This window comes from Ornithodoros turicata, chromosome 10 (assembly GCF_037126465.1).
Source record: "Ornithodoros turicata isolate Travis chromosome 10, ASM3712646v1, whole genome shotgun sequence".
NCBI lineage: Eukaryota > Metazoa > Arthropoda > Arachnida > Ixodida > Argasidae > Ornithodoros > Ornithodoros turicata.
Genome location: NC_088210.1, coordinates 9387045 through 9644778, shown reverse-complemented (window position 1 = coordinate 9644778; position 257734 = coordinate 9387045). Strand labels below are relative to the sequence as shown.

General features: G+C 45.9%; 3 protein-coding genes across 7 annotated transcripts; 1 reads left to right on the top strand and 2 right to left on the bottom strand.

The window, feature by feature from the left end:
* Positions 1 to 7816: 7816 nt before the first annotated feature.
* Positions 7817 to 24757, top strand: LOC135370155 (microtubule-associated serine/threonine-protein kinase 3-like). Of its 3 annotated transcripts, none has more exons than XM_064603851.1 (14): positions 7817 to 7963; positions 8032 to 8096; positions 8942 to 9145; positions 9201 to 9365; positions 10259 to 10350; positions 12034 to 12199; positions 12255 to 12427; positions 14211 to 14281; positions 14343 to 14459; positions 15063 to 15544; positions 18227 to 18350; positions 18424 to 18563; positions 21600 to 21927; positions 24349 to 24485. In XM_064603851.1, the coding sequence occupies exons 1-14, from the start codon at positions 7936 to 7938 to the stop codon at positions 24405 to 24407; spliced, it is 2214 nt and encodes a 737-aa protein (XP_064459921.1). In that variant the 5' UTR covers positions 7817 to 7935; the 3' UTR covers positions 24408 to 24485. The 3 variants fall into 3 exon arrangements, with proteins under 3 accessions (XP_064459921.1, XP_064459919.1, XP_064459920.1); XM_064603849.1 differs by having other exon boundaries at positions 7819 to 7963; positions 21600 to 21947; positions 24349 to 24757; XM_064603850.1 differs by having other exon boundaries at positions 7820 to 7963; positions 9204 to 9365; positions 21600 to 21947; positions 24349 to 24757.
* A 12594-nt stretch (positions 24758 to 37351) lies between these two features.
* Positions 37352 to 56900, bottom strand: LOC135370153 (dehydrogenase/reductase SDR family member 7-like). Of its 2 annotated transcripts, XR_010415231.1 has the most exons (9): positions 56506 to 56900; positions 54160 to 54309; positions 53194 to 53294; positions 51327 to 51522; positions 46895 to 46941; positions 45126 to 45248; positions 43320 to 43486; positions 43044 to 43190; positions 37615 to 37682 (listed from the first exon to the last, which is right to left on the bottom strand). XR_010415231.1 is itself a non-coding variant. In XM_064603847.1 (8 exons), the coding sequence occupies exons 1-8, from the start codon at positions 56642 to 56644 to the stop codon at positions 37622 to 37624; spliced, it is 984 nt and encodes a 327-aa protein (XP_064459917.1). In that variant the 5' UTR covers positions 56645 to 56897; the 3' UTR covers positions 37352 to 37621. The 2 variants fall into 2 exon arrangements, 1 of the variants encoding a protein (XP_064459917.1); XM_064603847.1 differs by lacking the exon at positions 43044 to 43190 and having other exon boundaries at positions 37352 to 37682; positions 56506 to 56897.
* Positions 56901 to 62355: 5455 nt separating this feature from the next.
* On the bottom strand, positions 62356 to 247830 carry LOC135370150 (uncharacterized). Of its 2 annotated transcripts, XM_064603843.1 has the most exons (149): positions 247714 to 247830; positions 218257 to 218302; positions 191182 to 191392; positions 190412 to 190513; positions 190227 to 190343; positions 183224 to 183355; positions 179976 to 180098; positions 179029 to 179280; positions 177965 to 178087; positions 177087 to 177209; positions 174016 to 174138; positions 173831 to 173950; positions 173640 to 173771; positions 171558 to 171677; positions 171347 to 171469; positions 167961 to 168230; positions 167684 to 167812; positions 167510 to 167617; positions 167321 to 167443; positions 166198 to 166326; positions 165736 to 165870; positions 164965 to 165222; positions 164775 to 164903; positions 164571 to 164708; positions 163555 to 163659; positions 163380 to 163493; positions 162104 to 162241; positions 161959 to 162039; positions 161159 to 161284; positions 160481 to 160603; positions 159384 to 159449; positions 159181 to 159291; positions 158957 to 159073; positions 157646 to 157771; positions 155793 to 155915; positions 155492 to 155716; positions 153881 to 154012; positions 153715 to 153798; positions 152406 to 152528; positions 151556 to 151645; positions 151389 to 151499; positions 149493 to 149573; positions 148033 to 148155; positions 147882 to 147968; positions 146774 to 146896; positions 145436 to 145525; positions 145152 to 145274; positions 144990 to 145070; positions 142532 to 142654; positions 142359 to 142442; positions 142138 to 142260; positions 140889 to 140975; positions 140682 to 140798; positions 140206 to 140289; positions 138848 to 138970; positions 138659 to 138742; positions 137354 to 137476; positions 137186 to 137272; positions 136275 to 136394; positions 134116 to 134325; positions 132665 to 132760; positions 130589 to 130717; positions 129922 to 129987; positions 128909 to 129844; positions 127965 to 128129; positions 125998 to 126198; positions 125793 to 125921; positions 125650 to 125712; positions 124832 to 124945; positions 124623 to 124751; positions 124464 to 124553; positions 123164 to 123283; positions 122463 to 122525; positions 121468 to 121584; positions 121212 to 121280; positions 121006 to 121068; positions 120876 to 120941; positions 120718 to 120798; positions 118950 to 119075; positions 118829 to 118891; positions 117598 to 117840; positions 116985 to 117077; positions 116548 to 116676; positions 115502 to 115570; positions 114229 to 114354; positions 114101 to 114163; positions 113919 to 114038; positions 112609 to 112680; positions 110887 to 110949; positions 110747 to 110809; positions 110616 to 110678; positions 110359 to 110553; positions 108805 to 108930; positions 108602 to 108664; positions 108283 to 108402; positions 107413 to 107481; positions 107260 to 107322; positions 107136 to 107198; positions 106894 to 106956; positions 105313 to 105495; positions 104459 to 104641; positions 103510 to 103578; positions 101563 to 101631; positions 101232 to 101414; positions 99989 to 100054; positions 99857 to 99925; positions 99317 to 99496; positions 98053 to 98388; positions 97265 to 97330; positions 97003 to 97185; positions 95904 to 95984; positions 95636 to 95815; positions 94136 to 94390; positions 93953 to 94024; positions 93136 to 93318; positions 91411 to 91491; positions 89572 to 89754; positions 89422 to 89496; positions 88705 to 88887; positions 88554 to 88628; positions 87867 to 88049; positions 85252 to 85326; positions 83259 to 83441; positions 82629 to 82700; positions 81667 to 81849; positions 81533 to 81604; positions 81254 to 81460; positions 79637 to 79756; positions 77726 to 77830; positions 77489 to 77617; positions 76892 to 77014; positions 76689 to 76772; positions 75768 to 75887; positions 75590 to 75697; positions 73962 to 74090; positions 73694 to 73900; positions 71571 to 71687; positions 71404 to 71511; positions 70683 to 70811; positions 70477 to 70599; positions 70307 to 70390; positions 69696 to 69815; positions 69575 to 69637; positions 67825 to 68000; positions 67642 to 67769; positions 67396 to 67538; positions 66190 to 66428; positions 64869 to 65046; positions 62356 to 64003 (listed from the first exon to the last, which is right to left on the bottom strand). In XM_064603843.1, exons 2-149 carry the CDS (start codon positions 218293 to 218295, stop codon positions 63750 to 63752), a joined length of 18996 nt encoding a protein of 6331 aa, XP_064459913.1. In that variant the 5' UTR covers positions 218296 to 218302; positions 247714 to 247830; the 3' UTR covers positions 62356 to 63749. The 2 variants fall into 2 exon arrangements, with proteins under 2 accessions (XP_064459913.1, XP_064459914.1); XM_064603844.1 differs by lacking the exons at positions 177087 to 177209; positions 177965 to 178087; positions 179029 to 179280; ... (5 more) ...; positions 218257 to 218302; positions 247714 to 247830 and adding an exon at positions 175670 to 175717.
* Positions 247831 to 257734: the final 9904 nt, after the last annotated feature.

Here is a 257734-nt window from a genome sequence, read left to right as displayed (position 1 = left end):
ATGGGTCTTGTTAGGAATCAAAAGGATGCATTGTTTTCTCACACCCATTTCTGTAACCAATAACCTCGAAATGTGTTGGGCCGCTGTTTTTTTTTTTTTTTCTCAATCGGTTGAGTTGTTAATAGGGTGTTAATAGTCGTTAATACGTTTGCTATACCATCCTCCGTACCTTTGTTGGTTCATCACCCCACTTTAGTGAGGTTAGTCCAGGTTAGGTTCTACAGATTAGGGGGTCTGGGGGGGGAGGCCCCTGAGGAGGTCCGCTCAGCTCTCGGCTCGCTCATTCACGCTCACTCGCCGCCCGCTAAGCGTCTTGCGGTCGTACGGCTGTTCCTTATCTTCCATCACCCCCCATGTGTCAACCGAGCGAATAAACACGAAATTGACAGCCGGATGGCTGATCCAAAGAGAGCATTGGTGCACTGCTCCGCGCAAGAAATATGTAAACCGAAACCTATTAATTATTCGGAAAAATCCCTAAGTGTCGACGAGTTTTTTTGTTTTTTTTCTTGCAATATTTTTCACTGAAGGTCCTGATGCGTAAAACAGAGGTTCCGCAAGCGTGCGAAGTAAAATTTAAAAATTAAGATGTTTATTTAATTAGTGATCGTATGCAAATGAGCCGCTCACTACTCAGTTCATAGCCCCACTGGCCACTCGGCTCCAGACTCGCGCACTCGCGCTCAGCCACTGGCCACTCAACTCTCAAATCGCGCACTCACGTTTACCCAGTGCGCACTCACGCTCACTCACTCACTGCCCGCTCAGCTCTTGGCTCGCTTACTCGCGCTCAGTCACTACCCATTCACTTCTCCGTCCGCTCACTCATGCTCACTCACAGCCCGCTCAGCTCTCGGCCCGCTCGCTCACGCTCACTCACCGCCCGTGCAATTCACGGCTCGCTCACTCAGGTTCACTCATGGTCTGCTCAGCTCTCGGCTCGCCCACTCAGACTCACTCACCGCCTACTCAGCTCTAGGATCGCTCACTCACGCTCAGTTCATTAGCCGAATGGAGCGTGAGTGAGCATGAGTGAGTGCGCTCATGAGTGAGTTTTGCCGAGGTCTGCTTCTGATTGTCCGTCTCAACCCAACTTCCGGTTGCCCACTTCCGGTCTAACTTGACTTCCGGTATCCACTTCGTGTCTGACTTGACTTCCGGTTGTCCACTTCAGGCCTATCATGACATCCGGTTGTCGACTTCCCGTCTGTACTTGACTTCGGGTATGCACTTCCGGTCCAACTCAGTTCCGGTTGTCCACTTCCCCTCTGACTTGACTTCCGATTGTCCACTTCCCGTCTATACTTGATTTCGGGTATCCACTTCTGGTCCAACTCAACTTCCAGCTTAACCTGACTTCCTGATATCCACCTCCGGTCAATACTCGACTTCCGGTTCGACACTTTCAATTAGCATTTAATTAACCTTTAACTGACCTGAATTGCTTTCAATTACCCTATAATTGCCATTTAATTACCGAAAGTAAGCGCAGGTTATCTACGATAATTTTGAATTTCATTGAATTTCCTTTAATTACATTTATTTGATGTAATTACTTCAATTACCTTCACTTACTCTTACCTCTTACTCTTAATTCCCTTCGACTACTTCAATTTCAAATCATTTACCTCCATTTTTACCCTCTTATATGTCTTATATCCCATTTACACGTCCACTTATACCTCTACCTCCCTGAGGCTTCACAATATCATACACGGACGCACCACACACTTATATACAGCTTTTTCCATTTTCACACTCCTAATGCTAACGCGTTAAAACAGTCATCTCCGTTGGAGCGCGAATAGGTATAGGTATGTCCTTATTGTTGTATGAAGAGAAGTGCCTCAGTACAAGAGCCGCCCATATTTCAAACAGTGGCTGCTTCTGTGGGCACCATCCTCATCATCGGCATGGCATTTAAAGGGTTAGGCGTGACGTGTGAAAGGTTCACGCGAACTGTCGCTCAACAGTCAGGGTGATGGAAGGTTCCGTTCAGGCTTTTACGACCGCGGTGAATGGCCGCTTTGTTATAGAGTGTGGAGGGGATTACGCGAATGAAGGCATCTTTGCACCATGCCGGTTAGAAAAATACGAAGTTCACGAACAACGGCACAATAGGCAGGAATAGGCGAGCATTCCGAAAGATAAGGAGGTTAGTGATTACGTGGGGAAATTTTCCGAACAAGCAATGTTTTTATTTTCTTTGATTCATTTTTCTTTTTTTTTCTTTTTTGCGTAGACATTTGTAACGCAGTTGTGGCATGCGGAGAACGCATGTGGCAAGAGAAGAAAAAAGGTTTGGGCGTATTTTATTTGTGAAGTGTTTCTAGGGTAGACTTGTACGTATCTTGAGTACGTACTCAAAATACAGTATTTTAAATACTTTTTCCGGTATTTTGGTACTTTACTCAATACTTTTTGCGACAAGTATTTTTAATGTATTTAAAATACTTTTTTTTGGTATTTGCTACTCAGTACTCAAAGTACTTTCCTTCCTGGTCAAGCCATATCCAGCACATTTCCCGCCGTGCCGAGATTTTCAGCTCACTGGAATTTAACCCTCTTTTCTTCTTTCTTTTTTCCGGAATTCGCGAATCTGTCATATCCTCTTGTACAATAGGCTGGTCCCACCTTGCTTGTCAATAGCCAACTTCGTCAGAAAGCCGTTCCTATTCATATTGCCAGGTGAATCACCAGGGGATTAGGTACAAGAGAATCCCAGCATTTATTTCCTTGGTCACCAAACCAATAAACACGTGCACCAGGTGAAAGACCCGAACGGACAAACAGGACGGATTACGAATTGGTTCAGAACATATCAACAAAGTTTACTTGGATTCATCAAAGTTCACCAAACATTGACACCAAGACGTTGCAAATGAAAGATATGCTTCAGCATGGCTGATGAAGTTTATTCCTTTCATTTGTCCACGTTCAGAATACGCGTTTCACTTACAGCTAATACTAAAGTGCTTTAAAGAGTATCTTAAATACTTCTTAGAGTATTTAGTACTCTACTCAAATTACTTTCAGTTTTGAGTATTTTGTACTCTATTTTAAATACTTTTTACGTAGAGTATTTAGTATCTTATTTTAAATACTTTTGCGCAGTATTTTGTACAAGTCTGTTCTAGGGTGCCTTGTGACTTGTATATATGAAATAAGACTATGGGTCACGTCTGTCATGCGTGGATCTGAAATCGGGGTGTCTAGAATATGTTGTCTAATGTTGTCAAAATTTTGACCAGGAACGTTAAGGTCTTCGCCGACTGCTTTGAAGAGTTTGTCGTAGATGAGTCATTCCACGCAAAAGGATCCAATGACTGCGCTTGACCTACCACTATTCGAGCCGGAAAAAATCGTGGCACCAAGGGATGTATAATGTCACATGCCAAAATATTTATGCTCTAGTAGTAACCGTTGTCGCTGCAGGCGCCATTAAAGGGGGAGTTCCTTGTAGAAACCACCAATCCTCCGAAAGTTTGTAGCAACGCTCTGGGATCTCCTAGAAACTTGGGATTTGTTTTAAATCGTACAAGGTGGTCTATTTTATAATCACAGCGAAATTCCCGCCTTTTTACCTTCCCTATCATTGCCTACGTAACCCGTCACGAACGCAATTTTCGTGTAATCTTGCGATCTTTTTACGCCTGATGGGTCAGCTGAATTTTCGTGAATATTTTTTCGCTGGTAGATCTCGTCATGCTGCTCATGCAAAAAAAATCGTCAGAACTGAGGGTGTAGTTGGTAATGTAATAAAAATTGGTAAAATAGTCATTTTTAGCTAAATCTTCGCTAAATGTTCGTAGGCCAAATTCGGAATGAGGAGGTTGGTTTGGAAAAATAATGTTTGCGTCAGTGTATGCGTCGGACCTTCCCATACAACATATAAAAAAATCTCGAGGGTATTTTTTGATAAACGCGAGAAAAAAAATTTTTGCCGACGCGGATACATCGTCACGTTTCCTCGAGGGAATCTGCGTCTCGCTAAGGCTTCGCTAAGGCTGGACGCGACGCGTCGAGTAGAAATATTCAGCGTCGCGTTCGTCGATCAGTCTGTGCACGATGGCCGAAGCGAGACCATCAGGAAGCTCGGATGATCTCTGCACTTCCACCAGGTGGGTTTCTTTAATAAACATCTGAACCAGATTACCTAAAGGCAAGAATAGGAGGGCAGCGTATGCGTGGGTTGTGTGGGCTGTTCTATCAAACAAGACACATGCACTCTAAGAAAAAAAGGAGTAAAACGGGGAGTAATTGCAGCTTCCACTCCCCTAGTCTGCAATTACTCCCCATTTTAGTCCCCTAACCCAACATTTAGTCCCGACATTTACTCCCCAGGACTGCAAATTGTCACTAAACTTCGCGAATGGTCTCCTGAATGCGACAGTCTACGTAAATATGTGCCCCTGGTCAATTTGAACGACATAAGGCTGTATTACTCAGACAACGTAGCAATTTTCCAGTCACACAGAGTAAGAAACAGTTAGCGCATCTTTCTCCGCAAATTGTGCCCCAGTATGGCGCAAGATTTTATATCACTCGATATATCACCGTTGACAGTTTGTTTCAAAGTATTTTCATGCATGCGCACCAATTATGTACCTGGGACTCTTACAACAGCGCGTGAAATGCGGTCTTCACTCTGTGACATTCATTTACTCCCGTGCATTTACTCCCGAAAGGGACTATTTTTTGTGCCAATGCAATTACTCCCCAAAAGGAGTAAAAGTACTCCTTTTTTTCTTAGAGTGTGGTGGGTTGAGAGGCAACTACTAGAGCCCTGCACGGGCCAACTTTTCCGGGCCGGGTCGTGCCCGGAAAAGTTGGCCGGATCTTCATACTTTTATGCGGCCCGGCCCGATGGCCCAGTGAATAGAGACCGGCCAGGCAGGGCCCGGTGACTCAGCGCGTATATCCCAGGCTAGTATTTCAAGACGTGACGCACGCGTTTCAAGAGCTTATCACACAAATTTATAAGTAAATTTATAAGAAGAGAAGACACGATCACAAACATACAAGAACGGTCGGTTTAACAACACAACAGCACGAGACCAAACTAAATCCAGGACGCACGCGGGCTGGTGGTGGTAGGGCTTGCCGTTGTCGGCCTCACGTATGTGGGCAACGTCACGACTCACGCCCTGGGGGAATGTGCGTCCTGGGCCGACTTCTAAGGGAACTGTGGCGACATATGTCTGGAAGCGTCTGAGGAAAACCCAGGAAAAACCCCAGACAGCACAGCCGGCACCGGGATTCGAACCCGGGTACCTCCCAGTCTCGACGTGACATGGCCAGCACGCTAACCACTGAGCCACGGGAGCTGGTACGCGGGCTGCTGTGTGTGAGGATGCTGTCGACAAACTCCTCCCAATCCTTACCCCTCTAACCAAGCTTTGCGAAAGTTCTTGTGAAATACGTGAGGAGTCAGGAGCAATGTAAAGTGGTCTTGAGAATGTTATAGAGGATCGAATCATACGCATAATGCAGTGTCCCTTGCTTGTTTTTGCAAATATATGCACAGGAATGATGCAAGCATAGTCCTCCATTGTATGGGATTAGTTGCGTGACCCGGTCGAGTCTGACTCTTGGAAACATGTTTGCTTTCGCCTCTTCTTGGCCCCGGGCTCGGCCCGCGGTGTTGGCCCGACCTAGAGCACACAGCCAATAACAAGCCCGGCCCAGCCCGCGGGCCGAGTCGGAGGCCCGGGCCCGTACAGGGCTCTAGCAACGATAATGGTAACGAAATGTGACAGAAAAAAAAAGATAAGTCTCACCGCTTTAAGTAAGACTTACGCAAATACACGTCAAGAGGAACTGAACTGTTCCATTCAATCTAAGACTATAGTCTAGACTAAGTAAGTTCATGTGGAAGTCACAGAAACTTGACGGCTTACATATGGACGAACGAGACATGCGTAGCAAACAGAAAAAGGAAACTATCAGGGACCACCAACATTCAGTGCGGAAGCACGAGCGCGGTGCCAATTCACCCAGCGGGGTGGCGACGTATCCGTCGACAATTTTTTTTTCTCGCACTTATCAAAAAATAATCTAGAGATTTTTTGATATGTTGTATGGGAAGGTCTGTCGCATACAATGACGTAAATTATATTTTTCCAAACCGACCTCCTCATTCCGAATTTCGCCTCCGAACATTCAAGATTTAGCTAAAAATGGCTCTTCTACCAATTTTTAATACATTACCAACTACATCCCCAGTTCTGAAGATTTTTTTACATGAGTAGCATCACGAGAGCGACCAGCCAAAAAATATTCACGAAAATTCACCTGACCCATCAGGCGTAAAAAAAATCGCAAACCTATAGGCGAAAATTTTGTTCGTGACGGCTTCCGCAGGCAATAACGGGGGAAGGTAAAAAGGCGGAAATTTCGCTGCGATTATAAAATAGACCACCTTCTACACTTTAAAACACACCCCAAGTCTCTAGGAGATCGCGGAGCGTTGCTACAAACTTTCGGGCGATTGGTGGTTTTTAGAAGGAACTCACTCTTTAACGGCGCCTGGAGCGACAACGCCTACCACTGGACATAAATATTTTGTCATGTGACATTGTTGATAACCAGAGCGTGCCACAATTTTTTTTTCGGCTCCAATGGTGGTTGGTCGAGCGCACTCATTGGATCCTTTCGCGTGCAATGACCCAGATGTCTGTTCTATGGCCGGTAAGGTGGTTGTTCATTCGTTGCCCGGTCTCACCAATGTACTGCATAGAGCAGTCGCCGCATTCAATGCAGTGTATATGACATTGCGACTTGTGCATGTGAATGCGTGGTTAACAGAGTGGGACGTGTGTGGGACGTGTTGAACGTGCTTTCATGATTTACAGTGCGGGAGGTTGCAGGGCGTGTTCCATTGTACTTGGTGTGCACCATTCCGATTTTGGCATTGACAAAGGGTTCTGCTTGTTTTCGTTTCTTTTTTCTTTTTTGTATGTTTTTTTCTTTTTGCGCGCGTCGGTATGTTACCTGTATTGGATGGGTGAACATAGTCCTAAGCACCTTCGCGGGCATTGCTTTGGAGGAGGGGCTCGTGTTTCTGTATAATGGTTTTGATGTTGTGGAAGTGCGTTGGAATATCTTGTGATCAAGGTTATTTGACTCGTGTCAGGATCTTTTCGGTGTTTCAGAACTTCGTTTCGATTGAGTGTGAATGCCTTGAGATGGGAATTCGGTTAGAAGGGAGTCTGGGTAGTCTCTTTGGGCAAGTGTGCTGCAGAGTTCGTCGTGCTTCCCAGCATAATCTGTGTAGTTCGAACAAACTCTACTCAGTCTTACACTCTGCCCACTACGAATTCCAACCTTACAGTGGCGCGGGGTTTTTTTTTTTCTTTTTCTCTTTTTTTTTTTTTGTGTAGGTGCCCCCATGAAGATATTTGCGTACGTGGGTGCAACAGATGTGCCCATACTTGTACCGTGTACTTGTATAGGTAGTATTCGTGAATACTACCTACAATTACACATTAATGTCGATTGTGGTACGTGGAGTCTCTCGTTTTATTTGTTGCGGATCTTTTCTGTCCAGGTCTTTCAAAGTGTACAAAAAGTGCTCAAGTTTTCTCATGCGATGTACTTCACTCATAGTAATTTTCACTATCCAGTTGTTTCTATTAACTAAGGGTATGACACAATGTAAGCACTGTGATTCTGGAAGGATAACCGCGTGTTATGGATATCGGGATAAGTGCTGTTTGGTTAAATGGGTGAACCTCGTAACGTGAGGCGATGTGAGCCTTCCCTTCACGGTACATGGTACATCATGTACCATCACAGTACCATCCCTAACACCATCGCGATTTCGGGGAGCACGTTCATCTCGTGGGTTCGATCTTTATTCTTCTAGGAGTAACTGCAACGCTTGGGTGAACAGTTCATCGTGTCATTAAAAGCCAGCTCCGGTGGAAGGCCCCAATGGCAGCTTCGTCTGAACACTATGCCGGTATATCTTAAATTATTTTCTTCATTGAAACCGAGCGCTTACGATTATTCTGTGTTTCCTAATCTTAGAAGCTGCCGAAAAACGGGACAAGCGGAAGACTTCAGCCAAGATGCTTGTCACACTATTTCCGAGGGTGAGTTCTTGAATACACTAAGCAGCACCTTGGTCTGGGGAAGGATCGGAGGAGGCGAGAGGCTTGATATCAGGAGAGGACGTTCCGCTCATTCTCTTTACCGTGTATTCACCCGAGCGACATCCTTACGGAATGTTCTAGTGGAAGAAAAAGCGAAAACACCGCTTACAGAGCCGAAGTTCCGTCCCGTGTGATGTTGAGCATTCACACGGTGCGGACTATCGGGAGTGGCGTACTGGGCATTTAGCAGACGACACTTAGCAGACGACACCATCAGCGTGTTTTCCTGTCGTCTGCTACGGAATATCTTGTGGCTGTGTAGCAGGATATTCCCCACAGTGTACGTGAAGACACGACGTTGAGCGCTCGCGCTCACGTGACAGCAGAAAGCTATTACCCTTTTCGCATCTTCTGCTTCTGGGGGAATGTCGCTCGTGTGAATACACTGTTAATGACAGCAGAAGCGATGTCGCTTATATTTTTGCAGTGGCTGTAACGACTGAAGGCCCTGCGCGCGAACCGCTGCTTTCTATACCAGAGTGCATGATCGCGTCCTTACATGGGAAATGCGTAGTAAGGCAGACACAAGAGCACTAATTTCCAACTGAACTTATTGTCGCCAAACAATATATGTCATACCAGAGAGTCCCCCGTATTTGCTACATCCGGAAGACCTGCGCCCACACCCTAAAATGTGGAACCATAACTCCTCCCAAGCGATTTTTCCAGCGGACCTGTGTCTTGTTGATATGCAACCTTGTCGTGCTGTTCCTGTTGGATACTGTCCTCCGCTGCTGCAGCGTATTTGTAGAAGTATACTGGCGACTGAAGTCCGTTCCTTCTAGATCCCAAGGACAGCGTCTGTGCTGCTGGAGTTCTTCATCAAGCGTGAAACGAGCGTGTCCCTTTTCCGCGAGCCACTGTCTCTCTTCTGCCAGGAAGAGGTCGTGCTGCACGCGAAGGAGTGTCTGCTCAAACTCAACAAGCAAGTGATCAACTACCAGGACCTTCGTGACATGTTCGAGAATTTAGCTGGTTTGCACAACATGGTATACGGTTTCCCTCGGGGAAAGGAGTGCGGTGTCTTAAAAGGCGGGTTTTCAGCAGTGTATCCGAAAGAATCTCGAAGTGGCCAAGAGCTTAGGAACCATGGTACGCAAGCTAACCATAATTGTGAGTGAAGTGGCTACCTCCTTGGAGAAGATCGCCGAGGTATCTGTCACTGACTGGTTGGCCATCGGTGACGCAATCGTCAACAAGCTTGATAAGGTAAGCCATCGACTTTCGATGCAACCTGGAAGCCAGAGCTACTTCTGGAAGACGTCTCCTCCGAGCATTATTCTAGACAAACAGCATTCTGAATAGTAGCGTAGTACGAAAGTGTTCCTTTCCGTGGGATTTTGCAGTATGTGTTAACGGTCAGAAGCCCGCACGTTGCTCTCCTCCAGATGTAACGGTATTCCGTGCAGAGGTTGATATTGAGCGCGTTGTATGATATTTATTTATTTATTTATTGAGGTATGGTTATACAAAGTATATCCGAGTTTTATCTGCCAGTTGGTTTATCACGTTTTTCCTTTTTTTTTTGGGGGGGGGGGAACTGTTATCATGAATACCTTGCGATCTATGCAAACTCTCTATTACCGTTTCACTTCAATGTAATAATGGGAGTTGTTTAATCGCCTCATCTTCTACTACGTTAGTTCTTACGATGAACACAAACACAAATCAATAATCAAAATTCGGCTTGATGCTTTGGCTTGTGCAAATTTCATCTAATGTTTTTGGTTTAGGCTGGTTTGTCTGCCTTTACATACACTCTTAGAAATGAACTTTTGCGCGCATAGCCAACCATCATCTCGGAATGACATCGTTACCTGACTCGATTTGTTAAAAACGGGAGGCGTTCACATTTTTGTGACACTTACGAACAGCATAAGTGACACAAAAAAGGCGTACGCCCCCCGTTTTCACCAATCGGGGGCAGATAACGGTATCATTCGAGATTATGGTTGGCTAGGAGCATGCCATGCGATGAAGTTCATTTTTAAGAGTATAGCGTTTTGCGACATTGCCTGCACCGTATGACGGCAAAAAAAAAAAAAAAGAAGAGGTGAAATGATAACGTGTCACGTGTCAGTAACCGTCTCCGTCACTTTCAGCGAACCATCCCCGAGCATCCCCCATTTTCCGCCTACATTCCCAAAATACATGACTTCGAGACAGTCCGGATGCTAGGAGCAGGAGGCTTTGGGTAAGCTGTCGTCTTGCGCGGCATGTGTCTGTGCTTTTTCAGCGTTCGCTAGGTTGCTTTCAGCGTTTGATGTAACTGGTGCCGTATAGCGGTTTAGAGGAAGGAAGTCCGGGAAAAATAAGGCACCGTTAAAACAGTCCATCGTCAACCAGCATTCCGAAGGACACCGTTGAAAAGGAAGTGGATCCACCTGCTTCAGACGCATTCTGCAAAATATGCAGTGTTCGAAATAGGCGCATCGAGTCAGTTCTTCGACAAATCAGTGGCGAGAGAACGACATTTGTTCGTTCTGGCTTCGATTCGAATGGCTCCGAGAGGTTATGTGGCGAAGTATCTGTTGGAATGGTGCATCTGTTACTCTTGCGCCCACGCAGGTTTACCACGCTGGGGATTTGAGTTTGCGGTGGTAGAGTGGAACAGTAACAAATGCGCTAGGAAAGAGAAAATGTCGAGTAAATGTAGATACCGAGGTTTACCGGGAGCCTGGCTGTACTGATCTACACTGTTGGGTATGTGTAAACGTTCCCGGAGAAATCGTGTGCATATCAATGTGAAATGGGCAAATTGTGGTCAATGGTAAGACTGAATTGAGGCATTCACAAGAAATGGGTAGTCCTCGTGGCACGTTTGGGCTGCATTTCGAGGGGGCTGCCAGAATTTCACCGCATAGCACACTTCTAGCCAACCACCAACACGAATGATATTATTTTGTCTTCGGATTTGATGAGGAGGTGCGTATATCTGGGACACCATTCTGCATGTCCCAGATAGGCTCCTTTTGTTCTCGACAAATCAGGAGACAGAATGATATCATTCCGGCTGGTGGTTGGCTAGAAGCGTGCTATGCGGTGAAGTTGTTTTTACAGTGAACGTTTAACAGTGAACTTCCCTATAGCATGACCTGGATACCTGTCGACCTATACGTATAGTGTAGTCGAGCAAGTATATAGCGTTCCATCTGAAGACATACAGATGCTGCCTTTCGATGTTCTAAGTACGAAACAGGTCAGTATACTATTAGAAATAAACTTCACCGTATAGCACGCTCCTAGCCAACCATCATCTCGTACGATATCGTTATCTGCCTTTATTTGTTGAAAATGGGAGGCGTACGCCTTTTTTGTGACACGTATGCTGTTGTTATTAATATGGTGAATATAATATAATACATAATAATAATAACAAATCGGGGCAGATAACGATATCATTCGAGATGATGGTTGGCTAAGAGCGTGCTATGCGGTGAAGTTCGTTTCTAAGAATTTTTTGGCTATAGTCGTGACGATGCCCACTTGAGTGCGGCCAACACAAGCTACCTCGACCCCCCCCCCTCATTTTTAGGAGTTTATACCCTAATGCTAGTGCCTCTTTCCCTTTTATGCAATTAGTGCTGTTTTTTTTTTAAATAGGCGCCGATAAGTGCCTAAAAGGGTATTTTACTTGCTGCTTCGTGTTTATTTAATAGTTAATAATAACGAAGCAAAAAAGTTCCAAGCAGCCGGGGACACGCTTCATTTGCAAGTACAAGTACAATCTCTCTGGTTCTCTGTGGCATATATCACTTTAGCTCATACTGTGCCGAGTATATACAGCCACTCCTTCAACGAAAATGTCGCAGGAAATACAAAGTTCGACAATAATGACTCTAAAACATGCCCTGTTTTTTTTTTTTTTTTTATTCAGAGCTGTTTACCAGGCAACGTATATTCCGGCCAACTTTGTAACCACAATTAAACTGGTAGCGAATGACCGCTTCGCCAGGAATAAGCAAGCGGCCATGGACAAAGTGGTAGCGTCTGTCGTGCGAAGCCCGTTTCTGGTCAAGTACTACTGCTGTTTTAGTGTCAAGGTAAGCAACTTACAGGACTTGGAACCTGTACCTTAAATGCTTTAATGCTATATAGGAGGCATACGTAACCGTCATGGAGTGGGTCTACGGCCTGGACCTTATGCGGGTGGTTACGAAGGAACAGTTCATCGAAATCAATGCAGTCCAGATCATCATGGCGCAGCTTATACTTGCTCTTGAACATCTTCATTTTCGGGGTTTTCTTCATCGAGACATCAAGGTGTCCAAGTGAGCAGAAATATTCCGTCCCACGTTGGGGTAACTATCACACTCGGATACGCGAGAGTGAGATGGATACGTTAAGGCGGACTCACTCTTAAGAAAGTCTATGGCAAATTTTGTTCGCAGGGTTCTCATAAACCTCACTAAATTTCTACATGAAAGAGCTACAGGCGTGTTCCCCTCGAGTTTATCTCGGGAATGACTGATTTTTGAAGGACTCACGCGATCCACTGATTTTTGGCGAATGAATATTTCTCAAATTTTCAGTACGTGGGAGTCTATGGGAGATGCAACAAAATCACTTCCCTCGGCACGCCCGCCCGCGATATTTGGGCCAAAATGATTTCATTCCTTACAGTAACAGTCTGGGAATTGATTGCAATCAACAAATTCGACGAGCTCACTCCAGTTTTCCAGATCCCTGCGAATGAAAATAATGGCTTTATCGCTTGTCAGGATGTTCTGCACGCAGCATGGCGCCGATCGCAATTCTTCCTTAGAGCGCGGGAGGCAGTTTTGCGGCGGTGTAGCCAACTCTCTCCGGAAGCAAATGTTAGCTGAATCGCATGAGCCCGCCTTAACGTTCAGCACCGCGGTTCACAGACTTCTCAGCCCAGTTTCTATTCCGAAAAGAGCTTACATATTAAATGCGCGAGTTTTAAAGGTTCGCATTCCCGCTGTAGCAAAGCGAGCTCCAGCAATACGCTGTGAAAGTGCGTCTCTGCGCATGAGAGGAGGCAGTGGGAGGGAAGAGGGAGGGCGCCGCCTTAGCCAATGGGGCTTCCCGAGTGGAGTAACCGGGAGAGGAGATATGCGCAGAACGCTCGGTTACTTGCAGAGCGTATAGTAACATCATTATGACATTGACAAAACACACGAATAGGAGCGCAGCGCAGGCGATTGTCTGCTTCACGTTCGCATCACAACATACTGAGTGAAAAGTGGTCGGTAAATACGGTGACTGCCAACGAGGCTATGTTCGACAATTGTCGAGATAGAACGACGCATTCAGAAGAGTAAGCGGAAGGCGCGTATTGGGGCTGCGGGGAACACTGATGTTCTCGCTGTGCCACACATTGTACTACAAATTGCCACAAAAAGGCGTACGCCCCGCGCTTCCGAAAATCAAGAGTGATAGCGGTATTACTCTGTACAATGGTTGGCCTTCAGAGTGCTATGTGGTGAAGCATTTGTTTTAAGAGTGTAGAGTGTAGTTCCGGAATCCACCAAGACTAACGCGAGAGATCCTTCATAGAGGAGCTAAAATGCAAAGATTGCACCTCGTGGAATAAAAGATGCCGTTACCCTGACAACGAAACTCAAAATGAACGGGATTAGTCTGATGTGTTGTTCATGAAGTATGAGCGATGTATGAGCGAATTTTCGTCAGGTAATTTTTGCTCTCCTTCTCTTGCTTGAGAACTGCGACAGCGTGGAAAGCCCTCAGACTGGCCTCCTCCTTAAACGACTTTCTACTATGACTTGACAATCTTTTGAGGAGACCAATGAGAGCCCGCTCCGCATAGCCGAGGAGGTGAAGGAAAGCCTAAATTGCGGTTTCTTTCGCACTCGCTACTCAGAACGACGCAACTAGTGAATCTCGTACACTTCACTGGCAGGAGTGTTGGCTGCAAGTGAAGGATCATGTACCAACTTGCCCGTCTGTTAACGAATCCTGTACCGTTTGTGTTGATGTCAAGGCAACAGCATATTTCACGTACTACCCGAGGCGAAATATTTAGTGCGTCGTTAAGAAGGATCAGGCACTGACCAACATTCTTTCTTGCAGCATGCTTATCATGCCAGGCGGCCGGGTTAAGGTAATCGATTTCGACACTGCCAAGACATGCCACGGTCACTGTACGTGAAACTACTTCCAGAGCATATAGTTGCAATTAACGCTTCGTATGTCACGATGCAGACTCGAAGCGGATACTGCGCGGATACTTCAAGAGAACGCCATTCGAATTCAATGACGGCGAGTGGGCAGGCACAGTACCCTACATGGCACCGGAGATACTCAAGCGACGACCGTACGGTAAGAATCGTGGATGGAGGGAGCTGTCGATGGACATGTGAAAATTACTGTTCTATTTAGAAATGTGCCGATACATTGAATGGTTAGTGTATCCATGATACGCTTCCCCTGACTACATTGATCATACAATGCTGCACGGTACTTTTACGGTAGGAGCTAACACTGGCTTCGCTGGCATTTCTCCGCTAACGTTCCTAGAAGCCCTCAGATGAAGAAAACGCGAGGAAGCACGATCGCGCAATAAAGGGGCACAGGGATTTTCCTGTGGACTGTAACACCTATATGTGCTACGTCTCTGGCTTTTTTGGCCATTCTGCATGAATAGTTTTGGGGATGTCGCAAGGTGGTACGAGAGGGGTACCGGGAAAATCCCTGAATGGGCATATTCATTCAATTAAATGATAACAGTTGATGAAAATGCATCAGCAGAGGGCCCTTCTGTGTTTCATTGCCTTGGCTACGAAATTGATCGGATGGTCATGAGGATATGTTTACGTAAAAAAAAGGAAGATGAACAGTTCAGGCAATCTTCCAAGATTGTTTCCACTGAGCAACGTATTCCAGGTGAAATCGAGATCTCATATACGGTGATCATATTTGCAGGACGAGCAGCAGACTGGTGGTCTTCTGGCATTGTCATGTACAAGCTTATGACGGGGCGGGTACCATTCCGAGGCAAAACGAAGCAATTTCTCCGTGATCGAATTATTACGTCGCCGCTAAAATGGCCCCGCATTGAGGAACATCCCCATTCAGCCAACGTCCCAGCGAAGGATATGGCCTACCGGATGCTGAAGAAGAACCCCGTTGAGCGCTTGGGCTCCCGCAGTTACAACGACCTGAAGGGCCACGAGTTCTTCAATCGCCTTGACTGGGAAGGACTGTACAGTAAAAAAACTTTGTGCGACATCCCCAGCATTAAGAGACTCCTCAGCGACGACATGGAACGCAAACGCATGACTCCTCCGGGTGAATGCCACACTGGGCCTCATCAACGAGTTGAGGAAATGACAGACTTGAGCCCCGACATCCAGAAGCCTTTGTTCTGTTACACGTCGCCGTCGTTCAAGAAGCTGCTGACGACGGTAAGCCAGAGACATCATACCTAACGTTAGGACCCAGGATATCCTGAACAATGGGGTATATCCCGGGATATCCCAAACAGCCGAGAATCTCGGCTGTTTTTCGTGTTCCAAAAAATTCCGCGGCGGCGAACGGCGCGCGCGTCAGGAACAGCGCAAGCGAGGTGAGAAGTGTTCTCGAAAACGTGGAGCACGTGGAGGCATCCACATCTTGTTGCGTGGCAAGTTTTGAAACTTACGTTTCTGCATCCCTATTGCGTTCTTTACCATGGTGAATATTAATCTCTGCATCTCCTTGCGTTCAGTTTTTTTTTTTTTTTGCTCCTTTCTCTTGCAAAGGGGGACCGAACCCTGATCAGGGCAGCGAACAATGTTCCAATATAGAAACAAGGTATACAACGCTACAACATAGACACAAATAATCCACACAAGCAGAAAAATCGGCACAATGGTGCAAGAAAGAATGAAAATACAAGATGGTAAGAGTAAACTGTAATAGGATGCCACCTAACAGTTCGCACACTGGTCTGCTGGTATCAATGAGTCTTGGGTGCTGGTTAAAATAGGTTGGAAGGTTGCTAGTTTTGGAAGTCGAATCATCAGTATTCAGTCGTATTGAGTGACGGTATGAAATAAGCTGATAGGCACTATGCGTCTGCGATAGGCACCTGCTGAAGGGCGAAGCGCCTAAGTTTAATTCGATTCGTACAGAAAAAACACTGAAGCCAAAAATTGACTGGAGTATTATCTCACCATCACGATAACGTTTTTTAGTGCTTTCAGTTTGCGACATTCAGTTGGACCAACGAAAGTGGTCCTTACGCAGTGCTACGCGATTCACCGTTTCTCTCTCTCTCTCTCGCAATAAATGATCCATATGACATCCCGTCAGGGTCCTGATTCGCACAATTTTTTAAAGAGCTGCGACCAAGCATCCTGGGGGCATACGGCTATAGAACGTCCCTTCACAACGCTTCCAGAGACGTTCGACAGACTTTAATTTGTTGAGGTAGAACTAGTCTCGGGCGTATGCCCGTCTCACGTCCACAGGACATCCTGTGAGGACGACGTTTGTACTTTTTCCGGACGTCCCTCGGCCATGGTTGTTTGGGTATGCACTACCCTATACGACTCCATACTACTACCCTATACTTTCACTGTGTACAGCCCATATGCTTAATTGTCTGGCGTCCGAGTCTGGATCTGAGCGATCTGCCCCTTTCTGTAATCAAAAGCCAGTGCATGTCATACCTGTATTTGTCGTCTGAAATGCTGCAGCACACTCTAAGAAAAAAGGGGGTGAAAAGGTGGTAACTTCTATAGTTACCACCTAGATCAACAATGCGTCAGATAAATGGTGTAAAAGGGTGGTAAAAGCAATTATCATATATCCAAATTGCTACCGAATCAGAAGTGGTAGCCCTATCGTGGCAGAGAGTGAGGTAGCAGGTAGAACTTTGCAACCTTTTAAGCACAACATATGCAGCAAATACTATATCCTGAAAGGTATAACTGCTCCGCCCTTTTTTCTGAGAGTGCACTAGGGAAAGCGGAAGGTAGCAGGCAGGGAGAGAGGAGGTAATTGATATCATGTCTTTGCTTCGAACATAATTTTGCTTGAAGCCGTTGCTTCAAAGTGTACTGACAACCTACTGAGGCCAGTTCAGTATGCAGTGTTCGTGGTATGCCAGATTTCCTCGGTACCTAATGTGGTTCAACTATAGGAGAGGTTTATCGTCACAGTCAGTTATCTTGTCAACTTACAGATTCGTGACTGCAGAGCTCCTACTAGAGATGACAACACAACACAACAGCTTACTCGCGACTAAGGTTTATTGGGAACACACACATTACAAACCTCTGATACTGAAACTTCTGATGAGTCAAGCAACAGGGAATGACGGCCACAACAACAGCCAGAACACCTGGTTTTAACAACCAACCGTAACCCCCCACGGAGGAACATTGACCTATGTAACTTTTTTTTTTAATTTCGAGTTAGCGCCGCGAAGCAACTGTGGCTCTGAGCGGCGTACAGACGTGGACAGATGGAAAGAGGACAGCAGGAAGGAGTGGGGGGACAGGGGGTTCGTATGCGTCCTGGGCCGACTTCAGTGGGAACTGTGCCGACGTTCGTCTGGACAGTTGTCGGAAAACCCCGGGAAAACCTCAGATAGCACAGCCTGTGACAGGATTCGAACCCGTGTCACCTCCCAGTCCCGCCGTGGAAAGCGACCATCCTAACCACTATGCCGCGGGAGATGGATATAAGAGACGTACTCTCATGCACGTATCCCATCTCAGACTCTTCTTGATGGAAGGTGTGCTTACCACGTGACCATTTTCGCCTCGTGTCACGAGATATGGCTCCCATATTTCCCTGACTAATTGTTCTTTAAGAACACTTCAATATACGTTGCGAACTCTGGACAAGACACCCGTACGCACGACAGTGTATAGACAGTTTGCAAGGAGGAGTGTCTCTATGCTCTAAGCAACAGTGTTCGCGGAAGCGGGTGTTTAGGCACCTGCTTATTTGGCCAACATACACTCCGCCATTTCTCGTTCTTCGTCTGCTAGCAACTCTGCAGTCATGAATCTTTACCGACAACCTCAACGTTATGATTCTACGGTTTTCGCCTGTCTGTCTCACGTTTTCGCGTCTCACATGCTTCAATGTTTCAGGTCAAGGAAAGCAAGACAGCGGTTACTTTGACCGAGACGTTCATGGACACTAGCGACTCCGCCAGCTCTGGTATAGATTATGGCATTGCTACGCAGGGACAATCGTCCAAGACAGCTACAAGTGGTAAGCAAAAACTTTGGGCGAATTAAAACTTGGCTGTATATACGACCCCCTTAATATTTCTTGCTCTTGGCAGAGAGGGATAGTCACCACTTCGGACCAGAAAAGATCGACATCATACTGTTCAGAAGAAAGAAATTTTGCAAGTACTGGGGTTATGGATTCAAGCTGCGTAAACGGAAAGGGGAAGAAAACAACGACTTTATTTACGTAGAGGTAAGACTTTCCGATGCCGAGCACTTCTACTACCGTGAACTGCCAACACCACGTAAAGCTCACCCGTCGACGTGACGTAACGACTAAGAGTCAGCCAATCGGTATCGTGATTTCAGCGGCCGTAGCCAATTACGAACGTGCTTTCAGTGGCCGTAGTCATAGTGACGAGCCACCGTCAGTCGCATGGGCAGTCACTGTCGTCTGCGAGTAGTGAACGTCTCCCCGTACTAAATGGGAAAACAAAATAAAGCGCAAAACTGTCCTATATTTTTCTTCAGACTAATTTTCTGGAAAGCGCGTTGCACTTTTAGTCTACAGGTTCAAGTTAGATAACAATCATCTGCTACAGTTCTTGTGTTCGCAGAACGCCGAATCGTGGTAGCCACAGGGGTGACACAAACCCGCCATTGTTGTAACTACCCTCAAGCGGGTGCTTTTGGCAAAACTGCCATCTTGTCCTGGTCGCACGTCATACAAAACGTCATTTTCAGGTCATGTGACTTTGTTTATATGTCGTTTTGCCGCTTACCGACATATTTTCGCCGTCATAACACCAAGAGATTACCGTATTTTGCTGCGTAAACTATGCGGTGCTTCTTCCGCAACATGGTAGCCCATTTCCCCTTAGTTTAAGTACATGGCATCGGCTCGGTAAGTATTAACGCGCAGTCATCACATCTTTGGAAGTCAACAATACGAGGCGTTGTGTGCAAAACTGCGCGTTTTACTGCAAGATTATCGGATAAAAATAATTACCGTGATCAAAAAACATCCAAAACGTCGTCCAGAAACAACAACCGCATTGTTTACAAACGGTTTGGCCGCCGATCGCGGGCGCCGCCATCTTTAAGGTCACGTGTGCCTTGACGTTTGCTGTGACGTGCGACCAGGACCTGTCCAGGATGCATTGCGTTCGCCCAGCACGCTTTCGTCTACGGAGGAATACATTGGATGCCACCCCTGTGGTGGTAGCAGACGAATTCTGAGTTTATGTGTCGATGTAGCGAAAGAGGGAGAGGAGGCGTTAAGCAGGTTTTATGTATCTAGGTGGCGTTGGAACTGCGTCATACCCACAGCCGTATATTAAAAGGGAGTCTGGCCATTAATGGGTCATGCCTATACCTGAAGCTCCGCCCACTTTTTCAGCTTTCCGACCAATGAAGTCTTGAAATATGGGGCGCTATCGATCAGCCTATCCTCACTATTTGCCCCCTTATCCAACATGGGCAGCGCCATTTTGGGTGGCAAGTGGATTGGATGGGATTGAAATGGATAGCTCTCGCAATCTGCAAAATTGGTGGATTTTTGGTGCCAATTTTGATGAGCGCCACCTAGGGAGCGTAAGGCACGTCGGGAATTGTCGTCTGCTTCCGTCGTTGTACCGTTGCCGGCAGAACCACCTGCTGGGACACACTCTGTTGTCGGTAGGATTTTTAATCAAATCTACATGAATAGTTGGAATATAAGAGGCAAGAGTATTCATATCCATGAAATCCAGCAGTTAAGATTGTACAGCACAGCGCCGTTTTTGTTATGTTTTCGTTGTGATCGCCGTGTTCACTAGGCCTAACACCGGCGGCAAAACGTATTATTTTCGGTTAGATATCGATGGATGAGCATCAGTTGAAACTGATTTCCGAGAAACGTATATGAGGATGTACATTTGCAGCGTAAAATCAGTAGTCTGTGAAAAATTTTTGTCACGAAATCCCCGCTTCACTGTGTTTGTTTTCGTCGCCATTTTGGGTGGCAGTGAGGTGTCATGGCGACCCCCTTGATAAAGAGCAAACCAATCAGTGGTGCGAAACTGTGATTGACAAGTCGAGCCTCTTTTTGTGACTCCTCCCAATGGCCAGACTCCCTTTTAATATACGGCTCTGGTCATACCCAGTGCGGTGTATGCCAAAGGGAGTCTGGCCATTAATGGGATCTGCCTATACCTGAGGCTCCACCCACTTTTTGAGGTATCTAGCCAATCACAGGTCGATATACAGTTGTCTATTATTACATCCATCCAGTATTTATACCTCACCCTTATTTACTGGGTGCCACAATTTTCGAGAAGCTCGATTGATTCGGATTGAAATGGATATCACTGGTGACAGACCAAAACGACGGATTTTGCGCCCATTTTTATCAACGCCATCTGCATGGAGAGATGCATGTTGGGAAGGCGCAGAATTGCAGAAATGGTTGCTGGCAGAAGTGATTGGCCAGGAGAGCGGTAGAACCGCTTCTTCGTAGCAGACGACTGTCGGTATGAAGTTTTAAATCACGTAATGTAAGTAGATCGAATCAAAAATGAGCAAAGATGTATGTATAAATAAAATGCAATTATATAATGCAAAAGCTTACGTATAAGGGCCGTCCTTCTTGCTATTTTCTTTCTATTACGGTCTTAAACTAGGCCTAACGTTAGCGACGAAAAATCCCATTTTCGCGTAAATAATGGTGTCGGAGAGATAGTTGACACTGATTTTGCATATGCGTACATGAGGATATATACTCACAGTATGAAATGAAAGTAGTCTGTGAAAATTTTTTGTCACGAAATCTCCGCTTCGCCGTTCCAAGCACCATCCTCCATCTTGGAGAAAATTTGGTGTCATGGCAGCTCCCATGGAACACGGTAACCAATGAAATGCGCCTAAGTTTGATTGAGCGGTCGAGCCCCTTTTTTAGGCTCCTCCTAATGGCCAGTCTCCCTTTGGCATACACGGCACTGGTCATACCGGACGCTCCACTTGTGCGGTTAGACAATAGGCCCGGTTTCACCAATGCTGAGTAACACCTGAACCGATATCAACGGTCCCTTAACTAGAATTTAACGCTTAACCGTGCTTTACAAAAGGGAGTTAAACTGAAACTTTCACACGTCACCAACCAAGTTTGCAAAACAGAATTCAGCATAACAACACTTGATCTCGGTTCAAAGTTCACCAGCGTTGGTGAAACCGGGCCACGGGTGATTTAGATTAGGCATGAATCACTGCGGAAGTTATATCCAGCTGTATCTGAGAAAAATGTTCTACGCAGAGTGTAGCGCCTGATAGCCCCGCCGACCAGTCGCAGCTGCTTCCATTGGATGTGATACTGTCGGTGAATGGTACTTCCGTGGCCGATATGCCGCTCGAGAAAGTTCACAAACTTATCAGAAGTTCCAGCGACCAAATGGTCCTCTCCGTGATGGCGGCAAGCGTCTACCGTCTGCTGACCACTCGACGCGACATGATGGCCTTCGTGAGGACAGTACCGAAACACACGCTCATTTTGGCCAGGAGGGACTCCACGTGTGCGGGCGGCAACCCGTTCGGGATCGACATAATCGACGCCAACACGTGGGATAGCACGGGCAAACAATTCTGTACGTTATTTGTGCTTACGGTAAGCAGGATGTCTGTTCTTACCGACACTGTATTGCATAAGGGACACATTCGAGTAGTATGAGGTGAACCTCCGCGTACCGCACATCAGAAGTGTCGCTATCTCAAGCCTCGTCCGAATGACGGGATCGTCAACCAGAGATTTATGCAGACCCCCCCCCCCGACACACACACACACACGCCTCGTAACACCCCCCAAAATCTGGGAGACCCCCCAAAATTTGTCAAAAGCATGTTTATACACCTCCTTACAGAGCCCCCTCCCCCAATGACGAAACCATGACTGTCGTCAACGACTTTGCACGTCACGAAGTCTCTCGCAGACCTCGCGTTACGCCCTACGCGCTTTGCTGCTGCGGCCGCTTGGGGTCTCGCTCATCCACAGAATTTCAAAAAGCACAATCTTCTGCATATAGTCTGCAAACTGACTTCGCCAAAGAATTCTAGGTCAGGCCGCTACAAGTGTAAGTTTGTAAGTTGTTGTTGTATACCGGTTGTTTCACCTAAAGTGAAAAAAATTCTAACTGACTATGTACTCGCCGGAGGATTGTGGGACTTTCGGCAATTACGTTATGGAAACGTTTGGCACCACTGAGTACAGCTTTGGACAATTTCTAATTCAGGAGTCCCAACAAAAACTATGCGCGGTATCGCAACAGAAGGAGTCACAAAATTAGTAAGTCTGCTTTAGCCCCGCCTGCTTGATTGTTGCAAAGAAGTGCACGAAAGGTGCGGGGAGAGGAGGAAGAGTTACCGCCTCTTGTTTTACCTTTCTTTCCCCCGCCATGACCTTGATGCTGGTGGTCTTATCACAAAGAAGGCAAGGCAAGGCAAGGCAAGGCAACGCAACGCATCTTTCTGTTGCGATACTGTGCATAGAAATTAGATATGATGTATCCTCAACCACAATTCCAGCACCTCCCGCCAATGTGATCTTGGGTAAACTCGCCATCACGTGAAGTTATAGTCATTATGCAACTGTCAGTAATGACCTGATTCAGCGACCGTATAGTCATGGGGGCCAGCTGCGATTAGCCACATGGGCAGGCACTTATACAAAGCACGTGTTTAAAAGTCTGTAGCGATTCGCGGAAGCAGACGACACGACATAACTCCCCTGGGCAAAGAAATGAGAGGAGACACTACTAGGCACGTGCACTAGGAGATACTAGGCACGCGTGCGCGTATCTACGTGACCTTGCTTCTGCACAAGGTACAGGACCAAGTAACATCACGCTACAGATCGAGTGCCGAGAATTCATCGCGCTGGTTCTTCTGCTAATCCTGCAAGCAGGGTCATTCAGGATTTAGACGTGCAGCAGAATAATTGAAGCAGTCAAGAACGCTGGACAGGGTGACATCACAACCTGCTACACTGACAACGGAAGGTGGTTTATTTAATACCCAAACATATATCGAAAATTGACGCAGGAGAAGGACAATGGGGGACCCGAGCAAAATAACTGATCGTACAGCCAAACACTTGAACACATGCAGTTTGATTCCATGTAATCTCGAGTACCTTATGATCACCCCCGAAGAAACTCGACCACCTTACGGGATAGGCTGATAGACTGCCAACTTCATCAAGCATCACCTGCTTCTTTTCCCTGACATTCCGTACTTTAAACGATTCTTTTATTTTTTTCTCGTACTGCCTTTTACAAGAGAGCGAAATACCACATCACTTCTACACTCCACCAAACCTTTCCTTGTGTTCCATACCCGTTTTGCTGTTTCTATTAACAGTTCTACACAAGCTCTGAAGCCTTACAGGAGATACGGGGTTCCTGCAGTGCTTTCGGCTCCTGTGAGGCTTCAGAGCTTGTGTAGAACCGTCAACAGAAACATCAATAGACGTGTTTGGAAAGTGCAACTCAAGAAAAGCTTTGTAGAGTGTAGACGTGAAGTGGTATTATACGTAGTATTCCACTCTCTTGTAAAAGACAGTACCTTAGGCAAACGAGGCGTTGCTTGAATGCAGAGCTACTGGACAATAAAACCATCCTAAGAAGCACTACGCCATCTGGGCTTCCTGGCCATCCTGTGGTTGCCCGCCAGCCTTCCGAAAACAATTGTAAAATCATCGTTTAAGGTATGGAATGTCAGCAAAGTTTCACAGGCTTTTTTCATTCAAGAAGCAGGTTCTGTGATATGGGATGCAGTTTCTTCGGGGGTGATCGAAAGGTACTTACTGTGTTTGAACTTCCTCTACGATCACACACACGTAGACGTAGACATATTTAAGTATGTTTACGTCATATGGCGAGTCCGAATTAGGACTCGACACGACCCAAGAAGGGCAGCTGCAATACATACTTACATAAATAGTGTGATATTTAGTACAAGAGCTTTTGGAAACAGTGCTCGTTTAGAAGCTAACAGCGTTTAACATCTTTCAGCGGGCCGATGTGTCCCCGTCCATGGGCAGCCCGTTGTTTCCAGGAGACGTCTTGACTGAAGTGGGTGGAAGGGAACTGGAAGGTGAAACCACTGGCAAGGTCAAGCAAATACTCAGGGCGAGCAACAAAGATGTCACTATCACTGTTGTTCCTCTTTCATCGCTTCGCCGAAAGCGCATCATGGTCAGCAAGCTACGTGAAACAGCTATAACGGACGTCAATGTTGCCTCCAAGTCAACAGGAGCAGAGATTGCCAGTTGCGTAGACTGAAGTCTCTTCACGGATCTGGATACTCTGATTAGCACAGATATGCAACAATACGATAACATGATGATTGAGAAAATGCGTACAAAGTCTGACGCGATTAATTTTTTGAACTTGATACATATTTCATTAAAACATATTATGTTTCAAATTTAATGCAATCGTTTCTGAAAAACTGGACAGCAGGACTGCACAGGGCATAAGAAAGGTAAACTGAATCCTTTCCAGGGCACGTTCAGATAGTACCCCAAGTGTCGCAAACCGAAGCGACGAAGGCATTAAGCGACGAAGGCACGTTAGTGACGAAGGCACGTTAGTGACGAAGGCACGTTAGTGACGAAGGCACGTTAGTGACGAAGGCACGTTAGTGACGAAGGCACGTTAGTGACAAAGCTTTCGCTTGTGAGTCTTCGAATACTTCCAGCGAGCGTGGCCCAGGGCCCGAAAGATGACCTTGAGGAGATCCTGCACGAACCTCAGTGGTATATTACCTGTAGCAGACGTTACCTGTAAGACTCGTGTGTGTGTGTACGTGAATGTGCTCTCCGTTGTCGGCCTCAGTGGTAGGCAACGTCGCGACTAACGCTCTGGGGGAATGTGCGTCCTGGGCAGACTTCTAAGGGAACTTATGACATATGTGTGGCAGCGTCTGAGGAAACACCCGGGAAAATCTCCAGACAGAGCAGCCGGCTCCGGGATTCGAATCAAGGTACCTCCCGGTCTCGACGTGACATGGCCAGTGCCAGAAGGCTTGCTTGTGGTGCGACCCTGTGGTGCTTGGTTTCATTGCACGTGACTTTTGTTCAGTAGGCAGACCTGCACCTCCTCTTGGGCTTGTGTGCGTGCGTACTGGCAGAGCCGTCAGGATAATAAGGGGATCTCCGTAGTACATAACTGGGTAGCGGGAATAGCTATATCTGGTCGTCCGGAACTTCTGTACGACATTTCACGCCTCATTTCCTGATATGTGCCCCATTATCTGACTAACGATACAAATACATCGTCTAGTTAACACTTTGCTGGAATGGTCTGTGCCCCAACTGCCTCTCACACATGGCTAACTACTACTACTTTGTTTTGATTATTGCGCTATTACATCGCCACAAGCGATAATGTACCACATCGCCCGCGGTAATATAGTGATGAGTAGATGCGTGGATTTTCATGCAAATGCATGTTGATTTTTTTATATGGTTTCGTATCTGTACGATGAAAAAAAAAAACTTTTGGTCTTGATTTGGGACCGATCAGAAAGGTTCTATGGTGCATAGAACCTTTCATGCGATATGTGCAATATGTATGTTTCATGCACAGGCATGCATCACATGAAAAGCGCATATTCTGTCATATTTTCAGGTGCGAGAGCTTACTTCATTTTCCATGGATGTTTTTTCTGGGTCGTCTCGCAAAAATTCTGGTCGGAATCGAATATTTTTTATGTAACGGTGGGGTGGGGTGCGGTGTTCAGCCCGTACCCATGTCTGCTCCATCGTCCACAGAGTGCATGGCTGATGGGCCGTACTTCACCTTCGCCAAATTACCGTTACGAAGACGGGCGGCGTTCGCATTTTCATTGACATGATGCAGTGCCGAACTCAAGGTCATGACGAAACAAGCCTGAGCATGGCCAACACGACAAACATGAACGGGTTTGTTAGTGTTTTCCGTGTTGCCCGTGCTCAGGCTTGTTCCGTCATCCACCAGCTAGACTGCGTTTACGCTATTTTATCAATCGCGAATGCAAAGCCTTCAGCTCCATGATTTATATCTGTGGCGCAAGTATCCCTTGCTGTGTTCTGCGGAATGAATGCGCCTCTATTTTACCGTATTATCACCTAAAAAATTCCCACTTTTTTTAAAAACAGGCATTCGGTGCATTGCTTTTGTACCAAAAACAATGAAAACATGACATATGGAGGATTTTTACTGCATATTTCGAGGAATTTCAGTGCATAGTTGCATGCATATTTCTGCAGTTTTTAGAGCATATTTATCCACGCTCTAGTGACGAACCTAACCTAACCTAACACGACCGAAGCACTCGCAGTGCTGTTTGGAGCGCATGGAGATCAGGGAGCCTGTCTGGATTAGGAGGCACATGCTACTAGGTGTTAACGTTGATTTGAACGAGATCTGCTTAATAATACTTTATCCACAATTGCTCTCACTACCTCTAGCACAGTGCGCCAAAAGCTTCGTTCATATGTTAACCCACATAGAGAAACAATATTTTCCTCAATTTTCTCACTATATTTGGGTCATCCTGCACCGAGTGTCTATTACACCCTTTTCTGCACACGTCCCTCTTTGAGGGCTTCCTGAATTTAGCTAGCAGGGTTGTTAAAGTTCGTTTTTAAAAGTACCTGAGTTAGTTAGATAAATGGGTTTAAAAGTATCTGAGCTACAGCTATATATGCCCCTTGGGAGAAAATACATGGCTACAGTATCCGATAATTCCAAAAATGTACTCAGTACCTTTAAGTTACATTTCAAACTTGATTGGATTGATTTGGAGAGCTGACCTTCGTTGGATACCAATTAGTTAAGCAGATTACCTTAGGCCACCTGATGTGATGACTAGGGCTAGGAATTGTACGCAAATGCGTTTTTTTTTTGTGGGGGGGGAGGAACAGCATATGCATGCAGGCCTAGTCTAGAGTACAGAACACATGTTTAGGAAGTCGTGTAAATAGCGTTTATACCGCATATAAGTGCGTATTTCCAGCATTTTTTAAACGCGTCCTATTTCTATGTATAAGAGCATATCTTCCAAATTTTCGACCGTAAAATTCCGAAATGCACCTTTTTATCGCTATTTGCACGCATAAACATGTAAACAAACACACCCGACCACGCTGGCCTCGTGCAAAATGGCGCCGTCCTTCGTAGGCGCTCAAAGGTTTTGTGAATAAAGGCATTTCGAGTATTTATGACTGTTTTTGATAGACGCCCCTCGTCTCAAAGATAGGTTGTTTGAGTGTTGCGACACCGAATTACGTAAGAAAGTTAGTGTGAATTCACGCAGTGAGCTCCGGCGTGGGCAAATGGAGAGGTTAGGCCTTACGCGTACCGATAACGGCGATAAGCACAACCATTACGTTGTTTCAGTGCACAAGCAGCACAACAATGCGACGGTCTTTATCTTTTGCCAACAATCTTTGATCTTTTGCCACCTCGTGGGTGGAGTCTATTTTGACGTCAGAGTCGTCGCTGCGCCGCCCACAAAGCCTGAATCCAAGCAGAATCCACTTATCAGCCATCTGGTGCGCGCCATTTTGATGCTAATCGACAGCTTTGTTGTCGCATTGAATACAATCTACGGGAATAACCGGCTTCTGACCCACAGCCGCCCGTTATACGGGGGCTTTGTTGTCAAACTGAAAGAGTTCAAGGACGAAGGGCTTTCAAAGGACGATGTACGCACGTGTCTTCTCTCCTTGCATCGTAAACAACGATCAGCATCAATATGGCAACAGGACAACAATAGAGCAAGGCGGGGGAGATCACTTAGCCATGACGTCACATGACGCGCTTAAAGTCAGACTCCTCCTAATGGCCAAACTCTCCCTATAAATGGCCCCCGCACCGCCGGTCGGAGCCGCGTTCCAGTTAACTCTGCTTCGATCTGTACATACATGATGAAGTCGCAGATGCGTTCCGGCCCGGCGCGAGGCGAGAAGTAGCACACAGCCACAACGAGCACTGTGGGAAGCTGCACGGCACAGCTGACGCTTTAAAACTGCTGTAAAACCTCCAGCGCTTTGCTTGATGCTTCACCACCCTGCCTGACTCTGCTTGAAATCACCCAGTTCCTGGTCATTCCAAGTATGAGCTGGAACGCAGCAAAAGAAATGAAAATGATAACGACAACATACTTTATTTAAAATATGAGTGAGGAGTGCTCACATAGTCCTAAGCCTTGAAGGTATATCCAAGTACAGATATACTGTGTTGTTGTGGCAGCTCGCATTGTAACGCTATATCACTCACTCTCCGTAACCTGTCGCAGCTCTCGGTGCCACCACCTACTCTAGGAGAATTCGAAACTCTGAAGTTTTGCGGCTGACGTCATCCGCTGGAGAGCGTCACCGTCACTAGCAGATTTGCAACCATAATGTAGGTCCATTGGTTGACTGTCCATGCATTCGCACTCACAGGACTCACTCTGGACTTTGCATTCACAGTACATTTGGTGTTGTAGAGTTACTGTACTGTGTGATTATTATTTGTATCATGGTGGCAACTTCGCCTTTGCGAAGCGAGTGCCCTCTGGAGGGATGACGTCAGTGGGTAAACTCCATACCACGGTTTAAGAAAGAGAGGTGTCCAAACACGATGCATACTCCGTAAGTCGACGGTGTCGAATCTTTGCTCGTGGTTCGGAGAGAGGCCGCCAGACGCAGCACCCGTCGTGGGGGCCTTTTCTCCATTGTGACCAAGGGCCCGAAACTCGCTAGTTCCTTTGTGGGATAAAGTGAGGCGCTTCGTGCGTTTCACGTCACCGGACATCAGAAAACGTCATAAATTTAACATCACGGCGACATCCGGTGGCTGGTGCTTACTGATTGGTTCCCATGAGGATGAATTTGTTTCTGAGCGATAACTGGCCGTTTTGAAATTTGTTCGAGAGCGCTCGAACAGGCGATAGCGCGTCGGCTGTGCCGGCTGCAACCAGCGTCCACGGAGTCGCCGGCGTTTGCCTCAGATGGCTCATGTTGTGTTTGGCGGTTGGATTGGTCTATGAGTTCCAATATTTCCTGCTCAAAAATGCTGGTCGGACCATGTCAGTGTCCTCGAACAGTCACAGCTGCCAGGGGACATGAGTGCGCAACATTTCTGCTCTGCTTCTTGGTGTAGAAACGATTCGAGAGTCCGAAAGCATCGTTCTTCTGCTACCCGATCAATGACTGTCGACAGGCAAGTCATTTGTTACTGCTTGTTGCCTTCCAACATCGCATTCCTTTCATGTTTTGTAGCTAAGTAGCTCAACAGCCACCGTAAATCCGGAAGACGCTGTGATCGCTGCTGTGGCTGGAATACGCGATGTGACCTTTGCGGTTACGATAGTAGATTATATTCCTTTTCATGAAACAATATCAGTTTCATGCTACGATTAAATGCCTGCTCACGTCGTACTGTCTAAAGGCATGACACTACAGTAAGTCTACGATTCTCGGTGATTTCGCTTGACAAGTTTCGTCCGACATTAACTTAGCAGCTGTTCTTATCATAGCTCCAAAGCAAAGTTTGTCTGGATATCTGGCCTGGATATATCATTGTGAGGTAGCACAACACTTTTTTTTTTTTTTCGCACTTAGGTTGCTCATCACACCCCATTCTGCTTTTTTTGGTAATAAACATATATCCTCCCCATAGCTGCTAGCTTCTCACAACCGTACCATAATCATTATTTTCGCATTTAACGGAACATTTGGTCTTTGTGTTTACATTGCAACTTTCACATGCATAGCTATATATCTTATCCTAATTTTAATCTTCCAGCCACTGAGCTCCAGCCCCTATTGCAGTCCTTGACCGAGGCAGCCCGATGTCATCAGACCTCTTCAAGCAAGTTCCAGAGCAATATTAATGTCACATTGTTTTCATTACTGTAGACATGCTGTGTAAGTGTTGCTTGCATAAACGTATATCGCACAATCAAATACTCAATGTGACAAAAACAGCCAAGGCTCCATCGTTTTTCTGTAACTTCCACTGCATTGCAACAACAAAACGCAAACGCAAACCAAACAACAGGGAACAAGACAAACAAGGAACAACAAAAGACTGGAAGCGGAACAGAAAGAAGGAGAGAAGGGCGAGAGAAACACACACATCATGCTTCGTCATTGGCGAAAAAATCAAAAAAGGAGGGTGCTACTCCGAAGTCAAGTAGTAAGCACTGACCACAAGTATCAGGAAAGACACAGATGGCTTGGACACCATTAAATTAGCAATTAGGACCCCTACAGTAATTAGCATCATCGGGGGCATCTAACTCGTGTTCAGACGACCCTGCATGTTTCAGGATACTCGTGGTCATAAAAAAATAGAGTGGAGAAAAACAATTTATACGAAAATGACAAATGCCAGTTCGAAGAAGTCATTCCGGAATGGTCGAGTGACCAGCAAACGCCATGTTGCTCATTGGCGTATGGTAGTTGCAATGACAGGGAGACCTAGTTGCAAGGCATCACATCAGATGGTGCCACCATCTCATGGCAACATGCCTGGAAGACAGAAAAGAATGACAAAATACTAGCGACGGGTAAAAATTGCAACAAGAACTGCTACAGCATATGCTAAGCATGTGACAGCACAGAGAAAATACTTAAGTCGAGCGCTTAGCACTAATCGCTACGTCACGGCACGACGCTACGTCACCGCACGACGCTACGAAACGACTACTAACACAAGATGAAAACAGCAAGAAAATACTAGGAAGGCACTGCTTCTAGTCTAAACAAGTCTAGTCTAGTCTCTTGCTAAACAAGTCGACCTGTGAGGAAAAGGCCTACCCTCTAAACATGCAACAGCACAGAGAAAGCTACACATCAGTCAAAAGGCTTAAGACAAGCGACAAGGCATAACGGCACCGTCGCCGCACACACCACGAAACTCAACAACCAACACAAGACGACAACCACAAAATGTTAGCCGCAGGGTAAAAATGAACAGCACTAAACACGCGACAGCACAGAGAAAACACTGAAGACGCAGAACGCTACGAAACTCATCGGCAAGGAAGTCACTGCTAAACAAGTCCAGTCATGCTGGGAAACGGCTTAAGACGAGCGCAGAGCTAGGAAAAGATGCACCAAGACCAAACACATCGCGAAAAAGGCCTAACCGCTACGCCAAATCACTCACCTTTCCCCAGCGGCGACGGAGCATCCGCTCCCGTCGACAGCGAGGCCTCAACTGACGTGGAGCAACCGACTGCACGTCCTCTCCTTACAAGAGCCAGTGCTCGACTGAAAAAAGCGCCTCTCTGTGGGCGCTACGTATGCGTGCGCACTCATAACGCCCTCTGCACCGACGCGTCCGGCAGCCAGCCGTCATCCCCCCCTGCACACGCGCTCCCTGCAGTGCCGAGTTTCGGTTTGGCTCTCCCCTTTCTCAGCGTGCTCCTAGCGGCAATAAGATGCTTCTCCATTTCGATTTCACTCTTATTTCTTTGTGCGTTTATTTTAGCGTTTGAGCGTTTAACACTCTATAAAGGGAGCGCGCAATGCGCTTGCGTGATCATTCTGGCCTATACGTGGAAAACATCATGGGTGGTTTATTCTCCTGCATTTCTCGTCAGCTTCGGGAAAAGACAAAGAAGTATTGTGGAGGAAGCCTTTCAAGTCCACCTCCTAGGATGTTTGCAAGCTCATCAAGAAATGTGTCGGGACAAGATGAAGATGATCAACAGCACCTTAGCGGCGGACAGACTGAATAAAAAGAAGTCCAATTTTAGCCTCGATAATCTGTGTTGGGAACGCAGTTTGGATCTAGAGGACGATGTGTAAATAAAAGACACATTTCGTTACAAGGCTCAGGCTCTTCTTTTTCTTCGTGCAACGGCGGCGCAAGGGCGCCCACCACAGTACTCCCCCCCTCAGATGCGGAGGGGGCAGAGAGACGCAGCAGGAATAAGCTGAGACTTTGCGGTCGCTGGTGGGGCATGAGTTCTGGTGTGTCGAGGAGGGTGGCGAAGGCAGGCAGTGCGTGTTTGATGGGAGCAACGTGAGCCATAGTCACGAGTGTGATACGCTGCGGAGCGGACGCGTCATCGAGGCAAGTGACCAGCGGCTTGGCAATGCAGTAAAGGAGCGTGTTACTCAACCGGGTGCCGCTGGTGGGTCCCAGGAATGCCATCACGATGTACATGGAGCCACATGCTGTCCATGGATGGCCAGAAAGTGCGAACCGAGTACAACTTTAAGAACGACCTCGTCGAAATTCCCTACGTTAACTTCTTGCAAGAACCGGGTGAAAAACATTTCAAGTACAGCTACGATCGATTTAAAACAAACGGATTCCTTCTCTACTTCAACTTGGACGTGGACAAGTGTTCTTCTCCTTCACATTTGAACGAGTGGCAAAAAGGGAACGTGCATCTGCAATTGCCATGCTCGGAGGATGCCCGAAGGATTCTAGGTTTCTCGGCCCAACCCTGGCCCGAGAAACTTATAGGCTTCCTTGCCCGGTCGAGCTTGGCCTACTGTATCAGGCTGTAAAATTTGACCATGGCTAACTAAGAGAGGGGTAACACAGCCTCGAGTCTGACCTAGGCCCGGCAATATATGGGCCCGGCCCGGCCCCATAATGGTCAATCCCAAGTCAAAATCCGACATAGGCCTGCAAAAAGCCTAAGGCAGCGCTCTAGGCCAGACTGTCGCTTCGACATTTATATTAACGCATTTTCTCTCACTCTCTATAATGACCTTGAATGTGTTTGGACGTGTTTAGACACGAAGCCAGCGCTATGAAAGACGCGCGACCCGTCGTATAGAAGTCGTCCCAGGACGCACCACTTCAAATCACTCTCTATCTAGCGTGTTTGGACGTGTTTAGACACGAACCCCGCATTATGAAAACGTCATAGATATGGGCTCCCAACACGAATTAGTCTAGTGGTTAGCGAGTCACGTCCAGTATGGGAGGTTCCAGAGTTTGAATTCCACTCTGGGTCTTCTTGTCGTCATATAGAAGAAGCACGTACAAGAGTGTTAGCTAGATATTAGCCCAATGTTTTATTCAACAGCGAGCTGGTTGGCATCATTGTCATATGCGACATCGCAAAGAAAAAAAGGCTTGAAAGACTGAACGCAGGGCGGGGGCAAAGTACAGACGACACCGTCCTCCCTCTCTCAATGTATGCGCTCGGAGGCAGCCATATTGAATTAGCCAAGGAAACGTCGTGTATTTCCAGCCCGTGAAAGCAGCCGCAGTTCCAAAAACTGTTGCAACACTTGCTTGGTTGCTGCTCTGCTTCCGTCGGCTACATATTTTGTCAGTGTCCGCCCCCTATCCAGGCTTGTAGTCAAGGCTGGTTGAGGCAGCGGCGGAGACGGCGTCACCATGTGGCATCCGTGCCGTGTCTGTTTCTTCGTGTGTGTGTGTTTTCATATATCTTACGGTTTCATGGGTTCTGGCGGTGTGTTACTGTTCCAAAAACATTTTTGGCGTTATGTTTGCTGTATGCTTACTGGATTCCTTTGTTTGCATGCGCCGCAGCAACAGTAGCTGATTCAATATTGGCGCTCCCCTCGCCCGTACGTCCCAGTTTCGGAGGTTTCCTTCTAGCATACTCCTTAAGATTTCTATGGCGGGAAGGAAACCAGTCGTTCCAACCATTCATCTTTCTGCTAGGGCTAGATATGAATCACCATACGCAAGCCCAGAATTTCAAAACGAAGATGAGCCCATCGAGGGCCGTAGAATTGAATTAAGAAAACACGTTGTAGATAATCACCTCTCTGTAACAGAGAGCGATTTCCTTCTTTTTTTTGTCACAGATGAGGCATTCGACGGAACAGCTACTAAGTACACGCTTCTCTCACACGACAACGTTGACGATTTGCGACTCTATCTACCGAGCATAGCTCCAGTAATCACGCGTATCCTCGAGGCATATCCCATGCCTTTCAGATTTTATCTGTGCTTGAAGGTGCTCATGGTTAAGGACGGAGCTGACGGGTTGACTTCTCATCTCCTTCACGTGAACCTTCACATGAGAGTGGTTCATAACCACCAAGAAATCTAACACACGATAAATGCTGCCATCGCAGAGTCCTCGCAACACGTAGAAAACTATGTGAGAGAAGGGTCTGGTTTTACCTCCAGAGACGTTCAATGTGTCAACTTACAAGCAACACATTTGAAACTGAAGCGGATTGGGTGCACGATCCAGCTTCCCGAATTGTTGAAAAGAAAAACAGACTTTTACAAACGTCAAACATCGGCCGAGTCACGAAAACGAGTGTTTCAAGTATAGCGTGCTAGCACCCTTGCGTCAGTTGAGGAGCAAACCAGGCCTTTAAGTCAGACACCACAAATACGCGAATCCTTCAAATCCGGAGACGCGCGTAATATACTGGCCACCCTGTTTCCCAGTCACTTACGAGGACAATATCCTGTGGGAGAGAAAAAACAAAATCTCCATGTACATCTATCTGTTAAACGAGCAGGCGAGTTCGGTATCTACCAGGCTGGTTCCCTGCCAGCTCTATCAGAATAAAGTCCACCTGCTCGAGGTTAGGGAGCATTTCTATGGAATCGGGAAAATTTAGCACAAAGTAATATACTACTAAGTATAAGTTGCAACGAAAAAATAATGAGCCTAAATGGCTATTCAGGACCCAATGCGACAAAAAAATGCTTGCTTGCGCTCAGGAGATTTAGCGATCAAATCGATAGGTTGAGCCGCTGTCCCTCTCCGTTGGTCATGAGTGTGGAAGACCGCTTTCGACACGAGTGCGCGACGCACCGCGAATTTTGTGCAGACGAATTTAACCAGCACATGCATAAGGTGTCCCATCACGACCACACCCGCTTCGTAGAGTCTGGCCCCTCTAATTTTGTCGCGACGCCGTGCGATGCATGTAACCTTACGTGTCGTAACACCAGAGACCTCGTCTTGTGTGTGCACAACCTGCAATACGATTTGAACTCCGACTTGAGAGCTTACTTCTTTTTTCATGGATTGTGTTTTGCTGGTCTCGGGCGGCATTGGATAGTCTTTCACAAAAATTCTGGTCGGAATCGAATATTTTCCATGTTCTGGTGGGGTTAAGCACGGTGTTCACCCCGTACACTGGCTGCCCTATCCTCGTGCATGGTCGATGGGCCGTACCTCACCTTTGCTAAGTTACTGTTACTAAGGCAAGCGGCATTCGCATTTTAATCGGCATAATACAGTGCAACGCAAAGCATGGGCAGCACAAAACCTAAAGTAATCGTAAAATAACGTAAAGTAATCAAGCTTGATTACTCTCGGAGGCAGAGCTGCCAGAACACGCTCTGCCCATAGGCTCCCTTTATTTATCCCTAGCCATCGTCCACCGGCGTCTCTAGCGCATGAACAGTAGGAAGGTCGCGCTTTTTCTACGACATAGTGGCGCTATGTGCTATACTGAAATAAACGACAGGGAGAAAAGGAGGGAAAAGCGTGGCGCATAGGTGTTAAACGTGTATTACAATGAATGTGATGTGGTGATATTCCGTTTACTGTGGAATAAGCTTCAAGTGCATGGATTGCAAAACGTTGCGCATTTCGCCGCGTTGGGAGTCACGCCACGTTGGGAGTCACGCCACGTTGGGAGTCACGCCACGTAGGGAGTCACGCCACGTAGGGAGTCACGCCACGTAGGGAGTCACGCCACGTTGGGAGTCACGCCACGTTGGGAGTCACGCCACGTTGGGAGTCACGCCACGTTGGGAGTCACGCCACGTTGGGAGTCGCGCCACGTTGGGAGTCGCGCCACGTTGGGATTCGCGCCACGTTGGGATTCGCGCCACGTTGGGATTCGCGCCACGTTGGGATTCGCGCCACGTTGGGATTCGCGCCACGTTGGGATTCGCGCCACGTTGGGATTCGCGCCACGTTGGGATTCGCGCCACGTTGGGAGTCGCACCACGTTGGGAGTCGCACCACGTTGGGAGTCGCACCACGTTGGGAGTCACACCACGTTGGGAGTCAAGTGGCGCCACGCTGTAGGCTATGCACTCTACGCGCACGTATCGCACGTAGGCACAAATTTCTCTCTTGCGATACAACCTACGAACTTCCGCTTCCGGCGAGAACACGCGGAAGGCCGGCCTCGCTGTGGTATGGGCACTCCGATAAAGCGCTGAGAATGCGGGATCAAGGGCTCGACTATTGCTTGAGGGCGCGCGGCCTACACCCCTGTTCTTCACGCCTTCTTCGTGTAACGACCAATGACAGGCGAGACACAAAGTAATCGAGGTCGATTACTTTGACGAGAATAGGGCCCCTGACGTTTCGTAGCCAGTTCAGCTTCTTCCTCAGGGGCGACTGTAGTCGACATTGACGGCAGTGTTCTTGGAAGGATGCTTGGCCAATGGCTTGGATGCCATTGGCCACTACAGTCTCCCCTGAGGAAAGAGACGAACTGGTTCCGAAACGACTCGTACATTGGTTGGAGATTTTCGTTACTATCATGACCATGCGTGTTCATACTGGTCAACCTACTAGTTTCTAAGCTATGGGACCTCATCCTGTACATAATCTGCCTGTTGGATTCTTCTTGGAAATAAATACAGAAACAAACTATGTATGTTCATGTTGCCCATGCTGAGGCTTATTTCATCATGGGTTTCGTCCACATGTTAGCCTGAGTTTATGTTATCTTATCAATCACAAATGTAAAGCTTTCAGCTCCATGATTTATATCTCTGGCGCAAGTTATATATCCTCCATTGTGTTCTGCACCGTGTTATCCCTTACACCCACCTTCTAAAAATAGGCATTTGGTGCATTGCTTTCGTACAAAGAACGATGAAAAACACTGCATATATTGAGGATTTTTACTGCCTATTTCGAAGATTTTCACTGCACAGTTGCATGCATATTTTGGGGAGCTTTTAGTGCATATTTATCCGCACTCTACTGATGAAGCTACATGAGTACCATAGAGGCTTATGCATTACTACCTGCTCCCCACAATGCAAGCAACAGCAGCTGCTTGGACACTTAGTGAAGCCACCAGAAAAAAAAAAAAAAAGAGACTACAAAAATAGATTATTTATTCTACACTATGCAAGTGTGCTGCATACTACAGAGATCCCATTCAATAAAGAAAGTTCAGAAACAACCCAGCTGAATTACTGAATATTATGGTTTCAAATTGTGTCTGTTGTGACCACGTAATCCTACTTGTCCTTCTCTAGGAAACACTAGCATCAAGTCACCCAGCAAAGACAGCCACCTTCAAAAAGAAATGCTACATTGAAAAAGAGTAATGATATCAGTAACCACAGTCCATGTGTCCTCCTGTCACTAACGTCCCTCTCTTATTTTTGTTATCCGTTGTTTCGTAAAAATTATCTTGATCAGGTACCTGAAACAGACAGACAAAAACACGTTTTATTAGACAGAGCTGAATGGACCTCTTAGAATCGTCGCAAAATCAATCTGGCAGCCTGCATGTAGCCTGGGCTGGCGATGTGTTATGTACAAGGGGCACACAACGATACCGGTCAGATGTTATCATCTTTGTTTCGGTTTTTTATTACCCATGTTAGTGCCGCGAAGCAAACGTGGCTATGAGCAGCGTACAGATGCGGACAGGTGGAGAGAGGACAGCGGGAAGGAGTGAGAGATTAATGCGTCAACCTTTCTAACCACCAAGGACACGGGACTCTGAATGACAAGGACTGGCTTTCAGAACTCACTACAACTGCAGCCTAGCATTATCCGTGTGCAATACACAAGTACATACTCAATTCAACATAGGTGTGGCCCTAGTCATGAGCACGACCTGCTAGATTATAATGACCATGTCAATAGGCACCCCTTCCCAGAGCCGCATTTTTGGAAGGTAGCGGTCGCGCCACTAATCGTCCCAATTATTGCTTCCTCGACTTCTACAATACTTTATACTTCAGCTTACCCTAGTATTTCTGTACAAACAATGGATATTCCACAGAAGATGTTTCATTCTGAGGTTGATTATCATCATCATTCTACGCGTTTTCATAGGAGCTACGAGGGTGGTTCCATAAGTTTCCGGCCCGACCAACTTTTAATAGTCAGAGACGAAACAAGTGTATCACTTTTCGACATAGTCACCCTTAACTTCGATGCACTTTTGACACCTTTCAACCAGCATTGTTATACCCTTGCAGAAATAGTCCGAAGTTTTGTCCGCAAAATGCTGGAAAACTGCCTCTAGCACCTCACTATCCTTTTGAAATCTCCGTCCTATGAGATCCCTCTTCAAGTTTGAGAACAGGAAGTAGTCACTCGGTGCCAAGTCAGGACTGTAGGGTGGGTGGTGGATTTCTTCGAAGCCGCACTCCTTCAGTACAGCCTTGGCAACAGAAGCCGTGTGGACAAGGGCATTGTCCTGGAGCAACCGGACACCTCGACTCAACCTGCCGCGCCTCTTTTCCTTGATGGCGTCTCGCAGTAGGTGCAGGAGTGAAGCATAATAAGTCGTATACACTGTGGTGTTCCTCTCTTTGAAGTCGATGAGGAGGATCCCGTGACAATCCCAAAATACTCTTGCCATGATTTTCTTTGTGGATTGTGTGACCTTGGCTTTTCTTGGGGGTGCTTCTCCTGGTTTGCGCCATTCCAACGACTCCTTTTTCGAAAGGGGATCATGGTAGAGCACCATCGTCTCATCCCCTGTGACAATTGACTTCATTATTTCTTCTTCGTTCTCTTGACAAAGCTCCAAAAACTCTTTGGCACAGACGACGCGCTGTTGCTTTTGAACTGACGAGAGAAGTCGTGGCACCCATCTCGCACTGACCTTTTTCATGTGAAGGCCCTCGCCAATGATGCGTAAAACGGTTGTTTTGGAAAGCCCCAGCCTTTCTGAGATTTCCTTCACTTTCAGACTCCTGTCGCTCAGCATTTCCTCCTCAACAAGAGACAAATTTTCTTGTGTCACCACTTCCACTGGAGGACCATCGCGTGGATCATCTTCAATGGACTCTCGTCCCAGTCGAAACTGCTTAGCCCAGTCTTTTACCGTAGAGACGCTTTACCGACGGAGAGGCTTCCCTGTACACGTTGTCCAGTCGCGCTTTAATTTCTTTAGGCGAAAGTCCCTCTTTTGTCAAGAATTTTATCACAGCATGGTACTCGATTTTTTCCATTTTAACTGAAGAGTGCACCCTGGCTGTTTGAAATGCCGCTCTCCAACCGACAAAAGCATGGAGAGGGTTGAGGGTGGTGCTCCGGCCCTCCAACAGATGGCGCCACGCGTCCTTAATCGCATTTTCAAATTCGCGCGCATTTTCTACCTCGGGCCGAAAACTTATGGAACCACCCTCGTATTGCTGTCGTCTGCTATGATAGTCGTACATACGCCTATGCGCGTTCAGAATTCAAATTTCCATCGACCTATCGTGATGCAAATCTCGCGTGTCCATGAGTATCGCCCCTAGCGGATCGTGCTGACGGGCTCCTCATAGGGGTTGCAGATTATGACATGGTCGTTGTAATCTAGTACGTCATGGTCATGACAAAAATTGGAAGGGACTATCGCATCCAGACATATGGGTAAGGAACAGACACAAGATTGTGTGGCACCACTGGATATTCCATTTTGCCATTTTGTGTGTGTGTGTGCTGTGAAATGCTCTGGCAGTTTTTTCGATCAGCGCAAGCTCTGTAAAAGCAAACAATGACATCCTCATGATGCATCAAATAATTCAACCATTGGGAGGCTCTCTGAAGGCTAAGTCACAAGCTTATCTACTGGTGGTGACAAATAAAAAGTGTATCCAATGTTAGCATGCTGTGCCCAACAATTACTCAGCACACATGAAAAATTTTTCCAGAGATCACTTCCTCTAAAATTACTACGCTTTAAGGTTCACTGTAACTAAATTGACTTAACAATATATCGTGTAGGTAACAAACATACATGTGCACAGAGTAATCTATACACTTTTGTAGGTTGCCATCACGTACCGTATTAGAGGAGTATTGCCAATAATTTCACGTGTTCATTGTGCTTGAAGGATTTTTGATGGTATGCCACATTGGAAGGATTGTGACACTGTAGTACTGAGGAAAAAATTGTTTTTGCGCAGGTCGTACATAGTGGTATTAAAGGGACTATGAAACGATTTTTTTCTTTGTTTCGTTCGAAAGAAGACATTTTTCTGAGTCTAGAACCGAAATTTTACTTTCGTCGCGCGAGCGGATTTCTCGGGAGCGAATTTAAACGGAGCGGCGAAGGGAGGACAGCTGGCGCCGCGCCGTGACGAGCTGCCGAGCGGAGACACAACGGGTAACTTGACGCGACCACGGCCGGCACAGCAACACTTCATCGTGACGTGTTGCCGAGCCGAGGAATCCCGCCAGGAGCATGCGCCGTAGGATCCCGCGTATGCGTTCATCGGGAGTGGAGATCTCCATGACAGCAGCTTTCGCGCGATCGGCAGATTTCGGCAGTGGCGGCAGCCACAGCGCGAGCTCACGGCATTACTTGCCATTGTGCAACACCGGTGACGTAACGGGGAACCGAAGAGCGGTCCGTACAGTTACACCATCGGCAGGGAAATATGCGCGGGAGAGGAGGAACGCGGAAGAGACATTTCCAGCGCGCGCTCCTCGCAGAGTGGAGCGATTTCGTCCGGAAAAATTTGTGGCATATTAGTTTCTCTGCGGGAAGAACAGTTTCCATCGAAAAAAAGTATGGGGGTTCGGGAAATTTCATAGTCCCTTTAAGCCCTTCTATGCGTGTGCCCGTAACGTTCAAACTCAACATCAGAGCTCCAGCCATTCCCACTGGTAGTGATTAGCGAGTGACCTCTCTCACGCTCCGTTGCTGGCAGAAACTCCTGTTGCGGCTCGTTTACTGCTGGGATCTGTCCAAATAGCGTAGATATATTGTTAGCTTTTGTTTGTTGTTAGGTTTTGCGTGATAACCAACGCCGACTTAACGAAATCCTCTTTTTTAACACAGAACTTCCAGTGCTCCTACGCATTCCCTAGATGGCAATGTGTTTTCGCGCTCGATTTAACGCCAAACACATTTAAGCACACGATTTAACACCAAGATAAACTTTACTAAGCCCTAGTAGGCTGGAAAAATTTGTCGATGCTTTCTTAACGCACTTCCAGCTCTGCCTGATAACATCAGCTTCTATTTCCCGAAGCGACATTTCGTCACTGTAAGTACACTGACAGAGGCACCGCCGTCATCAAGTCCGCAAGTCGGCTTCCCCTAACGCATGAGTGCTTTAGGTGAAGCTCGCTTTACAGCGCTGTCGCGCGACTTGCGGGTGGCCAAAAACGAAGACGCGAAAGCGCTACGACACACCTCTTCTACTCAGAGGAATGGAAAATCAACAATCATCACTGCCTATTTTTTTTGCCTCAATATTTTAGTTGGTTGATTTCTTCCGATACGAATTTCAGATGATACCAATGTTTTCCGTCACCCCATGAGAGAAATTCGCGGGTTGGGCAAACAGAGTCCGAAATATCGAGCGACGGAGCTGCACGGCATCCGAAATTTTGGACGTTCTTATACGTCACCTCTATGGAACCCGCGGCCATTCCGCGTCCGAAAAATCGGTCGGCGACTGTATATTCATTTGGTCAGCACTATTTAACGAAGTCTCTGGGCAACTAAAGCCTTCTGCACGTGTCTTTCCCGTTCACCACAAAGAACGGGAGTAAGAGGAGAAACCTTCCCCTCTCCGCTGTCCTCATGCAGGGTTTCGTTGGTTATTGTGGTTCTCACGTACTGTGGGCACACTGTAAAATGAGCGTGTAGACATGTGCACCACCGCCGGTAATTTTTTGGTACGTTGACGCCGTTTCGAAACCTGCGAGACGGCCTCTTCGCACCTGTTTTCGGACACGAAAACGTGCATTGCTGGCCTGTCGCTAAGTCTAACTTGCTTTCGTCGGTGCCGATGACAGCAGGTTACGGTTTTGTGCCAGCTTTACTTGCTTTTGCTCGCCCCGCCAACAGTGGTGAAATGGCCAAGACGACGCTGGTCAAAGCTCCATCGGCGCAAATGTCTACGTGATATGTACCCATGTCTCATTCTTTGCGGCATTCAACGGCAGTGTACTCTCATTCTTTCCGGAATTGTCCGTGCATTCACACGAGCGACATCCTCATGGAATATTCTCGTCGAAGAAAAAGCGAGAATACTGCTCACTAAGGCAAAGTTCCGTCCCGTGTTATGTTGAGCATTCATGCGGTGCGGAATATCAGGAGTGGCGGACTGCGCATTTAGCAGACGCCACTTAGCAGACGCCACTTAGCAGACGCCACTTAGCAGACGCCACTTAGCAGACGCCACTTAGCAGACGCCACTTAGCAGACGCCACTTAGCAGACGACACTTAGCAGACGACACTTAGCAGACGACACTTAGCAGACGACACTGTCAGCATGTTTTCCTGTCATCTCATACGGAACATCTTGTGGCTGTGTAGCAGGATATTCCCCACGGTTAGCAGCGTACGTGAAGACACGACGCCGGGCGCTCACGCTCAGGTGACAGCAGAGAGCTATGACACTTTTCGCCTCTTCCGCTTCTGGGGGAATGTTGTTAGTGTAAATACACGGTGTACATCATGGGTGCCAACCAAGAACCAACCAAGAAACGTCTATGCGCGAGCGCATAGGAGAACTAGGAGAAAGCAGAAGAGTCAATCCAGAGTTACGAAAGTTACAAATGGTCCAAGCAATACTGTGCATAAATTGCGTATTACCTCACGTTATGTGATGAATAAAGCTCGATATGTTGTGCCCTTCAAAGCTTCATATACCTGTTTTATGACAAATAGTTTTTTGTGATATGCACAGCGCCGGTAGTGTTGGTGGCCATCTTTGTTTCGCTTGGCTTGTTCAATTTAACGAAATTCTGTATTTAACGAAACAAAGTGTCAGCATTTACAAATTCGTTATATAGAGGTTCAACTGCTGCTTGGATGGCCCCCACAACCACCACTGCCACTGCCACCCCATTCCCTCAGTGTCAATCACAACCTACCTTCTGAAAATACTTGGTATGTACTGTGCCAGGTACAACAATACAAGGACAGGATTTTGAGATATCCAAACCTCATCCAGTTTGTTAGCAATCGCAACTGCCATGAGGTATGAACATCTTTCTGTTGACAGCAGCTTGGAATCTGGAGTGTCTTCCAAGCCATACATCTGGAATAAAGAAAAGGATAGCAGCTGCTAAAAGGTTTGTTCCAGGAGAGCACTATACAACATTTTTGCAATTTCAAGCAACCATGCGGGCATGAGATGATGATAAGAAATAGAAACATGATACAAGGTTTACTTTCAACCATTTTCTTTTACTACACCTAAATTGCTGGGAAGGAGAGTTCAGGGTTCTTTTATTAGAATTTGGGTTTGCTGACTGTTATTTGTATAAAAAATGCCAAAGTTGGCCAAATTCTGAAGAATTTTCTGTCGAATGCACCACAGCACCAACTGCTACTGTCATTTGAGGAAGAGCATCCACTGACACAAACATACTTTACAGACACACGTCACACGCCCTCGCTTTCCATGATCAATGTGCGCGCGGTTCCGCTGAAGGAAAATTAGCCACATGAAAAAAGGTCCATCGTGGAACAATCGGTACATGTACACAACACCTGCACGCAGAGCCGTAACGACGGGGGTGCGAGAGGGGCAGCCGCCCCCGCAAGACCTGCAAGGTTGGTCGGACAGTATAAAGCAGGAATGAAGAGAATTTGAATTTACGGTCTCGGCAGTGTATAAATGGGCATAGTCTTCTCTTTGTTTACAGGGCTCCTGACGACAGTGAGGGAGAGGGGGGGGCGCTTCAGATTTGCCCTGCCCGACGGCCCTGCCCGCACGCGAATGCTCGTGGCATTTGTCTGTCTCAACCTCAACATTCGGTTCTTGCTATGGACATATACAAAGGGATATACAGTCATGTCTCAATTATCCAGACACCTCGGGAGTTGTCCGTTTTCGTCCGGGTAACGAATTTTCGGATAACCGAACCAAGCAAACTTCCGGGGAAACCCGAAAAATTTGGGAGACCCCTTAATAGCTCCAGAAAAGGAAACAAGTAAAAGATCGTCACTTCAGAATTTCATGCGAAGTGAGCTGCTTGAAATTAATAGGCACGCGTAGTAGGCACGCGTGTGAAATTAGTAGGCACAGAATCTTGGTAACAGCCACGGCACACGCTGCATCACCCTGCTGTTCAAAGAAGAGTAATGTCACGGAAAGTTGGTCCGGCATACATGTTTTTGTCTTTTTGCAAATATCTTTTGGCACAGGCCAAAAGACGATGCTTTCCTTGCAAACAAACAAACAAACGATGCTTTCGGACTGCCTGGACATCGACGTTCGCATGTGGATTGCTTGCGCCCGGTGGGAACGGGACACCTCTTCCGCTTATCGTGTGTCCGCACACACCAAAAGGGTGTGACCTCTGAAGAAAGGGGAGTCAAACAGTATATACAGAATGCCACGGTGAGATGTGACCCTTTTCCTGGAGTACTGCGAATACAGCACATGCCAGGGATAGAGGACGTCGACACTTCTCCGGGTAAGCAAATCAGAGTGACCTTTGTCCTGGAAGACTGTTCCCCATACTTGCTGTCCGGATACGGATAATGAATCCCGGATAACCGAGGCAAAATCCAATGGTAGCAGGTTCGTTCCCGGTGATATAGTCCAGATAACGAGTTTTCCGGATAAGCGAGACATGACCGTGGTTGCGTGTAGAGCCTGCCTGCATACACTCCTCCGTGGTTCGAAATCCGCCACATGAACCATTCGCAAAGCGAACTACGTGAATTACCTGGCCAGGTGTGGACGTGTAAGCTCTCTCCCGAATGCGGGACCTGACGGGGCCAGGAACGACCATGGTCACGTCCATACCTCCTGTCATGGCAGCCTCAATTCTCAGGCATTCGAAGTAACCCTGAAAGGCAATCGGCAAGACACAACACAATGAAGTTCATACTTTTGAGGCTTACGTGTCCTGTCGTTCCTAATTGTGTACGTGGTCTGCCTCAGCCATTTCTCCTTGTTGGCACATACTGCAGAAGTGATTTTTTCAGCGTGAAAAATATTTTCGTGTTTTCGAATAAAGCTGGTTTGAGGACTGATTCGCGAGAACTTAAATTCGCGACACAGGTTTCCGCGAGTGCTTCGCTCTTCCCAATCGTGCCACGGTTATACTACTCGGGCGTATTTCGGCGCGTACTAAGACATACGTCGTTCACGGGGCGGGCGGCGTTCTACGTCAATCCCTTTCTTCTCCTGACAGACATGGGTGGAAAAGCCCTGTACAATGGCCTTTAGGGACCATGCAGAAGGCCATAGTACTAGCCGTGTACAGGTCAGCCAATTCATTTTATCAGTTCTCATTCATTATCACTCAGGGCACTGAACAGTTCAGTTGAGATGACGTACTATCATACAAGCTGGTTTTGAGACGGCGAGGAAAGGCATGTTGCGGCTTCGTGGCATAGTGGTATAGACGTACAGTGCAATGCGTTGGTAGGAGTAACAAAAGCGTGATCAATTTTCATTTCTTTACATCTTGCCTGATGGGATAAAATTATCTTCTGCGGTTTGCTTAAACTACCTACGCTGCATGGAGTAGAAAGGGTCAAGGTAGTCACGGTACAGCGTCGAGCACCACACAATTTTCGCCATTGTGTGGCCAGCGTTATTTGCGGGAACCTAAATTTGATATTTTGGAGGAATGCGCGATAATTCCGTGCGAAAAAAACACTTCTACAGTAAAAGTGCTCTTCAAATCTCCTTGTAAAAACAGCGGTGAGAGCTTCAATTAATGTCAGATGTACTCATGCAGTAAGTTGAGCTCCTAAACATTGTTATACTTCTAGGGACTATCGCAACTGTCCCAGTCGATTCCAGAACTGTAACGCAGTTTCACTTCTCGTTCATCACTGACAGTTACGCCAAATACTGCAAAGGGATTTTTATTCGCGATATATTAATTTTCGCAAAAAAATTGTACTCGCGAATTGACCCCGCGGAAGGAAACGGACCTGGAATCGCGAAATTAAATACTCGCGAATAACTTCCTACATGCGATTCGCGAAAATTGGCACATCGCGAATAAAAATACGTTTGCAGTATCCTACACGAATTAGCGGAGTAGTTTCTGCGGAATTTGATAATGCATGGCAAGAAAAGACACCAGATGTTGAGAGTATGATAGAATTCCCTCTCTACAAATATGAGAGAACGTCATGCCGCCGAGTCCAATCAAAGGGTGCCGTTCTGTGACCAGCAGGCTGACGTCTGCAAGTCACGGGGATCGGTGATCGGCTCATGGAATGTTGGAACGTTGTTTTGGGGTTAACACTGGACGTGTTCGTACAGCCAAGAAGGTAACACAGAGTCAATACTCTCACTCATAAGCATAAAAATTGGGGTGTTTACGTATGGTTTTCCACTTATACTGTAAACATATTTTTATTCGCGAAGTGCGAGGTTCAGATCTATTTCCCACTTTACCAACACACCTGTGTTTTCAAAGAAGGGACCATCTCGGGTTACGCGAGTTGATACAATATTTAGGTAGTGACTCACGTGAAGAGCATGCTTCGATCCTGTGTATGTCGCAGAAAATGGTACACCTAGAGATTGCAAACAATAAAAACATTACACACGACACAAATTCAGTGGTGGTGGCCAGCAGTGAAAAATGCTGTGGCAGGTAATTCCCCTAAGTGGTCATCGAAATACAGCAGACTTCTGTTAAGACGACTTCGATAATACATTTTTCCGCTTAATTCGATCGAATTCGAAGGTCCCGTCAAATGCCCACATGTTTTTATGGATAAAGTTTTATTTCAAATGTGAATGCTGTTTGCATCGTCAAATTCTACCGATGTGTCCGTGACACGACCAACTAGATTATAACGACCGTGTCATAATCTGCAACCCCTATGAGGAGCCCGTCCGCACAATCCGCTAGGGGGCGCTACTCATCGGCACGCGAGATTGCATCACGGTTGGACGATGTAAATTTGAATTCTGAACGCGCAGAAGCTTACGTACGACTACTGTAGCAGACGACAGCAACAGCTCCTATGGAAACGCGTAGAATGATGATGATAATTAACTTTAAAATGAAACAGCTTCCATGGAATATCCACCACTTGTACAGAAATACTAAGGTAAGCTGAAGTACAAAGTTTTGTAGAAGTTTGAGGAAGCAATGACTGGGACAATGAGTAGCGCCACCGTTAACTTCCAAGTGTGGCGCAGGGAAGGGGTGCCATGACATGGTCGTTATAATCTACGAGGGGCGTTCAAGTCAAACCTGGACTTTCTGTCTCCTGAGTGTACAAATGGCTTGCGCTACTTCCTTTTTGTCATTTTCACACGCGACAGGCCTCCGCATTCACCACGTGGTGGTCCAAAGTTTGTGCAAAACAGAAAGCACATGCTGGACAAGATGGCCAACAACGAGGTAAGCGCGCACATCAAACAGCGAATTGTCATGAAGTTTCTCGTGAATTAAGGCGTAAAGTCACCTGAAATTCACAGAAGACTTCAGGCTCAGTATGGCCACGATACACTTAGCCGCAGCAAAGCGTTTGAGTAGCGCAAACGGTTCAGAGACGGCCGTACATCAGTGCAGGACGACCCCACCCGGGGTGGCTCAGAGCCCAGTGTCAGAGTTCCTGGTAACATCCAACTTGTGGAGCGCCTGATCCTCAAGGACCGACGGATAACATGTCTCGATATCAATAGTACATATAGTGCGATCAATAGTGCATATTACTGCCAGGTTCTGAAGGCGCTGAAGCAAAAGCGGCCGGGCCTCATCACCAAAGGAGTCCTCCTCCTACAGGAGAATGCACGCCCGCATACCGCGCATCTCAGACACCCACCTTACAGGAACTTGGCTGGGAGTTGCTGCCACATCCCCCTTACAGTCCAGACCTCGCCCCCAGCGATTTCCATCTCTTCGGGCCTCTGAAGGCGTTTCTTGGGGGCCGCCACTTCAGCTGCGACGATGAGGTTAACAATGCAGTCCGATCATGGCTGCTATGCGCCGGTAAGGATTTCTACGCTGCTGGCTTCCGAGCCCTCGTGAAACGCTGGGACAAGTGCATTAGCGAAGCTGGAGATTACGTTGGAAAATAAAACTAATTTCTCGCCTAGAAGTTCATTTTACTTTTCCGAAAAATGAAAAGTCCCGGTTTGACTTGAACACCCCTCGTAGTAGGCCGTGGTCCGCTATCCAGGCGCCTGCATTGCACCACAGATAGCAACAGAGAAGTTTGCCGCCTTTGCGCAAGTAAGCGATTACATTGGTGGTTCTTCAGACAGCTTCGCAAGTTTGCGCAGAACCATCACACCATCTCTTACGTACGCAAAAGCAATAGTGTACGAGGCACCAAAAGTCAATCCATTTGGCGGCTGTGGCAGTTCTGGGTTCTGACGAGTCCCAGGCGAGGAGGAAACGTCTCCTTGTTCATTTTCGCTCATCGTTTTTTGTGTCACCAGGGTTTTGTTCGGAATCTGTCGGTGCAAGAAGAGTTCGATGTACAACATGCACTCTGAGAGGTTCGATGACATCGTGGAAGTGGACAACAACGTTATCGGATGCCAATATTGTCAACAACACTCCTGCCACCCGCGAGATGGCAGAAACGAAACTGTAGACAATTTCGCTGTGAGCGACCAAGTGCGGTCAACGTTGAAGTGGGACTCGACGCTCTGGAACTCTATTTGTCTTATGACAACACCGATAGGGTGTTACATCACACCAACGCTCTACACAGCAGTTTCAGATTAGCAGCAGATTAACAGTGGGATTCGGGTGAGGCCAATGAGGCTTTCGGCCTCATTGGCCTCACCCGAATCCCACTTTCCAAAACGGTGAACTGAATCTTTTGAATCCGCCAACCACGTTTGTTTGTTTCTTTTTAAAACTGGCGCCTCCAGAGTCTGCCGAAAGCCTCATTCGGGTGAGGCCAGTGAGGTTTTTTGGCACTCTGGAAGCGCCAGTTTTAAAAAGAAACAAACGAACGTGGTTGGCAGATTCGAAAGATTCAGTTCACTGCTTTGGACAGTGGGATTCGGGTGAGGCCAATGAGGCTTTCGCCAGACTCTGGAGGCACCAGTTTTAAAAAAAAACAAATGAACGTGGCAGGTGGATTCGAAAGATTCGATTAGCCGTTTTAGACACTGGGATGAGGATTCATGAATCTCGAATCTCCGCCTAGGATTCGAGGATTCGGTTGGCCCATCCCTAGAAAAAAAGTTTTATTCCTTCCAAAGCACGAGCAGGTCTAATGAAGCTGTGACATGAAAAGATGCCGGGTGGTGTCAGCAGTGTGTTGCTTTCAGTGCTCTCTTGCATCACAAAGGTGAAGCACTCGCTTTATAATAAATTTCTTTGAATAAAATCTGCACCGTTTTGGAATGAGATATTTCGTACACATGTTGCTGATATTAAAAAGGTTACAGATCATAGGTGGGGAAGTTACTTTTATTTTGAAGTGCACTACCGTTACTCACTACTTTTTCGAAAAGTAACGCGTTACGTTATTCGTTACTGTTGCGGTAGTAGGTAACGCGTTACTAACGCCGTTACTTCTGATAAGTAATGCCGTTACTTTTGCATTACTTCACCAGTTGTCCTAATAATATGTACCATTTTTGGTTGAGTCACATAAGTGCATTCCGCAAATCAATACAAGCAATGTTGGGCACAAACAAGGGTCACGCATGAACACAACTTACATGTACGATTTATTGCAACGCAGAAGTAGTTGATGTTCAAAATTTTCATCGGTGAGCTTCGCCCGTTGGGCTGAGAGGACGCCTACTGACCAGTGTGTGCTCCTTGTCAAGGTTGATAGAGACGGTGACCTTTTATCTCATACAGTACAAATCCAAACAGCCAATTCCTTGGCTTGTTCAGAGGGTAGAGGCTATTTTTCTGCCGCTTTTGCCCCATTCGTCCGAAAAATACCAGAGGGAGTGAAAAACAGAGGTGGTAAACAAAGGTGACACCTCAACAAGGTAGGTCAACAACCCTTCTTTTGCGTTCTTCGTGGGTGTCGATGTGACCTTCTTGTCATTGTTGAAGATGAATAGAAAAAATCGGGGATTTTCCCGGATTCTGCAGGCACGGTCCTCGCTCAAGCTTTCAAGTTCCCGACCACGCAGTAACGCATAACGCCGTTACGCGTTAGTTGTTAAAAATGTAATGACGTTACGTTACTCATTACTTTTCTCCCAAATGTAATGCGTTACCATATTTCACTACTCGAATGTAACGCGTTAACAGTAACGCACTACTTTGTAACGCGTTACTCCCCACCTATGTTACAGATATAGCACAACCTTTGTGGTGATTTTGTTGCGGAGTCCCACTTGAAGGGGACTTATTAAAAAGCCGCCATCATATTTGGCCCAATTAGGTCATTTTGTGTGGAATGGGTCAAGTACCAAAGCACGACATTATATGGAGCAACATGTTCCCCACAGGGAATCTTTGGACACCTTTATAGTGCATTGCAATGTGGTTCATATGCTGTAAGCAACTTGTGGAGCAAGACAGAAATGCTTATGTATTCAGTACAGCTAACGTGAAAGAAGCTTTTCGAGAGACAGGGCATTATAACTAGAGCCCGAAGTTTCCGGAAAATTTTTTATTCTAAATTGGGGGGTAAAATTCGGGTAAATAAACATGTGCTCTAAGTTCGCACAGATTCGGGTGGAAAAACTTTCAGCGTGCTAAATTCGGGGAGAAATCAGGCTCAGTTACTCAAACTAACTGTACTGGTTTGGTACAGACAGTTATGTAACTGCATTTGCTCCCAAACAAGTTAGTGTGCATTCCTACAGACGTCTCAGTGAGGGAAATTTGCTGGGTAAAAATCTGGTTTCACCCTAAGGAGCCAACCTTCAATACGGGGTGCAAATTCGAGAAAGGATCAGGTTAAACCATAAAACTTTTGGCTCTGATTATAACACCACCAATGGGAATGAAACATACCTAACTTTCCAGCCGCACTACTGTTCACCACGACATGACCGCGGACACCTGCAGCCTCGAAGTGTTTCAGGACGTGCCGTGTAAGAGAAATTGATCCAAAAACATTGATATCAAACATTTCTTTGTCTGTCGAGATATCGATTTCTCCAAATGCAGCCCTTTGTGATCTCCCAGCATTGTTCACAAGGACGTCGATCTGAAACAAAAACCCATTTCAGTTTCACTGCAAGTGATGCGCATTTTCTCTGGAAGCTTATATATCTGGTTCATATTATTGGTTTAGGACAATCAATTCCACGTCAGATGGCCAAGTGCTATGGTGCAGCGAAGCCGACTGGAAGCTGTCGACCAACAAACTGCTTAAAGGGACAGTCTCGTGCAGCCGGGGCGATTCGAAAAATTAGCTAAAACTGTCTTCACGAGCACAACAGCAGACGACAAAACCTGCGCTTCACACTTGTGCAACATTACGCCTGACGTCGGCCCGCGGGTAAGTTGCTGTTGTCATGGCATTGCAACCTGCAGAAGGACTCTGGGTTGAGTCATCTTTGACTCAACCCTTTGCTCTTGAAATGGCGACACTCAGACACATATATCCGTGAGCGGAGAATGTAGCCCATGCATTAACTGGGGGGTCTCCAATAATGTGGCGCAAAATCGGGTTAGTGGAAGCTAGGTCACCTGTTTCCTTTCTGCGAGTATTTGATGTGGTTTTTAAATAAACACGCAGTAAATTTGCGGTATTCAATTTTTAACAAAGGGCAATCGAATGGTACACTTTATGAGAGGGGCGAGAGGGAACGTGACCGTCCCTTTAACAGCTTGGAAGGTGATGCCACGCATCCTGTGCTTGTGGCATGCATGGTTTCAATCCCAGCTGATTTTCATGCTATCGATGTCTTAAAGTATGTACTCTCTTCCAAGATTTTTAATAGGATGGCTTTAAAAAATGACTTGCTCAGCTTCTGATGTCTCGCATTTCGTTAATTTCTTAGGCTATTTGAGGCCTTGTATGTGATTGTCCCTTCTATGTTGTTCAAGCCTCAGAACATCAGTTCTCTTATGTTCAACATTTGCTGCTTGCGTCGATCCCTGTCGTATGAATGTGTGTATGAGTGTGCAAAAATGTAAGAGTGAAAGGAGGATGAGTGAGAGAGAGTGACTGGTTTGTCCCTTCAGATGACGCACCCTGGAAGTCGCTGAGAAGGCGTGTTAGCTTAGTTCAATAGGTAGAGCCCTGGGCCGGTAATCCAGAAGATGTGGGTTCGAGTCCTACAGCTGGCTAACCTTTTCAGTGACTTTCATCACCAATTAAAGAGTTTACGAATGATTAGGTGATCAGTCATCTAGTAGTTGCATTCTCTACCCAAGGACCGTCTAGTTGCACAGTGCTGGACAAAAGTTTACGGAGCACGCACCGGCACATTCCTACTTCATAGTGAGACGCTAGCAGCAAAGGAGACCGTACGGACTTAGACATGTGCCTAGGTAACCCAGTTACCCGTTTGCAAGTCCATACGGTAACATTTTCTGCTAGTGTATCACTCTGAAGAACGAATCCACTGGTGTGTGTTCCGAAAACTTTTGTCCAGCACTGTCCCAACTCACTTGCAAAAACAGGAACTCTGTCGCTCTCGTAGCATTTTTTTACCCTAATGGATTTTTTTATGAAAAGGCTACGTAATAAAGTGTAACACCCCGGACACATTTTTTCAGTGCAGTAAGAAACTGTGCTCACAGATAACACACCAAACTCTGCCTGGTGTACAAACAGCACCAGGCCATACAAAGAGCCCAACCAGACTGCCATTTTGACATCCCTGCTACAAGGGGGCCAGAAAAATCCGTGACACCAACGTGGTCGTACCTTCCCGTAGTGGGTCAAGACCTTTTGCAGCTGGGCTTCGTGAGATGTGAAGTCTGATATATCAAATGGTACCGTAATGACTTCAGCATCTGCTCGTATATCTGGAAGGGATGGAGAGGACACTTTGTTTACGTGATGCCCGCTTCAGAATGCTGTGATACAGTATCAAAAGTGTTTCCTCACCTTTTAGGAAAAATGGCCCCTGAAAAAAGTTTCAGCATGAACAACCTACCTAACCTAACTTCTAACAACTTTTACAGGTTTTATGCACAATATGATAGACAAAATGCTCAGACAGGCATGTCTTCTACGTTGTAATTAGAGCCTGAAGTTTTCGGGAAATATTTTTCTCCAAATTCAGGGGGTAAAAATCGGAGAAATATACATGTTCTCTAAATGCAAATTCGGGTGGAAAAATTCAGGTGGAAGTATGCTAAATTCGGGGAGAAATCAGGCTCTACTACTGACAAATTGTACTGGTTTGGTACAAACGGCGATGTAATTGTGTTTACTGCCAAACAAACTAGTGTTCGTTCCTACAGATGTTCCGGTGAGGGCAATTGGCCAGGTAACAATTGGGTTTCACCCTAAAGTGGCAACCTTAAATTCGGGGTGCAAATTCGGGGAAGAATCGGGTTAAACCCTAAAACTTCAGGCTCTAGTTGTAATTTATGTCATGCAGATGCATGAGGATTTTTTTTAGATATCAAGCAATTTTGAATCCCTTTGGAGTGGTCTATGATTAGGAATAATGCGCGCCAGAAACCCCGAACATGTGCACATATCGTCATCACACGTGACAAATCCCAGATTATTTTAAAGTTTTACACGTGTCCATGTCTTTTACATATCGAAGCCATAACCTATAGTATTTGTAACCTGTTTAAGCAAGAGAAGCTTGTGGAACAGTGTAACTAATGTTACACATGCGCAGAAAGGTAACAGACAGAGAAGAAAAGTGCTTACCACAACAACGATCTTTCACTGCAGCTAGGTTGTTGCTGTTGGTGCCTGAAAGCGCAAGGCGGGCACCAGCACGTGCTAGTTCGTATGCCAGATACTCTCCTATCCCACTTGAGGCACCTGTGATCCATACCACTTTGCGCTTCAAAGACCCTGTAACAGTTATTGGGACTTTGCAGCACGGAAAGGTAACGCAAGTATTTTCTTTACCGTTTTCATTTCTGTTACTGCTATATTTTCGTTTTCATTATCCGTTTCTGATGCCAGCTTTTCAATTTTGCTTCCGTTACTGTAATGGTAACCGTTACGGTAACGGGACGGCTGTTACAGAGCTGCGGGAGAGCAACACGTCCGGCTCTGTCAGCACAAGTGTCTGTTTGCTCAAGTGCTGCTTCAGTGACCCTGCACAAGCAATTTTACGTCGTTTTCATTTCTGTTACTGCTATATTTTCGTTTTCATTATCAGTTTCTGATGCCAGCTTTTCAATTTTGCTTCCGTTACTGTAATGGTGACCGTTACGGTAACGGGACGGCTGTTACAGAGCTGCGGGAGAGCAGCCCGTCTGGCTCTGTCAGCACAAGTGTCTGTTTGCTCAAGTGCTGCTTCAGTGACCCTGCACAAGCAATTTTACGTCGTTTTCATTTCTGTTACTGCTATATTTTCGTTTTCATTATCAGTTTCTGATGCCAGCTTTTCAATTTTGCTTCCGTTACTGTAATGGTAACCGTTACGGTAACGGGACGGCTGTTACAGAGCTGCGGGAGAGCAACACGTCCGGCTCTGTCAGCACAAGTGTCTGTTTGCTCAAGTGCTGCTTCAGTGACCCTGCACAAGCAATTTTACGTCGTTTTCATTTCTGTTACTGCTATATTTTCGTTTTCATTATCAGTTTCTGATGCCAGCTTTTCAATTTTGCTTCCGTTACTGTAATGGTGACCGTTACGGTAACGGGACGGCTGTTACAGAGCTGCGGGAGAGCAGCCCGTCTGGCTCTGTCAGCACAAGTGTCTGTTTGCTCAAGTGCTGCTTCAGTGACCCTGCACAAGCAATTTTACGTCGTTTTCATTTCTGTTACTGCTATATTTTCGTTTTCATTATCAGTTTCTGATGCCAGCTTTTCAATTTTGCTTCCGTTACTGTAATGGTAACCGTTACGGTAACGGGACGGCTGTTACAGAGCTGCGGGAGAGCAGCCCGTCCGGCTCTGTCAGCACCGTGTTTTGCTCAAGTGCTGCTTCAGTGACCCTGCACAAGTAATTTTACCTCGTTGGGTTGCACAGATCTTGCAAGATTCTTTAAAAAAATGTAGGAACATGTCTTTTGTCGAGACATGTCAGTTTTTTGCCTTCAGTCACTCCGAGTGCAGCAACCAAGGTTGGCATAACCTTCATCCAAAGCCAGAATATGCGGATGCTCTCAGTAGCAAACCATATACTGCCATATAGCCACGGTGAAACGAAGAAAAAATAAACAAAAATCGTAGGCTGTCATCCTCGTGCTATGGTGGAGTAGAGTGTGTGGATTCTACGTTGTGCAAGTCTCATGACTTCAGGTCATGTATAGGTAACATCACTTGTAGGTAAGTGAGTGATGCGCCCTCGATATCCAATATTACGATTTGTTTCCATGCTCTCGTGCAGTGTTTACAGCTTTGCAGGGAATGGAGTCATCAAAATACAAAAATAAAATGGGAAGTCACTGAAATGTCATCACACGACAGTTATAGCCATTACCCGAATTCAATACTGGACGATAATTTTCGTTTCCGTTTCTGGTAGTGAAGGAGAGTGGAATAAATTTTTGTTTCTGTTGGCGTTACCATCTCCAAATTTCGGTAACATAAGTTTTTTATTTCACAAGTTTCATAATTCAGTGCAACTTTATTTTCAGCTTTTACTTTGCAAATTATGAAAGTAAAGTTGCGGATTATGTGAGATGCTCCAAGTATATGTACCACTGCAAAGCATTGCTGTGCAATGTTACAACATGTAACTGTATGCAACAATGTTACAAGAAAAAGGAACATGGAAGCAGAACCACCTACCACTGCATTCACTGCAGCGCGTGGTAAAAATCTGTACCTTTGCAGAACTACTCCAGTGCAAATTACTTGCCACCAAAGGGCTTTTACAGTAATCTTCCGATGCCCAGTTGCTGTGGCCTCTGTGTAGACGGCAACAGCAACTTGTAAACAACATGGTACAAGGGTCATTCTGCAAGGGTGCAGTCCTTCTGTCCTAAACTTCTGCTCTTGCTCTAAACGACAGCTCACGGCGTCACTCGCAAACTCCCAGAGATGTTCTTATGAGGTGAACGAAACCATTTCCAATCCATATAATGCTGCTTACCAATTGATTTACCAAACAACGAATTGAATAGCACGGTGAGGTCAGCGTCGGCGAACTTAAACCATGCTAGTAACGTAAAAAGTGCAGTTGCAGTAGCCCCGGCAGTCAGAGTGAAGTCAAGCGGTAGGAGGAACACCATGATATCAGAGAAGCCACCGCACTGTTAGTAACTTTCCTGCCGAAATAGACTGTCCCCAGACGAGGAAAAACCGGCGATATCTAAGCGCACGACGTCATTTTTGTCGCCGGCGGCATTGGGTAATTTTCGTTCATATTCATAATAATTTTGCTACGGTGGCGCCCCTCTGGTCAGTGGACCGTGAACGGTGGTGGTGGTGGTGATGGTGAAAGGGCTTGCCGTTGTCGGCCTCACGTATGTGGGCAACGTCCGTGGACCGTGAACGCGAATCATGAAGACCGCGGATTGACCAATCGGCGCCAGTTCGCCCAAGTGTTCGCACGGGATTCGCGAAGTTTTCAACCGTTTCCGGCACGGGAGACCGTTTCCGGCACCGATTCCAGGTGCAAAGAGGGTGAGTATAGTGAGTAGGCGAGGGGCAGTAGACGGTAGAGAGCGTGGCGGTGGCGTAGGAGAGAACACGTGGGCTGTCGTTTTTTCTTCTTTTTTCTTCTTCTTCTTTTTGTTAGCGTGACAGCGAGAGTTGCGGTTTGCGCACGTGTGCTCGCGGTTGCGTTTCCCGGCTTTGGCATTGTTTTGGCATACGGTTGATGAAGAAATCCTGCTACGAGTCAGAGACAGCATCATACATACATGCGCAAGAGCACTGCAAACGTTTTGTTTATTACTATCGTGATATTAACAAGATGGAAAATGCACTGAATCGGCTCGCGGAATGTCAAGCAGAACTGCAGGACGGCACGTCCGCACGTCCAGATCGAACGGTCTGACTGTAAGAGGTTCTCCTACAAAGGGCTGCTCCAATCAGGGAAAACAAAATTAGAAACATTGGCCTAAGTCTTTTCGATCAAACTTTATAAAAAGATATGAGCAAAGACTAGAGCACACTGAACGTCACGGTGCCGAAATGGATCAAAGGCTACCGAAATGAGACTGACGTACCATGTACCTGGTCCAGTAATTTGATGTATAACTTCAATTTTCCTAATAAACTTTCTTCCTGATTTCCTAATAAACAGGCTGTCAGTATAATGGCATGTGTATTCCACTGCAGTGATTTATCCAGACTGCCCTACACCCCCAAATGTTTGGAGACATCCCCTAACTTTTCCCTAGTTTAAATGCTGGGCAGAATGACAGCTGAGCCTCAAGAGGACGTTGAAATACCCTTGAATTTTTGTTCCCAAATTTTGTGGGAAGGTTGTCCCTTCTATGTTGTTCCAGCCTCAGAACATCAGTTCTTTCATGACTTTATATGTCATTTTATTTTTCAGCAAATATGCTCAACGTAGAGCATAAACTTTGGTTTTATTCCAGTTAGGAAAATCGCTAATCCTCACAGCGAAGGGAAATTGAAGCAGCCAGCTGTCTCAGCATGCGGGCATGCTGAGACATTCTGGGAGCCATTCCATCCCAACCTTGCTCAATTAACATTTGCTGTGGTCGATCATTAATGACAGCTTGACAGCAGTGTTTTTTGTGAAAAACTCCCATGTTTTTATGAGTTGAATGGAACTATTTCAACTCTATAACTTTGCTTACCAACTGATTTACCAAGAATTAACAGCATCTAGTAAGGTCATCGTCGATGGGAGACCATTCCCTTTTTCACAAGCGCTGGTTAACTTTTAACTGAGATTAAGGGCGCTGCTTAAACTTTGATGTTTGCACGCTCAATTCACTTTTGCAAGCATTGGTGATGTGATGAACTGTTCGATCACTGGCTATATGTAATTATACCCTAGGACTACTATACCTCTACGTGACTGTTCGGTTTAAATGGTAACCGGTGTTTGTGGAACCCGGCCAAATTTACGTGCTTTCAGCATAAGGAAGAAGGTATACGCGCAAGCGTTTTCTGACAAGGGGATATACTGACATAGAAACTGAGATTTTGTAATGCGCTCCTCCTTTTCTTTTTTCCAGTTCCAGGTTTATTTCTTGTCATTCTTTGGAGACGCACCCTCGCAGGACACACCAAACATTTTCCCATTGGGGTACGTGCCGCTAACCCCCCTTGACCTCACCGGAGCATCCAAGAGGCACCCTTCCAGAAGCAAGAAGCCACTTTAGGACAGAAAGAAAAAGAGAAAAGAGAGAGATTATAAAGAATATAGGAAAAGGGGCGCAAATTTCCTACTTGCTCCCTCAGAGGCAAAAGGTAGACGCTGTCACTGGTGTAAAGCAGTGTTGCGGAATGGGTTGATCCATTATATTCTAATTCCATTCCTTTTAATTCCTCGGAATGAAGATACGAGGCTCATTCTCATTCCACCCAAGAAAAGGAGATTCCCATCCCCACTCTGGGGCTAAATTAAGTGATGCACTATAAGTTGTTGACTGGTGCACTGATCAGTGCAAAAAAAAGAAACATGTAACGGGATACTAGATATCCCACGAACATATATTGTAACTATGATGTCCAATGTTGTCTTCTCCTCTCTGAAACCGTCTCAATGACACTTGCACTAAATTCTTCGAATGTAGGCTTCCTTTAGTTACATTCAGACAAGTGCAACACTTAAAAACGTATCCCACGTTGGCGTGGCGTATCCTGGAATCTTCTCAGAAGGGAGTCTTGTGATGCAAAAGAACAACAAAAAACTGACTGACCAGTGTCAATGTGCACAGCATCACTTCATCGACATCCCATGAGCACCACACTTATTATCCTGTCACACGGAAAATTGAACGTCATTCCCAGCGAATAACATTCGTTCAGTGTCACCAAATGGCATTTCATGAAACTGGCATTCGCTCGAACGAGTTTGTGGAGACGATGCGCTTTTTCCCCCGGCAGACAGGCAGCAAAAACGAAAAGGAACGAAGTTTATTGCCGAATAAGTGTTTCCTCGTTTCTTTATTTCTCAAATTAAAAACCAGAGTCATTCCACAATTTTCAGCAAATATTCTTGTTCCCATCAACTGGTTGAGTGGCAAGCTGATTTCTGACACCATTAACACGGTCAAACCATTCCACCGGTGATCATCGTCGCCATTAGTGCACGACATTTTTCTTTGCCGTGTGGCTCTATCCTGCTCTAGCAAGTTACATTAAATGTGGCCGTCATTAGTTGGGGTGACATTCACTTTGCTGCGTGATAAGGGTATTACACTTTACTCATTACCATAGATTGAGAAGTTACCCGTCAAAAAGAACTCGTTACAAGTTAAGTTACCGTGTGCAAAATGTAACTAAGTTAATAACGAAGTTCCTCAGCATGAAATCTAACTCGCAGTTACTGAGTTACTTAAAAAAGAGAACAAGTTACTTCCAAGTTACTTCGGACACAAAATAGCATTACGCAGGTGCAGCGCGCGTGAGCAGTTGAGTTAGACCTTGAGTTGCCTGCGGAGGAGTGCAGGCAAATGACGTCATAGTGTTCAACAGCGCCAAAATTTGGTAGAATTGAACTACGCTCAAAGCTACAGGTGAACAAGGTCACGCCCGAAAGCCACGGTCTTGAGGGGATTACGACATGGTCCCTGAAAGGGACGCGACCCTCGGTCCTACTTTTCGTTCAATGGGAAACAGCGAACAAATGCCCGTTCGTGGAACCTAGCCGTCCTTCCGATTTGTTTCGATTTTAATTTTCGATTCGATTTTCGATTTTTTTGCGAGTTTCTGTCTGTCTATCCGAACGCTTTGCTTCTTACCCCCTCTGGGCGCATAATGCTTTAGCTTCATTTCAATGGCAGCAGTTCTTACTTCCTGAATATAATACTGTCACTGATTGAATATCACGTTCTGTGGCATAAAATACCATGAAAGAACTGGAGAGAAAGCAAGAAAATAAGTGGACGTGAGTGAAAAGCGAGTTAAAAGTAACTTGGAACTTAACTTAAGTTACTTCGGTAAAGTTACCTGAAAAAGGAACGAGTTCCTCTGAAAGTTACCACGGCGCAAAAGTACCGAGTTAAGTTACAAGTTACCAAAAAACTAGTTACAGTAACGAGTTACGTCGAACTCTGCTGATTACATCTTTCGGGAGGGGGGCTAAAGCTTCATAATTCCCACCCTACCTCACTCTGCACCTCTTGCTACAGCACTGCACACTTTGCTTTGACTTACCAGCTTGGGCCCATTCCAACGGCTCCACACCTGAACCCGCCCGAGCTCCAAGAATTTCTAGGTTTCCTGACTCAGGCCCGGCCTAAGCCCGACACAGGCCCAGTAATGTAGAGTCCCCAGGTGCATAACGTTAAACCCAAGCCCAGGTCAGGCCCATTAACAATAGGCTGTACCTGGCCCAGCTTCCAGGTAAGCCCACAGGCACTCTAGCCCCTGCACACCATGATATACGTAGAGCCTTAAGTTTTTGGGAAATCCTTTTTCTAAATTTTGAGGTATAAATTGGGTAAACAAACGTGTACACTAGATACTAAATTTTTGTTGATTCGGGTGAAAAAAAAAATTCAAGTATGCTAAATTACGAGAGAAATTGGGCTCGGTTACTCAAATTAACTGTAGTGGTTTGGGACAAACAGTAATGTAACAGCATTCGGTGCCAAACAAGTATGTTTGCGCATTCCTACAGGCATCCCAGTGAGGGCAATTTGCCGCGTAAAAATCGGGATTCACCCTAAAGATGTAACCTTCAATTTGGGGTGCAAATAATCCAGGGAAGAATTGGGTAAAATGCTCTCAAGCTACTTTGTTGTAGATTTTTTTAGGGGGCCACCGCCATCTTTCGTTAGATGGAAACGGAAATTTTAAAAAAATCCTAAAACCTCAGGCTTTAGATACACGATAAGAGTGTCAATGCCTGAAAGTGTACCATCGTCTCTCTACCAGTGGCGTACCCACGGAGGGGCTAGGGGGGGCCCGAGCCCCCCCCTACCTGCCACTGACCAACCCACGCAAATCGTGCAAATCCGAGGAGAAAATAATATATGGGGGCGGGGGGGACCAGTGTGACGATCGCAAAAGTTCTTACAGTTCATGGCGTCTATCTAAGCGGCACACTTGAATGGTTTCCAGAGTATGAGCTTTTCAAAATCCTTCCAATCTCGTGCCACCAGCTCATTGAACATCACAGTATAATCGTATTGTGAATGTCCAAATCAATTATTTTTGTCTTTTTTTTTTTTTCAACCGCGTGCAGCGGTGTGCACAAGTATTGTGCGTTGTCGCACCCAGGATCAGCGTCGGGGAGGGTGTGGGCGGGTTTTCGTATAGACAGGGTGTCTACCAAACTGCAGCCTTCAAATTCCCTGACTTTTCCAGGTTTTCCCTGATTATTTCAAGCAAATTCCCTGACAAAATCCAAAGGGAACTTGGTTCCTGCTCCTACGTTTTGATATAGATCCCTCATAAAAAAGACCATTTATTAAGTATTAGTGAGGCTATCCTACTTTTCTGGCCTCAGGACTTGTCGTACTGGCAAACTGCTACTCGCAGTAACATTGCTGCGGCATCGCCTCTCAACCACCGGTCGGCACTTGCGAATTCGCCGTGCATCATCATGGTCCTTGTCCACGATTTTCCCTGACTTCACCTGATTTTTGGCCAAATTCCCTGACAATCCCCTGACTTTTCCAGTCACATCAAAATTCCCTGACAATTCTCTGTTTTCCAGGTTGGTAGACACCCTGATAGAGCCCCCCCCCCCCCCACCTTGGAGGTCTGGCTACCCCACTGCTCTCTACCCACTACAACCTTTGCGTCATCCGGCATGCAACAGGGGGCGAAGACTGCTCGTTCGACGTAATGCGTGGAAAAAGCACACTTTATTCATGTGTTAAAAATTCAATGGCAATACAAGACTGCAGAAGTTTGTCATTAGCAAAATATAAACGACATGTAACGTTGCCACATAGCCTACAAAAAATAGCTGCCATACTGAGATGTTTTCCTGCCCGGGCAGTGGCACTCATCGAGGAAAACTGCCACCGAGAAAAGTTATCACAGCAAAAACCTTTCATCTGCTAAACTATGGGCTCGCTACTAATTCATATACCTAAGTTTAAATACAACACGGAGGTTTCACGAATAGACGAGACACGGAACCAGAATGGTCATCAAATGTCGCTTGACCTCTGCGGGGACACGGCGCTCGTCGAAAAGAGGCTCTCGTGTCGAGAGAGGAGAAACGACATTCGAAAGACCAAAGCAAAAGCACGGCAATACAACGACCCTGTCCGTAAACATGCGCACGACATAAAGGTAAAAAAAAAACAGATCCCATCAACAAGCACACAGGTTGGTCCCAGAGTAACTTGTCTCATTGGAGACGCGGGAGAAAAGCGTTAAAGCAACGTGCACTGGTTGCTCTTCACTTAAAACATCCGTGACCTCGACGGGTACAGCTTACACAGCCTGCTACAGCTGTTTTGAAGGTCGAATACGAGTGAAAAAAAGAAAAATGCGAAGGAAATTAAATCTGTTCGTCGTTCATCAGCGGAGTAGTAGTACACTCCTGAGCTTCACCGGTGGACTAACTGGTTGCGTGAAATCCAAGTTACTGAGAGCACCCATCTGTGTGACGCAAGCTTCCTAAAATTCACATAAAATATAACTCTGTCCCTGGACATTTCTTTGTATAGCTGCCATTGGAAATAAAACTCGCGCATCTCGTACACCAGAAAGAAATGACTTGGCTTCCCAGTGACGCGCTGCGTCACTCTGGTGTAACCCGAAAGAACACCCGCGCTCATCGCTCGGAGAAAACTAAGAGACAATCACTCTACAAAGACCACCCAAACATGAGGTCGCAGACTTGAAGAGAGGTGAAAACAGCATCGAAGCAGCATTTTGCGCACGGGCGTCCTTTTTGTGACTCGCACAAAACTTAAAACCAAATTACTTCGACGCAATTCAAATAGAAATGCTACAACAGACACGTCTCGTTTTCAGCGTTAACTTACTGTTCGAGAAGTGAACCTCTCGATATGTAAACAAAAAAAAAAAAAAAGGGGGTACTACGCAAGCCAGCAGCGTCTATGGAACACCTACAACAAAAACGGCCAATAAATACATTAGCATGTAGAGCAGTGAGGTTTCAGAAACCGCTGCTGCAGCACATGGTTTCACAGTTGGAAGAAAAGCACAAAAGTCCTAAGACGTCCTCATGTTCAGGAAGCCACGGTGAAACGGCCCTCTGCCCTACCGCACAGAGGACTGATAGTAATCGGGCGAAGGCTCCGCCAAGGGTTCCGGCGTGGTGTACAGCGGATTCGGAAAGTCCGGCGGATGGGGCAGCGGACCCTCCGCCTTAGTTCGACGTCGGTACGCCATGAGCCAGCAGGAGATGGCTACGGCTACGGCCACTAAGGCTAACAGAGTTGTGATAACCAATGACACAATGAGGCCCAGTTTCGGCAGGCACACGCTGTCGATTTCCGTCACCTCGGGGCCAGCTGCAACGAGAAAATCGCGCCATGATATAGTATCGAACACCATCATCGTGTTACATATGCAACGAGGGCAGTTGACAAGGAGTCAGCGAACAGGAATCGATCCCACACGCTGCCGGTCAGGGGTGCTGCTTGTCGTCTGCTGCGTTATGCTCTCGTCAATGTAACAAGGCCTCATTCTTGAAGGGCGTCTGCACGAATTCTCACTTACGTTTTCTTTTGACACACATTCACACACAGACAAACAAACCAACCGAGGTGGTTGAGAATTTATCAGATAATAGTATAGCACAAATTGCAGAGGCTGAATCAGCAACTGGGACAAATAGAATATTTAGGCCCCACGAATGCCTGTGCAATGATCCGAGGATGGCAGTTGACAAAAAGGTTACGGTACCTATGTTGTTGTCCCTCCCGTTACACACCCCTTGTTCATCCACCTCCTTCCCCTTACACACCCCTTGTTCATCCACCTCCTTCCCCTTACACACCCCTTGTTCATCCACCTCCTTCCCCTCACGCCCCTTCTAACACCCTCGCTCATCGTATCTGCCTGCTCGGAGCGAGTCGAGCCCACTTATTTTCAAACGTCGCCTCTGAACCTCCTATACAAAGCAATGCTTGGATCCCAAAAATAGTGGTTAGCAATCCTTTCCCTCCACGTTACCCCAGTCACCTTTCGTTTCCCTTCCTCTTCGACCTCCCGTAGAATACCCAGCTACAAGACATTAGGAGGCTGACCTCTCCTTCCTCCAGCGTCACAACGCTAACCTCCAAAGCCATAATGCTGCGGGACAGCTGTTCAGGTGTGCCCGTGGCAACATGATTAAAACGCGAGTTATGCGAGAGTTACGGGCTGTTTACGTACCTTCTGTGGTAGGTGCTACTTGGTTCTCCTTCTTGTCAAAGGTGAGTATTGCATTGGATTGCACCATGATCTCTTCCCTGAGTTGTCCTTCTTGGAAGGAAGTGCCCAACTGGAGATCAGTGCCCGTAGCCTGACGTTTCCTCCTCCTTCCAAATGCGTCCACTCCGTCGCAGTGCACCTGAGAAGAGCACATTGCAAATTATTAGTAGGCACAATGTGTTATCTGACGTGTTTGACGTGATCCAGAATATACCTAGAGCCTGAAGTTTTCGGGAAATATGTTTTTCTAAATTCGGGGGGTAAAAATCGGGTAAATAAACATGTGCACTAAATTTGTGCGAATTCGGGTGAAAAAAACTTCCATTACGCTAAAATCGGGGAGGAATTGGGCTCAGTTATTCAAACTAACTGTAGCGGTTTGGTACAAACGGTGATGTAACTGCATTTTTCTGCCAAACAAGTAAGTTGGTGCATTCCTACAGACATCCCAGAGAGGGCAATTTGCCTGGTAAAAATCGGGTTTCACCCTAAAGATGCAACCTTCAATTCAGGGTGCAAATTCGGGGAAGAATCGGGTAAAACCCTAAAACTTCAGGCTCTAAATATACCTAGCCCCGAATGAAGTACGAAGTGAATGGCAAAAGGCAACAGATAGCAAAACTGGAAATTAAATTACTCAAGGCAATGAGTACATTCATCAGTTAGTACATGTAACCGCAAACAGCACTCTTTCAAATGAGCATGTTGAAAGCATCGTAATTAGAGCCTGAAGTTTGTGGAAAATATTTTTTTTTTCCAAATTCGGGGGGGGGGGGGGGGTAAAAATGGGGTAAATAAACATATGCTCTAAATTCATGTAAATTCGGGCGGAAAAACTTCCAGTATGCTAAATTCAGGGAGAAATCGGGCTGTATTACTCGAATGAATTGTACTGGTTTGGTACAAACGGTGATATAATTGTGTTCACTGCCAAACAAGCTAGTGTTCGTTCCTACAGACGTTTCAGTGAGGGCAATTTGTAAGGTAAAAATCGGGTTTCGCCCTAAAGTGGCAACCTTCAATTTGGGGTTCAAATCCGGGGAAGAATCGGGTCAAGCCCTAAAACTTCAGGCTCTAATCATAATAGTCATCATAATAAATAGACCCTAATTAGGATCTTGGTGTTTTAGGGTTACACACAGTACAACCAGTTTTTGCCCCATGATTTGCATGATCGTCACTTAGAGTAAAACCAAGTTTTACCCCGAAAACTGACATGGCAACTTGCCGATTCAGCCACCGATACGGGCATTGGAGGGTGAGACACTGTGTCCGTACTTACTGGTGGACATGATCCAAAGCAGACGCGGATGTTGCACTGGAAGCGAAGGTTATTGCTGCTCGGGAACTTGAAGGCGTTAAACCGAGCCATGAGGACCTTGTTCTCCGGATCATACTCCCAGTTGTCAAAGATTGTTCGGTCAGTGGCACATCCATTGGCGTCTGTTACTTCGTACTGAGTTTCTTCCTCGTTGTCCATAGTCTTGGCTATGCAGCCCCTTGCAAAACCACCGTAGATTTCTGCAAAAGAGAAGAACTCTTATGTGAGTCAAGCATTGTACAACAGTGGAACAAACTTTTTCTTTGTTTCTTTTTTTTTTATACTGCAAGTTCAGAGAAAAGCTCGTGTCGGTGAACACGTTGACGTAGTTTTTATAAGAAAATTGGAAGGTGGAGGAAATGGACCCTAACTGGGGGAATGGCATTGTAGGAACTCTATATCGAGGTGGTGTTCTTTCATGTTGTGGCTCCTTTTCTCCTAGTAGTCAAGGAACATGTTATCCTCATGTTCGTTGCGCCTGCTTGCCTGCCACACATTCCCTTATTCCATGTCTCCTCCTCAACCTGTGTGTTTCTTGATGAGCGTATGTTCCCAAACTGTATCCTGTGGACTGCTTTTCTGGGTTCCTTCAGCGGCCCTGACTTCTGCCCCTCAGTTCTGCCTCTGTTCTGTTGTGATGCCCCTCATCACAACAGAACAGAACACAACTGAACAGAACTCTGAAAGTTGGAGAGTACATTTCCTGGAACATGCAGTGCCCAGAGTACAGTGTTGATCACGAGATCACAGAAGTTGTAGACTTTGGTGACAGAATACTGTAAGCAGTGTAAAGCGGGCTTCACCTAATACTCGTGTGTAATGATGTGAAGCCGACTTGCAGAATGGCGCCAAAAAACCAATGGCGGTAACGTAAAGTGGGCTTCACCTAACTCTTCGATGCAATGGGGCAAAGCCCACTTGCAGAATGGCGATAGCGATACCTCGCTTCAGTACTATTCGAAAAATATTCGAAAATTTCGAATTCTGAGAATAGGCTGAGAATAGCATTCGAATAGCATCAGATATTCGATTCGTATCCGAAATTTCGAATATTCGCACAGCTCTAGAAAACTTCGAATAGGAAATTTTCGAATACGAATACGAATCGAATATCCGCGCACCTCTAGTAATGATCCAATTATGACAAGGATCAAAAGTTAGACATACCGTGTGGTTGAACGGTGACTTTAAGAAGAAGGTCGTCGCCTATCTCAGCACTGCTGACTTCCTTCCCGTCAACCGTGCAGATCTGCATCTGGCAGGTCGGAGGAGGTCCCGTGTTGGCGATTGTGCCCGAAGTGGTGATCATGCTAGAGAGACACAGGTATTAACACATTTATTCATGTTCTTCTACTTTTTTCTTTTTTTTAATAGCTGTTAGAACCCACATTTTCTCTTATGCGAGACATTTACCTGACATTAAATCCAAGCGTGACCGTTTTCTCTCCAGTGTTGTAGACACACTTGATATGGTAGGCTCTGGCACGGTACGTAACCAGCTTCGGGTGCTTCTGAATGACCAGTATAAACGATGCTTCTCCCTGTAAAAGTTTGCCGTTGAGCGCCCCTTCCTGCCAAAGTTTTGTGGCAGCTTACATTGATGTGCACGAGGCCACATGTGTTGAAGAGAACTTTGAAGTCCACGGTTTCCCGTTCGCTGCTGGACACGATTCGATGGCACTGGGGATCCTGGCTGTGACCTTTGACGTAGATGACGCCGTTGAAGCTGTCCAGCTGAATGAGAACTTGGACACCGTCCGCCAGACACATAACTGCAAAAATGGGGAAGTGCTACAGTCCACACGTCCGCATGCACTTTTTGTTCCTTAACACCGTGAGGCTCAACCCAGAAATACAGTCGCCGACCGATATTTCGGACTATAAAAATTCTGACTTTCCAATGTTTCGGACAAAACTGTTGGCATCGTCAAACGCCCCATAGAGCCTGTGTATTTCCGCTTCCAATACTTTAGGCCGTGTTCCGGGCGGACTGCCCGGTTTTTCGTACTCATTTCGCTCCGAGCTGCCTATTTTTTCGGACTTTTCGTCTTCCAAGAGCCAAAACAGACGCGCTACAGTGCATTTCGTGACTCGATATTTGGGCAGATTTAAGCCTTTGTCTAAAAATTCGGACACCTCGATAATTCGGACAGGTTTTGTGGCTCCTTCAAGTCCGAAAAATCGGTCGGCGACTGTACTAACTTGGGCTGTGAATGTTAGCTAGTCAATTAGTTCAACTGATGGAATACATTGTGACTAATAGACGCCAGAGTGTGTGTGTAACACTACGTAACACCACCTTTTTTCTACGCTACACCCGCGTATAACAGTGGCACATTTGAGGTTGCTTCATTCGAGTAGAGTAGGCTTCAACGTTACTTGAAAACATGCGTCCTGTGAGATTGCGCGTGTGATGGACATGATCCACATGCTCTTCGTAGTCGCAGGTCAACGTGCAGCAAGTTCATAGTCCGCGTACTGCGCAGTTTTGTGCGGATACAGGGTTTGTGAAATGATTATCCTACTTTTGGAGGAATTATGTTGACGGTGCAAGGATTTATCTCCTAAATATACCGAGCAATGATATAGCATGGAAAATAATGACTATGACAGTATATATATCCTGTTTTAGCAATGCACCCAAAGTGCCAGAAGCCCGTATCAGGTGCTATGATCTAGTCGAGCGTAAGGCCATATGACTTTTCTGCAATTCCACAAATCCGCGTGACATTTAGGATGCATCGAGAAATCTGGGGTTTTATATAGAATTATTATTTATTATATTATTTTTATATATTTATATGCGGAACTACAAATCTTGACTGAGGGACATAGCTTTGGTGCCGGAGACTAGTGTATACCTACGGCTGATTACGCCCTTTCCCGCACCACCAAATGAGAGGAAGACAAATGTGTACCACACGTCCCATGGTGGCAATGCTAGTTGAGCTAGTACTTCCGTTTTGCTCCCATCGGCGATATCCCGTCTAGCGTGTTCCTCATGACGAAGCATGCAATGACTAAACGTTCCCACTTGGGGAAACATAAGTGCAAAGAGTGGTTAGTACGGTACTGAAGAATTCTATGAAAACACCCAATTGTTTTTCAGACGTTACTGTTGTAACAGCACAAAGTGCCGCGTTATGCTTAGCGACAATTGTATTTTGGGTTTGTAGACACTTTACTTCTATGTCATGCAAGTTGATAAAGATTTTGTCTTCGTATATCTCCGTCAGCTGGCCTAGACGCGCAAGGACTTTCCATGGAAAATTACAGAATTTCCGATTCCCTGCCACGGAATTCGAGATTTGCCACGGAAGAAAAACCAGGCCCTTAATTAACTTACCATCGAGGCCACCAGGGGGAATATCGGTTACTGTCGGCTCCTTGGGATCCGGAGGAGGGGCACCTAAAAACGAGAGAGTTGTGATCCTGTTCGTGCTCCGCCTTTTTTTGTTTGAACCTACCTTTGTAGCAGCCGTGAATCTTGTCGTACGGATCTCCAATCAGGTCGGGCGGACAGACACAGATGGCTACGTGATTGGTCACAGTGCAGGTCGCACTCGGTCCGCAGACGTGGCACGGAGCTAAAAAGTGCAAAATCATCGGGCATAAATAATCCCAATAAATAATCCCCACCCACGTCTCGTCACAATGTACATCTGTGTTTCTTGTGACCTGATTTCCCAAACTGATTGGTCAGATTTCTGATCAAATGGGACTTGACCTGCCATTTGTATATCGCTACCACTACACATTATCGACTTTCTTATTTCGGTACTCTAGCAAATGTAGACACCTGACCCAGTACAGTATGCTTAGACAAAACAATACCGATACTGACACTGATACCAAAACAATACTGATGTAACCAGTACATTGACATCTTTCTCCTTCGAACATCAGAGACAAATTACAGCGGAAATTAAAAGTACACATTACAGACATAATTGGACATTGCTACCAGTGTAAATTATACGTATTCGTCCATCCAGATCTACCTTTATATGTATACACCTGTGTCAACAATCAAGGCGTGCTACTGTCATGTAGCAGACGAGAGAATGCAAAATCTTACGTATGCACTGGCGTGTTCCAAGATCGCATTCCTTATCGGAAGGACAGTCCCTGTTGCTTCTGCAGGATTCCTCAACACGTTCGCCTGAAAGTCACGGGGATCATTTCTTTACAAGCAGTACAAACACACAAGCAAAGTTATGTGATATTACAACAGCAAGTACTGCTTACAGCCACGAATGAAAGGATCGCCAACAGTTCCAGGAGGGCAGACACAGTCATAGCTGCCGAGGAGATTGACGCAGTTGGCGTTGGGGGCACAAGGATTGTGCAAGGACACACACTCGTTGATATCTAGGACAAAAAAATTAACGCCATTAATAAAAACCTTAACCGCAATAATGACTAAGCTTCGCACGCTTTGTACAAACGCTCACCTCTGCACGCTCCGTTGGGTTGGAGCTCAAAGCCACGGGGACAGACGCAGAATCCTTCCTGGGGCCCCACGTAGACGCAGTCTTCGTTCTTCGAACATGGGTTTGTCGTCGTACAGTTGCGACTGGTCACTGGTTAGAAAAAAGTGGTCACACCCATGTTTATACAAGGTGTCCCATGTAACATGCACCAGGTACTAGGGAATACACAGGTTCAACCAACTGAATTTTGCTAAGTCATTTTGAAAGTCAAAACGAAGGAAACACTACGAACTACGATAGATTAACTTGGCTTCATTTGTACAGAGCACTTCGGAGCTTTTTACGATTTTTTCTTCTTTTTTTTTTTTTTTTTTTTGTGTGTGTGTGTGGGGGGGGGGGGGGTTGCTCTTTCCATTGGACATGTCTGCGATGTTCTGAGTATAGGATTTACTTTGGTGCCTTTTTATTCAATTCATTTAATTAATTTAAGTTACATAATTAATATATTTTATTAAAGCAAGTTTAAATTATGTTAATTACATTCATTTAACCCTACATCAAACTGCAGCGCCAAATCGTTGCACAAAATTTCCTAGGTGTCAGCCACACATGCGATCAGAATCGACATAAATTCTACATTTTAAAAAATTTGGTTAGTCAGAACACACTGTACGAGGTTCACTCAAAAGATGGAGTGTTACAATATCTGTGCAGGATGAGTGTTTTAAATGATAAAACATACCAATACAGAACTCCCCGATACGGTCGTAGTTCGGAGGGCACCCACAGGTGTTTGTCGAGAGACAGATGAGGTTTCCTGGGCAGTTGTAGTCTATGCCACAGACCTCCACTGTACGCGGAAGAAACACGTTAGTATCCCTAAAAGCGGCATTGCCTTTTCACTCGTACCTTTGACGCATCTCACTAAAGGATTTCCAGTGTAGCTGGGAGGACAGATGCAGACAGTCTTGTGGTTCTCGACACGACAGACGGCCTCGAAGCCGCAGGGGTCGATGAAGCATGGATCTTGAAAAAGCAAATTTATACCCCTTAATATGCAAACTTCAAGCTGTACGGCACTTCTACAGCAATGCTGGAGAACTAGGAAATAGTACTGTATGTAAGTGGTTAAATTAATGGGCTCAATAATTCGTGAATTTGTGAGGAGACAGAATCAGGCAATTATTTGCAGAACCTTGAATTCGCGGTACCGCGATGCGTTGGCCCTGCACTAGGGGTCTTAGGGGCCCCCCACCTTGAAAATCCAGGAAGAAGTTAACAAAAGGTGTCACAACTGGGTAATAACGCATTGCATTTGCCGTCTTTTTGAGCCATTCTGACTGAGAGGGCTGAGATTCCTGTCACCGCAGGCCTGGACAGGCCTGAGAGGCCTGTCTCCCGTCATTCCTGTCACCGCATCGAGCGGGTATGATTGGCATTCAATACAGTGTTATAGAGTAAGAAACGGCATACATAAGTTGCCTCAGCATTCTGGGTAAAAATTTCTTACATATTTCGTTTGCGCATTTTTCTGTCATTGGTTCAAATATTTTGTGGAACTTTAAATTCGCGAAGGAAAGAGAGCTCGCGAATTTTGTGAAAATTAGTTCCTCGCGAAAATTAGTACTTGTACAGTACTTAGTGGCCAACGTGCATTAGCTACTAATGTAATGTAACCTGATCGGACAATACTGACAGAAATTGGAAGTTTTGGAACAATGGTTTTGTAATTACTTTGAACTCATAGTAAATGAAACGTATATGCTTTTACAAAAATTTTCATACGGAGAAATTTCTACACGCTTTCCACTATCAAAACTTGCATATGCTACAACAGTTCGTTTCTGCATGTGAGAGGGGGTAAACTTTGCAGAAACCACGTGACGAAGTCTCCGTCCACTCACAATGCAGCAGTAAGGGGGTATTCATAGGCCTGCATGGTGCTCCACGTGGAAACCATGTGCGCCTTACGTTAAGCTGTTACCCCCTTATTTGTGAGCTAGACCATTGAGGTTGCTCCACAGACAATGGGTTAGAGAGGGAAACTGGGGAGCTGTGCAGACAGCTGACCTCGTTGGCTGACCGTATAGCTGAAGTGCCAAAGAGTCGACTCAATAATTGTGGTGTGCCTTTCATTCACTCTGAGTGCATGTACTGCCTGGCACAAGCAATGCAATTGGAGTTATACAATCTTTCAGTGATAGAACAGCCACTTAGGGAAAACATCATAATGTGCCTTCCTAACTGCGCTTAGCTCATACAGCACGCCATCACAGACCCCAATGTCAGGGCGCTCTTTAGAGAAAAAAAAAAACACAAACAAGTGATAAAACCTGCGAATATGATGAGAACGTAAAGTTGGCATCATCTAGGGTATCTGTCTTTATAAACCAATTCTTGACATCCATTTTAGCCTCGTATTCCACATTTCTGTAGGTTTATCATTTCATTGAAATTTTACTCCATCACTGACCACTGTGGTGTCGCCACTGGCCGAATTTGTTAGACTGGCATTACCATTATCACAAATAAAGCATTCTAGAACTGCCATTGGTCTTAGTAGGACACAATGTCCATGTCAAGAATTCGTGGAGAAATCGGGCACTACGATCTCTGTTTGATATGTCATCGGGGAATTTTCGGGTGAAACGAAAGGCATACGAAACAAGCCACTGCTGTGACACTGGGATGAGAAACAAGAATATACTTCCGCTCGGAACTGGGGCAGTGGTTGACCGCGGTACTCAAACACTTGCCCGAGCTCCACAAAAGCTCGCCTTTGACTCGTGCAGGAGGGGGATTATAAAAGGAGGACAAATAGGTTGTCACAAATAGCTCTCTTTGCTGATATTACGATTCACTTTTCCGACGGTTTACCTAGAACAAGTTGAAGGACCGCAAGGATTTCGGGTCGATATCGGGTTTTACTCGAATTCTTGAAAACTTGTTCGGGGGGGAACTATCGTGAAAAATAACCCGAAAATTAAGAACCCTAAGAATGCTCTGTCAATACACAAGCAAAAGTGACTCACCATAGCAGTCCTTTTTGTTGAGATCGCAGGCCTCGTGAAGCGGGCAGTCATCGTCCGTGGTGCACCTGGGGATCTCTCGTGGGAGACAGTCACCCTTGTAGGGATCACCATCAGTGTCTTGTGGGCACTTGCATTCAAATGAGCCAGGCAGATTGATGCACTCTGCTCCCTTTGAGCACGGTTTCAGTTCACTACATTCGTTGATATCTGGAAGAGAAAACCGCGTTACGGAGGCAGGAGACGACGTTTGGAGTAGGGAGAACCTCACCTCTGCATACGCCGTTTGGTTCCAGCCTGAAGCCTCGAGGACATACGCAAAATCCTGTCTGCTTGCCCGTGTAGACGCACTCCTCGTTCGATCTACAGGGGTTGGTGGTCGAGCAGTTTCGGCTCACGGCTAGGGAGAAAACTCGCATCGTAAATCTCGGACCAACAAATTAGTCCAGAGATGAAGGGGAGAAACATATTCTGCTGTCTGTGTATTCACCAAGACCTACTAGATCATAACAACGTCATAATCGGGAACCCCTACGAGGAGCTCCTCCGTGCGATCCACTAGGGGCGCTACTCATCAGCCCGCGATATCCACATCGTGACTGGACAACAGAAATTTGAATTTTGAACGTGCAGAAGCGGACGTATTACTACCGTAGCAGACGACAGCAAGAGCTCCTATGATAACGCATGGAATGATGATGATTATCAACTTTGGAAAGAAGCATCTCCCATGGGACATCCACCGCTTGTACAAAAATACTAAGGTAAGCTGAAGCACAAAGTATTGCAGAAATTGAGGAAGCAATAACCGGGCAGATGAGTGGCGCCACCGCTAACTTCCAAATGCAGCGCTGGGAAGGGGTGCCTATGACATGGTCGTTATAATCTAGTAGGTCGTAGTATTCACCCAAGCGACATCCACCGGTATTCTTCGAAGGAAGATGCGCAAAATGTCGCAACGTCATGTCTTTTCATGCTTTCTTAACCGTGAGGAATATCCTGTGACTATGCCACAAGATATTCCATAGCAGACAACAGGGCCGGTGGCGCTGTATGCTATATGTGCGCAGTACGACATTCCCGATATTCCAGTGCAGCGAAGTTTCAATCCCGTGAGGTGTCTCTTGCTATTCCTATCACCATAATATTCCTACGGGATGTTCCTCTTGTGAATGCACGGCATAGGTTACATTCACGTAATGTCACTCGCAGGGGAGCACCACAGTTGCTGGTGGACTGCACGCCATGATGTAGGTCCTCACCCTCTCTCAGACCTTCACCCTTGTCGTACTCACCGTTTGTTTTGTGACTCTGCGTCCTTGTATTGTGCAACTATTTGTACCATATCCCAGTAAATTCCATGCTTTCAAGGATAATGGTCTTCTAAACAGTATACGTAGAGCCTGAAGTTTTCGGGAAATATATTTTCCTACATTCGGGGGCTAAAAATCGGGTAAATAAACGTATGCACTAAATTCGTGCAAATTTGGGTGAAAAAACTTCCAGTACGCTAAATTCGGGGAGAAATCGGGCTCAGTTATTCAAACTAACTGTAGCGATTTGGTACAAACGGTGATGTAACTGCATTTTTCTGCCAAACAGGTAAGTTAGTGCATTCCAACGGACATCCCAGTGAGGGCAATTTGCCGGGTAAAAATCGGGTTTCACCCTAAAGAGGCAACCTTCAATTCGGGGTGCAAATTCGAGGAAGAATCGGGTAAATGCCCTAAAACTTCAGGCTCTAAGTATACGGCAGCAAACCAAAACCAAAACCAAACTTAGCTTGACCTACATCATGGCAGCAATCCCACACTTTAGCAGCTGGTGCCCTCTGGAGCGGTGGCTTCAGTCAATAAATACTACAGAACAACCGTGACATAACGGTGCACGTATTGTTACCTATGCAGTAGTCCTGCACACGTTGGAACACAGGTGGACAACCGCAGTATCCGTTCTCGAGGCACAAAAGGTTCCCGGGACACTGGAACTCGTGAGGACAGCCAACCACTGCAAAAGGACGTACGTTTGCCATCGAGTTTAATTACCTAAATTTATTCTCCCAGCAGAATATGCTCACGTTTGTGGCAGTAGTCGGAAGGATTTCCGGAGTAGCCCGGCGGACACTGGCACGTGGGCCTATGCGCGACAACGCGGCAGTGGGCATTTCCTCCGCAGGCACCAGGCAGTAAGCAGGGATCTAAAAATGTTTCGTTACATGGACTAAGCAAATGCTGTCTGCCACACAGAAAGCGAGTACAGTAAACCCCGCGGATAACGATATCTCGTATAACGATATATCCCTCGTAAAACGATGGTTTATGATTTTACAGTCAAAATAAACATTGTTTCTACGGGGAAACGACCCGCGTACAGCGATGGAGACCGCGGTTCTGAGTACTCGTATAACGATGTTGGACGCTGTCCCATGCGCGTAACCTCGCTGCGAAAATTGCCACGATAAGATACGGTGGAATCTCGATGATACGAATCTCGCAAGGTAGCGAAAAAAAAATTGTATCATCCGAAATTTGTATCAAAAGAATTAAACCGAAATAAAAATTGAGGCAAGAAAATAGACAGCGACTGCGCATTTCAAATACTGTCAGTGAAAGAGGTCGGTGGTAACGCTTTTGTGTATCCGTGCTTTCCACCTGCGAGTTGCATGAGGGTATTCTAGAGCGAGCTTCTCCTAAAGCACGCAGGCGTTAAGTGAAGCCGACTTGCGGAATGGTGATGTGTAATGTTGCCAGAAGTTATCTCGATATGTTCCCCGGTTTCCTCCACGAATTCTTGTCGTTGTTTTCCCAAGCTAGTGCGATGCTACGCAGCTTCACGTTTTTTTAAGTATCTGTTTCTTTTGCTACACGCGGGATGGCGTGTGACTTTTCAGGGACTTATGTCAACCTTCGTATGAAGATTCGCAATAATTCGCAATTACCATCAATATCGTTATACACGGGTTTCACTGTATCACTGAGGGTGTTATGTGACAGCATACCGTAACACTTGAGCACAGTAATGTCGCAAGCCTTGTCCTGTGGACAGTCGGTGTCAGTGGTACATTCACCTTTAGGTGGTTCACCTGGAAATTGATTCATAGTTAATTTACAACCTAACACTTTGCAGTTTACAAAGAGAGCAGCACAAGGCAGAGCGCTGTCAGTTGCATAAAGTCAGTGCATCGTTTAAGGGTCGACTTACAGCCAGCGTGGTAGGGCTCTCCTGTGGTTCCTGGTGGGCAGTTGCAGTGGTAGCTGCCCACTGTGTTGTAGCACTGAGCACCAGTGGCACATGGGAATGGTTGCTGCTCACATTCGTTGATATCTTAAGTAAAGAAATAAATAAAGTAAGGAAGAAGTAAAGAATATCCGAAATAAACGTATATCCCCCCCCCCCTTAAGTAAAGAAAGAAAGTTACTTAGAGTCAGCAGGGGGTATCTGAGGAATGTGTAAAGCGAGATAAAACTCGTTTTCATATGCATCACTGTCACTTCTTGAAAAACCTGGAAAACCCTTGTCCTCTGGACCCTTGGGGTTCTCAAAATAAATAAATAAATAAATGAAAACCCTGAGAACTGGACTTGCCAAAGTGCAAACTGAGCCACTTTTCCAGGCACAGATGAACACTAAATGCTTCTTACTTTCCATTTTTTATTTGTACTTAATTTATTTTTATTTTGCCCAGTTTTACATCTTCTAGTAGGAAACCACGTGAAACTCGAAGGCACAAGGGTCTGAACGTAATGTATGCACGGTACTATACATGAGGAAAAACTAGGAGTCTTATGTGGAACATACCTCTACATATTCCATTCGGCATGAGAACAAAGCCCTTTGGACAGACGCAGAATCCGACCTGCCCCCCTTCGTAGATGCACTCCTGGTTTTCTGCGCATGGGTTGGTAGTTGAGCAGTTGACGCTGGTCACTGGGGAAAAAAAAAAGAAGAGAAGCTTAATTGCTGTGTCTTAGTGGCACAAAAAATAGCTCTGTATAGGAAGCATAGGTGGGATCAGAAATGTTCAGTACGACTTACATATACAGAAGTAGTTCTTCTGTTGGAACGGACGCGGGCAACTGCACCTGTCTCCGAGGCACTGAAGATTTCCGGGACACTCTTGGTGATTGGTGCAGGGACGAGCTGCGAGCGGAAGTACGTTAATTTGTATGTTAATGTGTATTTGTTAATGTGAATTTGTTAATGTGTGTTAACTCTCTCCTTACTGCCACAAAAATGGCCATTTTTGTGGCTGACAGTATCACTGCAAAATATGTTGCTATATAGGAAAATGCAACCGAATGAATGCCCTATCGAATGATGTAAGTTTGAGAAACAAAGCTATCTATGTATTTCCAAAATTAATTTTGGAACACAAAAAAAAATCTGTAAAAACAGCAGAAACGTCATGAAGATACGCTTGTATCTTGAACAAAAATATCAATCTACAAGTTCCAAAATATGCAAAATGTGGCAAATTTTGTCCGAAATAATATCTGCAAATATCAACACTCTGGGTGTTCATGAGTTGTGGAAAATAACATCAACAATTTTTCATGTAACTGAGCGACAGAGTTCATTGGAGGAGTAAAACAGAAATGAACATCATAATTTCTCCAGAAAACATTAGTTTCATACTCAACTTTTTGTTCTTTTGCTACTTCCACATTTTGCTATTTCACCGCTTTTCTATTGCTCCGGTTAGTTTTGAGACGGAGAGAACAGCAATAGTGCAAGTTATACGCATCCACACTTTCAGGACAAAAATTTGATTATCTAACACCTTCGGAGCAGTGATTCACGCTGCAATAACCAAAATCGAACCCAAACATGCTTCAAATGCGGGAATCGCGCACGTGAGAAAGAGGTCCGCCGCGGAAATACGCTGCCGCGACCAGGATAAAATCTCCACACTGCCTCCTTGGCGCAGAGCCAGCTTCAAAAATCACTACCATGAGGAAAAGCTAAAAGTGAAAACGAATCTCATCCTGTAGAGTTTATAGTATCCACCAAATGTCACAACTTGTCCATATCAGCTTTGGCAGCCGAGCAGCGCCGCTCCCAGACCGTGGATCACCGGTGATCAACGCTCTACGGGCACGGTAATGAAAGAGTTAACGTGTATTTGATTAGGGGTGTGCGAATATTCGAGTTCTCGAATTCGAATCGAATATCAATCGCTCGAAGTATTCGATTCACAAATCGAATATCCAATATTCGGTTTTCCGAGTATTCGACTATTCCCCGAATACAGCACCCCGAAAGTGGGCTTCACCTAATGCTTCCATGCACAAGGTGCAGCCTGCTTTACGAAATTGCCAGCCCTGCTGGACCAACACAGGCGGACTGTTATTGTATAGCTTAAGACAATGTTAGCGCAACTTAATTGTGTATACTTCGCCTGAGGAAGGGGTGGCATCCCTCCCACGTGCACATTAGCAGTGCCAGCGGAGGATTTTGGTTTGACGTCTGGGAGAGTGCCTTTAAAAGGTTAAGAATTTGTTTGCTTCACAAGTGACCTGTGGGATGTTTAGAAACAATTACAGCCTCATCTGTATAACATGCCACTGCCTGACATCAAATTTTGAAATCAAGATAAGTACCCCAGTAAGTGTAGCCTCACATAAAAAGCAGGGAACACTATCACGTAAAATTAAAGAGCAGGGGTTTCCCACAAAAGAATTGTGTCTCTCTCTTGTGACAGTTAATGCCAGAAAAATTACACTCAGGTCATGGGCTACGAATTGCGAACTTTTAGAGCGAAAGACATATATTGTAAAATTTCCACGAATATTCCATTCGGTATTCGACATTTTTTCCCACATTTGATTCGATATTCGATTCGACTTCAAATTATTCGGGTTCGCACACCCCTAGTATTTGTACGTTAATTTGTACGGGCCTCCACCGGTTAATGTCGGTGGCTTGGTCACATGAGCAATAACTTACAGACAGTGCACTCGACGTATGGGTTTCCACGCAGTCCGCTGGGACAGTAGCACTCGTGCCGGTGGTTCACGCCACGACATTGAGCTCCACGACCGCATACTCCGGGTCTCAGGCACGCATCTGGATACGATTATCAAGCCGTAATAGAAAGGTGTCATTAGAACGTACATACCAACTAACGGTAAACAAAACCGAATAGCTGCAGGTATAAACCACAAGATCGCACGACCACATTTTGCTAGCTTCCCAGCGAATGCCCATTTGTGACAGGGGCGGCTTTTACGACTGGTTAAGCTAAGAGCGGTTATTCTCCGCAGAACTGATGTCGTTCAAGCTGCAGCCAATGGGCATCGTAGCTCCAAATGTGCTAGTTGGTCCATTTTACTGATCAAAATCACCACATTATGTTTAGAGCCTGAAGTTTTCGGGAAATATTTTTTCTAAATTCGAGGGGTAAAAATCGGGTGAATAAACGTGCGCACTAAATTCTTGCGAATACGGGTGAAAAAACTTCCATTACGCTAAAATCGGGGAGAAATCGGGCTCAGTCATTCAAACTAACTGTAGCGGTTTGGTACAAATGCTGATGTAATTGAATTTTTCTGCCAAACAGGTAAGTTGGTGCATTCCTACAGACATCCCAGAGAGGGCAATTTGCCTGGTAAAAATCGAGTTTCACCCTAAAGAGGCAACCTTCAATTCGGGGTGCAAATTCGGGGAAGAATCGGGAAAAACCCTAAAACTTCAGGCTCTAATTATGTTGCAGAAGCATATTTTCTCGAGTCTGTTCATCCTATTGGTGAGTCTGACCAATGCCACCTATATAAAGGTCACTTAAACAATGTGACGATTAACAGTCCGCCAATCACGACAGACTTTCGTTTAGCCCTTGCTATTGGGCAAACCGCCACCAGCCGCATGCACAGCCACCGGTAGCCGCAGAAAGCCTGCATTTCAAATCGTCCGCAGGATCCGCCGGATAAAGCAGACAACATCCCCATTTTATCGGCCCTTGTGGTGAAGGAGAGAGAGGAGGCATAAAGTAGGCTTTATTAATCTAGGTGGCATTGGTGTGGGCTTCTGAATTTAGGATGCTTCCGATTGGCTATGGCTTAACAGGCCTTCCGATTGGCTATGGCTTAACAGGCCATTTGAAAAAGTTCCAGGGTGCAGCGCGCGTCCTGGCAGGGCGTGCCGGGAAATGCTGCGCAGAACGACAGCGATCTGCTATCGTCTCCGATCGTCGTCGTCGTACTGGTGTATGCACCCTCGCTGTCGTTTTGCACAGCATTTCCCAGCATGCCCTGCCAGGGCGTGTGCTGCACCCTGGAACTTTTGCAAATGGCCTATTGGGAGTTGTCAGATGTGTGCACAGTGAGTGTTTGCTTAAAATTCGTAAGAGAAATGGCTTCAAACTCTGTAACACCAGTTTCTAACACACATAATGGTTCTAAAAAATTTAGGAAGGAACGATGGTCGCTCCAAAGCGATCATTTTATCTCGCCAACCTGGAAGTATAAATTTTAGACAGCTAGTTGCGGTGGTTCAACGTCGACTACTACTCGCATTTGCCAGCAAAATACGTAGTTTCTTCATAACTAAGGAACAAAATCGTACCGTAACACTGCTCAGTAAGAGCATTGCAAGCTTCGTTGTCCTTGCAGTCGCTGTCCCGGCTACATCCTTGGATGCGCTGACGGCAGCGTCCATGGTAAGGATCGCCCACCAAGCCACTAGGACAGCTACACTTGAAGCTTCCGGGCAGGTTTGTGCAGACTGCACCGTGAGCACATGGACCGCGACCGTGCAGGCACTCGTTGATATCTGCGAACAACACAGAACATTTGTATACAGTGAGTGCAATGTACTACACCCTGTTTCACGCGAAATACTCACCTTTGCACTGTTCGTTGACGCAGAGATACCCGGAGCCGCAGTGACGGTCTTCGGTACACTCCGGTAGGGGCACTGCGTAGTTCCAAGAACGTTATTTTGCAACATATCCTGAATGATTAACTTGGGTTGCTCACCTATACGACAGTGGTCTTTGGCATCTCCTGTGTAGCCAGGCAGGCAGTTGCAAGTGGGTTCGTGGTTGATAGGTCTGCACTGAGCGTTGATGCCACAGACGCCACCTAGACTGCAAGGGTCCTGACAGATGTTGTTGATACAGGCTTTATCGTAGGGACAGTTGCTATGTGTGCGGCATCCAGCTGCATGGAAAGACGAGGTATGGCGTCACGATGAAATTAGTCGGGAAAATAGCGAACAAATATAGGAGTAAGTCGGCGGCAGAGCACACCTGCATTCGTCCCGTAAAAGGTGCATGAAACCGTTCATACATGAACCAAAATACAAATAAATTTATCTGTTAACACCTAGGTGTACATTGTAGTGTGCAGTACACAGTCGCAGTGAATAAATTACACTAACTGCAGAGACTTAGAGACAGTTTCCAGGACAGCCAAAAAAAGAAAGTGATATAAACCAACAACAAGCACTGCAAGATATAACGAATGATCCGTTAAAAGCGTGTTCTCCTTGTTAAAGAAAGGACGGTACATTGGTATGCTCAACTAGCATTGCAAGGCCCAAAAAAGCAAGGTCTGTTTCTGATTCTATCGCTATACAATGTTTTCACACAAGAAATGTGAGCACAGTTAATCTGCACAGTGCACGGTAGATTTTTGATTCCCAAACACACCAAGCATGCTTTCTTTTCCCCATACAATGTACCTCGCCAACATTGCTATACATTTATAGACTTTCCTGGTGCTGGCAGCAAATTACCTTAGCTATTTGATAACACTGCCCTTCAGAAAGACAAGGAACATGAGGAACGAAAGACAAAGAGTAATCAGAAATGTATGACCCCCGAGAATGAAATGAGTGTTTTTTGACTGTTTTTTTTTCTTGTTTCGTTTATTTGTTATTGTGTTGCTACATGAATGGAGACTACTCACGTGGGAGACTACTCAATGGGACTACTCACGTATGCATCTTGATGAAACGCAGATGTCGCCGAATCCACACTCCTCGTCCCTTCTGCAGTATCCCTCCGGCACTACAGGGAATGGTTTTTTTGTTAACTGAGCATACGCCATATGTGCTGGGCTCTTTCACACATAAGAGTACTCCATCGACAGTACTTTACAATAACTGTTTTCTGTTTTTCGAAAGGAAAAGCATTCTTTATTTTTTTACGTTGCAAGGCTGTGGGACACAAGAAAACTGCTCGGTTCCCAGGCTTGCAGTTGTCGGGTTTTGCTACCTGTAATCAACTAGTATTTACATTTTCCCGTTTGATGTCGATAATTTTAACAGATACCAAATTATCAAGGCATAGAGTCCTAATTTTTTCTTAATAAAACACTGGGTAGCATCATGAAACGTTACCATACGGGGTAGTTGCATGCTACAGCAATATTAGTATTCATAGAACAAACTCAATCAATTAATTACTGTAGTAAACATATTTTTATTCGTGATGTATTAATTTTCGCGTATCCCGCATTCAGATTCGACTTAAAATATTCGGATTCGCACACCCCTAGTATTTTTGTTAAAAAGGTGTTCGCTATAAAGGAGTTTGACTGTATAAAGCAACACAGGCTTTACTTACCTTTCTCGCACGCAGTCAGTGGGTCTCCTGTGTAACCCGGTTCGCAGGAACACAGTTCTCGGTGATTAACGGCCGAACAAGTGGCATCCCTTCCGCAGACACCACTACGCTGGCACGGATTTTGGCACTGGTTGTAGATGCAGTTCTCATCCAAGGGGCAATTGGCATCTGTTCTGCACCCCACTGAAGGACGCAGATTCAATTTAATGAGTGCTAGCAATGACTCTGGCACACAGTATCATAAAGTCGCCGTCCGATTTTTTGGACACGGCGGGTATCGCGCAAAAGTCGGAATAATCGAGCAGTTCGGAAAAACGAATTTCGCTTCAAAAGTCGACTTTATTAATAGAGCCTGAAATTTTAGGGTTTTACTCGGTTCTTCCCCGAATTTGCACCACGAATTGAAGGTTGCCTCTTTAGGGTGAAACCCGATTTTTACCAGGCAAATTGCCCTCTCTGGGATGTCTGTAGGAATGCACCAACTTACTTGTTTGGCAGAAAAATGCAGTTACATCACCGTTTGTACCAAACTGCTACAGTTAGTTTGAATAACTGAGCCCGATTTCCTCCCCGATTTTAGCATAATGAAAGTGTTTTCACCCGAATTCACATGAATTTAGTGCACATGTTTATTTACCCGATTTTTACCCCCCGAATTTAGAAAAAAATATTTCCTGAAAACTTCAGGCTCTATTTATTAAGTACTAGTAGGCCGGAAAAAGTTGTCGATGCTTTCTTTAACGGGCTGTCTTCGATCTCTGCCTGATAACATCGATCTTCTACTTCCATCTAGATCTACCTTCCACAGCTGCTACTTTCCGAAGCGATATCGTATACGGGCGAAAGCGCCGCAGTCGCATTTATTTGTTCCAAGTTTGACGGATGCGTTGTGAGACGGCAAGCCGTCGATATCCCGAACACGTGGAGGGAACATATCGGGATAACTTCTGGCAACATTAGGCGTCACCATTCTGCAAGTCGGCTTCACCTAACTCCTTCGTGCTTTAGTGAAGCTCGAATTACTTCGCGGGTGGAGAGCACGTGCTCGGCTTCGCAAAGCGCCACGGCACGACTCCTTCACTCAGAGTATTGGAAAATGAACAGTCACTGCCTATTTTCTTGCCTCAATTTTTATATTTGGTTTCCATGACCTTAGCATTGCGTCATGCGCACGTGGAGAGCTGGCGACCGCTTGGGACGCTCGCGGGCTCGGCGAACCGTGTCCGAAATATCAAGCCACGGAGCTGTACCGCATTCGAAATTTTGGACAATGTTATACATTAACTCTATGGGGGCCGTGGACGTTCCGCGAACGCGTCTGAATAATCGAGCACGTCCGAAAAATCGGTCGGCGACTGTATTTCATCTATTTCTAACACTATTCTTATACCGTATTTTCCGGTGTGTAACGCGCGCGTTATAAAGTAAAAAAAGTGCTCCGAAGAGGTCCTGCGTGTTATCTAACAGTGCGCGTTATACACGGAACTACTTTCTTACAGAGTTCCTTTTCTGGTCAGTAACGTGCAAATTCTAGCCTCTTCCAGGGTGTGCGGGTGAGTTTCTCCCAAATCAGTCAGTTGACAAAGCCGGCGAAAGAGCGCTGGACTTCATAAAAATTAATTATGCTGCTTAGGGATGCTATTGAGCAGTCCATAATCCTGAATTCATTTCAGAAGGCTGGAGTGATTGAGGAGGGACGTGAAACTAAATGTGTGTCAAATAAAGTATATTCATATATTATGTACTGCCTTGGTTTACCGTGTATAGTAGTGGCAGTACAGAAGCTTGTAGCAACATTGCAGCGCGCTATGCACCGGTGCGCATTATACATGGAACGTTTTTCAAATTTAGGGGTGCGCGTTATACACCGGAAAATACGGTACATTTAGCGAGCAATGCAACCAGTGCCACCAACAATTGTACTGTTTCCAGCTCAAGTGGAAGAGTAATAATAATTAGCAACAATAATAAGCAGAAGAACAGTGGACAATACCTGTACATTTGTTGCGCTCACATATGCGGCCATACGAACAGTCCTCATCACGAACGCACTCTGGTGGTGGAATATCTGTAGTCAGAAATACTTGTAAGCAACAGCATTACATTTCATCCCAGTTGAAAATCGCAAGCTGGAACCATTTGGAAGCTCATATATGGTTCCATCTAAGCTAGCTTATGGAACAAATGCCAGCATGGACCAGCTCAGATGGATCCACCTGAAACCAGCTTGATAGATCCAGCTGGAACCATTTCAACTTGGTATTATCCTGCTTAGACTAATTGTATGTACATGGACTCCAGTTCTGCTGGAACCTTTTCAACTGGATATTATCCAGCTTAAACCAATTGCACATGGACTCCAGTTCTGCTGGAACCTTTTCAGCTGGATATTATCCAGCTTAAACCAACTGCACATGGACTCCAGCTCTGCTGGAACCATCCCAGGTGGTCACATTTCCTGTTTAGATCACCTCAGCTGGTCTGCCGTGGTAAGCTGGAACCAGTTCAAACCCACAAGAACCATTCAGAACCAGCACGATCCCTAACACTGGTTCCAGCTTGTGATTTTCGAGTGAGATGCTATCAGGCATGATGATAACTGGACAAACCAGACAGACATGCAAACCAGAAAGTGGCTATCGCTGCCATGATTCTTTCTAACATGCGAAAACCTGAGACACAGTCTCAACACCAGTTAGACTAGACTGCACGATGCACGTACCAAGACAGAACACACAGGCTTTTCCCTGACCCTGTCTAGTTCATCTACGAGCTAGATCTCGCGCCATGTGTTTCATTAAAAAATTTCACCAAATTCACTACTATGTATTTTGTGGCCCATGGCTTTAATGTAACTTTTCTGACACTAACTGTCACAAGAGAGACATGGAATTCTTCTGTTTAAAGCCCCTACTCTTTAATTTTACATCAGAGTGCTTCCTGCTTTTCAGGTGAGCCTACACTTACTGGAGTACTGGAGTGGTTACCTTCATTTCAAAATTTTATGTCAGGCAGTAGCATGTTATACGGATGAGGCTGTAATTGTTTCAGGCAACCACAGGCCATTCGTGAAACAAACGAATAGGCATCCTGCCTCAGCTTTGCTCATGAACACCCTTTAGTTTCTGTGCTCTCACCCGACGAAGTTGCACTGCTGAAATTTTGGACATAAAGGACATCTTTAAAACACCCTTCTTGTTCGTGGGCTGTAGTCATTACTCAAGAGTCCTAACTTTTTAAAGGCAACCTCACAAACATCAAATTAAAGTCACCGTCGGCACCGCTCAACTGTATGTGGGAGAGGCGCCGCCCCTTCCACAGACGATGTCTACAAAACTAGGTTTGGATAACGTTATCTTAAACTAAACACCATCCGGCCTGTGTTGGTCCTGCAGCAAGGGCAATTTCGTAAAGCAGACTTCACCTCGTGCACGGAAGCATCAGGTGAAGCCCACTTTCGGGTTGTGTCGTTCATATTCGTAGAATAGTCGAATATTCGAAAAATCGAATATTGGATATTCGATTCGCGATTCGAATAGTTCGAGCGTTTGATATTCGATTCGAATTCGAGAACTCGAATATTCGCACACCCCTAGTTTTTACATTATGCATCATCTTCACTAGCTCGCTTGCTTCTCAGCCATTTTTTCGTTGTCTTTTCCATGTTTCACTCGCCCCCCCCTCCTTGAAGGACCCATTACGGCTGACCATATTTGCAACATAAAAATTGGTACATGTACACCCAAAGGCACACTGATGGGAAAGTTGCATCCGGTCTTGAAGAGGATTTTAAGGATGTTTTCCCATTTATTTTTGAAAAGCAAAATGCTCGTCTGCTTGTGTCTCTGTATTCAACACTTATAATTAGGGACCGACCTTTTTCGGGGGGAACCCAATTCCGCCCGATTATTCCTCCCTGAACCAGTTTCGAAGCAATACGGGTTGAGCCCGATTTGTTTCCCGCATTTCAATCACGTGACACGATGTATCACACATTACATCTACTGTTTAGTGGCAGCCTGAATATTATGTCTCATGTAAATATTACGTCGGTGCAACAATAAATTATGTGAATCAATATTTGATTTTTAGAACGTGTGGTGCTTATGACTATAATTTGGGTGTCATGCATGTTTGATCGTATACAGTGATCCCTCGTTAATATGAACCCTGATAATCTTACATAAACGCTTTACGGCCATACTCTTGGAGAACAATGCTGTGAAACCCCTGCAAATCCCCCTGTTAATATGACAATTCTGCATTATGACCAAAATTTTCGGGAACGACCATGGTCATAATAATGAGGGTTCACTGTACGCACCTTCAACCGTGGGTCACTTGCTGGACCGACAGAACAATAAATAACCCAATAACACCCAAATGTATCAATAGCACACGATTTCACCCCAATCACAGATTTAAACATAGCACCCGATTTTTCCCTCCCAAAATTGGTGAAGGTGTTTAATGCGAAAAAGTTAAACCCTACTGTTGTTGCTATGTCAAGCTGGTGTTAGATCTTACTTTCCTACTAATAATACAACCAAAAAATGTCCGTCATTAGGTGACCACGTAACCACAAAGGACAAATAATGGTGCCTGTACCTTTGACGCAACGATGTCTCGGGTCTCCCGTGTGATCGGGCAAGCAGGCGCACACGCGGTCGTGGTTGATGGCCTTGCACACAGCGTTGATTCCACAAGCCCCGTACACCTTGCAAGGGTCCTGACAAACCCCACGCAGGCAAACTTCCAGGAATGGGCAGTTTTCGTTGTTGCGGCAGCCAGCTGAAAGACATTTATAGTATGTGTGTCAAGCGGCGTAATCTAAACATTACTGGGGAAACAGAGGGCACTCTCTTCTCTACGATGAATTTTTACGGACTGTTGTTAGCCTGGGCAGAGCTTTTCTACCGTTGGCGAAACCGGGATCAAACGTGTAGCATAATTAGGGCCTTGTGTTGTGATGCAACTGCATTTGCTGCCAAACAAGTAAGTTAGTGTGCATTCCTACCAACGTCTCAGTGAGGGCAATTTGCCGGGTAAAAATCGGCTTTCGCCCCAAAGAGGCAACCTTCAATTCGGGGTGCCAATTCGGGGAAGAAACGGGTTAAACCCTAAAACTTCAGGCTCTATTCATGTGCTGTTACGCCGTTCTCTGAGTGCAGAAAGAAACTGTTTTCCATGGATTTTGTCGTTAAAGTAATCAATCGCAATAGATCTAGCCAAAAGCAGAGCGAATCAACCCAGATACTGCATTTCGGATCGTAAAATATTTAAAATGTCTCTTACCAATGCAATGCCCCTGGTCGCAAATGTTACCCACGGCACAGTCTGCATCATGGAAGCACGGACCAGGTACCTTGACTGCAGAAAGTGAGAGAATTCGAGACAGACATAAAAAAAGAGACATAAAAAGGACAAGAGGTTCAGCTAGGCCTACCTTCTCTACACTCGATCTGAGGGTCACCAAGGAAGCCCGAGGGACAAGTGCAGGCAGCGCGGTGGTTTTGGGGCTGGCACTCGGCGTTCACTCCACAAATGTTGGGTAGATTGCAGACGTACTGGCACTGGCCATTGACGCAGGCCTTTTCGTACGGGCAGTTGTTGTCATGGCGACAGCCCTCTGTTGATAAGAGTCATTACACGATCTTAGTTGCCTTCCTAGGAAACACTGAAATTCTCTAGGGATACACTTGTTTGCTTATTTTTTGGAGTTGAGTGAATGACACACGCGCTATTTTTAATTGACTGATCAGGCTCAATATAGTTAGGGCCCTGTGTTTTAGGGTAAAACCTAGTAAAACCCGTTTTTACCCCCCAATTTGTATCCTCGTCAGTTCGGGTAAAACCAGAAAAGAAAGCCCCCAAAATGAACTTGCAAAGTGCTACATTCAGCCACCAATACGGGCACTGGAGAATGCTAAGCATTGGACACTCAGCACAGCTGTTCCACATCTCAATATCGCCCAATTTTACCCTGTTTTACATTTCCTGCAATCAAACCCAATTTTTACCCCCCCCCCCTCCCCCAATTTTCAAAAAAACAGAAAACCCAAAAACACAGGGCCGTAAATATAGTCCACCACATGTATATTTCCACCGCGGGGCTGCTCTTATATGTACCAGCTGTGTATGTACCAGAATTTTTAGTGCATACCTAAGCAACGGTTGTTGTCACAGATGAACCCAATCAGGCATTCGCTGTCCCTCGTGCATTCTGGCTTAGGCGTGTCTGAAATGGTGCATCAAACCTCACACTTAGTGACCATCGCCCAAACCGAATAAATAGACCAATCAAAGTGCTAACCCTTGAGACAGACTACGTTAGGATTTCCACGGTGCCCTGGCAAGCAGGTGCACTCCGAATGATGATTGACAGGCTTGCAGACTGCATTGCGGCCGCAGGCACCGAAGACTCCGCAGGGGTTCTGGCAGATTCCGCTGACACAGGCTTCATCCGGGGGGCAGCGCTGGTCGGTTCTGCAACCGACTACGAGAAGAACAGACGCCGCGGCGTATCTTATTAGTGTACTGTTCTTTTACTTTATGTTATATATAGGGCCTGACTTTTTAGGGTTAAACCTGTATTCGCCCGATATTTACCCCCCGAACGAAATCTGTAAAATTCGGGTTTAACCCGAATCTACCCGAAAACATCCGTGTCGCGTGGCACGCTCGTAAGCGTGCATTAAAATAAAGTTTGATAACATTGCTAAACATTAGTTCCACGTTAAGACAAATTTTTATTAAACAATAAAAAATCACCCGAATACACCCGAATTCCTGACGACAGAATATGCCGTAACGGGATTTAACCCGAATACACCCGAATTTTCCAATGAAAAATATCTCCCGATATTTACCCCCCGAATTTGGCCAAAAATAAAACCCGAAAAAGTCAGGCCCTAGTTATATACCACTGTATGTACACACATGGTGCTCCCAAGATGATATTGACCCAATTTTCGAAAGCCTAAATCAGCAACCTGATCAGCGACGTCAGTCTTTGCTGCACAACGTCAGGCTTGAGCAGGCATATCCGATGCATTATTTAAAAGCTGATTTTGCTAACCTTGTGCCACAGATTGCCAATTGAAGGTTTCATTTTTCTCCCTCTGAATAATTTAAAGGAGCATGACTATAACACACTGTCACAACTAAAACTGGATTTTAAAAAAACTCCGCAAAACTTTAATCATTGCAGAAATTGTGAAGTGAAAAAAGTGAAACAGAAAAGAAGGACGCAGGACAGTCTTCTCCCATTTTTGTATGTGTACATAGTGGCAAAAACAAACGTCCGGGTTTTGCGTTTTTATGGTAATTGTACGAGTGGCGCTACTGATAGGGATGATGTACAGAGAACTTTTTCTCTCTTTTTTTTTTCGTGGGGGGAGCCACCGTGAAGAAATTGTGTCATACATACAGCGTGGCCTACATTTCAGGGGTGTATGCACTAGCCCCCCGAGCACTTCCCCCTCAGTACACCCCTACCCTGTGACTGCGATAGAACCATACTAATACGGCCGTGTGATCCTTCGAGGAAAGCTACGTCACCTTGGCAGCAGGCCCCTGGCAATAAGAACTCCCCATTCATCGTCTCTCAATAAAGTTGTAAGGCTTTAGGCTTAGATGCTTCAAACTAAATACTGGTACTCTGTGTCTACTGGTGTGTCATGTGAATTATGCTGAGTAAACCAAAGGTTAATGCTAATCCAATCCGATTCAACCAGAGTCGGGTTGAGTCACGTGCAGTTCAACCCAACAATCTTGAAGCAAAATATATTTACCCCCCGATTTTGTAGGAAAATATAACCCGAAAAAGTCAGGCCCTACATACGATGACCCACACATTTCATACGATGACCCATCCATTTTCCAGGTGTCAAAGTCCCCCGCGTAATATGAATCTCATTTCACGCAATCGATTTGCCTTCGGGAAGGGGCAGACACCGCATAATTTATACGGTGTAACAAAGCGTAGCATTCATCTTTTCGCTTAAAATTAAATGCCAAAATATTCCACTTTTCCAGGAATCACAGCCCATGCTAAGTGACACCCGAATTTCTGTAGAAATAAAATGCAGAAAACAAGGAACACTAATTATATAACCTAATAACATAATATTGGACCATTGCAAAAACTTACAAACGCATTTGTAGCTGTCGCAGACGTGACGAAGAGCACAATCCGTGTCGACGTGACATTCCTTGGGTGGCTCGGGAGGCACTGAAAGCGGTTAAACAAAATGGGTATATTGCAGGAAACCAAAGGGTTAAAACGAGTCAAAAATAAAATGCGCAGAACTAATTTTGGTGAACATGAAAGAACTGACGTTCTGAGGCTGGAACAACATAGAAGGGACAAATACATACAAAGCCTCAATATGTATGTATTTGTCCCTTCTATGTTGTTCCAGCCTCAGAACATCCGTTCCCTCATGTTCAACAGTTGCCGCCTGCGTCGATCCCTGTCGTATGAATGTGTGTATGAGTGAGCAAAAATGTAAGAGTGAAAGGAGGATGAGTGAGAGAGAGTGGCTGGTTTGTCCCTTCAGATGATGCACCCTGGAAGTCGCTGAGAAGGCGTGTTAGCTTATCTCAATTGGTAGAGCCCTGGACCGGCAATCCAGAAGATGTGGGTTCGACTCCTACATCTAGCTAACCTTTTCAGTGCTTTCATCGTTAATTTTGGTGAACATCAAAAATATCGTAACGACTGAAGATTTCATTCTACCAGCCCATATTGCACGCATATACTTGTCCTTTTCCATTTCCCTTAGCAAAGATGGCAGTAGGTCCACATGCTCTGGAGCTACAGGGTGGTACCTTTCTCATATATGACTCAGGAAGTCGAAAGCGTCCACGGGCCGCATCCACATGGCAGGTTGAGCACGCCAATGGAGCATACATTCATTCTTGTGTAGACGTGTGAACAGCAGTGATGACCAGTAGTTAAACTACTAGTTAAACTACCTGATTGTAGTTAAAAAGTAGTTATCAACTACCCGCAGAAATGTAGAGGCAACTACTAGTTAAACTACTATGTCGAATAGTTAACTACAGTAGTTAGATTACTGCTGGCGCAAACTACTTCGGATTTTGCCGCCATCTTTACGGCACAGCACGATTGTGCTTCCGACATTTGCCTTGACCTGCTTGTTTGATGAGGACCAAGGTACAAAGCAATTGTGCGTGCATGTGTACCAAACCTTGACTTTTATCGCTGCTTGCGATTCATATTTAGGTGTCCAAGAACACTATAGAATGGGATTGGTGATGATGCACAACGTTAAGTAGTTATAAATGTAGTTAAAGTACATTGCAGTAGTTAAAGAAGTAGTTTTAACTACCTCCCCTGAAAAGTAGTTGAACTACTAGTTAAACTACTTCACTGCAAAGTAGTTAATCGATATACTTAAACTACTGTAGAAGTAGTTAGTGGCCATCACTGGTAAACAGAATGTACGCAAACATGCAAACCCTAGACCAGAGTGCCTACAATAATACTCTACGGACCTCAAATATGGGCTTCGAATAATACTGTCGCATGGTCCTCAAGACTCCATCACTTATGCATTTCGCCTGTTAAGCATCCCAGAATTAGGTTGAATCGGGTTTAGTTCAACCCAATTACACTCGAATCACTGAAGCAGAACATAACCCGATATTTACCCCCCTGATTTTGCTGGGAAATATAACACGAAAAAGTCATGCACTATTTATAACAGGATGTGACACTTCAAACAATTAAATGATGATGATGATGGTTGAGGTTTTGCGGCATGCAGGAAACTAAGACTATTTCAAAGATTAGATGTCACTGCAACAACATTAACAAGGTATGCGTATGCTGTACACATATAGTACATACCTGGTCGGCATTCAATTCTGGGATCGCCAATATATCCCCGTTCACAAGAGCAGACCGGATGATGCGCAGCCATGGCACACAGGGCATTGATGCCACATGTGCCTGTCAGAAGGCACAGGTTCTGGCATTTTCCGCGGTAGCAGGCTTCCGTGGGCAGGCATTGGTCCTCACTTCTGCAGCCCTCTGCGCAACGATATTGTAACACCGTCTTGTATCAGCGTTCAAAAAGTAGCTTGGAACACACCAGGATTGTACAATACAGTAGAACCTCTATACAGTAGAACGGCATGTGGTGATGATGCGAAAGTAAACATACAGTCGCGTGCTTGGTAATGCCATCTATGGACTACTGATTTTTGTTTATTTATTTATTTCAAAACACAACTCATTTCCCTTTGGAAACCAAGGTAAGAGTGTGTATTTACAGGTACCATACAAGTGGCAGTGTGTTATTAGAAGGAAGTATACCCTTTGTAACAACGGAAGAGCACATAGAATAAGGTAATAAACTGATTACAGGTTGCATCCAGCACTACTTCCTTTGGCAAACTTCTCCATTCTTGAATGTGTCTGAACAAAAATAGCATTTAAAACTGGATGGCTATAAAAAAAAAAGAGACAGAAAAAAATTAAAGGAGAAAAAGACTCATTAAATGGACAGAGATTAAAAGGATACATTTAAAACTCAGATCATTACTGGACCAGATCTGAACTGCCGACTGTTGTTACACCAAGATAGTGTGATACTGACATAAAGGTTTTGCTGGCACTATCAAGAGGTTATTCTGCAGTAAAATTCAGGAAACCAACCACTTACCAACGCACTGCTGATGCTCACATATCTGCCCAAATGTGCACTCAGTATCCCGTCTGCACCCTTCTTCTCGTACTGTTGAAAAGACAGCGCGAGTTACGAACCCACGAATAAAATGTTATATCAAGTGCACGCAGCAGTAGAATGAGGAGGGCGCTATCGCTCCCATGTACTTATGTTACCCACCCTCGGTACAGTGCACTTCCGCGTTGCCGGTTAGGCCAGGTAGACAGATGCAGACCGGGCGATGGTTAGCCGGACGACAGTCCGAATTGATGCCGCACACGGATGGGAAACTGCAGGGATTCTGGCATCTGTTGCGAATGCATGCCTTGTCGAATGGGCAGGCATCGTCGGTACGGCAGGCGTCGACGCAGTAACCCTTCTCGCAAATGCGCCCCAGGGGGCAGTCGCTGTCATGGAAACAGAAGTCCTGGCGGGCTGCACAAATAATTTCAAAAGTTTCAGTCACGGCGACTTATTAATAGAGCCTGAAGTTTTGGGGAAATATTTTTTTATAAACTCGGAGGGTAAAAATTGGGCAACGAAACATGTGGTCTAAATTCGTGCGAATTCGGGTGAAAAAAACTTCCAGTATACTAAATTCCGGTAGAAATCGGGCCCAGTTACTCAAACTAACTGTACTGGTTTGGTACAAATGGTGAGGTAATTGCATTTGCTGCCAAACAAGTTAGTGTGTATTCCTACGGACGTCTCAGTGAGGGCAATTTGCTGGGTAAAAATCGGGTTTCACCCTAAAGAGGCAACCTGCAATTCGGGGTGCAAATTCGGGGAAGAATCGGGTTAAACCCTAAAACTTCAGTCTCCACTTATTAACGTATTATTTCTAATTAACATATGAAAATGAGAAATATGTGAAATATATGATTTCCTCGTAATGTCAGTTTCACATTTTATGTGCCCTTCAAAGATGCAATTAACATGTATTACGTATGAGGACTCATACTCTTAGGATCTCGTCTCTTTAGGTTGTATGTATGTTGCTCCTAAGACAAGCAGTGAAAATCAGTTTTTATGTTAGAAGCTATAAAGCATGGTAGAATCGGTGATATCACATGAAAGAGCAGATTTTGGGGTAGAAAAGAAAAAAAGTGAATAGACAGTGAGACAGACATTGGACAGTGAGATACAGAATCGAGTGCGAAGTATTTATACGTTGACCGCGGCTGAGTTTGTGCCTTGGCACGTTCGATTCTTGGGTCTTTCCACTGAAGCCAATGGACGACACAGATCCGGAGTGGGAGCTCGTTTTACAGGGTTGAACCGTAACGCACAAAGCTCCAATCATACTAAGCCTTGTTTGTTAATACTTTGTTTGTATCTGTCCCCTCTATGTTGTTCCAGCCTCAGAACATCAGTTTATCTCTTGTTCAACAGGTGCCGCTTGCGTCGATTCCGTCGTATGAATGTGTGTATGAGTGAGCAAAAATGTAAGAGTGAAAGGAGGGTGAGTGAGAGTGAGTGGCTGGTTTGTCGTCCCTTCAGATGACGCACCCCGAAAGTCGCTGGAGAGGCGTGTTAGCTTAGCTCAATTGGTAGAGCCCTGGACCGGCAATCCAGAAGATGTGGGTTCGATCCCTACAGCTGGCTAACCTTTTCAGTGACTTTCATCTTTCATACTAAGCCTAACCCCTTCTATCATCCGTATGAGGCACAACCACTTACGGACAGTACATTCGACGTTGGGATCACCACTGAGTCCCGACGGACACGTGCAGACAGGTTTGTGGTCGATCGGAAGACACCTGGCCTGCTTTCCACAAATTCCGGCAGTACAGGGATCACGGCATTGACGACTGATGCACGCTTTGTCGAAGGGGCAGTTGTCGTCCGAGCGGCAGCCCTCTGTAAGGTTCGGAAAAAAACTTTTTGTGTCGGACTCCAGGCGTGCAGATACAACAGACGTAGATTACATCCGCGACAACTTCCTTACCAACACAGAAGTCCGACTCGCAAATTCTTCCGACATAGCAGTCGCGGTCTTGGAAGCACTCTGGTGGTGGCTTGACTTCCACTGTAATGGTATCGAAAAACATGGATCACTCTACTGCTTCACAAAAATTCCATCTCCAGAAACGTGAACAGTGGAATCACATTGTAGAACCATGTGTGGGCAGTGAACAAAGGCTTCACAATTGTTTGTCTGTTGATAAAATGATCCTGCTGAATAGCAGGATCATTTTATGATGGACAATTTATTGGATTTATGGACACTAATGAACGGCTGTAGGGTTAACTATAATGACCTAGAATAACGTAAGTGGTTTCAAATGCTCTTACTCCACTCTTGCTTGAGCTATGATCTTATTAGGCGGAAGAATATTTGTACAGCCCTAAATAATATAAATGGGCGTCTATAGCCGCGTAATTGGGACCTCTGGTTTTCTTCATAACATCCATATGTTTACTCTGTGCAGACTCATTATATCTAGGGCCTGACTTTTTCGGGTTTTATTTTTGGCCAAATTCTGGGGGTAAATATCGGGTGATATTTTTCATTCGAAAATTCGGGTGTATTCGGGTTAAATCCCGTTACGGCATATTCTGTCGTCTGGAATTCGGGTGTATTCGGGTGATTTTTTTTGTTTAATAAAAATTTGTCTTAACATGGAACTAATGTTTAGCAATGTTATCAAACTTTATTTTAATGCACGCTTATGAGTGTGCCACGCGACCTGGATGTTTTCGGGTAGATTCGGGTTAAACCCGGATTTTACAGATTTCGTTCGGGGGGGTAAATATCGGGCGAATACGGGTTTAACCCTAAAAAGTCAGGCCCTAGGTTCTTCAGCGTGTATGTAATAGAATGAACTGCAAACAAGACAGCCGGTGGTTAATGTATATTGGTGACATAATATCACAGTGGTGTACCCATATTTCAATTTCTTTCCGCATTTAGGTACCCTTGCAACCACTGCATCCTGTACCTTACATGTTGTTGACTGCTGGACTGTCACATTTATAAGAAAGTTGATATAAGAAAGTTTTATAAGAAAGTAAGAAAGACTGTTGGTGCACAGTGCTGTAATTACCTTTGGTGCAGTAATCGTATGGATTGCCTTCAAATCCAGACCTGCAGGTACACAGAGGCCTGTGCACTACTGGACGGCAGTCCGCATTCTGGCCACAGGAGTTCTGCACCAAGCACGGGTTTGTGCACTTGGTGTTGATGCAGGCCTTGTCAAACGTGCAGTCTGAGTCACGTCGGCACCCCACTATGAACGACAAACGAGCAGGATTGAGGCACTAGTGTGCAAGAGTTTACAGTTATCGTACGGCTTCAGCTGCACTTACGGATGCACTTCCGACGTTCGCAGATTTCGCCAGGATTGCACGCAGTGTCAGATGCACAGCCATCCACTGAAAGACACATTGCGCATAAGGCTTATCATCTGAAGTGCACAGTCTGGTGGAATAAGCTCGCAAAAGCATAAGATTTTCTTCAGAACCGCGTCCCAAAAGAGTATTTCCGTATGGGTGTTACGGGAACTTTATATGGGGGAGAGAATTTCACCCTCGGTTATCCCTCTCCGAAATGCGTTACCAAAAGTACGATTTGAGGGGTTGAACCAACACCACCAAGATAGAGAAAAAACCTCGCATTGCCTCCTCTCCCTCTTTCAAATAAGAGTCAGAATTCGTCTGCTACTGCGATTCATCATTCTGCGAATTCAAGAACCCCCAAATGATTGCTGCTCACCTGGAACCTTGCAGACCTAATATTTAGACAAAAAGTGCAAGACGCTTTCCAGAAAATCAGTTTTGAGAAAGATTGGGACCGTTTTGCGCTTTATTTCCAAGTTTCGCCATTTAGTACGCGGGCACGTTCAATCGCAACTCGCAGACGACGGTGGTTCGTCTGCATGGCGACGACCGGTGAAAGCACGTTCGTGATTGGCTACGACCGTTGAAAACACGATCCTCATTGGCCGACTCTTAATTGTTACGTCACGTCGACGAGCAAGCAGGCTTTGTCTATCTAGGTGGTGTTGGTTGAACCCCCCTTTTTGCTATGACACAGATTTTCTTACAGACACGTCCCTTACTTAGAAATGTCCCCCTTAGAAATGTTCTCCGCTTACCTATGCAGACGTTGTTGCGGCAAACGAATCCCACGGGGCACGGCTCGTCGCTGCTGCATTCCACACGTGACTGCTCTGTTGGGTAAGAACAGCGCACTTTGGGGTCTCCCTCACGATGGCTCTTGGGGCAGGTGCAGACAGCGCGATGGTTGTGAGGTCGGCACAGGGCATTTATTCCGCAGCTGCCGCGCAGGCTACATGGGTTCTGGCACTGGCCCTCCTGGCACAGCTTGTCGAACGGACAATGGTCGTCCGTTCGGCATCCCACTATGCAGCGGTTGCTGATGCAAATCTTCTCTAGCCCACAGTCGTTGTCGACGTGGCATTCGACGGACACTGGGTAGAGATAGTGTTCATTGCACTGTAGTTTTCAACTGTGCAAAGTGCAAAACATGGCCAGCAAGGAAAGCATAATGTGCAGACCGTATTGCGGATACATTCAAAATCTTCACAAATCATATCAACCAAAATTTGCATCAGTCCTGTAAAAACAAAATACATGTAGGTGCTTGTTTTTCGGGTTCCATGTTTTTCAAAATCGGATTTTATGTCAGGAGCTGTACAATGGGTGAAAAAGCAGATTCAGGTTCCTACACTTCAGGTTAACACGAGATGCACAGGGGCTGTGCTGAATGTGCAACACATAGCATTCTCCGTGCACATATTGAGGGCTGAATTTGCATGGTGTCAAGTTCGTTTTTCTTTCTTTCTTTCTTTCTTTTTTTTTTTGTGTGTGTGTGGGGGGCTTCCTATGTGGCAGTGATGAAAATCGTGGGATAAAAGTGGTTTTAACTGGGTTTAACCCCAACACAGAAGGCACTAAATATGACAGGCGTGGTATTTTAATATAGCGTATATATTGGTATTTAATATACCGTATAGGTACCGTATACCGTTCCTAAGGAGATGCCATGCAACCTCTAGCCTCTAGCCTTGGTCCACCCGCATGTCATGGGTGTAAATTGTTCATCTAAGCACCATGCTCAGAGAAAATGGGGGAAAACGACTTATAAATGTTGAGCACGAGTACACGAGACATGGACTGAGGCGATGGGCATGCCAAGAAGGATGCGATGAGCAACAACACTAACGGAGATGTAGACTTTAGTTTCCATGCACTAATAGGGTCATGTTTTTCACATCGTGGTGCGGATTATATGCATCGCTGCACGTTATACGACAGACATTTTCCAAAATATGCAAGGTATTGGGGGTGCGCATTATGCACCGGAAAATATGGTAATCTTTGCGAAGTGGCTCCTACCTTCTCTACAGTGCACTTTAGGATCTCCTTCAAAGTTTGCCGGGCAGCGACACTGCGGTTCATGGCTGACGGGAATGCAGTGGGCGTTGAGACCGCACACGCCTTGGTGGCATGGGTCCTGGCACTGCTTGGCACGACACTCGAGGAAGAAGTCACAGTCACTGTGGCTACGACACCCCACTGTAAGAAAATATCACAACATTTTCGTCAATGGGACAAAACACCACGCTTACCGTGTAGTCACACGAACGACCTTCCTCAGAATACCCCAACGGAAGATGTGCTGAATGTCATAGCTCTCTGCTGCCACATGAGCACGATGTGCTCCGTAGCAGACGACAGCACCGATGATGTCGTCTGAATTGTATGCAGTATGGCAATCCTAATGTTCTGGCACCGTGTGAATATTCAACGTAACGCTTGGAACATAAGACTTGGTGGAACTTTTGGCATATGAGCAGACTTTTGCTTTTTCTTCCACTAGAATATTCTGTCGTGATGTCACTCGTGTGAATATATGTTTACAGCAGACTCACTTACCTATGCACCTGGTATGCTCACATATTTCTCCACGACTGCAATCGTTGTCCGACACACACAGGTCGGAAGCTGAAGGAGAAGCGCTAGTGTGATTACATCTTGAACTATTGCCATCCTCACTGTCATACTCACGAGAGCACTTTCCACGAAGACAAATGAGCCCCGGCAGACATTCCTCGTTAACGCGACATTCTTGACCTGCACAGTTTCAGAGTACGATTACCGTACAATTTAGTCGAAATCTGAACTTTATGTTGATGTTGATGTTGGCAAAAAAAATCTGAAATCTGAACTTTAGTTTAGTCGGAACTGGTAAGATGTGTACAAAATTATGGTACTAAAGACACAGCATAATACTAGCGAGTTTTAGCAAACCAGTTTGCAACGTCCTGGTACTGTACGCGATACGATGATTCAAAAGCGATATCACGACATGCGAGACTGACACTGTTGACGTTTTAGTGCACCGTGGAAGCGGACGGTACGGTTAATTAACGTCGTAGCGCTCCCGCATGGCAAATCCTCCACCTCCGTCTTGCTTCTCTCGTAGTTGCCCTAGTCTTCTTCTCCTCCTTCTCGCAGGGCCCCGCAACCTCTCCTATACACTAGTCAAATGCAGTACGGAAATACTCGAGGAGATTCGTACTGGAGGTATGCAGGTGGAGTTGTGGTACTAACATCACTCGACACGCGACCAACGCTGTACCGGGCATCGTATCGGAGACGCAAAAACTGTCTACTAAAACTCTCTAATAACCTCTGTCAGACGGGCACTTATACGGCCTTTAAGGTTACGGCATTAAGAAATGGCCGTAAGTTAGATACGGCTTTAAGCTCTGGGAAGCTGCCAGACAGTATCCGTCAAGGCATTTAGGTGATGATGTCTACATCGATAAACATGTCTGCGAAAGGTGAATGGTAATGTTTGGCCAGTTTGGCCAGATGAAAACGTCAATACCAGCTCGACCAGTATCGACTGGTGTACACGTGACAGGTATTACTAAAATTTGGGAGTACCACGTCATGTGAACATCGTTACGAATGTTCCCGCGCAATATGTGCACCATCAAACTCTTCTGACCTTTTTTGGGAAAAAAGAGGTGTGCAAATTACGCGAGCAAATACGGTACACAGGGATTTTTACCAGTGAACTCATTACAAGAGCAGAGCAAAAATAAAAAGGGAGTTATTATTTGTATACAACTACTAGTGTTTTCTTGAGTGCCAAGGTGCTGTGCTAATTGGCACCTAATTAGTTAAGCCTTCGCACATTTTTGACACAAAGAAAGAGAAAATATGTGACACAGATTATGTGACACACAGAAAAACTTCATTTCACGGTTAACTTTTACGGTACGTGCACGCATCGACTTACCCTTCTTGCACTCGAACTGGGGATTCCCATTAAATCCCTCAGGGCAGAGGCAATACGCATGGTGCTGTTCCGCCTTGCATTCCGCGTTGATGCCACATGCACCACGGATGCTACACGGGTTCTGGCACTGACCCTGGTAACATCCTTGGTTAACCGGACAATTTTGGTGGCTACGGCAGCCGTCTGAAACCAAGGCTAGGTTACTCAAATTACCGTTGCATGTTTTCACGAAAGCACCGAAACTACATCTGCTCTGAAGTGCATACTCTGCACAAGTGCACAGGAATTACTGGTGTAGCACCTACGGGCATAGCAGCACGGAGATACTCACCGTAGCAACGATTAGTTTCACAGATTTTTCCGAGAGCGCAGTCATTGTCGGTTCTGCATTCAACTTTGGCTGCGTGGATGAAATGTAGATTAGAGCCTATCCGATGTACTCAGTCTGTGGCCCGTCCGGGGATGGGCAGTGTTTAAATACATCATAATTAAAATAGTATTTAAAATATAAATACGTGTACAGTTGAACCTCTATATAACGAATTTGTAAATGCTGGCTCTTTGTTTCGTTAAATGGAGATATTCGTTAAATGGAACACGCCAAGTTAAACAAAGATGGCCGCCGCACTACCAGCGCCGCGCGTACCGCAAAACGTCATTTGTCATAAAACAGGTACTAAGGTAAGAAGGGCACAAAATATCAAGCTTTATTCATTACATAACGCTAGGTAACGCGTAATTTGTGCACAATATCGTTCTGAGCATTCATAACCTTCGTAACTCCGGATGACCTCGACTGCTTTCTCCTACGCGATCGCGTATCGAAGTTTCTTGGTTGGTTCACTTGCACTCATGACGTCCGGAAAGAACAACCGTACACCGCCGAAAAGAACGAGAAACGGGTACATGTCACGTAGACGTCTGCGCCGATGGAACCTTGAACGGCAGCGGCATCATGCCCATTTTACCACCGTCAGCATCAGCGGCGCGAACAAAAACAAGTAATGAACAGGCACAAAACCGCAACGTACTGTCGTCTTCATCAACACAAGCAAATTAGACTTCGCGAGATGTCAGCAATGCGTGTTTTCTTGTCCGAAAACAGGTGCGAAGAGACCCTCGCGCCGGTTTCGAAACAGCGTCGGCGCAACGATTACCGGCGGCGGAGACGCACATGTCGGCACGCTCGTGCCTACAGCACGTGACAACCGAAGTAACCAACGAAAACTTGCGTAAGGACAACAGAGAGGGAAGGTTTCTCCTCCTTTTCTTCGTGGTGAAGGGGAAAGACACGCGCAGAAGAGCCCAGAGATTTCGTTAAATAGAGGTGACCAAACGAATGTATTTCGTTAAATCGAATGCAAAAATACATTGGCGTCTATAGGGATGCGTTCGTGCAACGGAAATTTTTCGTTAAACAGAGGATTTCGTTAAATCGACGTTCGTTATTGAGAGGTTCAACTGTATTTATATTTTCTATTTAAATACTGACTCGAAAAGTGTATTTATAATTATATTTACGTGGCAATTTTTGAGTATTTATTGTCGTAAATATTTTATAAATATTTATGAATATGCAAGATACTCATAAGCTACCCTACATTTGACCTTTCGGTAAGGTGGGCAAAGCAGTGTTTAGAAAGCCGCGCAGTTATGCAGTGTTTTCGCAAGCACGTACATGCCATAAACCATTTTAGACCATTTTAAACCACCGCTGTTGCGGACAACCGTCAAGACAACCCAACTACCTTGTAGTACGAAGCATCTTCGTCAAATTTAATACAGTCAAACTCCTTTACAACGAAACTTAGGGGACAGCAAAAAAAATTTGCAGTAAAGGTATTTTTGTTATAAAGGACGTCCATTATTGGACCTATAGGGCTCCAGCGGGACCGCAAAAAAATTTGCTGTAGTGGTATTTTCGTTAAAAAGGTGTTCGCTATAAAGGAGTTTGACTGTATGAGCCTTTCTTCATCCGCGCCTGTGGAGGTGTGTTCTCCTTCGCGAATCCGATTCTACACGCCGAACAGAAGATACCTAGAAGATGCAGTCTTCGAGAAGCTTCTAATATTAAAATCGCCATGATAATCTAACCAATAAACGCTACTGTTCCTAGCTGGTTTGTTGTTACGATCATTATGTCTCTAATTCCAGATGACATATTCCTCACAGTATTCATGGTAGTAGTTACGGTATTTAAATACTGTATTTATATTTTGTATTTAAATATTCAAAAAATGTATTTATATGCCCATCCCTGGGACCATCCTGCACTTACTGATACAGCGACTGTTTTCGCACGTCCTTTCGGAGCCGCAGTCTGCTTCCCTCGAGCACACGTCTGGGTCTGGAGCGAAAACATGTCACGTTAGCCCTCAATCGTATGCGCTTTGTAGAAAAGCGGTTGCATCAGGCAACACCACCTAGACAGAGAGAGCCTGCATACTCTTCGCCATGACGTAACAGTTAAGAGTCAGCCAATGAGAATCATGTTTTCAACGGCCGTAGCCAATCATGAACGTGCTTTCAGCAGTCGTGGCCGTGAAGACGAACCGCCGTTGTCCGCGAGCTGCGATTGAACGTCCCCGCGTACTATACGAGAAAACTTGGAAATAAAGCGCACAACGGTCCCAATCTTTCTCAAAACTGATTTTCTGGAAAGCGTCTCGCACTTTTTGTCCAAATATTTATAGGGCCTGACTTTTTAGGGTTAAACCCGTATCCGCCCGATATTTACCCCCCGAACGAAATCTGTAAAATTCGGGTTTAACCCGAATCTACCCGAAAACATCCGGGTCGCGTGGCACACTCATAAGCGTGCATTAAAATAAAGTTTGATAACATTGCTAAGCATTAGTTCCATGTTAAGACAAATTTTTATTAAACAAAAAAAATCACCCGAATACACCCGAATTCCTGACGACAGAATATGCCGTAACGGGATTTAACCCGAATACACCCGAATTTTCAAACGAAAAATATCACCCGATATTTACCCCCCGAATTTGGCCAAAAATAAAACCCGAAAAAGTCAGGCCCTAAATATTTAGGTCTGCAGGTTCCAGTTGAGCTGCAATCACTCGCGGGTTCTTGAATTCGCGGAACGGTGAATCGGAGTAGCGGACGAATCCTGACCATATATGTCCACGTTGCGAAGGGGGGAAAGGAGGCAATAAGCAGGCCTTCTGTACCTAGGTGGCGTTTGCATCAGGCGGGGGTCACACTACCTCTGTGGCACTCCGTGAGGGGATCGCCCACGGTGTGCGGCGGGCAAGAGCACGTGAGACGGTGGGTGATGGTCCTACATTCGGCGTTTAGTCCACAGGCGCCCACAAACTGACAAGGGTTCTGGCACTGCCTGCTGATGCACGATTTATCTTCGGGGCAACCGACGTCCGAGCGGCATCCCTCTAGAAAACGCATAAACCAAATGTAAAATAAATATGTGTATAAAAATATATAAACATGTATAAAAATAAATGTGAAATGGAAACACGTAAAAAAGTTTTTTTTTTGGGGGGGGGGGGAGCTCTCTCTGCTGGAGCGGTTTCAGGTTTCAAGGTTTCGGCAATAAAATTTACTCTGGTGGCTTTTAATTAATTTAACCTCACTGATTAATAAAATAAAATTGATTAAACCACTTAGCTAATTTTATCTTATTAATTGGCTCAATTACATTGATTTAATTAATTCAAACCTATGCCAAAGCAAAACGCTGAAACGTTATGCGAAATAAAAAAAAAGAAAGAAAAAGAAAAAAAAAAATACCTGAAAGACACAAATAATGCAGTGATTGATCAATTCTATGAACAAAAGCTATCAGCACTCTCCTGATACTACAAAAGACTGTGGCCTACATACAAAAAGGCTGAGACAGCAATAAAATACATATCCAATTAGTAACTTGCACCGATTAATATTTCACAGAAGGAGAAGCCTTCCTCATTCAACCAAGCACTCCACTCTAGTCTCACTCCTGTCAAGGTCTGCGCTAGCCGTCAATTGCGCCTATAAATGTGCGTTGGCACGATGACACAACACCTGCTGGGGGGGCAAGAAAAGCAAGTAAACGTCGACTTACCGATGCAGCGGTAGTTCTGGCATATCTTGCCAACGGTACATTCAGAGTCGATCACGCACTCCACCTTGGAACATTCCACGTGAGGATCCCCAGTGTAACCTGGCTGGCAAGTGCAGTAGGCTCGATGATTCACTGGTCTGCACTGTGCATTTGGACCACATGCGGTGGGGCTGGCACATGGATCTGGAGAATTGTCAAGCATTTCCAAACTCAGTTTCTGTTGACGACAAGATCATGGTGGACATGGAACAACGTTGAAACCTGAATAACAGTTTTGTCACAGATTCTGACGTTGTGGTTATATTCGGCAGCATTTCAGGACTAAAAAAAAATATTGTGCCTTCAGTACTGTGGTAAGGACCAGAACGTATTAGTGGGCTTCACTAAACGTGACTCCGAGAGGTTAGAGGTTGTCCTGACAATGTTAAATCACAGAGGCAAAAGTCACTGATAGGTTCGCACTTATAATACCGAGTTGTGTGCTGTAAATTCCCAAGTGAGACTAGGACAAATAGATCTCTCCCTGTTTGTGAACAGATGACGTCATAGTGTTCGACAGAGCCACCAATTTGGTAGAGTTGAACTACGCTCGAAGCTAGGGGCGAAAGAGGTCGCGCTCGAAAGCCACGGTCTTGAGGGGATTACGATGGTCCCTGAGAGGGACGCGACTTTCGGTCCTACTTTCCTTGGAATAGGAGGCAGCGAACAAGTGTCCATTCGTAGAACTTAGCCCTCCCCTTCTGATTTGTTTCGGTTTCAGTCTGTCTACCAACATCATGATGACGTTTCTCGGGTATGGGTGTATTGGAAGAATGTCAACACCCTGGGCAGCCAATAACAGTGTAGCGGACGACGACAACGACGACAACGATGGCCACGCGCGTGGAGCACCCGCTCTCAGTTCCACCGGCGCGGCCATGGAGATAGGCCACCGTCACCGCCTCTCCGTGGCATACCATCATCGCCGGTCGGGGCTCATGTAGAGGAAGACCACCGTCCTCTACAACAGTTCATTCAAGGTGCCAAATACTAGTTTGTGTAATTTAGCTCTTGTACTGCCTTTCTTACTTCAAGCTACTGTAGCTATGCCTAGTGTTCTACCGCACTATCCTTAATGGGTGTGTTTTTTGCCGTCTGCTAACCAGCAGGAGAGTTGTCTGCTTCAACGTGTCACAAATAAATAAACAATGAAGTATAAAAATGTCTGTTTTGCCCGTGAAGCTGTGTGAATGATTGCCCCTCACCGTTTTAGCCGCATAAGGTACACAGTACACTGCATGCAGCGCTTACGTCATTTACAGTGCCATCTTACTTTTGCAGGCGAAAAATGGATCGAAAGATGGAATGCAGCCTGCTGCTAGTGTGAGCTGCGAAAAATATGTTATGAATCTTGCCATTCGTTTTACATTGATACACTGTATTTTATACAGTGATGGCTGTGTATCTCACACTACTGCTCTTAAAGATAACATAATGTCCCTATCAATGGAAAGAAGGGAGAGGGTGCAGTGGTATAGACTCACGGTAGGGAACCGATAGACACGGAACATGAAGGTCGGACAACAAATTCTCAGTACCTACCAATGCATTGACGGCTGATGCAAGTAGCTGTCGGTGGACAATCCAAGTCTGATCGGCAACCCGCTACAAGCAGAAAGAAAAATGGGTTCACGAAAAACGATCTCTGACAAGCATCAATCAATCGGTGTGAACATAATTTCAAGCTGGGTACTACCAAATGACCCAAAGCGCGATAAGAGAATATTAATAGGACTGAGCTCTTTGATTAAGGTATTTTGCACGCAACTGCGAACAGCACTCACCCAAGCACAGTCCCTTCTCACAGATATGGTTATGTGGGCACAGGGCATCGGTGGTGCAGATCACTGAGATAAAATGAATGTTATCCTCATGATAAAAGACACCTGTACCTTTTAATCTACTTACAGCTGCACCTTTCTTCCACGCAACGCTCGTTGTTGTAGCATTCGTTGTCGCTACTGCAGGCAACTGTAACAAACGGTTGAAAAAAAAGTGTTAAAAAAAAGAAGGGGGGAGCAGGCACAGGAAAACTAAAACGAAAGGGCTTCTTAGTACTACCTGTACAAACAGTGGCTTCGCAGTAACCGCCAAGGCCGCAGTCATCGTTAGCACGGCACTCTTTGGACTCTGAAAGACCAGTGTCATCTCAAACTTCGGCAAATAAAATGAGTTCTACAACATGCAATGTTGTGCTGTGAGGTAGAGCCCTGCGCGGATGAGGTTTTTGGCATCCGCATCCGACCCGCATCCGCGCACACGTTATCCGCATCCGATCCGCATCCGCACCATACACAACAGTTTACATCCGCATCCGATCCGCTGAGCAAAACGCACCATCCGCATCCGATCCGCAAAAATCCGCACGTTTCAAAAGACGCGTAAAGACCGCCGGAAGCATGTTGGTATAATTTCGGATGCCTCCATGCTGTCACGGAAGGACTCAGTCATGACGACAAGCAAATGTAAACCTTTCAACAAACGTGATATGGAGAGACTTCTGGAACGCGTGGAACGCTACCTCGTCGGCGCTCGCGCGGTTCGAGACGCCTGAATGCCTTCTCTCACGTCTTGGCGCCGTGCATGGTCAAAGGTGAACCAGAGCATGCGCTCGCTGTCGGCTGTCGGCGCGCAATACAAATAAATTGCGGGTGGAAAAATGACAGCATGCGGTATATCCGCATCCGATCCGCTACCGATCCGCTGCCTTCGTATCTGCATCCGATCCGCATCCGACCTCGAGCCATCCGCATCCGATCCGCACACAGCAGAAAGTGCTAAATTTTCATCCGAATCCGCAAGTATATTGCGGATATCCGCGGATGGTGCAGGGCTCTACTGTGAGGGTTTTATGTGGCCTGACTGCTGAGGGATTCACCAAACCCGCAAATATTGTGATTCCCAAATATAGCGCGTCGTCTAAGAACCCACCTCGGACACATTCGAGGTGAGCGTCGCCGATGAGCCCAGGAGGGCAGGTGCAGGACTCCCGGTGATTCCTTACGGAACAGATGGCATTGGTTCCGCAAGCAGCGGGGCTTGCACACGGATCTGAAAAGAAAAAATATTGCGATGCCCACAGGGCCTCTGCGACACCCTGACAACGCCGAATGTCCTCTGGATGTACGAATAACGTCCCAACGAGTTCGAATGTCCGATTGACGTCCGACGGATATCCGTCGGATGTATGAATGCATTAGGACATTATTCGTACATCCAGAGGATATTGCAGATAGACTGGAAGTCATACCAATGCACTGGTTCTTGATGCAGGCTTGATCGGATGGACAGTCAGTGTCAGCCCTGCAACCAACTACAAAAAAAAAAAAAAAAGAGAGAAACAGAAAGAAAGAAAACATTTTACTTGAGTACCCTGAACATTCACTGCAGGTCCAAAAGAGGGTTATGTCAGTTACTTCAAAGTGCAAAACATCAGGCGCGAAAAGAACTCACCCTTGCAGAAGTTACTTTCGCAGATCTCCCACTCAAAGCATTCACGATCACGGTGGCACTGGACGTGGCACCTGCTTTCAACACACCGCTCGTTGAGGGCGCAGTCTTGGTTGCTGCTACAGCTCACTGGAAGCAACAACGAATGTGTTAGCAAGCCAAGTGAACAAACACTGAGGCTCAACTACGTTAAAACGTGGTCTCTTTGAAAAACAAGTTAGTCCTCAACATGAAATACGCACTTCACGTCTTACAGACCGCAGACAAACAGCGAACTGCAACCAAGACCGCACATGCTCATTAAAGGAAATAAGAACGATGACAGGTGAATGATGAATATTTCGTGCAGTAAAAAACCGCAAGGCCAAAATGTTTTCACTCACAGAAATGGAATGTGACAAACCAAATCTTATGCCACATCCGAGCCATACACAAATGTAACATAAATTGCAGAGGCTTAATGAACAACAAAGCCTCACCAAGCCCCAAGCAATGATCTAAGAGATGTCAGTTGACAAAATGTCTGCGAATGCTGGCGGCAGAACTCAAACCCACACCTCTCTTTGTTAGTGCTGGTGGCGGAATTCGATTGAGGTCTTGGTTTACATTACGGTGGAAAAACGCAGCCTGCCTCGATTTATTTTTCTGAGTGTGCACGCATGAAAGATAATATAAGAGAGAATGGGCCACAGTGAATGTGTGTCCATGTGTGCATGACCAAGGTCTCGGTCAGGAACAGGTGTGGGTCTGAGTCCCGCCAACGGCACTCACTGACTTTTCGTCAATTGCCGTCTTCCTCATTTTGCCTCATTTCGTCAACTGCCTCATCGGCGAGCGTGTTCAAGTGTCCAAGTGCCATTTAATAGCTGCTCCAGGAGCACAAAACTCGGAGCGCCAGAGAAGGAGTAAGAGAGCAGCCACTTGACGCGCCCATTGGCATCACCCCAAAGTAGGAGATGAGCCATGAAGTTGCAACAATACACAGACAGAGCTGGAGTACTAGCAGACAAGAAGCAAACAAGAACCAAAAAAAGCAAACGAAGAAGAAGAAGAAGTAAATTTCAAACAAAGAATAAGAAGAAGAAAAAGCAAACAAAGAAAAAAAACAAGGAAGAGGACGCTAAGCAAACATAGAAGAGGAAGAAAAACAAACAAGGAAGAGGAAGAGAAGCAAACAAAGTAGAGGAAGAGAAGCAAACAAAGTAGAGGAAGGAAAGCAAACAAAGAAAAGGAAGAAAAGCAAACAAAGTAGAGGAAGGAAAGCAAACAAAGAAGAGGAAGAAAAGCAAACAAAGTAGAGGAAGGAAAGCAAACAAAGAAAAGGAAGAAAAGCAAACAAAGTAGAGGAAGGAAAGCAAACAAAGAAAAGGAAGAAAAGCAAACAAAGTAGAGGAAGGAAAGCAAACAAAGAAAAGGAAGAAAAGCAAACAAAGTAGAGGAAGGAAAGCAAACAAAGAAAAGGAAGAAAAGCAAACAAAGTAGAGGAAGGAAAGCAAACAAAGAAGAGGAAGAAAAGCAAACAAAGAAGAAGAAGAAGAAAAAAAAAAAGAAACCCACCTCTACAGTAACCCAGGTAACATATGTGACCAGGGGTGCATTCGTGATTCTGCGTGCAGCGAATGGGCTTCCTCACACAGGCAACGTTAGCGTGGGGGCGCCCAATGAAGTTGGCGGGGCAACTGCAGACGACTCGGTGGTTCACAACCTTGCACTCCGCATTCGGCCCACAGGTGGCACTGCCTTCGCACGGATCTGCGATGGAAACACTCCCGTTCAGCACAAGGAGGAATAGCTTCGTGACAAGGAAAACTCACCTCTGCACTGGTTGCTGACACAAGCCAGGTGATCCAAGCACTGCTCGTTCGTACGGCAGCCAGCTGAAACGTTCGTTCGCTGTTAAGAGCTGCCAGAAATGTAAGAGCATTCGTGCACGCGACAAGCTCACCTTCACATCTGTTGCCTATGCACACCTCCCCCTCATTGCACTCGCTGTCACTGCGGCAGAGAGCTGAAAAATTTGGTCACGTTTACACTTTCTGCCAGAGATTCGCAGCACTGTGGCGTGCCGGGATCGAAAGCACTCACCGTAGCAGTGGTCGGTGAAGCAGCGTTCGCCGTAAGCACAGTCGCCATCCGTGGAACATTCGACTGAAACCAGAAAAATGTGAGTTAGACTCGTATTGTTCACATTATGAAATTGAGCCAAGTAGGTGTCGCATCTACTTGGGTGTTTACCCTGTGTAGATGTACTACAGTCGCCGACTGATTTTTCGGACCTCGATTTTTCGGACATGCTCGATTATTTGGACTCGTTCGCGGAACGGCCGCGGGTCCCATAGAGTTGATGTATAAGAACGTCCAAAATTTCGGACGCCGTGCAGCCCCGTCGCTCGACATTTCGGACTCTGTTTGCCCGACCAGCGAATTTCTCTCTTGGGGTGACGGAAAATATTGGTATCGTCCGAAATTCGTATCAAAAGAGATCAATCAACTAAAATATTGAGGTAACAAAATAGGCAGTGATGATTGTTCATTTTCCATTCCTCTGAGCAGAAGAGGTCTGTCGTAGCACTTTTGCGTCATCGTTTTTGGCCAATGGCCCAGAACGTGCTGTCAGCCCGCGAGTCGCGCGATAGCACTGTAAAGCGAGCTTCACCTAAAGCACGCATGCATTATGTGAAGCCGACTTGCGGACTTGATGACGGCGGTGCCTCTGACAGTGTACACTGACGAAATGTCGCTTCGGGAAATAGAAGCTGATGTTATCAGGCAGAGCTGGAAGCGCGTTAGGAAAGCATCGACAAATTTTTCCAGCCTACTAGGGCTTAGTAAAGGTTATTTTGAACGAAATTCGTTTTTTTCGGACTGCTCGATTATTTGGACTTTTGCGCGATCCCCGCCGAGTCCGAAAAATCGGACGGCGACTGTACAGGGTGGGTGCTATAAAAGGTCAGGCACATTTTCGCGCATCACGCTATACTAACTTGACAAACGGACTTCTGCTGCCACACAGTGAATAATTTATGCCAGAGAAAAGTACAAAAAAATCGTGGTTACCAGCCACTGCGTAACAAAATAAATACGGCCGCGCAAACTTTCGTGTTCCTATGTTTCCTATGCGCTATAAAGATGGATGGAGGCGAAAGTTTGCATAGTCGTATTTATTTTGTTGCACAGTGCTTGGTAACCGCATTTTTTTTCATACATTTCTCTGGCATAAATTCTTTACTCTGAGGCAGAGGAAGTCTGTGTGTCAAGGAGGTATCGCGTCAAGGAGATATCATGTCTTGCACAAACATGTGACTGACCTTTTAGAGCACCCACCCTGTACATATTTCACTAATGCATATATATAGCCTTGTATCTTACCATTAAACCCAGTAACACTTGTTTTTACCCCCCCCCCCCAAATCTGCCTTTACGAACACTTCAAGTAAAACCCCGAAGTCCCTGACCCCGAAAAGTGAGATTGCTGTACTGGGATGGGCGAATACTATATGCTTTGCGCTCAGCAGTTCCTCTCTAGCATATCATGTTCGTCCCTAAATGTGAGACATGTTTTTCTTTTTTCTCACCCAGAAAATTCTTTCATGTGGTACACAAGATTTTATCCTGCTATACAACTCCTCATAGAAACCTGTTTCTTTTACACCTTAACCCTGAAAAAAAATATGACCTCCCAAAAAATAAAAAGGCCTTACTTACACTTAATATACTAGAGAAAAGAAAAGCTAGATACAATTAGCACATTGCAGTAGTCGCGTGTGGTAGTGCCGCTAAAACACAAATGAAATGCGACTTCCTCACCCCTGCATCTGGTCTCCACGCAGCCGTAGTTAAGACCTCCGCAGTCCACCGTCGTGCGGCAGGAAACGGAAACTGGAAAGGGAAGGTATATTGCACGCTTAGCACACATTCCGAAGTACCATATTTACTCGCATATTTTGCGCCATCGCATAATTTGCGCACCCCTAGTTTAGCATTAAAAATGACAAGAAAACAAAAAATCGCGTAATTTGCGGATATCTGGCGCGTGCGTCTCAGCGACCGTGGAGATCGCTTTTCACAACGCCGTCATTGCTACTGAAGTTACTGCGGTGCTTTTGTTTGATTTGCGCACATTTTCGGATGATGGTCTACAGACGCGATGGACGATGCCGTCACTCAAACTACAAAACGCGGAAAGAAACGCTGGACAAACACGCTATGACAAAGTTGACGAACACAGCGTGCTTTTCGTTGTCGAGTGCGACTGGCGGCGTCTTCTAGCAGAGTCTCGACGTGTTTCACCGGCGTATGAGCAGTAGTGGATCGGCATTTTGCCTCCCGACAGTCAGAGGGTTGCGCGGTATTTGGGTACTTCTTTCGGGCTTGCACAATGCAGTGATATTATATAATATATATTGCATATATTATATATATGTAGGGCCTGACTTTTTAGGGTTAAACCCGTATCCGCCCGATATTTACCCCCCGAACGAAATCTGTAAAATTCGGGTTTAACCCGAATCTACCCGAAAACATCCGGGTCGCGTGGCACACTCATAACCGTGCATTAAAATAAAGTTTGATAACATTGCTAAACATTAGTTCCGTGCTAAGACAAATTTTTATGAAACAAAAAAAAATCACCAGAATACACCAGAATTCCTGACGACAGAATATGCCGTAACGGGATTTAACCCGAATACACCCGAATTTTCCAATGAAAAATATCACCCGATATTTACCCCCCGAATTTGGCCAAAAATAAAACCCGAAAAAGTCAGGCCCTATATATCTGCAATATATATATATATATATATATTGATATATATTGCATATTGATATATTGATTGATATATATATTGATAGATATTGCATATATGCAAATATATAATATATATTGCAGTGATATAATGTCGATATTGGCTCTACGGAGAGCCTATATGACCGCCATACTGAAATTTTGAAAATTCGCGCCGTTTGAATACCGTAACAAAAGTTCCCGTGCAATTCGCGCACCCCCAACTTTTCCGACTTTTTTCGGAGAAAAAGTGCTCAAGTTGTTAGAGTACATAAATACGCTAACTACACTACCAAACAAAAGAAATTTTATTCTAGGTGTCGTAGCTTACCTCTCTGGCAAGAAATGTGGGCGTTGCCAGAAAATCCCCGCGGACACGAGCATGCCGCCCTGTGATCAACAACCTGGCACTCTGCGTTTGTACCGCAGGCGGTGGGGCTGTCGCATGGGTCTGAAGGAGACGAAAGATAAATAGTACAAGCCTATCACCAACAGCAGACGACACAATCTCACTTTTGCAGCTGTTGAGTACGCACGCCTCGCTGTAGTGGCAGTCGGAGTCCTTCCAGCAGCCAACTGTTTAGGGAGAGAATGACTCACATGGTAACAAACACCATACGCACAGTCGGTGCTGAGCTTACTGATGCAGTTTCTATCCAAGCAGATTTCCTTGGTTAGGCAATCGCTGTCTCGAAGACAGCCCTGGATGCAATGTCCATCTACGCACACTTCACGGGCGGCACAGTCGTTCTTGGTCGAGCAGGGTGCTGAAAAATGTGTCCTCTCTTTTAACTAATACTGTATAAGTAGTAATTTTCGCGAGGACCTATTTTACGCGAAATTCGCGAACGCCCTTTTTTTTTCGCAAATTTAATGTCCCGTGAAGTAGTTGAACCAATGAGAGAAAAATACGAGAACGAAATATGACCTAGAAGAAAGAAATTTGTCCCAGGACACTGAGGAACTTATGTACACGGGGTTTCATAGGCCTTTATGAAATTTGTCGCATCACTATCGAGTGCCTATTGCACCTGCTCGATGCGACGACAAGAATGACGGGGGACAGGTCAATTCGGCAATGACACAGATACAAGCCGAGTAGGACCCCCCAATCGCAGCCCTTTCATTCAGAAGTGCTCAAAAGGAAGACAAATTGAACGAATTACCCAGTTGTGATGCCTTTTATTAGCTTCTTTAACAAAGTTTAAGGTGGAGGACCCTAAAGATGTAGGGTCGATGCACCCCGGTACCGCGAATTTAACGTTCCGCGAATAATTGCCCGATCCTCACTTCTTACACATTCATGAATTATTGAGCCCGCGAATTAAACCACTTATACAGTATGTGATGTACTTAACCAGGTACATTATGCGGGAATTCCCTCAGGGAGCTTGACGAATGAGACAGGGTATGAAGCCATGCTAAACGTCACCTCACTGCTCTTTCAATACCCTCGGTCACGTAAAATAGGAGTCAATGACTACGTGTGTGTTACATGCACACTGAACCACAGCTTTTCTTCGTTTCTCTGCACGGAATCTTACTTTGTAACAGGTGACGTTGCGCAGTTAAAAAGAGCTGTCTCACCATTCATGACATTCCCTGGGCAAAAACACTATACTGCATTACAGCACATTGACAACTTTTGTTAGACAAAATGCCTGAAACAATGAAGCAAAGTGAGGTGCAGACATTATGACCAGACCAATACACTGCGATACATTTGCTGCTGCTTTACACAGACCCAAAAAGATCAGTCTGAATGTGTAATCAGCAATTTCAATTTTAATCCTAAAGCACACAAGCTTTCATTTCATTTTGAAAGCGAAAATGCAGATTTGTAATTACGTCTTAAGTATCAATTCCTTCACACTGTGATTAATAAGCTTATTCTATGAAAGGAGATAAACTTACGTCGACACCGACGTTTTTCGCACACCATGGGAGCTGGACACGCCCTGTCGTCATCGCACAGCGCTGGGACTGGATGGAATAATTATTTTCACGTTTAGGCAGATAAAACTCAAATTCATAATGTTACATTGTTTGTATGTGAGAGCCTGAAGTTTTAGGGTTTTACCCAATTTTTCCCAATTTGCACCCCGAATTGAAGGTTGCCTCTTTAGGGCGAAACCCGATTTTTACCCGGCAAATTGCCCTCACTGGGAATGTCTGTAGGAATGCACTAACTTACTTGTTTGGCAGCAAATGCAGTTACATCACAGTTTGTACCAAACCACTACAGTTAACTTGAGTAACTGAGCCCGATTTCTCCCCGAGTTTAGCATACTGGAATTATTTTCACTCGAATTTGCTTGAATTTAGTGCACATGTTTATTTACCCGATTTTTACCCTCGAATTTGAAAAAAAATATTTCCCAAAAACTTCAGGCTCTATTTGTATTCAGCTACTCCAGTTTTTTGTATCTTCAGCTCACTTCTTGAAGAACATCAAAGTAAATAAAACGAAACAAGAAAAAACTAGCAACAGTGTGTAAGTCATGCTTCTATCACTTTGTTTGATGACGAAGTAAAATTCCTAAAAATGTGGGACAAGGCGAAGGATGAAAACCACCGGAAAAAAGGAGAGGTGTCATATGGAAGTACTTTGACTACTTCAAATCTGCTGGAGCATGTAAAATGTGTGGCACAACTCTACGCATGCCGACGGGCTTAACATCAGGCTGATATTCGATTCGATTCGCAACTGCAAAAAATATTCAAAATGTATTTGCAGTGTGTCTGAAATATTCGTATTCGATTCGATTCTCAACGAAAATTTTGCTATTCGCCAAGCTCTAGTTAATGTTCCCAAGCGCTGATACCTACTGAATACCTCTTGATCTCCACCATGGGGCAGAATGCATCTGAACGACCTGGTGCACAGTTCCCCAAAATCTTGTTTCATTTTATATTTGTACATCGCACCACTTTTTTTATCAATGTAGGATGGTACCTACTTCGGACACATCCTTGCAGCTTGTTGTAGGGTTGCCCGGTGAAACCGTGTGGACAGAAGCAGGTCGGACGATGGTTTTCAGTTCTGCAGATCGCATCTGGACCACAGGTGTCCGGGACGCTGCATGGGCCTTCAAAAATATCTCGTATTAGCAGTTGGCATTGGTTAGACATGGCAGAGACACAGTGCACGGTTGTACGCACTGGACTCTTGATACAGCATACCATCTAACTAATTATCTAATGAGCTAAATATGTTGGTCACACTCACACTAATGTCAGCAAACGAAATTGAACAGTGTGCTGCAATTGGAGGTAGAGGGGAAAAAATTTTCCTGTTGGGGGCTACTGACACATGAAATGAAGACCAAATGGTCAGATGAATTGACAAGTCCTACTTCTGGCATGACTATGCATGATGACATGAACGCAGACTCACTTTTGCACATGGGAACTCCTCCATGATCTGAGAGACAGGCAGCAGTTGGTGGGCAGTCAGAGTCTCCGTTAGGGCATTCGTTTGGATGGCGACCTATTGTGGGACATCATAAGCACTGAAGTTAGCAAAGACACGCACATTTTGTGACAAACAATGCATAGGTACTCTATCTTTTTAAAAAGTTTGAGTCCCCCCAGCAGGAACCAGCAATCGATGATCGATGATGCGCAATTAATGATCATAATACAATGGAACCTTGATATAACGAAACTCGCGGGGAACACGATTTCTTTCGTTGTACCGAATATTTCGTTGTATCGAGCCTGATTAAATATTTCATTTCATTTCATTTTCATTTATTTTATTCCACAGAAGATACATCACAACTCTGAGTCATAGACATGCATCATTTATGGATTATTAATATGGCAGCCAGTTAGGGCAGGGAACACAAATTTTTTCGCTGTACCACAAATTTTGTTATGTAGCATTTCTTTACGTCGAGGTTTGACTGTATCGGAGTTATTCTTATACTGAAGATCGTAATAAATGGGCTCAGTTGCTGTACTCTCGAAATGAAATAACAAATACGCAGCTGAAGGTAGTGACTCACATCCTGGAGGTCCATTGGGGTTTCCTATGTGCTTCTCGGGAGGGCACTCGCAGGTCGCTCCTCCATATTTGTTGCGGCAGATGGCTGTCTGGTGGCAAGGGTTCTGTTTGAGGCAGTAATCGATGGGCTGGCAGCCGACAACGGGGTCACCCTCGTATCCCTCACGGCACTGACAAATGGCCGTGTGGTTCTTGGCCTCACACAGTGCATTGGGACCGCAGCCTCGGCGCATCACGCAGGGATCTGCACCAATCAGGGTCAACGTAGTTACGGTGCAGAGCATGTGTTGCAAAGGAAGTATTCAGCACGCACAAAATACTGTAACAGCCTTCAATTTTGCAACATGAATTTTTCTCAAATCGGGCACAGGACATACCAGTGATGGCCAGTAGTCAACTACATGTAGTTAAACTACTAGTTAAACTACCTGATTGTAGTTAAAAAGTAGTTATTAACTACTTGCAGAAATGTAGTGGCAACTACTGGTTAAACTACTATTTTAAGTAGTTAACCACAGTAGTTAGGTTACTGCAGGCGCCAACTACTTCCGATTTTGCCGCAAGCTTTACCGGCACGATTGTGCTTCCGAGTTTTTCCTTGAGCTACATGTTGGATGAGAACGGAGGTGCAGAGCAATTGTGCCGTGCATGTGCACTAAATCTTCACTTTTATCACTGCTTGTGATTCATATTTATGTGTCCAAGAACACTATAGAATGGGATTGGTGTTGATGGATAACGTTAAGTAGTTATAGATGTAGTTAAAGAAGTAGTTTTAACTACCTCCACCGAAAAGTAGTTGAACTACTAGTTAAGCTACTCCATTGCAAAGTAGTTATAGTTGAACTACTGTAGAAGTAGTTAGTGGCCATCACTGGGACATACGGAGCTACTAAATTTAGCGTAATCTAGATGCCAAGTTCTGGTTGCCTTAAATTGCGCTTCTCACATTTAATTCGGGCAGTATTGTGCATATGCTTGCACTGTAAATCAGTTAAAATGCTGGCTAGCAGCCAAGCGTGAAAGCAAAGTTTCCGTTTTTAACACTGTTTCAAGTGTGAATTTTCGTTAGAAATTTTTACGTGCCCGTAAATTTTGCAAATTTTGCAATTCGCACAATTCGTGAAAAATGGAATCGCATGAGCAGAAACAGTTTTACAGTATATGACAGTTGACCTTGTTTTCGAGCAATTAAAAATAGAGAGAGAGAGAGAGAAAAGCTAACAACTCACCAACACATTTGTGTTCATTGCATATCCTGTTTGAACGACAGTCTTCGTGCTTGAAGCAGTCCGCTACGACGGAAGAACACCATGTAACAACCGCGGCGACGTTTATAAGCGCAGCACTTACCTTTTATGCAACCCAGCCTCGAGTCCAACGGATCGCCTACATATCCTTCGCGGCACTGACACACAGCGCTGTGTCGGTTGGACAGGCAGATGGCATTTCTTCCGCACAGAATCGTCTCGCAGGGGTCTAATCAAACCGAGCAAGATAACGGAGGTTAACTGCACGTACATTAATACGCGAATAATATTCGTTACCGTATTTATTTACATAGGTAACGCATTCGCATAATTAATGGAAGACCAACTTTGGTGCCAAAATGCTTTGGTGTAGTACTTCCTACGTATTTCATGCACTACCAACACAACCACACGGCGACAGTGAAGGTAACGGGAGTGCTGTTTTAATGGCGTAACTAGTAGTGCACCTGCTCTATGGCACCACAATATCTAGCTAAAAGGTGCGTTAATTATGCGAGTAAATATGGTATAGACTTAGGGAGTGACTTTTTTGGGTTAAACCCGATTCTGCCCAGTTATTCCCCCCCCCCCTCCCCTCAAACTGATCTCCGACCAATTTGGGGTAAACCCGATTTCTCCCTGAATTCCAGTCACTATGAAACCCTCAAGTGGCATTTCCACTCAAGACAGTAGAGAGGTAACACATGTAAGGATGGGACACTTGCGTTCCCAGCAATACACCCACGTGTGTCAGCACTCCCAAACAGCACAACACCTTGGCCCAATATTGGACCGATATTGGCAATGTCGGCTCAATGTTGGTCCAATATTGGACCAACATTGACAATGTCGGCCCAATACTGGTCCAATATTGGACCGATATTGGCAATGTCGGCCCAATATTAGTTCAAGATGCTGTCTATGCCTTCGGGGATTAGCGCTGGTGGATCACCCCCCCCCCAAAAAAAAAAAAAAACAAGATTAGGAAAGATCAGGAAAGGACTTAAAGGACAACGGAAACGAAATTTGTCCATTGCAAAAAGGGGACCGAACAAGGTGTAAATATTATGTAAAATTATGGTGCCACTAGTATTTTGCAAGTACGCTGTGCGGATGGACATATTTCTGACGATTACGAGAGCGCTGGGCCGCCCACTCGACACGATCGCCCATGGAGCGCGCCAAGCATTGCGGGAAAATCTGAGGAGCGCGTGACGTCAAATATCTCTCGCGCTCCATGTGCGGCTGCCCGGCACAAACACGGCGAATTCTGAATAACGCCTGAAGATGTTTGATTCGGAGATTTCGTGGAAGTCCGAAGACAATATATCCTATGAGAGATTGGTTCGTACATGCTTCTTCGTCTCCGTTCTTTCCCCGTAGCAGGAATTAGACGTACGCCGAAACACCAAATGAAATGAAGCGAAATGAAAGTCAGGAACTCCAACAGGAGAGCCAACGTGCGTCACTTCCGTGGTCTGCTACGGCGGCGCGGCGACGCTCACCAGGGGCTCAGAGTGCTCCACGGCCGAATTTTATATCGCGATTGTGGCGGCGTTTCAACTAATATACGCAAATCTAAGTCGAATTCCGGATTGTTTTGGTACACATCGCAATATGAGGCAAATAGCTTTGCAGCCTATTTTCGTTTCCGTCGTCCTTTAATAGACACGATGAGAAACAAAAACACCCGATGACACCCCGAAGGCACAATTATCGTCCGATTTCTCCCTGAATTACAGGTTTAAAAATAGCGCCCAACTTTTAAACCCCCAAATCCGAGAGAGGCACTTAACCTGAAAAAGTCACTCCCTATATATGCTGCAGATACGAATCATATATGACATAATGTTGCTAATATATTCTCTAACCTGCACACGTGTCATATCCCCTGTTGCTTGCCCTACAGACCAGGTTCGCAGTGCAGTCTGTATTTGTGAAGCACCTGTCAACTGTTAAGGAACGTGTGTTAGTATATATATTTTTTTTTCCGTATATCACGTTCATGTTCTCGTTCTCAATTCCCCACCTGGCTCGCAGTTTCCGGTAACACATCGGAACTGGTCGGGGCAGTCTGTGTTGGACCTGCAGGTTTCTGGAACACGGCGAAACATTTAGTTGCGCGAGCCGCGGATGGTGATACGCAAGGAAGTACATACCTCTACATCGCCCGTCCTCGCAGACTTCGTTGCTTCCGCACTCACGGTTCGATTGGCAGTAGACTAGACATTAAAATATTAATTAAAATAATTCAATAAAACCACGCTTCCGCAAGTACGGCGGTATATGCTGTGCACCAGAAATAAGTGTGTCATATTTTTTAAATGTTCAAATTTATATTGTGGGTGAGTGGACTGTTACAAACCTCTGCATAAGCCCTTGTAGCAGAACTCTCCTATAGGGCAACTGTCATCGGTGGAACATGGAATGTCCTCTGTCGATAAAAAAAATATTTGTGTTACAAAGAGAATAAACGATTGTGCGCACCATGAAGGCAAGAGCCTGTGAGCAAGCTGGACTCCATTAGCGTTAACTTCTCCAGATCGCTTCATTCATCTTGTTTTTCGAAACTGTGTATTTCTTTGCCTTCATCACTCAACTGTGCCCTCAACGAAACTCACTGATGCATCCAGTGCTGGGATTGCCACGATAGCCGTCTCTACACCTGCATACAGCCTGGTGGTTTTCTGAGTTGCAGATGGTGTTAATGCCACACTTGGCATTGCTCTGACAAGCATCTGTAACAAACGGGGCAACACACTTTAACAACACAGCAACGGGGCCCTGTTGAACTTTAATCAACTTAAAGTTCCTAAGTTACTTTTACGGTCCGTGTGTGTTTGCTCTACGTTCATGAGCGTCTGTCATGCACCAATTGGCAAAATCTGCCATTTTAAGTAATGAGGCAGCAAAGCATGATCAAACTAGGCCAACACCTTATCAATCACCTTTTGGTGAAAAAAGTCTGACTGGATGGACACTTATGTCCTTCCTTAAATTTGCGTTGGATGACCTCGAGGTTCGAATATACTTTGTCAGTGGGATACAAAGTAAGCATCGAAATTTCAAGTTCTGTGAGTCCCCATCCTAAGGAAACATTTCTTTGAACCTTGCCAAATGTGACCAAGGCATTCTATCTCTTTACACAGAGCCCTCCTCCCTCATTAAAAATGCGCAGGTCACTGCAGAAATGAATGCTCTGCTGCCACCTGGCTCTCAAACACATGTCGAAAACTTGGTAGCATTCACCGCGCAGCAACGAGAAAGAGGCGCAAACAAGCAGACGCTACACGTGTGCAAGCGGCGGACGCACTGCCATATATTGCCTCTTTTAGAAGAAAAATAGAAATAAATAAACAAGCCCACGTTCTTTGTGGACGAGAAGCGAAAAAGGAAGCAACTTGTAACTCTGCTCGAGTTACCTAAAGAAAGTAACAAATTCTTCCAGAAGTTGTGCTATGTACTATATAAAACAGAAAAATACTGAGTCTAGTTAAGACTAACAAAGAAAAATACGTTAGTTATAGTAACAGGTTGCCCAGAACACTGCCCCATACGGTCACTGCCAGTTTTACTTTGTCCCTGCAACAGACGACAACGCAACATGACTACTCACCGTAGCACTTGTTCCTCACGCACACCTGGCTGCTACGGCACTCCTCGTCAGTTGTGCATTCCACTGAAAAATTAAGTCATTATAACATAAGATATACAGCTAACATAACATACATACAACATAACTTATATACATAACATGTATACTTCATGCTTTCTTTAAGTATTTAAAATGAGACTCTTCGTACTTGTTTCCTTCAGATAATGCAATATTTTGCTGTGTCTGTGTGCTATTATGTAGGGGGTTCCTCTACTGCTCCCCTACAGACTGAAACCACTCCCCTCCAATAGGACAGGTACAGTTAGAAAGCATTAGAAGCAGGGATATCCCCATGATTTTCATTTGGGGGGGGGGGGGGGGGGGGGGGGACGCCCATATCTTCTGCTTCTGTGGCATCTTTGGCCTTTCTGGCCAGTATTCTAGGGAGTGGGGTGCAAGATTTTGGGGGAGCTGCTAGCGGGTGCTGGAAAAAATCCCTGAACGGACGGCATTCTGCAACCACGGGAAGACCTCAACTGTCACCATAAAAGGTCACGGGGTCCAGTGACCACACAGCTGAACATTTTGAGCAATTTAAGATAAGGAAAAAACAAACAAACACAGATTGCTGTGCAGAAAATTACTGAATGCCTTTGGGGCATTCACAGAGCTCCTGACAGCACTGTCCTAACAGTCTTTAAAGCACGTGAGCATTTTCTTACCAAGTTCACAGCGCTGCTTGGGGTTACCAGTGTATCCTGGTCGGCAGACGCACACAGCCCTGTGATTCACTGTGCTGCAGTTAGCATTGATACCACACGTTGTGGGGTCCTCGCACAGGTCTAGGAGCAAAAACACAGAAACTCAAAATCATTCTCACAACAGACGAAAAATCGATCATGTATAGAGCCCGAAGTTTTCAGGAAATATTTTTTTTTCTAAATTTGGAGGGTAAAAATTGGGTAAATAAATACGTGCGCTCTAAATTCATGCGAATTCGGGAGGAAAAACTTCCAGCATGCTAAATTCGGGGAAAAAATCGGGCTCAGTTACTCAAACTAACTGTATTGGTTTGGTACAAACGGTGATGTAACTGCATTTGCTCCCGAACAAGTTAGTGTGCATTCCTACAGATGCCTCAGCAAGGGCAATTTGCTGGTTAAAAATCACGTTTCACCCTAAAGAGGCAACCTTCGATTCGGGGTGCAAATTCGGGGAAGAATCGGGTTAAACCCCAAAACCTTCAGGCTGTAATCATGTATAGTGGCAGTCTACACTAATGGCAAATTCGGATGGTCATTTTGTGGCAACTTTTTTTGCCAGATCCCAACCAGCCATGTTTGTATGGTCAAAGTCAAGCAAGTTGGTATGGTTTGTACGGTCAAAGCTCAGCAATCTCGCATGCTCGTGTGACGCCTTCTGAGCACCCGGAATTTGCCACCTAGCACTCTTTTCGTCCGGTCCCAATGCGAACGGGCAGTAGACTGCCCAACTATATCCGGTGTCATCACATCTGCAAGTTCATGTGGGTTAGCAGACGACGAAACGTGAAGGTGAGCAACCGCATTTGCCCCTAGCATGATCCAAGCGACTAAAACCACTAGCTTAATGACACTCACGTTCGAGTGGCAATTGTCACGTGACCCCGTGCGGGCAAAAGGCTAGCAATTTCCGAGCGCTCATCTCTTTTGCCACATTTTGACTAAGCAGATCCGCCATAATAGACCCCTACCCAAGAAACGTCACCATGACGTTGGTAGACAGATTGAAACAAAAACAAATCGGAAAGGGAGGGCTGGGTTCCACGAATGGGCACTTGTTTGCTGCCTCCTACTGAAAGAAAAGTTGGACCGAAGGTCGCGTCCCTTTCAGGGACCATCGTAATCCCCTCGAGACCGTGGCTTTCGAGCGCGACCCTGTTCGCCCCTAGCTTGGAGCGTAGTTCAACTCTATCAAATTGGTGGCGCTGTCGAACCCTGTGACATCATTTGCGTACAAACAGGAAGAGGTCTATTCACTCACCGCGGCAGTATGGTGTTCCGCTAACGTCTATGCAAGCTGAAGTGGGAGGGCAGTCACTGTTTCCGTTGTAGCATATGTTTGGATCATGACCTGCAAAGGTACGAGGGTACAGCCGTGTATGGTACGAACGGACACACTTGAACACACACGATCACTCACATCCGACCGTTCCCTGCTTAGCGTAAGCATCACCCACGAGGTTGCTGGGGCACTTGCACGTGTAGCTTCCCGGGTTGTTTTCACAGATTGCGGTGTAATGGCAGGGATGCTGCTTGCATTCGTCCGCGTCTGCAAGTACGACGGCACACAATTGTAGTGAAAATAGGTTTGAATTGTCAGAGGACGCTGTGGAGATGCTGGCAGCTTACCGACGCAGACGAGCCTTCCGTTATTCTCGTATCCCGGCACGCACTCGCAGTAGGCCTGTCTATTCTTTACAGTACATGTCCCGTATTGACCACACTGCACCCTGGCACACGGACCTGTAGAAATCCTTACTTAACTACAATGACTGAAGTCTGCTGACGACGCACTGGCAGCCATCTTTGGTCTCGCCTTTATGAAAGCACTGTGCACTGTTTTTTGTTCTGAGCTCCACTCTACAGTGTTTTATTATGTGGCACTTATAGCCAAGATATCCACGAGTAAACTGGAGTGCTGACGGGAATCTCCATTTTCATCCCTCTAGCCCAATTCTTTCATGGTGTTTTGCCACTACATAGGACTGGAATTACTCTATATATTCCCAATTCAGCATTCTGCATGTGATATGCCATTACTGCAAAGGCCTTGTATTTTAGGGTTAAACCTGGCAAAGCCCGTTTTTACCCCCTGATTGCCATCATCGTCACTTGGGGTAAAACTCGAAAAATCCCGGAAACTAACTTGGCAGAGTGCCAATTCAGCCACTGATAGAACAAAGGAAGTAGGGAGAAAGACATGTCGCTTGTCACACTATTACTACGTACATTACTTTAATGTAGTCATCTTCTGCCATCTTCTTAGACATTCACTTCAAGCACTTTGCTGTGTATATCACGTGTAATATGATATGTGTTTTTATTTCTGCGTGTTATATCAGGGGATAGCAATGCGTAGCTATGAACTTCCTCAGGAAAGCAAGGTTAAACTTCAGACAATGAAGCAAAATCCCTTTAAAATATAATACGAGAACAGCATCACTTACTTTCGCAAACAAAGTTGATGCACTCTTCATTCTGAGGGCAGTCGGTGTCGTGGAGGCAGTCAACTGCAAGGTACGCAACGGTTTCGTTACAAACGGCAATCGAGAAGCGACTCACAAACGTCAGCGTGCCAGATGGAACAAACCTTGTACGCAGCCCCTGTTCGGGTCATAGGGGTCTCCAGTGTAGAGCCCACTCTTTGGACATTGACACTGCCTCTTGTGGTTGACAACTTTGCAGATGGCATTGGGTCCGCACGACTGCTCGCATGGATCTGCACGTTTTCATGAAACAAGCAAGCAGACGCGTTTCAATTCCCACTCTGGCATCGTAACATTACACACACGTACTTATGCATCTGGTAATTCCGTTCTGATCACAGGCCGCGTTAGGAGGGCAGTCCACGTCACCACGAGGACACTCCCCTGGATTGGAGCACCCGGAGAAGCCTTCTCCTATAAACCCTTCGGGGCACCGACACAGGAAACTTCCGACGGTGTTTTCGCAGATTCCAGTCGGGTGGCACGGGTTGTTGAGGCACTCGTTAATATCTGGAAGCGAAGAAAATGAATGGATTAGAAATCTGGACGTGTCGGTATACCGTCGGTACAGTACGCAGAGAAACGAGAGAAGTGTTTTTTTTTTTGCCATCTGGATAATCTTGAACACTGTTGAGGCATGCGGAAACAGGAAATAGAGGATGTAGCAGAGTTGGAGGTTAAGGGCGGATCCCATAACACGCGACAAGCGACACATTACATATTCTGCCGCTGTCATGGGAGCAGCTTCCCGATTCATTTGTGAGGCAACAAAACTACGTTTGCGAGAGAAGAATTTGTATTTTTCAATTGATTACGCGGCGTATCCTGTCAAGAAATAATAAAGTTCCTACTGAAATGCCGCAGGGAGGTAAACACTGAAAGAAATTTACGCTACCATAAGTTTGTTATAAGATACGTGTCTGTAGTGGCGCTGCAGTTCTACCCGTTTCCACACAATGTGCAATAAATTTTGGTCGTATGCCATAACCATCGACTGAAGCGGCTACTTTTCCCCTACAATCTCGAAATCTCATTATAACAAAGTTGACTTGCCACCCACGCTAAGCTGTTTTCCCTACATCTCTATATGCTTTGTCATTCGCTTCAGCTACGTAATGCCAAATCTAACGAGTTTTGGGCACGCACCGGACAACAGTGACTAGTGACTGGCGACAAGCCGAATTTGTCACTTACAGCGTGTTATGGAATCCGCCCTTTAGAGAGGCTCTTGATGTCCAACACGCTTATTCCAGAACACGCTAATGAAGAAGTATATCCAGTGACTAAATCCAGATCCCCCCCCCCCGCCCCGAAAAGGAAGAGGAGACCCCCTAAAATTTTGTGAGATTGCACAATATTTAGTGAAAAGCATGTAAATACACCCCCTTCTGAAGCAACAGCCTGAAAGATAAAAATGGGTGGTTGAAAGGCACGGCACAGAGGTGGTATGATGAACCAGAACCACTCTGCATGACTGTCTGCTAGTCGGTGTGGGCAGCGCACATGCCAACAGGTAGCTATGACACCCAGAGAACAAACCTAGCAGCCAGGCAAGCAATGAGGCAGGAGACTTCTTACATTTTTGTCAGTGCATCAGCCACCGAGGATAATACAGGGTTTGGCAAGATAAACTTCGAGGTTCGTAACGAAGATAAAACAAATAAGAACAGTGTCGGGAAGCTAAAGTAGATGTTAGCGGACGTATTATGCCCCAAAATTTTATGTCGATACTGCCATTTGGTCTGTTTCTCTGTGGATAAATCGTGAAAACTAGAAAACCGCCGCTGCCTAGTCGGCTATACCTCGGTTTCAGCTCCTTTCCATCAGATGGCGAAACGGACCAACACGGCGTTGCAGACGACATCGAAATCTGAACAAGTGGAACTGAATGCAGAATCGTACTCTGCAACGCCACATTCGACCGTTTCGGCATCTGACGGAAAGAAGCTGAAACACACGTATAGCCGTTTAGGCAGCGGCGATCTTTTAATTTTAACGATTTATCTACAGAGAAACAGACCAAGCAGCATTATCGACATAAAATATTGGGGCATAATACATCTTCTAACGTCTACTTTGGCTTTCCGACACTGCTCTAATTTGTTTTATCTTCGTTACAAACCCTGAAGTTTATCTTGGCGAACCCTGTACATCGCAGTGGGCACGAGTATTCACTGGTGACTGAGTTTTGCATAAATCGAGACGGTCTACTATGCAGTGCTATGCATCATGGCATTTTAGTAGCAGCGTTTTTTGATGGGAATATTTATACATACCTTGGCACCCATCATCTACTGGTTGAAATCCAGGCTTGCAGGAGCAGTGGTTGAGAGAGCACAACTGGTGCACGTGACAGTCACTGTCCGAACGGCAACCTGACTGGCAGTAGCCGTGGATGCATAATTCGCCAGCTGGACACTCGCTGTCTCCCGAACAGGATGCTGCAGATTAATTGGTATTTAAATTTTTTTAACACAAAATTATACACTTTCATTTCCTGTAAGGTTGTTTAAGAAGCTACCTCTTCTCTTCCACATTCACAAAAAAAAAAATTTAAAAACAAAAATGAAATCAAAGACCCCGTTTCGACCATCAAGATACAGGGCGACATCAATTTCGCCACATGCTCAACGGTTCTGTTACAAACCTCGCCGATGTGCGAAAGGCTGAAAAACTTAACAAAATTATTAATGCGGGGCTATGCGCTGCACTTCTCACTCTTTCACGGACAAACATTACTGTTGCTAGCGGTAGCAAAGCAATGTTAGACTGGGCAGACTCAAGTTACTTCCTCAACAAAAAAAAGAAAAGAAGAAAAAAAAAAACAGGTTGGGTCCAGCCCACCAACACTCTGCCCTGAAAGCTCTTTTGACCTTTCTGGATAACATAGGACTCCGATCGTTATTGTGAAAGGGCTCATTATTTCATTCCCCGCATCACCACCAGCAATGGGGTAGAGCAGCAGGCGATGAAACTCTCCATTCATCATCTCGTAATGAAGTTGTTCTTTTTGTTCCTCCCCAGAGCAGACATACCCCATCGCTCAACGGTAGTAGTTCACGTGGTTTCTGATATGCACATATCAGAAACAGAAGTGCAGAACAGCATACAGCTGTCCTGTGCAGAACAGCTGTATAATCTGCCATCATTATCATCATCATCACCCGACTGAATTGTTCAGCAGCAAGAGTAACAAAAAATTTTTCTTCGCAATACTCACCCATGCAGAAGTCCTTGACGCAGGCTTCTCCGATTATGCAACCGCTGCAGGTGGCCCTGCACCTGTTCTCAATGCAGGACAGTCCCTTGGGACACGACCCCGTGCACGTCACGACAGGTCGCTTGCATCCAATGATCGGGTTTCCAGTCAGTCCTTCGGGGCAGTGGCACTGGGCCTCATGGTTGCTCACCCTACAGATCGCGTTGGGTCCGCACAGCCCTTTAATCTCGCACGGGTTCTGACACCTGTTCTGCGAGCACGTCTCGTCCGGCCTGCAGTCGCTGTTCTTCCTGCAGCCCACCTGGCAGTAGCCCAGGCTCAGGCACGCTTCTTTCGGAGGGCAGTCGGTGTGCGCGAAGCAGGGCAGGACGCAGCGGCTGTTGATGCACCTTTCCCCGTGCGCGCAGTCGCTCTCCCGCGTGCACACCAGGCGGCACTGCTCGTCCACGCAGGCGTGCCCGGACGGACAGTCGTGATCCGAGAGGCACGACACGGACTCGCGGCTGCAGCCGTGAGCTGGATCGCCGCGGAAGTGAAGTTGGCACTCGCACCTAGCCGCGTGGCCCTCCGCCCGACACACGGTGTTGGGTCCGCACTTGAAACGGTCGCAAGGATTCTGGCACATGGGCTGACCGTGGTCGTCGGGATAGCACGCCAGGTGGCTGGGGCAGTCCCCGTTTCCGTGGGGGCAGGAGTCGGGGTGGCGGCATCCCTGCCGGTAGGGGTCGCCGATGAAGCCCAACTGGCAGACGCACTCGTACCCGCTTGGCACGTCGATGCACTTCGCGGACGAGTGGCACGGGTTGGAGTCGCAGTAGTGGATCTCCTCGCAGCGGACCAGGGCGTCGCCCGTGTAGCCCGGGCGGCAGTGACAGATGCGTTGGTGGTTCTGCGCCACGCAGGCGGCGTTGATGCCGCAGCCATCCACGCAAGGATCTGTTGCGGAAAATTTTCAATTTTCGTGGAAATGTTTGGATTTTTGCAGCCTTGTTCGAGGAAAGCGGATCTCTTACCTTCGCAGTAGAAGTTCGGGAAGCAGGCTTTAGTGATGTGGCAGTCCTCATCCTTGAGGCACTCGACTGTAAGAAAATGAGGAATGGTATGCAATGTGTGTATGTCATGACCTACTAGATTATATAACGACCATGTCGTGCGTACCCCTTCCCAGCGCCGCATTTTTGGAAGGTAGCGGTGGCGCTTCCCATCGTCCCAGTTATTGCTTCCTCAACTTCTACAATGCTTTGTACTTCAGCTCACCTTAGTATTTCTGTACAAGCGGTGGATATTCCACAGATGTTTCATTCTGAGGTTGACTATCATCATCATTCTACGCGTTTTCATAGGAGCTATCGCTGTCGTCTGCTACGGTAGTCGTACATACGCTTCTGCACGTTCAGAATTCAAATTTCCATCGTCCAATCGTGGCGTGCCGATCAGTAGCAACCCCTGGCGGATCGTGCGGATGGGCTCCTCATAGGGGTTGCTGATTGTGACATGGTCGTTATAATCTAGTAGGTCGTGGTGTATGTAAGAAAAGTTAAATGGTGCAGACGACCGTGACGGTGAAAATTAGAAGCGGAAAGTCTACAGGAAAGAGACCAAAGTGGCTTTATGCGCAGCCCACATTTCTAAGTTTGGTTGAGATGATGTTACAACTTTGGATGATGTCACAAAGCGCACCTTGCTTGCACCCCTCACGCTGGTCGTAGGGGTCACCAATGTAGAGGCCATTAGGACAGGAGCACTTTGGCAAATGGTTGTCCACAACGCAGACAGCACGGGGTGCGCACTTCAGAAACTTGCAGCCATCTGTGCAGGAAAGAAAAAGACAGGTGCGTGCTTTCAGAACTGTGGTGGGCAAAGTACAGTACTTCAGAAGTGTACCTAAAGTAAAGTACAAAGTACCTGACAGAGTACTATAAAGTGCTCATCAAGTACACTGCCAATTTAGTTTGTGTCACTTTGCGTTTCACTGTTTGGTAGTTGCATAATTTTGGCAGGCATTTTTGGGAAGCGTATTAAGCCCTGCTACGTAACTCCTTATTCATGAATATGAATCAGATGGCATGATTTGCATTTACATGTACACAGGCAATCAGCCGTGATGTGATTGCGCCAAGTAGCAGTGGCAAAATCCCTAGAACAGCATGAAAGTTCTATAATAACTTGCCAACATTTCAAGCTTGTAAACGATGAATTTTCTTCTGCAAAAATGCCCCTTCAAGACACATAAATTATTTTTTATGTGTTTTTACCGACTTTTGCCTCGAGTCCCAATGAACAGGAAAAGTACCAGAGAAAAGTACTTTAAGTATAATATAAAGTATGCAATTTGAAATGTATTTCGAGCAGTACTTGAGGAATTGGTACCCCACCACTGCTTCAGAATACCTAAGGCCCTTCTTTTTCTGCGATTCTGCAAAAATTCGCGGAATTGTGGGTCTGCCGCAGAATATGAGGTTTTGCACAATTTTCTAGAAACCGGGTGCTTATCTCAGTTTATGCGCGAGATGAACAGACTTTGCTCGCACCGGGTTGGCTTGCGTTACAGCGTAGATGTGCCAACCGGATTAGGCCACCAGGCCGTGATATGGCCCCATCTGTGTGTTGGAACAACCTTCTAACATACAGTCGCCGTCCGATTTTTCGGACTCAGCGGGGATCGCGCAAGAGTCCGAATAATCGAGCAGTCCGAAAAAACGAATTTCGCTTCAAAATAAACTTTACTAAGCCCTAGTAGGCTGGAAAAATTTGTCGATGCTTTCCTAACACACTTCCAGCTCTGCCTGATAATATCAGCTTCTATTTCCCGAAGCGACATTTCGTCACTGTAAGTACACTGACAGAGGCACCGCCGTCATCAAGTCCGCAAGTCGGCTTCACCTAATGCATGCGTGCTTTAGGTGAAGCTCGCTTTACAGGGCTGTCGCGCGACTCGCGGGCGGAAGCACGTGCTGGACCGTTGGCCAAAAACGAAGACGCAAAAGCGCTACGCCTACGACAGACAATTCTTCTCTTATTCTTCTCTTCTACTTCTCTTCTACTCAGAGGAATGGAAAATCGACAATCATCACTGCCTATTTTTTTCCTTCAATATTTTAGTTGGTTGATTTCTTTTGATACGAATTTCAGATGATACCAATGTTTTCCGTTACCCCATGAGAGAAATTTGCGGGTTGAGCAAACAGAGTCCGAAATATCGAGTGACGGAGCTGCACGGCATCCGAAATTTTGGACGTTCTTATACATCACCTTTATGGGACCCGCGGCCGTTCCGCGAACGAGTCCGAATAATCGAGCATGTCCGAAAAATCGGGGTCCGAAAGATCGGTCCCCGATTTTTCGGACCCCGATCGGTGGTCGGCGACTGTATTGGGATTCTGGAGTGGAATGCAAACGCTGACCCCTGCTTTGGTGTCCATAGCTGTCAAGTACCTCTGTGTGACAGTAAACTCTGTACATGCAGAGAGGTCACTTAGCAAGTACAATTTGATAGTCAGTGACAAACGTCACTCCCTCTCAGAAGAAAGTATACAATGTATCTCGTTATGCTAAGTCACAAAAGTTGTAACAGTGTTCCTCCACACTAAGAGCTAACGAGAGTAGTTTCTGTCTGAACTAGGGCAATTTGCCTTTTACCGCAGAAAAATGCGGAATTCATAGTTCCCTGCTGCGGAATTCAGGATTTGCTGCAGCAGAAAAAGAAGGGCCTTAATGAATACCAATTCTTACAAATTATGTTTTATCAAAGCTTACCTTGACATCTTCGTTCACCATACGCTTCATCAAACTGACACACCTCGTTCGGGTTGGCACAGTCCGAGTGATTGATGCACTCTGGCTCTGGGAGTCCTGTGAAAACATGGTAAAGACTTACACTTCAGACAGCCAACACAAAATGCAACCAAAATGCAATCAGCAAGAGGGTGTCACTTCGAAACATTCCTAAATGTGAAAGCACTAAGTGGGAACACCGAGGATACGTAAAGGAACATAGCAATTTGCTACTAGTATGCATTTACTGGTCAAATAAGTTTGCATTACATTGCCCTTCATAGCCATTCATTGCCCTTGTGTACACTGTTACCCAGGCCTTTACCGGCTGTTCACGGGCGAACCTCAAAAATAAATAAATTCAAATTGAAATGACCACTACCTCCCATTTTCATAGCAAGGATAGTGCAAAAAGCTGTCGTTCCAACAGATAATTTAATTGACGAGCTTATCGACGTAGTGCCAAAATCGTTAACAATATGCACGCATATTTCATTCGCTCGCGTGCTTTGCAGAAAAAAAAATGAACACAGCACAATGTAAACTGTGTTTTAACAACTAAGGTTTATTTAAAGGCAAGCTTTTATACAAAGAATCCAACCCGTGGGGTCGTCTTCGTGCGAGAGAACTGTTTTTCCAGAAATCTGGTTTCAACCTCTAAAGGGACAACTGAAGGAAAACTGATACACCAGGTGCCTCTCTGTTTTATCATCTTGGCTTTGACGATTTCGTGGCCTCTCTTATATCTGGGTGTCCGCCAATAATCTTGGTCTCCTGATACCGCGGGACACGACGAATTTTAGGTAATAAACCTCTACCTGAGAAACGTCATCATGACGTTGGTAGACACACCGAAAGCAAAACGGATCGGAAGGGGAGAGCTGGGTTCCACGAATGGGCAATTGTTCGCTGCCTCCTTTTGAAAGAAAAGTAGGACCGAAGGTCGCGTCCTTTTCAGAGACCATCGTATTCCCTTCAAGACCGTGGCTTTTGGGCGCGACCTTGTTTGCCACTAGCACTGAACGTAGTTCGACTCTACCAAACTCGTGGCGCTGTCGAACATTATGACGTCATTTGTTTACAAACAGGTAGAGGTCCATTACTAATTAGTCATCTTGTGGTTACATACTCTCTTCGAGAAGATGTCCTCCTGGCCGTGTAACTCGATTGAAAAAAAAGACATATATGCTGCCCTCATAGTTTTTTTTTTCATTAAAGTTCTGTAAAAATTTTTTTAAAAGTGTCCCGTATGTTGTCTGCTCTCTGACACTGCACTGTTGTGTTGCTGCATCCACCAGCAATGCAACAGTGCACATCAGTTACACTCTTAGCGACACAACAAATATGCCCCATGTGGGAGTCCAGACCCTTGTTTCGATGATTCAATCTCAACAGTACCAGGAAGGAAGTTTTAATGGCACAGAACGACTTACTCTGACAACCGTCACGGCTGTTTGGATCTCCCGTGTAGCCCTCCCTGCAGCTACAGCGGCCGCGGTGGTTGAGCGCAATGCAGTCGGCATCTGGTGTGCAACTGAAGCTGATGCAGATCTCCGCGCACTTCATGACGCCCACCGTGTTAGGTATACAGGCCGATGTCGAGGGGCAAGCTGTGTGGTTCTTGCACTCGTCGCGTTCTCGTTCTGAAAAATGCAAGTAGCACTTGATGCATTTTTGCCCTTTGTTCGTCCAATGTTGGTCCAATCTTGGACCAACGTTGGGGCCGGCATCGCCAACATTTCTGGTTCTGGTTCTTTTATTTAACACTGTTTCTGTTTACAAGATTTGGTGCGGAACCGCTAGGCATGCCTGTGATGCGGTCCCTAACATACACATTATACAACACATTATACATAGGGCCTGACTTTTTCGGGTTTTATTTTTGGCCAAATTCGGGGGGTAAATATCGGGTGATATTTTTCGTTTGAAAATTCGGGTGTATTCGGGTTAAATCCCGTTACGGCATATTCTGTCGTCAGGAATTCGGGTGTATTCGGGTGATTTTTTTTGTTTAATAAAAATTTGTCTTAACATGGAACTAATGTTTAGCAATGTTATCAAACTTTATTTTTAATGCACGCTTATGAGTGTGGCACGCGACCCGGATGTTTTCGGGTAGATTCGGGTTAAACCCGAATTTTACAGATTTCGTTCGGGGGGTAAATATCGGGCGGATACGGGTTTAACCCTAAAAAGTCAGGCCCTAATTATACATAGGGAGTGACTTTTTCGGGTTAAACCCGATTCCGCCCGGTTATTCCCCCCCCAAACTGACCTCCGACCAATTCGGGTTAAACCCGATTTCTCCCGCCCGAATTCTAGTCACTATGAAATCCTCAAGTGGCGTTTCCACTGAAGACAAACAAAGGTCGCCACGTGTAACACATGTAAGAATGGGTCACTAACGTTCCCAGCAATACACCCATGTGCGTCAATACTGTCTATTCCTTCGGGGATTATCACTGGAAGATCATGATCCCGCAAAAAAATTTAAAAAGAGAGAGAGAGAGATTAGGAAAGGACTTAATAGACAAAAGGAGAAACAAAAACACCCGATAACATCCGAAGGCACAATTATCGCCAGATTTCTCCCCGAATTATAGATTTAAAAATAGCGCCCGATTTTTACCCCCTGAATCTGAGAAAGGCATTTAAAGAGAAAAAGTCACGCCCTAATTATACAATATACGCACAATCAATACATACATGCACATCCAATATTGGTCAAATATTGGGCCAAGATATTGTGCTACTTGGGACTAATGAAACAAGGGAAAGGGTGCAGGCTAGCTGGTATAGATCCATGAAGAAGACCGAGAGACCGAAAATCGAACATGCGCACCCACGTTCCAGTTGACAGATAAGAAACACAATTCGAGAGGCCGACGGAGCTTCTGCGACCGCGGAAGCACTGCTGATGTTTAAAATTTTGCTTATTCAATATCCACGCATTTTTTGGACAAAATAAGTTGGCGGGGTAGATTGTCGGTCAATGCCGAACATGGTGGTGTCTGTTTCATAGATGGGTTACCGGATGCGACCATCCTTGTGAGCGGTTATTGAATGTATATTAGTTTGAACGGCACCCCCGTCGGGGACTCAGCTCGAGAACTTTTAAAGCAGAACAATGACTTACACCAGTACGTTTTAACGGCGCTCTTCCGCTCCCTCATCTACCAATGAATTATGTCCTTTACACTAACGAATTACGTCCTTTTGCGCTACACCATGAGCAGCCGCAACAAAAATATGTAAACACAAACTAGTTAATTACTGCAACAAATGACCCGCTTTGGGGGCAAATTTGTCTCTAAAAGGTGTTCACTGAAGGTCCCAAAAGGGGGTAGCACCCATTTTAATGCCGACGGCACCCTGCTTTAGAAGTTATGTTTTTCACGAAACTCATCTGAACTTTTATTGAAGTAATGAGCACCTCCCATGCGTTCACACGGTGCACAGCTTCTACGTGGTATTGAACAGATAGTTCTAAAAAAAAAAAAAGTGTCCTTCAACTGGTGCACCTGTTAGCGAATTATATGGCCCGGGGATTTAACTGAAACACCCTGTATATATGTCAGCAGGAGATACTCACTGACACATCCAAACTGGTTTGCTTGATCCCGTATGAAGCCTTCGTTGCACACACACTCGTAGGCGTGATGCCTGGCAATGCAAACAGTATTTGGGCCACACTTGTGGAATTGGCACGCATCTGTAAAGACAGTCACCATCAGTTTTTTTTTTTTAACTTTTTGCAGACCCATTTTATAGGTAGACCCTGAAGTTTTAGTGTTTAACCTGATTCTTCCTCAAATTTGCACCCCATAATTAGAGCCTGAAGTTTTAGGGTTTAACCCGATTCTTCCCCAAATTTGCACCCCGAATTGAAGGTTGCCTCTTTAGGGTGAAACCCAATTTTTACCCGTCAAATTGCCCTCACTAGGATGTCTGTAGGAATGCACTAACTTACTTGTTTGGCAGAAAAATGCAGTTACATCACCATTTGTACCAAACCACTACAATTAGTTTGAATAACTGAGCCCGATTTCTCCCCGAATTTAGCGTACTGGAAGTTTTTTCACCCGAATTTGCATGAATTTAGTGCACATGTTTATTTACCCGATTTTTACCCCCCGAATGTAGGAAAAAATATTTCCCGAAAACTTCAGGCTCTACCCATAATTGAAGGTTGCTACTTCAGGGTGAAACCCGATTTTTACCTGGCCAATTGCCTTCAAACGTCTGTTGGAACGAACACTAGTTTGTTTGGCAATTACATCACCGTTTGTACCACACCATTACAATTCGTCCACTTCCCGTTAGTAGTGGTAGAGCCCGATTCCCCCCCCCCCAAAAATTTAGCATACTGGAAGTTTTTTCACCCAAATTTGCATGAATTTAGATCGCACGTTTATTTCCCCAATTTTTACTCCCCACATTTGGGGAAAAAAATATTTCCCAAAAAACTTCAGGCTGTAGTATTTATAGATAAAGTTTACGCACCAAAACACCTCTTGCTGCCCGTGTTATCCGTACGGCACACATCCGTGCTCTTCCTGCAGTCGTTGTCCACCTGGCATTCGTCCTTTGCTACAAAAAACAAAACAAAAAAAAAAAACAAAAAGGCAACGTAAGGGTCCTGCACGCTCAGACACTTCTAGGAACGCTTACGTCTGCATCCGTTAATGGGGTTCTCTGGATCACCCTTGAAGTCTTGAAGGCAGTGACAACTGGCCTTATGGTTGAAAGCGCGGCACACTGCGTTAGGGCCACACTGCTTGCTGGCACACGCATCTGAAACACGCATAAGCACTCTTTTAGTGACACAGGCAAGGGTCCGAGCCTTCACCTTTTTATTATCCTAGCTATACGGTATCACATCCGTAACATGCGCCTTAGATGACTTCCAACTAGGGTTGCCACCAGGCCGGTATTATACCGGCACGGCTGGTTATTTGCTCTCTCTGCCGGTTGCCGGTAGGAAGGTGATACCGGCAGCCTTTTGCCGGTATTTGTGGCTCAACACCTTTCATAGGGGGCTTTTACGGGGTTTTCCTTTCAACATTCCACTGCAGCTTGAATAAATCTGGAGCACAGATCCAACTCCGTAGTCACCAGTCGCTTTTTTAGTTATTCATTATTATTATCATTGTTGTCTTGAGCCAGTACGCTCGTTCTTTCTCTCTCTCTCTCTCTCTGTATACTGTCCACCCCTCACTTACTTACCCTTTCCTGCGAACGTTTCCTCCTTTCCCTCTATTCCACCTCCTCTCCCTCAGCTGGTATTTTTCACTGCGAAAGGTGGCAACCCTACTTCCAACCGGAACTGACGACTTAAGACTTTTAAAATTACAGCTGCGTCCCTTTAAGCGTCGCTACGACTGAGAATCGATGCACCTCAATATTGATAGTACGTATTTCAATGGCACGAGAAGTTATTTTAACGGTCGCTCGTACGTACGGATGTTACGTCACCTACAGCAGTGTTTCCCAAACTTTTGGCGGTGACGGACCCCCGGAAGCGATGAGAACCAATTCACGGACCCCACACACACACACCGTCACAGGCAGTGCATAACCAGCAACCCCGTCAGCTGCTGCATGCTTTCGATACAGCTTCAGCAACGATTCCGGACTGGTTTCTTCTTCTTGTTTGTATGTGTATGACGCGGACAAACGTGCATTGCAGGACTTTTCTATCAGAAATTAGCAGCTAGCCGTTGAAGCATGTTTGTAGCAATTTTGGAAATTCTGGGTGTTTGGAAATCGGGCAGCATGTACGAGCGTGTGTTTGTGGGGACGAAAATCCTCACTCAAATGTGATAGACGGTCGCGGACCCCCACGGACACTCTCGCGGACCCCCAGGGGTCCGCGGACCACACTTTGGGAAACACTGACCTACAGCAGTAACTAACCTTTACGGAAAGAGAGGTGAGGAGAAAAAAAAAAAAAAAAAAAACTGCCTACGTACGTACCTGTGCAGTCGCCATCCTGAATGCAGACTTCGTGAGATGCACATTCATCGTCCGAAACACAGCCCACGACAACAGGCTGTGTTGCTGCACGAGAAAATAGATATATAATAGTAAGAAAATACGTCAAGTGTATTCCATGCTGCTAAGCAGACAATCAACAGCTGCACACGCAAGGTCGCCGATACTCACGGGCACAAGGCGCAACGGGGTTGTAGGCATCTCCGTGCGTGTTGGGCGGACATGTGCAGTGAGCCTTGTGGTTGAGGCCGACACAAAATGCGTTTGGCGCACATTTTTCGTACACACAGACGGCTGAAAAAGGATGCAGATCTCCATCAGGTCCCGCAGGCACATTTCACGAGCTGCTTCCCTTACTTAGCCTGCTACGAGTCATTGGTACGCTCAAGGGCAAGACACTTTATCGGATGATGTCACAAAAACAAGATAATGATCTTTACACAAGAGCGTCCTCGTGTTACAGCCTTGCTATAACTAGAGGCCGATGTTTTAGGGTTTTACCCGATTCTTCCCCGAATTTGCACCCCGAATTGACGGTTGCCACTTTAGGGTGAAACCCGAGTTTTACCCAGCAAATTGCCCTCACTGGGTTCTCTAGGAATGCACAGACTTACTTATTTGGCGGCAAATGCAGTTCATGACCGTTTGTACCAAACCACTACACTTAGTTTGAGTAACTGAGCCTGATTTCTCCTCGAATTTAGCATACTGGAAGTTTTTTCACCTGAATTCGCACGAATTTGGTGCACATATTTATTTACCCGATTTTTACCCCCCGAATTTAGAAAAAAATATTTCCCGAAAACTTCAGGCTCTAGCTATAACACACACATATTCATGTACTATAGCAGGCACATATGTACTGTTAAGCCTCAAGAAAAACTATTAGTCTAGTCGGTTACAATGTGAATGGCTGAGGAAAACAGACAACACCAGCCTGTTACCAAAGTTATCCTCATATCAAAGTTATCAAAGTTGGGAATGAGCTATATTGTGTAGCTTCTATTGTGCAGAGTGCAGTACTGTGCCATCAGTGTGATAAGCTCATATATATAGATAATGTTTTACACTAAGATGTAAAAAATGCCTGGGAAAAAACTCTTGGAAAAATGTGAAAGCGATTTGACTGCAGGAGTGTCTTTCTGCATATGGCAAGTGGTTTCATGACACTTCAGTTGTCAGAACTTCAGCTTCCTGAACGGAGCTAAGAAATCCACAAAAGCAAAGTAATCTGCTCTTTTTTAACAGACAGGCAAGTTGATTGCCCATTACTTTTGAACAACCTCAGCCAGAAACAAACATTCTAGTGCCCAGTCAGTGTGCACATAGACCACAACCTTCCTATGTAATGGCCACCATACCACAATAACACGGGGGGTTAACACCTCCCTCATAAATTGTGGCATGCTTTCACAGCATCAGCCTGTGAGCACAAACTTTTGAAAATCGGCAGGCTGCTTTTCCTTAAACAGTACCGAGAAATGCTGCAAAATGTTCTATGAGAAATCTCAAGAACATGCTATACTTACGAACACATTTCTTCAAGCCAGTCGTATCTCCGCGGCAGATGAGTTCTTGCCTACAGTCCACGTCATGTTGACACTCGTCAGGTACTGCAACATCACAGGTAAGCGTTCAACTTATGAAGTGGCTATACCTAGAGAGAGGCTGATGCATAAAGCCTAAACTTTTAGGGTTTAACCCGATTGTTTCACCGAACTGAAGGTTGCCTCTTTAGGGCGAAACCCAATTTTTACCCGGCATATTCCCCTCACTGAGACGTCTGCAGGAATGTACACCAACTTGTTTGGCAGCAAACACAGTTACATCACTGTGCGTACCAAACCAGTACAGTTAGTTTGAGTAACTGAGCCGGATTTCTCCTCAAATTTGGCATACTGGAAGCTTTTCCACCTGAATTTGCGTGAATTTTGAGCGCATGTTCATTTACCTGATTTTTATCCCCGAATTTAGAAAAAAATATTCATCAGTGATAAACACTCACTTCTACAACCTCTGTTGAGTGGATCTCCCACCAAGCCTGGTTTACAAGTGCACTGCGGTCGATGATTGATAGCTTGGCAGACGGCGCCTTCGGCACAGTTGTAGCCCTGGCACGAATCTGGAATGCCATTTTAGTTAAATTTTTTTCGTTTGCTCATGCACATCACAAAAAGTGGTCTTTCTTCTGACACAGAGGACGGTAACGTACCGAAGCAGTCGTTCTTTCCGTCTTCGCCCTTCCTGCAGACTGCGATGGAAGGGCAGTCCTCATCGTGGTAACACCTCTCTGGTATCGCTGCACAAAATCATATTACAGTGAGAGTTACATGTGAGCAGCTGCGCAGTATCCACTTCAAGAAGGGTTAAAGGTATCAAGCAATGCAGTTGTTTCCTTTCCTATTACCTTTACTGATGAACTCTGCTTGCCACAGCATCTGACAGATCTGCTCATTGTAGTTATTTGGTCGGCATGATTTTACATTTTTAAATTTTGCTGTTGGTGCGCTACTGCTCAAGTGACGTTACTGAGCACAGTCTTCTATCTCTGTGGCTGTTTGTTATCGAACGCAAGAACCAGCATTTTGATGATGCCCTTCTCACAAGCTCATGCACGCTATCACATTTTGCTCTCTCGTTGAGACAGGAAGGAGATAATGAGCAGCCCTTCCATGCTGCTGTTCCTTTAGTCTCGAGATAGCAGGCACTTTTACTGCATATGTCCGTCTCGTTACTCTGTACCTTACGCAGTGACCTTATCCTTGATAGGTATTATTGACAATGGTACATTGCTAGCGTAGGCAGATCGAGAATCAACGAGAACGCTCACGGCATGTGGCGTACCAAAAATTGCACCTTTAATATAGAGGGTGTTCAAAATTAATCTTTCACGAGCGCTAAGCAAACACAGCGATGACAGGAAACCGAATGATAACTTTACGCTACTTGTGTAAGAAACAGGTGCTGCTAATTATGTAGCACCTGTTTCTTACTCAAGGAACAGAAAAATAGTACCAGTTTTCTTTTGTACGCCTATCTATAAATAGGGCCTGACTTTTTAGGGTTAAACCCGTATCCGCCCGGTATTTACCCCCCGAACGAAATCTGTAAAATTCGGGCTTAACCCGAATCTACCCGAAAACATCCGGGTCGCGTGGCACACTCGTAAGCGTGCATTAAAATAAAGTTTGATAACATTGCTAAACATTAGTTCCATGTTAAGACAAATTTTTATTAAACAAAAAACAAAAATCACCCGAATACGCCCGAATTCCCGACGACAGAATATGCCGTAACGGGATTTAACCCGAATACACCCGAATTTTCGAATGAAAAATATCACCCGATATTTACCCCCCCCGAATTTGGCCAAAAATAAAACCCGAAAAAGTCAGGCCCTATTTATAAAGTGCTAGTGAAAGCTTAATTTTGAACACCCTGTATGACAAAGTCTTGCTTACGTTGACAGCCCGTCTCTCTATTGTAAGGGTCGCCGACGAACGCTTCTCGACAGCGGCATTCTGTGATGTGATTTTCCGTCCTGCACAGACTGTTCTGGCCACAGAGGGTAGTCGTGCATCCACCTAAAGAACGATATCACACATTTACTCTGCAGTTTACGCATTGGGCACCAGTGCAGTGCAAAAGCACTACATTTTTTTCGTCGTGAGCAGCACCTTACCTAGACAATTTCTGATGCCATTCTGATCTACCGCACAAATCTCGTCAGTCCGACAGTCACTGTTAGTGCGGCATTTGGGAGTCGCTGGAAATTGTGCGGGAACGAAGCGAATGTGAGAAAATTGTAATATCGGTACACCGAGAGATAGAGAACTACTGAGGAATTCTCCTTACGGGTGCAGCCTTCTCTGGCATCATCAGGGATGCCTTCAAAACCTGGTCTGCATTCACAGTAAGCACGGTGACTCTTCACGACGCAGTCCGCGTTGGGCCCACAGCGTCTGTCCGAGCACGGGTCTGCACATCCAATGAAGCATTCATTAGTAACTTTTAAATTAAGTACTAATATGAAGCGAGGTTGATACGAAATTAATTAGTGATTTGCTGACATAGTGACGTACGTGCCAACATAATGACAAAGTGAATCACGTTTCATGTTATTCCACAGAGTCCTACAATATTGATATGATATGTATTAAGATGTGATAATATGATATGACAAAATAAGATATGATATTTTAAGTCGGTGTCTCGTTGCAGTGCTATCTCCAGAGGCTCTGCGTTTGGTATGCTTTTGGTGCTCCTGATCCATCCTGTAATGTTATTGAAACCTTTCTATTTTTTTTAACCAGCTTTGTAACTTAATAAAAGTAAAGAAAAAAAGAAGTTGAGGGCCCGTTGGAATCTCTCCTCCTGTGCAAAAAAGCTTGCTCCAATAAAACTGTAGATTATCTCTCCATACTTTTTAATGGCTCACTGGAATGGAAGTTTTCTAATGTTGCGCCGATATTTAAAGCTGGAGATAAGATGTGTACGTATATGAAAATTTATATGAAGACAGTAGACCAGTTTCACCCTGCTGCAAAATTTTTGAACTTCTTTAGAGCCTTAAGTCTTCAAGAAATTTTTTTTCTTCTAAATTCGGGGAGTAAGAATTGGGTAAATAAACTTGTGCTCTAAATTCATGCGAAGTAATGGCAAAAGGGCAAGGGTGCAGGCCAGCTGGTACATGGTGAAAAAATTTGGAAATTTGGAATGGTGAAAATTTGGAATAAATTCATGCGAATTTGGGTGGAAAAACTTCGTGTATGTATGCTAAATTCAAGGAGAAATTGGGTTCAGTTACTGAAACTAACTGTACTGGTTTGGTACAAACAGCAATGTACTAACTGCATTTGCTGCCAAAAAAGTTAGTGTGCATTACAACAGACGTCTCAGTGAGGTCAACTTGCCAGGTAAAAATCGGGTTTCACCCTAAAGAGGCAACCTTCAATTCGGGGTGCAAATTCAGGAAAGAATTGGGTTAAACCCTAAAACGTCAGGCTCTACTTATTATCTATTCTCATATTATGAACCATCTATCACTGAACAATTTTCTCTACTCATCCTAGCATGGTTTACGTGAAAATTACTTGTGTACTTCACAACTCATCTGCCTCTATCACAACCTGGCATTTAATTTTGACAGTAAAATTCACACCAAAACATATCGGAATAGAACAGCCTTCTGTGTGACCTTGTCCACTTTTGCTTAAATGATAGCCTTTCAATCAAGTTATGTACATTTCTTTCTGAATGCCCACTTGTGGTGTGTGATGGTTGTTGGTGTCTGGTGTTTGAAATCCTTTCTTTTAAGTTGGTGAAGTGTGGACAGTCATGTATTTTTTCACTCTCCCCTATGTTATGCCAATTAAGTGGAGCAGCGGGGTACTGTTAATAATTATTAATGTCACAATGGGAATGATGAGCACTAAACACGACACTGTTTCTTAGTTTCCTTAAAGCATGCACTTATGAAGAGAAGCAAGTGGACAAGTCTTGGAAACTGTCTTGTACACTTTGTTCTGTCTTAGTCCTCCTGCATCCCCCCCCCCTTTTTTTTTGACAGCAGCACACATCTATTTAGAGCAAAAATGATCACATAACAGCACTCTTTGTTTTACATTGCGTTAAATATTTGCGTGAACTCTTTGGCAGTCATTTGGTCAAAGCAGTGATGGCCATTAACTACTTCTACAGTAGTTTAACTATAACTACTAACTACTTCGTGATGGAGTAGTTTAACTAGTAGTTCAACTACTTTTCAGGAGAGGTAGTTAAAACTACTTCTTTAACTACTGCAATGTATTTTAACTACATCTATAGCTACTTAACGTTGTCCATCAACACCAATCCCATTCTATAGTGTTCTTGGACATCGAAATTGGAATCACAAGCAGCGATAAAAGTGAAGATTTAGTACACATGCACGGCACAATTGCTCTGCACCTCCGTTCTCATCAAACAAGTAGCTCGAGGTAAAAGTCGGAAGCACAATCGTGCCGTAAAGCTTGCGGCAAAATCGGAAGTAGTTGGCGCCTGCAGTAACCTAACTACTGTAGTTAACTACTCGAAATAGTAGTTTAACTAGTAGTTGCCTCTACATTTCTGCAAGTAGTTGATAACTACTTTTTAACTACAATCAGGTAGCTTAACTAGTAGTTTAACTACAATCAGGTAGCTTAACTAGTAGTTTAACTACATGTAGTTAACTACTGGCCATCACTGGGTCAAACCGTAACACAACAGCAAGGCCTGCGACCCTGCTTTTCTCCGCAAACGATGTAGAGAGCTTCAAAGAAGAAATGGGCACCTGTGCAGTTCTTGATTCCAACCCTGGTGAGCGTGCAGGTAGTGACGTCTGCACAGTCGTTGTCGTGTTCACACAAGTGTCCTGCAGGATGCCAAGGTTAAGTATAAAACGCGTGTACACATGCACCCTTCCAAACTAAAACATGACAAAAGTGAGACTCACTCATGCAGCCCCTGTGCAAGTCCTGCGGGTTCCCGGCGAAGCCAGGTAAGCATTCGCAGGCTGCCTGATGGTCCATGGCGATACAGTTGGCATTCGGGCCGCAGTCGTAATCCAAGCAGAGCTCTGTTTTTTTTGTTTTTTTAAAAAGAAAGGCGAAGTAAAAACAATGTACATTGCTACACAAGATACAAATGTTTTAAACAACGAGATTTGGCCGAGGCATACCACACTTAGGGACGACACGCAATCGCGCGACAAGTTGTTGCATTCATACAAATGTTTACCTATGCAGTCCTTGATTCCAACAGAGGTGAGCTTGCAAACTTCATATCCCTTGCAGTCAATGTTGCTGTGGCACCGGTCAAGAGGAATTGCTGGAAAGTAATGAAAGTACGCTGTCAGCATATTGCAGTGTTCGGGTGTTCTTGGGCACCCGAACCCACTGTCCCTTTCCCACATGGTAGCAAGTCCCTGAGCCTCTAGTGTGGAGAGCTCTGGCTTTATCTACAGTGCCACGCACAAGGCAAAATAGCTCGAACTAGTAGTTAACTGCGATTCATTTGTTGGATTTTTTTTTTTTTTAGTAAGTTTCATCAGCTGACAAAATTAATAAAGTATAAGCAATGGTAATAATTTGTGGCTTATCGGTACATATGTTGTATTTAAAGAAACCTGCAACCTTTATGGATGTCTTCTAATTTGTCACATTATATATTCTTCTCTGTTAATGATGTCTACCCCCTCATGTCATGACTTAAAAGTTCTTTAGTACAGTAAATTTAGTATGATTTAGTACGATAAATAAATAAAAGTACAAAACAGCCAAGGACTTTTTCCAAACAGGGCAGTCTAAAGAGCTAGTGAACCATGACCTACTAGATTATAACGACCATGTCATAATCGGCAACCCCTCTGAAGAGCCCGTCCGCACAATCCACTAGGGGCGCTACTCATCGGCCCGCGATATCTGCATCGTGATTGGACAATAAAAATTTGAATTTTGAACGAGCAGAAGCGGACGTACGACTACCGTAGCAGACGACAGCAACAGCTCATATGAAGAAATAATGATGACAATCAACTTTAGGAAGAAGCATCTCTCTTGGGATATCCACCGCTTGTACAAAAATACTAAGGCAAGCTGAAGTACAAAGTATTGCAGGAAGTGAGGAAGCATCCACTAGGCCGATGAGCAGTGCCACCGCTAGCTTCCAAATGCAGCGCTGGGAAGGGGTGCCTATGACACGGTCGTTATTATTATTATTATAATAATGATATAATTTAATAATAATGATATAATAATAATAATAATAATTGGAATTGGAATTGGAAGTTTTATTATCATCTGTGCTTCTTCTAATTGTGCTAATTTTGTGCTTCTAATAATTCTTTTCTTCTTAGTTCTTATTAATAATAATAATAATAATAATAACAATAGTAATAATGTTTTTATTGGTGCCCAAGAACGGTCACGACGGTGTAGTAGTAGTAGTGGAGTGGAGTGGAGTACGCTGTGTAGTGGACACATTTCAGGAGCGTGTGCGCTCCGTCGAAAGATGGGCACAGCGTGGTTCTTTGGCACTAACAATTATTGGAGACATCCTCGGATGTGGGAAACTCACGTGTGCATCCACGAGTTAAGTCAGCCGGATTGCCATTGTATCCTTCACGGCACTCGCACGAAGGCTTGTGGAGACGGCCGAGACAGTGAGCATTTGGACCGCAGCGGGTCTTGGTGCAGGTGCCTGTTAAGAATAGCATCATTATAGTATAACGTCATCATCATACCAATATCGTAACAAGCACAAATTGTTCGTGTGGTCTCTAAAACTGATTTTGAAATAGATGTCTGTTTTACACACACTGATCACTTTACGTTCTCCACCCTATCAGTAGCAGAATTTAGCCTGATGTGCTGTATAGAAACTATGTTGTTATTGTTTTGAGTCAATCCGTCCTTTTTTTTTGTTTAATAAAACTACAACAGATAACAAGGCGATGTCAAAAATCTGTGTTTCTACGTAGTACAATAATGAGAAGACAACTAGTAGCAACTTTTTAAATAAAAGTTGCTCCTAACAGTCTTCTCGTTATTGTTTAATAATACTACTACTAAAATCAGGGCAGAAGTGGAGAAACACAACACGTGCCTTCCCAAAGGAACCGCAGCTTTATATCGCAAATGTTGTCACATTACGTGCTATAGTAAATGTCTGTAGGCTTTCGCTGAATGTGGTAGCGTGTGGTGACTATAGGATTCATATTTGCTGTTGTAAAAAAAATGCCCGTTTAATATAAGCTACACAAGGCATTACAGTCAAACTCCTTTACAACGAAACTCAGGGGACAGCAAAAAAAATTTGCAGTAAAGGTATTTTCGTTAAAAAGGATGTCCATTATTGGACCTATAGGGCTCCAGTGGGACCGCAAAAAAATTTGCTGCAGTGGTATTTTCCTTAAAAAGGTGTTCGCTATAAAGGAGTTTGACTGTATTAAGAAGGCAGCAACATAGTGTAACCCAATAATATGCATGCCATGTTACATTTAGCAAGATAAGTAAAATAATATGCAAACATATCTTGTCAAATTGAATATCTTCTAACACAAAACAAGTACAACCGCTCACACGTTGTCACTTTTTCTACTTATTTTTTTAACTGCACGTGCGTATCGCCATTCTTCTCTTCTTGTTTTTGAAAATAAGTCGCGTTGCAGCAAAACAATACATACTTGAACAGTTCCTCACTCCACGAACATCTGGAAGGCAGCGATCGCTCTCGGGGCAGTCGGCATCATGAAAGCAGACGTCCAGTTTGGCTACGGAGCACAGAGAGGAGGAAATGAGCTACGCAGGAAGCATCTTAAAAAGAGTAATACTTACGTTGGCAGCCGCGCACGGGATCGTTGGGGTTTCCAAAGAAGGAATCACGGCAGACACACGTCGAAGCGTGCTTCTGACCGAGGCATTTTGAATTGGGTCCACACACGTGCCGGATGCACACGTCTGCAACATGCAAGCATTTGTGTCGTGATTAGGGTTGCCACCTTTCGTAGTAAAAAATACCGGCGGAGGGAGAGGAGGTGGAATAGCGGGAAAGGAGGAAATGTTCGCGGGAATGGGACAGTGGGTGAGGGGTGGAGAGTATACAGAGAGAGAGAAAGAAGGAACCAGGGTACTCGCTCGAGACAACAATGATAATAACAGTAATGAATAACTAAGAAAACGACTGGTGACTACGGAGTTGGGTCTGTGCTCCAGATTTATTCAAGCTGTAGTGGAATGTTGAAAGGAAAAAAAGCCTGTAAAAGCCCCTATAAAAGGTGTTGAGCCACAAATACCGGCCAGAGGCTGCCGGTATCATCTTCCTACCGGCAACCGGCAGAGCGAGCAAATAACCGGCCGTGCCGGTATAATACCGGCCTGGTGGCAACCCTAGTCGTGATGCACGTTTTCACTAGGTTTGTTAACTGCCTTCCAAGACTCTACGAAGGGAGTTGCCTCAGGACAGGAGCCGCCGATATTTCGAACAGAGACTGTTCTTCTTCTGGGCACCGTCCTCATCACTGGCACGGTATTTAAAGGGGTTAGGTGTGACGTGTTTAAAGGTTCATGTGAATTGTGGGTCAACAGCAGGGAGGGAAGAAAGGGTTCCTACGGGCCTCTACGGCCGGAGTGAATGGCCGCCTTGTTAGAGTGTGGAGGGGATTAAACTCTAAGTTGTGTGGCACCTGTAAGCAAAAGCTAGCTTGATCCAACACCCAGTAAGTGATACTGTCATCACTGTTTCTCTTTTTTGACATCCCACTTATGAATAGAGCCTGAAGCTTTTTGGGAAATATTTTTTTTTCTTCTAAATTCGAGGGGTAAAAGTCGAGTAAATAAACATGTGCTCTAAATTCATGCAAATTTGGGTGAAAAAACTTGCAGTATGCTAAATTCGAGGAGAAATCGGGCTCAAACTAAGTGTACTGGTTTGGTGCAAACAGTGATGCACAGCGTTTGCTGCCAAACAAGTTAGTGGACGTCTCAGTGAGGGAAATTTGCCGAGTAAAAATCGGGTTTCACCCTAAAGAGGCAACCGTCAATTCGGGGTGCAAACTCTGGGAAGAATCGGCTAAAACTTCAGGCTCTACTTATGAAATATCTAGGCCTGGCAACCTATCATCGCTGCTGCCACTGCTATCGTGGTTGCATGCCTTGGCTACTAGGGATGGGAAAAGTGCTTTAACCCTTTTCTGTATCAGCTTCTGACATCTCTTTCGGTCGTTTGCGGTTATCTGAGAGGACAGCACACACAGCAGGTGTGGTGCAGGGGTCAGCGTACTCGGGGGTTCACTTACCGACACACTTGTTCCCGTCAGTTTGGTGTCGACAGGCTTCGTGCTCCAGGCAGTCTCCATCCACAACGCAGTCGTCTGGCACTGCAAGGGAAAGCAAGCATTGTTGAAATGTCAAATATCAAGCAAGGACAATTTTAAGGATGTAATTCATGGGTGTAATTCATTGGTGGGCATGGGAGTGAAAGAGTGTCCTTTTGCACTTCACCACGACTAGCCGCGACAAAAATATGTAAACCGAAACCAATTAATTACTGCAACAAATGACCCGCTTCGGTTGCAGATTTTTCTCTAAAAGGTATCTAGTTAAGGTCCCAGAAGGGGTAGTACCCATTTTAATGCCGACGGCACCCTGCTTTAGAAGTTAGCTTTTTTCACGAAACTCATTAAAATTTTTATTTAAATAATGAGCGCCTCCCGCTCATTCACGCGGTGCACATCTTGTAGACGGTATTGGACAGATACTTGTAAAAAAGAAAGTTATTCGATTGGTGCACCTGTTCGCGAATTATTTAGCCCGGGGATTTAACTGAAACACCCGGTATAGGGCATGACCCTTTAGGGTTATACCCGATTATGCCCGATATTTATCTCCCGATTCAAAACAGGAAAAACAGGGTTTAACCCGGTATTTCCCCGAAACTGCTGGACCCGGAGAGTCCGAAGTCATCACAACTAACACACAACTTCGGAAACTGTGTTGTAAATGCATAAATACACATACTGATACAAACTGTCAAAACAGATACCATGCCACCTCTTAGATGCATCGACTAAATATTGGTGCTCTGTCTCTACTGGTGTGTCGTGTGTATTGTTCCGAGTAAACCAAAGATTTATGCCTGGCCCAAGCTGATTCAACCACAATTAGGTTGAATCAGGTTCAGTTCAACTCGATTACACCGGAATTATTAAAGCAAAATATAACCCGATATTTACTCCCCTCCCGAGTTTGCTGGAAAATATAACTAGAGCCTGAAGTTTTAGGGGTTTTACCCGATTCTTCCCTGAATTTGCAACCCGAATTGAAGGTTCACCGTTTAGGGTGAAACCCGATTTTTACCCGGCAAATTCCCCTCACTGGGATGTCTGTAGGAATGCATTAACTTACTTGTTTGGCAGCAAATGCAGTTACATCACAGTTTGTACCAAACCATTACAGTTAGTTTGAGTAACTGAGCCTGATTTCTCCCCGAATTTAGCATACCGGGAGTTTTCGAACCCGAATTTGCACGAATTTAGTGCACATGTTTATATTTACCCAATTTTTACCCCCCGAATTCAGAAAAAAATATTTCCCAAAAACTTCAGGCTCTAAATATAACCCAAAAATGTCAGGCCATAATTATATTCAGTAACCACTGCAAGCACCATGCACGCGTAAACTTGTCGGCTCTTAAGCTGAGACTCCATTAGAGATGCAATAAGAACAAACAATCACACACACAATCACACACAAACACCATCAATAAGAACAAATTACGCCAAACAATCCTTAACTTACAGAATTACCATTGTTCTAAACAGCTTCTTGAATTCTAGTACTGATATTTCACAAATGTCCTCAAGAAATCTCAGAAATATGTTTTCAAGTCAACTGAATTGATAACCTTGCATTTTGTCGTTCAGCATGTGTGTGTAATATTATTCCTTTTCCTTTTTCTAAGTGAATTTCATTGATAGCCTTGTATCGGTTATCTCTACTGTGCACGTTGTATCATGGCTTTCAAATATTTGCCGGTATTATTTTCTCTTGTTTGACTCCGCTGTTGTTTGCACCAAATGTAGGGTGGTATTGCCCTAGTCAAGCGGCTTCTGCTGCTTTTCGGCGTACCACCTTGTTTTGCGTTTGACACAAACAGAAATAAATGAAATGAAATGAAAATGCCTCTATCTTACCCTGGCAGCTGTTACCGTCGTAGGTGAAGCCAGGTTCACATTCACATATTGCCTTGTGCACTTCTCCCAGGCACACAGCGTTCTTGCCGCACGTTTTGTCTTCACATACATCTGTAAAGGTCACAAACTCTCAGAGGTGCTGCACGTTCGATTTAAGAGCAACGTACCTCTGCACTGGTTAATTCCTTTGGGACCTAGCTTGCACTCAAAGCGCTCGCCACAGTCAGTGTTTGCGATGCATTCGTGATGCGGGACTTCTGCGGATGAAGAAGATGAACGAGACTATGTCAGAGTAAGCGTAGAAAGAGTCAAAGAGATACAAAATTAATTTGCGGTGTCGCCCTAGGGCAACTCCTTTTAGAACGTCTTCATGATGAGGTTGGCCGGGCTGTTAAAAGACGTCACCGTATCAGTAGATCATGGTTGGAGGTTTCAAAATGTGGGACCACAGGTTTACTAACAACAACAACTTTACTACATCCATACAGGTTTACTACATCCATATCTTCACTATGTATATGTGGGTTCAATGCATAGGTGGTCTACTACAGCCCATTAGGTAAACTGGACTTGAGGAGAGGGGGGTGCTGTTGTTCGGGATTTCTTCTTCGATTCTTCTCCGACGACTTCCATGATTTCTTATACACTTTGCACAGGGGCAGTCCCAGCGAAGTACTTTGGGGGTGGGGGGGGTGGGGGGCGACGTCTGCGAGCCTTTAGCCAGTCGCTATCCATTTGGGTGCGAGGGGGGGGAGGGGTTCTGGACACGAGCTCAACGTTTTCTCGCACGAAATCTTATCACTGGTAATCCATCTTAGGTCCCATTTAGGTCGCTCTCCTTGAGAGTGTCGCAGGGAAAGAGACGAAAACTGGACCAGGCTATGCTTTTGAGGGGGTGGGGCGACCCCCCCCCCTTGGGACCGCCACTAATTTTGCAGACATGCGGCATGTTAGTAGGGTTGTGCAAAAACCAGGCTTTCTTTCTTTTTTTTTCCCTATGACCTCAGCCTCACTTACCAGAGCATCCTCGAATCAAATCATTAGGGTCTCCTTGATGATCTTTTTTGCAGATACAGCTTGCCTTGTGGTTTACCGCCTCACAAACAGCATTTGGTCCACACTGAGCGTTGGCACACACCTCTGAGGAGAAAGTCACAGAGGAGAACGTAAGACAAAGTTAAAGGGGCGGCCTCGTAGATCATGACCCACTCAGAATGCATACTATTCCATTCCCCTTTGTTCACGACGCAACAGTGCAAATTTGCTCCTCCCACAACGCCATAGTTAGTAAATAAGTGAATTAAATTAATTAGAGCTCCATAGCTTCTCAAGAACTGTGCTAGCGATAGCGATATCTGTTTCCTCTCCAGGAATGACAGTTTACAAAAAATAAATAAATAATTTAAATTCCCTATCTAGAGAAGACCAAAAATTAGAGAGCAGGGTGGTCACGTTCCCACTTTTAAGGCAAGGGGCGAGAATACCTTGAGGGAAACCCCGGAGGACAACAGCGTGGCTGCATAAATATTCGTACGAGTGCAGAACATCATGAGAGGTGTCCGTGATTTTAACAGTGATGATCCTCCTTCCCCTTTAGAGCAGACCTAGCTTGTAACTGAGCACTGAAAGTATGCTATTGCACTTTTTTTGCTGTAGAGCACTCCATATTTGAAATGGACTGTGGCAATACCTAACAGCATAGGGGTATTGCTTCATTCTTCAAACAGCAATGTCTACCGAACTGCAACCTTCAAATTCCCTGACTTTTCCAGGTTTTCACAGTATTTTTCGAGCGAATTTCCTGACCAAATCAAAAGGGAACTTTGGTGCCTCATGCTACGTTTAGACACAGATCAGTCATAAAACAGACCATTTATTGAGTATTAGTTAGGCAGCCCTGGTTCTCTGCCTCTGAGCTTGCCATATTGGCAAACTGCTACTCGCGGCAACGTTGCTGCAACGTTGCTGCAACGTTGCTGCAGCGTGGCCACTGAACCACTCATAGTCACCCGTGATTCACTGCACGTTGTCACAGCACTTGTCTGTGAATTTTCCTGATTTCAGCTGCCTTTTGGCAAATTCCCTGACAATCCCCTGACTTTTCCAGTTGCATCAAAATCCCCCGACAATTCCAGGTTTTCCAGGTTGGTAGACACCCTGAGCATATGTAAAATAGAATGCATTGTTTAGAACACTAATCGAGTTTGCAGGAGTTCACAGATGCACTTTAAGCCCAAACTGTTTCTTGTTCATTCACATCTTCCTCTAAGAAAGCCTCAAGGTGCAAAGCAGCCCGCTACAGACCCGTTACGGACCCGTCATTTACCTCGGCACTCTCGAACGTTTTCTTGGTTGGCGACGCAGGCGGAGTTCACTTCACAGACGTCATCCGTTTCACAAACATTTTCGGCTGAAATTTCATCGCAGATTAGAAGTCAAATTACTATTCATCACTTCAGTTGTCCCAACAAAGAGAAATGAGGCATGCGTACACGTGGGAGGTGTGCATCCAGTCTCCAGGTCACCCGGATCGCCCTGGAATCCCTCTTTGCACTGGCACACGCCGACGCTGTTTTCCACGACGCAGGCAGCATTGGGGCCACATTCTCTGTCTTCGCATGGACCTGTCACAGCATATTCCAGGTGAGGACCACTAGACTTACTTTCGCGTCATTCCCATTTACAGGTTACAACGTAATCCATAAGCAAGTTCTCAAACTGTCACGGGTGGTCCGCCGACTACAAATACGTGAGTCGGGCCAACGTTGGTCGTTGCGTGCGGGTGTTCCTTGGGACTTTGTGAGAGTTGTTGAAGGGCTCCCCCAGGGCGAAAAAGTTTGAGAACCTATATGGGTTAGACTTTGTACCCGTATGCTTTGCAGACCCCCTCAGAGATTGTTTTACCGTGTATGTACCTGATTTCAATGTGGATTTTTTCCCACAAAAATATTGCCTCAAAATGGCGAGCATGTTAGAGTAGGAAACAAGACAGAAATGTGGCTTTTGGCAGACACAACATAGATGCCATCACAAGATGGTGGTTCCGCTATCATCCCTAGTGTTGTCACTAGTCTTGTTGCAGATGACAGCGTCAAAATGTTGACCCTGTAGATAAATGTTGTAAAATTTTTCCCTAGCCCACCCTCTATTTGTAATTAAGTGTAGCAAATTGTCCGTGATTACACTCTCTATCTGTAATTAAATATTATAAATTTCTCTTAGTAAACTCTTCCTCAACCGGCTTCAGACATTCCTTTTCCTTCAAGCGTAGTATATGTTACTGAGCATGTCAATCTGTACCACCCTATTTCTAAACATAATATTAGACAAATGACACAATAATGTATACGTATACATATGATATGACACATACTATACAAAGGGACAGACTTTTTCGGGTTGAACCCAATTCCTCACTATTATTCCCCCCTCTCTCTGAATCAGTTCAGGATCCATTCAGGTTAAACCTGATTTCTCCCCAAATTCTCTCCTACGTCAAGCGAGAATGTTGATGATGATATCACAATAGACGTGCTTAATAGAGGCGATGACGCAAATTCATAGACGACCGAGACTAGCATGACGTCGCCATTTGCCACTTCCACAGCACTGACAACATAAAAAAATTTAAAAGCGACACCAGCGATGATGATGTTGATGCAGCAGCGATCCTTGCTGTAGTGACTACACAATAGTATAATATACAACTACATAACTACATAATAATATACAATATACTGCATGATACTACATATACTACTACATAATAATATACAACTACACAAGGATAGTACTACACTCGCAAAAATTGACCTCAATAAGTTGCTGCACGTTCGCGTTGCGAAGGAGACACATATACCTACTTTTTCCAAGCAAACTTTGAATGTTCTGAGTGAAGGATTTTGAAATAAAGTAATTTATGCCATTAACTAAAAATACGGACTGACTCTGTCGCTCTTAGAAGTCCAAACTGTCGGTCGGCAACTGTACCGTAACTAACTGACTACCGTAATTGACTGTATCGTACTGTGCCGTAATTATACATATGAACGTGTGTCTGTGTCACCATACTGCACTTGAACACCTTGCTGGAACCAACTTACGAATGCAGTGCTTTCGGTTGTTGATGCCAGGGACACAAGCCCCATCGTAGCCGCATTCGTCGTCCGCCTCGCACTCGCTCGGCTGCGTTGGGGGAACGATCGGGGGAGTGTCACCTCCTCCTCCTCCTGCACCGCCACCACCACCTCCGGGAATAATTGGGGGAACGAGGGGGGGAACTAGTGGTGGACTAATCGGAGGTACACCACCCCCTTGCCCCCCTTGAGCTGCAAAAGTAGAGCCACATGTTTGTCATCTACATGCGCGGATGAAAGAAGCAGAAAAGAACTAGGTAGTACATACTGCAGGCAAAGTTAGCGTTGCCAGTGGAACCCTGGGGGCAGATGCACTTGAAGCTGCCGAAGGTGTTGATGCAGCTAGCTCCTGTTCCACAGACGCTGCCACTTCCCAAGCATTCGTTGATGTCTGAAATCATTGCGTACAGATGCGTTATTAATAGAGCCCGAAGTTTTCGGGATATTTTTTTCCCCCGATTCGGGTGGTGAAAATTGAGGAAATCGACAAGTGCTCTAAATTCATGCGAATTTGGGTGGAAAAACTTCTAGTATGCTAAATTCGGGAAGAAATCGGGCTCTATTACTCAAACGAAATGTACTGGTTTGGTGCAAATGGTGATGTAACTGCGTTTGCTGCTGCCAAACAAGCTAGAGTGCATTCCTACAGAGTGTTTCAGTGTGGGCAATTTGCCTGGTAATCGGGTTTTACGGGATTTTTTCGGTTTTCAGGACTTACGGGTTTTTCGGGTTAAAAAATCAGGTAACAATCGGGTTTAATTTGGGATGCAAATTCAGGGAAGAAACAGGTTCAACTACAGTCGAGCCCGTTTATAACGATATTGATGGGAACGCGAAATCTGATTGTTACATCAGAGTATCGTAAAAAACGAGCTTTCGAGAAACTGCCGCTCGGGTTCGCGTAAACGAAGTAGATCGCCACAAGCAGAAGGCCACTGAACATGCGCGTTTGTTGTGAGCGCAGAAGCATTTTATCTAGCTCTAAAATGACGCAGCTGTGTGTCGAAAGCTTTCGATAACTTAACCGCCGATATCGTGTGGGGCGCCGCCCCTTTTGAGGTCGCTGACCTCGTCCATTGCTCGTCATCCAATGTCATAGTCATCACCGTTCTCACGATCGAGAGTGCGTGTTCCATCAGAATGCGCCTCCGCCATGTGTAATCCGTCGACGCGTGTTTGGGTGGCCACACGCAACTGTCTGCCAATACACGTTTTCGAAGCCGCGGCACTTCACAACGCGGTTTTGCACCAGTAGGAAGCCCGTAGAGCGCATGCAACTTCGGGTTGAGCCACGCGTCTTTCCTCGTCAAAAAGCGACTCGGAACCGCGGACGCCATCGTAGCAAGCACGCAGCAAAACAAGAAAAAAGCTTGAAAGCGAGAGAACGATGTGGAGAGGGAACAACGTTCTCTACTTCGCGCAAGCCCCTCCGCCCTTTCGAAGTCGCGTGCCTTGCAATGCACGCATCTAATCCCCGGCAATCATGCGCGGATAAACGCACTGCGTTCTCACTTTAGCGCGCACGGAGGCGAAGGCTCTTCAAAATGCCAACGTAACTTGTTTTCAGTGAAATGGTGCAATCTTGTCTTCTAATTTTCACGCGTTTTAACCGGCCGCCGGAAGAATTCCGATCGCTATATGCGAGCAAGCGCTTTCGCGGCGATCGTTATATCGATGTTTTGTTTACATGTAGTTCAATGGGATAGGGGAGAGCTGACGGGAACCAGCAATTCGATCGCAATATCAGAGTTATTGTTCTATCGAAGATCGTAATAAACGGGCTCAATGACTTAAGGCTCTAGTTATTAATGGACCTCTGGTATTCATGACTGGCATTCATGATTGCATGTAACCCTGTCCAGTTTATCGAGCAGTCTACAGGGAGCAACGATGTAAAATATTCACCGTGAACAATGTTTGATCACTGTGTAGTTACAAAAATGAAAAAAAAAGAAAAAACTCTGCGTGGGCTGGCATAACTGCCCCCCTTGCTCCCCTCTAGGAACGCCCATGTATAAAAGCCCTCTCTTGTATGTTGCTGGTCAGCTACTATGATTGTTCATGTGCGAGATAACTTTTTGCACTGCGATGTCCCTTTAATTGTTGCACAGAGAGACTCACCGTTACAGTGGGTGAATGGATTTCCGTGCATGCCAGCGGGGCAACGACAGTCCAGTTTGTCTCCTGTATCTGCACAGTGGGCATTCGTGCCGCAGCTTGAAGAACTGCAACGGGTTTGGTCTGTGGCTGCAACCGAGAGAAAAAGATCTTAAAAGAGCAGCACTTCCTCTTGAACCAAAGCAAGCTCCGCTTGTATCAGCTCTATCTGATCGACATGCAACGGCTCCGTTGGAGGTGTGCTTCTTTATTGCTTTTCCTTATTTTTTGCTCTTATTGATTTATCACTTGTATTTCTTTTGTTGTGTTCGCATTTGTACTTGCAAAATCCTTTCAAGAAATGTCCAACACTAGCACTGCATGAAGTACAGAAGGAAGTGCAGTGTATAGAAATCTCGCACCCAAAAACAATGCCTCTCCAAATTCGTAATATATAGGATAAGCTACCTATAGTTAGGGCCTGACTTTTTCGGGTTTTATTTTTGGCCAAATTCAGGGGGTAAATATCGGGTGATATTTTTCATTTGAAAATTCGGGTGTATTCGGGTTAAATCCCGTTACGGCATATTCTGTCGTCAGGAATTCGGGTGTATTCGGGTGATTTTTTTTGTTTAATAAAAATTTGTCTTAACATGGAACTAATGTTTATCAATGTTATCAAACTTTATTTTAATGCACGCTTATGAGTGTGCCACGCAATCCGGATGTTTTCGGGTAGATTCGGGTTAAACCCGAATTTTACAGATTTCGTTCGGGGGGTAAATATCGGGCGGATACGGGTTTAACCCTAGAAAGTCAGGCCCTACCTATAGTCTGTTGGTTGGCGGCACGAAACCAGTCCGAGTGGCTTGTTTTCGTGTCGCCAACCAACAGATATGTACCAACCGGCCTGTTTAGTGATATGTCTGCATAGAAAGTGTTCTAAACGCTTGTGCATAATACCCGCAATGATATATGCAAAAGGGGATGCACAGGAAGCGCTGCCTTCAGATTTTCATCTGTAGAGTTTCATCACCAGGGACGATACTCTACCCCACTGCTGGTGGCAATGTGGTGAAATGGAATATTGTGCCACCTTGCAGTGAGGACCCAAGTCCCACAGTGTCCAAAAAGCTTAGAAGTCTATTCTTCTAATAAAACCTTGCAAAAATGCATTTTGATATCCTGGGAAGCCTTCTAACAGGATAGAATCAAGAGGAAAAGATCAAGGGGGTGGACTCCTCAGATGTCTTTGAATCCATAACCATTTCCATAATGCACGTTGTTCTAAGTGGCACATTTAATGTAAATAACAAACTTGCTCTAGGAACTTACTGCATGCTGCATAGGGGTTTCCGTAGAGACCAGGATTGCAGACGCACGTGTTTGGAACAGCATACGTGCAATGGGCTCCCACTCCACAACCAGGCACGCAAATGGGAGGCAGGACCGCTAAACAGAACGATGGAATGAAGCGAGCACGCTGTTTTTATTTCCATCAAAAAAAGAATTATAGTATTCATTTCAACAATTTCTACGGAAAAGAAAGGCACACTTACGCGGGACACACATCACTTCGGCATTGCCCAAGAAGTACGGCAAACAGATGCAGCTGCCGGTCTGCTTGTCACAACGAGCCCCGACACCGCAACGAACGTTCTCACAGCGGTCTGCAGGAGTAAGGATGCAAAATTCATTTCATTCAATTCAATTCATTCATTTCAATTGCGGACAAAAATTAGAAAAATGCAGGACAACGCACCAATGCAGAATCCGTCTGCGCATTCCTGGCCGTCCATGCAGGGTCTGGTCTCCGAGCAACGTAGATCTGTTTCAAGTAAAGTTTTAGTTACTTTTGCAGCATGAGTAGAGCCTGAAGTTTTCGGGAAATATTTTTTTCTAAATTCGGGAGGTAAAAATCGGGTAAATAAACGTGTGCACTAAATTCGTACGAATTCGGGTGAAAAAAACTTCCTGTGCGCTAAATTCGGGGAGAAATCTGGCTCGGTTACTCAAACTAACTGTAGGGGTCTGCTACAAACGGTAATGTAACTGCATTTGCTGCCAAATAAGTAAGTTAGTGCACACTCCTACAGACATCCCAGTGAGGGCAATTTGCCGGGTAATAATCGAGTTTCACCCTAAAGAGGTAACCTTCAATTTGGGGTGCAAATTCGGGGAAGAATCGGGTAAAACTCTAAAACTTCAGGCTCTAAGTATGAGATAGTTTATCATGTGACACGAGTTTGTCTATATGTCTGCGGTGGAATGGAAATGTAGGACTACGAATAACGTTGACTGTCTGTTGTTCCTCAATGTATTCCAAAAATCTCTGACACACAGCTCCAGGAGCAGGGAGTCTTTCTAGGTCTATCCCTACAGTTAGTATAATCATCCGAGCAATGCAATGAGCTATTCAAGGAATAAGCCGAGGCACTCGGGGGAAAAGAAACTAATATGAACCAACTATGAAAAGACAAAGGGCAACGAAAGAAAACATATGGACAATTAAGAACATATTCTCTGTTCGTCAGGATTTGTCCGTCAAGCTGTTTGATGCACGTTTCGTTCTGTCGCAATTTTTAGCATGGTGGTGTGATAATAAAAGTTTAGAGTAAGATTTACTTCCATGACACTGGCTTCCCTTTCTGTACAAAAAATAAAAGGTTGTACGTTTTTAGTACAAGCACGAAATAATGACAAGAGAATATAAAACAGAAAGTGAAATCGTATCTTTCTATCTAGCCAGTGATGAGCTCTTTGTTTCATGTCTCAGAAAAAAAACGTGGCAGGAGGATCCTGTCAGCATATTTCACTGGTCCTCATTTGCTTGGGTACCTCTCATAACAAACTGCTTACCTGGAGCACATTCCCCTCCTTCCCATGGGTTCCCGCGGAATCCTTCGTAGCATTTGCAGACGCCCTCGTTGTGAGAGTTGACAATGCAATGGGCGTTGACCCCACACCATACCCTCGAGCATGCTGGAAGTTAACACGAATAACATGAGCACACTTTCGAGCCCAATGACATTGGCTGCCTTTGACTAGGCTGCACTTTGTCAACTAGTAAAACAGTGCAAGCGCCTGCATTCGATTCAGCGGAGATGCTGCCTTTCTGCTACACTGGAACGTACGACTGGAAAAATTGCTGCGGGACTGCAGCACGAGTTCACGAAAATGCTGCACTTCTTCCGATGTTCGTGCAACGTTTCGTGCACCGTGAAGCAGACGACATGAATGGGGTAGCGGCAGTCCTTGGCGATGTCTTATCATCGGCCAAAGCATACTTTAAATCAATTTCGTTAAAATAGATCCATGTCTGCAGGTCCGAGTCAATTAATACGACAACGGTCGTTCAAGAGGGTGTAATGCAGTGCAGGCATCTGTGACAAAGTTCAGGGGCTTACACATTTGTGTTTGATTGTGCTCCTGCTCAAGTTTACCTTGCACAAGGGCGGCACTTGTCATGCACATTGTTTGCACTCGCACTTGCACTTGCACTTTCTCACAAATCTAAGACATCTATTGCATGCTTACGAGATAAACATCCGTGCTCCAGGTCGTAGGGGTCCCCATCGAAACCTGGCTGACACCAGCAAGTTGGCTTATGGTCTTTCGGTTCACAGAAAGCATTGGGACCGCATTCTGATGTGGTGCAAGGATCTGGAGAGAAACGAAAACATCAATCATTTTCGTTACACATCATCAATAATATTGTGTTCTTGTGCTCAAAAGTGAAATGTATCTTCACGCATGATCAGTGTGGCAGCGTTTGAAAATGTGAGACCCGCAACACACAATGTCGTACTTGAGACAAAATGTCGGACCATTTAACTTTGTATAGCTTTAAAGTCTAACCACATGGTGTGTATTGCTTTTTGTGTGTGCAATACGTTTGCATATTGCTTCCGTGTCTTTGCATGGTCAACACCAACTAGAAATAGAGCCCGACTGCATAAGCAGGGTGACGTAACAATTAAGAGACCACCAATCACAAACATGCTTCAGCAGCCTTAGCTATGAAGACAAGTCGCTATCAGCCATATGGGCAGCTACTTGTAGCCAGTGGAAGCCTACGTTTGAAATCGTCTCCGGCAACTGACTGACATCCTGACTTTACATGTCTACGTGTGAAGGAGTGAGAGACAGCCTTCTGTATCAAGATGGCATCACTTTGGTGCACACTGCATGCTGCAGTTCTACACACTTGATGCCTCTCCCATGCAGCTTGGATAGTGTTTCATGCTGTGTGCATTAGGCACAGTTGGCCGAAATATGTGAGTCGAGTTTTAGTTCAATAACGCACAAAACAACACCACCTTCCAGTGCTTGCTTACCGAAGCAAACTCCTCCTTTAGCGTCACAGATGGCGCTACGAGGACATTGCTCGTCCAACTTGCACCCGGCACCTCCTTGACCTAAACGAATCACGAATTAGTATTTTCCCCTCCGTGGAATAACCTTGTATATCTTTGAACTCACAGCCCGTGGTAAAGGGATCCCCCGTTGTTCCGGAAGGGCACTCGCAGTGGAATCCTCCGACTTCGTTTATGCAGATTGCACCCACTCCGCAAGGCCCGTTGGGATCCACGGGCAGGTTCGAGGTGCACTCGTTGATATCTTTGGAAAGAGACGTGTTACGCGAGTCGCAGAAATTATTTGTCACATATGGACTGTCTTCAATGACCACTGAAACGAACGGTCATTGAACGCGTGTATAGCGCCACCAAGTGCGTAACGTGTGAATCTGTCAGAGAACATTGGATCTGATGGTGTTCGAGAAGTTGACAAGTTCCACACTTGGTGGCGCCACACGCATGTTCAACGACCATTGATTTAAAAAATCCCTGATGACTGTCCACGTGTCAGGAGTACATACAGCAGCCATCCGATTTTTTGGGTGCAGATTAGGGGGACCCCCATGTGGGAGACCGTTGCATTTGCCATAGAATTAATGCTTCTTTATTACTTTTTTTTTTGTCAGATCAAAGTCCGAAAGCATGATTTTCCGGACTAAAACACTTGAGGACAAGCACCAATACGACTATTTTGGGCACTACAGTAGCAACTTCAAAACTGTGATTTTGGATTGTGCGCTTGGATTGGATCCGCAATTGGAATCCCAGGCAAGACTGCTCTAACATGAAAGAACTGATGTACTGAGGCTGGAACAACATAGAAGGGACAAATACATACAAAGCCTCAATTTGCCTAAGAAATTGACGATGAAAGATGAAAGTCACTGAAAAGGCTAGCCAGCTGTAGGACTCGAACCCATATCTTCTGGATTGCCGGTCCAGGGCTGCAATCCAGAAGATGTGGGTTCGAGTCCTACAGCTGGCTAACCTTTTCAGTGACTTTCATCTTTCATCTTTCGACTGCTCTAAAACTTTCAAACCGTACTGCTGGTAATGCCATGGTGGCAGTACCACTGGCACTTTCGGGAGTCGGCACGCCTGTTGAGTTTCTGTTTCGGCCACGCTGTCGCTGTCCACCTGCTTTCGTCTCATGACGAACACTCGCGCTTGCTCTTGAACTTTGCGCTTGTCCAAAGACAAGCAGATATCGTCACATGCATGTGACACATGCGGCATGGCACAAATACAGACTTCTTTAGTGCGCTTGAGGTGAAATGAAGTTTAATTTAGTGATCGTCAGATTTTTCAGACTGCCGTATTATTCACTTCTTTCCCGTCATCGCCAAGTTCGAAAAATCGGTTGGCTACTGTATTATGGTGGGAAGGAGTGTGTCACTCACCCCAACAACCAGTTTGTGGATTTCCCGTACAGCCCGCGTTGCACTGGCATTGTGGGCCGGCCGGAGTGATGGCGCAGGTGGCAAATTGGCCGCACTGAATCCAAGCGCATGGATCTGTTCAGAATAAAGCTTGTTGTACTCACTGTAAAATATTTTGCATGCAAGGTGAGCGTACCTTTGCAATCTTCCCCTTCGAGGATATAAGGAGGCAAACACTGGCACTGCCCTTGGGAACACTGTTCGTTGGTCGGGCAATCGGAGGCTCCACGACAACGGATTCCTGCGTTACAACACAATTTTAAGGAACACATCACAACGTCCCGTGTATCTGAGTGGGGAGAGGTTGAACAACAGAGACCAAAGCCAAGGAAAAGGACATGTAGTGTATCTCTAGGGTTCTTCGTTTTCAGGTTTTACGATGTTTCAAATTCGGGAGAGGGGGGGGGGAATTGGGTGCTATTTACAGACGAGAATTCGGGGAGAAATCGGGCACTACGTTCTCCGTTTGATATGTCATCGGGGGAATTTCAGACTTTCAAACAAAATTTCAAACCCTTTCAAACAAAAGAAAATCCACTTGACCGGTGAAGCTGTTGCTGTGGACAGCATATCTCTAAGCCAAACACGGTCAGCCCCATTTCAAGAATGCAGAGGTACGTTTCTGAAACGTCAGCGTTTTGGTACTATGTATAGTTAAGGCCTGACTTTTTAGGGTTAAACCCGTATCCGCCCGATATTTACCCCCCGAACGAAATCTGTAAAATTCAGGTTTAACCCGAATCTACCCGAAAACATCCGGGTCGCGTGGCGCACTCATAAGCGTGCATTAAAATATAGTTTGATAACATTGCTAAACATTAGTTCCATGTTAAGACAAATTTTTATTAAACAATAAAAAATCACCCGAATACACCCGAATTCCTGACAACAGAATATGCCGTAACGGGATTTAACCCGAATTTTCCATTGAAAAATATCGCCCGATATTTACCCCCCGAATTTGGCCAAAAATAAAACCCGAAAAAGTCAGGCCCTATGTATAGTATACATATATAAGCTTTTTTTTGTGTGTGTGTTTGTTCTTTGCCATCCAATCGACAGAAATCTAACTAGTTCACGAATGACGCCATACTTAACACTCGGTTGTTCAGTTTACTACAGCAAGACATTTTGCAGAGAAGTGGTACGTACGTATCGGCGAACACCCTTGTCTTGGATTCCCTGTGTAGCCGGGCGCACACAAACACTGGTAGCTGCCCAGCAGGTCCCTGCACTCCGCGTTAGCCCCACACGGAGCCCACTCGCTGATCTCTTGGCATTCGTTGATGTCTGAAAGCACATGACAATGCGTCATCAGCGTTTCTGTCGCATGATGCAACAGCGATCTATCCCTACTTCGGCAGAACCCGGTGGCCTCGAGGGTGAATCCCTTGGGGCATATGCAGAAGCCGTAGTTGGTTCCAGTGTAGATGCACTCCTGGTTTTCGGGACAAGGGTTGGTCGTGGAACAGTTCCTGCTGACCACTGGAAGTTTTGCGCCGCGAGTGAGAAACTGCGAGGCGTCGTTACTACTGCCAATACTTACGGATACAGTACTCTCCCTCGCGGACAAAGGGAGCCTTGCAGCCGCAGACGCCCTTCTGGTACCTGTCCACGATGCAGATGGTGTTTCCGGGGCACTGGTTATCCCTCTGGCACTCAATCTCTTCGGGGTAGCACACCGCGTACGGGTCCCCGACGTGGCCGTGCGGGCACTGACACAAGTAGCTGCCTTCCAAGTTCATGCAGTACGCATTGATTCCACACGGTGAGCTGTCCTTCAGCTCGGAGCACTCGTTGATGTCTGCAAAGGGTACGCGTGTCGATGATTAAAGCCTAGCTTTCTGCGGCGGAAGATTAACGTTCAATCGAAGTAGAACTTACAAATTTGGGGGATTCTGGGGGCAAGAGAAAACAAGGAAAAAAAAAAGTTGCGGCATTCTCTCAAGGTTGCTTACCAACTCGTCCCGCACGCTTTTCGAGCTATACTCGTAACTTTTTAGTGCACAAAGAAAATTACACATAACTCTGACAATTTCTCTCCAGGCGTTCCAGTCAAACTTTCTTTCATCGCAGCGCGTTCGACCGTGCAAGTGCCAGCAGCATCAGTCACGTCAGGCATTGGAGTTGTGACTGATCGGGCTTAACCCATAAGAATGTAGCAGACCGATTGAAATCATAATAATGTGCTGAATATTCCGCAAAAATACACACCGCGGAAACAGCAGGTTCAGCGAGAAAAGGAAAATTCCGCGAAATTTTACGGGAAGCCAGGGGCCCTATCGACGATCGTGAAGACGAGCGTAAAGCAGCTTACCTCTGCATCGTGCTATCGAAACGTCGTACGTGAAACCGCGTTTGCACACGCACTGGTTTCGGCCGTCGATCGATATGCACTCTTCGTTGGGGGGGCAGGGCCGTGATGATGAACAGCCGTGGATGACTTGTTGCTCTGCGGAATTGGTACAGGCATGTGAGTGAGGCTTAAGTAGAAGCAGAAATTAATGTGACGCGTCCCTAGATGGCTCATAGATCCATTTATTGTCTCCTGATTTGTGCTATGTTTTCTTGACAAGGATGAATGCTAGGACATGCTATTGTCAGTGTGTTGGGCCTCGAGCCCAAACGAAGACGCCCTTGCAGCAGTCGTCGTACATGCGCGATATTTAACGTCATCTGCCTTCGAGGGCAGCATTATATACGGTCATGAATGATGATATCGTGCTTTTAAGAACAGCAGTTAGCATCTTGCTGCCCTGACCAACAGAGGTGAACTTACCTCTGGCAAGACACCCTCTGTACGGATCTCCTTCGAAGCCATGAGGACACACACACTCGTACTTCCCGGGCAGATTCCTGCACAGCGCACCTTGTCCACAAGGGTTGTCGGCAGAGCATTCGTCAATATCTGCAATGAAAGTGAGCTTCCACGGTGACTACACGTGCAAGAAAACTTGAAAATGAAAAAGAAAAAAAGACACACACACACACGAAATTATTGATATTATTTATGAAGATGTTACAAATTATATAGTCTTCAATGGTGCACTTATGCATGTCTTCCCTAGCCGATGCATTATTCGTCGGCAGTGCTTATGCCGAAAGATGAAAGTCACTGATAAGGTTAGCCAGCTGTAGGACTCGAACCCACATCTTCTGGATTACCGGTCCAGGGCTCTACCAATTGAGCTAAGCTAACATGCCTCCTCAGTGACTTCCAGGGTGCGTCATCTGAAGGGACAAACCAGCTACTCTCTCTCAGTCATCCTCCTTTCACTCGTACATTTTCGCTCACTCATACACACATTCATACGACGGGATCGACGCAGGCAGCAACTGTTGAACATGAGAGAACTGATGTTCTGAGGCTGGTACAACATAGAAGGAAGAAATACATACAAATCCTCAAAAGCTTTGTATGTATTTCTCCCTTCTATGTTGTTCCAGCCTCAGAACATCAGTTCTTTCAAGTGCTTATGCAGTGATTGTTCGGTAGAATAACCTTTCAGGAGGGTGAAGAAAGCAACCAGCGCCCAGGAGAGTAACGATATGCAGGAAATCCAACAGCGAAGCCTTCTTTAATATACTCACAAGCTTGTGAACATTCAAGAAGGCTTCACTGTTGGACTTCCTGCATATCATTAGAATAACTTCTGTAAGCATTTATCTAAAACGTTGTCATCATATTGTGACTGCTCGTACGGCTCTTTTCCAGTAAACATGGTCGTTAACGTGTCCAACTCACGGACACCGTAGGGCTTCGATCCTTATTGTGAAGGAGCTCATTATTTCATTCCCCACATCACCACCACCAATGGGGTAGAGTATCGCCATGGCGATGAAACTCCCCATTCATCGCCTCAAAATAAAGTCGTCGTCGTTCATGGAAAGCCAAGTCTTACCAACACATCCAGGCAGACTGTTACTTTGTCCCGTGAACCCGTGGGCGCAGACGCAAACAGGTCGGCCACTGTGGTCCAGTCGACACTGGGCATGCGTTCCGCAGAAGATGTCCTCGCAGGGATCTGCAAAACACCCAGTGAGGAACCCATTCAAGACATGACCAAACTGGTACGGGGGAACAGACGTACGTTTACAGTCGTTTCCAAAGTTCGGCGTTGGACAGTAGCACTGATGGTCTCTGCAGACCGAGTGACCGGGACACTCATCGTCCACTTGGCACTGAACCGACTGAACACCTGCACATTGCGAAGCGCACATCGAGAAAATTGTATTTTTCATGAAGGATGGTCAGGTGTTCTTACATCGTACAGCTGGGTCACCCGACGTTCCAGGAGGACACCTGCACTGGTAACTGCCTGGCAAATTGGTGCAGACGGCAGATATGCCACACTTCCCATTTGGACCAAATGTTTGGGAGCACTCGTTGATGTCTGAAATACGAGGAGCAACTCCAGAAATCCATCGTAGAACGCAACCCACGAAATTAATTAGGTGATTATTTGGTTCGATCGTCCGCTGTCTAACATCACGCTAAAAACAGTGCGCGGGTCGAGGAGAGAACTCGGAAACACGATTTACCGTGGCAGCGAACGCGTCCGTTGCCAGAGTATCCTTGTGGACAGGAACAGCTGAAACTGCCCATGGTGTTGGCGCACAGGGCACCCTCTCCGCACAGTCCACTCGGACCCAGCATCCTGTCGCACTCGTTGATGTCCTCGCAGAAGCGGAAGGGGTCGCCAGTGAAGCCCGGCGGGCAGGAGCAGCGGTAGCTGCCGGGCGTGTTGGAACAAATGGCGCCCTGTCCGCACAGACCCGACGGCCCGTGGTTCACGTCGCACTCGTTCACGTCTGCGCAAAGTGTGCACGTGTTCCATTATGCACACTTAGACCCTGATGTTTTAGGGTTAAACCCGATTTTTCCCTGAATTTGCACCCCGAATTGAGGTTCACCTGTCTAGGGTTAAACCCGATTTCTACCTGTAGAACTGCACCTAGGCTAGGCACCTCAAGGCATCGACATATTAGTTTCTCACAAAATATGAGACTGCCCCTTACTTCTGGCACTCTGGATAAACGGCTGGTACAGTGAACGTTTATTCTACAATAATGCACGATTTCTCCCCGAACTTAGTCCGATGGTAATTTTTCTGGCCGAATTTGCGTGAATTTTCGACATCAATTTATTGACCCGATTTCTACCCCCCGAATTTGGAAAAATATAAAACCCGAAAACTTCAGGGTCTATGTATACTTAGGGTTCTTCGTTTTTGGGTTAAACCAGATTTTTCATGACAGTTCCCCCCCGAACCGAGTGTAAATCCCTTCACAAGGGTCTTTAAAGTAAATAAATGAAATGAAATGAACGAATTTTCAAGAATTCGGATAAAACCCGGCATCTACCCGAAATCCTCGCGATCCTTCAACTTGTTGTTCTCTGTAAATCGTCGGAAAAGTGAATCATAATATCGGCAAAGAGAGCTATTTGTGACAACCTATTTGTCCTCCTTTTATGATCCCCCTCCTGCAGGAGCCAAAGACGAGCTTATGTGGAGCTAGAGCAAGTGTTTGAATACCGCGGTCATTCACTGCCGCAGTTACGAGCGGAAATATAAGGATTATTGTTTCTCGTCCCCGTGTCACAGCCTTGGCTCGTTTCATATGCCTTTTGTTCCACCGGAAAATTCCCCGGTGACATATCAAACACAGATCATAGCGCCCGATTTATCCCTGAATTCTCGTGTATAAATAGCCCCCCGATTTTTCCCTCCCGAATTTGAGAAATCATAAAACCCGAAAACGAAGAACCCTACGTACACTTGTGGTTGTCTAGCTTTGCACTGTGACACTGCTGCCTCGTGCAGATGTATTAACTTCCATCCTCAGCTACTATTCAATTACTGAATTCCTTTTCACGAGATGACGTGTGACTTGTTGTATTGCTTTTTTGTGTTGCCTTTACTTCATTTCTGGTTGCCTACTCTTGCAGTGCGACATTCCTGCCTTGCGCGAATGTATATTCCATTCCATCCTCAGCTACTATCCGATTACTATGTTCCTTCTGTTGACTATATTGTTGTAGCCAGCGAAACAACATTCCGTACGTATGCTCACCACTCACGTAATGCCCTCGGGTCCTCTGAGGTTATCTTAAAGGTACTGTAAAGCAGTGGACAAGCATGATATGCCGGTGATGTGACTAGAGACTTTGTTACTTCTAAATACCATATGCGGAACCATACGACCGACAACGCGCTATAAATATTTTTATTTTGCCATGAAAGATGCGGCGTAGTGGAGCGGTGCGACGCCTGGTGTCAAACAGCCCCCTGTACAGCGGGCAACACTGAAAATTGGTATTACACACTGTGACATCGGGACTTCGTTATTTTACTAACCATATTATTAGTTTTCCTGTTTACCTATGCATTCTGAAACCCCTGTTAACAGTTTAACCTGTTAACCCCTGTTTTTGCGAAGTAACCCAGTGCTGGCCGCTGTTCGATGGGGGCTCTCCCTACTTCTCTGCTGCGCCTGCGCGCTCCTTTTGTTCGCGGCCTCTTTCGAACGAACAAACTCTCTGTGAACAAACAAGTCCCGACGCTGTCTGGCTTCTTGAACGTCTGACACATTTTTTTCAACGGCTCAGCATTTTATTTCAGTTCGCTTATCCGTTTATCCTTAGATGTCGATCGTTGTGTGGATCGCAGGGGCGGATTTTATGGTGGATTGTGGTGGATTGTTATGTCGGGTCCAGTGTTATACGCATGCAATGTGGTTGCCGCCGTATGTGTCAGAAGGACGGATTCATTTCGAATACCTAGTACAGTGTTGCCCGTAATCTTTAATTGTAATTTTCTAATTAACTGCACCGTCGATTGGAATGCAACTTGCACAGTTTTTGTCCTGGTGGCTTGGACTATCGAATAGCCACCCTAAATGACATTTGATCGGTGCTGCTTTACAGTACCTTTAAATAGATAAATGTAGTACAGTGAACTCCAATTAATATGACCACCACCATTCCTGCAGATTTTGGTCATAAAGTGAACTGTCATACTAACGAGAAATGCACTATCTGCTGGCCTCAGAGACCGCTTCGTTCCGGCCATTCTTATGTGCACAACAGCAGCAGTAGCACAGTGTGACCTGGTCTCGTGGTCACTGCTGTTTTAAGCACTACGGTGTTTTGGCAGTCTAAAAAAAGCGCAATGAGTAATTCCGAGGTCAACAACATCAGGAGTCATCCCAAACCTTGGTGCCCTACTTCAACACATGTCATCCTCTGCCTGAGGTATGTGTGTAGCCGTGTAGCCTCTCCCTGGGCTACTCTGCAGATCATATGTGATGTGGTCATAATAACGAGAAGACAATGCCTAAGCTTGGCCCTACTTGCGACAAAAATCTCAGTCATGGTCGGATAAACGGATTGTCAGACAAACGAGATAGATTTACGTAGCGGCAGAATGGTTTCCAAGAAAAACGGTCATAAAGTGTGTATGTCACATTATCGGGGGTCATATTAATGAGGGTTCACTGTAGCTCTAGTGGAAATATACAAGATACATAGAGCCTGAAGTTTTAGGGTTTAACCCGATTCTTCCCCGAATTTGCACCCCGAATTGAAGGCTCACTCTTTAGGGCGAAACCCGATTTTTACCCGGCAAATTCCCTTCACTGGGATGTCGGTAGGAATGCACTAACTTACTTGTTTGGCAGCAAATGCAGTTACATCACCATTTGTACCAAACCACTACCGTTAGTTTGAGTAACTGAGCCAGATTTTCCCCCAAATTTAGCATACTGGAAGTTTTTCCACCTGAATTTGCATGAATTTAGTGCACACGTTTATTTACCCGATTTTTACCCCCCGAATTGAGAAAAAAATATTTCCCGAAAACTTCAGGCTCTAAATATACAATATACACTATACAATATATCACAAGCTCAATATTGCTTTTTCTTACCGATGCATCCCGCTCTGATATTGGCCGGGTTGAACGTGAAGCCCACGTCGCAGACGCAGGCGGCCTCTCTGCCGTTGGCTTGACACGTCGCGTGTCGACCACACTCGACGGCGTCGCACGGAGCTGCAGGCAGCGACAAGTGGGGAGAGAGGAGGAGGTTAGAGGGCGAGGAGGGTAAAGAGGGATGAGGAACGCAGGGAAGTGCACTCACAGACGCAGGCCTCCTTGGGATTGCCGATCATGTGCTCGGGACAGACGCACCGGTACCCGCCGTCGCTATTGATGCACTTTGCGTTGGCGCCGCACGGACTATGGGCGCACTCGTTGGCATCTGGGGGATAGATGTGCGAGATAATGCGTTATAATTATAGGGCCTGACTTTTTAGGGTTAAACCCGTATCCGCCCGATATTTACCCCCCGAACGAAATCTGTAAAATTCGGGTTTAACCCGAATCTACCCGAAAACATCCGGGTCGCGTGGCACACTCATAAGCGTGCATTAAAATAAAGTTTGATAACATTGCTAAACATTAGTTCCATGTTAAGACAAATTTTTATTAAACAAAAAAAAATCACCCGAATACACCCGAATTCCTGATGACAGAATATGCCGTAACGGGATTTAACCCGAATACACCCGAATTTTCGAATGAAAAATATCACCCGATATTTACCCCCCGAATTTGGCCAAAAATAAAACCCGAAAAAGTCAGGCCCTAGTTATAAACGGCTCTGTTGTCGAACTGTAGTGGAAAGCCTCGTATTTTAAGGTCAAATGCGGTAAAGCCCGTTTTTACCCCCCAATCTGCATCACTATAACTTAAGGCCCGCAACTTGGAAAAAAAAATCTTTGCAGAGTGAAACTTCAGCCAGCAACATTACAGGCACTCGAAAACACTAACATTGGACATTCAGCACGCACAGCGGTTCCGCATTTTATGTCAATAAAAAATGCGAGAAGCGTCTTTTCTTTTATTTTTAACCCAGAAATCTACCTTTTCCACCCGATATCACCCGATTTTACCATGTTTTACAGCTCCCAAAATAAAACCCGATTTTCCCCCCTCCAATTTTCAAAAAACATAAAACCCGAAAACGCAGGGCCCTATGAACACCCTAAATGTATATATTTAGAGGCCGAACTTTTAGGGTTTAACCCGATTCTTGCTCAAATTTGCACCCCCAAATTGAAGGTCGCCTTTGTAGGGTGAAATCCGATTTTTACCCGACAAACTGCGCTCACCGAGACGTCTGTAGGGACGCACACTAACTTGTTTGGCAGAAAAATACAATTACATCACCATTTCTACTAAACCAGTCCAGCTAGTTTGAGTAACTCAGCCCGATTTCTCCCCGGATTTAGCACACTGGAAGTTTTTCTACCCGAATTCGCGTGAATTTAGAGGACACGTTTATTTACCCGATTTTTACAACCCAAATTTAGAAAAAAAAATTTCCTGATAACTTCAGGCCCTCTATATCAATCAATCAATCGAGATTTATTATATTATATTAGATATTATTAGGGCCTGACTTTTTCGGGTTTTATTTTTGGCCAAATTCGGGGGGTAAATATCGGGTGATATTTTTCATTTGAAAATTCGGGTGTATTCGGGTTAAATCCTGTTACGGCATATTCTGTTGTCAGGAATTCGGGTGATTTTTTTTTTGTTTAATAAAAATTTGTCTTAACATGGAACTAATGTTTAGCAATGTTATCAAATTTTATTTTAATGCACGCTTATGAGTGTGCCACGCGACCCGGACGTTTTCGGGTAGATTCGGGTTAAACCCGAATTTTACAGATTTTGTTCGGGGGGTAAATATCGGGCGGATACGGGTTTAACCCTAAAAAGTCAGGCCCTAGATATTATTATACAGGGTGTCCGGTGAGAAAGTGTCTTTAGATTTTCTAAAGATAAGTTTAACTTCAGAAAATTATGAAACTACTTGGAATACACTCACACAGACTTTTGCCACAGATTCAGGCCGTTTGCATTTGCGTCACACATTAATTAAGCTAATCTTGCTATTTTAACTCTTAAATTAGCCAAGCAGAGCTAACGTTTTTCTTGGTGAATTCGGAAGCCAATGGCCATAGCACACTATTCCAACTGGAATCACCGGTTTTTTCAGAAGATTTGCGCAAAAATTTGACAGCCACAAGTATGCAAAAGTTGCATGTATTCCAAGCAGTCTCATAATTTTCTGTAGGTAAACCTATTTTTAGAAATTTAATGACACTTTCTCACCGGACACACTGTACATGCATCATCTTGTCCACTGGCTCACCTTTGCACCTGCTCTGAGGAGACGGGTGGATCTTTTCGTAACCGGCCTTGCACTGACACAGGAAGCTTCCTTCCGTGTTGACGCACAACGCGTTCCTTCCGCACGTCCCTCGTGACAGACACTCGTTGCGGTCTGCAGGCAGGCAACGTGTAAGAAGCAGAACGGGCCAACAATCACAGAGAGCATCCTACCTATGCAGTTCTTCTGGTCGTGGGACACCTGGTAGCCCTTCCTGCACTGGCAAACGTGATTGACGCACTCGGCGTTGGCGGTACAGTCGTGGTCGTTGTCGCATTCCACGCCCACGACGTCTGCAATCGAAACATCCAAAGTTCGTCCAAACGACGTCAAACAGCGGCCGTCGTACTCGGCTTACCCCTCTCGCACGACTGGTAGGCGTTCCCTGTGTACCCCTTGGGGCACTCGCACCTGTAGTTGCCCGGGCTGTTGTAGCACAGGCTGCCGACGGCGCACGGGTTCTGCGAGCACTCGTCCACATCTGTGCAGCGAGAGGGAAATGTAGAAACGTGCACGTGCACTACATCATCTACAACAAGTGGTTAACGCACAGCCAGTGTGTCGGGTGACGCTGGCAAGAGTGTTCAATTATCAGCATCAAAAGCCTCTGGACATGTAATGACAGTGTTGTGCAACCTAGACTGTGATCTCACTATGGGAGGCAGATTTTCTCTCTCGAAGAGCACATCGCGGGTGGGAGAGGAGCGTATGGCTAAAGACATGTACATAGCCTGGAGGCTTTTTTTTTGGGGGGGGGGGGGAGTTTGCCCAGCCCCCTGGACCCGCCACTGCATGACCTCCATCTGATGGCAACCCTGGACGCAATTAGTGAGCACTTCTCTCCATAGCACACAGACTTGCAAGCTGGTATGCGCTTAACTACGGAATTACTAGATTCCATCCGTACAAAAAGGTTGGCCTTGCGTTGGCCGCAGGTTAATGTAAGATTACTTCTTTTTGCATCTGACAATACGAAGGTTAGAGTCTCGTTGTAAAGTGCCAGGGGCTTCTCTCACGTGTGCATACGAAATGTGGTGTGCCAACGTCAACTGTCTGTCGCTATACATTCGAGATATTCGCCACCAGAGTGCAGAGTCACTGCAGGTCATGGTGCTAACGATCAAAGGAGGATGGGGAATGAAAATGAACCTTCTTGGCTAGGACGCTTCCACGAACATGGAATTCGCCATATATCTGTTCTGGTGATATAATCAATGAGTGACACAACGCTTTTTTTTTACATGTCCTCTGAGAATGAGGTGTCTCAGTCGTTCAAGAACAGCTGAGCCACATTTGCTCCGTAAATCTTGTTTGTGCACCGTGCTTCATGCACACACTACGAATAAATCAGACTTTCTCCCATCAGCGTTCTTCTGCCAACATCACATCGACAAAACTTCCATACGTTTCGATAAACCAGAGCGTCCCTTTACTCGCGTTCCCAAAAAAAAAGAAGAAAATGAAACAAAACAAAACAAGCACCAGTCAATTACAGCCAATAAAAATGGGAGGCGGAGCCTATTTTGTAACATTATGCACGTGCATAATGACCAAAATAGGCTCCGCCTCCCGTTTCCAACAAATCAGGGGCGAGAACGTTGTTATTTGGGACGATGGATGGCTAGGAGCGTGCTATGTGGTGAAACTCGTTTTTAAGAGTGTAGGATCATGTGCTCGACTATTGGTTAAAGGCACGTGGCATTCACCACAGTTCTTCACACCTTCTTCACGTAATGACCAATGACAGGCGAGACAATACGTAATCGAGGTCGACTACTTTGACTAGAATATAGGGCCCCTGATCTCGCGTGAGGTCGGCTTTTGATTAAGATGCTTTTGATTGGCATGCATGCCTGCTTTATAAAGGCAAACATGGTGAAAATCAATTATCTACCTCAAGCAAATAATTTTCTGCGGCAACAATTCAATCGCGGTTTCGAATAAGTTCTATTATTTTGAAGTTGATACGCTTTATCCAGCGCCGGCCATCGATGCTTTGCTTCTCAACGCACATTTATTTGCTGTGAGACGAGCATGTTGGTGTTCACAGCTCGGACACTCGGCAGTAAAACTCCCTGCAGTCTACGATGAGCCGTTGTCTTTTTCCGCACAAGCCTTCTATGCAAGACCATTTGAACGTGCCGCGTTTCCGTCCAAGTGGCTGGCTTTTCTTTTCACCCCAAACGTTATACTACTTCAGCACCGCACCATGTCTTATTTTCTGACACAGGATATCATCTGCAGCACACAACTTGCTGTGGCCGCCAGTAAATGACTCTCTCGTACAGTCGAATCTTCTGTGTCCTTTTCGTAACTAACAACACACTCCAAGATACTCCATCCAAATGCTATAAAGGGCAGTCATAAACAGAGCCACAGGTATTCACAGTCGCACCGTTCAGAAACACACAAGGCAGATGTAGCCCACCGGCAAGCACCTACTGTTTACTTTTATCTTTTATTCCGTTTGCACGTGGACGTGGACCATTGGATAACACGTGAGCGGTGACGTCATTTCACACCCTCGCCCACTTCCGGATGCGCGGAAACGCACTTGCGGGGCCGGAGCGTGTTGCGGCCGAAGAGCGCAACGATTTTCCACAACTTTAAATTTAACTATGTAAAAAAGTAGAGAACTCCGACTTAATATAACAAAAAAATAACAAGGTTATGTTAAGTCGGAGTTCTCTACTTTTTTTGTCTGGCTATCTCGTCCCTGGCTTTTGGAGTATTTTTGCACTTTAAACTTATAGCGAATTCGGGTGGTCATTTCGTAGCAAAACGGCCGAGCGCTCGGAAATTGCTAGGTCGGCGACCGAGCTGGATCACGTGACCGTTGCCACCCGAACATGATTGCTAGGAATCTAGCGGTTTTAGGTACTTGGATCACGCTAGGGGCGTCGCGGTCGCAAGACTTCGAGTTCTGTCGTCTGCTAAACGACGTTATCTCAACATGCGGGCCAATGAAGGCACTCGCCACCGTTGCAGTGCGGATGTGACGACACCGGATACAGTTGAGCAATCTGCTGCTCGATCCTTTTTAGACCGGGCAAAAAAAGTGCTAGCTAGCAAATTCCGAGCGCTCGGAAAGCGCCACGCGAACATGCGAGATTTGCTTCATTTTGACCAAGCGAACATGACTGCTCGAGATCTGGCAAAAAAAGTTGCTCTGAAATGACCACCCGAATTCGCCATTAATTCGTTTCTACCAAACGATAATGAAATCAAGAGGGGAGCCCCGGTAGAACACGAAAACGTAGCACCATAGCTCTGTTGCGTGTCTGTTTTCTCTTCTTCTTCTTCTACTTCTCTCTTTTTGTTTTGTTTTCAGAAGAAGCGCTCTGTCGACAACTCGTGACGAAAACGTTTCTTTCCCAACATAAATTATCGACACCGCCCGTGATCCCATTCGAAAGCAAGTTTACTTACCGACGCACTGCACTCGTGGATCTCCCGAATACCCTTCCTTGCAAGCACAGTGGTAGGAACCGAAATCGTTGAAGCAAAGGGCGTTGATGCCGCATGCCGTCGGTCTCGTACACTCGTCTTGATCTGCAATCATCATGAACGAAAGCGGTTTAGCATATCAACATTTTCACGTGCACATTTCATTTTCACGTGCACAAGCCTCATCGAGGCTTGTGCACGTGACGTCACGCGCAGCCCTTGCACGCCTTGGAACCACGTGACATGGGAAAACATGGGGATGCGTCACAGGCGTCTTACTGCGGGCCGAATGAGTCAGCAGCATGTGTTTTTGCTATTTTCTCTCGTAATTGCATGCATACCGCAACAATTCACGGCATGCCCTCCTACTGTAACTCCGGTATGGCAATATGTTTTCCAATGTCACGTGACCAAACATGACGTCACTGCACAAGCCTCAACGTGCCGATCCTGTCAATTTCTTCTGTCTTTGTTCTTGGTCTGTTGTGTTCCTTCAAGTTACTGGGTATCAACGTTTGAAATGTAAACATTTTTGAAACGCGATGTGGGCAAGCAATATTTGGGGAAGGGCTCTACGGGGACTTTACATGGGGGAGGATCATTTTACCCTCATTTTCCTCACTGAAATGCACTAGCAACGGTATACAATTTCGGGGCTGGGGGGGGGAGGGGGGCTTGGCCTCCCCACCCCCCCCCCTGACTACGACAATGCCACATAGCCGAGACCGTATTCAGAGACCAACCGGAAGCAAGCTCATTCACCCGAGTGTCACAGTTTAACTGCCTTTGTAGCGCAACTCTGTTGACTTCATCCATACGGAGTTGGAAATTTTTAATTCGAGCTATCGACGAACACCTACCGCGACATCCCTCCGGGGAATTGGGATCACCGATGCAACCAGGCTTACAGCGGCAGATGTAGCTTCCTTCGGTGTTGGTGCAGTCCGTGTTCGGACCACAGGCGTACGGACACTCGTTGATGTCTGCAATGACAAGTTCCCAATTAGCACTGCACATACAGGGTGAATTTAACGAAGGTTACACATCATTTCGATCGAGTCGTAAAAATATAAGATAATGTCTCCGGCGCTTCAAACTTTGCAGACTGATACATTCGCCCAAAGTTTTACCCTTATTCTTTTTTAAATATTATCAATTTGTAGAAAAAAAATAGAAACAAAGCAAATTCTCAGCCCGTGCATTTCCTATGGCCTATACCGCAGGCAAACCGCCATTTTTTCCTCTGTCTGCTTCACGTTCATATCACCGCGTATAGGTGGCGCTGCCTACAGACGAAGCGAAACCAAAACCTATGGAACAACTAACAACCAGATGGACCAGATGCAGGGTTTCGAGACAGCGGCATCTATACGTGGTGATATGAACGTGAAGCAGACAGAGGAAAAAACGGTGGTTTGTGCAAGAGAGAAACTGATGTTCTGAGGCTGGAACAACATAGAAGGGACAGATACAAACAAAGCCTCAAGTTGCCTATGAAATCAACGATGAAAGGTGAAAGTCACTGGAAAGGTTCGCCAGCTGTAGGGATCGAACCCACATCTTCTGGATTATCGAGCCCTGGTAGAGCCCTGGACCGGTAATCCAGAAGATGTGGGTTCGACCCCTAGAGCTGGCTAACCTTTTCAGTGACTTTCATCTTTCATTGGTGGTTTGTGGTCAGTATAAGGTCATAGAAAATGCACGGGGTGAGAATTTGATTGGTTTCTAACTTTTATTCTACAAAATGATACCGTTTAAAAACAAACATCGATAAAACTCGAGACAAATTACTACAAGTGTGCAAAGTTTGAAAGCGCAAGAGACGTCACCTTCTATTTTTTTACGACGCGTTCGAAATGTGTAACCTTCGCTAAATTCACCCTGTAGATAGATAGTAAGGAAAAGGGGGCAGCGCAGTATATACCTTGGCATGCCAGTTTCGGATTGCCCGTGAATCCCGGTGGGCAGTGACAGTAGAAGCTTCCGGGAGTGTTGACGCAGGTAGCGCCGGTTCCGCAAGGAAAGTCCGGGGACAGGCACTCGTCCACGTCGGCACAGCCGAGCTCCGGCCGACCAGCGGACCGGTACCCAGCCAGGCACTCGCACGTGTAGCCACCGACGTTGTTCCGACACACCGAGTTCGGACCGCACGGGCTGCTGCGGCACTCGTCCATGTCTGTTGAGGAAGCTCGGTTAGTACGGCAGTTTACTGGGCCGCGCGCATTAAAGGGCAACCTCCATGGAGCGAATTTTTGCGACGAAGTTCGCGCGGCAGACTGCCACGCGCGTTCCGCCGCCAGTTGTTCGCCGGCACCAGCTCCATGGAGCGAAAAACCAGAGGACGGCGTCGGGAAGTCATGCTGTGATGTCACTGTTGCCAGGTGAAAGCTTAGTGAAATCAATTGCTCGAAAAAGTGCATTTAATGTCACAAATTTTGCAACTAAATCCAACATCTGTCTGAAAAGATGCGCCCAGTAACGTACTGAAAAGCATATTCACTTCTGCGAACAGAAAATATGTTTCTTGGCAAAGAATGCCTCACGTTCTAACGATGCAGTTGGCGAAACAGCGAGCAGACGACAGCATCCAGTTGCAAGAAGAGTGACGATGACGATGATTCACGAGAGCAGACGACCACGTGCAGGCGATCTGGCGTAGATTCGTAGCGGAAGAGCACTTTGATTGGTTCATCTGCAGTTGACGCTTCCGGAATCGCGGACGCTGGACGAAAATATCTGGCACGGGCAGATCGGCGGCGGACGCTCACATTTTTGACGCCTCGCGCAGGGCGTCCGACGCTGAGCGAAGTTCGCAGCTTTTTCGCTGTACATTCGCTCCATGGAGGTTGCCCTTTAAGCGTGTATCATTACCGTAACACTCGGTGACGGGGTCGCCGGTGTAACCAGGAGGACAATAGCAGGCGTAGCTGCCCGGAACATTCTGGCACTTGGCATTGGTGCCGCACGCGTGGGGCTCCAGGCATTCGTCGATGTCTGCGCATAAAATGGGAGAAGTCCAGCACTCGCAAGGTGAATAAAATAACTTTTTAAAGTAGCACAGAAGTCATTTTTAACACCCAGTTTTCTTCCTATAAAACTGTTAAGTTTGCCAGTAAGATGCACCATGCGAAGTAATTTACACCACAGAGTCAGAATTATCGCAGAAATTGAATTTAAAATACGCCGCAAAAAGCGACCGTGCGCAACGGTGGTGAAGAGCAGTACCAGCCTGTGATCTGCCTAGAACCTCGCGCTGACGCTATAAGGAGAACGCTCGCCGATTGGCCTAGAGAAGTGTTGTCTGCTACTCCGCTGTCGTCTGCTACTCGGCTGTTCGGGGTTCTGATAAAGCCTTTCTCCTTGCCCCCTCGGTAATGCTTCGGCCGCTCCTTCTATCCCCAATTCTCCGGGAAAACTTCCAAAACAGGTTTACGGCGGCAAAGGGACAAGGCGCTGACCCCCACTGACCGGCAAACCAGAACGAGTCCCCTTATGCCGTCATCGGTGACGTGCCATCATACCTCCTCATCCTCGTTATAGCTGGAGTGGCGAGTTAAGGGTGAACGCGCGGAACTATGTTTATGTGAGTTTTTTTTCTGGGAAACAAATTGGACACATCAAAACCTTTCGCGCTATTCGGTATAATGACACACACACTTTCATCAGATGTCTTAATCTGAAAATTTTTTGGATGGCCTTCTGTACTCCTTTAAAGAGATTGAAACATTTATTTTACTGAAAAACAAGCTTTCGGAAGGAGTCCGTCCTTCATCCGGTGCGTTACACTGAACACTTGGTGGACATATTTATACTAATGTACATCAGAGAAAGGGGACAAATACGGTGGTGGGGGGAGGAGGAGATACAAATTCTTATTAGAAAGGAGCGTAGGAGCGTTACCGGAACGGTAACTCCGGTAATCCGGTAACGCTCCTACTGTACATCGCTTTCTTTTGTATTTTCTTTTTCGCGCCCTCAGTCCTCTCTAATAAGAATTTGTATTTCCTCCTCACCACCTTCTTTGTCCCCTTTCTCTGATGTACATTAGTATAAATATCTCTACCAAGTGTTCAATGTATCGCACCTGATGAAGGATGGACTCCGTCCGAAAGCTTGTTTTTCAGTAAAATAAATGTTTCCATCTCTTTAAATACTTATTTTATGTCTGCGCACCAACGTTAGGTTTGTTTTGTTCCTGTGCTGTAGCCAGGTGTCGTGTGGTGTATGTTTTTTTTTTTTTTTATCACACAACCCGTACCCGGGAGATAAGATCTGAGAAGCGGGAATTTCGCTAGCGACATGTTGTTTAGGCACAGAGTCAGTGGCGGATCCAAGACGGGGGGCGATCGCCCCCCAAACATCAGTTTATACATTGAATTTCCCCCTCTCCCACTACGCGCTCCGACAAAGAAACCGCTCCCCCTCCCCCAAACCGAGGGTTTTGATCCGCCCCTGCAGAGGGGCGGGGGGGGGGGTATATATAAGTTTAATAAACAGGAGGTGGCGTCCACGCAAGGAGAGGTCAGCCAGACCTATGTCGGCTTGCTACGCCCTGGTGGAGAAAAAAAAAAGAAGAAGAAGAAAGAGGGTTCACTTAATTGCTCGTGGCTTTGCGAAGGGTTTTCCGAAAACATGTGCTAAACTCTGTTTTTTTTTGTTTTTTTTTTTTCGTCACTGCTAACGATCCGGTGCTTGAAAACTGGGAGGTGGTGGGTTCGAATCCTACCACCGGCTGTGCTGTCTGAGGTTTTCCCGAAGACTTTCCTGACAAATGTCCGCACACTTCCCCCTGAAGTCGGCCCAGGTCGCATACTAACCACCTGTCCCCCACTCTTTCCTGTTGTCCTCTCCCCATCTGTCCACATCTGTACGCCACTTATATAGCCACAGTTGCTTCGCGGCGATAACACGGAATTAAAAAAAAAAAATATCCCGCCGCGCTCCCTGAACTGCTATAACCTTCTGTGTGGTTGTACAGTATTAGGTCGGTATTCTCATTGGTATAATTCGTAGCAACGGGTATATACACTGCTATAACATTTCTGCGATGACTGAGGAAATTTGCCACCTAGTTTATGGAAATAAACTGTGAGTGTTACATGCCGAATTCATAAGTCAACGATCATAGATCACTTTGCCGTGCGCAGCCACGCAACATAACCTGATATCTCCAGCTCTATTTTCTTCTACCACGGAAGGTATCGGATTTAAGTAATTGATTCCCAGAAACAGGGGCAGACTGGCCATAGACCTTACCGGGAAACTTCCCGGCGCGCCGCCCGGCACGCTATCCCCCCCCTCCCCCCCGGGCCAGTCTGAGATTTTTTTCTAAATATTTTTCTTCCCCCTGCCCCCCTACTCAGATGTGATGGCGCTAGCTTTCTGAAGGGCATCGAAAGTTTATACCCAAGGTGCCCGACCTTTTCCGGTTGACGTCTCACAGGTCAACACTCGGTCTTCGATTCTGGTACTGCTATGGCATCGAAAATCGAGAGATATAGCAGGGCGTTTTCTAAAGCGCATATTTTTGATTTTGTTATCGATAGTTAGCATCCTAAGAAGGGGACTTTCGTGAAGCGTGAGGCTGCATGCAACATCAATAACCATGAACAGGTACGAGCCATCAATATCACTGTCATGCAGCTTGAAAACGGCACAACAGCAAGAATGAACAAAGGAAACACAACGGTCTGCTGCCGAAGAGCCCTATCGCCTAACCTAACCTAACCTAACCCAACCTAACCTAACCCAACCCAACCTAACCTAACCTACACTCTTAAAAATGAACTTCCCCGCAGAGCACGCTACTAGTCGACCACCGTCTCGAATGATATCGTTATTTGCCCTGATTTGTTGAAAACGGGGGGAGGGGGGGCGTACGCCTTTTTTGTGACACTTATGCTGTTCATAATTGTCACAAAAAAGGCGTACGCCTCCCGTGTTCAACAAATCAGGGCAGATAACGATATCATTCGAGATTATGGTTGACCAGGATCGTGCTCTGCGGTGAAGTTCATTTTTAAGAGTGTATTAACCTAACCCAACTAAGCACCATACGGATGCTTTCTGTTTTCTTTTTAATGCGAACTCGTATCCCCGTAGAGTGAGGTGGCACTGACCATCGCAGGCGACGGTGGCATTTCCCGTGAATCCCGGCCGGCATTTGCACACGTAGTGGCCGGGCAGGTTGCAGCATTCGGCGTTGTCCACGCAGAGCGCCGCCAGGGCAGGGATCTCGCACTCATTGATGTCTGCAAAGAAGAATCAAAGTGGCGTCCGTGAGGGACACACTCCGCCTACGAAGCATTTTCTTGGCCGTCCTCGTTGACCTTGGGAGCGCGGCTCGCCTGTCAAGAATCGTGCTCGTCGGCGAACGTGAACGAGCAGCCAGATTGGACGCGCATGGCACCCCTTTTTGCATGCCCCGCCAGGTTCCATGAACTTTCCAGAAAAGGCTGGGCATAAGGTCGCCACACACACTCCGAATGGCTTCATTAGCCGTGTTCGGAAGAAGCCTTACGTTCGTCCCTCAATTATGTTGAAACGTCGTCTCTCTTTTCTGCGTTTCTAGCAAATCGCAATATATGCCCTAGTCAGACGGCAAACTTAAGGCCGTTAGCGGAACGGCCATAACTTCATCCGTAGCCCAACCATCATTTCGAATGCCATCGTTCTCTGCCCTGATTAGTTGAAAATTGGAGGTGTACGCCTTTTTTTGTGACAATTATGAACTGCATAATTGTAACAAAAATGCACCTCATGTTTTCAACAAATTAGGGCAGAAAACGATGTCCCTCGAAATGATAGTTGGGCTACAGGTGTAGTTATGGCCGTTGCGCAAACGGCCTTAGGTTTGCCGTCTGGCTAGGGTAGTACACTGGCTAGCCGCTCATACGACGCTCGACAAAGGTGCATGCACGAAATGAAGCATAGAGGTGTTATACACTCTCAGAACAGAACTTCACCGCATAGCACGTTGTCCACCAACCATTGCCACGAGTGACAGGATTACCGCTTCTGATTCGAAGAGCGAGAAGGGCGTACGTCTTTTTGTAGCAATTGGGATATATGATAGTTGCTACCAAAAGGCGTACGCCCCTCTCTCTGTTCAAATCAGAAGAGATACCCATCATTCGTGGAAGTGGTTGGCGCACAACGTGCTACGCGGTGAAGTTCTGTTCTGAGAGAAGGTATCTTAAAGTGGGACTCCGCAAAAAAATCACCACAAAAGTTGGGGTATATCCGTAACCTTTGGGGTGTCAGGAACATGTGTACGTAATGTCACGTTTCAAAACTGCGCAGATTTTATTCAAACGAACATATTACGAAGAGAACGCTTCGCCTCTGTGAAACGAGGGGGCACTGAAAGCAACACACTGAGCCCTACTCTCGTCAAAGTAATCGACCTCGATTACTTTGTGTCTCACCTGTCATTGGTCGTTACGTGAAGAAGGCGTGAATAGAAATGAATGTCACGCGCCCTCAACCGTTAGTCCACCTCTTGAACCTGCAATCTTCGTGATAAAGTAGATAGAGCATGAAGAGTGCAGGATCAAGAGCTCGACTATTGGTTGAGGGCGCGTGACATTCATTTCTGTTCTTCACGCCTTCTTCACGTACGAACCAATGACAGGCGAGACACAAAGTAATCGAGGTTGATTACTTTGACGAGAATAGGGCCCCTCACATCATCCGCCATCCGACAAGGGAGAATGCAGGTTTCGAAGCAGACGACAATGCTGGGTGACGTCACGGTATCCTCCTCCGGACGAACCGCAGTAGGGTTTCTGCTCCTCGCATTTCGGTTTCGGTTTGCTATTGTCATCTATCGCAAATTAATTACTCGTGCAAAATGAATGCGGATGTTGTATTCGGTATCGAGGGGGTGATTCGTGTTCGGTATGATGCTCACCCAAGTTTCTTTTTTTCGAATCCTTGCGAAGTCTCCCTTTAAAGAGTTTTGTTACACCGCAGTTATTTGGGGCTCATCGATGCGTCCATTTTGGGTCTATGCTCCCCGTTAGTGACGTCATGCTGACGAACATATAGTCCCACTGCCGAGTGTCGTTCTTAGCGTGATAGCACGGTGGTAAATGTACGACACGTAAAACGTCTCGACCATTCAGTTTAACTTCAGTATGGGCTGAAGTGACCAAAAATGGCCGAATATCTCACGGATGTGAGCTGTTGTAGGAATCAACTGGTGCTTCCATGTGCCATATATTCCATATCAGGTAGACCTTTTGATGTCGTGAAAATGTCGGGGAATTGGCCTGTGCTCTCCATCGACAGATTTCACAACGTTCACTTGCACGCTCTTTACAAACAGAGGGAGACATCATTTTAACGCTTTACTAGTCATGGGCTCTTACATAATCGCTCTCGAGTATATATAGCTGACCTCACGTTCGGTTGGGGCTACATCTACATATTGTTCTTTATTGCCACCACTCTCATCATCATCATCATTTCATGGGACGAAACTGTTTCCTCCCAATCCGTAAATGTCACCGTATATAGATAACGGCTACATTGAAAATACCGGCCTCCGTTGAACGTCATCCAGACAACACTGCGTATACACGTTCTGGATCACATCATGCGGGCTGCGTCCTTCAACGTCAAAGTCCCACACTCACGGAATCAACACTGAGTACACACTTAATAGTGCGCCTCATCACCGAACCAGCGCACCGTATAGCCCGAGAAGTAACGCGACTTCTGTTAACAAAAGCCCGTCGAGGAGCGGGGTTCATTGTCGAGAGAATACGTAATTGCACGGTAGATGAGCGAGATTTGCTCGACGGCCGTCTTCACATGGCCGAAGGGCACCCGGAACGTCCCGGAAGTGAGTGCGCAACGCGTGTGCAGCGGCCCGTGACGCACTCTAGGAATAGAAGCCGAAACGCCTCGTACGGTAACGTATGAAACGTGATGGGCAGGGACGTTTCTCCACGAAAGGGCCTTCCAGCAAAAGTAGCGGCAGGACGTGTCTTAGAGTGTGTGTTGTTGCACTTTAAAAAATAGAACTTCAACAGGCATAACACGCTCATATAATAGGCATCCATAATCCCCGAATGGCATCGTCCCTCCACCGTAAACGGGAGCCCAACGCCTTTTTTGTGACAATTGTGCAGTTACACTCTTAGAAATGAACTTCACCACATAGCACGCACCTAGCCAACCATCATCTCGAATGATATCGCTATCTGCCCTGATTTGTTGAAAACGGGGGGCGTACGCCTTTGTTGTGACAATTATGAACAGCATAAGTGTCACAGAAAAGGCGTACGCCTCCCGTTTTCAACAAATCAGGGCAGATAACGATATCATTCGAGATTATGGTTGGCTAGCAGCGTGCTATGCGGTGAAGTTCATTTTTAAGAGTATAAGGTAATTGTCATAAAAAGGCGTACGCCCCGTACTTTTCCACAAGTGTTATCTGGTAAAGTTCTGTTCGAACAGTGCAGATTAGCGGTGGTGACCCGACCGTACACTCTAAATACCGCATAGCACGCCCTGCTCTAATCATTGTCACGAATTATAGGGCTATCGCTTCTGATTTGAAAGGGCAGGGGGGGGGGGGGGGTGTACGCCTTTTTGTGTCAATTCTCATCAGAAAGCGGGCACTATCAGGTTGCGCTCTTCGTTGCAACCAACCTTGAGAATCGTATAATTTTATCTTCCGATTGGAAGGAAAGTTGATAGATAGGTGGTTTTAGTGGTTCTGAAAGGGCTCGCCGTTGTCGGCCTCACAGGCAAGTTGATAGATAAAAAGGTGTACGCCCCCTTTCTCAGCTTATCAGGAGACCACAGCCGTTCCGATGGGGGGGAGTGGGGCAGCCTGTTAGGGCCTACAAATCCGCTCTCTAATTATTATATATCCAAATTGACACCTCTCTCGCTCTCTCTTCGAATCAGAAGCTATACAACGACGATAAAAACCGGAGACACGGAACAGAAAAAAGACAACACGACACGTTCTGTCTTAACAGTGAGAACGTGTCAGAGAACGTGTCGTGTTGTTTTTTTTTCTGTTCCGTGTCTCCGGTTTTTATCGTCGTTTTACAATGTACCAGCTCGCCTGCACCCTTGTACTTCTACCAGAAGCTATAACCCTAGCATTCGTGGCAATGATTCGCTAGGAGTGTGCTATGCGGCGAAGTTCTGCTTATACATGACAAGAAGACTCAGCGCGACAACGAAACGAGACACAAGGCGAAGAAGTACACAGGACAAGAGCTAACTTCAAAGTATGTTCTTAGAGTGTAAGGACGTTTCGAAACATCATTACTACGAAATCAATACTGGTATCTGCGGAGGTAAACTCATCTACACCGCGGACTCAAAAGCGGCTCCAATTCGGCACAACCGGAAACTGTTCACGACCCAATATGCAGGATGTTCTGTGACTTTTACAACGATTCTGCACTCTTCACGAAATTTCGTCGCATGGGACGCTCGATGGGAACCGTCGTTCAAAGCGATATGGTTATCTCTTTCCTCATTTGTTGAAAACGGGAGGCGTACACCCTTTTGTGACAAACTGTGAAAAATGAGTTTGACCGCATAGCACTCTCCTAGCCAACCATCATCTCGAATGATATCGTTATCTGCTCAAAACGGGAGGCGTACGCCATTTTTGTGACAATTATGAACAGCATAAGTATCACAAAAAAGGCGTACGCCTCCCGTTTCCAACAAATCAGGGCAGATAACGTTATCATTCGAGATGATGGTTGGCTAGGAGCGTGCTATGCGGTGAAGTTCATTTTTTAAGAGTGTTGCCAACCATAATCTCGAATGACGTCGTCCTTTCCCCTGATTTGTTGAAAACGGGAGGCGTCTTTTTTTTTGCGACACTTATGCAGTTCATAATTGCCACAAAAGTGGCGTACGCCTCCCTGTTTCCAGCAAATCGGGGTAGAGAACGAAGTCATTCGAGATGATGGTTGGCTAGGAACATGCTATGCGGTGAAGTTCTGTTGTAAGAGTGCAGTTATGTTAATTGTCAAAAAAGGGCGTACGCCACGCTCTAGCCTTTTTTATCAGAAGCGGTAACTCTACATCATTCGGCGCATTGGCTGGAGCAGAATGTGTTATGTGGTGAAGTTCTTTTAAGAGCGTGCCTTCTCCACATAGCACGCTGAAGGTGAACCAGTACGCAGAATGATAACGTTATCACTCTCGATACGTATAAAACGCGGGGAGCACGCCTCACAAAACGCCGTGCGCCTTCCGTCTCCAACAAATCAGGGGAGCGAACGGTGCCATTCGCGATGGCGATTGGCAAGGAGCGCGCTATGCGGTGAAGCTTTTTTTAGGGTGCAGCACCGCAAAGGAAGATATCGACGTGCGTTGAATGCAGAGAGTATTGGTAGATCGGAAGGAAGTTCACGATAACAAGTCCTGAAAACGTGATAACACCCAATCGCGCTCTCCCTTTGAAGTGGATGACATCACATTGCTGAACTTGGATTTAAAGGGAAATATATCTCCTCGCAGAATAAAAGGTATCGTTGCCTTGACACCAAAAAGGAACGATATTCATCTGTAGCGTTGTTTGTTTCTGTGATCGATTGAAAAAAGAAAAAGAAACACACAATTTATGTTTTCCCCTCTCCCTCTCCTTCTTAAGAAGCGCGAGAATACGGAGCGGGCTATTATTGGTCTGCCCAAACGATTCGTCCAATCATCGCCGGAGATCGTTTGAGGAAACCAACCGCAGGCTTTTTCCAGATTGTCATGCTTCTTGAAAAGGAGAGGGAAAGTATAAATTGTGTGTTTCTTTTTCTTTTTTCTATCGATCACAAAAACGAACAACGCTACAGATGAATATCGTTCCTTTTGTATTGATGGCAAAGCAACGGTACCTTTTGCACATAACTTCATTTTCATATTTCACATCTCATGCTTCTCGTGTAATGGGGTAGGGTACTGCTCTCAAGCGGTGAATCACCCCAGGCCATAGTCATGATTTAGTTGTTGTTGTTGTTGTACCTTTTATTCCGCGAGGAGTAATCTTTCCACTCTAGTGACCCTTTACTTATTCATTTCGTATTTACTATATATTATTTATTTCTTATTTATTTCATTTATTTAATACATGCTGTTTTCACCGCTTCCGGTTCGGTGCCAAAACGACATCCGGTTTCACGGCAAACCACGCTCTGCGCCAACCACTGTGCCGATTGATACAGTTATCGCTTCTGATTTGAGGAAACAGAGGGTCGTATACGCCTTTTTTGTGGCAATCCAAATTGCCACAAAATGACGTACGCCTCCGGTTTTCAACAAATCAGGAAAGCGAAAGATATAATTCTGCGTGGCGGCTGGTTCCGAGCGTCCTTATAGTCGCGGAAGGACCGGAAGTCTTCGTGGCATCGGAAGTTGTGGCGGGGGCTTGTTTATGTTTACCGGACAATGTCATGTATAACACTATGGATTAAGGATGTGCCAATCGAATCCTCGAATCCTGGGCACGGATTCGATATTCGCGAATCCGAATCCCAGTGCCCAAAACGGCGAATCGAATCTTTCGAATCCACCAACGACGTTCATTTGTTCCTTCGTAAAATTGGTGCCTCCGGAGTCCACCGAAAGCCTCATTGACCGACGGCCTCCGGGGCGCCCCAAAACCACAACATAAAGGTCCGATATTACAAGTTTAAAAGTAACACGGTTTTGCTTTGATTCCTTCTTCATTTTATGGAAGGAATTCAGACTTGAGAGTTTATGTATTTCCTGTAGTCGATGAACAACACGTTAAATAAATTACACTTAGGAAGAAGTATATGTGTATGTTTTCTCCTGAAAGTGAGCTAATTATTTAATTTGTTTTTCATTAAACAAATATATGAATTCTGCTTCAAAACACTTTTCAGTGGAAGAGTTTTTCCGTGGCTTTTGAACTCTTTTTTGAAGAAAGGATTCGCCGAAAGATTCGAGATTCGTAAGATTCGTGGATTCGTAAAACCTTCCTTGGATTCGGATTCGGATTCGGATTCGGAAAGTTCTGGATTCGTCCCATCTCTACTATTAGATCATCGCAAGTGACATCAGTGTCCGCTTAATGCGTAGCACTATGAAGCCACACTCGAATAGCTTTGCGTGCAAGCTTACCGTGGCAGTCGAAACCGTCGCCTTCGTAGCCCGGGAAACAAGAACAATAAAAGCTGCCCATGGTGTTGGTGCAATGGGCGAAGACGTCGCACGGCCTGTACTTGCACTCGTTCTCATCTGGAACGGCCAAGAGAGAAAATCAACGGTTGACGTTCAACTCGATCACAATGACATACGGCACGTACCTGGCATTTCGCAGCCTTTGCCTCCGTAGCCGTCGTTACAATAACAGAGGTTATCCAGGCAGGCACCGTTGGAACAGCGGGGCATCTTTGGGTGACAGTGGTCTGCGTAACAGTCGCTCGGTCAACGGCGGTATCGGAAAAATGCACGCACAGATTGCATTCCTAAAGAGGAACTTCGCCGCATTACATGTTCTTGGGCAACCATCTTTTCGATTGACATCACTCTCACTACTGACTTGTTGAAAATGAGAGGCTCGCGCCTTTTTCGGACACTTTGCATTTGGCATTAATTGTCCAAAAAAGGGCGTATATATACCTCCTATCGTCAAGAAATCACATTCTTAGAAATAAACTTCACCGCATAGCACGCTCCTGGCCAACCATAATCTCGAATGATATCGTTATCTGCCCTGATTTGTTGAAAACGGGAGGCGTACGCCCTTTTTGTGACACTTATGCTGTTCATAATTGTCACAAAAAAAAAAGGCGTACGCCTCCCGTTTTCAACAAATCAGTGCAGATAACGATATCATTCCAGATTATGGTTGGCTAAGAGTGTGCTATGCGATGAAGTTCATTTTTAAGAGTGCAGAGAACAGAACGGTATGATTGTGAATGGCAGTCGGCTGTCGACATTGTTATGCGGCGAAGTGCTGTATATGAACTGAACCTCATGAACGTCATTAGCTTTGAACTGTTCCTTCTGCCTCAGCCTCTCTACTGTACATTTTATATCCTATATGGGTGCAGTAGAAATAGAGGTAACTTACTTCTGTCTGTGCATTTTAGATCCCTCGCTACCTCGTCCGAGCCCTGGAAGCATTGTGGCGACCCGTCGCAGAGCTGCGAGAGTTCGAAAAGCTGGAGAACTTCGGTAGATTCGTTGACTTGGCATCCGAAGAAGCCATCTTCCAGGTTGAGCACAAAGATTTCTTTCTGTAGATATGGGCTCGGATACTTGGGCCTGTACTGGGCCTCCGCCTGCGCATGACACACGTATACGGGTTAGACGTCTCGTTTCGCTGACCCCGAAAGGAGGATAGAACTTGGTTGTATGCACATATAAATATATTCTGATCGAAACCTGGTTTACGTAATCTTTGTTATCTCCACGACGCACATCTATACCCAAGCAGCACAGATTCGTGGCCCAATATTGGCTAGAAGTCGGCGAAACTGGCAAAATATTGGTCCTGTATTCCCAGGACTTACCAAGTGTTGGTTGTTAATTGTGTATAATGGCCCAGTAAGCCCAATATTTTACCAATATTGTCTAAATACTGGGCATATTGGCCCAATACTCCCGAGACTCTTCCAATATTGGCTATGTATTGGTAATAAGGGCTATTGCTGAATAACCGGAAAACGAAAATATGAAAGGAAAATTTTCGATGGATCTATACTGAATGTCTCAAATCAAAAGAAGTAAGCACAGGCATTATCCGTATATGGTAAGTTAATTTCAATGTTTTCTGTGTATATGTAATCAAATTAAGCTAGGCACCTCACTGTCCATTTTGACTCAGAGGCGAGCAGTACTCTCGAATTTGCGGAAGCTCATACGACACGCAATGTATAGTATTTGTTTTCCCTTGATTGATTGATTGATTGATTTGTAAAAAGAAAAATGGAAGTGTTAGTCCCGAGTCTCGATGTTTCCATTAGAAAGGATTGATTGATTGATTTAAAGAAAAAGAATAAAATGGAGATTTTGGCTTCACTAGTGTGAGGCCAGTAGCTCCACATCGCGTGCACCAGATACATTAGTGGAAAACTCCTAGAATGAAAGGAAATAGGGAGCTTTTGGTCCATTATCCCATTTCTGTGATATTTCAAGCCTAGCATTGAACTTAAGCGCGTATATCCATTTCTCACCAGTTTATTATTATTTTTTTTTGCTTTTACAAATCAATCAATCAAGCGCGTATATCCGTAGGACGTCCTCTGGACATTCTGTCCCCGGGTTTGTTGAAAACGGAAGGTGTACTCCTTTTGTGTCACTTATGCAGTTACATAATGGTCGCAAAAATGCGTAAGACCCGCGCTTTCAGATTTCAAAAGTGATAATGCCGTTCCGTGGAGTGATTGACACTGAGTGTATTATTCTGCGGTGAGTTTGAGTTTGATTATATAAAAAAAAAAAAAAACAGAACGGTGAAATTCTGCCTTTTTGGGGTGTAACATAGAATATTGCCCTTGAGGGCGATTACGGGGCGATAGCAATACACGATGCTACACTCTTAAAAATGAACTTCACCGCATAGCACGCTCCTAGCAAACCATCATCTCGAATGATATCGTTATCTGCCCTGATTTGTTGAAAACAGGAGGCGTACGCCTTTTTTTTGTGACACTTATGCTGTTCACAATTGTCACAAAAAAGGCGTACGCCTCATGTTTTCAACAAATCAGGGCAAATAACGATATCATTCGAGATGATGGTGGGCTAGGAGCGTACCATGCAGAGAAGTTCATTTCTAAGAGTGTACGTACAAATTGACGGGCACGAGGGTAAGCCAATGTTAAGACAAGGTGTCCCTCAATTCTGGGAATGCATGCGCAAAACTTTGTGTGTGCCCATTTGTCAGTGAATTTGTCAGTTTTGTCAATACCGGTACATGCCAGAACCTTTTCTTCATTCTGCCGTAAGTTATTTATCGAAATTATTATAGACATAAAGAGGCCTATCTTATACCTGCGCAAACTATACACAGAATATGGCTGGTAAAGCGGGTATAACGCGAACAGATTAGGTGTAACACGCAGGCTTAACGAAACATCTTTCTATTTCTATTGGAATTATGATGATGATATTCCATAGGAATAATAGCAATGACGCAAGAAAGCAAGTCAATGAGCGCGGAGGATTCCACCTGTTGGCAGGTACCACCTGGTGCTAACTTAGTACCTCATAATATAGGACAAAAGAATAGGCACAGGATAACCGTAAATATGGTACACGAAGTATATGGTCGGCTTCCACAAAAGGTATACGTCTTGATGAATGCTAGTAAGCAAGATTGTGTTTTCTTTAACTGTATGTTTCCTCTCCTCCTTGTTGTTGTCTCCTCCCCATATTTTCGTCAACGACACTGTGTTCGCGCCGGTCGAAAGGTGCAGTTGGCCCCTGTGTGGCCATGTTCAGAGTGTGTTTTTTGTATATGCACCGGGTTTCTATTTTTATTTTAAAATCTATGAGAGAAGCACTGTATACATTCCATTTTCGCAGTTCCTGCTAGACGGACAACTGCTATAGATGAGTAATTACCTACAATACAGATTGGGAATGGTAAACATTCCTCGTTAGCTATTCTTTGTTTGTTTTATTGTTTTGTTTGTTTTTTTAGTCCTGGAACGATGCGCGTATACGTCGAAATATCAATCGCTGGATTTCGCTCTGCAAATGAACCGGAACCGAGAGACTGCGACTCATCCAGCGCTTGACCTTCGCCGTCGAAGCTTACCTGAGCCGCAAAGCGGTTTATCGGGCCGGAAGATCAGCACCTACTCCGATCATCTGAATCGTTCCGACGCGGGTGACCCTCTGACTCGGAAGAGCGCTGTCCCTTCCGCACTTTTGATCCCCGCTTATCGGTTTGGGCTCATTTGCATGGCAAAATTCGGCAACTGATATTTGAACGTACGCAAACTTTTTTTATTTCTTTCCCCCTTTTTTTAGGTAGAATGAGTTACCACGAAGATTGAAACGAAGTAACGGCGATCTCCCCCGAGACAAGATGATGGGGACACGCCGGGTGTATACTGGTGCGCACCTGCGGCTGTTCGATCTGCGCCCTCGTTTCCGCTGATGCCCACATGACCCGGGATCCACTGGAAGACGATAGAGTGACCCTGTGCGCTTGCTTTCTTGTATACTTGTAGAATTTCAATGACCACAGGACTGAGGAAGCCGCCAAGTCCCATAGTTGCCACACACTGCAGCGCAGATCTGGAGTCCGTAAAAATGATCCAGGAGCGAACTGGGCTGTCAGTAATTTTCCGGAAGGCGAAAAGAATGGCATAAAGCTCAGCGCATGTTGACGATGTTTTATGTGAGAGATGGTGGCCATCTGAAATTGACTCGGAGGGAATGACAAAGGCAGACGACAAATTTCCCCTCGTGCTGGAGCCGTCCACGAAAACTGCGGTGGAAGTCTCATAACACGAGCTTATCATATCGAGAGTGAGCTGCTTCATCACGCATGCAGCGACGTTGCCTTTCTTCCCTGTCAGCACAGGCACCGACAGGGAGATGCAGGGCGTCGGAAAAGTCCAAGGAGGAGTGCTGGGAGCTGTGGGTGCGACCACAAAGTCAGGTATGCTAGTCTTCAGTTGAGAGACACATGGGTGTACGCTGCTGTGCTTGCGTCTCCGGAGCTTCCTAACTAGCGGGTGCTGAAGATTGTGAGCTAAAAGGCGGAGGTACTGACGACAAGTCTCCCCGTAGCGAAGCACTTCAAGCGGGGCTTCCTTAGCCTCAGCAATGACCATACGGGTCTCTGCCGGCCGAGGGACTCCCAAGCACACTCGGAAACTGCGCGCCAGGAGGCAATGGAGATTATGGACTGAGGAAGGTGGAAGGCCATTCAACACAGGCAAGCTGTACGCAAGTGACCCGCGAACCAAAGCTCGGTGGACGGCCAAAAGCGACGCCATGGCGCTGCCCCACTTCATGCCAGCCAGATGACTGATCAAAACAAACACGCACGGTGAGTGCGAGAATCAGAGCTATCTTCTATCAAAAACGAGGCCTTCCGACGTTTTGACAGGCGAAAGGAAATCTTCTTTCGTCGTTGTTTACCTGGGAAATTTCGAAGTTCAATTCAAGAAATTACCGGCCTCGGTGGCTCAGTCGGTAGCGTGTTCGCCTTCTGATCCCGAGATCGCGGGTTCGAACCCGGCCGAGGACGCCAGCAACTTGGTGGCAGGGTAGAAGTTGCTTAGACACGCCGTCTTCCGCGAGGGACGTTAAATACGGGGTGCCGTGTGATGAGCTTTCATCGCACGTTAAAGAACCCTCAGGTGGGCAAAAGCAATCCACAGACCGACCGCTGTGGCGTCGCTCATGATCTCAGTTGTCTCGCGACGTAAACACCCAATTATTATTATTATTCAAGAAATTAAATTTCCATAAATGGTACCAATATGTGGCAAACGTTCCTGGCAGAAAAAAATCCCTCGACCGCATGACTCTCCGTTGCCTACATTATTTACAATTAATTTAAATCGTGGCTGGTGGACCACCTTGTAGAGATGTTCTGCACAGCAATCGTAACAAGAACAGTTGTCGGTTGTCAACTATACGACCTCTCTCTGAAAATGTATCCCCCGTTTTGCCACATATCTTGTATGTCTTACACATCGAAGAATGGAAAGCATCGTGCGGTGGTGGTAAAAAGTACTCGCCGTTGACGGCCTCACAGAGGTGGGCAACGTCACGACTCACGCCCTGGGGGAAAGTGCGTCCTGGGCCGACTTCTAAGAGAACTGTGCCGACATATGTCTGAAAGCGTCTGAGGAAAACCCAGGAAAAACCCCAGACAGCACAGCCGGCACCGGATTCTAACCGGAGTACCTCCCAGTCTCGTCGTGACATGGCCAGCACGCTATAACCACTGAGCCACGGGAGCTGGTGAAAGCAGCGTGCAAATTCTACATCGTACACTCTTAAGAATGTATCGAACTCATCGTACACTCTCGTCAAGAGCGCCCTCTGTTAGTACACTCTTAAAAATGAACTTCACCGCATAGCACGCTCCTAGCCAACCATCAACTCGAATGATATCGCTATGTGTCCCGATTTGTTCAAAACGGTAGGCGTACGCCTTTTTTGTGATACTTATGCTGTTCATAATTGCCACAAAAATAGCGTACGCCCCCCGTTTTCAGATAACGATATCATTCGAGATGATGGTTGGCTACGAGCGTGCTATGCGGTGAAGTTCATTTTTAAGAGTGTATATACGCTCTAAGAACGTGTCTTTCCCGCATATCATGTTCGAGGCCAGACATCATTCGGAATGATACCACTGTACATCCTGATGTGCTGCCCGGGCGTACGCCATTTGCGTAGTGTCACGTCATTGTGTGAAGTCTTGCGGCTGCTGTTTTCAGGAAGACAACTACCATTCCGCATTCTAGTGTTATGCAGTGCAGCTTCGAACTGTATGTATATTGGTGTTATGCAGTGCAGTTTCGTACCGTATACATCCACCTGAGTTACGGACCTTTTGCTGCAAGCTTTTAACATTGCCGCGTAAGTGTAACAAAGGTGGTGGTGGTGAGGAGATCCGATTGTCATTGTTGGCCTCAGTGTCACAAGTGTCACAAAATGACGTATACCCCCGTCTTCGATCAATCGGTGAAGAGATATAACGATGTCATTCAGGATGACGGTTTATTACGCTACACTGTTAAAACAGAACTTCACCACATAACACGCTCCTAGCCAACCATCGTTCCGAATGATATCATTATGGGTCATGATTTGTTGTTGTTGTTTTAAAGTGTAACTCTGAATCCTGATTTGATCAAAACAGGGGGAGGCGCCTATCTGGGACATGCATAATGTGTCCCAGATAGGCGCTTCGATCCTCCCATTTTCAACAAATCACAGAATGATATCACAGAATGATATCATCCGGAATGATAGGTAACTATGAGCGTGCTATGTGGCGAAATTCTGTTTTAACAGTGCACCTAGCCAACCAACATCTCGAATGATATCGTTATCTGACCTAATTTGTTGAAAACGGGAGGCAAGTGTCCCAAAAAGAGGCGTACGCCTCCCGTTTTCAACAAATCAGGACAGAGAACAATCTCAAACGAGATGATGGTTAGCTAGGTGCGTGCTATATGCGGTGAAGTTCATTTCTAAGAGCGGCCTAGCAGAAAGACCACTCTAGTGCACCTCTCACCTATACAGTGTGCCTCCGTCCCATCAGTATCGGTCATCCTGCCTATGCATCAGTTTGAAGTCCTCAACTCCCCTCTCCCACTTTCCTTTTTTTTTTTGCTATAGTCGTGACGATGTCCACTTGAGTGCGGCCAACAACGGCAAGCTACTTCCACCCCCCCCCGCCCCCCACCCCTCATTTCTAAGAGTGTTGAGTTTGAGGAACACAGAAGATGAAGAGGTGGAGAGACTGTGACAGTGTGCATGTGCACACTGTTGTTGTTGTTGCATGTGCAAGATGCGAAAATGGCCCATTGAGAGTGTGTGGAGAGAGGAGAGAGTGTGTGCATGTGCAAGATGCGAAAATGGCCCATTGAGACTGTGTAGAGAGAGGAGAGAGGGTGTGCATGTGCAAGATGGCAAAATGGCCGATATCCGGGCAAAAGAACACCAGAAAACCGAAAGAGCAACGACGAAGGTGAATAATGGAGAGTGTATGTCCCTAGAGAAGGCGTCTGGGGGGTCAGTAACATGTCGTTCGCTGAATCAGTGATGCGCACACACAGGCCATCGTGAGCGCAGTGAGGCGGGAGCGACAAAACGACCGTCGAGCCTTTTCTTAATGGTCAGAGGAAAGACGACTCAAGGTGGCCACGACAAGCATGCGCCATAATCACAACCGCATCTTGTCTTTCTTTTCTTCTTCGCCAAGTGTCTTTCCGCAATTTCCGGGCAACCTCACTCATCCATCCATCCATCCATCCATCCACCGAGGTATGTCACGTGACAGGAACCGCGAATTGCTGTCCGAATTGTTCTTTTGTCGCTGACACTGGAGAACTTCTGCGACAAAGAATAGCTGCGCGGGGATGTTCATAAGTCCTTTTCGCACGCTGTGCACTGAATGACACTGCATGCTGCCCTCGACCAATTTTTCTGCAAAAACAGCTAAGCCTATACACAAACCTACACTCTTAGAAATGAACTTTTTTTTTGTGATGTTCATGAAACGCAATGGTATGTAGATACACTCTTAAAAATGAACTTCACCGCATAGCACGCTCCTAGGCAACCATCATCTCGAATGATATAGTTACCTGCCCTGATTTGCTGAAAACGGGAGGCGTGTACGCCTTTTCTGTGACACTTATGCTGTTCATAATTGTCACAAAAAAGGCGTACGCCTCCCGGTTTCAACAAATCAGGGAAGATATAACGACATCATTCGAGATGACGGTTGGCTAGGAGCGTGCTATGCGGTGAAGTTCATTTCTAAAAGTGTACACTTGACAATATCCTTAAGGACAAAGGTGGAGGTGGTGGTGGGTTGTGAGGATTCCTGGCCTGCCATTGTTGGCCTCACCTTGTGGGCAGATGTCATGATTGTAGCCACAGGATGAGATGATATATGGGGTACGAAATGACGACGGTCGACAGCTAGTGAGTATAGATCTCTCACTGTTCGGACTGGTGAGAAGACCCGAACCAGTATACTTTGAGTTATAATTTCTGTTTCCTGGAGGAAACAGACTAGGCTATGAGCTTTGGAGCATCTTTTAGCGAAAGAGCCTCTGGGATGTAAGACATCATCCACAGCGCAAAATTCCTGCAGTGGAACGACGTATTTCTCCCGCACCTCAGCGTATGAATGACAGAATAAATCAGAACGTGTTCGATTGTTTCGGTTCGCTGGCAGTGTCTGCAATTTGTGCTCTGCAGGGAGCCAAGCTTATACATACAGATTGCCATTTAGTGAAAGCACATCATGCTAGGAAGAAAGTATAGGAAGTCACTGAAAAAGTTAGCCAGCTGCAGGACTCGAACCCACATCTTCTTCCTACTTTCTTAGGTCATTGTTATAAGGCACTTGAGGTTTTTCGGTGTTTCCATCCCCAGAACACCAATTTTCATGACATCCTGCTCGCAGCCTAAAAAGCAGAGTTCGTGTATTCCAGCAACGTAAGTCCTTTCAACTGGAGCTCTCAAAGACAGAACTTCATGGCGGTAGCCAACATCATGCGGTGAGGTTTTGTTTGTGGAAAAATGAAGGCACCTGCGAAGTCCTATCACTCTTAGAAATGAACTTCACCGCATAGCACGCTCCTAGCCAACCACCATCTCGAATGATATCGTTGTATGCCCTGATTTGTTGAAATCGGGAGGCGTACGCCTTTTCTGTGACAATTATGAACAGCATAAGTGTCACAAAAAGGCGTACGCCTCCCGTTTTCAACAAATCAAGGCAGATAACGATATCATTCGCGATTCTGGTTGGCTAGGAGCGTGCTACGCGGTGAAGTTCATTTTTAAGAGAGTAGCTGTTTTTACACTCTTAAAAATGAACTTCACCTCATAGCACGCTCCTAGCCAACCACTATCTCGAATGATATCGTTATCTGCCCTGATTTGTTAAAAACGGGAGGCGTACGCCTTTTTGTGACACTTATGCGGTTCATAATTGTCACAAAAAAGGCGTACGCCTCCCGTTTTCAACGAACCAGGGCAGATAACGATATCATTTGGGATTATGGTTGGTTAGGAGCGTGCTATGAGGTGAAGTTCATTTTTAAGAGTGTACTGTATAGCAAAGTGCGGCCTTAATCGGAATAAATCGTGGGTGGCAGTCGACGAGTTACCTGATCCGCAAGGATAATAAACTTCCGAGCCAGGAGAACTCGTGGCTTATACAGCAACCTTTCGTTCTGATGTAAGATATGAAGGAATATGACACGCACAATCAGGGAGTGTAGCCAAGCTTGGAATTGAAGTTTGATTGGATATGGGCGTGTCTTTATACTGTTGACTCCTGTCACGCATAACTTCGTTTCGTCTCTTGAGTAGCGATAGCATTGAATTTGTAGGAGCCGTTTATTCCAGCTATATATACGGGTTCTACATTTTCAACAAGAGGTATATACACGCTCCCAGGAAGCACTGTGCAACAACAAAGGACGTGACCATTCGGTTGTTGGTGGTAAAGATTGGGAGGTAGTCGGTTCGAGTCCTATACCACCGACTGCACTGCCTGAGGTTTTCCCTGGGTTGTCTGGCAGGCTTTCCAGATGGATGTGGGCACACCACACCCTGAAGTCGGCCCAGGAATCCTACTAACCATCTTGTTTTTATCTCTCTCTCTCTCAATCAGTTCGTACCTTCCGTCTTCCGTCTACGTCATATTATACTTCGTGGTACTAATGCTGAATAAAACAACAGCAGCAACAACGACAAATGTTGAGGCAATAGATGCTGACGATGAGATGGGATGTTTCACAGCATTATATGAAGGTGATGAAATAAGGATGAAAACGCAGCAAGGACGGAAAAAGAGCACACGCGTCCATTCTGTACTATTTGACTAAGAACTGCATGGGCCCACTTGCATGAACGTTGATTAGCTTCCTCAATCGTGCCCTCGGCGTAGCTTCGGTATAGTGCTTTCTGCACAAGGTACACTGTTAGAACAGAACTTCACTGCATAGCACCAACCCCCTTGCCAACCCCCACTTCGAATGATATCGTTCTGTGTCCTTATTTGCCGAAAATGGGAGGAGGCGCCTATCTTGGATACATTATGCATGTCGTATAGGCTCAACCCCCTGTCTTGAACGGATAATGACACAGAATGATATCATTCGGAGTGAAGGTTAGCTGTGAGCTTGCACTGTGGTGAAGTTCTATTTTAACAGTGTACTGTCACCGAAAATTCTCTTTCCTTGAGCGAAAAGCGTCATAGCTTTCTGCTGTCACGTGAGCACGAGCGCTCAACATTGTGTCTTCACGTACACTGCTAACCGTGAGGAATATCCTGCTACACAGCCACAAGACATTCCGTAGCAGACGACAGGAAAACACGCTGACGGTGTCGTCTGCTAAGTGTCGTCTGCTTAATGCGCAGTACGGCACTCCCGATATTCCGCACGTGGGAATGCTCAACATAACACGGGACGGAGCTTCGCCTCTGTGAGCATTGTTCTCGCTTTTTCTTCCACTAGAATATTCCGTGAGGATGTCGCTCGTGTGAATACACGGTTAGTGTCATCTTCCGTCTAATGAGTTCCCCACAGCTCATTCGCCCATGAAATATACTCTGGCTCTCGTTGTGTACAATTTTTGTTTACAACGTTGTTTACAACATTACAACGTACAATGTTTACAACGTTGTTCACAATTTGAGTTTGTAGAAAACGGTCTTTTTGTATCGCAACACAAGGACTTCTTGAATTTTAGCTTAAACGGTTATCTTATTAAAAAAAAAAAAGAGAATCAGAGCTGTTCGGGATTCCCAAAGACAAAATCCAAAGATGCAGACGACACCAAAAGCAGACGCTTTCTGAGTTGGTAAAGTGCGTCAGATGACCACGTTATCGAAACACATTATCAAAGTGACATGCATAAAAATCAACCTTATTGTAATTCGACATATTAAATTGGTTTTAAACTTGTAAATTAGGTTTAATTGTTTAAACGTTGTATCGTCACACATTTTACTTTAGTGAGTGCGCATCACGACACGATAATAATGAAGAAATGGCTAGGAAGCAAGCGAGCTGGTGAAGATGATGCATAATGTAAAACCCCGTGACTAGGGAACACGAAGAAGGGAATAATCCTGGCCCCAATGACAAGACCCGATCGTGTCATTTTTTCGTGCATGTGTATAGCATCGGCATACGCTATGGAAGCATAGGTCAGCTGTCTGCGCAGCTCCCCAGTTTCCCTCTCCCCCATGCCGCTAGTGGAGCGACTTCTTTGGTTCCTCTCCTAAACAAGGGGGTAACATTTCAAGGTTATCGCGCGCGTGGTTCTTTCTGCGGGCCCATTCCGGTCTGCGAATACCCCCTTATTGCTGCCTTGTGATTGGACAGACACTTGGTCACGTGGTTCCTCCAACCTCCTACCCTCTCCCCTGCACAGAGACAAGCTGTCGTATAGCATTCAACTCACACACATAGCGGCGTCGCCGTTTCCGCGAAATGTTCAGATGAATTTGTTTTCCAGGTTCGCACTATTTCTTATGGTCACATAAAAATGCGGCCATGGAATGCTGCGCGACACTTTAGAAAGATGTCCATGGGAATTTCAAAGATTCTCGGAACCAGCCGGGAAGCTATGGGGGAGAAGGCCGGGGGGGGGGGGGGGGGGGGCAACTGCGTGCGCCCGCGTGAAGGGGCGCCAGGAAGGTACTTATCGCGCAGCAAGCCGCCGCTACAGCGAGTCTGACAAAAATTATTTTTTGACACTTCGGATGCATGCCCATTTATTTATTTTGTGACATTCTTCTAGTGAAGCTCGGTAAAATGCAGATGCTTGCAACGTCAGGTGTACCACGTCATAGACTGCGAACTCAGAAGCTATTTTGTCTCTTTTTTGTGGACAATTTCCCCACCCGTCATCATCATCAGTGTAGTTGTTGTTCTTTTTCGTAGAGAGACGTGTAACCCCCATAAAATACTGCCGCTTGGTCTCGGTTTAGTTACGGGTGCTGACGCCTTCTTACAAGTTCTTGGTGTTGCGACGTCTACATACGTTGATATAGATATACTTATTGTTACTAGGATACTTTGAAAGGTGCTTTATTCTGGTCTCGCCAGTAACTGTCCTTACAACCGTTCGTCGTTCATAGCCACCGTCGACGCGTTTTTCCCTCGTCGTCTTTACCCGAAGACGAGACGAGAAGTGATACGAATGGAATCTTCATCGCTTCGAGCGAGAAGTTCACCGGTATTTCATGGCTGATTTTAAGAAATCGCAGAATGCGATTACTATGAATATATGGGGAGTAAATTTCGCACAGTCTGTCCCCCCGAGAAGTAGACGCAGACTCTGGAACCCAAAAAAAGACTCTCGAGACGTAAGGAATGCGACATACTCACGGAAGATTCTAGTGCAAGACACAGAAAAAAAAAAAAAATCCCCACGGAGCCGAAGTTTCCGCCTCGTGTTATGTTGAGCATTCACACGGTGCCGGAATATCGGAAGTGGCGAACTGCGCACTTAGCAGACGACACTTAGCAGACGACGCAATCAGCGTCTATTCCTGTCGTCTGCTACGGAATACGGGAATACCTTGTGACTGTGTCGCAGGATATTCCCCACGGTTTACAGTGCGCGTGAAGACACGATGTTAAGCGCTCGAGCTCACGTGACAGCAGAAAGCTATGACATTTTGCGCATCTTCCGCTGGAGAATTATGGGGAATGTTGTTCGCGATAATATACGTTAGAGGTCGCCAGGAAAAGTGTATGTTGGTTCAACACGAGAAGAAAATGTGTCACGCTGCTCAAGCTGACTCAATCTTAGCAGTCCTCGTACTTCTCGATGCATCCGCCGCTAGCGCCGATCACCTTATTGTATCGCAGAGTGGCAGCCATCATCTTTGGTTGTTTCGACAACTTCGGCGAAAGGAAGCCGTGCTTCTTCCATTTCCCGACGCAGTCGTGTCGATGTCTTATAAGAAGCGACCCCACATCACAGGACTCCGAGGACGCTATTGTCATGCGGTGGTCTTTGTCCATCTTGAACACGTTACCAGCCACCGACCCGCACTTTGAAAATTACTGTTCCCTCTTTGATCATCATATTGCGACATTTTCAATTACCCTGTCTCCGAGAGTCGAGCATCCACGCACGCTTGCGTTGATTACCACCGCTCGGTCCCGTGCTCGCCTGTCATGGCATCACATTTGTCGTTCCCTGAGCGGGGGAACCGGTCCGAGCGGCCGCACGGGACCCAGAACGGAACGACGGTGTCTGCTGCTAACTCACGCTGATACTTTTTCTTCCCTCTGCTCTCGAACGACACGGAGCAGACTTGAACTTTCGCACGACGTTCTCACAATCCGTTTGGCTTTGGGCGTCTGAACATGGCAGAATTCCTTGTTCCGCGAGAAACGTCGGAGACCGTCGGCAACGGAATGTTCATTGACCGTCGTGATACGACTGCGGGAAGGTTATTTTAAGAAAGATGTTTCTTAATGCGTGCGTTGTTTTAGCTGCAGTATAGGGGTCGGCATATGGACAGAATGCCTGGCCATTTATTGGAGGATACTGGTTTTCCGTGAAGCTTAGAAAAATCAATTTGTCGTCCTGACTATACGATTTGTCTGTTGATCGACACGGATGTACCGGAACCGTACATTCCATTGCTACAACAACAACAACAACTATATTGTTGGATGATGAATGGGGGGTTTCATCGCACGGGGCGATACTCCATTGCTGGTGGTGATGCAGGGAATGATATATACAATAAGGAACAATAAGGATCGAAGTCCTATGGTATCCAGAAAGGCGAAGAGAGCTTTGACGGCAGAAACGCTACAACAACTGCAAAGTGATATAGGAACCTCTAGCCCCATAGCTCCGCAGTGTCTGCCGAGGCCATACAAAAGGTGTGAGAGACCGTTTGTTGCCAGTAATGAACACATGTTGTTGTATGTCTCCAGCTGGACTGATCTGTGGCTTTCACTCAGCCATATGCAAAAGTACGCTCATCACTTGTACGTTGGAACACGGCCGAGGCAGCTATCTGACATGAAAAAGTCCTCGGTTGAATTGGAAGACGTTCTTATGGTGTCAACCACCAAAACTTATTAAGCTTCTTCTTTCCAGGTCCACCTGGAACTGCATGCCACGCACAAGTCCAGTTTCGCGAACTTCTCACATCGCCTCCCACGCAGGGAAACATCCCACATCATCATCATCATCATCCATTCATCTATGTTGTTGTTGTTGTCCCCCGCTGCCTCCCATTGAAAGAAAAGTAGGACCGAAGGTTGCGTCCCCTTCAGGAATCATCGCAATCCCCCTAAGACCGTGGCTTTCGGGCGCCACCTTGTTCGCCCTTAGCTCTGGCGTAGTTCAAGTCTACCAAATTGGTGGCGCTATCGAACACTACAACGTCATTGGCTTACAAACAGGTAGAGAACTATTCATATTAGCGCCGAAGTACCTGTGAAGTCGCACAACCTAGCTGTGCTTTGGTACCAGAAGAATTCCTACACCTCCGACGGGTAGACATCGTGCACTTCCAGCATCTTCTGCATGACTGTTCGCAAAATGAGTTGTTCGGTGTTTTGTGCAGGCCGCGATGTGTTTTGTGATGAAGGTGGTGTAATATCTTACTACATTTCCTCAATCGACTACGAAAACGGACAGAGCGTGTCTCCAAGGTCACCTCCAACGCTGACACTGAAGCAAGTTTGCCTACGAGTAGCGCGTTGAGGGTTATGCCAAGACCTACGCGACCCGCACTCATTGAAGGAGACCCCCCATCCGCGTGAAAAGCGCTCCCTTTCCTTCTATACCGATGGCAACATTGATGCCTATATCGCTCCACGATGGCGGAACAAAGGTGTTATCAGTGATGGCCACTAACTATACTTCTACAGTAATTCAACTATAACTACTAACTACTTCGCGATTGAGTAGTTTAACTAGTAGTTCAACTACTTTTAAGGGAGGTAGTTAAAACTACTCCTTTAACTACATCTCTAACTACTTAACGTTGTCCATCAACACCGTTCCCATTCTATAATGTTCTCGGACACCTAAATATGAATCACAAGCAGTGATGAAAGTGAAGATTTAGTACGCATGCACGGCACAATTGCTCTGCACCTCCGTTCTCATCAAACAAGAAGCTCATTGTAAAAGTTAGAATCACAATCGTCCCGTAAAGCTTGCAGCAAAATCGGAAGTAGTTGGCGCCTGCGGTAACCTAACTACTGTAGTTAACTACACGAAATAGTAGTTGAGCTACATGTAGTTAACTACTGGCCATCACTGGGTGTTATAACGTGGAAGTGGCATCAACTTCGAACAACTTCCAGGGCCGTTCATGGAGACATGCTGCTTGAAACCCAGTACCTATTTGCGCAACGATAGTCTTCAATATTCTGTGGCGCTTCAGAATCGATGGCCACCATCGGAAGCAGAACCTGTCACCGTTAGTTGAGAAAGCCTAGATGTGAGTTCCACAACTACTAAAGATGAATGCGGTTTTTTCCCCCGTCCTGCGTATACGTATGATGGGTTTGTGTGCGCGAGGGGGGGGGGGGGGGGAGCTATCGCGTAAAATATACCCTATCCCGCTCCGTGACAATCATCCTTCTCGTGCTGCACTCCCCACATGTTATGTGGTGCAACCATGGCGAACGACGCGCTATCTTAAATTTTAATTGTACCCCTGCACGCGCTGATACGTCCACATTATACACTCCAAAAATAGAACGGTCCAAACCAACACCACCTAGACAGAGAAAGCCTGCTTATTCATCGACGTGACGTAAAGACTAAGAGTCAGCCAATCAGGATCGTGTTCTTAACGGCGGTAGCCAATCACGAACGTGTTTTCAGCGGTCGCGGCTATGAAGACGAACCACCGTCGTCTGCGAGTAGTGATTGAACGTCACCGCGTACTAAATGGCAAAACTTGGACATAAAGCGCAAAAGGGTCTCATATCTTTCTCAAAACTAATTTTCTGGAAAGCGTGTTGCACTTTTCGTCTACATATCCAGGTCTACAGGTTCCAAGTGAGCTGCAATCATTTGCCAGTTCTTGAATTCGCAGAACGGCGATTCGCAGTAGCAGACGAATTCTGACTTTACACTGCAGTGCTGGCAGTTGACCTTCGTTGGTTTGGCTTCCGCGAATTTAATTGTGCGCCGGTTTTTTTTTTTATTTCGGTTTTACAGTTGCGTGCACTGTACAGCATATGGTTTTGGAATTCAGAATAGGCGTGACCGTAGCGTGCGAACGCGGCCCCCAAAGCTCCGTCTGCAATGCGGCTTTCAGCACCCCTTATTTCTTGGAACCAACGAAACGGGGTAATCAGGGTTTTAAAGCATGTGCTTCTTGAACGCGCTAGCACGTTCCAAGAGGAAAAAGACAGTGAACACCTTACAAGTAAAGGTAGAATTATTAGATCATGCCGCACAGCGAGATGTCAGCTTCTGCAGCTGCTCGCCATTGAGGCATTAATGAGTCAACGACAGCACATGGTAACCTGAAAAATATTTCGGGGGTGGGGGTTCTATGGGGACTTTACATGGGGAGGAGGAGTTCCCTCTCCCAAATGCACTACCAAATGTACGATTTTAAGGGGCTTTGAACCCCCTGGCTACGCCCATGGTCAACAGTACAGCTTCATGTTATACTCGCGAATCTTGACTTCCGCGGGGTCCTTAGCCTTAGCACGTGTAGGCACTACGAGATCGGATGCGAAGCAGGAGGAAAACCTCGACCTTGGAGAGGCCACTCGCACTGCACAGGGTGGGGATGCAGACCCGTCTCCCGTTTGAGTATCAGGATGTAGCCTCCATACATGTGTAGCGGGCCGTGGACAACGACGAAGATGGCCACGCGCCTGGAGCACCCGCCTCAGTTCCACCGGCGCGGCCATGGAGATAGGCCACCGTCATCGCCTCTCCGTGGCATACCATCATCGCCGGTCGGGGCTCATGTAGAGGAACTCCACCTCCTCTACACATGTCTTTCGATAGCTCTGGAGCAGGCGAAACTCGTACTTGAATGCGCCTGGACTTTCGGTTCGATTTCTGTAGCTGCTTTGGCCAGCCCATCAGCTCGGACATTACCGGAAATTCCCGTATGAGAGGGCATCCACTGCATCGATACAGCGGTACCGCGGAATTTAAGTCTTTCCAGCTGGTGCCGGGCCTCTCCTATACGAAATCGCAAGTCTCAGAGTGGCGGTCGATGCGTGAGATAGCGCCTCGTGAACCCACGGTTACAACGATGTCTGGCGACTTCGCGGTCTCTGCAGCCCTAAGCGCTTCAGTTATTGCCATCAGTTCTGCGTCGGTAGATGCTAGCTCTCCTTTCAAGCTTTCTGCCCACTCTGGTTTCAAAGATGGTATGCAGTACGCCATGCCGCCTTTGCCCATTCTGTTGTCAGTGCTGGCATCAGTGGCTCTTCGCCCCCTTTCTGCTTTCATGCAAGCCACTGGACTCCTCGAACCATAGAACTCTCATAATAACTAGAAACCAAGCCAGCGAAAGGGGGACATCTCAACCACGACCTACTAGATTATAACGACCACGTCACAATCAGCAACCCCTATGAGGAGCCTGTCCGCACGATCCGCCAGGGGCGCTACTCGTCGGCACGCCACGATTGGACGATGGAAATTTGAATTCTGAACGTGCAGAAGCGTATGTACGACTACCGTAACAGACGACATCGATAGCTCCTATGAAAACGCGTAGAATGATGATGATAATCAACCTCAGAATGAAACATCTGTGGAACGTCCACCGCTTGTACAGAAATACTAGTAGTAGTTGTAGTATTGTAGAACTTGAGGAAGCAATAACTGGGACGATCAGAAGCGCCACCGCTAGCTTCCAAAAATGTGGCGCTGGGAAGGGGTACGCTCGACATGGTCGTTATAATTTAGTAGGTCGTGATCTCAACATGTGAGCCGCCATGATCGATACGTAGGCCTAGCGTCTTACGAACGGTGTCTCCTACGAGTTCCGTGCACCGTTCTTTCATGCCGCAGCACAAGGTTTAAACCATACGATGCCCATTCCCTACGGAATCCAAGTGCACAGGTGATGGCAGACAAAACAAACACACTTCGCACAAGGCATGGCACCATGCGGCACACGGATCCCAGCGGAAGCGGAAGCGACTTGCATTGGATTGGATACAATTACGGCGAACGCACCTGGTCTTCACACGTGGAAAGGCTGTGGCAAATCCGGCCGAATCCAAAATATCAATCATGGCGCCTCCCTGACTTGGACATTGGGAGAGGGTCTTACATTCGTACAACTCCCTTTGCTCTCCCCATCACTCTCTCTCCCAGCTTTTCTTCTAGCCTCTCTTTATGATTTCTATGTATCGAACAGAACCCCGACCTGTCGTCGCTTCGCGTTCACCATAATTCATCCTCTCATGATGTTAACCTCTGTGAAGTGGGATACAGGGTCCTGTGGCTACCACGGGGAAACCTACCATGCCATCGTCACTTCTCCTTCATTTGTTGTTGCTGTTTGGCGTCAGTGTAAATGCGGGTGGCAGTGTCGTAGACGTCGTGAATACACCCGGCGGCAACGTATACTGAACAACGACGTCAGAGAGCTCGGCGGCGTTCGGTGAAAGTGCGGCTGCGAAGCGAGATTCGATGATGCGTGCTGTGTGGTGACCCGGGTCCGAATCCGAACGCCGGCTGCCCTGTCTGGGTATTTTCTCTGGGTTTTCTTCAGACGTTTTAAGACAAATCTCGGTACACTTCCCCGTGTAGTCGTCTCAGAGACGCGTCGTCCCCCTTGCGCATGACTTTGCGACTCGAAGTTCCATCACCGCCACCATTCTATTACTATTACTGTCGTTACTATTAAGTTTCATGCGAGTGGTATGGGTCATTGCATGAGAAGAATAAGAAACGGAGAAAATAGATGACATAAAGGGAGACATGTGCGTAACGCTTCAGTACGCGAAATACCTCTTTCACATTCTCTACGCATACTAATTCACACAAGACAGAGCTTCTCCCACGGAGCCCTCTATCTAGGCAAACATTCGTGCTTGGCACGCGCAGTGTACTCTAGGCCGGGTCACACGTCACTGTAAACGTCATCGTACAACGGTTCGGGACAGGTCAAACCCCTACGGGTCAGCTCTGCCCACACAGTGGGGCGGGCATATAGCGCTTCCGAGTCGCAACGTAGTGCAACTTAGAAAATGCTGCATGCTTTCAAAGGTACGCAGTAGAGGTGCATTATCAGAAGATTTATCTGTTCGATATCTTGAGCCCTCACTACTCTTACGTCGTAATTTTCCTCCAAATTGCGCTCATCATAGTTTTTTTTTCTTTAGAAATATATAAAATTGAAAATTACGGTCAGCACTGTGTCGGACTGGTCATGAACTGCGCATTGCTCGCCAAGTATGGTGGCAAAACTGCGTTGCATCGCATAACACTGTGTCTAAAACAAACACACGGATGACACAAACCCGCCATTGTTGTAACTGCCCTCAAGCGGGCGCTTTTCACAAAACCGCGCCTTCTTGTCGTGGTCACACGTCATACGCAAAGTCACTCTGAGATCATGTGACTTTGTTTACATGTCGTATTAGCGCTTGCCGACATATTCCCGTTGGCATAAAGTCAAGAGATGGACGTATTTTGCCAGCGTAAAAAACACGGTGCTTCTTCCGCAGCATTGGTATCCCATTTCTCGTAAGTACGTCACACCGGCTTTGGACGTGGTACCAGCCCCAGGGCGTGGTACGAGCCCTCATATATGAAACTGCGCGTTTTACTGCGAGATTATCGGATAAGAATAATTACCGGGATCGAAAAACGTCGAAAACGTCGCCCAGATAGAGCAAAAAACGCGTTGTTTACAGACGGCTTGGCTGCCGATCACGGGCGCGGCCATCTTTAAGGTCACGTGTGCGGTGACGTTTGATGCGACGTGTGACTATGACCTGTCCAGAATGCATTGCGTTCGCCCACCACGGTTTGGTCTATGGAGTAATACATTTAATGCCACCCCTGTGAAAACAAAGGAAGTGGCTACGTAGCTATCAGGAGCAGCGAGTCAATCGGGAACAAAGGCCACTGTTGCCTGACGAATAGACCTCTCCCTGTTTGTAAACATATGACGTCATACTGATCGACAGCGCCACCAATTTGGTAGAGTCGAACTATGCTCGAAGATAGGGGCGAACGAGGTCGCGCCCGAAAGCCACGGTCTCCGGGGGATTACGATGGTCCCTGAAAGGGATGCGACCTTCGGTCCTACTTTTCTTTCTATAGGAGGCAGCGAACGAGTGCCCATTCGTGGAACCCAGCCCTCCCCTTCCGCTGTGTTTCGGTTTCAGTCTGTCTGCCAACGTCATGATGACGTTTCTCGGGTAGAGGTCTATTGGGGACTCTTTGCCATCAGACGAAGCACCGAGCCGTTTGACCTGAATTTTGCTAGTAAGCGTTCCCTGTCACATTTGCGACTTGTTGCGCCGGGTAGTACCTATCTGCTGCCTTACGTTAAACTGGTAAAATATTTGCGCGAACAAAACATGTGGATCGGCTTTCCCGTCCGCGTGGCCTTCACCACGTTCACGCATGCCCCACATTCAATGCGCGGACTACACTCTCCGCTGGCGGAAAAAAACCTCTATGTCTGCAGCTAACTCTTAAAACATGGCTATAGGCAGCGGAACCGCTTGTGAACAACACGATTGCTGCTTTCACCGTTTTGCGACGTCTTTTGACCCCAGTGATTATAGTTTCAGTCGATATTCTCGCAGTCAAGCACGTACGTTTACTAATGTGGCCTCTCCCGCTTCGTTACCGCTGGCCACTCCCAATAATATGGTCACGAAGCTGTTTCTAAGACTGACACAAGCCGGCACGATGCACTCTCACTTCAGTGCAATAATCAACCGGGTCGAGCAAGAAGCACCGTATAATTTACACCAGCGAAGTGCGTTCATCTAATGTTTCTTATGTTGGTGGAGATGAGCAAAAAATGAATAGAAACAAAGTCACGTGATCCTGAAAACTAGGTTACCTAATGCGCTTAGCCAGGTGGTGTCGCCACAAGCGGCCGTTTGAGAGCGGCAAAAAAAAAAAAAAAAAAAAAAAGAACGTGCGTGTATAGAGTATCCGTCGGGGGTAAACCCCGTCTTCTATTTTTCGGTGCAATCGAAATGTGCAATGATTGCTGGTGTAAACCTGCACTTCTTCACATAACAATACACTGTTAAAACAGAACGTCACCACAGAGCAGTCCATTTGATGTTGTTAAGGTTCTGGGCTCTTGGACACCTGACCATCAGTTTCACGCCATGCAAGCGTTTGTGCGATTTTGCGCAGACTCCAAGTTAGTGGACACAGTTTGACTGGCAGTGTGTGTGGACAGCGTGTGTGCGCACTCTCAAAACAGAACTTCACCACATAGCACGCTGTGCGCCAACCATTGCCGCGAATGATATGGTTATCGCTTCTGATTCGAAGAGAAAGGGGGGTGTACGACTTTTTGTGGCAATTTTGATATATGAAAATTGCCACAAAAAGGCGTACGCCCCCCTCTCTCTTCCAATCAAAAGCGATAACCCTATCATTCTTGGCAATGGTTGGAGCACAGCGTGCTATGCGGTGAAGTTCTGTTTTTAGAATGTGAGTGACTGACTGAGAGTCTTTGTCACTCACTGGTTTTAGTGTAGATACAGCCATATGTGTTTTCCTAAGTGATCTGGAGTAGCCGGCTCTCGTAATGAGTGCCTATTTGTCCATTTTTTCTTTTCTTATCAACTCAACTCCCCACATAGCACGCTCCTAGCAAACCATCATTCCGAATAATATCATTCTGCGTCCTGATTTGTTCAAAACAGGGGGGAGGCGCCTATCTGGGACAAGATAATGTGTCCCAGATAGGCGCCTTCTCCGATTTTTGAACAAATCAATACACAGAATGATATCATTCGGAACGATGGTTGGCTATGAGCGTGCTATGTGGTGAAGTTCTGTTTTAACAGTTATATAGTACACTCTAAAAACAGAACTTCACCGCACACTCTTAGAAATGAACTTCACCACATAGCACGCACCTAGCCAACCATAATCTCGAATTATATCGTTATCTGCCCCGATTTGTTCAAAACGGGAGGCGTACGCCTTTTTTGTGACACTTATGCTGTTCATAATTGTCACAAAAAATGCGTACGCCTCCCGTTTTCAGCAAATCAGCGCAGATAACGATATCATTCGAGGTGATGGTTGGCTAGGAGCGTGCTGTGCGGTGAAGTTCATTTCTAAGAGTGCACAGACCCGCGCCGTACCGCACCGTACGCCTTTTTGTGGCAATTTTCATATCTCTCCAAATTGCCACAAAAAGGTGTACGCCCCCCTCTCTCCTCGAATCAGAAGCGATAACCCTATCATTCTTGGCAATGGTTGGCGTTCGGCGTGCTATGCGGTGAAGACCTGTCTTTAGAGTGTAAGTATTCACGAAGAAGTCTGCTCCCAGACAGATGCAATGCATAGGCGATTCTCGCAGACGTCCTTTCTCCCGCGTATGGGTACAGCGATGCTTCCTCGTTTGGCTGCGTGACGTCACAGTACCTTTTTTGTGTAAAGTCGTATATTATGTGCCTTTTTGTCTGTCTCTCACACGCTCTCTACTACTACGGGTCTCTCTAATCCACTCAGATGTAACTGGTTGACAATAACGCTATTCGGCAAGGCGGAAAAGCATCTTTCGGTGCGATCGCACGGATGCCCACGCTCTGCATTCTGATGCGTGACGTCAGCCACTATAAATATGGGAAAACAAGCGGAGAAATCCGTTACAGGATGTGATGGTCTGTTAGCTGGACGTCGGCCAACGTCGGTTTGGCCTTGGTCAGGCTTCGTCAGGCGTCGGGGTGTTTTTGTTTCGAGGGATGTTTCTCGTGCATGTAAAGCTGCGCGGTACCGTTACGAAACGAACGTAACGTGGAAGGCTTAGTAGCCACGGTATTAAAACAGAGCCAGAGAGGGATGGGGCGGGGGGGGGGGGGGGGGGGAGGGGAGTGCTTCGACAAAGAAACCGATACTTCTCCCCCAGAAAGTGAGGGTCTGGCATCGCCCCTATGGACAGAGGGGGTGTTGAAGTAGCTTGCCGTTGTTGGCGGCACACGAGTGGGCATCGTAACGACTATAGCAAAAAAAAAAAAAAAAAAAAAGTGAGAAGAGAGTTGATGAGTTCAAAGTGAGGCATAGGCAGGATGAACTATATACTGATGGGACGAAGGTGCACACTGGATGAGAGGTGCCACTACACTCTTAAAAAAAGGGTGTACTTTAACTCCTTTCCTTGCCACACATATAACACCCTTTTGGAGAGTACAATTGCGCTCAAAAGGGTGTTATATATGTGGCAAGGAAAGGAGTTAAAGTACAAAAGGGTGTCTCATCACTCCCTAAAGGGAGTAGCATAACACCTTCTCCCTGCCGGGGAGTAATATTACTCTCCAGTAGGGAGAAAGGTGTTAAGCTACTCCCTTGAGGGAGTGAGGAGACACCCTTTCGAGCGTAATTGTACTCTCCAAAAGGGTGTTACATACGTGGCAAGGAAAGGAGTTAAAGTACACCCCTTTTTTAAGAGTGTAGAGCGGTCTTTCCGCGAGGCTCGTTTCTTGAAGAAAACGCACGCCCCTGGACAGAGCTTCACCGCATAACACTATCATAACGACAACAACAACAGATATCTTCTGATGATGAATTGGGGATGTTTTTGCACTCTATAGGAGTGGAACGCTACCCCATAGCTACGGGGGTTTATATGAGTGGTGACAATGATGAGTGATGACGATGATGAGCGATGACGATGAGAGATGACGGGAATGATCGGAGCGGCTATGGCGATCCTGATCGTGAACCTGATGGTGGGAATGTCCGAGAGCGCTGTTGGCGTCACAGTGAGTCCTTTAGGCCTGTCGCCTCAAAAAATCCAACTACATGACGTAAGGCCGCCCTGGAGTGGGCCGCGGAGTCCCAAGGGCTGAGGATGCTCGACAAGTTGAAGGGGCGGCAGCCAAGGGTGACAAGCTGTGACATGCAGTGTACGCCTCTGGTTGATATAGGTCCGACAGCGGAGGAGTATGTGTTCTACGTTGGCAAGTACACTGCACTCGTTGCACATAAGGCTAGCCTCACAGCCTAGCTGGTAGCGATAGATCGGAGTGAAGGCCACATTCAGACGTAGCCTGTGTATGAGCGACTTCAGGGGACGAGGAAGCTTTGCAGGCAGCCGGTATGACAGCGTTGGGTCTACACTTCCCAAAGATGACCAAGTTGGAATGTCACGTTGCCACTGTAGGGTAGACCAGGAATCGGACAAATGCCTGAGCAGGGATCTTCTGTCTCCTCTCGAGAGTGTAATGGGCATAGAAGGCCGTTGTTGATGTGCAGCGGCAGCGTCGGCCTCGTCGTTCCCAGTTATACCGCAATGCCCTGGAACCCACTGAAAGGCAACGAAGTGGGAGCGATCTTGTAGGGGACTTCAGGGCGCGCAGGATATCTATCGCCACTGAGGAAAGGGAACCGCTGATGCCCATGTTTTTAATGCACAGAACAGCTGCTTTGGAGTCGGTATAAATTACCGAGTGCCGCAGTTCACAGTCTTGGAGGGGCAAAGGCTGAAGACGAAGTGTTCCTGGTCGACGATCCATCCGTGTATACAGCGTTACCGTTGCAGTATTGAGCCTCGATGAAGTCAAGGGTAAGTTGCTTAAGGATAACATCAGGATAGCTCCTTTTGTTGTTCTTGAGGCCGGGTATGGAGACAGTGACAAGCGGCGATGGCAACGTCCATGGAGGCACTTTGGGTGCCGTCGGGTCGACTATGAATTTGGGGATAGGTCTGAATGATGTTACAGCAGTATGAACCGTCGCGTTCCGTCTAGCGTGAAGCTTGCGAATGAGAGAGTGACGTTTATGATGGGCACGTAGACGCAGATAGTGGCGTGCAGTTTCCCGAGTACGGAGAACCTCAATGGAGACGTCGCTGGCCTCAGCCACTACCAGGCGGGTTTCAGCGCCTTGCGGGACCCCGAGACATACCCGAAGGCTTCGCGCGAGCAGGGCTCGGATCCTTTGTACCAGTGCCTGAGGAAGTCCGTGCCGGACGGGAAGACTGTACATTACTGAGCCACGAAGCAGGGCATTGTGCAGCATGAGGAGATCCTTCTCGTCTCGTCCCCATCTCATACCTGCGAAGTGACGAATGACGTTGACCCAGCGTTGGACTTTCTTTTCAAGTACGTCTATGTGGCGCTTCCACGACAAATTCCATTATAGAGTTACGCCGAGAAACTTGTGATGTGTCACCTGCTCCAGTGGGCTTCCACCAATATACAGGCGACATCTATGCATGTCTTTGCGCGTGAAGGCTAGAAATGCGCTTTTCTCTACGGATATCTCCATTCCTGCCTGGAGTAAATAGAGGCGAATGGCATCTAACGTGCGCTGAAGACGCTGACGGGGTTCTGGACGGGAAGTGCTTGTAGTCCAAATACAGATGTCATCGGCATACAGGGACCAGTTGACTTTCCGCTGAAGGCAGGTTCCAATGCCCGCCATAACGGCATTAAAGAGGAGCGAGGACGATCATAGCGAGAGAGAGAGAGAGAGAGAGAGAGAGAGAGAGGTACATGATGACGATGATATGGGGATGACTTCCGTTCATTGAGCAGAATGCTACCCCATTGCTATTGGGGAAAAATGAGAGGATGGCGATGAGGATGATGCTGACGACGCTGACGGGGTCTTAGAGAGATCATAGCGAACTGCCACCACTACACTCTAAAAACAGAACTTCACCGCACAGCGTGCTATGCGGTGAAGTTCTGTTTTTAGAGTGTATAGTGTCGTCGTTCACTTCCATGATTTGCTGTAAATGGAAGGCGAACGCCTTTTTTGGGCACTTTATATTTCGCCGATTGAATTGCAAGTTGACCTGTCAAAAAACGGCGTGCACCTTCTAGTTTTTAGTAGTGATGTCACAAACTTTTCGCGAACCCGCTGGAACCCGCTGTGGAACCCGCTGTGGAACCCGCTGGCTCACGCGGTTCCACGAACTTTCCCATTCCTGGAGAGATTCGCCACGGTTCGCAAGGTTCCACACTGACAGACTGACATACCTTTTTCATTTCTGATCAACAGTCAGAAATACTGTTATTGATATACTTTTTATGACTTCACAAAATTGAGTTTGAAATGGACTGTTAAGAACGTACAGCACGCGCTAGAAAGTTTAAAATAACGTTTGTGCACCGTCCTCGTTCCACATATAACGGGTGTTTTCCAGGTTCTCCCCTTCCAGCTAGCAAAAGCACAAATAACCTCACTTTGACTTTCCAAGTATAGACTTACAGCGTCATATTGCAAGCATAGCACCAATACGTGGCAGCTTTTCGATTCCTAGACCATGCGCTTCCAAATTCGGGAAAAAGATAGACGCGCATGCGCACTGCAGTCGAGCCTTGGAGAACTTTTTCGAATTTCCCGAATGAAAGTTTTGCGAACTTTTGCGAATTTGAACCTTGACAGGTTCGTGACGTCACTATGGTGTTCAGCACCTCAGAACGCAGTATGGTATCACTGTGGATGTGACGAGAGTATATTTGGCACAATTGAATGATTGAATGACGTCCATAATTTTTCTATGTTTCAGTTCCTCTGTGTACTTCTTCGCTGTCGTTGTAGGTGAACCGTAATTAATCGTGGCAGACCCACCACACAAGCTATGCTATCGGTTTGCACACAGTCCGTTTTAACGTTGTATCGTTTTCGGTAAACAGCCAAAAGCACATCAATAAAAATTCTCCGAAATATTTTCGTTATGGAATTTAGGATCATTCGTGACCCTCTATACTGTACCTGACTTTGACCTGAGTAAGACCACAACCTACTAGATTTTGGCGACCATGTCATACAAACTCCTTCCCAGCGCCGCATTTGGAAGCTAGCGGTGGTGCTACTCATCGGCCCGGTTATTGCTTCCTCAACTTCTACAATACTTTGTACTTCGGCTTACCTTAGTATTTTTGTACAAGCCGTGGACGTCCCACGAGAGATGCTTCTTTCTAAAGATCATCAGTCTACGCGTTTTCATAGAAGCTGTTGCTGTCGTCTGCTACGGTAGTTGTATACGTCCGCTTTTGCGTGTTCAAAATTCAAATTTCCATTGTCCAATCATGATGGAGATCTCGCGGGCCGATGTCTAGCGCTCCTAGCGGATCGTGTTACAGGCTCGTCATATAGGGTTTGCCGATTATGACATGGTCGTTATAATTTAGTAGGTCGTGAGTAAGACATAATATGGCATGTGAAGTTGTCAACGTGACGTAGCTGTATTCAAGACACAGGCATGACTCGTGAGCCAGTTCGTCCAATGGTTATTAAGGAAGTGAGACCATAAGTGTGTACTTACAAGAAAGACGCAGGCCAGCAGCCACAGGATGCCCGCCATATAGGGGCTGTAAGAAAGAAAACATCATCACGACAACGATCTTAACGTATCATCAATCAATCAATAAATACATTCGTGAAAGTGAATAAAATGTGATAAAAATAGTTCAGTGCAAACTTAAAACCACCCAGGGACACAGTCAGAGACATACACACACATATATCGTATCCCTGTGCGGTGTTAAGATTATATTAAACTATTTTTATCGCTTTTATAATCCATTACCAGAATGTGGACACTTATGGAGATAATCATTCACGTGAAATATTTATAGTACCTATATGAATACGCCAAGTTGCGTCAACACAAGCACCATCGCGATATATACAGAACGCAAAGGTGGAAGAACGCACGTATTAATTTTCGCCAATTTCGCAACCGCTAAAAAATCGCGAAAAAAATGGTACTCGCGAAACAGCTTGACGTTTACCCCGCGAAAAGAAACAGCCTCGGAATCGCGAAACAAAAATACTCGCGAATAACTTCGCCAATGACTGAATGCGCGATTCGCGAAAATTAATACACAGCGAATGAAAATACGTCTACAGTACCTTCTTGTGTGAATGAAGGAGCTAAGGTACTTTCTTTAGTACATTGCATAATCATACCTGCATGCATATGCAGGCTTGACACTTTTGTATGTTACCACACAAATACTTCACAATCAGTACCTGAGTAGCGCACTAAATAAATGAAGTGATATGAGGAATTACGAAATTTAACACTTATTTTGCATCTTATTGTGCACGAATTATTTCATTTTGCGTACGTGCTTCTCGTGTCCATGTTTCTCTATTCATCTTTCGAAGCGACTATAGGCGACACCCTATGACCAGCTGACGTACATCATATCACGTGATCCTACAAAGCTACTGCATTTAAGCGCACATTTGGCACAATGCCCCAATATGCACAATATTCTTTCTTGAATGTCTTCCATTACTTCATTATGCAGCGTGCCTCGTTCGCCACGACCATCGCGATTAACCTAAGTTCTCTGTATAGCGCTTTGCCTTGGGGGCATTAACAATAACAAATAAATAAATAAACAATGGAAGCGTGTGGGTCAGGAGGTGAAGGCAAGCGACAAAGGTATTGTTTTTGACAAATAATTTTTTTTTTACCGATTTCTTCCCCCTATTTTTGAGTGAGGAGGGCGCATCTCTTGCCTCAATCCCTCCCCCATTGAGGTGCACGTACGTCCTCAAAGAGGAACATGCAGAGGATGCCGCACTATGCGGACTCGATGCGCATCTAAAGTTTTTAGAGTGTGGTATACCTGCTCAAAACGCATGTTTTTATTATATACAGGGTGTTTCACTTAAAGTGATAAAAAATTCTAACTGGCGACGTGCTTGCCGGAGGATTGTGGGACTTCCGGCAATTACCTTCTGGAAAGCTTTGCCGCCATTTTCAATTGAGGGAAATATATTTTTCTTTCAATTGAAGTTTGAAAATTGCCAAGCGAACCTCAACTATTAAGTCCTCTACGGACAGCCACAGACCCAACAAAAACTATACACAGTACCCCAACAATAAAGATAGTAAACAAAATTAGTAAAAATTCCGCTTTAGCCTCGACTGCTTGATTGTCGCAAAGAACAGCGCACGGAAGATGTGGAGAGAGGAGAAAGTGTTCCCGCCTCTTATTTTACCTTTCTTTTTCCCCCTTTGACCTTGATGCTTGTGACAACCGTCTTATCACAAAAAAGGGAAAACAAATGAAGGCGGGGACACTTCCTCATCTAGACGCACATTCCACGCGCGCTTCTTCGCGAAAATTAAGCAGGAGGGGCTAAAGCTTAATTTTTACTAAGTCCTTCGACTATTTGTGTTGCGATACTGTGCATAGTTTTTGCTGGGTCCGCAGTTATCCGTGGCGGACATCATACAGGGTGTGTGCAGAAAAACGTTACCCGCATTTTGGGCACCTAGCTTGCTGCCTACTTAACTAACGAACTTCCGGTGGCGCACGATGGCGCATTTATGCGAAATCTGCAGAAAATCTGCTAAATGCGAAATCTGCAGAAAAATCGTGGAAATCATACTCAGCTTAAAAAAATAGACAGAGCAACGAAAAGTTCGGCCTCCGTGCATCAGAATAGGGCAGCATGGCGGACGCAGGAGTGTTGCGTTCAAGTACCGCTAGGGGGAGCTATCGGTGCAGAAATCGAAATGATGTCCCACATGGATGCTCATCGGTAGTACCCCTAGCGGTGCCTGCACATAACTCTCATGAGACCGAAATGCACTACCATACACTGTCATGACCGTCCTATTCTAATGCATGGAAGCCGATGTTTTCGCGCTCTGTTAATTTTTTTACGCTGAGTATGGCTTTCAGGATTTTTTTGTAGCTTTCGCACGCATAAATACGCCATCGTACGCTACCGGAAGTTCCTCGGGTAAGTAGACAACGAGTTACATGTAAAAATGCGGGTCACGTTTTTCTGCACACACCCTGTATTTTTGTGAAAAAAGTGAGATTCGCTTTGCATTTTTCAAAGTTCAGTTGACAAAAATAAATTTCCCACAATTAAAACTTGTCCAAGGCCTTCCTCCATGGTGGTAAAAGTTTCCAGAAGATAATTACCGAAAGCTCCACAATGATCCGACGGATACGTCGCCAGTTAGAATTTTTATCACTTTAGGTGAAACACCCTGTATATTTTGTTGCTTAGAACCGTGTCTCGTTATGAAGTATATAAGCTAGGAGGTAGGCATGTAGCTGTACTGATACAAAATGTATAGGCCGTAACACGTAAAATAGTTGTTGTGTTATCAATCAATCAATCAATCAATCAATCAATCAATCAAATAGAGTTTATTGTTGACCAAAAATATGCGTACATTTAATATACAGATGGAGGTCCTATAGTTAAAAACATCCTATAGTTATGATCGATGGTATTCACGTAGCACCCGTTCCTTTTTTTTTATAATCAGATCATGAAGTATTGTTTGTAATGGGAAATAATTATTAAGCCATTACGAACATAGAGGGCACCGCTCACGTCCAGTGCGTTGTATAGTGACACCTTACAACCTAATCGCGTAGGACCCGCGGTTTCACATTTTCAGAGCTGTGTCATCTGATTCAGAATTGTTGAAAACCGCGGAGAATGGCCAGTATATGCTTTCATACCAATTTCTTACGAACTTTCATAAGTGAGACCGGTGCAAAATTATGGGGACGCCTATGTAGATTATGCCACTATAACGCAAATGCCAAATTAAGATGGAAAGTATGATAGCAAGCACATGCGTAAGACTCACGCAGCAAGTCTTACGCACGCACCTGCTGAATTTAGCTCATGGTCTTTACGGGTCGGTCGTCGGCGTTCGTTACGCAAAAATACCCCGTGGATGCCGTCTGACCGAGAACGCGCAAGGCCAAGCCCGACGTGGGCCTCATGCAGCCGAGCCGAGTCTCCGCGCTGCGCAACCGCATCAGGCATTTTTTTTAGCAATAGTTGTAAAAATGGACAGTTCAGCTCAGGGATACCCATGAAAGTAACGGTATCGTGATGTTACACATAAGTTGTATGTATCTGCCTATAGTAAAAAGAAAAAGGCGTACGCGCCGCAGGGTACACTCTTAAAAATGAACTTCACCGCATAGCACGCTCTTGGCCAACCATCATGTCGAATGATATCGTTACCTGACCCGATTTGTTGGAAACGGGGGGGGGGGGGGTACGACTTTTTTGTGACAATTATGAACAGCATAAGTGTCACAAAAAGGCGTACGCCCCCCATTTTCAACAAATCAGGGCAGATAACGATATCATTCGAGACGATGGTCGACTAGGAGCGTGCTATGCGGTGAAGTTCATTTTTAAGAGTGTAGGACTGCGGATATCGTCGACCGCCTGGGGTTCTTTTCACGTGCATCGGAAACCTCCGACACATCGTACTGGAAGCAATGTCGACCTCCCCCACATTGATATACCGTCCTTGGCCGGGTTTGAACCCGCGATCTCGAGCTCAGCAAGCCAGCACGTGACCGAGTGAGCTACCAAAGAGGGCAGCCCACGAAGCTGTTCACGCCTGACGAGGCGAGGTTCACTTTAAAAACTGGAAACATACTAAAAGGCAGGAAGCAACTTCCGCATATAGTTTTTTTCTTCCAGAATGTGACGACTTTAGCTAGGAAACAAAGATGGGGGATAAGGAAGTTCCTAGAATCCTGGTACATTCACAGCGAAAAAAAAAAAAAAAAAAGAAAAAAAGTTCATGTAACATTCACAGGGGGGCCTCTGCCTGTTTGTTACAAGGGATTAAAAGGTTTCCCACGCTAACTACCTCAACATTTCGTTGCGTTCATTCTGATGAGGTCGCCTGTATAGGTGTCGAAACGTCCTGTTTTCTTTTTTGTGTGTGTGTGTTCCTCTGTCATGTAATCCAGTGGAAAAAATCAATATACTGAGCTCTAAAAACTGAGGGCGGAGGTGGGGGGTGGGGGTGGTAATGGCAGGATCGGCTCGCCGTTGTTGGTCACAGAGAAGTGGGCATCGTCACGACTGTAGCAAAAAAAAAAGAAGAAAAAAAAAAGAAGACTGAAGAAACTGAACTTCACTCCATAGCACGCTATGTGCCAACCATTGATGATTCCTGATCGCTGTCTCCAATGGATGATTCTGAACGCCATCATTCACTGTACAGGAAAGCTATCGTCCGCGGGGAGCCACGAAGAGTTCTCCGAGACTCACCGATTCCCGTATAAGGCGCGCCTGAGTATACACTTTGCCCGGCAACACATGAGCACCGACTCGACGACGTTACCAACTCGCGTGGCTCAGTGGTTAGCGGTACCGGCCCCATGTCACGTCGAGACTGGAATGTACCCGGCTTCGAATCCCGGTGCCGGCTGTGCTGTCAGGGGTTTTTCCTGAATTTTCCTCAGATCGGCTGTCAGGTATATGTCGACACAGTTCCGTAGAAGTCGGCCCAAGACGCACATTCTCTCCCAGAGCGTTACTCGTAACGTTGCTCATCTTTTTGAGACCTCGACGACGGTGAGCTCTTTCATTAGCACCTCAACGGCTACCGGCTCGACGAAAGCGAGGCCTCCTCCCATAGGTGTGTCTCGTTTCAGGTGATCTTCAGCAACGTGAAGAAAGTTTAACCGGGACGGTCGTGACTCCTGACGGTTCTGGTCACTCACTACTGGGGGGAATTGCGCAAGGGCCCGCTTTACTATTTCAAACAGGACTTCAGTGGCGGATGAGTGATGATAGTTTGGGGCGCTTCCTGCAAGGGGCAGATCAAGACCCTAGGTTTCGGAGGGGGGGGGGGGCGGTTTCTTTTCCGGGAACGTGTAGTGGGGAGGGGAGGGAGGGAAATCTAATGTATAAACTGACGTTTTGAGAGGGCGATCGCCCCCCCCCCCTTGGTTCCAGCACTGCTTCCTGCAAAAACTCTGGGGAATCGTTGAGCGGTGAATTTACGCGCACAGATGCCAGTCTTGTGCCCGTCAGAGGGTGCTCGAAAGAATAAAAAAGGGATGCGCGGGAGCCCATCGATACCGGCACCATTCACAGCCTAACGAAAGTGCTCAACGACGTCATTGCGGCCAGTGGCTGACGCACGAAGTATTAGGCGACTTAATATTCCTTTTGGTTCTGAGTGACGAGATAAATTTACGTAAAACTCCAAGTGTACGACTATATTTGCAATGCTGAACGCGAGACTGCGCCCAAAATATTACGTATGTGACACAAGCTCGTAAAAATGAAGCTTATATCTTTTCTGTGGTGGTCAACGATGCTGAACAGAATAGAACGCTTTTGACAGCGTGAAATAGACGATTTTAAAAAGATGCGAGCGCCACCAAGCGCGAGGCGCAAAGCAGCATGGGAACTTTCAGGGACACTGCTTTGTCGTCTGCTTCGGTTATGGTTTAGCCCAGCCGACGCTGCTGCTGCGCACACCCGGAATGTTGTTGTTCTTCTTCTACCTCCACCTCTGGTCATCTGATAATGCTGGAAGACGCTCCAGGTACCCCGTGAGCCTTTGCGTGCCATAGGTGGCGCTTGCTTTTCTAAAAAGGTGGAGGGAGGCGAAAGGGAGCCGGTCCTTCGTATTTGGAGAAGGGCCCCTTGATAACGCGGTCCGCCCCTGGGTGGGCCGTGTCTTTGAACGCGCGGCCGATAACAAGGTCGTCGGGGCAGTACCGCTTGCGGTGCTGTTCCGGGAAGATCTTTTCCTGATCTTTCTAAAAAGGTGTAGCCCACCCGTCTCAAATAAAAAAAAAAAAAGGTCTATTGGGACCGGAGCGCTGTACCGCCATTTTCTGCGGTGTCCCTACATTCATGCACCGCGCTGTGTGTTGAGTCTATATTTACAGTTCTTCGTGATCAGACTGCCAACTTACACTTTTCGTGAACAAAACATACAAGCGCCTGGGGCTCAATCTTGATGTGCACATAGCGATCGTTATAGCTATTTTTCAAAATTTGCGCGCTCATTCCGTCACGCGCATTGGCCGTCAACCGGGGAGCACGAGCGTTTAGCAAGCGTTACGGGATAGCGAAAAGTTCAAAATCTAGCCCCTGTACAGGTCTTTACACGACAACACGAATCTGTATGCAGTTCAAACATGCGAGGCTATAAAAAAAAAAAAACCATGCACGTGCGTATAAAACACATGCAGCTACGGCGGCACGCCCAGCGATGGTAACATGTCTTCCCGAATGCAACGCTGAGCGCGTCATCGACGGAGAAAACCTTCCTCCTTTCGCACCGCAATTAATGACCGTCTCGACACGCCCGCAAATTGCGCTGCGGCAAGGACAAGGCAATGCTGCACGGACGCTCAGTAACTGCTATACCGCGCGTGCTGTCCACAAAACTTGATCCGGCAACTGAGTGACAGGATCACTCACTCCACCCTCGTGGGTGGAATCCCTCGTGCGAAGCATCGGACCGTGTCAGGCAATAAGGGAACGGGAAGCATGTGCACATTTACATTGAATTGGGCTAGATTGGATGTGAAAACAAAAATAAGAAGGGTTTTACTCGTCATCCGGCCAATTTTTTGCTCCTGCCGTGTTATCCTCCAGCTCAATTAAGAAAGAAATGTAATCACAAACCCTACCTCCCGGTACAGTATGCGTCTAATTGTGACACTGGAAATCCAGCGAACAAGCAAAAACGCTATCTAGCAAACACGCGTACAAATCTCGAACGTTCTCCATGGCGCAGCTAGGGTTGCCACCTTTCGTAGTGAAAAATACCGGCTGAGGGAGAGGAGGTGGAATAGAGGGAAAGGAGGAAATGTTCGCAGGAAAGGGAAAGTAAGTGAGGGGTGGCCAGTATACAGAGAGAGAGAGAGAAAGAATGAGCGTACTGGCTCGAGACAACAATGATAATAATAATGAATAACTAAGAAAACGACTGGTGACTACGGAGTTGGGTCTGTGCTCCAGATTTATTCAAGCTGAAGTGGAATGTTGAAAGGAAAACCCCGTAAAAGCCCCTATGAAAGGTGTTGAGCCACAAATACCGGCAAAAGGCTGCCGGTATCACTTTCCTACCGGCAACCGGCAGAGAGAGCAAATGACCGGCAGTGCGGGTATAATACCGGCCTGGTGGCAACCCTAGGCGCAGCTCAAGTGCTGAGGAGAGCGCAGCGACCCTGCCCTTTGGCTCCAAGGTGCCCATAATTCTCTACGATATGACGCAATTTCTGTCATCTATATACGGTTGAGAGACCTTAATCAAATCATCAGGAGTGTGTATCTTGCGCAGTACAAAATGGCGTGTTCCGTCCGATGATGATGGTAGGAGAAAAAAAAAAAATAACTGTCTACACTGTCTATTACTGTTGCACATACCGAAGAGTTCGCTGGGTCAGCACTCCCGACTTTGTGTAGAAACCGTTGAACCGTACGGGACGTTCAGGCGAAACCGCTGCAAAAGTGTCTGGCCAGTGTGTGTCGCGGTATACGGTGACACAGAATGAAGGCAGAATAGAAGGCACAGAATCTGAGCTCTTGTGTGTCAAGAACTGCATGTATAGCCATCGCAGTCTGCACATGATCTCCGTAATGACCTCAACGCCTCCACAGTTGACACTGGTTGGCACGGTTAGTTGGTGGTCATGGCGTGTTATTGCCGATTGATTTGCCAGCCACGGTGACAGCGTGTTGCTCGGTGACATTAACGGTGAGCGACAAAATGAGGAGGGCCTTTGCTGCCACTTAAAAACAACAACAACAGCAGAAACAGTGTCACTTCCCGTTTTACCACTTATAGGATGGGGTACCCTCTACCCTATTTCATGTGAGTTGGTTATGAATGACATGAAGATGCAACATCTACGCAGATACTACGAGGCAGAAACACACGACTATAACATAGTATAGGAGCCTATATACTTCGGAACAGGGAACAGCGAAGTCAGTACAGTATATGTTATAGCAATATAGCAATAGCCAACATTATAGTCCACTTTTTTTTTTCTCTGTCAGATTTTCTCACTCATCGTCACTGCATGCATTTGTTATTGTTGTTGTTTTTGTTTGCGTAGCACGCCTCGTTCATCGCCGGCAGTGTGGCCCTGGACGCCTTCTTTCTTTCCCCGCATATAGTGACGGCATTGTCGTCATAGGAAGATGCTCCAGAAGTGTTTTCCGTTTTCGTTGTTGTATAGCTGCGGTGGAATGCATGGCAAACACCTTATATGTTTTTTTACACGAGATGTATAATGAGAGTAGTTCATCTGTGGCACGCGGCGGGGGGTCTTGGATGGACACGCGCGAGGATCCCTTCCGAACCCCGTCCGAGAATGAGCGAAGCTTGCGTCATTGCGTGACGACATTGTTGGCTTCAATCGGGTGCAACGTGGCGTGACGTGAACCGGCTCGGCGCAGAAGCGGCCGGTGTGCTTCATCGCGGCACAGCGTTGCGCCGTGACGGACAAATTTTCGATGGCAAATAAGCCCTCATCTTGTAACGATGCCATGCACAGCACTGCAGAGCGCAGGCCGCGTCCTTTTGTGGGTTCCACAGCCAATCCATAGCCAATCCATAGCCAATTTTGACTAGCGTGTTTCTTAGTTCGGTTCTTCAAATACGCCTCGTTTTATTGGCACTGCATACCACTAAAAGTGCTAAAAGAATACCAAAAAACGACACACACGTGCGTAGGTCGGCGAATTCATTCATGATGGCCTTGCCGCGACCTCGCTCACCATCACGTCGTGGAGAATGATGTGAGGTTGAATGAAGGGCTACACCAGCTCCCGTGGCATAGTAGTGGTTAGGATGATCGCTTTCCACGCCGAGACTGGGAGGTGACGCGGGTTCGAATCCTGTCACCGGTCGTGCTGTCTGAGGTTTTCCCTGGGTTTTCCGAAGACTTTCCAGACGAATGTCGGCACAGTTCCCCCTGAAGTCGGCCCAGGACGCATACTAACCCCCCTGTCCCCTACTCCTTCCTGCTGTCCTCTCTCCATCTGTCCACGTCTGTACGCCGCTCATAGTCGCAGTTGCTTCGCGGCGCTAACACGCCATTAAAAACAAATGAAGGGCTACGAGGTGGCGTGATATCGAAGTTCAAGTTGAGTGAAGGGCTATGATGCGATGTGATGGGTTTTGAAGTTGGAGTCAGTGTGAGGTTGAAGCCTCGTGCGTCATGCGTGATCGATAGCGCGTGAGAAAAGGTGGCCGTACAAAGCCACACGAACGCGCGATCTGCTATGTTCGCGTGCAAGCGCTTATAGCTGTCATCAACCAACAGCTTATACCCCTCCGCACGTGCATCCATTATAGTTACAAGTACAATGCACCGTGATGGCATTTGAAGTGATCAGTTCTGAAAATCCATAATCAACACTGAGACTGAGTTGAACTTGAATGGTCGGCTGTGACGTGATGGCTTATTTATTTATTTATTTGTTTTTATTTATTTATTATTATTTATATTTGTTTATTATTATTTATATTTATTTATTATTATTTATATTTATTTATTATTTATTTATTTTATGGTCTCCATGAGCAGTTGCGTAGGTGACCTTATGATGGTGATATGATGTGATGCGGACTGTGAGGAAATCCGATGTTGAATGAATTCTTGGGAAAATGCCAACCCATGGACGTGCACGCATAGATAGCGCATCTATGTGTTATCTGTGCGCTATCTGTGTGTGTGTCATATTTTATGTTCTGTTAGCGCTTTTAGCTCGGTAATTAGTTCAATTGTGCAGTGCTGAGCCGTTGTTCCGACGAAATATTGTGACAGATCCACCTACTCCTCTTCCTGACAGACGCAAGACTTATGGATAGACTATCAAAACTGTAAAAGGAGATCGAAATATCAGACTGCATTGCACTTGTCCAGGTGCAGTTTTATGCACAAAAACTTAACTGCTCAGCACAAGCACCTACACTCTTAAAAATGAGCTTCCCCACATAGCACGCCAACCATCCAACCAACCAAGCCAACCATCATCCCGAGTGACAAGGTTCTCGCCCCTGATTTGTCGAAGACGGGAGGCGGAGCCTATTTTGTACCATTATGCACGCCAAATACAAAATAGGCTCCGCCTCCCGTTTTCAACAAATCAGGGGCGAGAACGTTGTCATTCGGGATGATGGTTGGCTAGGAGCGGGCTATGTGGTGAAGCTCATTTTTAAGAGTGTACATGTACACATACGTACATAGTTTACATCGACATACGTCATCATACATCATCTGCATATATCCTATCCTGTCGCTTTTCTTTGAATATGCTCAGATGCTCCTAACCGTATAATGTGCCCCCGCTTACTTACAAAATAAAATTAATTTTAAATAAATCAATTTTATTTCGTATTACTAATCAACTTGTCTCGAATACTCAGTACGCAATATAATAAATGCCGACAGTGAACGCGCTTTCACGAATTTTTGGAAACAGTCCGCAAATCTGCGTAGTTTCGGATTCTCCGAGAGTTAGGCGACTTCACTGTGAGTTATCGCGTCTGGCAACAACGCGCGTCTCCGCTCTCCGCCCCACGTTGGAAGATTGCCAGCAGCTGTGGCGAGGAGACAGAGATCGATCTTTGAGGCGTAATAGCACCAGAAGCACGGATGGGCACATCAAGGCGTCATATATTTCTCAAAATTAGAAATTGGTTTTATGATACTTCCGCACAGAGAAACGCTGCTTGGGGGGGGGGGGGGACAGCGTGAGCCACCAAGATTACGACGATATAATTACTGTCATTGGGAAGATCCTAGTTGTAAGGATTCGGAGTCCTACATATATTCGCTACGATTCTGAATTCACAGGATTCAATCCTTTGAGGTCGCACTTCGGTGTCCTCTTTTTTTTTTTTTTTTTAGTTACTCGTCTTCGCGTACTCGACTCTGAATTAGCGCCCCATATTGGTGACGAATTAATTTAAATCGCAGCGGCAAACCACACTACACTTTTAAAAACGAACTTCACCACATAGCACGTTCCTACCCAACTATCATCCCGAATTCAATTCAATTCCATATTTTATTTTCCTTTCGGTTGGAAGGGGAAGCAAAAAGCCGATGAGGCTTGACTAAGGCTCCCCTGCCAATGTACACCGTATACAGCAGCAGTAAAAAATGAGAAACTAACAAAATACAAAATAACAATATACAAAGTAACAAATTACAAAATAACAAAGTAACGAGGTAACAAAATTAAATGCACAATGAGGATAAATTGATTAGTCCATGTTTAGAATGTAGCTGGTAAGGTTCTTTTTGGTCATGAATGACGTGATTCTTTCCCCTGATTTGCTGAAAATGGGGCTGTACACATTTTTTTGTGGCATTATTGCCACAAAAATGGCGTACGCCCCCCAGTTTTCATCAAATCAAGGGAGAGAACGTCGTCATTCGGGAATCGGGATGATGGTTGGCTGTAGGAGCGTGCTATGCGGTGAAGCTCTGTTTTGAGAGTGCAGGAAGCTTTCTCCCCCACCCCCCTCCTCCTATTCCGTCTTCTTCCGTTTTCGTTTCCTTTTCATCTTCGTTTTTTGTTTTCTCAATGGACATCAGATCGACCTTGCGTTTCACTGACCTTTCCTGTTTTTCTACGAACAAAAATCAATTCCCTTCCCCCCGAAGGAAGTACTTTGAGATGGTACCTCCTGATAGACTGCTTCGTGAATTAAGTATGCCTTCGAGCACGCCATTTACTTGCTTCTTTCAACGAAACATACAGAGTTGGCTCCCGCGGATACAGAAGACTGACATGACCCTTCTCCTTAGGAAGTCGATCTTCCTCCCCCTCGTGCGTAATACGCTACATGTGAAGACGTACAACTCTACAAATCCTTTTCTTTTTTTCATATATCTCGTATAGATAACTAAAATATACTGGATGGGTGGTCTACCCTTAAAGGTGAGTTTGTCGGCAATATAGGCAAGACATCCCTTCATTGCATAATCGCTGTGTATGTGAAGAAAGAATAGTCACCAGGAAAGAAAAGTGTACATGATGGATGCGCTTTGCTACAGTCTTAAAAATAATGGCGGTGGTGGTGGTGGTGGTTTTGGTGGCGAAAGGGCTTGCCGTTGTCGGCCTCACAGAGGTGGGCAACGTCACGACTTACGCCCTGGGGGAATGTGCGTCCTGGGCCGACTTCTAAGGGAACTGTTCTGACATATATGTCTGAAAGCGTCCGAGGAAAACCCAGGAAACACTACCAGACAGCACAGCCGGCACCGGGATTCGAACCCGGGTACCTCCCAGACTCGACGTGTCATGGCCAGCGTAAAAATGAACTTCACCACATAGCACGCTCCTATAGCCAACCATCATCCCGAGTGACGTCGTTCTTTCTCCTGATTTGCTGAAAGCGGGGGGGGGGGGGGGGCGTACGCCATGTTTGTGGCATTATGCCGTTCATAGTTGCGACATAAAAATGGCATGTGCCTCCCGTTTTCATCAAATCGAGCCAGTGAACTTTGTCATTTGGGATGATGGCTAGCTAGGAGCGTGCTACGCGGTGAAGCTCTGTCTTTAGAGTGTACTTTTAAACCTCTACCCTGCACTCTAAACACAGAGCTTCACCGCATAGCACGCTGTGCGCCAACCATTGCCGCGAATGATAGGGTTATCTCCTTTTGATTCGAGGAGAGATGGAGACGTACGCCTTTTAGTGGCAATTACCATATATCCAAATTGCCACAAAAAGGCATACGCCCTCCTCGAATCAGAAGCGATAACTCTATCATTCGTGGAAACACTCTTAAAAATGATGGTGGTGGTGGTGGTGGTGAAAGGGCTTGCCGTTGTCGGCCTCACGTACGCCTCACGGCCTTAGAAATGAACTTCACCACATAGCACGCTGCTAGCCAACCATCATCTCGAATGATATCGTTATCTGCCCTCATCTGTTGAAAATTGGAGGCGTACGCCTTTTCTGTGAACTTATGCTGTTCATAATTGTCACAAAAAAGGCGTACGCACACGTTTTCAACAAATCAGGGCAGATAACGATATCAATCGAGATGATGGTTGGCTAGGAGCGTGCTATGTGGTGAAGTTCATTTTTAAGAGTGAATGGTTGGCGCACAGCCGGCTATGCGGTGAAGCTTTGTTTTTAGAGTATGCTCGCTTGTCTATGTAGTATGATAGCTTTCCAAGACACACGCGTACGCCAATGTGTATAGACTTGAGTGCTGGGTGTTTTATTCTGATCAAATGCCCAAAGTTTTTATTATCATTATTATTTCGTGTCAGCGCCGCGAAGCAACTGTGGCTATGAGCGGCGTACAGACATGGACAGATGGAGAGAGGACAGCAGGAAGGAGTGGGGGACGGGGGGGTTAGTATATGCCTTTTGGGCCGACAGATGCCCAAGGTGCTTAGTGACACTTGCCTTAGCATCTCCATTGCAATTCACCCGGACCTGCTCGATAAAGGTGGGTTTATTATTCTAACGGGTGATGCCCCGCTCGCAAATAGGTGATTGCTCTCTCGAAGCTGCTTCCGCAGTTAAAGCAGAACTTAGCCACATAACACTGCCCTTGGAAGCTAGCAGCTGAACCAGATAGTCTACGCCCTTTCACTGCTATCGACTGCCCTTAGCCAACCGTCATTCCGAATGGTACCCCTCTCTGTTCCCTTATACTATACTTTTTGAAGACAGGAGGTGAACACATTTTTGGACAATTAACGCAAAACGGAGTGTCCAAGAAGGGCGTGCAACTACACTCTTAAAAATGAACTTCACCGCATAGCACGCTCCTAGCCAACCATCATCTCGAATGATATCGTTACCTGCCCTGATTTGTTGAAAACGGGACGCGTACGCCTTTTTTGTGACACTTATGCTGTTCATAATTGTCACAAAAAAGGCGTACACCTCCCGTTTTCAACAAATCAGGGAAGATAACAATATCATTCGAGATGATGGTTGGCTTGGAGCGTGCTATGCGGTGAAGTTCATTTTTAAGAGTGTACAGCAATAATTAGAACAACAACTTTATTTTGGTCAGAGATGAATCGAAGATGTCACGAAAGCGTTCGCTCACGCGTCACGAAAGCAAAGTTCACTCTAAGAAAAAAGGGTGTGAAAAGGTGGTAACTACTATAATTACCACCTAGGTCAACATAGCGACTGCTAAAGGGTGTAACAGGGTGGCAAAAGCAATTATCATATATCCAAATTGCTGCAAAGAGGCGTACGCCCCCTCGCTCACCGAATCTGAAGTGGTAATTCCCTATCATTCGTGGCAGAGAGTCAGGTAGTAGGAACACTCTTAGAAATGAACTTCACGGCATAGCACGCTCCTAGCCAACCATCATCTCGAATGATATCGTTATCTGCCCTGATTTGTTGAAAACGGGGGGCGTACGCCATTTCTGTGACACTTATGCTGTTCATAATTGTCACAGAAAAGGCGTACGCCCCCTGTTTTCAACAAATCAGGGCAGATAACGATATCATTCGAGATAATGGTTGGCTGGGAGCGTGCTATGCGGTAAAGTTCAGAGTGTAGAACTTTGCAACCTTTTAGGCATAACATATGCGACAACTATTACCTCCTAAAAGGTGCAATTGCTCCACCCTTTTTTTTTTTTTTTAGAGTGCGCAAATTCGCAAAGCTTCGCAAAATTCGCTTTCATTCGGGGTCTCAAAGGTTCGTCGAGGTTCGACAACACTGCGCATGCGTGCCAATACCTCATTCCCGAGTTCGGAAGCATACGGCTTAGGATTCGAAAAGTTGACACGTATTGGTGTTATGTCCGTAAGGTGATGCTGTAAGTCTTAATTTTGGGAAGTCAAATTGGTTGTGATCATCTGTGCTTGTGCTATAGTCAGATGAAAAACCTGTCAGATACCTGTTATGGGCATTACCTAGCGAGCTGTCGTGGTGCGACGCAATGACGACAGTTTGCACAAACAGACGCCTTTTAAATTTTTCTGCGTGCGCTGTACATTGTTAGCATTCGATTTCAGACTCAATCTTGTCCCTTATAAAAGCTGTATCAAGAACAGTATATTTCTAACTCTTGACTAGAAAGGTAAAGTCTGCGAACCTTGGCGAACCCCGGCGAATCTTATAAAAAAGTTGATCAAACCGCGCGAACCAGCGGGTTCGACCACGAACTCCAGGTTCGCGAAAAGTTCGTGACATCACTATACATCACTAAAAGTTCGTGGCAGTCATGATGATTGAGGTGTTTCATCGCCAGAGGCGATATTCTACCACATGGCTCACGGCAATTTGGCGAGCCTCACATAGTGCAGGAGGACCGAAGCGCCCTCAGTACGTTGCACAAAGGGTATAAATCCAGCCAACCAACGCGCTACAATAAAATAATTTTTAGAGCAGCACGCGTTCGTGGGCTGGATATAACCGTGGACCCAGCAATTTCATCGTGGATGGTGAGACGGCGAAAGCCTACATAGCCGATTCAGAGACACCGAAGGTGTGGTCAGGAAAGGTTGGCAGTGCGTCAGCACACCTAAAATTTTCGACCAACCACACTCTTGAAAATGAACTTCACCGCATAGCACGCTTCCTAGCCAGCCATCGTCTCGAATGATATCGTTACGGGAGGCGTACGCCTTTTCTGCGACACTTATGCCGGCCATAATTGTCACAGAAAAGGCATACGCCCCTCGTTTTCAACAAGTCATCTCAGATAACGATATCATTCGAGATGACGGTTAGCTAGGAGCGTGATATGAGGTGAAGTTGCACCTCTCACCTAGAGTGTGCCTCCGTCCCATCAGTCATCGGTCATCCTGCCCTATGCATCACTTTGAAGTCCTCAACTCCCCTCTCCCACTTTCCTTTTCTTTTGGGTATAGTACACGCTTAAAAATGAACTTCACCGCATAGCACGCCACTAGCCAACAATCACCTGGAATGATATCGTTATCTGGTATGATTTGTTGAAAACGGGAGGCGTACGCCTTTTTTGTGACACTTATGCTGTTCATAATTGTCACAAAAAAGGCGTACACCTCCCGCTTTCACCAAATCAGGCCAGATAACGATATCATTCGAGGTCATGGTTGGCTAGGAGCGTGCTATGCGGTGAAGTTCATTTCTAAGAGTGTAGTAACGATGCCCACTTGAGTGCGGCCAACAACGGCAAGCTACCTCGACCCCCCTCCCGCCCCCATTTTTAAGAGTGCAGAAGAAAAATGACGATATCATTCGGGATGGTGACTCTATAGCTAGAGGAGCGTGCTATGCTGTGAAGTTCTGTTTGAACAGTGTGCCTTGATCGTTCATTACGTACCTCGCAATGCTAGTAAAACAGGGAGGGAGGGGGGGGGGCACTTTGAGAAGGACGGTAGTCACAGAATAGCCATAACACGACAGCTGTTAATATTTATGAATTCAGGTTTCATTCAGCGCTACTTTTACGACAGGCACTTTTTCCCACGCTTCTTTTACTGCGTGCGGCTGCTTATAAAGTGGTTATCGTTGTACACTTCCCGAAGGACAGTGGTTCGAAACAGCGCATTTTGTTGTGAAATAATGCTCTTCTGATCACGCATTTGACAATGAAGGACTTCGATGCTCACTACATCATGGGCGAGCTCTTTCACCGTCACCACAATACCACCACCACCACCACCGTATCATGGGACTCGCCATTAACACGAAATTATCTCTAGCAACGAGACATGCAAGGAGAATAGGCGCATTCGTGTCATTTTATTTAGTCAGTATTACAGAAACGTACACAAAGCGGGACTGTGATGGCAAGACCTCTGGTACAGTCCCAGCACAGTTCAAGAATTAACAGCTAAAACTGAGATGCAGTTTAGTTGGGATGAAGATATTGTTAAATCGATATACGATTGCTATGAACAACGGCAAAAAAAAATAATAAAAAAGCACATAGAGAGTTACCCGACAACTAACACACTAATCATTAAGGAACTAACTAATAACAAGGACAACAAGGACAAGGACTCTTTGTTTTTAGTGCCTTGAGACTTCGCTTTTGGTGACAAGCTCGGTGATGATGTTCTCATTTATTCTTTCAAAGCGTTTCAAAGCGTCGAGGTTAGTGTAGTTTTCCTTTCTTTTATTAATAACGCGCCCTGGAGTAGCCAGTCCCGAGTGGCTCGAGACTACCATCTCCATTTTTTTCTTTTAAAATCAATCAATCAATCAATCAATCAACAAGGACAACTAACGCACTAAACATTAAGGAACACACGGGGAGTTACCCGACAATGTCTCGCTCGGAAACGCCCCAATTATCTTCATCAAAATTGTTGTAATCGTGTGGTCTGCGTTCACCAATCTTCGAGAGTTAATTGGAGTACTGCAACTGTCATCCTGGCCTCTACGCGCCCTCCAACTTTCAGCATAATGTGCTGCTGAAATCGCCACACAGCGTCATAGATAACTCGCCGCAAGAGGGTTATGTCGTATTCGTCGTGCGGAAGCAACGGGTTGGCCCCAAGGATCTTGAACCTGTCTCCGAACGACATACGCGACATTCCGTTCATTGGAATGTCTACATCGCGCTTGCTTTCGAGTTGGAAAGCGTCCGTTCACCCGGAACGGGATTGATGTAATTGATTTGGTTTGATTGAGGATAAAATAAAAATTGAGGTTTTGGCTTCACAATTGTGTGTGTGTGTGTTACTTTGGTGGAAAACTCCCGGAATGATGATGCCAATGAAGAGGATGATGACGGTGATGATGATGGTTACTGGTGGCGGTGATGCACCTTTATACGTAATACAGTCAAACTCCTTTATAGCGAACACCTTTTTAACGAAAATACCACTACAGCAAATTTTTTTGCGGTCCCGCTGTAGCCCTATAGGTCCAATAATGGACATCCTTTTTAACGAAAATACCTTTACTGCGATATTTTTTTTTTTTTTTTTTTTTTGCTGTCCCCTGAGTTTCGTTGTAAAGGAGTTTGACTGTAATACATTTCAATGAAAATTTAATGTGCGTCGCACAACAAGCGCGGCGGCCTCCATAAGAAAAAAAGAATCCTCGCACACATACCGAGCCACATGCTTTTGACCGCACACACTATCGCAGTGGCCGGAGTTTGGGCAAATGTGTAGCTCGGTGAATAGGGAAAACCGGAAACCGACGGCGGTCTTATCTCAGCCCGTTCGAGAAGGAATTCCGGAGCCATTAACCCTTACATGGAACTCCGCGGAACCTGTTGAGATGGACGATAAGACACGGAACCGGTTGCATAACTGTCATCTCTGAGCATTGTCTCCATGCTGGACACTTGGTCGTGGGGGTCGTGAGACGTGGTAGCCGAAAAAATCGCAATGGGTTCCAACGTGAGCGCTATAGGCTAATTGTGAACTGTTGATAAGCGCAAGGGGGAATCTCATTGCACATATATAAACGCCGCGGGTCTTTAAACGAGGAGCGGTACGAGGGAAAGTACGAGGAGTGCTGTTCCTGAGTCATACGTGCAAGATACCATTAAAAAAAAAAGTACAAAGTGTCCTAAAGGCAGAACAGCAACAACAAATAATTAAATGATGAACGCCGTGATGCATGGGGTGATGCAGACGGCACGCTCTGCGAAAAAAAGGGTGTGAAAAGGTAGTAACTTCTATAGATACCAACCACCTAAGTCAGCATATCGTCTGATAAATGGTGTAAAAGGGCAGTAAAAGCAAGTATCGTATGTCCAAATTATTACAAAAAGGCGTACGCCCCCCTCGCTCACCGAATCTGAAGTTGTAACCCTATCATTCGTGGCAGAGAGTGAGGTAGCAGGTAGAACTTTGCAACCTTCTGGGCACAATATATGCGACAAATATTACCTCCTGAAAGGTATAAATGCTCCACCCTTTTTTTCGTAGAGTGCACTGTACGAAAAAAAAAGGGTGCGAAAAGGGTGGTAACTTCTATAGTTACCACCTAAGTCAGCATATCGTCTGATACATGGTGTAAAAGGATGGTAAAAGCAATTACCATATATCCAAATTGCTACTCGCTTACCGAATCAGAAGCAGTAACCCTATCATTCGTAGGTAGCAGGGAGAACTTTGCATCCTTTTACACTCTTAAAAATGAACTTCACTGCATAGCACGCTCCTAGCCAACCATTATCTCTAATGATATCGGTATCTGCCCTGATTTGTTGAAAACACGGGGCGTACGCCTTTTCTGTGACAATTATGAACAGCATAAGTGTCACAGAAATGGCGTACGCCCCCCGTTTTCAACAAATCAGGGCAGATAACGATATCATTCGAGATAATGGTTGGCTAGGAGCGTGCTATGAGGTGAAGTTCATTTTTAAGAGTGTAGGCACAACGTATGCGACAACTATTAGCTCCTAAAATGTGTAACTGCTCCACCCTTTTTTTCTAAGAGTGTAGGTAACAGCACAAATACTTAGAAGTTAAAGTAATTAGAGAAGAGTATAGTATACATATTGAAAAGTGTGTAAGATACATTTGACGTAGTTTTATCACTTCCCCTTTATATTTATGAATAGAGTTCATTCCCTCGTAGTTGGAGTTGCATTTCAGGAGGTCCATCTATACCGACCATCGTTCTTTTTAAGTTATTATCGTGTTCGACCATAGAGCTTATACACTAAATCGATACGCTGTCAAGGTGTTGTCTGTCGTGTCTCAAAAGAAAATGACTACGGAAGAAGGGGTACCTCCTTCCTACCTGCAGAAATGCCAATATTGCGATAAACGCGACATACTGCAAGTGGCACTGCTACGGAGATGATACTCGTTTTTCTTTCTTTTTTTTCTTTTTTTCGCACAGAGATGAAACGACGAACAAAGGTCACTAGCCAACGGGGCAAGTCTTATTTACAGAATAAGAGCCGCCGAAGAGTCCCCAGCTGAAGGACCCTGAATACACGAGCGTCTCAAACCCCACGAACGAACAACCGCAGGCAAGGAAAGAGCTTGCAGAATATACATATATATATAAAAAAAAAAGGTCGCAGAAATAAGTTGTAATGCTGAATATGATATGAAAGCGGACGAACAAAAAAATGAAAGATGGAAGTCACTGAAAAGGTTAGCCAGCTGTAGGACTCGAACCCACGTTTTCTGGATTTTCAGTGACTTCCATCTTTCATCGTTAATTTCTTATAGGCAATTTGAGGCTTTGTATGTATTTGTCCTTTCTATGTTGTTCCAGCCTCAGAACATAAGTTCTTTCATGAACAAAAAATAATTATTGGACGAAGTAGAGAATACCGAAAAAAAAAACGAGTATTCGAAATACGGTACATACACCCTTCCGGAAAAAAAAGGACCGAGCAAGATTTAAAATACCACCAAAAGCGTTTAAAAATCATTATTTCGAGCACGTAGAAAGGTTCGGCGAACCGGTAAGGAAAGGTGAAGGGAATAGCCTCAGGATGAGAGCGCCGATATTTCGAACACAGACTGCTCAAATACCGCAGCACAGTCACTGTTCGTAATATCGGTGGCCCTTGTCCTCAGGCACTTCCCCTAATATTTCGAGTACAGCGTTTAACATACGAACAAATCTGTACATTCAGTTATCCCATACGTTCTGTTCAGTTATATCGTGCTTTCTGAATACCATAGGACTTCGATCCTTATTGTGAAAGGGGCTCGTTATTTCATTCCCCGAATCACCACCAGCAGTGTCGCCCCTGGCGGTGAAACTCTTCAATGAAGAGTTTCACCGCCAGGGGACAACAACAACGTGGCAACAACAACTTTATTGCGAAATGATGAATGAAGAGTCTTCATTCATCATTTCGCAATAAAGTTGTTGTTGTTGTCATGATGGCGCCATTTACAGTCGGATCTAAGGAACTGGAGGAAGTTATTACCACGTCGCCACATCAACCTACGCACGAACTTGCAAGGGGATCGTGTCTCCGTACAGCCCCACATGACCAGAGGGCTACGCCACCACAGTAATTTACTCCCACGCTTTTCAAGCATTTTTTTTTCTTTTTTTTTTTTTTTGCGGGGCCCGTGCGAATGATCATTTAGAAACCGAAGTCGAGACGAAGTTAATAGAAACCTATAACCGCAGCAAAAGGAACATTTTGCTTACAAGAGGACGCAAAAAAGGTTACATAATCGAAACGAATACGAAGAGAATCGTTAAATAACAGAACGCGATACACATATACAGCATACTTTCGGAAATACACTTCATCGTCAGAATATAACTGTTGTTGTTGTTTCCGAAATACTGCACATACGCAGCGTATGCATAGGATACGTTTAGTACGTGATATTCGCATGTGCATATCACTACAGAGCAGCGCCATGCGTGGCGCTTTCAGGCTTACGCGTGATATCCTCAGGATTCTCAAATATTCGGTCTGAAAGAGGGCTTTCTTTCATGATGATGATAAAGCCGATGCTGATGATGATGGGGCTGTTGGAGGTTCGTATACGGGATCCATCCTGTGTTCGATCCGGACTTCGAATCGGATGCACACCAAAAAAGCTTCGGTATTCGAAGAATCCGAATATTCTCGCAGCCCTTCATTTTTCCTATGATCCTCCGAACGTGATAGCACTGAGCGGGGTGTAAGCGCTGCTCGTCAAACGTGGAACACGACGTGGCACGGCGAGTTCAATATGCCCGGCTGCCGGAGAGCACATCAAGTTCTCCCATCTCGGGCGTGCCTTTTGTTTGCGAGGAGATGACGCAAGTCCTTGACCGGCGTCCCAAAAAGGTCCTTGGCATACTTGCTGCCATCTTACCGCATGGGAAGTCCCCGGTCGCGCCGATACGCTTCATCATGGAGCACTTTGTCTTTGGCACCTCACCTATAGAGAGATTCGCTGCATGGTTCCCTTCTACCAGATTCAGCTTTACTTCCATGGCGTGTTCGTCCGAATAACGGGCTTATGGCTTTTAAAGGTACTGTAAAGCAGTACGCAAGCAGGATATGCCTGCGACGTGGCTTGTGACTTTGTTACTTGTAAATGCTTGTTGCTTTGTTGCTTGTCCATATGCGGAACCATACGACTGACAACGCTCTCTAAATATTTTTAATTTATCCCGAAAAATCCGGCGTAGTGCAGCGGCGCGACGCCTGGTGTCGAACAACCCCCTGTGCAGCGGGCAACACTGTCGAATATGTATTATGTATGCAGCGCTATTTTGTCACGTTTTGTTCTTTTGGTGGCTATATTACTTCATATCATTGGATTGGATTGGAAAAGAAAGAAAAATATTACTTCGTATCATATTTCCATTGTAGTGCAGCTGTTTAGTGTGTTTTTTGCGAAATAAAATGAAAAAGAAACGCAGCGCTGTCCGGCTGTCTGGCACAGTGTTATACGCATTCTACGTGGTTGCCGCCGTACGCGGTTGAGAGTACGGATCCCTTCCGAATACCTAATACAGTGTTGCCCGTAATCTTTAATTTTAATTTTCTAATTAACTGCACCAGCGATTGGAATGAAATTTGCGCCGTTTTTGTACTGATGGCTTGGACTATCGAATAGCCACGCTAAATGAAATTCGGCCTCTGCTGCTTGCCAGTACCTTTAAAAGATGGAGAAGCGTGTTTCGCAAGTGAAATAGTGCATGAAAGTTGACGTTGGTTGTCGTACTGACGCGAAACACGTTATAATTGTGAAAAAAAAAATGCGGGCTAAGAAGGCGTTTTATATGCGTTTGTGTAGCACCATATGAAGCGTTTCTACTACGGTAAAGCGACTGCGTCGCTAAGCCTAACGGGGATGGAGGCCGCCATTTTGTGAATGGTAGAGAAGCATATGGGATTAGATTGGGTACGTATCATAGATTGGGTTAGGTTACCAGGGTGAGGTTGGTTCACGGGCCAGGGAAGATCCGTGCCCCTCGGATACGATGCACGGTCGCGATAAAACGCGATGCACGTATAGCCCTGAAGCGCCCAAAGTAAGCTCTATCTTCCTCAGTACAACGACCAGAACCATGAACCATTGAACGCGTCAATAAATATTACTTGAAATGACTATGTAAATGAAATATTGTTATATCAGTTCCCGGGAACGTAATAATTTTTCTCGTATACCCGCGAAACTTAGATGGCACGTACTATATCTGTATTGATTCTTCCATACTTCGTCCCAGTTTGGATAAAAATTCCTTCCGCTTATGCTTTGATATCGCTTCGATAGTCTCTTCTCTAAAGTGCCTGTGAGACCAGAATCTTTGCTTTCTTATATAGTTGGTGAGCGAGGACGGTGTCCAGAAGAAGAACAGTCTCTGATGTTCGAGCCGGAGGCTCTTCCATTAGTGTTTCCTTATCACTTCCCTGGTTGTCCACTACCATTGAACGACCAGTGGAGTTCGCCATAAATGAATGTTTGGAGAAATACATTTCGCGTTTTATCCTCACTGCTCCATGTATACATAATATGTGCGCTTAAACGAAAATATTTTGAATTAAACTGATGTGCCAAGTCGTGAAATGCCACTAACCGCCACGTGCATTATGGCTGTCGGATCGCAAGAATTTTTTGGCAATTGGCTTGGCGGCATACCAACATCATATGCCCAGTGCCATTGCATCGTCGACAGTCCTGCCACCGGATTAGCGCACTTTTAACGGCTTGTGGGGCACATGTTCTGTGGGCAGCGCGCTGCAAAGCTGTGGCACCAACGTCTGCGCAACATCCCTGTTTTCCTATTGGTGCGGAAATTGAGAGTTAGCCTAATCGCCATCCTTCAGCAGAACCTCTTCGCGCTGGGAGGGAAAGGCTTCCGGCGTCGATGGCGTCCCTTTCATTGTCATTCAGTATGTGTATGTTAGCATCGTTGGTGCACCTCCATAAATGTATAAGGCCACCTCATATGTACATAGCCACAGTGGCGAATATGGTCGTCATGTGTATATAGTCACAGCTGTGTAGTCATATGTACAGTCCCATAGTCATGCAACCATATATACATTGTATCTTGTGCATTATAACTATTCCAATTAGTCTTCTCCATTTTTTTCTTTTAAAATCAATCAATCAATCAGTCTATTAGTGTGCTCTATAGTGTGAGTCGTCAAATAAATGTTACCAAACAAAATGCACGGAACACAGGTTGTTAAGAAATAAGCGCTAACTATTTTTTTCTCTGCAGGCAGAAAATTGTTGAATTACATTGCATTGTTCTATAAAACTCTCGGAGAGCATATATTTACCTATACTCAGTGTTACATTCACAGTACCGCAGCACCGCCTAAAAGGCGGTGAATCGCCCCGCGTGTGCTAACGGTGTATATCAGTGCTATAGGTCCCTGGCTGGCCCAATACCATGCAGCGCCCTCAAACAATGTTGTATCTCAGTGTTTTGAACTGTCCATTAAATATATGGCTACTCCGAGCAGCAGTATATTTTCATTCCTGCACTATTCTATCATAAGGGACAATGGTCTTTTACACGCGCGTCAGCTAAATTCAACTCATATTGTGTGGACTTTCATGCCTTGCGCAAGGACATTACTTTGTCGCGAAAAGAGAGAGAGATGATGACAATGATATGCGGTGACTGTGGATTAGTTCAATAGATCTTGCGCGGTGTACGAAATTTTCTTGTCATACCAGGGACGAGTGTCATTAATCGCCCTTCACCTCATCGTTTCATATCACATACTGAACAATTGACAGACAGCGTCGCGAGACGAACCACACACCTCTTTCGACGACTGCGATATTTCAGTCGTTCATGTTATTAAGTCACCTTGACACCTGTGTTGTGTTCGTCTGTTTGTCTCTTTCTGCCTCAAAATAGTTACCTTCCAAGATACTGAACATGCCTCGATGGAGCCCACAAATTAGGTGAATTTTTTTCTCGTTCATCTGTACTTCATGTATCCGTTGGTGTTCAAGTTGTTGTTGCATTTATGAAGCTTAGGAACTATTTTGCAGTACCGAGAACGAAATTTTTCGAGGTCAGGAGATCAAACTGAGAAGTAATTGCAATCTGGGCAACTACACTCTTAAAAATGAACTTCACCACATAGCACGCTCCTAGCCAACCATCACCCCGAATGACAACGTTCTCGCCTTAGATTTGTTGAAAACGGGAGGAGGAGCCTATTTTGTGCCGTGCATAATGGACACAAAATAGGCTCCTCCTCCCGTTTTCAGCAAATCAGGGGCGAGAACGTTGTCATTCGGGATGATGGTTGGCTACGAGCGTGCTATGTGGTGAAGTTCATTTCTAAGAGTGTAGAAGCTGTAATTATTTTGCGCAATTTAGTCCATTTTTTATTATTATTATTTTCTTGAAGCGCAACTCTCAGTGGGGCCAGTCTGATGGATCACCTGTCACCCCAGTCTACCTTTTTAATCCCCCAGAGTCAAGTCAACTGGACCAGCCGACAGAGTGATCCCGTTTAATTTCTTCCGCGCTAATTACGCTAACTGCTTACGCTAACGCTGCCTGAACGCAGCAAAGAAAACATCCGAAAGTACAGTTATGCCGATTTAAAAATCTTCCGCACGTTACGACACTAAAAGCCCTGCTATAGCGATACGGTAATCGTCCGTATACCGTTTGATTGATACGGCTGTTGGGTATACGTGTAACAATTCGCCCGGTCCCTTTTTCGTAACATAAAAGTTTGAGCATTACGCTTCAACGTGCCCGTTGTAACGCCATTATTACTATAAACATTTCAGTTTCACGCCCCCAGTTTTTCGCGAGTCGGACACAGGGCACGTTCGCCGTCACTAAATTTCGCGAAATTCTGATTCCAAAATTCGTGGCTGCGAAAATGTGGTGGTTCGCGATGTTTTTTTTAGAGCGTTGTTTTTTGAAGTGTGCGAAATCGCTCGAAATTCTCGCGTGCCGTTGAAACTACACTGCTAAAACAGAACTTCACCACATAGCACGCTCCTAGCCTACCATCATTCCGAATAATATCATTCTGTGTCCTGATTTGTTCAAAACAGGGGGGAGGCGCCAATCTGGGACAAGATAATCTGTCCCAGATAGGCGCCTCCTCTCATTTTCAACAAATCAATACGCAGAATGATATCATTCGGAATGATGGTTGGCTAGGAGCGTGCTATGTGGTGAAGTTCTGCTTTAACAGTGTACACTCTTAAAAATGAACTTCACCTCATAGCATGCTCCTAGCCAACCATCATCTCGAATGATGTCGTATCTGCCCTGATTTGTTGAAAACAGGAGGCGTACGCGTTTTTTGTGACACTTATGCTGTTCATAATTGTCACAGAAAAGGCGTACGCCTCCCGTTTTCAACAAATCAGGGCAGATAACGATATAATTTGCGATGATGGTTGGCTAAGAGCGTGTTATGCGGTGAAGTTCATTTTTAAGAGTGAGGAGCTCGTGAACATTAAAGGTTCGTGTCTGTTGAACATTACGTCAATGTAACCGTGAAGCTCGCATAGGTCGGTTGTGTCTCTACTGTAAAATGCTTCACTGGAAGTATTCCGAAACACTGGCTGTGCAAGAAAACTTCTGAAGAACGAGAATGTGGTTTCAACAGTATTAGGATAACAAGGCAGGATTAACTAGTTTGTCAGGAAACATATAACAACAACAAATGAATAAACTGCCCTGAAGAGTGCTTTACATCTCGCTGAAGTGCACTTAATTAGCCCTGGCTGACTAAAATTAAGCTGACCAGTCACGTTCGAGATTAGATTACATCGTAAAAGAAAAACCTGAATATATATATATAGACCCGATGTTGTCAGATCTAGCCACTTCAATCCCCGCAGTCTATAGGAAAATATACGTAAAAAGAAGGAAAGGAAAAGAAGGAACAGCGTGAAAAGTAAAACCTCGTAAAGACCCAGTGAGACAAAACCAGAATAAAATGAAAAGTAAATGCAGAGATGGAACACCGAAAAAAGAAAAAAAACACGGTCTTTGCTCTCAGTCATAGTAGACCACAGTGAGATGAAGCTGAATGTAAGTGAACGTAAGTATTGGCTGCTCCCTCATGTGAGTCAACTGTGTACAGTTCGATATATTCGATCTCCGTATTTATTTGCTCATGGAACGTGTTACTTAGGTTAGGTTGGGTTAAGCTAGGTTAGGTAACCTCCAACAGATCGCCATTGAGCAACTACAGACATCGAAGGACACTGCGATCCGACCACACGAAGAATGACAAATGCTTTCGGTATACGCGAAGCATTCTCGGTGGGAAGAGGTGAGCGAAGAAGGCGAACCCTCGTGCGTCCGGAGAGCGATGAACGGACGTTAACCCGACGTCTCGGCGGCTGCACAGTTTCCACACTTTCAACGGGAGGAAAAAGACGTATGTACCCTTTCCGAGCGGCATCGCATATTTCGCCCAATATCACGAGCGGCTGCCCCTAGCGGCCTTACGCGACAAGTGTACGAAATTGCGCGTGAAATGCGGCAAATATTATTAATGGTCTCCGCTTGCAGGTATGAGCTCGTATACTGCTTGTGCTCCAACGCGTACATCACGTATACCCTGAAGAGCGCGTCGTAATTTTTTCTCTCTTTTTTTTGTTTTGTTTTCAACGTACTATTATAAGGTACGTAAGTATTCATCGTTATTAACTGGTTTCTCCGTATATACCACTGTTATTCGTTGCTTGCACTGTACGTATCATCAGGTTAGTGTAATAAATTTTCTTTATATATAATGGCAGTACGAGACATATAGACGATAGAAGTTAGTGCAGGATGATGATGATGAAGGGAACAAGGGAAGAGAAAACTGGGAAGAAAGTTTTCAACAGGATCGCAGTGGGACTAGTCGAGCCACACGCAGGGGCATTTTGTCACTGGCCCTAATCACTTATGGTGGTTACATAAATTATTATCCTTATTCTTACACTAAGCTAACGAGATACGAGTATATTCAAGAAGGGGAAGGAGGAATGGAAGTTAGTACGCACGCTATAAGACTCCAGGTTAGATACGTTGTGGTTCATTTCTGGGCACTATTTTATACGGTTGTTTCACGCTTGTGCTCGCTGTAGCGCAAATGAGATATTGCTTCAGATCCTTTGCGGCGATTCACTCGTACCTAACGCTTTATCGACGAAGCTTCCGTCGTGATACATAGCAGACGTTTCGGCTTCATAAAGATTCCGAGGCTCCCGGTATATACGACGGCTCCCCGAGACCAAGCGCGGTTTTCGGCCACCACGCTCCACGTGTGACGAATTTCATTCCTTGGCCCGTTTGGGAAAGGCTTTTTTTTTTTTTTTTTGCTTTTTGTCTCTCCAACACATTTGCCTCTTTTGAGCCGACTTTGACGTAACGTGAGCCCCCCGCGGGCGACACCCATCCTGTCCTGTGCCATTTCCTGCGAGAATATTCTCAAGAGGCGTTGCCGTCAGCGAAAGGGAATCGACTTCTCCCCCCCCCCCCCCCCCTCCCCGTGACTCTGTACATGTTCGCTTCACTGGTTGAAGATCATCTTGTGACGGCAGTCATATACTGCCCACGCATCGCCGACAACTGGGTCATTTCAAGGCAGCCGTTTCGATTCCGTAGTTCCAATATACTACCTCGCGTGCGTGTGCGGGCAAAAGCACTGTCTGGACGCGACCGACCGCTTCTGTATCATCGTATAATGCTGGCTACGCTCAGTGGTTCGTGTTAACGTGAACTTATCTTTCGCGGTAGGATTCCTTTTTAAAAGAAAAATTCGTCCGTAAACCCGACTGTTGCGCCAACAAAAGTCGTCGCCACCGTCGAAGGCGTTTTCCCGAAGACGTATGCGTGGCGGATGTCGGCCCACACGTCGTCGAGGCACACTTAGAAAGCACCGTGACGTCTTTCCCTTTGGGGTTTTCGAGATAATCGTCGGGCACAATTAAAGCGGAGAAAAAAAAATAGTTATTCTTTCGTTAATCTCGGGGTTTCTATAATACGCAACCCTTCACTGTGCACTCGGTGAGTAACGTCCGTGAGCGACACCTGCCATCTTCGGCAACCGCTCTATGACTTCTGTAAGTGTCTGCGAGAGATTTCGAGTAATGAAACGTTGGACTTACGCGACGGCCAGTTCGACGCGAGGCAGAGAAATCCGCAGGTGGTGTGTGCACACAAAACCTGTAAGCCACTCACAACATACCACACAGACACATCCAAGCAGGCAGGGCTGCTGCTGCTTCTCGAGGAGCAAGCCGTCTACTATCCGAGGCTGCCCTTGCGCCCACCTGAGGACGCGGTCACGTGACAGAAACCGGTTCCTTCCTCACAGTTTGCTGGGTGACTGAGCTCGGCGGAGCCAAAGCGATTCCTTGGAATGTACCACCTTCACTGGGAGCACGTGAAACCCGTTGTCCATTTCGGTTCCGTATTCTTTTTTTCGGCGGAAATGATATAGTGCACCTTATACCATGGGGGTAACTCGAGAAATGGCTCGGCGGGTGCATTCGTGTACAGTCGAGCTCTAAAGAGGCGCCGTTCGTTGTCTCGGAGTCACCGACCAACCGGAGCCGCAGATGTAGGTTGTGACTCCCGCGGTGAGATCCGTGGTGGGCGTGTCATCGGAGGGCTCGGACCATATAAGAAGGGTTCTTCCCAGTGTAGCTGCAAGTCTTATAACGAGAGCCCGCCATTGACTTATGGAACATAAGTTTATTATTTGTTAAACATATATCTCGCGCAAAACATATTCCCGCTACATGAAGGAAGGTGATGGCGATGGTGATGTCATAAAGAAAAAAAAATGGGGATGTGAGTTTCGACGAAGTCCAACTGGCTACCCCAGTACGCTTACACATAGAAAGTACAAACAGATGATGAGATGATGACCAGAGAAGAACAGAGATGATGATGATGAATCGCGCTAAATGCTGTTGGTTGTTACTGTGCCGTGGCCTCATCCTTCCCAGGGCTTCGAATGCCTTGCAGAGTTTCTGTCATCCGCAGGCTTTTTTTGAAAGAACTTTGAAGGGACACTCTCCATCACTGTACCCGCATCCTTTCCTAATAGCAATGGGGCCGTGTACCACCACATCATCGTCCATGTGTTTGTCTCTCTCTCTCTCTGTCCACTCTTATCTGTCCACTCTGTCCACTCTTTCTCTGCCGCCAATGCTCGCCAGGTGCCGTGGACGCCCAGTCGCTACTTCTAAAGCAAATAATCGTCTGCAGCTAGGTAATAATTTCTTATCATGTTTCTAAGGATCTATACAACAACAACAATAACAATAAGTGATGAAGAAGTGATGATGGCATGGTATGTTTCCCCGTGGTCACAGGACCACACTAGGGCCACACACACACAGGGTAGGGCCACAGGACTCTCCCCCACTTCACAGAGCTGAATATGAGAGGATGAATTATGGTGAACGCGAAGCGATGACAGGTCTGAGTTCTGTTTAGAGCTCTTCGAGGAGTACAGTGGCTTGCACGAAAGCAAAAAGGGTAGGAAGAGCCCGGCACTGATGGATTTATACAAGAAGAAGGCCAAGGTTGGTAAAATTTATATTTAACATTCAGGTAATACCCCAGCTGGTACCTCGAGCGCGTGGGCGAAATCAAGACGTGCGCGGTGCTACTCTGAATGCGATGTGATGTGATAAAGAAAAAATGGGGATGTGAGTTTCGACGAAGTCCAACAGCTACCCCAGTACACTTACACAAACAGATGATGAGATGATGAAAAAACAGAGATGTTGTCCAGAGAGAACAGAGATGGTAATGGAGTTCAAGTGAGAGTAAACTGTCTGGATCGCTGGGGGCCCACACAGGACACATCACACATTCAGCGTGTCATATAGGATGTCCATAAGCCCGGTTGCATGCAGAAAGTCTTCAAGTGCCCTTAGCGCCTTCTCGGACGACGGAGGACCTAACAGCTTCGTGATGTCGAAAATTCGGGAGTCCACACGAGAGAGGCTGGTCTCTAATGCCCTTCGAGCATCAACGTATTTCCGACACCTGAGAAGGATGTGTTCTACGTCCTCTACAATGCCACACTCACTACAGTTCGGAGAGTCTCGCTTTCCAAGTTTGAAGAGGGGACGTGCGCTGTACGGTACATTGAGCCGTAGCCTATATGTAGGACAGTCGTCGTTTGTCGCGTGAAGGAAGGTGGAACTCGAAAGCGTAACTCTGGGTCGACCTTGTACAGAAGCGAATCCCGAGCCGATTCTCTTATCCAGGAGGTGTTGCACATTTGTTGCTTGAGCTCGTTCAGCATTCGCCCCGCGTCGCGCTTGGTGAAATAAATGGGCATCATTTGAACGCGCCTGAGTTGAAGAGCCCGACTCTGAATGTCTTCACGCTTTTCCTTTGCTTTTTCCTTTTCAAATCAGCAAAATTGAAGCCGGCAACATTACCTTGTCGAACCAAAAATTCCACCTGAACCGTTTAATGAACCGCCAACCACTTCAGATACGTTTCGGTTCAGTTCCCGGCTTAGTTCAGCGCAGTAGAAAGTAAAATTTCGGTTCAGTTTCGGTTCAGCAAAAACGTGAACGGTTTATAGAGGTTTCGGGTTCTGCTCCGGGTCCGACAACCGGGGAACTCTTAAAACAGAACTTCACCACATAGCATGGTGAAGGTCAACTAGAATGATACCGTTATCACTCCTGATTTGTAAAGAGGGCGGGGCGTACGCCTTTTTGTGACAATTAACATAACTGTATAAGTGCCACAAAGGGGGGGGGGTAATGGCAGTACCGGCCTGCCGTTGTTGGCCACACAGAAGTGGGCCTCGTCACGACTGTAACAAAAAAAAAAAAAAGAAAGAAAGGAAAAAAGAGGCGGGTGGAGGACGGAGGATGAAGGGTGGAGATGCGTAGAGGGTGCGTAAGTTCGTCGGGGAGTGCAAAGTGTTGAGGGGTCGTTGAGCACGACCCACACTCTAAGAACAGAGCTTCACCGCATAGCACGCTCCTAGCAAATCATCATCTCAAATGATATCGTTATCTGCCCTGATTTGTTGAAAACGGGGGGCGTGCGCCTTTTTTGTGACAATTATGAACAGCATAAGTGTCACAGAAAAGGCGTACGCCCCCCCGTTTTTAACAAATCAGGGCAGATAACGATATCATTTGAGATGATGGTTGGCTAGGAGCGTGCTATGCGGTGAAGTTCATTTTTAAGAGTGCACCTCCTGCAGAAAGAATAGGTGTCACAAAAACGCGTACACCTCCCGTTCTTAGCCAGTCAGGGGCATAACGATGTCATTCAGGATGGTGGTTGGCTCAGAGCGTTCTATGCGGTGAAGTTTAAAGGGTGTGGAAAGGGATGTGTTTGGACAGCGGTGGGAGCTGACCATATTTTCGTTTTTTTTATTCCATGTTGGCGCCGCGAAGCAACTGTTGCTGTGAGCGACGTACAGTCGTGGACAGACGGAGAGAGGACAGCAGCCAAGGAGTGGGAGACAGGTGGGTGAATATGCGTCCTGGGCCGACTTCAGGGGGAACTGTGCCGACATTCGTCTGAAAAGTCTGCCAGAAAACACAGGCGGTGGTAGGATTTACGATACTTTCGAAAAGCAATTAAGTTCCTGCCCAAGTGTACGACAGGTGTACAAGTTTAAGTGTACAAGTGTACAAGCAGACGATATAACTTCGCTGTGATGAAATGAAGTTTTTGAGGGTTGCATTAACTCGACTTTCGCGTCATGTTTTATTATTCCGTGTTAGCACAGCGAATCACCTATGGCTGTGAGTGGCGCGCACTCTGAAAGCTTCACCGCATAGCACGCTCCTGACGACCCAGCACTCAAAATGATATCGTTCTGATGTCTTCTGATTGTTGAAGGCGGGAGGCGTACGCCTGTTCTGCAATGCATTACATATTCAGAAAGTGTTACAAAAGTGGCGTGCGCCCCTCGTCCTCAGCAAATCAGGAACGATATCACTCCGAATGCTGGTTCGGCCTCCTCAGCACTAGACTGCGAATTCCCATTCCAGAAGAAGACACTCCAGTGAAGACGTTAGTAAGGCACTTCGTGAAGCCATTTTCAGTATATTCTTCACCAGGCCCCAACAACCCGAGATCCACGTCCGCCGCATGGCCGCAGCGTTTACACAACCGCTGTTCGAACCTATCATCAGAAGCTGTTATCTCTTGCCCCTGCCAACAGCCTGGTGTCTGCTTCGCCATCATCGATGGCAAAGGCAGCACTAACAGCACCGCATAGGGTGCCTGAATAGTAGCTCCCTCTGTGTAGCTCACAGAGGAAACTGGTATTGAGGCACCCTACCACGGCACTGTGAGTATAGCGCTTTGTCCGCATGTTTTTCCTTCGTCCTGTTCCTTCGCGCTTGAGTTTAATCATGATGAATGTTGCTCAGCTCGCCTAGATTTCAGTCCTGCTACTTTGAAGTGCGGTCGCAGTGAGCAAGAGTCTGTGGAGGCGTGTCGACCATGTGTCGGGCACATGGAGGAAGGAATGACAGGAAGGCCATTAGAGGGCCAACTGTGTGACGTCTCCGCTAGTCTTCCGGTTTTCTTCAGTTGCCTGTGGTTGCCTGCGTTGCACAGTTTCGGAATAAGTCCTGGATAGGTGTAATCGTAGCGTTCCAAGTTGGTCCCCAAAGTGGCGTGTGCAGAGCCAACTCATTGGCCTTCTCAGGAAACGTGACCTTTACAGGGCTTCAAGAAAGATAAAAGTCAGCCCCTGTTCATACGACGCTTGCCCAACGTTTTCCCCTTGTCTCCAATGCACTTCACCTCCTCTCATTCCTTCCTCCGTGGACAAGCATGTCGCGGAACGACGTTTGCGAGCGCCTGGCACCCAGTACCACTGCGCGACGTCATGTGATGATTTGCTTCGACCATACAGCCTATACATGTGATCACCTCCGTTCGTCTCTCTTTCAAGTTGCTTCTGATAGCGGCTTTGACAACAGCGCTCAAGACAACAAGACAGTGTTCAGGGTAACCACATACGACGTTTTCTCCGCGGAAAACAGGTACGTTCCACCGTCGTGAAGTCAGACTGATGGAAAATCGCCAACCCAAGAGCAAACGACGATTTCTCAACGGTATTTCGCGATCCGGCGCGATGCTTGTGATCCGGAGTCCGCTAACGGCGTTCTTTGAAACAGGACTCGAGGATTTCCCCCCGTAGAATATGGAAACGATTACAGCACGAATGTAATTTGTCCACTGAAGCTAATAAACACGATGCACAAAAGACGCAATAACGGAGCGCACGAATCGCTCGCTCACATTTCCGCTTCCGCTCGCGGTCGGCGAGCAGTCACGCGCAGCAGCTCTGCTCAAGTCCACTTCCGGCAAGGCACCCGATTGATCAAGCCCGACGCGTCATTTCTCTGGTTCGCCGCTAGGATCCCATTCACCGAACACGTTGTGGCGAAGTCGCTTGGAGTGGCAGATTTACTGACGTCAGATTTTCGCGCTGGCCATCGCTAAGCTCCCGACGGTTTTTCATCGACGCCTTAGCACGGAATGTAGCTGTGAAGACAAGTGCTCCCTTATACTCGTGGTGGCGGTGATGGAGCTACTTCCTGTAATCGGCCACGCACGGGCGTGATATGTCACAACTATCGCAGGGTCCGTGCGTCCTTGGCCAACTTCACGGGGAACTGTGCCGACATTTGTCTTGAAGCGTCTGAGGAAAACTCAGGAAAAACACATAGACAGCACAGTCGGCTCCCTGTATGTAGCATGCTGTCCAATGCCTGAAGAAAAATCCTGGATATGTTAATGGCAATGAGAGAGCTTTCGCCCTTGCTGAAATCAGGAAAACCTCCGACGCAACTCTCTGTATCAGAACGCTAGCTTGGTTAGCTGCATATTTAAACTTTTGGAGCGTATGGTTCAAAAGAAGTTCGAATGAGGGCTCCGATAAAAGAATGGCAGCTGACGATCTAGGAGCCTCATGGCCTCAGCTAGGATGCTGTCACAAATCAGTGGTTCCGGCGTATTTTGGGAATTTTTCGAAGATGGGTTATGTGCAGCCAAAAGTATACTGCAGCCGAAGGCTTTTTACATTATGTACTTTGTCTAGACGACGAAATGATCTTTTCCCTGGGAAAAGCAGTTAGTGCTCATGTCTGGTGAAGGAACATATTGGGGAGGGCAGTGAACCCTTGGCCATGTGGTCGCGGTTGACAGGTGACACCGTCGAGAGTGTGTGCGTGTGAAATTCCTCCTTCCCGAAACAACGTACAGAACAAGCAAAATAAGCCATGAACCGGACCGGGAACGAGACCAAGAAACGCCAGTCATGGTTTGGAAACGAACGCGGATTGAAAACATCGGCGAGTTCATTTGTTTGGGGGGGGGGGGGCGTCGTAGAAGAAACCGCAGAGACCACTGACCAGGGCAAGGATCCCTGCCACGCGACCCAACTCATCACAGCAATCTTCTGACAACGGACATTCGGACCTTCTGTGCAAACAGCTAAGAATTTGAAATTATCTGTCGTTCTGTTAAACTGTGGTAGGAAGGTGTGTTTTATCGGTACCAGAATATTTATATAGCTATTTTGTCAGGACCGCTAAGCGAGCCCGTATTTCTACGGTATTTCTATAGGCCATTTCTATGTAGCCTGTGCATTGCTTAATATGTATTTCTTGTTTTTCATTTCTATTGTAATTATTTCAGCATTCAAACCTACTGTTTATTTTTAGCTTAAAAGATACACCACATTAGTAAAACGTTGTGTTGATCGCCCTATGTCATAGTCACGATTTATTTGTTGTTGTTGTTGTATTGAATTGTTACCCTTGCGCCCTGTGTCTCGCCGTTCATGTTTGCACCATCGTGCTCTAACGAGAGCTGACCGCCCTGGGTCGAACAAAACACGTCGAAGAGATCGTGGGTTATGGCCAGAGCAGTGATTTGTTCATCAGTAACCGCCGATTGTAAGCCAGCAAGTGCATAGGCCTCTGAGTCTTTGGAACCGAGCGCTTAACGCAGTAACGTGGTGTATGTATACACCACGTTACTCCGTTAAGCGCTCGGTATATATCGCGCTCGGTAATATATGTGGTAATATATTACCACATCGCACTCTATACAGCCTCACCGATTTTGGGAAATCTCATTCTTATTTCGACAAATATAATGACTACACTGAGGTCACCTTCCCTCGCCTTGCGTGTGACAAGGAAGGGGAGTATGCAAATCAGATTAACTGTCACCACATACAGATTGTCGGTGAGCGACCTGCTGGTGCGTCCACGACCAGGACTGAGAGCTTTGTTATGTATCGACGAGAGCTGCGGTATCCAGCACTGTGTTGGCATACTATACAGAGAGGGACAAGACACAGTTACGGGCAACTGTTGTGGCAACAGAAAGCTGTCAGAAATGAACGTACGGATACCGACACTTACAATTGTACCCGGGAAACATGAGACCACAGATGTCCCAATCACTGCAGAAGGCAGGCCTCGGTGCAGCAGTTGGGGAGCATGTCTGCGTACATGATCCCAATGTTGTGAGTTCAATCTCGGCCGAACCACGACCTACTAGATTATAACGACCATGTGATAATCGGCAACCCCTATGAGGAGCCCGTCCGCACGATCCGTTAGGGGCGCTACTCATCGGCCCGCGAGATCTACATCATGATTGGACAATGGAAATTTGAATTTTGAACGCGCAGAAGCGGACGTAGGGCTACCGTAGCAGACGACAGCAACAGCTCCTATGAAAACGCGTAGAATGATTATGATGACAGAAGAATGAAAGATCTTAGAATGAAACATCTTCCGTGGGACTTCCACCGCTTGTACAAAAATACTAAGGTAAGCTGAAGTACAAAGTATTGTAGAAGTTGAGGAAGCAATAGCCGTGCCGATGAGTAGCGCCACCGCTAGCTTCCAAATGCGGCGCTGGGAACGAGTGCCTAATGGAGGGTCGTTATAATCTAGTATAGGTTGTGGGCCGAACACGCCAGCGACCTGGTGGCAGCACAAGATACAGGGCTTTGGTATATACTGTCTTCCGCGAGGGACGTCAAAAGCGGTGTGCCGTGTGCTTAGATTTTACTGCACGCTAAAGAACCCTCAACTGGACAACATTAATCCACAGATCTGACCACTGTGGCGTCGCTCATGATCCTAGCTGTCTCGCGACGTAAAGCTCCGAATTAATAATCACCACAGAGGTGAATGCCAGCAGCATAAGTTTTTTGAATGTTGATGATCTTAAACTTACGATGTTCTCTGATAAGGCCACCTTCATCCCAGATCTGGGAGAATATGCACGCGGAGAGGTGTCACGGTTGGCGCCAAGAGACGGTTAATGTGTAGGTGTCGCCACCGTGCTGCGTGCATCGACGTCAATGTGCGGGAAAGCGCGTCCACGCCCACCCCATAGTGAAGGGAGATATGCTGGGGCGGGCGGTAGCGATTTTCGGGCAGTACATCTATACGAACATATTCGACATCGATTCCTGGTTTGCACTTGAAACCAAGACTGGTTTTCTGGCAGCCGCTGCAGCTGATATTATATACGATATCAGCCCTCCCCGCGTGGCTCCTCAACTTGCCTGGTGGTAGCGGATTTTCCCAGGGTCTTCATGTTGAGGGTGCCGGTGTCCCGCACTGAGGCGCGAACACGCATACATGGTTGCTTTGCGGGCTTTTTTTTAACTTTCTGGCGGGTATTTCTGGGTGGGTGTGGGGGGTGTTGCGAGATCTCCCCCCCCCCCCCCCCAACACAGGACAAGGTTCCTCTCCAAGAGAGCTCTCGCTCTGTGTATACGTTTTTGCGTCATTGTGTGTGTTTTCGTTATAGTATCCCTCGCCTTAAGGTCCCAAACTCAGGGGCGTGCTGCCTAAGTCAAGTTTCCATCAACTCGCTTGCACGTTGCTTTTATGCGCAAAGTGAGAGTACACTCTTAAAAACGAACTTCACCACATAGCACGCTTCTAGACAACCATCATCCCGAATGACAAGGTGCTCGCACCTGATTTGTTGAAAACGGCAGGCGAAACCTATTCTGTGCCGTGCATAATGGCCACAAAATAGGCTCCTCCTCCCGTTTTCAACAAATCAGGGGCGAGAACGTTGTCATTCGGGATGATGGTTGTCTAGACGCGTGCTATGTGGTGAAGTTCATTTTTAAGAGTGTAGGGTACTAAACACCTACCATGGTGGTGATTGGTGATAGGTGTTGGTGATAGAACTGCTTGCCGTCGTCGACCAGGCTCAGGTGGACAACGTCACTACTATGCCGCAGGGTTGATTATTCTTATTCTTGGTTATTATTAAATCTGGGGTGTCTTGAAGGAGCGGTCGAGGAATCGGCTCTCCCATCACGGGCTGAGTTTGACACTGTTTCTCAAGAAGTACAACTCGTCTTGGTTGCAGTATACGACTTGTATATGTCCTTACTCATTTGCGCTGTATACACGACATTCTCGGGTAAACATAAACAAGCCCCGCCACAACTTCCGGTGCCACGAAGACTCCCGGTCCTTCCGCGACTAAAGGACGCTCGGGACCTGCCGCCATGAAGAATTATATCTTTCGCTTTCCTGATTTGTTGAAAACGGGAGGCGTACGCCCTTTTGTGGCAATTTGAATTGTCACACAAAAAAGAGGCGAAACGGCAAAAAGGGGGAAAAAAAAAGAGGCGAAAGGTGAAAACGGCATGTATGGATGCCAGTGATGGCCAGTAGTTAACTACATGTAGTTAAACTACTAGTTAAACAACCTGATTGTAGTTAAAAAGTAGTTATCAACTACTTGCAGAAATGTTGTGGCAACTACTAGTTAAACTACTATTTTAAGTAGTTAACTACAGTAGTTAGGTTACTGAAGATGCCAACTACTTTCGATTTTGCCGCAAGCTTTACGACACGATTGTGCTTCCGACTTTTACCCTGTGCTACTTGTTTGATGAGAACGGAGGTGCAGAGGAATTGTGTCGTGCATGTGTACTAACTTTTAATGCTTGTCTAGTGAAGCCTCATTTGCTGTGAAATAATTCTGCAACTTAGTTTATCGCGTAGGCACAGAAAGAATCCCACCGCAAGCTTTGTAGTTGACGATCGTAGCAATAGCTTGAGCCAAAGTTTAACATTGCTTGTGTTTCATATTTAGGTGTGCAAGAACACTGCAAGG

Bases quoted from the DNA above. Each gene is read 5' to 3' on its own strand.
- LOC135370155 (XM_064603849.1), top strand. From the start codon at position 7,936: ATGGCAGCTTCGTCTGAACACTATGCCG. The intron at 7,964-8,031 runs GTATATCTTAAA...TCCTAATCTTAG, and splicing joins TTCGTCTGAACACTATGCCG to AAGCTGCCGAAAAACGGGAC. The intron at 8,097-8,941 runs GTGAGTTCTTGA...CGTTCCTTCTAG, and splicing joins TTGTCACACTATTTCCGAGG to ATCCCAAGGACAGCGTCTGT.
- LOC135370153 (XM_064603847.1), bottom strand. From the start codon at position 56,644: ATGGTGTTCCTCCTACCGCTTGACTTCACTCTGACTGCCGGGGCTACT. The intron at 46,942-51,326 runs GTATGTTTCATT...TGCAATCTCTAG, and splicing joins TAGTGCGGCTGGAAAGTTAG to GTGTACCATTTTCTGCGACA. The intron at 37,683-43,319 runs GTAGGTTGTGAT...TGTCTGTTTCAG, and splicing joins ATACCAAGTATTTTCAGAAG to GTACCTGATCAAGATAATTT.
- LOC135370150 (XM_064603843.1), bottom strand. From the start codon at position 218,295: ATGGCGGGCATCCTGTGGCTGCTGGCCTGCGTCTTTCTT. The intron at 94,025-94,135 runs GTGGGTAACATA...TCTTTTCAACAG, and splicing joins GGAAGTGCACTGTACCGAGG to TACGAGAAGAAGGGTGCAGA. The intron at 75,698-75,767 runs GTGAGCATATTC...GTCCTTTTGCAG, and splicing joins TTCCGACTACTGCCACAAAC to TGGTTGGCTGTCCTCACGAG.